Source organism: Chlamydotis macqueenii, chromosome 23 (genome assembly GCF_036417535.1).
Source record: "Chlamydotis macqueenii isolate bChlMac1 chromosome 23, bChlMac1.mat, whole genome shotgun sequence".
In the NCBI taxonomy this organism is placed as follows: domain Eukaryota; kingdom Metazoa; phylum Chordata; class Aves; order Otidiformes; family Otididae; genus Chlamydotis; species Chlamydotis macqueenii.
The window spans coordinates 2,958,749-3,212,369 of NC_141578.1; the positions used below are offsets into that span (position 1 = coordinate 2,958,749).

Genomic DNA, 253,621 nt, shown 5'->3' on the forward strand with positions numbered 1-253,621 from the left:
TGAGACTTAAAAATGTAATCCCAGATCCCACCGGGGACGCAGATAACCGGGTGCTGGTAACCACTCTGAAGCCCCAGTGCCATCCCAAAGCCGTGGCGGTGCTGCTCGGGCTGCTGGGTCTCTGCTGGAGGAGGCGTCCCGTGGGATTTCTCCGAGCAGGATGACTCTGCCCATCTACGCAGACCCACGGCCTCGCAGCCCTGGAGCACGCAGCGCTGGAGCTGCGGTCCTCTCGGCAGCAGGGTGGGATGGAGGGGTTTGAGGGGGGGGTGCTGTGCTCTGCCGGCACTGCTGGGACCATCCGACCACCTCCTGCGCTGCTTGTCGCTTGCAGGACCGTCCGACCCGCCGCGCCTGGGACGCACAGCTGAGCATCCTGCCCGTGCGGCAATAAACCCCTCTGCGCTTCTCAAGCGCTTCGTGTACGTGCAAAGCAGGCGCGGGAGGCACGCAGCTGGCAGGGCTCCTGCGGAGACACGGCAAACCAGCCGCGCTGGCTCAACCGCCGCACCGGCTGCTGCCGCCCGCTGAGAGCGGGGCTGCGATGGCAGGGACGTGGCACACCCTGATGCTGTCTCCTTGCCCGGCTGCCAGCTCGGCCCTCCCCGCCGGAGCCGGCTGAACCGCTTTCTCCGGCTGCAGGCTCTGTTTCTTGCAAAAGCGAGTGAGGCAAGAGAGGAGCCCGTTTTTCCGGAGGCAGCGGCTTGGGGGGGCCGGGGCTCAGCCCTGCTCGCACACCGGGCGCTGCCGCTGCAGGAAATTCCTAGCCGGGATGCAAACCCGCTCCTGACACGGCAACGATGTCCCAACCCATGCAAACACCCCGAGCAAGAAGCAGGCCTCCCGGCAGCTCCACGGTAGGTCTCGTGGGTAGACGGGTACTGGCGTTCCCATTGTACACCTGAAGAAACTGGAGTCACACAGTTACTTGGGTGCCTAAAAATGCAAAGCGTTGCCTCGCTGGATCGTCAGGATTGCCTTGGTTGGGTACCAGCCTCTGGAATTCGGGACCTGCCAGGTCCAGCCCTTTCAAGAAACCCGTCTGGGTGCTTCTTTGCATCCACAGGCAACCGGACACACTGGGAAAATCACCCTCCCCTGCAGCTCCTGCGGTCCCGCACTCCCTTCCCGCGTGAGATGGGGGACAGGCCTCCTCATGGCGATGAGCTAGGGGAAGGAGGGTCCCGATCGATGCAGAAATGGCTCTTGGAGGCGTTTTGGAGCCTCCTGCTCCCCCCGTGCTGGCTAAGAGCAGCCCTGCGCCCGCTGCCGTGCAGACCTGGCTGGGAGGGTCACGGTGTTGGGGCGCAGCCCTGCTTGGGGTCTGGCTTTCCGCCGATGCACAACTGGGGATCAGCACAACCAAGCCATGGTCTCTCGGCTGAGGTGTGCCCCTGCCTGGTCCGCACCCTGAGACAAGGCAGCTGGGACGGGAGGGATGCTGCTGCCCCTTCCTCCTGCTCTTCCTCTGGGCAGGAGGCAGCCGGGGGCGGTGGGCAGCAGGGAGACAGCACAGACCCCCCCCTCAGCCTCCACCACGCTGCGATCGACCCGCGAGTCCGGGCAGCCCTCGGGGAGCTACGCCATCAATTATTTTTCTAATCTTATCTAGCTGTCTCTCTCCTGCTTTCCCTCGTGTGCCTTTCCCTCCCTGCCTTCCCCTCCCGCCCCTGCGCTTTGTAGCCGCCCGACAGCCCCGCTTCCCCCCTCCAGCCCTTCACTTTGATCCTCGGAAGGAGCAATTGATCCTCCTTATCTTTATTGTGGTAGAGACATTCCCAGCACTGCCCTTAATTAAATTCCTCTTAATTTTCTTCCGTAAGTTTTTCTTTCCCCCAACCCCAGACGAGTATTTATTTTTAAATGTGGAATTAAATTATTCGGTTGGCCATGACTATAACAGGAGCCAGATCCACAGGGATGTGGCTCCGCATGGTTAGAGGGTAACCTTGGGGCTTTCCCCCTCTGCTCTCCCTCTCCGGGGGCTGCCAGCTTTGCAGGAGCTCGAGGGGCTGCTGTTCACTCCGTGTGCCCGATCGTGGGTGCACGGGACAGGGAGCTCGGGCTCGGGCGCTGGGACATCTTTCCAGGGACAGCACATTTCCAGCAGCCAGCATCCTCAGGCATTGGCCTTCCCGAAGCCCAGCGTCACCAGGAGCTGCTCCGCGGTGTGGCCGGTGAGGCTCTGATGGCTGCAGATGATGCACAGGGGTGCCCCGATCCCTCAGCACCGACCTGCTCAAGGCAGGATGACATCCCCCCGGCCCCGATGGGGATGAGGGAGGCAGGACGGGCTCGTGGGCGGTGGCGGCAGCTTCCTGCACCCTGCCGTGCTCTGAAGAGGGCCGTGGTGGCTTTGGCACCAGTCAGGGTGGCATGGGCACTGCCCACCGTAGCACAGCTACTAGCCACAGTGGTGCAGGCACTGGCCATGGTGGCATTGCCCTGGTCACAGTGGCATTGGCACTGGTCACAGTAGCACAGGCACTGGCCATGGTGGCATTGGCACCAGCCATGGTGGCACCGGGCACTGGCCACCACTGCTCACACCAGGTGAGACCTGAATGCCCTGGAGCTGGCTGCCGGCTGTGGTTCTGCGCCGCTTTAAGCTTTTCCGCTCGGAAATTTTTCCTCCAGACACTTTGACCTCAGGGGCAGCGAGTATTTTTCATGTAGATCAGTTGAAATTCCCCCGGAGACAGCGCAGGAATGCGAAGCATGTTATCCTTGGTACCAGCTCTTTCATTTTACGGGCTAAGCTTGGCCACGCCGGTGGGGGGGAGGGGATGTCTGGGGTCCCGCCGTCTTTCCCATTGATGATTGCCAACATCCCCCCTCCCTTAACCCCCCTTCTTCCTCATCCTCCTCCTCCTCGGGAAAACTTCCCCTCTGCATCACACCCTCCTAGCGTGCCCGGGCCAACCATCCCGACCGGAGTCCCCGTCTCCACGCCGGAGTTTGCAGTGGGGTGAGGGGGGGACAAGCCGGGGGTGAGGCAATGCCAGCAGCACCCCAAAAATGAGGCGAGCGCCTCTGGGTCCCTGTACGAGGGAGCAGCCTCCAGCTCTTGGTGCTCCCCTCCCTGGGCATGCAAGGAGAGCCCTGGGGCAATGGGGATGCTGTGGGGGTGTTTTGGGAGACCCATCAGCAGAGCAGAGGACACCACATACAGTATTTCATCAGCCGAGGCTCGTGCAGCTGGAAACCCGATGGCCCCCGACGGCGTAACGCTAACGAGATAAATCACCGCCGCGATCGTCTCCATTAAGTGCAATTACCCCTTAGATACCGAAACGATTTATTATCATTTCTCCTTCCAAGCTCCCTGCACTGACGGGGATCACGCGTACGAGGCAAGGGAAGGGGGCCAGCACTGCCTGGCCACCCCTCGCCCCATGCCACGGGGCCCAGGGCCACGAGGGTCCCAGTGCCCATGCCCCCGGCGCTGCCAGGCCCCCGGCGCCCCCCGCCTTGTCCCGCTCTCAATAGCGGACTGGGAGCCCAGCTGCAGCTCTTACATAAAACGCAATTAGCAAGCGGGCAAGGGCGGCCTGAGTGGCATTAAGGAATTCCTCCCCGGCTGACGTCAAAGCTTCCCCTCTCCGCCTGCCACCCGCACAAAGGGGGCCGTTATGAGCCCCCCCCCCGGCCCCGCTGTGCTGGTTCCCGCTGGGAGAACGCGAGTCCTCAGGGAGCCCCGGGCTGCACACGCCACGCGGGAATTATTGTCCCTGCAACCAGCGCAAATGTCACCGGCAGCTCCCTGGCTCCCTGCGCAGGATTTTCTGGCTCCTATCCCCCCTTTTGCCGGGCTTGGAAAGATGCCGGCCGGTCCCGTCTGCCAGCTGCTAGCCCCCGGGCCGGGGGGCTCGGCTGGGTGCCCAGGCCTGGGGAGCGGGAGGATGCTGGATGCCGAGGGGCGGTGGGGATATTGCTCGTGGCCGGCTGGCACGACCCAGCCCGCGGGCTCTGCTGCTCCCCAGGGACAGGGTGGCCTGGAAGTGGGGACCAGCCCAGGCGGCTGGGCAGAGGGGACGGTGCTATGGCTGGTGCCCAGCTGTGGCACACACCTTCTCCGTGCGTAGACACCCTATTGCACCCACCTCCCGCTGCAAAGGGAGCCTGCAGCCTCCTGAGATGAGGTGCTTGCTGTTTCCAGCACAAATCCGCCCCCCTTCCCCACAAGCTCACGGACCAGCCCTCTCCCTCTGCACCCTGGGCATGCCCCCCCCCCAGCCCCTCCTCACAGGGGAGGGGAGATGGGCAGTGCCATGCCGCAGGCAGGAAGGGGTTAAAGCACTAATTGGGATGAGGGACCGCACCCTGCCCCTGCACCGCATTTAGGGAGGATGCTCCACACCCGTGCCTGGTGGGATGCTGAGGCTGGCAGGATAAGAGGCTTTTGGGTCTGCTGTGGTGTGGGGCAGCTCCCTCCCCAGGCTCTTGGAGCCTGGGTTCAGGCAGAGCTAAGCAGCAAAGGGAGCTGTGTTTAGGCTTTGAAATTTAATTACTTGCTGTTTTGTTCTCACAGACGTTTAACGGTGTAAAAGCTGACCTGGTGCTGACGCAGCCTGCGCAGCGTGCACCTTGTCGGGATGCGGGCAGGTATCTCTGCTCGGTCTGAGGATGCGGCGAGTTGCCCAGCTCTGTGCCCGAAAATCAGTGCAGCTCTGGGCAAGCCCACGTTGCTGAGATGAAGTTCATGACTGCTTACTCCGGAGAGGACATGCCCTGGGTGTCACCTGCAGCAAGGGGCCAGGCTTCAGGGAGCCCCTGCAAAGGTCAGTACCGTCCCGTCCCGCCTGGGCACGGCCCCTGCTCCTGCGCGCTGGGGCTGGGCTGCCTTATCTCTGCTGTTAAACCCACGTCACCTCCTGAGCCCTTTCCAGTAAGTACAGGGGATGCCTGGGAGTGGGGTCCACCTGTGTGCCCCCAGTCCATCACCAGCCAGAGGAACTACTGGGCCCCCCAAAAGCCCTGCTGCCTTGCCTCTCCCCACCCGTGTCTGCTCAGCTGCCAGTTCACATCCATCTGCCGTTTTTCCAGGTCAAAGCAGCTGAAACCCAGCCCGCTGCTGCCCTTCAGGAACAGCGCAGGCTTATCTCCGGGCTGTCCCCCGCTCCCCCACGCCGAGCTCGCTCGCGGCGCGCGTGGTTCGACTCCGGTGCGAACTGAGGGGTTGGGGTGCGTCCGGTACCTGCTGGCCCCGCTGCCAGGTCCCTGCAAGGACAGCAGGGCCACCTCTCGCTGTGGTCACCCTCCACAAGCCGTGGCTCTTCTCCATCCTTGGTCTTTTCCATCACTTCTTTCCTCGCTGATGCAGCAGAGCCAGCACCCTGGGGTTGGGGATCCAGAGCTCTCGGCTGCAGCCCCAGGTATGAGCTGGGGTCTACATCCCAGTGCCCCCCAGCCCTCCTCCTTGCAGCCCCCTACTCTTGCATGGCCGGTTCCTTCGGCTCTGCACTGAGCACCGGCTGTTGGGAGGCACTGGGAGATGTGCCAGTGTGAGAGGTGATGCTCAACGGCTGAGGGGATGCAGGGAGCTCAGCATGGGGACACGGGTGGGCTTGGTTTGGCCCTGGGAGCACGGAGGAGGTGGGAGAGGACACTCTCAGTGCTGGAGCTGCCTCTGCTCCTTCTGCTGGACCCCCCCCAACCCTCGTGAGCACCCCGTGCCCCACACCAGCCCTGTGCCCTGGGCTGGGGTGTGCTGCAGAAACGTTAGGGGCCGAATTCTGAGCTGAGGTGAACGGGTTCAGGGCCTCCGACGTCGGGGGAGCAGCACCCATTTGCACCAGAGGAGGATCTGGCTGTGCATATACTTTTATATATATATTTATATGTGTGTGTGTATAGATATATTACATAAATATATATGTATGAAATAATTAAGAACCATCCGAGACAGCATGCTGTGCTCTTGTGTAGGGCCGGGGAGGCTGGAAAGGCAGCTGCTCGCCTCCCCCCGCTCTACCAGCTTTGATCCACAAATGGAAACGGAGTCTGGAATTAAATTAAAAACCGCACGCGCGCACACACACACGCACACACACACGACACGGTGCAGAGGCTGGAAAACTCAGAGGCGTGACGCTGGAAAGTCCGGGTGTCCCTGAAGAGATCAGATCAACTCAAGCCAAAGGAGGGGAAATAAATAAATGAAGGGAAACCAGCGGAGGGGTTGTGCCGGTGCTGCCTCTAGCATCGGGTCCCTGGTGTCTGCCCAGGCCCCCGTGGGGACACAGGGACGGTGTCACAGCCCTGCTCTGTCCCGGCCAGGCTGTGGTGGGGTTGGCAGAGGCTGGTGGGATGCGCATGTCCTGCTGCATTTGCCTTGGACTTGCTTTCTCCTTCGCCACGTGCTTTGCTTTCGCTCCATCTCGGGACCGAGCTTTTTGCTGTCTTGGTCTTCAAGGAGAAAAGGGAAAACCCAGCCCCAACTAACCCCTCTTCTCTCCCTGCAGAAAGTTCTCCTGGTGCTGGGTTTGGTCCAGCTCAGTCCTTCTCCCCGACAGAAGAGCTCTGCAGAAGACCTCCTTCCCATGGGCTTTCAGAACAGCATGACACTCAAAAATCAACCTCAAAACCCTAGAAAAACCCAACGCCCCAGAAATCACCAGTTTCTTCCAAAAACAACTCCTCATTCCCCATCCCACCCTCCCCAAACATCCCAGAGGAATGACGGATCCCGGCTCCGAGCAATTACCGCTGGCAGCAGCAAGGATGGAAGGCCGGGACGGTAACCGAACCAAGCGTGTGAAGAAACAACGCGAAGGCTTTGGACCACCGTCCCCCTGGCCCTCTCCTCTGCGGGAAATGGAAAGCCCCCGGGGCCGCAGCAGCCAGGCTGCAGATCAGCTGGGGAGCAGGACGTGCTCCAGAAAGTAGGTGATGGAGTCCCAGTGCTTCCAGAGGAAAAAGAGGAAGAGGACGAGCAGGGCAGTGCTGAGGATGCGCATGCGGGTCTTCATGAGCGGGGTGATGAAGTTGGCGATGGTGGAGACGAAGACAAGCAGCACGGCCATCAGGGCCAGGATGACGTTGATGAACTTGCCCAGCAGTGCCCTGGCGTTGGCGTTCTCCACCCCTTCCAGCTGCACCACTTGCTGCTGCTGCTGCTGCAGCTCCAGCTTGGTCACCCGCGTCAGGCAGGACTCCACCGCCTCCTGTGAGGGACAGCACGTCAGGGCTGGTGGGTGGCTCCAGGGATGCCCTACGGGGGCGTTGGGTACCTGCCCCGTGCTCTGAGACCTTGCTGCCGGGAGGCTTCGCTTCCACAGCTCTGATGGCTGGAAAGGGGCATCCCTCTGCAAACCCCCTCTGCCTGTGCTGGGCAAGGTCTGGGTACCTACTGCAGCAGGGGTGATGACCCAAACTGGGACAGCAGGGACTACGTGTTGGCCTACATGTGACTCCTAACAGCCCAGCACTGCAGCCAGCCACTCAGGGACTTCAGCACAGCGGGGACTCACGGGGGCACAGGCAGGGATTTTGGGGACACGGCTTAGTTGCCTGCTTCTTGCTGGGACAGCATCATGGTGAGGACCTCATCTGAGGGTGCTAGAGAAAGGGATCCCCCTTGCCCACCTTCTCTCCCAGCCCAGGGTCCCTCCATCGCCCCGTGGACGGAGGATGCAGCGATGGGCTGAGCCCTCCCGCTCCCCTACCTGGATGTCCCGTGCCCTCTCGTAGGACTGGTAGGCCACCTTCTCCTCCATGCTGGCCAGCTCCTGCTTCAGGTTGGTCATTTCGTTCTGGTGCAGCTCGGTGAGGTCGTTCAGCTGCTCCTCCAGACGCTCGTACCTGCGTGGGGGCGGAGAGGGGCTGGGGTGGGCAGATCTCCCTGCAGACCCCCCTGCCCTCCTTCCCCTGACACTGGGGAAGCCGCCCAGCCCCTCCACCCCACCCTGCTCCTGGCTGTAGCTGGTTATGAAGGGAAAGCACTGCATGATCGTCCATGGGGGTGGTGCTGCCAGGGGGTCCGGCAGTGAGGAGAGCAGTGGGGACCCCAGCTCCCCGTGTCCCTGGCATGCAGGGTTTAGGGCATGTGGTCCCCAAAAAGCCAGCCTGGGTGACACGTGCTGCCAACCCAGCACGCACCAATCCCTACCTGTACCGCTCCTCTTGCAAGCACTGTGTCATGTAGGTGTAATCCCGCTGCAGCTGGGCTTTGAGGTCCTCCATGGAGTCTTCCAGGTGCGACTGGCTGTCCTTGATCTCCCGGAGCTCCTCCAGGATGGTGTCGAAGTTATTGTGGTGGCTGTCCAGCGTGTTGGACTTGGGGCTCCCCAAGCCACCGGGTCCTGCCCCCGAGTTGCTGCCACCAGCCGAGCCGGAGGTAGCACTGGAGCACTCGTCGTCGCTGCCGTACTTGGGGCTGGAGACCAGGGTGGCACTGCCGCTGAGAGCCCGAGAAGCCTCCTCTGGGTGCCCATCGTCCAACGTGTCCTTCAGGTGGGCGATGTTGTCTGCGCTGCCAAACTTGTTCCGGATGAGGCTGGCAAATTCCCGGGGTTTGGAGACCACGGCGGTGTGGGTGGCCTGGGACAGACCTGAAAGCCCTCCCTTGACACCCTCCACCACGCCGCCGCCGAAGCCACTGATGCTGGAGCGAACGTTGGCACCCACGTCCTTGAGACCTTGGTGCATGTCCCGGAAGACATCCTTGGGCTGCCGGGAAGGGCCGTTCTGCTCGATCTCCTTCAGCTTCTTGTGGTAGTGCTCCAGCTTCTTGTGCAGCTGCGCAATGGTCTGCGCCGACTTCTGGTTCTTCTTCTCGAACACCTGCTTGATGCGGGAGGCTTGCTGCTTGTCCGCGTTGTTGGCTAGCTTCAGGTACTCGGCCACGTTGTCATCCCGAGCCTCCTGCTCGATCTTGATCTGCTCGGTGATCTTGAGGATCTTCTGGTGCAGGTGCTCGATGGCGGCTTTTGTCCTGTGAGGGTCAGGGGTGCCGTCGGGGACGTCCAGGCAGACGGTGCCATCGGCGTCGCTGTGCCCGGCGCTGGAGGGCAGGCTGAGCGCGGTCACGTCCCCCTTGTCCAGCTGTGAGCAACGAGAGAGGAGGACAATGGTCAATGGAGGGGGCGAAGGCCCAGGGAGCCAGGAGAATATTTAACCTCATCAAGAAGCTGGGTTTTCTTTTTTTCCAGCTGGTTGAGCATTTCCCAGCCACACCGCTATTGCTGGCATCCCAGTTAGAGGGCGCAGCAACAAAACAACTGGGGGTTTGTGGCTGATTTGGGCCAACAAGGAGCATCTGCTGCCGGGAGCTCGGCCCTGATGTTCCGCCCTGGCTCTGCGCAGAGACAGGTACCAGCGTTTCCGGGCTGCCGGACACCCAGTGCCAACCGGGGGAAAAGGAGCCAGGAGCTAAAACCGGATCTCATCATCAAACCTCCCACCAAAGCAGTGCTGAGAGCGAGGACTGAGCAACCCTTGAGGTATTTTACTCTCATTTTCAGACTTTGGCTTTTAGCCCAGATGCACATAGGAGGGCTTCAGCCGAAGGGAAACTCTGCCATAATCCAAATTTGTGGGAGCAGCTCCTGATCCCCAGAGAGCAGCAGGCTCCGGGTGCGGGGACTCCTCGGCTTTCTTCTCCAAGGTTTCCCCCCCGGCAAAGCCGGACCCCTCTGCAAACACCAGCTGCCACCTAGAAAGCTGGGGCACGTGCTGATTTCTGCGTTACAGATGGAAAAATCAGAGCTTTGGTAAGGAAACCACCCGCCTGAGGCCACATTTAAAATCACTGGCGGAGCCTGGGCTGCAACCCAGGGTCCTGCCTCACACTCTCCAACCCGGGCACACTGCATTACCGCTTCGGAAAAAAAAAAAAAAAATCACTAAATCTTTCCAGTTGCTGGGTTTTATATGCAGATTCTTATGCAAATCTCAGTGGTTGTATAAATGGCTCCTGGCTTCTAATTAAGAGCTGCTTGAAAGTTAAATACTGTTGGCAGAGCTGAATAATTTCTAATTTCCATCACGCTTTCCCCAAATGACCCTTTAATAGGGATAACGCTGCGAGGTGGTTACTTAGGAGCATGTTATCACCAGGAAATGCCTTGTGTGGGAGGGAGGAATGTTCTCAAGATGCTGCTCAGAAACGCTCCCACCTGCAGCAGGTCCTGCGTGGGGCTTGGGAAAGCAGAGGCACGCGCTGCCCTCCTGTTGTGGACTTAAATTTCCTCTTTTCCCAGAGCCGCCGTGCTGCTGGGGGTGTCAGTGCTTCACGCGGGGGTCTCGGCATCCTTGGGAGGCAAAAGCAGACAGCCACGAGCTGGGTGGGAGCATCCCCCAGGAGGGGAAGCAATGGGAAACTCAGCAGCCCCCAGGTGAGCACTGGGCAGAGCTGGGAGCTGGCTTCAGCCCAGCTGGAGCAGCATTTAAAAAAAAAAAAATCAATGCCCAACAAACCTGCGGAGTTTTCAGACCCCGCTGCCGGGATATTCTTAGCCGCTTGGCCGGGATGGGCCCTCCAGCCGCCCCGTGAAGGGTTTCGCTTTGGTTTCTTATCAAGGGGCAGAAATTAGAAGCAGCAGGAAACAGACTTTTTGCCCCGATGCGCAATTCTCCGTACGGTGAGGGAAAGGCTGTGGCAAAGGGAAAGGCAGCCCCGGCCGGAGATGCCGCAACGGGAAACCCCAGCTGGGCCAGTGAAGGGGTGAAGTTGCTCAAACTTTGTTTCCAAAGAGGAAATTCCCAAATTTTGGGAATGATCCAAACCTTTGCCCTGGCAATGCAAATATTTTGGGTTTATTTGCGGGAGCGTGTGGGGAAGGGAGGGCAGGATGGGTGGAGAACGGCACGGACCCAAGGCTGCCCATCCACACCGACGTGGCCGGGGGTGAAATCCCTTCCCCACCAAAAGCTCCGCTCTCTCTCCGGCGTGGGGCACATCATATGAAAGCCACATCAGGTTATTGCCCTGAAAACAACAAGCAGAAGAAAAAAAAAAAAAAAAAGACAATACTGATCTCTGCAGTATTAACAGACACTGCCTGCTAAACCCCAGCAAGCCTAGATGGCTGCGCAGCGGATTTAAGCGGGGGATTAGTAAAAGCCACACTTTCCCTACATGCAGCAAGCCTCCTGGCAGGCACACCGACGTGAAAACCCTGTTTTCCAGGCGGGTCCCGAGGGGAGAGCAGGGGCTGATGTGGGATGCGGGAGGAATGCAGGACACAGGAAGAAAATATTGTTCTTATCAACGGAGTTCAGCCCAGGAGAGCTGAGATATGCAAAAGGCTCGAGCTAATAAGCTGAGCAAACACACTTACAGGCCGCGGCTGGGCACAATTATGCAAGGCTGGTTTATTTGCTGCGGCAGGTTTGATGGGAGGAAGCCCAGGTGAGGAGCTCGGGGGCCAGCAACACCCCGGGCACAGGGCTGAGGGTCTCCCAGCACACCCAGGACTGGGAGGGAATTAAACCCCTTCTTAAGGAATTAAACCCCATCTTGAGAAATTGCACAATTACTGCAAAGTTCAGAACAAAACTCTTCAGATGCTTACTCAGGCCCATAACTATTCTGTTTTCTGCACCCCCCAGCCCACTGGGAAGCACGGCGGATGAGCTAACGCAGCTTCTGCCGCATCGACGCTGAGCGAGGACTTTCGCTACGAAGTGTGACCGCGGTTCCCAGCTGAAGTACAACACGGGGACAAAACGGCTGTGGGAAGGACCATATGCACCTTCAAACACGGAAAAAAAAAAACAACAAAAAACCAAAATGTACCAGCGAGCTGTCGAGGGATGCTGCACCAATCCGGCGGCTCCGCAGCACGAGTGTCACCGGGCCCTCGGTGGCCGTGGAAAGCCACGAGGGAGAGGCCATGGCCGGCAGAGAAATGCAGGTGGGCATGGATGTGGGGAGGTTGATTTTGGGGCAGTCATTAAATGCGGGGGTTTCCTTGGCCACTCTTCCTCAAAGCACTTCATCAGCGTAACTCAGGACAGCACCCGCCCCGTGAGTCGGCGACGGCGATGAGCCCAGCGGCACGGGGGATGCTCGGGCGGTCCCCGTCCTCACGTGTGTCCGCAGCCCCGTGCCTCCCCGCGCGGAGCCGCTATTCCCACTGGACCGCGTTACCCACCCGAGGCGTTGAAAATAGCAGCAGGAGCCCTGACTCACACTTCCCACCCTCCTTGCCAGCCTGCAGCAGAGACCGAAGCTGGCAGCCCCGTGTCCCCCTCCGTGCCTCGCCCGCCGACCCTGGATGGACACCACGGGCCGGCAGCAGCTGCCTCTGCTAACTGCCCAGCCTGAGAGTAATTTTTTCTTACATAACGTAGAGAGGCACGCTCAGGGTTTCAGCTGGCAGCGGAGCTTCCCACCCCGTCTTTTTGCTGCGCCGGCACGGATCGTGCCGGTGGGTTTCATTCACCGAACGCCAGAAGCCGAGGTACCCGAAGCCCCCGCGGGTCTCTCTGCCCGTCGCCATCCTCCCCGTGGTTTTATCTGAACCCCAGCAGCTGCCAGGACCTACCTCCATCGCAGGCGAGGCTGGGGTCCCCCAGGGCTAGTCGGCGTGGGCTGCTCGGCCGTGTCCCCGCCGCGGCACGGAGCCCGGCAGCGATGCGCGGGCAGAGCTGGCTGCCATGGCAGGGTGCCTGGCTGGGGGAAGGCAGGAGCTGACGGCAGCAAAGTTTTGGGGGAGAATCAAGGAGAGGGAGGAGGAGATCCCTCCTGCTGACCCTCCCGTCAGGGCCGGCCCCGCATCCCTGGGCACCTCCGAGCGCGCAGGGATCGAGCGCGGCGTTGGGACTGAGCCGATGGGTGCAGCGGGATTGCCGACTCAGGAAATCTGCCGGAGCTGTTTACAGCTCTCAGCGAGTGGAGCTTTCAGGGCTGTAACGCAAAACCCCCCTCGTCCCTGTGGCGGGATATTCGCACGCCTCCAGCCCCATACGCTGCCTGCGCCCTGACGCAGCGGGTCGGGACGGGCTGTTGTCATCTGCTGTGTCACACACCGGGATGTGAAACCCGGGAGAGGCAGGCAGAGGCACGCAAAACAAAGCAAAACCCCAGGTGGGACCGAAGCACGGGGAAAAATACAGTCGTCAAGCAAGGAGCCGGGCAGCCTGAGGGAGCTAAAAGCCGGGAACCGAGCGCTTGTGTTGGGAGCAGGCGGTGTCCTGGCCGTGCGCTGGGATGGACCAGGGTCCAGCCGTCCTGGAGCGTGTTTGCAGCTCGCTGGTTTGGTTATTTCTCGCAAAAAACAACAAGACCACAACAGCTTAGGAAGTGTTTTCAGCCACACATTGAATTGCACCGGCCGGACCGATGAGCTGACCGTGACCCAGATGCATGCTTAATGGGGAAGTCCGTGCCGCTCCCACAGCTGAGCCGAGCCAAGCGCCGCTCAGCCTCGCGCTTCCCGTCCTCTCTTGGGCTGTCCCCACGTCTGTCCGTGCCCTGGGAGCGTAACCTGCTGCATCGAGGTGCACCACTACACCTCCGAGCTGCCCCGCGGTCACAGCCAGCGCTGCCCGCGCTGGAGCTGGCCCTGCCCGGGGTTGGCAGCTGGGGCGGGCAGCCCAAACACCAACCTGACCCGGCACAGACGGATTTGAAAGATTCAGTTCGACAGCTCCATAAAAGCACCATCCCACAGTCTCGGTCCCTCCATATCCTGCAAACTGGAGCTCCCCTAAACCTCGCAGCGGACATCGCCCTCGCAGCGGACATCGCCCTTGCAGCGGCGGCGGAGCCTCCCTGCGGGAACGCTTCCCTTCCGGAGACGTCGGCTCAGACAGGCCTGGGGCAGGGGCTGCTGCGGGCTGCGGATAAGCTGACCAGTGTGACAGGAGGAAACGGGCACAAGCAACAGCCTCTGCTTGCGCTGCTCTGAGCTGGGAATGCATTTCCCTGAATCACCCCGTCCTTAGCCCGCCACTGCTGGACCCTTCCGGACCAGTTCCGGTGCCGATGCCCACGCTCCGCTGGGAGCCAGGAGCAGGGAAGAGGCAAAGCTGGAGCGGCCCATGGACCGGTCTGTGATGCCAAGCTGCCAAAGCACAGCTCAACACCAGTAACTGAAACCCTTCTCCCCTCCTGGCACCCACACCGCGCGCGGCAGGCTGAATGAGCCACGCAGCAGCTCAGCTCGCCAGCGCTGTCTTTCCAAACCGGTCTCGGCTGTCGGCCCCGCGGTGGGGAAGCAGCGCTGGAGGGGCCGGGATGGTCCCTGCGCCCCGTCCTGGGGACAGCATGGCCCCGTGCTGACCTGAGCATCCTCGCAGGCCACGTAACCCCTACGAGAGTTGCTTCTACCCACGGAGCTGTCGGCAGCTCCAGTGTTTTTCAGTCTGTCCTCTCGGGAGCACAGGATCTCCTCCCCATCTGGCCGCGAGTTGGCGTGAGCAACCTTTGTGCATGAGCACTGAGCCGCTTCCCTGCACGCTTGCTCGCCGTTTGAAGCACGGGCAGCGGGCCGTGGTACCCTCCGGACCGAAAGACACAGAGAAGAGCAGATTCCCCGGTAAGTGAAACCCACCAGCAGCAGAAACCAGCTGTGCCTACCGTACGGCGCTCAGCCACGCCGGGGAAGGGACTCCCATCCCACCGAGCCGCCCCGGCGACGGCGGATTTTGCAGCCTGGCCAAGCCCCAGGCCGTGGATGCCTCCGGGCATGACAGGGCAGATTACCGAGCGACGTTCATCTTCGATTTAACATCTCTCATAGCATCACTTCTCGTTTTAGCGCAAGGGCCAGAGGTCACTTCCCATCACTCTTCTGCCGTCTCAGCGGGGCAGAAAAAACCCCCAGCTGCACAAGACGCTCCAGAAAACACCCTCCATGCCCCGAGCTCCGCTCTGCACTTCCCTCGTTTAGCGCGCAGTGGGAAGGCTGGGGTTAGCAAATAATTGCAGAAGCAGGACTGGTGCCTGTTATTGCCCTGGCAAAGTGAGGGGGAGCAGTGGTGCAGCATCTCCCCTCCCTTCCCCAGGATGCAAAGACCCCGCTGGCACAGGAAAAGGGGGGGAGTTGCAAGGAAATTACCCGAAAGGTTGGTGGTGGGCTGCCCTTCATCCTTAGCACCAGCTCTGCTTTCGGAGATTTAGTCCGCTGCTTAGAAAGCAGCAGCTATGTTTTTCAGGCTTGTCTGTTTATTTATTTGCAAATAAATAAACCCCGGCTTCCCTGCAAAGGAACTCGCTGGGTAGACACAAAATCACAGCACATTCAGTGTGTGCTGGTGCTGAGTGGTGCGGAATCTGGCCCTGAATGCCCACAAAGCCCCAGTTCCAGCATCTCGACCAAGAGATGGGTCACCCAGCGATGCCACACGAACACAGGGCAAATTTTGGACTTGGGTTCTGCCTTCGCTGGCCGGCACGGGCAGCAGCCAGGGCTGGGTTTAGCAGGAACGCACAGGGCCTGAGCTTAGTGTAGAGAAGCTGGTACTAAAAAAAGGAGGAAGGCTAGCTAAGCTGCACTAGAGCATCCTCGACCACGCTGGGAAAGCTGCATACAGCTTATCGGGAGCTGGGATACCGATACAGGTGAAGATCTTCCAAGTCCAGCTCTCCTTAACCTCACGTCCCCCAGTGCACTCGGTGTCCCAGGCAAGAAGCTTCTTGGCCAAGACCTCAACCCTCGCAAGCGGCAGCCTGACCTTCGCCTGCAGGTACCACCTTGCTCCTCACCCCTTATTCCTGACATCCCGAGTCCTTGCCTTGCCACTGCCTGGGAGCAGGAAGGAGAAGGGAGGGGGTACTTACAAAGACACCCAGCAGAGAATTTAAGAGCAATATCCTTTTCCCGGGATAGGCGTCGGGAGGATGCGGTTCCGGCATGAGGATGCCCTGGTCGCTCCTGGAAAGCGCCTGGCCGGTGCTCCGCGAGGCGGCCGGATCCTCTCCCTCTGCCATGGCTGCGGTTAAGGAGTCGCAGGGGCCAAGGACCGTACGCCGCGTGCTTGCAGGGGCGGCACTGCGAGGCTCTGAGGCAGCCAAGAACAAGCAGCACAGGCTGGCGAGTGGGGAGGGAGCCCAGGGGAGCGGGAACAGGCTGGGTGCCGCAGGGGCTGGTCCCGCTTCTCCAACTGTGCTGGGAGAACAAACAGCACCGCCAAGCGCTGCCTGGCCCAGCTGCCTTCCGAAGGCTGCGGAGAATAAACAAACCAGCCGCCGCGGTTCCCCCCGTCCCCAGGCTGAGCTGGGCTGGTGCCACCATCCCACGGGGCTCTCGGCGGCAGCAGGCGGGGAGCGCGCTCCCGCGTGGCACCCGGCGAGGGGCCCCGCACGGAAGGCGGCTGCGTGGGTGCAGACGGGCAGATCCCAGGATCCGTCCCAGGCTCAAGTCGTTCCTGTGCCTCTGTGCCCGTCCATCCCACGTGGACTTCAGCGTCTCCTAATTCGACACTGCATCCTTCAGGTTGGGGAAATGTCCCTTGTGCCCTGGGCTCGCAGGTCACCGAGAGGGACACCTCTGTGGGGATGATTCAATGACCATCCCTCACGGGTGAAGCGGCCCTTCCTACGCTTGGAGAATCTTTGGAAAAATCCCAGCTGTTGTTTTTACTGGAGAGAGCAACCTCGGGAGCTCCAGCACTGGTGCTGCTATTTCGCTTGCTGGGTGACACGACAGTAAAACCGCCAGCAGCAGCCCCCAGCCCGTGCTGCAGCTGGGTTTTGACACCTCTAACAGGGTGCTTGTGCAGCTGGGGAGGATTTTTGGCAGCTTATGTAGGAAAGGTTTGAGGGGGACGGCAAGGAGAGGCAGAGGCACAGAGCGAGGAGCCTGGCGCTGTCAGAGTCACAAGGCAGGACCCTGCTTTGCTCATCCTGACTCAGGAGGCAAATCCCGCTCTCAGCCGCTTGCCTGGGACAGGCAGGACGGACCGCGGGATGGACAGGAACCTTTGGTCCCCAAATCCTGCCTGCTCCGCATCCACCCCGCATGCCGGCCGCCTGCTCGACCCAAATCCCCCGGGGGGGAAAGCGGCAAGGCGGCGACCGCGGTGCCTGCCTGCCGGGGAGCGGGAGCTGCTGGTGGGCTGCAAACAACAGCCATATGTCAACGAAGGCTGAGGAACACGATGTCTTTTGCTAGGGGGTGAATCAGTACGCGAGTCTGATATTCTCCTTCTCCTGAATTAATTAAGCCGCAATCTCGGGTATCTTTGTCTTCACAGCTATTATGTGCTTTTCCCAAAGTGCTCCTCAAAGCGCCGTCCCGATGGCAGCGAGGGAACGAGTTCCCACCACCGCCCTGCACTCACAGACCCTCATTCCCCTGCGACGTGTGGGGAGATGGAGGCAGAGCCGACCCGGACACAAGTGCTCCAGCACCTCCAGTTTCGTGATGCTCAGCGCGGGCTCAGTTTGCAGCAGAGGTCAGCAGGTCCCTCCCAAAACCCTTGGCACTTGTAGGGTCTCTGCACACTGGTGCTCCCCAGCTCGCCCCCTCGGGACCCTGCCCCAGATGCCAAGGGCCACGCTGGCCCTGGGGGGTCAGGGCTGGGTTGAGCAGAGTCCCCATCCCTGTCCTCATCCCAGTTGTCGACTGAGACCAGTTCCGGGTAACCGGAGCCGCAGGAGGTGAGAAATCACATCCCCACCTTGAAACCGAAAGCGGTCGGATGCCAACAGTGCCGGAGCGAGCCAGGGCTGAGCTGGACACCCAGGCAGGGGAGATGGCCTCGAGCTGCTGCGGCGAGGGCTGAGCCGTCCCACAGCCTCTCGGCCACCGCTCACCCAAACCCTTCCCTGTCCACAGACCACAGCCGCCCCCGGGGTGGATGCTCAGAAACCGCTGGTTTCTCCCCGCGGGCTGTAATCCATCTCGCCCCGATATAGCCGCTGACCCGGCAAGCATCTAAATTTAGCGAGATGAATCCTGCCCCGCGTTCGGAGGGCTGGTGCCCTTGAGGTGGCAGGATGGCGGGGAGGGGGCTGTGAGGTCAGGTCCCCCCGGCAAGGCCGCAGGACCACAGACCACCTCCCACAGAGACCGGGCAGCGGAGGGACGGGACGGGAGCAGGGACGTGGCACGCTCGGGTTTGGGCACGGCTCGTTGCGTTTCAGGCCGGCCCGGCCCGCAATCCCAAAGCCGAGACGTGGCACGAAGCTCCCCCCTGCTCCCCCCTCGCCCCTCCCCTGTTCTCACGGGAGAAGCATCTTGGCTGGGGGGCCAAGGCGGCTGCGGCGGCAGCTGGTGCTGTCACTTGCCGAGGGCCACCGAGGGCGGGCAGGCGGGCAGCGAGCCCGGCCAGGGTCCGGCCCCTCGCCCCCCTCGGGGGATGCCGCGGGGGTCCGAGCCGCGCAGCCGGCCGGGGCTGAGCACTTGCGTTCGTGACACTTGTGAGCTCTGGGCTGCCGGGGAGAGGCCGGCCGGGGGTGCGCACAGAGGGGCACCCGCGCACACCGGTGCGGTAACGCTGCCCTCTAACGGCCACCAGCCCCGCAGCCAGCCCGCTCCCCCCCCTCCCCCCCGCCACGGCTCGGTGTGCGTTCCGAGGGGGCTCGGAGGGGTCCCGGTGCAAGGCGGGGGGGCTCACCTGGACGTGAACCATCCCGCAGTCCCCGCAGTCCGCGCAGCTCCCCGGCAGCACCAGGCACAGAACCCCGCGGCCACCCCGCTCCAGCTCGGGCCACCCCAACGGGGACGGGGGCGAGGGTCCCCCCGGGATGCTCTGCCCCGCCAGCACCGCTGCTCGGCTGACCCCACCGCCACGGGGGATGGGGGTCCGTGGGGAGAGCTCCCCACAACCGCTGCTGTGCTGGGGCCTTGGTGGCCGTCCCAGCTGGTAACGCCCGTCCGCTCGCCTCTCCCACGAGGCGCTGGCGGGTCACCAGGAGGAGATTAGCGGGATAAGGAGAAAGCTTTCCAGCAGGTTCCCATCGCCACGCCTGCAGCCTTCCGCTGTCCCAACCGTGCCGCTGCCACCACCGCCATCACATGTGCCACCACCGCCTTCACATGTGCCACCACGGCCACAAAACCGGCACGCCCAACGCTGGCGACGCGCTCCCTCGGACACACCGACGTGCACCCCAAAGCACCACCTCGCCTTGGGTGAGTAAGCGAGCCGCGTGAGGGGATGCGCTTGGAATCCGGCGGCGCTCCCGGCTGTCGGTACCCACGGCCGGGGAGAAGCGGCCGCCTCGTCCCACCCGACGGGCTCACGGGTGAGCGGAGATCCGCGTTAGCGCAAACCGGAGAGACGCGCCGCACGGGCGTGCACGGCACGGCTGCGGTTCTCGGAGCAGAGCCAACCTGCAAAAACCTTGGTCCTGAGCTGTGTGAAACCGCCAGCGGGAGACGAGGGACACCCAGGCCACCGCGCCGTCATCCCACCCTCACCGGGAGCTGCTCCTTGCACGCACGAGGTGGGCAGAGCGCAGCGGGGAAGGCCGGGGGGCAAGTGACGAACACGTGTGCGACAGGCGGACATCCCTGTGCAAAGCAGAGCTTTGTCCGCAGCTCCGTCGCTGATGTGCGGTGCTCGCGACAGCCCCCAGCCCCAGTTTGGGACGTGACGGGCAGCTGTGCCAGGACACGGGGCAGCTGCAGCTGCGGGCAGAGCAGGGGCACACGGGGCACCTCACAAATTACGCTGTGAGCCCCAGCCAGCACTGGGACCTGGCGCCAAACACCCAGACTGTGCCGTAGTCCCGCTCGCCTCCTCCAGCCACCGCAGCACCCCGGCAGCCGCACCTTGGGGGGATTTAGGGGGTGCAGCGGGGAGAAACTCTGTGTGCCCAGCCCCGTTGGAGCTGAGGGTAGCCCAGGGCTCGGGGGCACTGCAGGGCGAGGAACTGGGGCAGGTGAACGTAGGCAAGGGAAAGCTGTAGGAACCTAATTTAAAAAAAAAAAAAAAAAGAAAAAAAATCAATAGTTGTACAAAAAGCACTTGCTGAAGCTGAATGATCCCATGAGGGATCGCTCAGGCCCTTACACAATGGGTGGAAAATTCAGCATGAAATTTCTGGGGGAAAAAATGTCTCTTTCACAGGAGCCCTGTGCCTCCCTGAGCAGCAGCTTCCAAACTGAGGGAGAAACTGGGAGGAGGCGTCTGACCCCGGCGGGACAGGGCAGAGGCGATGCAAAGCGATTGCTGGCCCAAAGTCCCGGTGCAAACGCGCGTGCCGGGATCTGGCAGAGCCGTGCTGGGAGTGCTGGAGCCCAGGGTGTCCCTGCGGAAGAGGAGCCGGTTTGCTGTGCGCAGGAGGCTGGGTCTCCCGAGGGGTAAGGAAAAATAATACGGCATGAGAATATCACATAGCTCTTGTTTCTCTAAATAGGTTATTTTTCCACTGCCTCACAAAGGCCTCAGTATCGCCTCTCTCCTTATTACTCTTTGTGTCATATGCAGTTAATTATTCATCCCCTTCTCGTGCTCTTTGTGCTGCTTCGCCGGCGGACACGGACCCGCTCCGCTCCCGCTCCCTCCGGGTGCTTCTGTCCCCGTGCGAATCGCTTCGGCTCGAAGCTTCGGCGTAACCCCAGAGGGACCAGCGGGACCAGGCTCCTTGCAAGGCTGATACACAAGCCAGAGGGAAGAAATTTTGGCTGCGGATGCTCCAATTAACAACCTGAATGGCCCTGGCCCTGCTCGGGCGCTTGGTGTGGGCGCAGCGCGGGGACTGCCACGGAAGGGACAGGGTGCCCTGATTTGCACACTGCAAAGCGGGGAGAGGAGGACCTGGGCAGCAGTTTCTTGCGAATACAATGTGTTCATCCTCTGGGACCAGATTCCCACATCCCAGCGGCGGCACCGTCCCCGCACGGCTGCGGCAGGGCAGCAGCACCGGCACCCGCTGCAAGCCACGAGCGTCAGCTGGAGCTTGGCGCTGAAACCGCCGAGTGAAAACAGAAAGAAAAAGGATCTGGTTGATCCTCTTTCCGTCAGCTCAGAGGGCAACAGAAGTCTCCAGGTCAGATTTCCCCCTCGGAGGCTCGGTGCCAAGCGGAGAGGAGCGGCTGGGCCACCTACTCCCGAGCCCCCGCGGGGTGCCGGAGCCTGCCTGGCCATCTCATCCCAAACCCTATTGCTTTGCCAACTCACTGTTGGCATTTTCAGGTAAATTAAGACAAAAAAGGGCTACAGAGAGTGGTTTTAGAGCGTGACACTTCCCGAGCTCCAAAGGCCAAGGAGAGAAGCCAACACGGAGAATCCCACCAGCGCCCGGAGCACCTCTCACCGCCTGCACCTTGTCCTCAGCGCGCCGTGCCGCTGCGCTAATCTCAGCTCTTTCATAATTAACGGGGCTAAACGCTAGATGGAAATACCAGCCTCTCTATTAGCTCTGCGCAGAGCGGTTTAAAAATCACTTCAGATGGGAGCAATTTGCAGCCGCCTGGCCGAGCCCTCGTAGACGCCCGGCGCTGGGCTGCCCAGGATCCCCTCCGACCCCGCGCTGGGGGTCCCACCCCACTGGCACAGAGCTCGTGCCACGGCCCCTTCTCTCTCCCTCAAATCACAGAATGGTTTGGGTTGGAAGGGACCTTCAAAGCCCACCCAGTCCAACCCCCCTGCACAGAGCAGGGACATCTCCAACCAGATCAGGTTGCTCAGAGCCCCGGCCAACCTGGCCTGGAACGTTTCCAGGGATGGGGCATCCACCGCCTCTCTGGGCAGCCTGGGCCAGTGCTCCACCACCCTCAGCACAAAAATTTCTTCCTTATGTCCAATCTGAATCTACCTCCCTCTATTTTAATCCTACTCTGGGAACGGGACCAGAGCATGGTCCTGCCTTCACCTACCCGCCAGCACCAACCCCAGCAGCCTCTGGACCCAACTCGCTCCCATGCAGGGGCTGCCGTTCGCCGTCCTGCGCACTGGGTGCCACCAGCGCCGCCCCGAGTCTCCTCCTCACAGCACTTTGGGGCGCGCTGCACCCAGTCCTTCCCCGACCACCCGGCGTGGGCTCATCCCCCGCAGCCGCCCGAGGATGTCCCGGCGGCACAGCCCTACCTTATCGGCCAGGCACTCGGTGTCCTCGGTGAGCAGGTAGACAGCCCCGCTCTCGGCCAGGAGAATGGCAGTGTCGGTGGTGGAGGAGGACCTGGGGCGGCCCTGGTGCTGATGCAGGATGGCGGTGAGGCTGCTGTCCTGGGGGGCTTTGCGGCCGAGGTGGGGGCTCCCTTTCTGGGGCTCCAGCGAGCCGCTCTTGGCTCGCCGGCTGCCGCTGTGCAGGCTGGTGCCGCGCTTGATGGAAGGGCGAGAGCGGATCTGCTGCAGCACTCGGTTGAAGGCGGTGGGACGCGCCGGGAGGTCGTGGAGGGACACGGCGTAGGAGACGCGGTGCATCTCCGGGGATCGCTCCTTCTCGTCGGGGGAGTCGTGGTCGGACGTGCCGTAGTGCGGCGGCAGCGAATCCTGCGAGTTCTGGTGCTCCCGCTCCCGTGACCGCCGGCGGCTGTGGAAAAGGTGCTTCAGGCCATGGCCAAACATGGACCCTTCGGACAGCTGCTGGATTTTCTGCGGGAAAGGAGAGAAAACAATCCCTGTTACTGTCAGGAAGGGACGGCATCGCCCCACTTCGGCACACACAGCTCCAATGGATGGTGCCCATGCTAACACCGAACGCAAACGTGAAGCTGGAGGGCTTAAAGAGTTTCTGGAGGGCTCTGGAGACCCCGCACCAGCTCAAAGGGATGTGCAAAAGGGAACAAGCCCTGCTGCCAGCACTGCACTTTATACTGGTGGAAAAGTACGAAACGTTAGCATCCATTTGATGGCAAGCAGGGCTGAGCACGGCGGCTCGGGACGGCCCAGGTACGCAGCTCCAGCAGCATTCCCCATGCCAGGGGCAGGTCTCCGGTGAGCGCTGGCTGCCCCGAAAAGCAGCAAGAGGAGCAGAAAAACCCATCAGAGCGATGGAGGGAGGAGGGTGCCTGCTGCAGTCACCGCAGAGACCCCAGCCCCGTGGGCAGCGGGGAGGGAGCAGCCTTTTCCCCAGCTGGAAAAGCCAGGGTTACTCCCGGCCTGGGAGCCTTGGCCACTGACGCGCTGCCAGGAGCCACCTGCTCTCCAAAATGTGCTCCAGGAAGGACCCGGAAGGGATTTTCCCTGTGGGATTTTCCATGGCCTCCGAGCACAGCACGGACCAAGCTGGCCTCACTTACGGAAGCGAAACCGCAGCTCGTGGCCCAGTGCCACCAAATCCAGTCCCTGCCAGGCAGCAACTGGTTTCCAGCAGGAGATGGGGGCACGCTGCTCCCCTGGGTGCCCCTGGGTCGTCCTCTCCCCTGGGGCTGAGGCTGACGTTCCCACAGAGCCCGCAGCTTTTCTCGTGCCGGCTCCTGGGAATCGGGGTGGACGCTAGCCGCGGCCGCAGCAAAGTCATGCAATATGGATGGTGGAACAGATCGTGCTCTCGATTACAGCCGGGTCAGCCTGCCGCGGTTTCCCCGCAGCCACTGGAACACCCAGATTTGCATCCACGGGAGATTTTGGCTGGGTGCCCTCCGCAATCCCCTGTGCGTGGTCAAACAGCGGGGGCAGCAGCGCGGGCAGCGACTTCCAGCATCCACAAAGGGCTCAGATCCCAAATCCCAGGTCCATCGCTGCTTCCCGGCAGCAAGTAAACAACTTTGGGACATCGAAAAATCCTCTCGCCTCCCAGAGCAGCCTCAGCTACCAGTAACCCAGCAAACCGCCAGGCACGAGCCCACCCTGATGCTCCCTGTCTCTATTTTGGAGTTAAGCCCAGCACCCCACCTTTGAGGACGACAGTCCTGACCCTGCTGACGTTTGGGGGCACCTCACCGCGGATTTCCCGCGCCTGGGGCTCTCCCCAGGGATGCTGGTTCCCATAACCGCCACGCTGCCGCGAACTCGTGCTTGAAAACCAGCGCGGAGCGGGCGCAGAACTGGGGGCTGCTTATAGCCCCAGCCGACGCTTGGCAAAAGCCCTGTTTTACTTCTAAAATAAAAACAGTGACGTTCGAGATGCGACCTGCAGGAGCTGCAGACCGTGGAGGATTTCACGGCCACACAGAAAGGGTTCCTTCTCCTAAAAATCCCAGATGTTAAAGCCACAGGGTCCAAATCCATAAGGGTTGGATCCGTAATTCTCCCCGCACCCGTAATATTGCCAGGGAATCAGCGCTCAGATCCCGTGTTGCTGAACGCTACAGGCAAACCCTTTTATCCTTCTGTTATCCATTCATAACGAAAACATCTATCCTTTTGGTTTTGTTTTTTTTTTTTCCCTAGGAAATATGTAATAAATCTACGGTGCCGAATTGCCACTTCAAGAAATAGTGATTTAAATTTTATTCTATTTATAGAGTCTCTATGGAAACAGAGAGAGCATTAGGTAGGTAATGACTACAAACCCCCAGATTTCCACCGCCAAGGGTACGGCGTGCCCTCGGACGCACAGTTAGCCCTTTGGAAGGTCCAAGCGAAAAGAAACGACCAACTCCCTTCCTTGAGGGTAAGGAAAACACAATAAAAGTGAAGCTGGCAATAAAGGAGAGGGAGTTTTTCCAGCATCGGCGTGGAGGTGGAAGCCAGCTGCCCTCGGGGGGTTCTTGGCCCAGCAGCTCCATCCGATAGCAATTCACCTTTTGAAAGAAACTCCCCTCAGCCCCGTTCCAAGTTTTCTTGAAAGAACCTTTCATGGCTCTGCAGGTAAGGCTCCCGGCGGGACGGTGAAGGATCTGCACGGGAAAAACAGGGAGGGAAGCAAAAAGAGGAATCCCAGCCCTGCTGCTCCGGGCTCGGACCGCACCGGACCGCCGGCTTGTCCAGCATCGAAGAGTTGCTGGGAGCGCTCACCCGAACAAGCCGTTCCGCAACAGTTATTGCAGAGAATCTGCTCATGTAAAAACTCTGTTTTCTTATGTTACTCCAGGATATTATTGCACTTGCAAAGCAGAGGCATTTTTCTGGCACGAAACTGCTCGTGGCTCAGAACAGAGCGTCTGCACGGGCTATTTTGGAACAGCCGTTGCTTAATTACTGATGCAATGGATACGGAGATTAATTTCTCAGCGTAGACAGCTGTGAAACACTAAGATTAATACAAAAATATCTTTATTTCTTTTGTCTTTTTCATTAACGCAGCCAGGGTCTCCTGCTCGGTGGTGGGGACTGGTTTCTGCGGACTTCAAAGGAGAGGCTGCTGCTCCGTGTCCCCCGTCAGCGGATCGGCTCTTGCCGGCTGCGGCGGGGTCAAGCCCAAGGCACAAGATTTGGCTGAGCACGGTCGCACCCTCTGCCTCCTTCTTGTGCCTTTATCCACTGACGGAAAGCAATTGCTAAAATGTGAGAAGCCAGGAGGGGGCTGCACGAACCCCCCCTTGCACCCAGCCCACCGCCCTGCCTGCATGGAGGGCAGAGTCCTGGCCCTGTGGGGACACCGCGGGGACAAGCCATGCCTGGCCAGAAGAGAGCCAAAAAACCCCATTGTCACCCAAACCAACACGAACTGCAGGAGGACAGTGACCTGGGTGACTGCTTTGTCCGGGACGCCGCTCTTTGGCAGCGTCCCGCGGGAGAGCCGGGTGCTGCCCTTGCCCGCTGTGGCAGGGATGCGTGTCCCTCCTCCCGGCCGAGCCGTGCCGGGCTCTCCAGGGCCGGTGTTCCTCCCGCTGCCGAACGGCCACGCAGCCCAAAACCTCCCTGTTTCTTGCTGAATGGTTTTCCAGCTCTGTCCCAACATCCAAACCTCTTACTCGGCTTTCAGAGGTGCATGGAGGGGGTCTTGTTGCCATGACCTTATAGCACAGCCACATGCTGCAAAATTCCCCTCTATTATTATTATTATTATTATTATTACTACTACTATTATTATTATTAATGATTTTTATCCATGGCCCACCCAGAGGCTCCAGCCAAGATTCTGCAGCCCTTCGGAGGCACTGCAAAAACGCACTGGAAGACTGTCCCATCCCATCCCATCCCATCCCATCCAAACCCATCCCACCCCATCCCATCCCAACCCATCCCACCCCATCCCATCCATCCCATCCCACCCCATCCCATCCCATCCCACCCCATCCCATCCATCCCATCCATCCCATCCCACCCCATCCCATCCATCCCATCCCATCCCACAGCACCCCATATTTTAAGGCACAAGGGCAGAGATGGCAAATGAGGCACTGAGCAGCTCGCAGCCCTGCAAACCATACCAGGACCCCAGCAGGTCCTTCTCATTCCTGCACCGAGTTTCTAGTCCTCCTGCTGCTTTCCCCAGCTGACCCTCCTACGGGTCCCCAGCAAGGGGGTCCTACCACCACCCAGCCCCCCCTTGCCAGCAGCCAGGCTGGGGGTCAGGGGCAGAGGTGTCCCCGCGGGGTGGCAGCCAGCCCAGCTGCCCCTCGCAGCCCAACATCCCGAGCCCCCGTTCTGCCGCTCCTCCCGCTGCCCTCAACGCCGAGAAAAACGTGTAAGATGTTCTAAAATGGAAAATAAAGCACTCCCCCACACGCGCTTCTCCTCCCAGGGACAGGATGAGAGAACAAACATGTGACAAACGTTAGTCATGTTGTTTAACGCGCTACAAAAACGCCGTAGTGACACGCAGCTCCTTAAACGCTCTCCGGAATAACATCTGCGGGGCCGGCGTCGCCTGCCCAGGTGTGGCTGCGGCCGAGGGGGCCGCGGACCCCCGCGAGCTCCCGACCTCGGGTGGCATTTGCAGATTTGCAGAGCAAGATCTCCGCTGCCAGGGCCCAGAGGAGCCAGATGTGCTCTGGGGGGGGGAATAACGCAGCGAGCGGCAGCCCGCCACCGCTTCTCCCACGGCTGTCACCTCTGCGTCTCCCGAAGTGACTGCGGGGATGCTGAGAGCTGAAATTCGGTGGGAAGCGAGGATGCGGGGGTCAGATCTGGGGGGTGGGGCTGGGACCATAGGCAGCCAGGCATGGGTGCTGAGCGGCCCACGCCAACGTGAGCGTGGGTCTGCTGGGAGGCACCGCGCGGCTCCCGGCAGGGCAGCACGCCCTGGCCTCGGCTCTCGCCCCTCCATCGCGCCTGGAACAAACCCCAGGGAACCGCGCTGTCCTTCCGGCTGCATCCTGCCCCGGGGGGGATGCTCTCCTCTCCCCGAGGGGCTAGGGGGTCCCGGCACGCAGCTCCGCAGCGGGGAGAGTGGGGATGCACTGGGGTCCCTGCCAGCAGCCTGAGAGCTTCTGATGAGCGATGGCCTGGGGAGATGACGGATGCGGGCGCTCCAGGGACCGCTCCTGCTCGAGCTGCTTGACAACAGCTCCATCCCGCTAACCGCAGGGGAGCCAGCTCACCTTGGCGGTGTCCTTTCAAGACCAAAATATGCCTGGAAAACTGTTCGTGCGAGGGATTAAATATAAATGTACCTGAGGGTTTAGAATAGGGACTGGAGACCTTTACGGAGAGGAGTCCTCTCCCCGCAGCGAGCAGCCTGCGCAGGCACCACCGCAGGGGAGCCTCTGAACCGCATTGGGGGTCTCCACCCCCAGACCCATCCCCTCGTAGCGAGGGACCTTCGAAAAAAATGAAACTAGCCGAGTGGGTTTGACCTGCTACGAGTAAATGGGAGGTTAACGTCCCCTCCAGCCACCCCCGTCCCAACCGCATCGCTCAGGGCAGGGTCTGCCCTGGGGAACGCACATCCTTTGGTGGGACCTTTTCCTGTCCTTCATCTTCCTCCTCCCCAGGAGAGGTTCCCCAGCTCCTGGAGAGGTTCCCCAGCTCCTGGAGAGGTTCTCCAGCTCCAGGAAGCCCAGGGGAAGCTTTCTGTCCACAGATATGAGGTTTGGATCAGGCCCAAGAGCTTAGACCAGTGCCTCTGGGCTCCTGCTGATCCCAGATTTCGGGTTCAAAGGAGGGAAAGGTAGGAGCCATGAAGACCGAGATGGGAAATTGGAGATGGAAATTATTTCAGGCTTCAACTTTCAGCCCTTGGCCAGATGGGCCTGTTTGGGAAAACAGAGAGAGAGAGAGACCTAGGGAAAAGAGCTCTGAGATGCTAGGGGAAAGTGGGAGCGGGACCAAGCGGTGGATGCGTTGGTGGTGGGACGCCCCGGACACGCCAGCAGCTGTGAGAGGCCGCATGTCTCCTTCTGCAGCGTTTTGTATGGATCCAGTCACTCTGCTGCAGAGCACAGAAATCCCTGCCACCCAATATATTTTTGAGCAGAACAGTGTGTCATCCGTCTGCTTTGCTCCTTGCCAGAACTTTTTTTTTTTTCCTCTCTTTTCCCCTAATGAAGCCCTTGCTCTCGGCAAAGGAGCCGGAGTCGGGGCTGGGGAACGGCGAGCTGCCACGGATCTGCCGGCGTTAGGGGACGGAGCCGACGCACGGCAGCCTGTTGTTTCCAGGTTGCCAGCTCCAATCCGTCTTCGGCTGGCAGCAAACAAAAGTTTGCATCTGACGCTTGCTCGCCGTCCCCGGGGAGACGAATCTGTGGGTCGCCGTGCGCGGCACCGCGCCAGCCTGGGGACAGCTGAGGGGCCAAGGACCGGCTTGTTGGAACCCACCCCGCCGTGGTGAACGCAGCGCGGCTCCGGAGGGGGTTTGGGGCAGGAAAACTTTAAGATTATATTAACGACGCCACTAATTGTAGCAACAGGAGGCGAAGCGGCTGAACGGGTGGTGTCTGTGGCGGGGCCAGGCAGAGTGCCCGGCTCTGCCGCGGAAGCTGTGGGCAGCACCGAGACGCAATTTCTCATGCGTTCTGCCTGGCGAAGCAAGTCTGAGGATTTGCTCCGTGCAGACAATTAATTGCTGAGCTACAAACTCGTTAAAGGTGAGCATCGGGACGCCAACCCGCATTAGGGTATCACGCTCGCATCGATACAATCAATGGGCATCAGGCCACTGCTGTTGCTGCGAGCTGGACCAAGCTGCAGACCAGGCTGAGCTCCAGCTCCGAGCTGGACGCGCCGACTGAGGAACGCTCGGCTTGGCGACTGTGTCCGTCGTAAGCTGCGGTTCCTTTTGCTCCCAAGCCTTTCTGACTCCTTGTGAGGTGAAAAGGGCCCCGGGTGGGATGGAGAGAGGCTGGGGGATGGCGCAGATGAGAAGCAGCACCTTGGCCAAGCCAAGTCGAGCCTCCTCGAGGTAAGGGTGTCCCACCCCACCAAGCCTTGCGTGGCCCTGAGCACCACATCCCCACGGATGTGCCTTCTCCTGGCACGGGGCTTCGCCCCTCCAGCTGTTTTTAGGGTGGGAGCAGCAGCCGTACATCGCGTCAGCAAAGCCAAAACGGCCTCAGGAGCAGAAGCTGCTGCGCAGACATTGAGGAAAAGGCACCGCGTGTCGCAGCGTCCTGTAACTATGGGGCTTCTTGTGCCTAAAGCACCCGAGTTGAGTTCTCCTACAGGAATGGGAGTTTTTATTTCCTGGCTGCCTTTCTGGAAGGGATGCACACAGGCCTGGTGGTCCTGGCTGTGCTTCCCAGCTCCCACGTGACCTTGACCGTGCCGGTAGGACCTTCCAGGGGCGCTCCACAACAACGGTCTCCGTCCTGGATGCTAGGCTGCCCCTTTTCCACTTTTGCCCGGGTCTTTTTGAAACCAAAGAGTGGCACCTCCGTACCACTGCAGCGCGACCACCACCGTCGCCTTCAACAGCGCTGCCGCGAGCACGCTCTGCCCGCGGCCGCAACACGCTGCAGCGCCTGAAAACACCGAAGCTACACGCAGGGAATTCATCCCTGCAACATAAAACCCCACGGCATCCCCACCCTGTTGAACGGCCGGGGTCAGAGCTTCTCCGCTTTCAAACAAGGAAATTTCTGCCCAGTTTCGCCCGGCACCGCTCTGTCCTGCCTGCCCGTATCCCTGCCCGTGCTCTGTCACCGGGGACCGGCTGCCTTCCCTCCTGCAGCGCTGCAGTGCCGCGTAACTTGTTTTCCTCGTTAACCGGACACAGCCCGGAGGCACAGGAGGAGCAGCCTCGGGGCCATTTGTACACCGGCGCTTCCCGGCTGCCGCAGCTCCGATCCCGTCGGCGCGGCTGGTGGTCCCCCGAGCGTCTCCCCTTCGCGCGGCGCTGGGGTGGCCCCGACAGTTATTCACTGCCCCTCTGCAGTGGGACAGCCCTGTTATCCCCCAAAAAAAGCCCGCTCGGGTGATGGCAGCCCGCTCCAGACACGCCACGGGGTGCGACCCTTGCGCCCGCAGCCCCCTTGCCAAGGGTGCACGGTGTCACCAGGGTGCTCCCGCCTCTCCCACCGCTGCCATGCTATTATTGCTGCTTTCGGCAGCCAGGCTGCAGCAGGGCCACGGCCTCGCGCGTGCTTGTGCGAGCCTGCCACGAGGCATCTCGACCCTGGGAGCTGGCCCACTGCGGGGGCACCCACACCCCCAGGGCATTCCAACCCCCGGGACCTCTTCATCCCGGGAGCATCCCCGTCCTGGGAGCATCCTCATCCTGGGACCATCCTTATCCTGGGACAATCCCCATCTCAGGAGCATCCTCATCCTGGGAGCATCCTCATCCTGGGACTGGGAGCATCCGTATCCTAGGACAATCCCCATCCCAGGAGCATCCTCATCCTGGGAGCATCCTCATCCTGGGACTGGGACCATCCGTATCCTGAGAACGTCCTCATCCAGGAGCATCCTCATCCCAGGGCCATCCCACATCCTCCAAGGTCACACCTGTAGCACAGCAGGGACCGGGAGGTGGGGATGGTGGTAGCCCACCAAGGCATACATCCCACCGGTAACCCCACACCAGTAACCCCCAACGGTACCGCCATGGACCCTAAGGGGTCTTCATCCCTCCGGTGACCCCACCGGGATGCTCGCCCCGTTGCCAACCCACCAGTACCGCCCGGTGCCACCGCTCCTTACCTTCAGGTCGGGGGGCTTGGTGCGCGGTGGCGGGACAGTGCCCGCCTCGGGGACCGCCGCCGCCGCCGCCGCTTCCCCGGGCTTGGCCTCCATAGCGGCGGCACCGGGCGGTTCCCCCGCGGCGCCGGGGTCCTCCTCGGGCTGCCGCAGTTCGTCCGACCGGCACCGCTTCATACCGGTGCGCCGTGCCCCCGGGAGGCGGGGGTGCCTACGGCCGCGGCGGCGGCGGATGACGACCGGGCGGTCGCTGCGGGGCCCGCGGGCTGCGCGCCCCCGCCCCACCCGCGCCTGCCCCGCCGTGCCCGGGCCGGGCGGCGGCTCCGCGCCGCGGCGGCTCCGCGCCCGCCGGCATCGGCATCGGCATCCCCGCCGCCGCCGCCGCCGCCGCCGCCGGGACCTGAGTGGCGGCGGGGCTGGCCAATGGCGACGGGCGGTGGGCGGAGCCGACGGCGGCGATTTGCGGCGGCGGCCCGGAGCTGTCGCGGCGCGCGGTGCTGCCGGGCCCGCCGCCCCCGGCCGAGCCGGTCCGCGGAGACGGAACGACACCGCTGCCCTGCCCCGGGACCCTGCTTTGCCTTTCGTTTGCCCTTTTTAATTATAATTTTTAATTGTGATTAATTTTTTTTTTAATTTTTTTTTTTCCTCTCCCCCTGCGCTGCAGCCCGCCGCAGCCCCGCGGTGCTGACCGGCCAGCGGGGACCGTCCCGCCGCGGCCGAGGCTCTGCCGCCGCTTGGCCCCGGTGCGGGCGTGGCTTCAGGCGAGGGATCCGCCGGCCGCTGTCACCCGCCCGCTGCTCCCGATCCCCTCGCCCCGCGCCTCCCTGCAGGCCCCCGTCTGTCCCCCCCAGGCCGGCCGGGGGTGGGCGGAGGCCCCGGAGAGGGGTCGGCACCGCGGGAGGGCGGACCGGCGCGCTGGGCCCGTCCTGGGAGCCCCGCTGGCCTCACGGGACTACAACTTCCGGCGTGCCCCGCGCGGCGCGCAGGCTCCCCGAGCCGGTGAACTACAGCTCCCGGCATGCCTCGCTCTGGGGGTCCGGCCGGCCTCCTCCCCCTTTGCCCCGCGGCGCCCCGATAAAGGTTCCGCGCCGCACGCAGCGCGGTTTAGCTGAGGCGCTGCCCCTGAGGAGGAAGGCGGCGGCGGAGGGGGTAGGGGAGGCGGGAGGGGTGGGGGGGGGGAAAGCCGAGGGAAGCCCGGCCGCCGGGGGCGCGCCGTTCCCTCCGGGAAGGCGGAAAGGCCGGGAGAGGCAGCCTGTCAGGGGCCGAGTGTCCCCCGCGGTGGGGAGGGGATAGCGGAGCGGACCCGGAGGACATGGAGGGCGAAGGGGCCCCTTCGTGGCGGGGTCCCGGCGGGGGCGGCGGGGTGATCCGCGAACTATGCCGCTCCTTCGGCCACTACAACCGGCACCTGGCTCGGCTGCAGCACAACCTACGCGAGACCAAAAAGTTCTTCCGCGACGTCAAGTACTCCCAGGGGCACCCCTTCTCTTCGACGGCGGCTGGCGAGGGGTTCCCCGCCGGCGACGAGGCCCCCCGGGACGGCCCCGCGCCCGGCGGTGAGAGGGGGACGGGGGAAACCGGGCAGGGCCTGCGGCAGGCGGAGAGGCCTGTGTTTGGGGTGTGAGGGAAAATGGAGGCGGGCTGTGGGCATAGATGGGGGAGAAGGGGGCCTGTGGGGTGAGCTGTGGGCAGTGAGGGGTGGGCTGGGGGCTTCCCAGGGTTGAGTGAGCAGGGGGAGAGGGCGAAGGGGTGCTGCTGGGGGGGCTGTAGGGCCTGTAATGGGGGGGGGAGATGGGCTGTGGGTGCATATGGAGAGCTGGGGTGTGAGAGGGTTTGTGGGGCGAGCGGGTGATGGGGGCTGTTGGGGACACTGGGCCCTCTGCCCATCTTCCGAACGGCCGCCCTGCAGAGCGGGAGTTGGGAAGATGTGGTAGGCAGGAGTCAGCGACTTGCGGCGTTGGTGCACCTCGCAGTGTTTGTCTTGGAGTCCTGTGGGAACCGTGCCGGGCTTTATTCATCAGCTTTGTCCTCATGTGTCACTGTTGACAAATATTGCTGGTGGTGGGAACCCTCCTGCCATGTGCAGAACTTCGCCTTTGCATAAGACTGTCTTGTGAGAAGAGTTTAGCGTGACATTAAATATATATAAAGATCTTCTTTATTCATTTCCAAATGGTTTGTGACTCATCTCTGTTGGCTACTTGTCCAAGATGCTTGTCCATGCTTGTCTTATGCTTACAATTCTGATTCAAAAATTGAAGTGTTGTTGAGCTCTTCTGTCAGTCTATAAAAAAAAAAAAAAGTACTGTTCAACATAAACTGTGAGAATAGAAGTGAGGGTGGTGAGGCCCTGGTGCAGGTTGCCCAGAGAGGCGGTGGATGCCCCATCCCTGGAAACATTCCAGGCCAGGTTGGACGTGGCTTTGGGCGACCTGGTCTGGTGGAAGGTGTCCATGCCCATGGCAGGGGGTTGGAACTCGATGGTCCCTTCCAACCCAAACCATTCTGTGATTCTATGACTGCAGCAATTGTGTAACATTTACTGTTCTTAAAACCAAAACTTTTTGAGGTTTTTCGAACTCATGAACTGCTGATGTGTTCCAGGTGAGGCACAGATCAAGTTAATAAACCTGCTCCTCGTTAGAAGGTGAGAAGTCGTGGTGGCTGTCTTGAGGGGAGTGTGGAAAGAGGAAGGATAGGATGAAGAGCAGGACTTGGTAAAATAATGGAGGCTGGCAGTTTTCTTAAATGAGTCAGCTGCAAAATAACTGTGAACCAATGGTTATTATTTTTTTTTTTTAAGATATGGAAAGACACAAGCCTGAAACCCAGACCCTTGATGTTGCTTATTACCTTTGTGCTGAATAATCACCTTTGGACAGAGCTTCATGTTCGTGTAAAATTTTGCTTGTATTGTGCATTTCCAGTACTCTCTGAAACTTAGTGGCTGGTAACAAAGTTTTTTTTTTTTTTTTTTTTTTTCTCCTTGGTCTAACATGGGGAGATTATTTTTAGTCTCAGAAGGTTTAAGGAGCACAGTTCTGACTGACTTCAGAACCACTTTTTTTTCTGGAATCTGCCCTACAGGTGGTGTCAAAGTGAAATGAGTTTTGACCGAGCTGTTCTGCAGACTTTTTGTGGTGCTCTGCAGTGTGCCGAGGCGTGAATGCTAATGTTTTGTGAAATACAAAGGAACTGGGAAGTGAAATGGACAGGACACTTATTGCCTATGGTTGAAGTGGAAAAATAAACTGTGAAAGTAAATTTAGATGTCTTGGAAACCAAACAAATGTGAAGGAGTTTGCTTTTGAGACACCTGTGAAGTTAGTGCAATAACACAGCAAGGCAACTGCCCTTCAAATCCACCATAACTCAGGCAACCTAAAGCACAGCCTGGGTTACTCTGTCCAAAACCAGACCTAAGTATCTGCTAAGCTGAGTAGCAGCCACTGACCTTTCAGGTAAGCTGGGTCAGTCGGGGTTGGGTACTTGAAGGAGCAAATGTGTACTTGCTTTTACATCCCACCCTCCTCTGCTTAGGAGGAGGACAGGCAATATTTGTCAGTAAACGATTGTCGTTGACCAACTGTTCCCTCTGTGGCCTTAGTACCAGGACTTACTCCTCATAGTAAGAGAACTAAAATAAATTCAAGGGAAAAAAAAAATATTGCCTTCCAGCTTCTTGTTTATGAGGGGAGGGAGAAAGTCTTGTTTTGCGCTGTCTGCATTTCTGAAGTGTTCAACAAAATATTGTCTGTTCTCTAGGTCTGCTTTGTCATGAATAGGCTTTTAGGAATGATTTGTTAAAGTACTGTGACAATCCTGTAGCTTTAGCCTGCGCAGATCTGGCAGCTTTTTATTCTGTTATTGTTAGCTAGTGTGTTTTGTACTGACGTTCTGTAAAAAGAAAAATCTTAATTAGGGACTCAGTAGCAGATTTTACTAAAATATGTAAAGATACTAAGAAAAAAAAAAAACCCAGCAATTCTGCTTTCTGCTAATTGTAGTTGTTTTCTTCATTCTGTGCTTCAAATAATTTGAACTCTTTGAATTTTTTTTGGTATTTCTTTTGCCTTATTTCAGAAATTTCTGTGAACTGAGCTGTTCCTCTTGTGCAGAGACCCACAGCGTCTCGAGAATTTTGGTGTTATCTTGAGTGTGCTGGGTGGAAAGCACTAGCCTTGGTAGACTTATGGCTCCATACATAGATGTATTTTGTTGGGGGTGAATGTATTAACCGGTGGATTTGGAAGAGTTTTCATCCTGATGCTGTATTGACCAAGGGTATGTATCCTGGTTAAACTGTGACTGCTCTGCCCGTGGTGCTGTGATCCTCAAAAGGTTAGGACTCCTATTGTGCTGGCAGGTATGTCAACATAAGAAGATGGGCTTTAAGACTAGATAACGTGTGGAGAGGTGGTCTGGAGGCTACTTGTGAAATAGCTCCTCAAACAGATGGGAGGAGGCGCTTTGGTAGCAAGCTTCACGTTAAGCAGAAGATGGAGCTCGGTTCTGCAGACCGTGGGGGCTGCTACCGTTGTGGCAGCGGCTCCTGTAGGAACTGCTTGTGTTGGTGAGTCGCCTGTGTTCTCCTGGGATTAACACCACTGTGCTGGGCTTGGTTTGTATAACAGAGTCTTCATCCTGACTCTTGTAGCAGTCAAAGCATGCTGCAAGTCATTGCCAGCACCACAGAAAGGTGCGGATTTCTATGGAAGGCGTCAGGATTTGCAATAAGCAGTATGAGAGTCTGGCCTTATTGAGGCACTGTTCTTACTTCTATTGAAGATAGAATAGAAAGACAAGCAGGGTAGTTGGCCTTCCTTAAAAAGGGAAGATACTTAGGGCTTTTATAGATTCCATAAATTCAACCTAAGCCTCTTCTGCCAAGTGTTTCACTAAATTTTGAGATGTGTCTTGGTGAGAGACGTTCTTGTTCTTGGACAGGCCTCCTTTCATCAAAAGGAGCTTAATAGGTTGCACGCGCTTAAGATCTACCCCTGCAGCCTTTTTTTTTGAAGTTTTTTATCACATGTCTCCAAAGGATACAGTATATGGATATGGTATGTAGCACCAGCCCAAATCTTTGGCAAAAGTCCTGTCACAAACAGGAGCTGCTCCCACGGATCTGGGAGTATCGCTACATCTCTTCAGTAAGCAAGTTCTAAGTCTGGGTTTTGTTAGGTACCACAGGAGGTCATGTTCCTCCCAACTTGGATTCTTCGTGTTCAGATTAGTGGCATCACCTTTTAAATACTGTATGAGTGTTTGTGTCTTACTCTAATGTGCAGAAATAATAATATACTTTCTGCAATGTGGAATATGAGCAGCAGCTCCATCGCTGTGACTCTCGTGAGGTTTTTGAGACCCTGAGGTCACTGTAGGACATCCAGATAGATACGCGCAGGGCTGAAACAGCTGCTGTGACTTAGGTGCCTTGCTGGTGCACTGGGTTAGCTGTGATATGGCTGAATCTCACTTTTGGAGCTGCTTCCAGGTTTGTATTCCCCATACTTGGAATATCTCGCTCTGACATAAGGTTAAATGTGATGGCTTTGTTGCTGATACCACTTGTAGTAAACCTGTTGAATAAATGCTGATCGCGGGGAGGCTGTGTACATGAAAAGATGAAAGGTGTTTTAAAGATGTAGTATTTATAGATCCTTTCCATGCGTCAGTAATTTCAGCTAAGCTGCTGTATTTCAATCATTTTCTGCGTTAAGTACCCGTAAATACAGAGGCTGCCCAGAGTGAGGAGAGGGTGCAATCTGCCTCTTTTCTTTTCGAAAGCAAAGGAGGCTTCGTGGCCTGTAGAATGCTGTCTGAATTACCTTTTTCATGCTTGGTAGCTGAAGAGCGAGCCCGAATTCCAGCTGAAATTTCAATAGATGTAAGCAGATCAAAGAAATTCTTTATCTTGTAGATAAAGGCTTAAATGTGCTATTTGTGGAGTTTTGCCAATTTCTGTCTTCTGTGAACTGCGAGCCAGATTCTGTTCTTCAGTCACTTGATGTGGCCGCTCTGCTTTGGTTGTGGATCTTGAAAGGCTTGTTTAAGGAACAGTTATGGCGAGTCACACTTCAACAAGTGTGACTTAACATTTTCCAAACTGTTGGTTTATGAGGGTGAGCATTTGGGGCTGTGTGGGGCAGGGGTGCAGGAGAGGGGCTTGCTGAGGCACAGAGAGGGGTTCCCCTCAGTGTTGTTTGGGATGGAAGGATCCCCTGGATGGAGAGAACTCCTCCAGCAGTCCTATTTCCAGACTTCAGATTTGAAGGGGCAGTAGATCTTAAGCAAGAGGTTAAAGAAGCCTTAAACTGCGTCTAAGACATAGCCACAGCAACGCGTAGTGTGGCTCCCAGTTTGGATGAATTCAATTAAAGTAGAGGACTGGAATGCTATCAGAATAAGGACTAGAATAGCTGGTGTATGTGATCTGTGACTTGGTCATTAGTCTTGAGGAATATCTTAGTACATGAGAGTATCTTGTTTTCTTGGGACTTGAGATGCTGAAACAATTTTGGATGCCAGGACATGACTCACTAAAGGAATTTTAATAGCCCTGGTGAAACAGGACCTTCCCCTACAAAATCCCTGCTGGATCTTCTCTGCTGTATTGTGTTTGAGTCTCTTTAATCTGTCGTTCTTGTCAGTTTGCTTGTTACCAGGGCAATCATACTGGTTTACAGCTTTCAGATTTGGCAGTTCTTTTGGGGACTGGTGTCTCCACTTGGCATTTCATTCTTGGGTGCCATCTGCCTTCAGATCTGGAGACTTGGGCTAGCTCTCTGGCTGTGGTGGAACACTAGCTGTTTTGTACTCACAAGGATTGTGCTGAAGTGCAGCAGATGGGGAATTTGTTTGTATCTTTTTTTTATTTTTTTTTTTTGGTACTACCAGAACTATTCCTTTGCTATGCATAAGGTAACACAAAGCTCTGTAGACTTCAGCTTATGTGACTGAGCGTGGGAAAAGCTGTATTTAGGACTTGTAAAAGAATACAGGAGCTAAATTCAGCACTGAGACTGAATTCATGTAGGATGGCAAATGCAAGGAGTTGCAGCATCATGGACTAAGAATCCAAAAGGCCTGGTCAGTGGGATGGTGCAACTGATGGTTCAGATGGAAGAGGGGTTAGGAGTGTGATTACAGGGAGTCCTGGCTACTCTGAAGAAGATAAGGATATTGCGTAATTTCATTTTATAGCTTCAGTGTTGTTCTTAATAAGAGCATGTATCAAACTGTGCCTATTTAGTTGAGTTATATAGTTAGGAAACGAGGACTGTTAGTGTGATGAAAGGAGAGAAGCCGTTTCTCACTATGTTTTAGATTGCATGAAGAACCTTCTGGCTGCTAGCGAGGAGTGTCTTCCCTTGGGCTCATCTCTACCCTGGCTGGTGAAAGCATGACAGTTTCTTTAGATGCTGTGATTGTATTTCTGTCAGAGGGAATTGCCGGCAGAGCCTATTAGTTCTGCTACCATGCAAACTTGGTCTTGTCATCTGCTTCATGGAGAGAAGCAATTTTGCAAGAATGCCTTTCCTTCGGGCTAGAAAGGAGCTTTTGCTGCTTTAATGTCAATGATCCTAGACTTTGGTCAACAAGCCTGTGCAGTAATACTCTTGGGATTTGGTTGATGCAAAGTATTTGACATTTTTAAGTGTGTGGGTGGAACTGTCACCAATTCATAGTTGATCTAATTTATTTCTGGTATGTAACGGGAACGTTCTGTACAGCCAAGCCATCAAAACTTGGGAAGAGTTAGCCTTGGGGACCCACTGGGGCTCCTTGAACTCTGGAGCAGGGTGAAACACTGTTCCAACCCAAGCCTTTGGTTGTTTCAACCTTGACAACTGTTTCCTCTTGACTTCTAGGGCCTACCATTAGTGTTCCACTAACCTGCTGAAGAGAGCTCTGTGTAAACACTTTCCAGTGAAATAGATGGGGAGAGGAATAACAAACTTGTCTTAATGGCTTTGAGAATCAACCTGCTGTGGACCGCTGTGTTGGTGCAGTAGAAACGTGGGATTGCTGACACTAATTTCAGGATAATTCTTGGTGCTACGTGGGTTTCTTGGCGGGATGAGGAGCAGCAATGTCTGAACTTTTTGTGTTCAGCTAGCTTAGAGATAGGTGACTTATTGTTCAGCTAACCTGTTCTAATGCAGTCTGTCCTCAATTTCAGGGGAGAATTTCATTTCCTTCCCTCGCCATGAGGAAGAGCATCTCCAGCGGACTGTGAGCTGGCACCCTTGCCTTCTGATTCTTGGCCAGAACTGTAATGCCAAATGCCAGTTACTCAACGTATTGCTGGGCGAGAAGCTGCTCCCTACCACCAAAATCAGCAATGAGGAGAATTGTAAGAGGCGACGGATCCGTTTCACGCACGGGACACAAACGCGGATTAGCCTAGCGCTGCCTGAGCAATATGAACTGGTCCATATGATGGCAGCCCACCGAGGGCACTGGGACACGATACCAGAGGAGGACTTAGAAATCCGTGGCGACAGCGAAGATCCTGCTCACCGCATAGCGGAGCTGGAGGTCATGCTGCCGTACTCGCTGCTGAAGGTAACGAGGTGTCCATCGTCATAGTGAACTTGTGATGTGACATTTGTAGTCCCTGATAAAGCTAATGCTGTAAACTCTCCAGCATATGATTTTTTTTTTTTAATTAAAGGAGAAGCTGGAAGTGTAGTGCTAGGATTTTAACTGGACATCACTGCCTAAGCTTGTGTGCTGTTGTTTCAACGCTGACTCTTAGCATTATCATTCCTCTAACGTTTCCATCCATCTCAGAAGCCAAGCCTACTCAGATGTAACTCCAAGTATCTTTTAAAATTTTACTCCAGTTTCAAGGTCGTTCAGTTAGCTTTCCTGTCTGATAGTAACTAGAAGCTTTCATATGAGGATATGTACTTTTTATCTCTGTCCTGAAGAGCTTGTTGTCAGAATAAAAAAAGATTCTTAATTCCAACCTCTGATAAAATGACCTGACTTTATTTGAGAGGGTGTATTCTTACATTTCTGTGGTGTCAATGCAAATCGAAGGTGTTAAGAACAAGAAGGTGGGAGTCGTTCTCAGTGCTGTTTCTAACGTTCTCAGTGTCTTGCTTTGACTTTCCTTTTACTTGTCCATAAAACATGTTCCTGTCTGTGAGTGATGCAGTTTGCTATTTAGCAAATATCTTTAAAGGTGAGGGTTGTGTTTTGTAGCTTTGTACAGCTTGCATAAACCTTCGTTGCACTGCGTATCTTATGTCGAGCCTTTGTTATTGCCGTGTAATGCTTCTGGAGCCTTGTGTTTGGCAGTGGAATATCTGGAATAGATAATTAATTCTTAAATATAAATTGCTTAAGTGCAAAGAATATGATCTGCTGTCACATGAATAAGAGTATGAACTTCATAGTTGCACAAAAAATAGCAAGGTAATTTTTTTCTGGACATATGAATTGAGATATGATTGCAAATAGGCAGAAAATGAAGGCCCAGTCTATCTTTATCAGTTTGAAATACGTATTACAAACCCAGTCTGTAGCCTAATTTAAGCCTATCCTAATGAGATCAGCTGAGTCTATGTATGTTGTAGTGCCTTTGTGGCTTCCTGAAACACCGAAACGGAACAGAGAGGCCGTGCTTGTATAAGCTGTGTGTGAGGCATCCACTGCTTTCCCAAAGAGCACCAGATCAGGGGCTGGTGCTGCAAAGTAAATGCCTCTTCTGGATCCTCTGCTTGTAAAATCCTGCCTTGCTATGCATAAAAGAGTATTTAACTTTACATTTATTTTGCTTGGTTACATTTTTATACGGGCCAGTTTAGACACGCTGCAGTTTACCACCCTCTTTCAGATTTCTCATGTGAGCGACAAAGATCCCTCTGTCTGGCTTTGGTTATATTTAGGACACTTAGATGAAAACAGTTACTCAGATTAATTTGAAAAGGGTTGATGAAATAAAAAGCTCTTCCAATAGAAGGAGAGGGAGGGTGAATCACAGCTAGCTTCACATTGAGTCAAAGGATTCCTTACATGAATTCAAGGGGCTAAAGGAAGAACAAAATTTCTGAAGGCTGATAGGAAAACATAATGCCTTTTAGCAGGTAATTGGGCAAGGGATGGCTTCCTGCTAAATTGCAGGAGTGTGACCTCCTGTGTTTTTTCCACTATTCTAGCTAACGTGCGTTTTCCAGTTCCACTCAGCACACAGCAAGACAATGAAGTTTTTAAAGTAAATATCCGCTAGTCACGGACACCGCTTCTGCGACTAGCGGAATATATATCTGGAGTAATAATGGATGAGGTTTTCTGGACCCTATCCAAAGTTGCATGTCTGCAGAACTGCTCTGAAGGAACTTCTGCTTTTTCTTAATTTGTGGAACAAAACTAGTCGTCTAATAACAACTGCATGCTTGATAACGTGATGTTAAGTACAGATCTGAGGGATTTAGCTTTGCATAGAAACCAAACAACTTGGAGGAGCTCGGCACCTTTTGGGCAGAGGGGGAGAGAAATCAATCTGAATTTTACCCCACCTGTTACTTAGAATCTCTGTATTTTCATCTGTTTATCTTTCTCCTAACAGCAGAGTGCTTATTAGTACTGTGCTTCACGATAACCTTATATTCTAGATATTCAGACACCTTGCTAGTGTTTGAAGAAACATTTGCAGGCCTTTATTGTGGAGATGAGAATTTCATTTGTGGCTTTCTGCGTTTGAAATCACATTCATTCCTTATAGCGGAATGCTTATCTACCAGTGGGATGCCATCAGAGGAGCTGCCGGTGATTTCGGACCTGGGGAATGCTGCGCAGCTCTTCAGCCCGAAGCACCTCTAGAGACATAATTGTGCAGGCTGGCTCGGGCACCTAGATTACACGCTGCTGTCTTGTGCCAGCACTTAATGCTGAATCATGCTTCTTGGTGCAGATACTTGTTTGTTAAACCTGAACTCGTTAGCCATTGTTCTAGTAAAGAAAGGCTAAGTTATTTGTAAGTGAAGAGTACCCAGATATTAAGTAAACTACTTGTTTTACTTGGAGATAAATTCAATGCAAGTGTAGAATATATCACTTTTTAATATTGAACTGCTGGTGGAGCACCTTGAGTTTTGTTTTTTTCTTGAGTCTGATAACCTCTAGATACCCAGGATGAGACCACGCTTGCCTTTCTGTGTTACTGAAGAATGTCTTAATCAAAACTTGTTTCACAGAAAAGGGGGTGAGGAGGAGGGAGCCAAATATTTCATTTGCATGAGTCCACTGCTGTGTGAACACTGCCTTGTGCTAATAGGTATGTGAACTGAGTTGTTTCTAAAAGTAAACTACCAGGGAAGGAAGAAGTTTGGCAAAGCTGCTCTGTTCCTTGGGGATCACTGTGCACAGGAATGCATCTAGGTCATGGGCAATAATCCACCTAGCCAGACAGATTATTAGATTTATAGTGGGAGTAAACAGTTGGCTCTTTCCCTAAATCTTATCAGTTGTGCCTGGAAGCTGAAACGGGCTTCTTTGAAGTATTGGTTTTTGTCTGGATGGTACAGCTGAATTGGGAGGAGGGTGACAGGGCTGAAAGCTTCCTTTGTCATGCCTTCGTCTTGCGTTGTGCTTCGTGCGACTTTGAGTCTCGGGCTGAAAAGTTTTAGCCAGGGCTTGTAGGGAAAGAAGAACTTTCAGCTGCTCTGACAAAGCTGGAAAATGAATGAAGAAATGTCAGATGGTTCTGTGAGCTCTAACAGAAGAACTGAATTAGTTTGGCTTTACGGCTGCATTTCTGCAGGTACTACAGCAGTGATTCAGGTCATATGAATTAGTAGTTGTTACACATAGAAAAGAATGTGGTTAAGTTCCTGTTGGGTGGCTGTTTTAATGTACATCCTGCTTCAAACTTGGAAGGACGTGCCCTGATCTCCTTCTTGAGAGTATCTTTAGTGTGTTTGGTTGTGGTGTTAATAAATAGAACTGAAAAGCTTTCACATAGGCTGGGGCACTCTTCCTTCCACATAGCACCAGTTTACTTTGAGGTATGCTGAGGTGCTCCTGCCACTTACCAACGTCAAATACCTGAAGTTATCTTCATCTGTCCCTTTACGCTGGCATAACTGAGGGTAGAAGAAATTGAAAATGCCAGCACCATGAAATTATTCTTCCAGCCATGTGAAACCTGTTACCTATCTCTAGTTTCGCTTGCTTAGTGATATGTCTTTTACAGGGGAAGCTCATGGTCAGAAAAAGAGCATTGCTTCTCAGACTGTTTCGTGAGTGTGTACACCTCACAGGCTTTCTTGTGCTGGCCCTTCCAGCAAAGGTAAAACAAAATTCCAGCATGAAGTGGGGCTCAGAGTCATTGCACAAAATCCAAGCAGTTATGTTCTGAAGGACAGCAGTGTTTGCTGGGCACCAGAGATGTAGCTCAGTTTTCTTACCTGGGAGTCTCTCTAGATTAGAGTTACTGAACTTCTGACTCAGATCCCCATGGAAACGGAATAAACTGGCAAGATTTCAGAAAAATTAGGAGGGAGTGTGTGTGTGGAAAAAAAGTTCTAAGTAGAATTTAGGGGTGTATATATACCTCAGATTAATAGGGAGGCAGTGAAATTAGATCACATGTAATAAATGTAGTAACTGTCAAACTTCAGTGATTCACAGACTATTCTTAGAAGGCAGAGTATTCAAATTGGCTTAGAAAAAGACTGAGCTGCGCCTTCAATCATAATCTGTTTGGGAGGAGTTTGGATAAAAATCTGACTGAATTGGGATAGCATCTCAGCACCTCAGTGAACTAAGCAAACGGTGATTAAACTGCCCGAAGCCTGGCAAAATAGGACAAAAGGTCCTCTTGGGATGTAGCAAATAAACTCTTTTTAACTGATTTGGAAATGAGGAATTATCTGTTGACTTGGTGAAATGGCACGCTTCAGCGGTCCCTGAATGCATTTAGTGGGACTCCACTTGTCTTACCATAGGTCAAGACCTACTTGATCCTTGACTTTAATTCTTGTTCTGGGATATGGGATGCAGTGGTCATCCTGGCAAGACTGAATCTGTAGATGAGTACGTCGTGTGTCTGCATGGTGTTCTTTTTAAACTGTCTTTTTTTTTTTATTTTTTTTGCATTGCTGTTGACAGCACCTCTGCATTGTATTTTAAGAGGAAGAGCTGTAGCTCTGATTTTGGGTACCTGATGTTCAGATTGCTAAGTGGGAGGCTTTGATGTTTTAAAAAAGGGCCTTTTAGTTAAGGAAAAGATGAAGTTACTTGACAGAAATTTCATGCTTACAGCTCTGTCAGAAGGGTTCAAGTGTGTTTGTAGCGGTGTGACCTTGTGAGAACCAGCTTAAAAATCTTAGGAATCCAGTGTGAGTCGTAGATATTCCCCATGTAGGAAGACTTGATCCCGAATAGTATGAAGCTGCATAGACAGCGCTTAAACTTCTGTGATGGTCTTTGGAAAAGCCTGAGAGGCCTCTGTGGAAACAGAAGGACCAGTTGCTCGTGCTGTGTTCGGTTGCCTGTGTTGGTTTTCTCCCTGTCTCCTAGAGACAGCACTGGCTTCCTCCTTTGTTTACAGTTGCTGGCGTGAGTCATCTGTTCTGGTGAATGTTGCAGCACTGCACATCCCAATCTGCTCAACCTCCTGTGCATCAGACAGGTTTGAGTTCAGCGCCAAGGAGTCCTGTGGCCGGAATGACTTCCTCTTAGCTCTAGGAGCAGTCGGGAGACGTGGTCAAGTCATTCATTTTTCTGGTGGAGAAAAATTATTGAAGATTTCTTAATTATTACCCCCTGTTACGAGTCAGGAAGCTGGCACTTAAATTCTGTCTTCACTGCAAAGCCTGTGACATTTTCTTTCCTTATTTTAGTAGAGCAGTACATGCAATTCTAACACTGTTCTTGCATATCCAAAGGTGAATCTTGTCTCCTTCCTTGGAAGGAAGGAAGCAGGTTTCAGAACTGGCCCTTTTTAGCAGGGTTAATAAGTTATGTCAGCAGGAGCATATGACCAAAGCAGTGAAACCCTGTGCAGTAAGAAAATAAGTAACTAAAATACATCTCTTAGGCTTTGGTTGGATTTGAAGAAAGTCATAACTAAGCTCATCAGAACCATCTGTTCCTCCTCGTCCGTCCTTTGTCTGTGAGCTCTTTGGAATCTGTTATTGTGCTGCCTTTGTTTTGGCAGTGGTGGCTAGTGTAGTGCTTTCTACTGTTGGAAGCTACACTGAAAACTGACAGCGTGAATATCTGCTGAGAGCGCTGCAGATCTGGTAAACATCAGTGGGAGAGAGGTTGTTGCAAAATGAGGCAGCTGTCAGCTAAAGAATAACACCTATTCTGTGATAGCACTTACCTGGGCAACTTGTTCTGAGTTTTGTTCTGAACTAGGGTAAAATTCAAAGGCACCTGGTACAAAATAAGAGTTTTGGAGTCAGTGGGCACTATTCCATGTCTGGGTGTGTCCTTGCGAGAGGGCTGTCATCAGCCGTGCAGGTAGGCTGTGTACTAAAGCAGGATGCTGTATGTGAGAGTCCGTAACTATTCTGTAGTGTTTGAATGTTTCTGGTTTTGCACTTTGTGAATGAATTACAGTGCGTTTTTGCATGTATCAGTTTTTAAAAGGATCTGTACGAACCTATTTTTTTTTTTACTTCCTCACTTGCTAGGAAGTGGATGTTGTGGTAGCACCGTGTCGTGGATTCCAGTCTGCTGAAGCCACCTTGGGAGAGTACATGAACCAAGTCTTGCCTGTTGTCATCTTTGCCATCAGCGAGGCTGAACTTTCGTCGTCAGATAAGAATGAACTGCGTGAAATCAAAGAGAAATTCTCTTTGCCCATTTTCTTCTTCAAAGTACCAGAGTCAGGAGTTGAGCTGATCTCTCCCAAAAAACCTGATCATGAAAAGTCCTCCCTTTACAGCCAGCTGGTGGACTTGGAGTACCTGAGCACCAACCACTGCAGCTGCGGGGCCCCTGCTCCTGATGCCGATGCCCAAAGCATGCTGGTGGAGCAGTTTGAGAAGCTCCGTCTCCTAAGCACTTTTTCCAGGCAGGTGCTTCAGAAGCATCTTGTGGAAGCGGCTACCAGTTTAAATGAGGTGCACTGCCGCTGCTTGAACATCTTCATCAACCAGGCTTTTGACATGCAACGAGACCTGCAAATCACCCCCAAGAGACTGGAGTACACCCGCAAGAAGGAGAATGAGCTCTATGAGTCTCTGATGAACATTGCCAACCGCAAACAAGAGGAGATGAAGGACATGATCGTAGAGACTCTTGGCAATATGAAAGAGGAGCTCTTGGAGGATGCTGCTAATATGGAATTCAAAGGTAACTACTGGCAGGAGAGTAATGGGAACAAAGAGGTTAGGGGCTTAAAGGAGAGTGGCACAGTAATATTTACCATCTGCTAAGGGATGGTTGAATGGCAGTCTAGGCAAATGACTTTGCAAGAAAATTCAGAATTAATACTCAAAGGATTTTTCTGTAGTATCTCCTGGGTAAAAAAGCAGCGTCCTCAAATGAAGAGGCCTGAAAATATTAAGTCTTGGTTTCTTATAAATCAGACTTTTTCCTCCAGTGCTTGCTGCACATTTCTGGGTTACGGTATTTTACTTTTCTGCTTTAATTCCCTATTCTGCCAAAGAAGAAGATGAGACTCTCTCAACTTTACTTCACTGGATGTGGTGAAACTTGGGAATAAATGTGTCCTAAGAAAAAAAAGCTGTTTGAGTTTTAGTGGTGAAGGCTTGATTTGATTTTTTTTTTTTTTTTTTTGGGTCTGAGGGAAGTTTGCTTGACTTGGGTATAGAACCTCTGAAAATAAAATCCTTCTGTGTAGGTAAGGTTTTCCTAAAAAAAAAAAAAAAACCAAAATCAAGACAATGTGTTGTGCTCCTGAGGCCTACACTTGGCATTTGATGTGTTTCTGGGAAATGTGAGAATTGTCGCTGCATCTTCTAGTACCAGAACTTCCAGGAACACGCAAGCTGGAAGCTTAGGAAGGATGTGTAAACTGTGAAGGCTGAGAGGCTGTCCAAACTTTGTCTGCAAGAATACATGGTCTGTCATAAACATCAAAGTGAAGATTTGTAGGTTGGTACTCCACAGCTCTCTTCTGCTTGCTAAGTGGAGATTTACCATAACGATCACTTCTGTTCTAAGAAAATGCAGTTCACTGGGCTGATGGGGAAAGGTTTTTCTATTTAAAATAAAATCAGAAATAACTCCAGGCCAGTGGTTTAGAAGAAATTATTTTTTTTTCTGATTTGAGTGCTCTTCTGAGGCATGAAAGAGGCAAAAACTCCAGATAATTTTTTGTCTTTACTTACTACTTCCCAATTTCAAATTGGAGTGCTATCTCCTGGGACAAAGAGGAGAAATGATGGATTATGTTTAATCCTGCACATTAGGATCTGGATCTTCTTGCTTCTGCAGGTGGGAAATGGATAAGATTGTTCCTTTCTCTTGCCATGTTCGCTTTGTAGGGCCAGTACAAAGTGTAGTCCTCATAAAGAGCTTGTTTTAATTGCAACCTATTTGCATGCTGCCAAAAACCACAACAAACTAGCAAATTAGCAACTGATCTAGTTGGGGATGTCCCTGCTCCTTGCAGGGGGGTTGGACTAGATGACCTTTGAAGGTCCCTTCCAACCCTAACCGTTCTATGATTCTATATGCTAAGGGTATAGCGAGTGTGTTAATTCTACCTGTTTAGGGCTGCTATGGCTCCAGTATCAGGACAGACAGTTCTGTCTGTCCCAGGCTTTACAGAGTCGGAGCACTGTAGCGCCGGAGTTCAGAATTTTGTATGTGCAGGAGGATGTTTAGGGGCAGCACAAGATAAAACACCTGCAGTAAATGTGTGTATGTTTATACGCACAACAAATATCGCTTAGTGTAGCATCTTGTTGGCTATCACTGTCTGAAGTAATATCCTAAAAGAGGAAAGGTGGTGTTTTGAGTAGCTAATGCCATCTGCCGATCACTGGATTTGTTTTAAGTGTGTTAAGACTGTTGTTGGCCAAAGTCCAGAGACAAGGTCTTCAGCTCCTGGTCGTAATCTAGTATTATTGCTCAGAGTGGTTACAGTGCGTGAGCAGTGATTGCTCAGTGCTTGTTTAAAAATACCAAGTGGTAATCCACCTTCTCAAGGTACTAGGGGAAAAAAAAAAAAATAAATCATGTAACCAGTGTGGCTGTTAAATCACTTCCTTCCTAACGCTCAACATCCAGCAGTGCTTATGGATTGCGGTGTGGCTTGGAAGAATTTTCTGGTCTGTGCTGCTTTAGAAAGACAGCTTTGTGCTTCTGCCCTTTAGTTTTTGAGATGATAGTGGACTTGTCATCACTGTGCAACTGTAAAGCTGCGGTAGCTACAGAATGCTTCTGTAGAGTCTGTCACATGTTAGCGTTGAGTTTTCTGTGCATTTGAAGGCCAGTGAATGGAAGCAAACATTGGAATATTTTCTACTTCCATCAGATGTGATTTTTAGCTTCACTGAAACTGGAGTACCAGATCTGGATTCCGGGAGCTACTCTAAAGCTTTAGTACTTCCTATCACAGAATACCAAATTACTCAAAATCTGTAGCACTGGTTTTGGGACCTCTGTAAAACTGACATTGCAGCATTAGACACACAGCCTGGCAAAAATTTAATCCTTAGCGATAGTCGGTATAGGTGTTCTTGTGTTGCTCATAGGTTTCTTTGCATGACACCTGTTGGCTTCAGGTTTTGTCATCTGCGTGTGAAGTCCTGAACCTCCGAAGGAGCAAAATGGCAGAAGAGCGTTTGGAGCAGAAGCTGGCTGGGCTGGGGCTGTGCTGTAGCTCCTTTGCAGCTCTCAGTAGCCATTGTTGCAACTGTGATGTGTTGAGTACAGAAGATGCCTTTTCCTTTTTCTTTTGTGCAGATATCATCATTCCTGAGAATGGAGAACCTGTCAGTTCCAAGGACATCAAGTGTTGTATTAAGCAAATTCAGGAACTGATTATTTCTAGGCTAAACCAAGCAGTTGCCAACAAGTTAATTAGTTCAGTGGACTATCTGCGAGAGAGCTTTGTAGGGACTCTGGAGAGATGTCTGAAGAGCCTGGAGGAGTCGTGGGAGGTTTCAGTACATCCTGCAAGGAGTCTGGAGAAGTCAAAGGATGTTTCTGTACACATCACGAGCAATTATCTCAAACAGGTATAGTGGCTTAAATGGCTGTCTAGAATATTCTTAATAATTGTCTTTATCCTGACCCAGCAAGGGTGGGAGGAGACTGAGATGCTCAGTTAAATTAGAGGAACGCAGCCCTGGAGTGTGTGTGGGTCTGATGTCGTTAAGGGAGGTGCTAAAACAGGGGAACAGTCACTTAAAGGCCTAGTGCTTATCTTTCCAAAATCTGTATATAGTAATCAGGTTACAGCCTAGAAACACCTATGAGCTTAATAAAAATAAATAATAAAATAAATAATAAAAATGAAAAAATGAATAAAAAATAATAAAAATGAATTCACCGAAGTGAAGCATGGAGTATCCCATGTAGTACCATTTTTTTTTTTTTCATTTTCAGAGAGTCTAGTAAATTTTATGGTGACTATAGCTCGCAAAGTTCCCATACTTTCATCTTTCCCCTGCTTTCCAGATACTAAACGCAGCGTATAATGTTGAAGTTACTTTCCACTCTGGCTCAACAGTAACCAGGATGCTGTGGGAACAGATCAAACAGGTATGGGCATCTTTATCGTTTATTTATAGTGCACGTCACTGCATAGGCCAATATTTTTGGAGCAAAGAACAGCTCTCTAAATTTGACTCTGGGCACACGCATTGGAAAGCTGTTGCTTCCCCACTCAGCACTAAGGCTGTGTATGTAGTTTATTCCTGGGGATGCTAATATTTAATTTAAAGCAAACACTTCTTTAGTGTTTTATTTCAGTTCTGAAACAGCAAAGGAATGATGATCAGCACTTTGGAACTCTAGCTGTTTATGCTTTGGGTAACTGGTTGTTTATTTGGGTTTGGGGTTTGTGCTTGTTTTGCAATGTGTCTTGATTCAGATCAATTCACTTTTGTCCTTCCAGACCAGATTTCCTCAGGTCTTTGGTTTAAGTTTATATGTTAAAGCATTCATCTTTCTGAAGTTCCTGCTCTGAGCTATTGATGACCTTTACTGCCTTCTCCCTCTTGAGATTCCTTGTATGGATGGATGAGTGGAATATGAGTTTTTCCCAAATAGGTGCAAGTGCAGACTGAGTAGTAACAAACCTTCAGATTCCTCCCTCAGAAAGATCCAGACAGAGCGCGCAGCAGCTGGATTTCTGTGGCTTCTAATAAAGGGCGGGGCATCTTAATCACCCAGCAATTTAAGGGAAGTGGTGCATACCACGACCTAGGACTTCCGCACCTTGACAATGTGTCTGTCCGGCAAAAAGCTGCTTCACTGTGGCTTTCACCAGTTTAGGAACATCTGTCTTCCTGAGTCTCTGGGTTACTGCTTATGCTGCCTACTCTTTCAGCCTACAAGCTGCCCCACAACTCTGTTTTTCCAAGTGGGGGCTGTCTAGCTATGTGTGTTCTTGGTCAGACGTGAAAGGATGGTTGGCTCGTAGGAGTGAACTGGGCAGATAATCAGAAAAATCAAATCTTTTATTTAACGTGTACACAACAATATTGTGATCCATACCTCAAAATGGTTAGTAGTTACTGTAAGGTAATTATTTAGCCCGACTCCATGGCAGATGACTGTGCAGGATTACAAGGTATCTAAGCAATCTGAGTAAATTGACTGACCCTTTGCTTTTTTTGTGCCTTAATTCTGTTTCCTGTTTTGCTAGATAATCCAGCGGATTACATGGGTCAGCCCACCTGCCATCACCAGTGACTGGAAGAGGAAAGTTGCTCAGGATGCTATCGAGAGCCTCAGTGCGTCCAAGTTAGCCAAGAGCATTTGCAGCCAGTTCCGAACCAGGCTAAACAGTTCCCACGAGGCTTTTGCAGCTTCTCTGCGACAGGTCAGTGCGTGGAGCTGTTAAGAAAGTCTTGTCTCTTTCTTTTTATTGCAGAGATACCTAAAAGACCAACCTGTGCAGTTAATGCTGTCATTTTATAGGTAGAGGTGGCAGAGCTGATGTAAGTGCCCTAATACAAGGTCCGATTTTTAAACTAGGCATGCTTTAAGTAGAATCTCTACTCAGTTGTGCAAGGACCCTCAAACTCATTACACTAGGGCTTCAAACAAGGCAGGATTACAGTGTACATATGAGATATTTCTTGTAGTTAGAAGATGGCCACTCTGGCAGGCTGGAGAAAACAGAAGACCTGTGGCTGAAGGTGCGGAAGGATCATGCTCCTCGACTAGCACGACTCTCGCTGGAAAGCAGGTCCCTTCAGGATGTGCTGTTACATGGTGAGCATTATGCTTGATGTTCTCTGTTATCTTCTGCTCCCTCCTTCTGAAACAGTCAGTGGGTGTAAAGGAGTAGGAGGGGTGTTTTGCTTTTCACTCAACTACTTCAGTGAGCCTCCATCTGACACATCCTCAGTACCTTGAATTGTGCAGCTGCTGGCCCGTGGAAAGCTCTAGGCTGCCAGCCTGATAGTGTGTGGGAATAAACAAACCTGTTTTAATGTCTGACTAAATGGATGTTGTACCTTTCAGGCAAACCGAAGTTGGGCCGTGAGCTGGGCCGAGGACAGTACGGCGTGGTCTACCTGTGTGACAGCTGGGGAGGGCATTTCCCGTGTGCACTGAAATCTGTTGTTCCTCCAGACGAGAAGCACTGGAATGACCTCGCACTTGAGTTTCACTATATGAGGTGTGTGTGACATAAGTGCCTTTCTCATTCCATGTGGGTCTCCTTAACTTCACTGCTGGAAACAAATGCTATATTTGCATAGGCAGAACCTTGCTTACTGTAGTTCTACTCTGCAATCGGTGACTTGACCTCATGAAATGCTGGGTCTGCACCGTAGAAAACAGCACGGGAAACGGCTGCAGGCAGGTGCTGCAGTACAAACGGCTGCAATGATCCAGTGTTTCTTTGGCACTATAACCTTTAACAGGCTTTCTGGAGTTTCACTGGATCAGACTGCTTATGTTGTTATGGTCCTCAGAACTGTGGGGTGCTGTGAATTTTTACTGTAGAGCACATGGTATAGGTGTATCTTGCTGTTATGCTAAAGCTGCAGCTATTGGGCATTTTTCCTTCGCAAGGTGAGGCTTGGCCTGTGGTGGAGGGGAGGATATAAAAATCATGAACTTTCTCTGCTGAACTTTCTCTAGGTCTCTGCAGACACACGAGCGGCTTGTACATCTCCATGGTTCCGTGATAGATTACGGCTACGGAGGAGGCTCCAGCATAGCCGTCTTACTGATAATGGAACGGTTGCACAGAGACCTCTATACAGGACTAAAGGTAACAATCTCTGTATGTGTGCATTTTTAATATATACACTAAAAAAAAATCCATATCTAAACATGTATAATCTGTAAAACAAAGCTAGAATTGCTTAGTCGTCAGTATTTTTGGTAAATAAGAATAAGCAAAAGTAGCTTCCACTTGTAGGAATTAAATCTGTGTTTGTTTATTCTTCAGGCTGGGCTAGAATTAGAAACACGATTACAGATCGCCTTGGATGTGGTGGAAGGAATCCGTTATCTTCACAGTCAGGGACTCGTGCACCGGGATATCAAACTTAAAAATGTCTTGGTAAGAAAACTTTTGTATCTCGATAATCCTGAAATCTTATGTGATTCTTTTAGTGGGAGGGAGAGGTATGCTGTAAGTGCAGTAAGAGCTTTCTTCATGCAGAATCTGTTCACTTGTGGTATCGTTAGCCACAACGAGCCTTGCAGTGAGGTTTCTGTAACTCCTTTTTGTGCAGAAGGCCTAGGGGAAAGGGAGCAGTAGGGTGACTTCTCTTTGAAGGTAGCTTGAGCTACAAGTAGGACTTCCAGTTCTGGGTTCTATGAAATCCCAACCACACCCTCTATGGAGAAGACAAGTGAAGGCATGTCTTTTACTGAGCTTAGCTAGGTGAATGTCCAACAGCAGCCAAATAATCAGAGAAGCTTGCTTAAGAACAGATGCCCAACCCTTCAAATGTAACCGTAGTTTAAAACCTTAATATTTAAAAAGCAATACTAAAACTGAGAAGTATGGTTATCAGCTGCCTGTGTATAATTCTTCTACAGCTTGACAAAAAGAATCGAGCCAAAATCACTGACTTGGGGTTCTGCAAACCAGAAGCCATGATGTCTGGCAGTATTGTAGGCACACCCATTCATATGGCTCCTGAGCTCTTTACAGGTATGCTCATTGATTGAGTCCACTACTGTCCTGCTCTGGCTTGAATTTTGAAGGCCATTACTTTGAATTAATATTTCACCTTGAGTATGAGTGGAAAAATAATAAAAAAAAAAACAAACACAAAAAACCCCATCCCAAAACCAGAAGACTACATGCTTACAGTGCATGCTATGTAGTTTTTCCTGTATTTTAAGGATATCTGAGATGCTTTGACAAGATTGCAATCAAATTTAAGCAACCCTATTTGTGTTTAATCTAGAAAATATTCTTCAGGGTGGTTTTCACTAACAGTGAAACACTCATGACTGGCAGGCTAGACCTTGACCTTAGAGTTGGGCGTTGGCTTGGCCCTTCCGCACTTAGCGTGCTTGATCTTTTCTTATTCAGTGGGTGAATTTGCTATAAATGAGTACTTGCCAGACTTCTGGATTGAGAGGCTGATGTTAGCTCTGACAGAACTAAAGTTAAATTCTGTTGTTAAAGTCTGAAATACACCTGAGCACCTGTACCTGCAGTGATCTGTGAAGCTCAGCTTGGGAACTGCTGGTACAGGTTAAGTGTATAAATCCTCTGAGAATGGAAGGTCTTAACTTTTATCCCTCCACCTTTGGCAATGACTCCTGATGTGTTACAAGGCTTCATGAAAGTCTTGCCTTCTGGCAATGAAGTTGTGGTTTAAATTTGAGGAAGTGGAATACTGAAACTAGTTCTTAGACTGCTCGGTTTCCAGTGATGAAGATGTTAGCCCTGCTGATCAAATGTGTTTTTGTCACAGGAAAGTATGATAACTCAGTGGATGTTTATGCATTTGGCATTCTGTTTTGGTACATTTGTTCGGGACATGTGAAGTTACCAGAGGCTTTCGAGAGATGTGCAAGCAAAGATCACCTTTGGAACAACGTCAGAAGAGGTATAAATGGCTTATTTTGAGCTCTGTTTGTTGATACCTTATGCTTGAGGAAAAATTTAAGTGGAGACTGGGAAATCCACTTTTATCCTCTTGGAACTGCAAAGTAAAAATACAAGTTGTATTGCTTCATTGGCAGTTTAAAAAGTAATGCTTATCTAGTTAAAATCGGACATATTCTACTGAAAGTCTAAAATTAGCAGGGAATTGAAAAAAAACAGGCTTTCAGTTAACCACCTCCTTGCCACAATGTCACAGGAGCTGTGTTAGCAGACCGCTTAAACCGCGTGAAGTAGTGCGGCACTTCTGATGTAAACCAGCGCCCAGAGCCAGCCAGGCACGATCCCCTAAAGAATGTTTAATCCCCTGCAGTTTCTGGAGGCTGTGGAGATCTGTGCGTTCAAGTGCTTAACGTGCCACCAACTGGGGAAGCTGTCACTGATGGGCTGGGTGTTCAGTAAAACACTGATAGTTTTTTGTTTTGGTTTTTTTTGGGTGTTTTTTTTTTGTTTCCCCTCCCAAAATACGAGCTTACTCTTATGCCTGTGTGGGTTTAGTGTAGTACTGTGTTTAGTGGTAGCTTAATCCTTCATGCTGCGTCATGGTATCAGAATGCTGTACTGCTTTGTGTCCTTAGTTCCTGTCCATATAATCTCTCCCCTTCTCATGTGAAAAAGATTAACTCAGATGAGTGAGTCTTGTATTTGGTCGGAAGGCTGCGCTCACTGCTCGCTCTCATGTTGAACTTGCTCTCAAAGGCACCAGCATGAGTCTGTGGTAGGGGGGCACTTGTTTGTTTTTTTTTTTTTTTTTTTGTAGGGGAGGGTACTCATTTTGCTTCCAGAGAGTTGCAAAGAGGAGGCTCCAGTGAAACTAAATGTGTTGGCCATCCTCTGGGAGCGTGCATGATCTCCTGAGAGACATCAGCAGTGCTCCCAACGATGTCCCAGTGGCGTGGCTGGAATGTAAGCCTTTATCAAGAGCGTTAAACCCCAGACAGTCCACTTTGGGCACTTCAGCCAGCACCAAAGTAGTGAGCATCAGACAGTTTCTCTCAGATCTGAGGTATACTGATGGTAACCAGGTCCCTGTCTGTTTTCCAGGAGTTCGCCCGGAGCGTCTTCCGGTGTTTGATGAGGAATGCTGGCAGCTGATGGAAGCCTGCTGGGATGGAGACTCCTCCCAGCGCCCTCTCTTGGGGATTGTTCAGCCTATGCTGCAGGGGATCATGGACAGGCTCTGCAAGTCAAGCTCTGAGCACCCAAATAAAGGGTTGGATGACTCTACTTGAAAAGGACGCACGGAAGAATTTTTAATTGTGGGAGAATTCTGAACCCCTAATTCTGCAGATGGCTTCTTCAGATGTAGCTCGTTGTGGCTAACATGAGTGGGACAGGTAATAGCAACCAGAAGATTGCTCATAGAGGTGAGACCCTGGGGATGTTCCACCTTAAATAGCGGCCAGAGAAATCTCCCCTGGTACACTCCACTGATGCTAGTTACCCCGCTGCAGCTTTTATTACGGAGTTGTGCAAATAAGGTAGAAAATCCATGCCCTTGAACTGAAAGGGATTTTTGCCAATCCCACAAAAATACCAATCAAAGAAAAGCATCTTGTGTGTTCCAGGTAGCATCTGTGTTGCTAGTTGATCACAACAGTCTTTACTCAGTAAAGCAAAAACTCTTCCCAATAACTGATGGTCCTAGGTGGCCTTCGGGCCACGCAGAACTATTCCAATGTCCTGTCGATTGGCACCGATTACAGTGCAGTTGGAGAGGAAAGAGAAAGCAGAGGCTCTAGGCTAGAAAGTGTGTAGAAGCTGAGAGCATCTATCTGTATTAGCTTCTTGCAACACTCCAAATGTTTACATTGACAGGAGCAAAGCTTCCATGTTTTACCTACGGGGATTTATCGACTGTTCCACTGCAGTGCAAATACCCCAAGTTATAAGCTATTTATCTCTTTTGTACCCTTCACCTCTTCCTTCTGTAAACAAGCTTTTTCTGGTAATTGTGCTTTCATAATAGTTATTTGAATGTCTGAAGAAACATGACCTTCCTTTTACAGTCTTCTGGTAGAATGGAAGACTGCTCAGAGATGAAACATAAAGTCATTACAACTAATGACTGTCCATGGGGAAAATGCCAATTCGTTTTAATTAAATTTGGGGTTGGAATTAGTTGTAAAGGCAGTGACAGTTTTAAATTGTGCTGTGACAGACATATGTTTTAAAAAAAAATAAGGTTTCTTCAGCTTTTTTAAAGTCACATGCTTGGTGAGAGCATGCTTTAGGGAAAACAGGTCATTCATTCTTCTTCAGTAGCTGTGTATTGTGGCTGTGTCCGTTCATCTGATCGCTTCACTCTGGGATCTCTAATTTGGCTGAACTGAAAAGAATAAAAAACTGGGGGGGAGGGGAATCCTTTGCAAGGAAGGTATGGGCTGGGGTGGTCCTGCTGCCCTTCCCAAGAGGGGCTTCTGAAAAGAATATCCTTGCCCCTTGCCTTTTGCATTTCTGGGGCAAGGTTGGTCGATCTTAATGCAACAAACCGATGGGGTGGAGGCTGAAATAGAAAGTGCACCTTGTTTACTACATGAAGAAATACTGAGTTGGTGAGTTCTCCCCAGGTTTACTGTTCCTCTGAGCTGCAGGGGATGAGCACGCGATGGCTTTGTTTCCCAGAGAAGCTAGCATGCTGCGTCCAAAGTAGCGTAGGCACGTGGAATTGCTGCACCTTGTTGCTGGAATTTCTTGGCTAGTGCACAGCAAAATTACAGCCCACGGTCTGCCTGTTACACAGCTTGAACAAAGGAAAGGGATACATAACCCTGCAGTATTAGTTTAGTTTAAATCTTCCTTTCTTTGTGCAATAAACAGAATTAATGTGCTTTTTTTTTTTATAAAATACTTTTTTTTTTTTTCCACTTACCTGCACGTGTAGGCATTTTTCTGGTCTGTGATGGCACTAACAGTGTGGTTCTACACAGACACAGCCTCGCCGGCTGCTCCAGCCAAAAGTGCAGCAACCAAGAGCCACGTGCGCGGAAGAACGAATACTTTTCCAAAAGTAGAATTGTGAGGCAGTTCACTGCCTTGGTGCATGCTCGTGCCACCCGTGACACTAACAGTATTAACTCTGTTCCGCTGTGCCTGGTGGTTAGTAACCTTATTTAAAACGAGGAGAGTCAAGGTCAGTCTCTTGCAATTAATCGAGGTAGCTTGTGTAAATAATAAATGTTTGAATAAAATTTAAATCTCTGTATATGCAATTCCAGAAATGTCTTGTATAGCTTTTCCTGTGTAGCCATCTCCAGACACTTACCTGATGCCTTTTTATTGTTGTTTGTAGCTCCCTTCATGTCTTGTTTCCATTTGGTTTGTCTTTTTGCATGTGCGGCATCGCAGATCTGCAGGTTTTCCTAAACTCAGTGCAGCTGCTTCTCTGCTTTTTTTTTTTTTTTAATTAGGTATAAAGTCTGCCTGACTGAACTCTTGTTTTGACAGATTTCACACACTCCCTTTGCCTTTTAAAACTAGTGTTCTCCCCCTGCCCCTCAGAGCAAGGAAAACGAGGTGAATAATTACTTTAGTAAAAGATTCCACAGACTGTAAATCGAAAGTGGTGCCAAACTCAAGCACCTCTGAGCCTGGTGCGGTGAGCTGTGCTGAGCAGGTCCCCTTCTCCCAGATAAGGCTGCCTTTATCGCCTCAGTCTACTGAAGATGTTTGTTACAGTTTATTTTAATGTTCTGTTATAAAAGAGTGCTGAACTTGTGCGTTGTACGATGTACCACATGTAATCAGGTAGCGGACTGGCTCTCAATCCCAGAGGCTGACTTCTGGGAACAGCGAGGAGCAAACCTCCCCTCTCCCATCCTGTTGGGATGAAGGGGAGAATCAGGCCTAAAACTATTCTGGAGAAAAGCTTTGTTTACAAAGGTGCAAGGTTTACACACTGAGGTGGCCCCGTTATGGGCGCTAGGTCAGCGCAGGGTTCGAGTACAGCCGGAGCGGTGCCAGGAACTTGCCATCACTTCAGACTCCCCAGCCCAGTTTAAGCCTTTCCTTCACACTACGCTTACTGGGACGAGCTGGGAGAAAGCGCACTGGCACCCTATGGACTGAGGAACGCTCTGGAGGGCTGTGGCACGCTGGCAGAGCGATGCTGTCGTCGTGTCTCGCTGCCGGAGCAGAAGTTTGCAGGACACGTCTGTGTGTCGTGAAGCACCAGCCCCTGCACGTAATTCAGAGGGGTGCTGCTGACACTAAATCCCTTGGTTTGGGACTAAAAAGCAGATGGGGTGTTTACCTGTAAGGAGCCTGGCTGGGCTCTCCCTTGCTCCACTAATTTTAGCTTAACACAAGTAACTCTGGAACTCTATTTTTTTTCTCTCGCCCCCCCCTCCCCTTTTTTTTTTTTTTTCTTCTTCTTCTAAAGCAGTACTGCCCTTTTCAGGAGAAAGCAGCCCTTTATTTGCTCCACACTCCCTCGGGGCTTGAAAGAAAAAAAAAAAAAGCACTAAAACATGTTCGTACAACGGGGGAGCCCTGGGTGGGGGTGACGGCGTCGTAGGAAAATGTAACGAGCTTACCGAGCGCAGCCCTTTGTATTTTATTGTTACTGTTGTCATTTTTTTTTTTTTTTGTACCCCTCCGTGTGTTGTACGAGACGCGACCGTCGGTTCGGCCGCCGCCGCGCAATAAAGCCGCTGTGACCGGTCACTCCCCGCCGCTGCCCGTGGTTCTTCCGCCGCCCCCCCCCCCCCCCCCCCCGCGCCCCGGAACCTTGGGCGTGCAACCGCGGGGCCCGCCCGGAACATTCCGCGCGCAGGCGCCGGGCTGCCCGTCGCGCTGCCTGAGCCCCGCCGCAAGCAGTCCCGCACCCCACAGCCGCACGGGGGAGGGTGCGGCGCTGGGTCCGGCCGCTGCGGTGGGGTCGAACCGGGCCGTGAGGTGCGGGTGGGTCCGCGGGGCTGGAGGAGGAGGGAAGAGGGGATTCGTCAGGCGAACAGCGAGGAGGCTCAGCGCAGGCCCTCAGCGGGGTCCTTCGGCGGCAGGGACGGAGGGAGCGGGACGGCGGCCGCGATGAACCTGGAGCTGCTCGGTGGGTGCGGGGCGCGGGGGCCGCGCCGGGGGCGGCCGGGCCGGGCCGGGGCCCGTCTGCAGGCGGGTATCCAGCCGCTGCCCCACCGGCGGGGAGCAGCGGGCGCCCCTCGCTCAAGCGCTGTCTTTGCCTTTCGTTACAGAATCCTTCGGTCAGAACTACCCCGAGGTAAACGCCCTCCCCGCCCCGCGGGGCTGCCCCCGTCCCGCCGGCTGCTGTCGGCGGCCGGGCGGGACGGCGGCGGCGGGCTGACCGCCCCCCCTCCCGCCCCCGTCGGCTGCCCTCTCCCCGCAGGAGGCCGATGGGACGCTGGACTGCATCAGCATGGCCCTGACCTGCACCTTCAACCGTTGGGGCACGCTGCTGGCCGTGGGCTGCAACGACGGGCGCATCGTCATCTGGGACTTCCTGACCAGGGGCATCGCCAAAATCATAAGCGCTCACATTCACCCCGTCTGCTCCCTGTGGTGAGAAAAGGCTCGTTTTTTTTTTTTTGTTTTTTTTTTTTTTCTTCACAGAATGACTGACTTCAATTTTTAGTTGTAATTGAGCTGGTAGCCTGTGCAGCTGATCTGGGGGAGTGTTCGACTTTGGGGCTCCCAAGCTGTTGCAGCGAGTCCAGAGGAGGCCACGCAGATGAGGAGAGGGCTGGAGCAGCTCTGCTGTGAGGCCAGGCTGGGAGAGCTGGGGCTGTTCAGCCTGGAGAAGAGGAGGCTCCGGGGAGACCTGAGAGCGGCTCCCAGTGCCTAAAGGGGGGTTATTAGCAAACCGCAGAGAGACTTGACAAGGGCATGTAGTGATAGGAGCAGGGGTGATGGCTTTAAACTGGAAGAGGGTAGGTTTAGATGGGATATAAGGAAGAAATTCTTCACGGTGAGGCACCGGCACAGGCTGCCCAGAGGAGCTGTGGATGCCCCGTCCCTGGCAGTGTCCAAGGCCAGGTTCAGTGGGGTGTTGAGTGGTCTGGTCTGTAGAAGGTGTCCATGCCCAGGGCAGGGACGTTGGAACTCGATGGTCTTTAAGGTCCCTTCCAATCCAAACCAGTCTATGATTCTAATTTTGTTAGAACTTGTCCGCACCTGTGTTTGCTGAGCATCAGGTGCTCTGACAGCTCTTAACAGCTGGGCATGCTGATTGCTGAAGCGCCAGCCCGTTGTGGGATCCTTGGTTATGTTTCAGGATAATTTCCTTTAAGACAGTTTGGAAATGTGTTATATCTACTGAGTTTTTGGATGTTAGGTTATTTTCAGGCTAACAGATTTATATCTGAGCCTGATAAGTCAACTGGATAATTGTAAACTGTGGGTGTATGTCTTATGCGTTTAAGGAGTAACTTTTACTTGAACTGCCTCTCGTTACTGTAGCTGGAGTCGAGATGGTCACAAACTGGTGAGCGCTTCCACCGATAACATTGTGTCGCAGTGGGATGTGCTCTCGGGGGACTGCGACCAGAGATTTCGATTCCCTTCGCCTATCTTGAAAGTTCAGTACCACCCTCGAGACCAGTAAGTCCTGTGAGAAACAGGTTGAATGCTCTCATTTTGGTAGATCTGCTCTCATTTTGGTAGAGCTAATGATTATTAAAATGTTTTTTCTGCAATTTGCAAAATGATTTTTCCAAATCTAATAGATGACTTTGGTGTATCATCTTGTGATTAGGACCCTAATTGGATTTGCTGTGGTGCTTTGTTATGAAAATGTCTGGATGGGAGGAGAGTAAACAAGGGAATGATCCTTGGAAACGTGTGTAGAAATGTCTCATTGAGTTTACAAGTTACAGCATAATCTTGGAGAAGCTTCCAGAAAAAGAAAGGAGCTTAAAGTTGACACTAGCTGAACATCGTGTTGCGATTAAAGTAAAAAAGATAAAATAAAAATACAGAGGTATTCTGTATTTCTTGATATAGGTTGAGATTTTTTTTTTTTAATTTTTTTTTTTTGTTGTTACTCTAAATGTACAAGTTTCTTTTCCAGAGAAGAGGTTACTAACTTTTTTTTTTCTCTACTGTGCAGAAACAGAGTTTTGGTTTGTCCCATGAAGTCGGCGCCGGTGATGCTGACGCTGTCAGACTCCAAGCATGTCGTCCTCCCTGTGGATGATGATTCTGATCTCAACGTTGTGGCCTCCTTTGACAGGCGAGGGGAATACATTTATACGGGCAATGCCAAGGGGAAGGTGAGACTTTAGCGGGCGGCACTGGGTGCGAGAGCTTAGATTACTTCCTCTCGTTATCAAGAAGCTTAATGTTTCTGTGTTCCGTTCTTTGTTTTAGTATACAAATAAGACTTCCTGAATGTTTCTTGAATAATTGATGTTACGCTGGTAGGATCTTCTGAATAAAGCATCACACTTTGTCTTTGAACATTTCTAGATTGTAATTTTTGTCTGAGTTAGGTCTTTGTGTTGCTGTTGTCTTTGTATTTGTTGGATCCTTTTCCAATGTAAGTAAACCAATGTTTACGGCACAGAAACTGTAGTAGAAACTACAGTTGTAGAATCCCAGCTATTCCCGTGTAGTTTGCTGAGGCTTCTGGTGTCAGGGTTAGTAGTTGATGTGAAAGGCACCAAAAGGGGAATGAGTTATCATGAAGACACTGATTGCCTTCCCTTTCCTTGATCTTCAGATCTTGGTCTTAAAAACAGACACTCAGGATCTTGTTGCTTCCTTCAGAGTGACGACTGGAACCAGCAACACCACAGCTATTAAATCGATTGAATTTGCTCGGAAAGGAAGGTGAGTTGCTTCATCTATCAAGTGATATATTTAAAGATTAATTGAAAACTGTAGGGTACACTGACAGAGCATACGGGGTCTTAAAAACGCTGACAATTCTTTTGTGGAACATGTTCCGATTCTTTTAATGCAATGCGTGTTCTGTGCCCTCCTTCCTGCAGCTGCTTTTTAATAAACACAGCTGACCGGATAATCAGGGTGTACGATGGCCGTGAAATCCTAACTTGTGGACGAGACGGGGAGCCCGAACCGATGCAGAAGCTGCAGGATTTAGTGAACAGGTAAGAGGCAGCAGAATGACTAGTCAGCCTGTGAAAGGGTGAGGTTTGTGTGCTCAGCACGACTGGGAGTCTCAGGATGAAGGGTAGCTCGGTGTAATGGACAGATACTTGCATTTGAACTCTCCGTCACGGTTTGATTTGAAGTTTAAATACTACTTGTGGGTGGGAGTATGTAAGATCTCAGTCTGGAGAACAAGCCCGCTCTGCAGTCCTCCATCATCCTCCCTGCTGTGCTGTTGTTTAACTGTTTACCCTGCGATGCTGTCTCTGCACGCAGGACACCGTGGAAGAAGTGCTGTTTCTCTGGTGACGGTGAATACATAGTGGCAGGTTCAGCGCGACAGCATGCCCTGTACATCTGGGAGAAGAGTATCGGAAACCTAGTGAAAATCCTCCACGGCACCAGAGGAGAGCTGCTCTTGGATGTGGCAGTAAGAAAACTCTCTGCTATTACTATGTTTCTTGTTATTTAGCAAACTGAGCTTTCTTAATTCCATTTACTAATTAAGCTCCTCCTCTTTTATCTTTCAAATAATTACCTAGTGGCATCCTGTCCGGCCGATCATAGCTTCTATTTCCAGTGGTGTGGTGTCAATATGGGCTCAGAATCAAGTGGTAAGCGTTTCAGATCGTTTCCTTAACAGGATTCCCCAGTGGCCTCCGTCCTAACAGTGTGAATGGCTGCATGTTGAAATCCTTTATTAAATCACTGTTCGACAAGCTCTTTGGGTTCACCTGCCTAACTTGACACGTGTGTGCCATCTTGTTCAACGTGAGGAGGGCGCTCACGCTTCAGTTGCTTTTAGTGAAGCTTTGTGTTAAGTCTTAACTATCATCACAGGGACGTTTTATGTGGCAATGGTGTTCTTCTGAATGTGTTGCTGAAGAACAGGAAAGCTGAGTGAGCAAACCAAAACCAGAGTGGCTAAATGTGAACATACAGCTTTGTTTTGTGATGTATATTGCAATATTTAAGGAATATTACAATGGTGTATTTTCAGTAGGATTGTGCAGTTCTAATTTGCCCTGTGACTGTGGATCTAAATGAGGCTTGGTTTATTTATATGGGTTTTTTTTGTGATCTTCTGTGTGGCTTGGGGATTTTAATGCAGAATGAGATTGTGATTGCATGAGTCCTCACTGTGGCTGCCGTTCCTTTGCGTAAGGTAAAAATCTTCTTGAATTTGTGGTTTAGGAAAACTGGAGTGCCTTTGCGCCTGACTTCAAAGAGCTGGATGAAAACGTAGAGTATGAAGAGAGAGAGTCAGAGTTTGACATTGAAGATGAAGATAAGAGTGAGCCAGAACAGACAGGTACTGCATAAACTGTGTTTCTGTGTACCAAACAGTTTGTAGTTGACTGCATGACCATAATAAAAATTAAAACTGGTGGTGGGTGGGTAGTATATGTGGGTGTTAAGTGACAAAACTTAACAGGAGTTAGGTTTTATCCACAGGAGTGGATAAACGAAGATGTATGAACTAAAACAATCAATACAATGCCTGCCAATTGACATGCAGCATTTTTTTAGCAATGCCTCCCCTCTTTAATATATATTTAAGCAGAAAGCAGTAGCAAATAGACATATTCTGTGTACAGGCTTGCTCTCAACAGCAGCCGAGCTGAGTTTGGATCAGTAGCAGCGCAGCCTGGCCACTTGGTGGTGCCAGAAAATTGTGTGCTGTGAAAGGCTGTGGTTAAACTATGGAAAGAAAAAGGATTATTCCCAGCATACCACCGAGCTCTCCTCATTTCCAAGCTTTGCAGCATGTTTTTAGATTAATTGTTGTTTAGCAGTTTCTAATATTCAAGTGTAACATTGGCTTGTGGGAATTAAGTGTTAAAATAAATTTCATCAGATTTAGAACTAATTCAATGAAAACAACAAAACGTTTGGAAGATTTTCAGTCTTTTATCTAGCTTTATCACTGGTGTTTCATAACGGTAGGTCTGTATTAGAACACAGAAAAATAAAATAAAAACCTGATGTATTTAAGCAGAAATACTTTACGTTTGTTTTCTGCTTTAATTCTCACTTCCGCATGCCTAGACATTTAAGCACAGTCAGTCCCGTTCTTTCTAAGTAATTCGGTCTTTTCCTTACTATCTTTAATTTGTCTTTTTTCCTCCCTGGTTCTCAGGTGCTGATGCTGCAGAAGATGAAGAAGTGGATGTAACTAGTGTGGATCCCATTGCTGCATTCTGTAGCAGGTGAAAGAATATTTTGTTTAAAGTATGAATACAAAATGTATCACTAATACTCCCTGTATAATATGTTATAATAACTCCTAGTTTTAAATGAAAGCAGTTTTTTTTTTCCTTCACAGCGATGAAGAACTGGAGGATTCCAAGGCTCTGCTTTACTTACCCATTGCTCCTGAAGTTGAAGATCCGGAAGAAAACCCCTATGGACCTCCACCGGATGCGGTTCAGAGCTCTTTAACTGATGAGGGAATAGGATCTGAGAAGAAGAGGCAGTCCTCCTCTGATGGACCTCAGGCACCAAAGAAGAAGCCCAAAACCACCAACGTTGAACTACAAGGAGTACCTAATGATGGTGCGTAGAAGCTGCCGTTGTTTTACTGCCTGTTCTGCATCAGAGATGGTCTGAAAAGCCGAAGTTCAGAAGGCCACTCCTTAATTTTCTCCTTCCTGTGAAGTCACTTCTTAGAACAGTTGTTAATGGTCACCACCTCTGCAGATTTTTCTGGCGTTTTGCAAACTGGGAATGAGTAAAGGCATCCTGAAGCTGTAATTTTTGACACTTTGTATTTAACAGCAAGGGCTATACGTGCTGATATAAGCATCTTAAGGGATAATTCACTCTGGTAACACGTTGTCTCTCCACAGAAGTCCATCCGCTGCTGGGTGTGAAGGGAGATGGTAAATCCAAGAAGAAGCAAGCAGGCAGGCCTAAAGGATCAAAAGGTAAAGACAAAGATTCTCCATTTAAACCGAAACTCTACAAAGGGGACAGAGGTGCTTTACCTCTGGAAGGAGCAGCGAAGGGTAAAGTGCAGGCGGAGCTGGGACAGCCTTTGACAGGTAAGGAACCCAGCGTGAGCGTCGTTGGCTTGCTTGGTGGCCTTGTTTTGTACAGACCCTGACTTAATATAGCCATAGCATTTTATCTTCCCCAACGCCACTTGCTTGCTAAGTGTTCAGCTGCTGTCAAGGATAGGCAAAACTTTACATTTTTTTAAGTGCTTTCAATATTTGTAGTAAAACTGATATCCTTGCCTGTTTTCTTGCATATAAAGAGCATGTAGGGTTTCTAGTAGGGACTGAGTACTACTTCAAAAGCAGAAAAAAATTTGATAACTTTAATCGTATTTTCTATAACTTCTGTCAGCTCTTACATAAACATTAATAACGTTTGCGTTTGGTGGGTCAGTTTTGAAGGGTAAAAATGTAAGTAGTGAAATATTCTGAAGCGGAACTAGACATTTTGTGCCAGTAGTAGTGATGAAGAACAGAAAAGTTCTGTAAGCAGAACTGGGAAATGGAGCGTCGATAATGGTCTGTCTGATAAACAAAGCCTGAGAGAAAATTCTGGAGCTGAATTTTCTATTCCTAGCTATACAGCAGCCTCGGTTATATTCCAGAAAGTACAGTTGCTGTAAATGAGGATAGGTTTTGATGGACTTTTATCCTTTTTTAGGGGGGCATATTTTGTTGGTTGTATACTAAAGCAGAATGGTTGCAGCCACCTTTGGGCCCAGACTTACACTCTGAGAGCCTGAGTGTTTTCCATCTGGCTCATCTGCTGCTTCAGCTGCTTGTTTGGGATAAAGTTCATTCAAGTGTAGCAAAGAAAGCACATGTTTGAATGAAGTGATGTGGGCTGTGTTATTTTTTTTTAAGTGTAACAAACAGTTTCAAAGACACAATGTAATTGATATATCAAATTTTGCATTTCCTTGAACTCAGCAGCTGCTGCTGTGGATTTTAGACTGTACAGAGGTGATTTTATTTTTACCCCCCTTCCTTCCCTCACTGCTGGTCCACCTTGCTCCTTGCCTTCTTGCTCAGCTCCTGTCATGTTGCTTGTATTGGTACTGGTAACTGCTATTTGCAGGAAAAGGGAACGAGATAAAAGAAATTTAGTCTATGTGTGGGAAAACGTGATGGATGTTTCCTGGGCTTCCATTTAATCCTTCCACGCTGCACCTTGAAAAGTCCGGAAATTGAACTGATAGCCAAGAATATTCTTAGACCTTATTTGTAGCCTGGGAGATACTGGTTAGCTTCTGGGGTCAGATTTACCAGTTAGGTTGATTCTTTTTTGACTGCTCAAGTCATTAGGGGGCATCCAGTATGTTTTAAAGTATGATAGCAAGGAATTAGCTGGATTGTGTGGATCCTCAGGTGTCTTTACTGGCATCTGTTACACATCCTGATCGCTGCTGTGCCACGCTGGATGGACAAGATCGGTTTGAAGACCAAATGAGTATAGCTGTTATTTTCATCAGCAGGCCTGTTGATTGCTTTCTTTTATCACACTGCTAATTAACATGACAAAGGATGTCAATGAGAAAGAATCGTGCACTGGTAACTTGGCAATGTGGCTTCCCAAATGAATTTCAGTCATTATTTGCTTAAAAAAGAAAAAAAGCTGGATATTTTGACTTTTCCATGTTTAAGTAGCTGTATAAGCAGTCTGTTTGCAGAGTAGTTTTAATAGCAAGTATTTTTTGTTCAGCTTTTTCAAAGTATGCTTCTGTAACTTTGCTATCAACTCGTTTTACTAATTTGCGTGGTCTACATTTGTAGGCAGATCTCGGTGTACTTTCTTCTTGCAGCTTGCGATCACTATTGCACCGGTCTGTTCTGAGAGCTGGAAAAATAATACTCCCCTTTCCTCTCACACATCTCAAATGGAGAGCATCGTTCTAGACAGACTCCTTTCTCTTTTACACATCCTTGCAAAGCCATACGTGGGAGGATATTTGCGTGGTTTTGCGTGTTGTTATAATATATCTGACGTGCTGTAAGAGACAGCGGTGGAATTTTACTGCTGCTGGGCTTGGGATGTGCGTACCCATGCCAGTACAATTAGCTTTGATTTTTGTACACTGCAAAATGGAAATCTTATTTTCTTATGAACAAATGGGCTTAGACTGAAGTTCCCTACTTACTTTACCCATCTATTGGAGATGGTGGAGTCTTTTAAAATTTACTTTTTGTTGCCTGTAAGCACTTCAAGGTGTTTTTCCATGGTGACATTCTTTAGCTTGATTGATATATAGGCACGTAATTGATGCTGCTGTGATGGGCTTCTGTGTCTGGTTAGAACCTGTTGCTGTGCTTCGTTCTACTGCACCCTTGACTTAAGAGGCTGTAGCAGGTCCGTGCAGTAGGTGTCAGTAGTCGGTGCTGGAAGTACGAGAGTCACGTTGCGAGAAGAACACACGTTGCGAGAAGAACTGAAAGAAACTGTCACTTGGATCTTTCCAAACTCACAGGAGTCTTTTAGTCCATGAAGTTCGTGGCTGTCTCCCTTTGTTCTCTTTACGCCTTGCACTTACAATTCCTGTGTTGGGCAGCTAGTTTTTTCTTGGGGTTGCCGATGTTCCGCCACATGTAAATACACGCTTCCAAATTCAAATGCCACCTGCCTGGGATCCTGGAGCCAGACTGCCTTTTCTGTCTCTGATGCATGAAGCTGTTAACTCTGCTAGTTCCCTGTGCTGTTGCTTTCTCAAGTGACTAATCAGTTGCTAAAACAGTCACACAACAAGCATTTCTCCTCGGGAAACTGCTTGCTGGTGTGCCACGACGCAGTGTCTTTCTGCAAGCTGCACGGCTGGGACGTGGAGCCTGATGCGAGTGCCTCTGTGTCGGTGTGCTGTGCAGTCTGGCAGTAAATGTCTTATTCTTAAAGCTGCTATGTCCAAACCAGGTTTCAGTATAAAAAAAAGTGAGAAGCTAGATCCATTTTATAGTTTTAGAATAAATTCTTATGGCAATCTGGTTTAACCCAAACTGAGGTGGAAGTTGTTTTTTTTCCTCTGTTGTGCTGTTGCTCTGAAATTTTGGGAGTGATGAATCAAAAAGTTTTACACCAGGTAAGTTTGCTTGCAACTTTGTGGAGTAAAAGCTCAGAGCTCCTTAGCCACGTTGTCCATGCCTGTGCACGTGATCTCAAATACAAATGCAGAAATACTGGAGATCTTAAGTTATCATAGAGATTATCTTGTTGATTATAGCTCGTTCTGAAAAGAATGGCTTTATCTATGAAATCTTGTTCTGTTTCATTTTGTTTCTGGAAATGCCACCGTATTTGGTGGTCTGTGGTTTCTGGTAACATCTGTTTGAGTCTGGTTACTTATTTTTCACCTGTCTTTGATCTCTCTAGCAGGTGGTGCAATCTCAGAATTGCTATGAAGACACTCTTCTTTATCTTCTGTACTCTTTCCTATATTGGCACCATAATGTGGAAAATAGATGAAATGCTCAGTCAGAGTGGACTGACTAATACAGCAGACTGATTGTTCATGGATTCAGGGAGTGACTTTTGTAAGAAATGAATATGGAAGAGGAAACGGCCTTCATTCCTCCTTAACTGCCTCTTCATCGAACAGTGTGAGATGCTGACTCTCAGGTCGCGATTTGCAAAGAGACTAACTGGACTGCCTCTGTGTTGGCATATAGAAGTATTTCTAAAGTGAGCTGGTACCCAACACTCTGCCACTCCACAACTTGTTTTAAATATTTTTTTTTTTTTTTGGAAGAAAACCCAAAGTGTGTATTTTTATTCCTGATGCCGTATGACTGTGTATCTTGCAAAATTCCCTTTCATTGCTGTTAATTTTTGTTTCGGTGAGTTGTAAGTCCTTCTATGCCAGCTGCATTATTGTATCAGCTTTTCTGTTAGCTCTTCTATGCTGACATGCTTAGTGAAACACTGCTGCTGATTATGTGCCAGGTTTGATTTCATCTCAAGTGGATTGAGATCTCATGTGAAGAATCACGACACCCTCTGAAGTCTGCAAAGAATGAGTCTTCATATTATGAATATTTTAGACATGAAGGATGACTGTGCTTATGGGAGAAGGAACAAGTGAAAGTAGCTCTAGATAAAATACGCAGTTTATATGCTTTCTTCTAGCCTACGATATGAAAAGCTGTGGTGGCAGTTTCTTTCTGTCCTTGCAAGTGTGTTTGTTCTGTCTCTTTCCTGTGAGGTGGCCTACCAGAAACAATTGGTTTCCTCCTGAGCTGGTAGGTACTGGCAGTTAGAGAAAAAACAGAAGTAATATTTATCTGAACTAGTTTTTCAGGGTTTTTTTTTTTTTTTTCCCCCACTTCTGGATCAAGAATGGAAGAAAGATGAATGCTAACAGCTCATTCCCAGCCATGCTTTAACCTGTTATTCCTTAAAGACGGTTGTACTATTTTCCTTGTGGGAATGGGAAGAGAGACTTTCTTCATCCAATACCTGCAGCATGACACCTCTCTGTACTGGACCAACTGCCTGTTAAAAGAAAGTTTTCATTCCTAATGCCCCTTATTTTCTAGACTTTTATAGTTCCTATGCAATTACTTTCAATTTTTCCCCAGATGTAATTAGTGAGATTACCACTATATCTTTAAATTTTCAAAGTATCCTGCAGACATTAAAAACCAAAAAGAGGAGTCATGAAGAGATTTATTAATTTGCAGTTGGAAGTATGCAGTAGTTACATGGGAAGAGAGGAGACATTTTAAATCAGAAGGATTTTAAAACTGCTGTTTTCATTTCCGGCTTTGGTACGGTGGCCTGCTCCATTTAATGAAATTCATTCCCATGCGGACAGTATTTGTTTTCTTTGTTCTCTCTACTTGTAGGATGACTCACATCTTTCCTGGAACACTGTTGTGTGAAATCCACCCGTAGGTGGTGTGGCTGACCCCGCGAGCTTTAAAAGATGCACAGGCAATGGTTCTCCAGATTGTTTTAAAGTAACATGATTTACCACGAACTGCAGCCTTCCTTTCTGTTAAAACTTCTCTGTACAGTGTATATGTCCTTGGTTTATTTTCTTCCCTCTCTTATTTTATTTTTCTGGTATCTGTAGTTTTGTACAATATTTGTCAGATACTGGCTGGCTGGTAGTATATAGCAGTGATGTTAGGTTTTGTGTTTGTAAATAAAGAGGTATGTTTTATTTCCTAAAGTCAATGGGTCAGTCTTGGCTTTTCCATCCAACCATGATCATTTATATTATGACAATGTTTAGGAATCCCACAGTACAGCTCCAGTGCAAACACAAACATGTTGTGCTTTCTCCACGGCTGGTGTGGTTTTGTTTGGGTTTTTTTTAGAGTGGCATTTGGTTGATGATCTCTTTTCAAGAGAGGCTGAACACAAAGTGTGCTGGGTGTAGAGTGCACCTCCAGTGGAAAATGCATATACCAGATCTTCAGAAGTCTTAATTTTAATAAATTAAGGAGTGTTAGGAAGAGAAATATGGGTATTCATTAGCAGAGGTGTTGAAAAATGTGGCAATGCAATCCTTTATCCACAAGCCAGTTGCTGGTAAGGAGACACTGATTATTGGACTGCCTTGACCATAGTCCAATTACTCCATAAGTAACTTTCATTTTTATTTTTTAATGAAGAACTTTTTTAGTAGTGCATTATTCTTTTGGGACACTTGAGCACTAAGTGAATTACACTGGGATGTCTCCTCTTCAAGCATTTTGCCGCAATGGCAGCATAGGAGTGGTTTCTGTTTTACAGATGCGTCAGTTGAACGTGGAGATTTTGGCTCAGGTCTCTCTTCGGAGTTGGTGTCTGCGTGTTACACAGGACACAGGGCTCAGGCTCACAGCTCCTCTGAGTGATGCCGTGAGGCCGGTGCTGTTGAATCCCTTCTGATTCTGATGGTGGATGTCTAGAGCCTAATATGATGCTTTTATACTGAGTCCTCATCTCAGAGGACTTGCTTTGCCTTCAGACTTCGGGGAATTCTTTGTTCTCCCTCGGAAGGTTTGGGGCTGCGTTCTGACTGTGACATCAGCACCGCTCCCCCAGGAATGCGGGCTCACGAAGACGTGAGCAACTTCACTGAGGCCTGGGTAGAGATGGATATCATCTGTGATTAAAATACTGTTCAGCTTTCCTCGGACGCCAGTGCCATCAGACTGCCTAGAGCTTGAAATTGTGTTTTCGTGATCCTGGTAACCTGGGGAGTACTTTTGGGATACGTGCATATAAGACAGAGCTGTGCAGGTGCTGCATAAGGAATTACGGTTTCCTTATGCTCAAAAGCATTATTTTAAGAGTTCCAGTAATTACTTATATTGCTTTATGGTCTGGTGGGGAAATTAAACTAGAACACTACTTCTTTATCATGGAATTTCATCTAAAATAGTATGTGAAATCTTACAGAGAAGGGAGGACTTAATAATCTTTAGACTGTCAGCTAGATCCCATTTGCTGGAATATAGTGGATTAAAACATTCTCTTGCCTTGTTACAAGAACTGGAATTCACAATTCACATTCTGACTGACATAGTAATGTGTTGCATCTTCTTTAGCAGTGTCGCACTTCAAGCCTGTCTTGTTGGAGGATTTTTTTCTAATGGAGAGATTAGGTCTTGGAGATGATGCTGGTGGGATTTCAGAACTACTTCGTCTGAAGATTTACAAAGAATGATTTTGTGGTTTTTTGACTACTGAATTTGCGTGGCTTTAGAAAGTGTCTGATTGAGAAACCTGATATGAAGACTTTGGGGAACAGCCACATCCGTGGGCTATTATCTTGTGCTTTCTGGCTGCCATTGGTCGTTCCCTTTGATAAAATTACCATTCCAGAGAAGTTGAAGTCAGCTGTAGCAAAAGTTACAGTCAACGCCACGTCCTGCAGCGTCACCTGTGGGCTGGGCTTCAAACTGGAGGAGATGTGCGAGATCACTCCCGCCGGAGAGAGGAGGAATTGTACCTTGCGCAGGTCGTACTGCCTGACCAGCTGGATTTGTGGCTTACTCCACTTCACCGTTCCTGCGGGCAAACCCTTCCAGTTGAGCTGCCTGGCCTCGGACACGGTCGGCTTTGGTAGCCAAGCCTATAGCTATGTGTGGAAGTTTGCCCAGGGCCTTATCACCACAAATGATGTACTGTTCAAACCTTTCAGAAACCCCCATTCTGTCACCAGATTCTCCCCTGCCAGGGGGTCGGATGCAGGGACTTACCGATGCGATGTGCAGATGGTGAAGACGTTCAGACTTGTCAAGAGGGTTTACTTTGGGGTCAGAGTGATCCAAAGTGACTTAGTGGATCTGAACTTTCAAAAATCCTTGACCTGGGAACAGAAGTTAGCAGCAAGCAAGGAAGAGGGAAACATAGAAAAAGGCACCCGTGAAGAAGTGCAAGAGCAGCAACACTTTTGGCAGGGAGAATTGTTTTATGAATGCTTGATAGGAGTTGGAAGCGGAGTGATAGCGGGTGTCTTGGTGAGCGTGGCTCTCTACTTTTTGCAGAAGATTTTCAGGAGACCTGCAGCTAAATTAACTGAAATTTAATGCCATTACTTGTCTCTGTCTCTTTATTAGTATTGATGCAATATTTCATGGCCATGTTTGTAATTTTTTTTTTTTTCTGGCTGACACAGTTTATTACCAAATATTTTCTTAAGCTTCCGAGTCTGGTTAAGTTAGTACAGGACTGTAGCACCAGAGCTTGAGTCTTAAGGGGGTAGGGCAGACAGTAGCTCCAGATGGGGCAAGGCAGTTTTCCTCCACGTTGTGTGAAGGGATGGTCTGGAACGGTCCAGACAGGAGTTAGAGGACACTGAGCCACAGAAATTGTCCACTGCTTGCTGCTAGCTACCTTGCCATGCTCCTCTAACTGGCTTTTATTTTACCTCTAGGTGTTCGGTTTTTATTTAGCTAATAACTTGCGGTCCTGATTCCTGTCTTATTTTCTCAGTTTTTTTCTGCTTTGCCCAGAACTCTGTGGTAATGTGAGCTGACACAGATCACTGTCTGGTCGATGGTGTTTTTCAGCAAGAGATGCAAAGAGGTACGGACGCTTTCAAGGTGGGCTTACAGTCCAGGTTTCCCGGCTGGCTGGTGTCCTTTCCATCAGATCCCAGTGGTCTGATCTCAGTAGCTGTGGGGATGAGGGGTGGACCACCACTGCCTGCTTCATCTAGAGAGATTTATCTCCTTCCAGTAGAGCCTGGAAAACTGTAAAGTATCTTCAAGTGATAGCTTAGAGCTTGCCCTGTTTCCTTTGTAGTGTAGAATAGCGAAGCAGGGAGCACAAGCAAATTGGGTAGCCCAAGCAGATCTTCAGTTTGAGCACTGCTGCTTAGGAACATAACGGAGTGCTTTTAATCATGACTCAGAGCTGAGCTCATTCCTAAAGCCTTTAAAGGGGGAGGGAGGGAAGAGTTCAGTGGGCTTGTGGATCTTTCATTTTTCCTGGTGATTAAGAAGTATAAAACATGCAGCAACTCAGTAGGGAGTATTGTTTCCCCCTTGGTAGCAGAATCCACAGAGGGACCTATTAAGTGCCTTGCCTTTCTACTTTCTGTCTCTTCTTTTACAGTAAACAACTATATTTACTAAGTCTGTTTTCTTTTTCTTCTGTGAACTACAGTACAGGAATGCATAGCACATCCAGTTCTGGGGAAAATAATGATACGTCGCTAATATTAAAGATTGAAGCATACTATTATTTTTTCTTTTTACCAGAACAATAACAAAAAAGCTTTAATGTAGGAAGAGATGGATGTAGAAGTAAATACCTTATTTGCAGAGGATCTTATGTAAAAAAATCAGACTGAAATGCAGTGAGCCGCATCTTGATGCACAGGGAAGTTGGTAATAAGTGGTTCAGGACAACGATCTGTAGACCCTGGAGTTGTCTGGCTGTATTTGAGCAGAGAAGCAAGCCTGTCATCAGGCTTGAGCTGCCAGTTTGTAGTTCTTCTGAGTTCCCTGTTTCTGCAGGGAGACTGTAATGGGCATAATAACCAGCAGAAGCTTGGAAACATTGCAGGGAACTGTTCTGCAGTGACAGAAGACACTTTTGGGAAGATGCGCTGTCCCTTCCTGACACCTGGGACAATCCCCTGGGAAGGGATGGGAGGGTTACTACACAGTTGTGACGGATAGCAGGGGACTGTATGGCTGCCTTCCATCTGGTGACCTGGTCCCATGGGCCAGAAGCTCCTGGATGGTGATCCAGTTGTCCAAGATTTTCTTGCTTCTGTTCTTCATCAGTTTCCTCTGACTCAGCTCCACAATACTGAAGCTTCTCCTGTACTCAGTGCTGGCTTTGTCTTCACTCGGCTGTTCCCTCTGGCTCTGCAATGCTTTTTTCTGTTTCTTTTCCTTAGCTAGGAGCATGTGCTGCTTTCTCTGAGCCTTATTCCAGTATTTCCCAGTTTTTAGCTCGCTGAGAGCATCCTCATCTGTGCTCAGTCCGCTTTGTTCTGCGATTCTCAAGGCCCTGTCCTTCAGCAGCCAGTTCTTGCGCTTCTTCTTCAAGGGCTGCTTGCTCCTTTCGCGTGCCAGCCTCCATCTGTTCCCGTTATCCTCTGCTGTGCCCTCTGGGCTTCCAGCGCATCGCCGAGCTTTTGCTGACACTCTAGCCGGGTCACTTGGACACTCTGCAGCAGCCTTTTCCTGCAGCAAGCTCGTGTAGCTCCTGTGATGCCGTGTGTGGTGAGGAATCGTGAGCTCTTTTGAGCCGGCAGTGATGTGGGGTGGTGGGCACACGTGTGTGGCCTGTGCTGGTGTTTTCTTCTCGCTGTCTTTATTTCTGTCCCCACTTGCTGCACTCAGCAGGCAGAGTTCACCCCTGTGCTGCAGCCCTTTCTCTCTATTTTCACCGGCCTGAGGGCACTTAGGGAGCCACTGGTCCTGTTTGCATTTTTTGCAGCCCCTGTCCTGGCCTCCTGACTCGTGAGGCGTTCCTTGTTCCCAGGAAATGGGTCTGTACCGGCTGCATCTGCTTTCCAGGAGTTCCTGAAATCTTCTGCACTCCTCTGCACTTACGCCACAGAAGCTGGAATCACTGCACTCATCATAGGAGGGGAAGTTGTCCGTAAGTAGTCCTCTCCGTGCAGGCGTGCTGGCACAGGCACCCGCGCTGGGACCTTCCTGGCCACAAGCTGGTTCTGCTCCTGCACCAGGCCCTGAATCCTCTCCTGGCTGAGTGCTGGTGTCAGTAAAGCCCAGGCCACTGTCCTGCTTGGGGTGGAGAAGTGCCTGCTTTTCTTCTTTGCCTTTGCTGCTCTCGCTTTTTGCCTAAAAACAAACGCCCACAAGGTGTTAGATATCTTTGGGGCTGTCCTCCCTGGCTGAGCCTGAGTCATCTCTCTGAGTACCCTCCAACCACATGCAGTGGCAGGGTTTCTCTCTTGCCTTAAGCTCTGCCCTGCTACTGCTGTAAACAGCCTGAGACATGGCCTTACCCAGCTCCCAGAGACACTGGAGAGAGCTGTGGGGATGGAGTCACAGCTGCTGAAACTCAGCTCCTCTTGATGAACGAGGGCTATTGCCTGAGAAAGAATTACAGTGAGAGCAGAGAACATTACATCTGGTTTAGCACACCTGATGATGTAAAGCTGCGGTGACTGAAAAAGATTTTCAGAAGGTACGGAGGGAAAATGGGATGGAATACCTTATAGTTCAATTCTTCTTCTCCTGTGGCGCAGGGTGCAGGAAGTGGGTAATTAGATTCATCGTCGCTGTTGCAATCCTGCGGCAGCAAGTAGTCAAAGAAAGCCCTGCAGAGAAACCAAACAGAAACACAGGTCCCTCCCCAGCCCAGCAAGAGTGGCTGGCTCTGTGCTTTGGCGTGCTGAGGGCCGTATTTTTGTTATTGTCTGAAGGCCAAACCAAAGAACCAGTGCTAGATCAGGTTGTTTCAAGGTTAGTGGATGCAGCTGGTCAGAAATCCAGCTTTTGAGAGATGTTGGCTGACCTTGTGCTTAGCATGCTATGCTATTGCTGCTTTTTGGGAGGTGTTTTTTTACCTTGAGCAGTGCATTGTACATACCCATCCAGGCAGAGATTTAAACCTGATTTGCTGCAGTTCTCTTCCTTGTAGCATTGCTTGTTCCCTGCTCTGAAGTCCGTCTGGGTTGCAGCATCAGATGTTTGGGGAGGCTCGTGGGCATACTTCTGTCTATGCACTTCCAGTGTAATCTGTTCCTCTGTGCTTTGGAGTATTTCCAGGACCTCCTGTAAGCTGGCTCTGGTGAGATCTTTTCCATTGACCTGGATAGAAGGGGAGCAGATCGCAAAATAGTCCATCCATACTTACTAATCTCATATTTTCTTAATGCGGAATTTCTTCGCTTTGCCATCCCCCATCCCTGAAGCCGGTAGCTCCACTACAGAATTAAGCGCTCGGAGGCTCAGTGGTATCTCTCCAAGCTGGGGAAGGAGATCCGTGTAGGTAGGGCTCTTAATTGCTTCCTCATCCTGCTGCAGAGATAGCAGATGAAATCCTATCTTGGTATCTTGTGTGCTTACAAGATCAGTCCGAAAAAAGTTACATTAAACTCCATGTTTTGCACTGGTTTACTGCCTGTTATCTGGCTGCTTTTATTTTAAAACCTATTTCTAATCAACTTGACTACAGCCACAGTGAGCAGCGTAAAGCATGTTGACTCAGCCTTTTGCCCAGATTTAAAACAGTGAGCGAGCTCTGCATACAATGAGCCCTAGATTTCTGTCCTGCAAAACTCTTCTCACCCCCAGGAAATTCTCCTCTTCCCACAGCCTGTAAAAAGCAGCAGCATCAGCACGATGCGGTGTGCACCCATGTTTCATCCTCCTTGGGAGCCTCCTGCCTGTGTTCAGCTGGTCCAGAGCTCTCCTGTCCACATCTTCAGAGCATCTTTGTGGTGGGTGCTCAGAGCTTGCAAAGAGCAGCCACCCTTTTTAATAAGTAGAGGCAAAAATAGAAAGAGTTGATGAAAACTGAAATAAGCACTTTCCACACACCTGATTTACAGAGCTCTTTTTGCCTACTGAACGTGAAGAAACGGGCAAGTAAACTTTGTAAATGAGAGATTCCCATCACAGGAGAGAGGAAGCTGCCTGCTGCCCCGTCCGTTTTGCTGTGTGGGACCAGATCTCCTTCGGTTGCGTCTGAGGCAGGCTGTGGGATCCCCTATGCGCTGAAGAACCCTCTGAAGAGCAGGAACAGACATATGCTTGGTTTGAGAGCTAATGGTTAAAATCAACAAAGAGAAGCTGTCCCATCTGGAAGACCCTCTCTGTTCTTTGTAATGTAAATGCAAGGGCTTGCATCCTGTGGGCAGCTGTGTTTTAGAAATGCAGAAAGATTACATGAAAGGTCCAGGACTATCCATTTTCTCCCTGCTTAGCTGAGGAGGTCAGAGTGGGAGCCAAAAGGGTCTTCCTTTTTTTTTTTTTTCCTCCGAGGGGAGCCAGATGCAGGAAAGATTAATATATATATTTTTTTTAATGTTTATTTTAAGATGGAGTGCTGTGATGGACAGTGTGGCTCCAGCTATCAGAAAGGATGGGACTGGGCCTCTTATCGGCATAATTGCTGTTTGAAATGCTGCTTTCCTTGTAGGCTTTTTGAGTTTTGCAGCAATCTAAGGTATGTTGGCTGATGTTTTCATTAGCGGGGCTTCTGGGGGCCGGAGGGGAAGGAAGGGAGAGCAGTGTGAGCTGAGGGAAAGAAGGGTCACAAGAAGGGAACCGGAGAGGTCGGAGGTGCAGGGAGGTCAGTGAAAGCAGCTGAAGCAAGGACCCTTCGAACAGCATAGTCTCCCCATCCCTACATTTCTTTCTGTCTCTTCATGTAATATGCGTGATTTCTTAGTCGTTGTCCCTGTTCTTCCTGACATAATTGGCTGAATTACAGGGAAAAAAGAAGTGTCTCTTTCTGCATCACATTAGTAATGTGGTGTCTAGACTCCTTTTTCCCCACACTTGGTCAGTTTGTCTGCCTCACCTGGAGGAGAGGATGGCAGGGACTGCCTGCAAACCCTGCGTGCTCCCAGTTCCCAGCTGAGAGGGTTTTTGGTGGCACAAAGTTCTGCTGCCTGCTGATGGTCCTCAGTATTAGGAAGCAATTAGTATTGTACGTACTAAAGCGAGACAGATTGTGTGAGGGAGGAAGTCAATTTGCTAATGGCATTAGCACTTGGAAAGAAGGAGGTAATAACAGAATGGTGAGGCACAGGCAGCTGTTTAAATTGCTGTTAGCTACTGAAGCTTATCTAAATTGAATAACTAGATTGCCTTAACTGCTGGAACTTGAATGGCAGCAAAGAGGAAAACAAACCCCATATGCTTCTTTTGCGCCAGACCGGGCTGTCTCGCTCCTCCATCCTCTGCGCACTGATCTGCGTTAATTCTTTTCTGTGTTCCTGCAGCAGCTCAGCGATCGGCCCAGACGTGTTGAACAGTGCGGCTCCGGGGCCGTTGTGTTCCTCTTCCCCTCTTTTCCACTGCTGCTTCTCACGTCCTGCTTTGCCTCTGAGTAGCGCTGAGGCTGATGGCAGCGCGGACATGAGCGTACTTCCCTTTGTGGGTTTTAGGAGGTAAAGAGTTAAATACTGTGCTTATGGCTAAGAAATGCGTGTGAGCGCATCGCTACTGGCTGTGTAAGACACTTCGCTTCCCAAGGACAGCGTGGGAATTCTGCACTGCTAGGATCTACTTTGCCAGTGGACATTTCCAAGTCCACGGAATGATCCTTTTGAAAACTAGGGAAATTCAGAATTCGCTCTCCCCTTTCTTTTTTCTGGCTTTCTCCCAGCACAGATACATTGAGTAGCTATTGATGTTTTTAGCCTGCATTCTTCCCTGCATTTGCTTTTTGGCCGTCGTTTCTGCCATTAATACCACATAAATATGTTCATTTGTTGCCTGTCTCTGGTAATGCCAGCTTAGACCTGTGGAACTCGTGTACAAAGCAGCATATTTTGCTAAAGCACGCTGGATACTGCGGGTTTAGTTCGTGTGTCATCTTAGGCTGAGTATAAAAAAAAGCAAATTCACTATTGCAGCACTAATCCTAAGCAGGAGTGTTTTACTTGACTCAGTACACACTAATTTAGAGTCAGATGTAGACCACAATAAGGTTTGTGTGTGTGCTTAGTTCTGATGATAGTTAAGTTGATACCATGATTTAGTTTAATCAGAACCTTTAGACCAGAGTTACATAGCAGTGTATAAAATAGCTCTGTCTTTTGCTTTGATTGTTTTGCTAAAGAAGATCTTCTTTAGCAAAAGTTTTGTCTTTGGCTTTGGTGGGAGTCAATAAATCAATATTACTGAACACCCACTGAGTGCCAATAACAGACAAATTCTTTTTAGGCAGCAAAATAAGATTTTAGGAGTTTTCAAGCATTACATGCTGAGTTCTTTTGAAAATCTGGCTTTCATGGTCGGTAGTAAACCCTCAAAATAATAAGACAGAAACAAATAATAGGAGGATATTATTAAACGAAACCAACTGTAGCATAGATTTGCACATAGCTTTTAAGATGCTGTCCCTCCGTGTCCCTGACAATTTAAACATTGATTTGTTTTGCACCCCGTTGTCCACAGAGATAACAAGATCAACTGCTTAATTTTTTAGTAGAAATTTTATGAAAAAGCTGAGTACGAAGCATCTTCAGAGCAGTAAGAACTCTCTCTTACATATGTTGGCTTTAAAGATTTACTCACAGAGGTAATTTACTTGTACCTTGATTTGGTCGCAAAAGGAGAGAAGAAAGATCATTTTCAAGTGGTTCCTCTTCCTTGGAGCTTGCTTTATCAGTTTTCCAGGAATGAAGCAGGTTCTGCTGATGCTACGAGCCTAGTCTGACTTCTCTCAGATGCCCCAGGCTCTCATCTGAGCTCATTCCAGCCAGCATCTGTCCATCCCTTGCTTTTCTGTGTCCCTTCCATTTAAAAAAGCTGCTCTTGTTTATCTTTCTGGGGCAGAGGGGTCTTTCATTAACCCTTGTCACCAATCCCAGGCTTGTTTGTCTAAACCTGTGTGCCCTTTGTGGCAACCGCCTGTTTCTTCCTGATGCTTTTTCATTTCCAAGCAAGGTCTACTTTCATTTGTCCCTTTGTCTGTTCTGTGAGAGGAGGGCTGGACGGGTGTAAATCCTTTTGCTCGCCCTTTTGGTATTTGCAAGTGAAGTGACAGTTGTGTAGAAAGCCTCTCCACGAGCGTCCGGGCTGGGACTCAGCGAGCAGCGCGTGTGCGGGGCCGTGTGGGCAGCGGACGCCAGACCCCGCGATGTAAGACCTGCAAACCAAACCTTGAAAATGCCTGTGGGGAAGTGAGGAGGAGGATGTTCTCTCAGGTGGGACACAAACCGTTAGCTCTGGAGTAGGTGCCTTTTAATTCTTGAAGTGTTTTGATGCCAATTTTAAATGATTTGCTTAAAATGTCTTTTTCTGTGACTTTAAACAAAGGAGCAGTAAAGCAATTCAGCCACCCTGGGATTGATGGGCACAAGCGATGCCTCCCAGCGTCCTTCATCCAGTGTTTGTGCAGCAAACGCACTGATGTGCTCTCTTTGCCGGACTGTGCTTGCCTTTCCAGTAGGACCTGCCTGTTTGTCAGCAGCGACACGTTTGTCTCCTTGATTTGTACCACATGCAGCGGCGTTTAATGATGGCTCTTGGAAAAGCAGGAGTGCCCTTGCCGGAGATGAACTGGGGAGGGATTCATCTCTGTCTTGGCCGCTCCCCGCTGGTTTCTTTAATGATGCTGCCCTCACCTTTACAAAGCCCCATCACAGCCTAAATCCCTGAGCTAATTATGGCCGCGGTGATGAGCAGCCTCGCCTGCGGCTCTGCAGAGCGTGGGGCAGAGGGGCAGGAGCCTGCCCGGGCGCTGAGCACAGCTGAGCCTGGCCTCTTGGGGCCCTCTGCAATGGGCACCCGGAGGCCACCCAGCTGTACCAGTGCCGTGCTCTGGCTGATCTCTGACATCCTTCCCAAAGGTAGAAGGAAGCCAGTAGATTTATTTTTTTTTTTTAAGGCCAGAAGGAATGAATGTGATGAATTAATCTGACATAACATAGATGAGGTGATTTCATGCAGCCCTTCCTGCACTGAAGGAAATTATTTTCTATAATGTAAGTGAACCTTTGCGAGCCTGCTAGCTTGTGGCTGATCTGGTGGATATCTTGCCTGGAAGACTTCCAGTCTTGGTTTAAAGGCTGTGATTGATGATGAAGCTTTTTGGCAAGCTATTCCAACAGTCAGTTACCCTTTCTGCTGATAAGGTGCATGAAATTTTTGACTTTGAGTTTTCTAGCCTTGCTTCCTAGCCCTTGAAATACCAGCCAGAAGCAGCACATTAACATTTCTAGCAGACCTTCAACACCTGCAATTCCTTGCTCCGTGGACAGTCTCTCCTCTTTTGGTTACTTATCTCTGTCACGGGATAGAATTTAAGTTCACTATATCTTAATTTACTTAATTTTTGCTGAGAGGTCCGGCTCTGTGTGAATGGCATCTCACTGGGCTCCTTGTTTGTAGTATTATGTGAGATTGGCAGTGGGGAAAAATATAGTCCTGGGCCAGGGGGACTCTTGATCAAGCAAGGTACTGATTGCATTTAAAGCTGGACAGAAGCACTCCAGACTCCAGTAGTTGTCTAAAGTCTCTGAAGATCTTTATTTATGAACCGCGTGCTACCGTAGCCAATAAATAACCGTCGTTACAGTACGTACAGTATGCTTACAATGTTTGCCATTTGGTTTTCTTAAAAAAATAGTGTACAACAAAGTTACTGAGAAGAAAACTGCCTTGTTTGTGTGGAGTGAAGCTGGATTAAAATATTCGCAGCTGAGGGTTTGTGTCGATGGGGGATAGTTCTGCAGGTTTAGAGCAGATGGGATTTAGACCCCCAGGCATTAGCTGAGTGTGATGCCTGCGTTATCCTTGGGCAAAGATATGAGAGTGTCTCTGACTCAGAGCACACCGCTTCATCTGTCCTGCTGCAAAAGTGAGCTATTCCTGGTTCAAATTCATATATCTGAGTGCTGAATTTAACTCGGACAACCTAAAACCAGAAGCACAATCTTCCGTCTGTAAGTTCAATAGTATCAGGTAGAGGATTATTTTGTGTTAAGTGTGAGTGAATCCGGACTGTAAAGCTCCTCTCATTTGGGAGTCTCAAAACATTTCACCCTTGTTGCGTGCTCCTTACAGCACCCCTGTCAGGTTGGTTTTTACTACTGACGGGTAAGACAGACCCTATGAAATTAGATTACTTTATTTAGTGAGCCATTACAGTGCTGAGAACAAAACCCATGGAGCTTAACTCATCCCAGTAAGTTAATCTCTAAAGCAAATGCTCAGAGCAATTAAATGTAGGGGGCTCTTAATGAGACAGGAAATTGATTTGCAAGTTAATGCAATAGTGTAAAACCAGTAAACTCTGTAAAAATGTTGAAATCAAAGTGTTCTCCCCTGGCTCTGAACACCTTTCCTTTTAACTTCTGTGCAAGCTGTAACTGGCTTCTCAGGTTTCTTCCACATCTTTTTCTCATGTTGGTGTCTCTGTCTAGGCTTTATATGTAGGTTTTTTAATAGCCTGGATAAAGTTTAACTAGGTACAAATGCTGTATTTGCACGTACAAATCCTTTTCTGGGGATGACTTAACCCCTGGGAAATAAAGTGGCAGGAAGGATGCCTAGGGCAAGGCAGCCCTTGTCGTACCGTGGCTTGTGTCTGCAGACAAAAACTGAGCTGTCTTGTCCAGAGCAGGGTTTAGCCTGTGACAGTCTGGGCCTGAACTTGGCCTTTCTCATCTACCAGTGTTGCAAGTGGAAAATCTTTTTCTGTTTCGCTCCCTCCCGGACGTGCCCTGCCTTTCACCCAGGGTGTTTCCCTGTGCTTACCTGCAGTGTTTCATAACGTGCCGTGTCTTTTCTGCTCTGTGGTTTTGGAATGTCAGCAGATACCCCCAGAATTACAAAAAATCTGTGGGGGAGAGACTGCCTGCGTACCACCTGTGTTTTTCTGATTTTCTTTTTGCTAACACTCAGGAAACACCGATGTCCCCTGAGCTGTGGCTAGCCGAGTTAGGTAAGGACCACGTGGCAGAAATGGCACGGGTACAGGGACAGGTTTGCCACCAAGGACTCGGGCAGTGACTGAGCAGCCTCGCTGAAGCCTGTGCTGCTCTCGGTGCCCGAGCTGGGTGGTTTGAGCCAGCTCTGACCCTACGTGAGCTGCACTCGTGCCTTTGACAGCGGCGTGAACACACAGAAACTCTCAAACTGCAAAGAACTTGCAAATAGACTTGTGCCTCACTTTTCAGGAAGGGAAACTGAGGCAGTGAAACAATGGTGCCATAATTGCTTGGAGCTATAGATGGAGGCGATGCCAGAGCTGGAGTTAGACCAAGCGGTTGTAAGGCCATTGTGGTTATCACTAGGTCATGTCTTTGCTTCAACGTGTAATCCTTGAAATGTTGCAAAAGCTCAGCAGTCTTGTGGTTTAAAATGCGTACTGATGAAACTGTATGTAGTGATGATTTAGCTTTTCAAAAAAAGAGGCGTAGCCTGAGTTAAAATTAAAGATGTTTAACTTTCAAGGGGATCTACTCGTCACTTGAAGGCTTTAGAAAATACTGTCCTGTCAGTTTTACAAATTAGAATATATTCAGCCCATTTGCAATGCAGAGCAGTGCAAACTGGAACATTTGAAATCCAACCCATGTAGTTCTTCACTTCTTACATAAAATGTGCCTGTGATCTAGTTTAACAAAGTATGGAAAAATGTATTAACCTTCCCAGGGAATTGTTGCAGATGGCTGCTATTTAAAACCCAGTGTCATTGCAGCATGTAGATACTGTTTTCACCATGCTGTAAAGCATCTTGCTTTCCAGAACTGTCAAGTTCAGTTAAACAGAGCCATCAGTGTGGGCAGACACGTTTGGAAGCATCAGTTGAGACCAAGTTTCTGTAAGAGTCATCGCATAGCCTGCATGGTCAGACCTAGACTGATGTTGAACCTCTGCCCTTGACTTTCGCAGGAGTGCCTTCCATCACTTTGCTCGCTGGTAAGGGTTCCTCCGGCGCATGGTCCATCAAAGCACGTTCTTTGTCCCTGCGGGTGTCTGGCGTGCACCTCTTGAGGGGAATTAGCTGTGTCCGTGGGCACGCAGGCACAGCAGCCCCTTGGGAGAGCCCGTGTTTTGGCTGCCCGGAACGGGGCTGGTGATGCACGATGGGGTGAACACAGCTGGCCTGAAACCAGTATGAACCTCATGACTGCAGCTAGGCTCCGTCCCACACAGCGATTCCTCCTGAGGAGTGCAGCAGGCTTCTTCAGTGCCAGGGATTTCTGTTCTGGTCCCCCTCTGCGGGAGTGCTGGCTGCTCGACAGGATCGGACCCGGGGCACCTCCAGCATCGTGCATCTCCGTTCAGTAAAGGCTCTTTGGGCACGTCATCTAACCCTGCTGCTTTTGTTTGCTCCTCTCCTGAACTGGGACCAAGCTTCTGCAGGGCTGCGGTGGGCATCATCCAGCAATGCTCTGAAGCTCCGTAGGTCCAGTTAGTTTATGCCTCCTACATATTGTCATCGTGGCTACTGCTAGTTCTGCATATCAATCGGGTAACTGTTGCCCAAGCCCTAATTTGCTTTGCTTTTGAGCTAATACTGAATTCCTATTTTTCCTTTCATCCCATCATTTGTGGGAGAAAGCTTGAAGGCCCAGCGAGATGGAGGTGATAACAAAAATGCTGAATTAAGAACATAAAATATTTTTGCCAAACAAAGCTTCCAGACATCAATAAAAATATTTTAAAATCTTGAAGAACATAAGTCATACAAAAATATAATTTATATTTAGCTGTTGTCCTTCTGAAGGAAGTGTCTCAGTCTGCTAGAGGGCCCAAGGGGGTGACTGATGGAGAGCTGTGGAGGGACACGGAGGAAGCTCAGGACGTGTCTGGGGGTGAGGGTTCCCTGCCTTTGCTGCCTGTCTGTCTGCCGTGTGCCAGTGGCAGCTGTTGTCTTCTTTTTTCCACTTTATCCCAGTTTTTATTTGTAATGGAAACCGTGAAGTGCCCTTTCTTTTTGCTGCAGCTGTGCTCTCTTTCATTGTGTTTATTTTTCTTTACCTTGTTTTTAAAACATTTCTCTTGTTTGCTAAACGCAGAGAAGAAGTTGCCCTTCTTCCTCAGCCCGGGGCCTTGCTGTTTGCATCCCACGGTGGGAACCTACTGGTGCATTTACCTCCTTGCTTCCAGGGTAGGCCAGCTGCTAAAAATATTGTATACTATGGATATATGCAGTAGGGATAACTCCGGGAGGCCAGGGATTTCTGCGTGTAATCTCTCAGATGCTCACTAAAGCCTAGGACGTGGTAGTTAAAAAATTGTTAGCAAGGGCAAGGAATTGGCATCTAGAAACTGCATGTCATTCCTGCAAAGGCAGCCCTTTGCCAGGTGATTCTGGAGCTGAGGTTGCTCAGGCCAGCGGTGTTGTCTGCTGGGAAGGAGGAAGGTACGGGCAGGTAAAGGTCCCTAAAAGCGCGCTTGGGATCTAACCAGCAAACAGTGTAATCAGCTTCTCATTAACTTTGGTCAGTTGCTTTACTGGGAAACAGAGAGATTTGAATATGCAACATCTGTTCCCAACCAGCTTAGGTAACGGCGCACCTCAGCATCCCTGTCCTTCTGTGGGGTACCAGCCCTCCCATTTACAGCAGCTGACCTGAAAACCAGACTGACTTACTGGTTGGATCTCGGTCTTGCAGTCCCAGGCCAAGACCGGTATTTTGGCTGGGTGGAACTATGTGTGTAGGGTAGCGAATCTGACTGAGTCCATATTTTCCTTGTTGCCCCAGTGATGGCTTCCTTGAGTCTCCAGTTCTTGGTTAAATTATATAATATTCCTTTTTCTTCCTCCTTTAAGACCCTCTCTCTATTGAAATCAGGTACGTTGACATCTCCAGTGTTAGGCAGAACTGCCTCTCCAAATCAGCAGATGCTAGAAAAGTGTCTCCTTTTCACTTACCCCTTCTCCCCAAACAAAAAGGAAAGAACCAAACAGTATAACAGAAACACCCCAGAAGCGTGTGAGATATGGATAACATTGAACGTTGCACCTCACAGCAGAGCAGTTGATACAAACAATAGGCTGGGGCTGCAAGTTAACACCAGTGTCGTAAAAAAAAAACTTTTTGCAATCTAAACATTCTGTTCACCCATCTTCAGGACGGGGCAGAGATTGATCTCTCTTGTGGCTTTGTCTCCTTGGGCTGGTTGCTGCAGAATTTGGCTTATATTACGGGAGGGGGGGAAAAAAGTCCTGTCCCCTGATTTGTTAGAGATGGCTGTGACTGGGATTGGTATGGAACATGCTGATCACTGGGAAATCCTCAGTCCTTGTCCTCCCTTTACCCCCCCAAAAGTCACTGTACATATTAAAAAAAAAAAAAAAAAAAAGTCAAGGTTAGCAGTCCAGTTATTTTAGTACATGGCTTCATAAGGCAGAAAACCTACTGGGTACAGTGTGGGGCAGTTGGCTGTCAGAATTCCTGTAGAATTCTTCTTCTTCATTTTATTTGTTTCTTTAAAAAATGTTTAATCAGTTAAAGACCCATGTCTTGTATGAAAGCTTGTATTTTTTCCAAAACAACAACAAAAAAAAAACCCCTGTTTCTTTCTTCCTCCCTTAAAACAATGTTGTCAAATCCCTTCTCTGTAGTGCTGCTGTGGTACAAACTGGAAGTGGCAGCAGCCAAGCGTCTCACTGGCGTGGGAGGACGCGTGTCCGGGAGTTCTCTGCTGTGCTGGCCGTCGTCAGAGCTCCAGGTAGCTGATCAGGGCCACCATTACCAGAGAGTTAGTTGTGATAATGACAGCATGTGGCACCGGCTTCGTCACGGAGTCTTCCACCATCATACTCGTCCCTGAAAGAAAGGGAGCAGGGAAGGAGCAACCGTCTTGTTGGACAGGCACAACCTGATGTCTTGTAGGAAGAGCCAAGAGAGTTGGTAAAGTGTTAATTCTGGGGTTCTGTGTGCATGTATTGCATTTATCTCTTATGAACCTCCCAGGATTTGAAACAAGAATTTGGAGGTGGGCCCTCAGTACTTCCACCCCGAATCAAAGGAACCTGCTGGAGCTGGTGTTGGGGCCCCACAGAGTCAGGGTTCCACTCACAGTGAGTGTAAGTTAGGCTTGCGTGGGGCCTTGGTATCTTTAGCTGCAAATAGAATAAATCTGAGTTCAGACTAGACTGAAAGGTTGCTCAGAGTCTGGGGAGACCTTAGCTGATGGAGGGCCGGAGAGGAACACGTCAGAAGATCCTTTAAGTGAGCAACACAAGGGAGCCAAAGACCAATTCCAGAGTCCCAACTGAAAACACTGGGGTAGGATGTTCCCCTGCATTCCTGGAAGGGAGAGTGGGATTTTAAAACACAATAGCATTTATTGCTGTTACCCACGCTATGGCCAGGTACGGGAGGAGGTGTGACAAAGTCAAAGAGCAGTGGTAGCAACAGACAGACAAGTTGTTCTGCAGATGAACTTTCCTCTCTGAGCTCATTTTCCAGCAGTCTGAGAAGCACCCTGTAAATGAGCAGTTCTGCGTGCAGCCAGAGGAGCGTACGTACCACTGTTTCGGAGGATGTGAACTTCTGCTGGGATGCCATCTCCCCCAGGGCCCGTCACCCTGATCTGCACGAAGGCGTGGGTGAAGTCTTCAGGGACAGGGATGTCGATCCGGCTCTTGCTGGCCAGGTATAGCGTGGGAGCAGAGTGGGAATCCTGCCTGTAAAGCATCTGTTGGAAGAGGCAAGTGTGAGTTTATGTTCTCTGTGATTTCCTTAGGGTCACTTGTAAGAGGAGGCCAGCTACGTGCTGCCTGTACCTTGTACCCCGTAACGGCAGACTCGTCTGACTTCGCCACCACTGGGTCCCACTTGATGCTGACTGTAGACCCAGAAAAAGTCCAGGAGATGTTGCCAGGTGGCCTCTTTGGTGCTAAGAGATACAAAACAAGACAGATTCAGTAAGTCAGGGACCGATGAGAAAGTTGTGCTGGTTACAACTGTCTCCTCTTTTACGGACTACTTAAAATGGTGTTAGAGCACCGAGATAAAAAAAAGCTAATCAGTTATCTGATCACTGGGGAGCCTCTGGAGGAAGCAGAAGCCCCAGGGAGTACAATGTGCAAAATGGAGGAGGTCAGGACTCACTCACGTGGTTTTGTTGTGGTGACGTTGGTAGAGGGACTGGGGGGCCCGGTTCCAGCCCCGTTGTAAGCTCGGACTGACACGTGGTATCTCGTGTTGGGGTTTAGGCCTGTTACATGAGCCGATGTGACCAGCCCTGCTGTTCTCACTCTGTCAGCTGCCTCTTCTTTGTCGCCGTCCTTCCAGTACCGGATCTGAGTAGAGAAGGGGTATGATGGCTTTAGTAAGGACAGAGGCATCTGCAAATGCTGGACTCAGTCCTTCCACAGCCAGCGCTGAAGACCCGTTGGTATTTGTTTCTGTGCATTTTGCTGAGTATGTGCCCAGAAATAAGGTTACAGCCCGTGTGGGAAGGCAAGCAGAAAAAAAAGGATGTTTCTCTCTTACTAATCTCTCTTGTGAGCAGTAGTACCAGCCCTATTAGAGCCCGTTGCTGTTCATTAATTATCCTTCATCTTTGGAAACAAAATACTGTTTCCTTTCACATCACTTAGCATGGAGGAGTTTGGTTTTTTTTTTGCTGGGCTCTCCCATCTCAGTTTCAGCGTCCCATTCCCATTGCAGGGCTCATACCTCGTAGCCCAGAAGCACTCCAGTCATGTCTCCCTGCTGAACGGGCTCCCAGGACACGTCCATTTCTGAGGACAGGACAGCCTTGGCTGTAACTCTGAAAGGAGCCACTTTTGGTTCTGAAAGAGACAACAAAAGGGAATAAAATCCTTTTCCTCGCTCTGGGCAGCGTAATCAGCACACTGAAATGAAGGGCTCTCCTGCAGCAGCGTTACCGTGCAGCCAGACAGCTGGTAGTATGTGTACGGAGCAGAGTGAGGGGAAGGGATTTAGGGACTCAGTAGGACAAGCAGGGCCACAGGTTTGTGCTGTAAGGATCTGCATCCGCTGTGAAGCTCTGGGTGTACCGTCACGGCTGGGCTTAGGGAAACATCTCTCTGTGTATTTGAAGTAGAAAATAAATGTTGTGCTGAAATCCCTGTCACCTGCTCTTAGAGTAAAGGAAACCTCTCCTACGTTGAGCTTCCAGACAGGCACAGCTCTGCAGGGAGCTGGCTGAGGACGCGTTGGTTGGCTGGACAAAGCACGGTGAGTTCAGAGTCACCACAGTCCCCCTTTACCTTCTTCTGCAGAGTACACGATGGCGGTGAGGCTCTCCGGTCCCTCTCCTTTCCTGTTGTATGCTTTGATCTTCACTTCGAAGGGGGTGTAAGGACCGATGCTCTCATTGCGGTAGACGTAGTGCAGCGACTCTGCGTGCGGCACCCTTGCTGTCAGCCACCCCTGGGTGCCTTTCTTGCGAAACGACAAGATGTAGCCAAAGCCGTCTCCGTTCTGATAGTCCCGCAGCGTTGGCTGTGAGGGAGGCAGAAAGAAAGAGGAGCCTCAGTCAGTTCAAATGAGCAAGACTTTGGACTAAGCACAGTGTTTGGTTCAACCTCGTATCAAAATTGTGGCTGAGCACTGATTTCCCAAAAGAAATGGCACGTGCTCCTCCCCCTGGCCCTCTCCCAGCATCCGTGGCTGGTGCCGGGCTGCTGACTTACCGTCCAGTTGATGATCAGCTCGTTGGGAGCCCCTCCGCCTCCGCTGAGCCCAGATGGTGCCACAGTAGGTGCTGTCGGGTCCCCAAACAAAAGCAGACAGCGCAGGTTGGGTTAAGGAAGCAATAGTGATGAAGATGAGTGCAGACACCGCGCGGTCTGGCAGTAGCCAGGCTTTGACAGCTCGTCTGAAAGCGCTTGTCTCTGTTTTCAGCCGTGGCTATTTCAGGTGTTTGTGCAAATCAGGTCTAGAATATTAGCTAGTGCCTGACGAGCTTATTTGGAGGCAGCATGTCTCAAAAGCAGGGATGTGGAGGAGAGCTTTTGTTAGAAAGGAGTTAATATGCATTCGGTTTGTTGAGAGCAGTTCTCCTGCTGTTCTGACATCGTTCTGCTTGCACGTTCAAGCAGCAGAAGATGGAATCAACGTTCACAGTCATTTGCTGAGAAATTTACCGTGTCTTTGCAGAGCTGTGCTCTGTGATAGAGTAGGGCTCTTTCCTCTTTCTAAGCATTACTGCCCAGAGGTACAGGATTTGAAGCTGGGGTTTATAATGCTTTAATATATTATATCTAATGCTGGTGCAGTCAGCTGCCAGCTCCAGTACTGCTTTATCTTTGACGTGTACATGGGCAAAAAGGCAGAAAATTTTGTGATGGCATCACCTCTAGGAGCACTCAAGGAGACGACCAATTGTTTGGGCCTAAGGTATGCTGCAAGCCAGGCTTCCCCCTCCAACATACGGGGACAGGTACCTCTGATTCCCCTTTCCACCTCTGAGCACATCTGCACGTACCTGCCTCTTTGGTACGAATTTTATTGGAGGGTAAACTCGGCTCCCCGACTCCAAGAATGTTACTCGCCAAGACCCGAAACTCATAATCCATCCAAGGAATGAGGTTCACCACCTGGGCTGTCTCTGCGTTGCCTTCAATATTTACAGGATCTATATAATCCAATAACACGAGAGGAGAACAAATAGAGCGAGTGGCAGCCAGCGTACGAGCGCAGAGCAAGAATTTGTCAGCACGCTGGTGCCCAGCAGCCAGCACGGGCTGTGCCGCCGCCCTCAAGACACTTACTGGTACGCATCTGCTTCCATTTGCTGGAGAGGAGGGTCCGCGCCTCGATGATGTACCTGGCAATAGGGCTGTGGTTATCAAAGCCGCGGCTCCAGCTCAGCTGGACGGTGGTGTCACTGATATCTCTCACCACCACCCCCCCGGGGGGGCCTGGAGGTCCTGGGATGATGAGAGAAAGACGGACGTGTTACTAAGATGCAAGGTTTGGAGGCTTATTGCTCTTTATATTGTGCAAATCATAAATTAAAATCAAGCCTTTATTTTTTGGAAGCTAGGAAGCCTCACCTCCAATTTTGGCCTCCAGAAAAGCTCACAAGCCTATCGCATCCACTTCAAACGTTAGATGGTGAGGTGGTTGCGAGGGAAGAGCGAGCTGATCCCTTGCAAGGACCATGCCATTACTTCGGGCTTGTAAGGAGCGGGGGACCTTACAACAGAGAAATTACCTCTGACGGTCAGCGTGGCTGACTCCGAAGCACTGTCCACAACCGTCTGGGCTGTGCATGTGTACCGCCCTGAGTGCTTCAGCTGGGTGTTGAAGATGCTGAGGTCCCCAATAGTTTCCTTCTGCGTGGGGGAGAGAAAAGACAGCGGGGAGAACATTTGAGCACGCCTGGTTGCAATCCAGCATCCGACATGCAAACAGAGAGGCTGGTGTTAGTTTTCTCTCCTTTTTAATGGTGCGTGATTGCCCTTTTACTCACCGCACTGGCTCGCCGGTAGTGCCCCTCCGACTTGTCAAAGTCAATGGGGAAATCATCTAGCGACCAGGTGAAGGTGAGGTCCATAGTGGGATCGTGGGATGCGTGACATTGTAGAGTAAGGTTTTCACCAACGTTGATATCGGCACTGGATGGTGCCAATGTGATTTTGGTGGCATCTGCAGAGAAAGAGCAGGGAGGGCTGTTAGCTGCCAATGCCCATGTACCAGATAGATATGAAGGCTGCAGAGCATCCAAACCAACTAAGGCTTTCCATCTTGTCATCCATCTCTAACAGCTGTAGTTTTACAAAAGGAACGTGAGGGATTATAGTGGTTAGGAACTGGAAAGGCTTTTCTCAAGAACCAGTTGTTGGTGGGTCAGGCAGAAGGTTTGCTGCTCCACAGGCTGAAATGTCTTTGATTCCCTGAGTATTGCATTCATTTTGGGGAGTATAGGGAGAGAAGAATTATCACATCATGGCATTCTTAGACGTTTCTTGCTCAATTGACCCCAAATCGAGGCAAACATCTCTACCTCGAACAGAGAGGATTCCAGTACTGTTGGCTTTGCCCATGAAGTTCTCAGCAAAGCAGGTATACTTTCCCTCGTCAGATTTGCTGATGTTCTGGAGGATCAAGGTGCCATCTGTGGTAATAGTCACCCTGGAAAGGAAGAAGAACCATACGAGAGAGAGGTTAAAATGTCTGTTTGCTCTGTATACTTGACAATTTCCAGCACTTCCTGATTTTAGAGAAATTGGTGATAAAGACAGGACTGCAAAATATTATGTAGGAGTTTTCTAAAGAAGAAACTGGAGGAATAACAAAGTGCTTATGTTCAGGGACGTAGCAGCACACTTGGGTCGTCATCTGTCAAGAAAAAAAATGTGATTTTAGCTATAGTTTCTAGGTATAAGCTGACTCTGCTGCTACCTGCTACTGTTGATCAGAAGTTCAGTCCCTTTGGTCCAGAGCACAGTGGCTTTTGGAGCTGCTCTTGGTTGGCATGGGATGATGACCTTCCCACTTCGGGCCGCAGGTATCAGTCGCTTCACTGGGTTTAGTCTAAAATCTGGTGCTAAGGCTACAGGGGAAAAAAAAAGGATTAAGGAATGATTAGAAAACCCTGCTAAGTGAGCGTTTTAACTGCCTTGTAACCAGGTATTGGTCTGTTGTTAGATGGCTTGGAAACAGAAGCATGGCAGTATCTGGTGAGCAAGATGAAGGAGTGACTCCTCTGCTGCCGGGTGGTTCTAACGCCTGCCGAGGCAGGTGTTACATGGCACACGTGTTGTAAGTAGCAATGGGGTATGACCCTAACAAGTGCAAGGTCTTTGAGAGACACAAGGACAGCTGCTTTTGAAAATGGAGAAGATATTCTCTTCAATATCCTGATCAAAGTCACCAACGCAGACATCCAGCTTGGCTAAAGCTCCTCCTGGAATTGCAGAGGTAGAGTTGGGTTTTATCTGTTGCCCTCATGCATTGCAGTGTGTTAATGTTAAACAGTTAATGTTCAGGGCCTTTAATTTATCTCTGCCATCTATGGACCACGAGGAGATAAGCTTTTAGACTCATGTGGAACAAGTCTGGCATCAGTCCAGTTCCAGTCACCATCCATCAAAGCAGACTGGATGGATGCTGGACTCTTTTTGTTTGACCTCTTCCCTCCAAAAAAGAGGAGGGCTGTGTAGCGGAAGGGAGCTTGTAGTGCCGCTGCTGTCTGTCCTGTACGTTTTCTGTGGTTAAACAGATGTCCTTGTGCTCTTTCAGCATTACTGAATTTACACAAGGTCTAAATTTTAAAGGGTTGTAGAGTGTCTTGTTGAACCAGTAACTGTATTTCAATGGTGAGTGAAGCAGTTTTTGTCTGCTCTTATCTTACTCTGAGATCGCAAGCATAGCATAAGGATATCGGGAAGAGATCTAAAATCCTTCAGTGTCCCATTGAAACCCAGAAGACTGGGAAGTAAGGAATTACCTTGCACTGTTAATTCAGCACTTGCATATACTGTGCCATGCTTGTTCTCAGCCACACACTGATACATGCCAGAGTCCTCCAGGACTAGCTTGGAAAATCTCAGCTCTCCACCGCTCACTTCGATGCGGTTCTGTGCAAACAAGAGGATGAACCCGTTAGATGAGAAAAACAAAAATGGAACTCAAGCCTCGCGTGTTCGGGGTTGAGTTTCATTACAGACTCTTATGCCAGTTTGAAGCCAGCCTGGTTTTCCATGGGGGAAAATGCAGAACGTTTTTTTTTATGTCTGTCCAGTCACTACCCCACATCACTGTGCTCTGTTTGCTGCGACTTCTGAGCGCCTGAGCACCAACGTGCAGGTCGTACAGAGGTACGAGGTGCTATTTATCCGCCTTGATAACTGGCTGTGAGTTCCTGTAGTTGCATGAAGCAATGGCTGGGATGATGGGAGAAGGAATTTGCTGTCGGTAAGGACTGTGGCATTTCTTTGCAGCCTCATGGGGGCACATGGAATAGGGATGCGGGGTGATAAACCGGGGTTGAGATGCATTCGCAGTGCGGCAGTGGAGGGTCTAAGTCTGGAGTAGCGGGTTCAGTACTGCAAGTTCTGGTGCACGCTGCCCGAGCTGCCCTCGCTGCCAGACCTGTGCTGGCGGTACCTGGGAGGTCAGCGGCTGCCCGTCCCGAAGCCATCGGACTGCGGGCCTGGGTTTGCCAGCAGCTGCGCAGCTCCAGCGCAGGTCGGACCCGATGTCGGCTTCCGTGTCTGTGATCACCTTCAGCCACTCCGGCTGAGCTGCAAAGGAGCGAGAGAGGTGGCAGAGCCAAAAGGATCAGATGAGAGGTTTGTTGTGCCAGGCAGGCAGAAGGATGCTCATTGTGTTATCTCTGCTGGCAGATTTATTTATCACAGCGTGTTTCACCATAGTAACAGCCTTCGCCTTTTGTGCAGCGATGCACGGCTGAGTCCCCTTACGGATCTGGCTGCAGCTGTGCATGTGGACTGCACAAAATTACGGCAGAACCCAGAGCTGAGGAAGAACATTATGGTTTCTCTACTTAAGAGTAAATCATTCCTTAACTTCAGGAAAGACTGGATTCAGACTAAGTTAACCAGGTTAAGGTTTGTAACTCGACTAGCTCTGATTAGTAGCTCCAAGCATTAACCCTTGTGGAAGTCACCCAGGCTTGGAGAGGATTTTGGTTGAGAGCCAGGTTTGATTTTTACCACTATGCTTCCTTCCCTGGTTATCTCATTTTTGCTAGAATTATTTTAGAGCAGGTTAGGAGGTCTCTCTCCACTTGCCATAGCCTAAATATATCCACTGAGGATCAGTGATCTCCGCAGGTTTTTGTTAGGGCTTTGCAATAGGTTTAATTAGGGCTGAGAGGAGGCAGGATCAGAGGTGGTGGTTTCACTCCCAAAGGCTTCGTCCGTTGCCTGGGGCATCTTCCTGTGCTGTGGAAAGGCTCGTGTTTAAACGCGTTACCTTGAATGATGATGCGGCCCTGGTAGGTGTCTCTCCCTTTGATGTTTTCAGCCTCACACTCGTAAGTGCCTTCATCCTCAAAGCCAACATCCTGGATCTGCAAGAGGGGCTCGCTGCCGATCCACTTAGAGGACTGCGAGCCATCCAGCTTCCTCCACTTGATTCGAGGAACGGGGCTGTGTAAAAGTAAACCTGGTGAAGGCCAGCTCTCAGGTACCCCACACAACATAGCGTAACTTAGTCCCCACTCAGCCACCCAGCTCCCATCCCAGCTGGGCCTTGGCCAGCAGGACAGATGGCTTTAGCCAGTTCCTCCCTCGGTCTCTGGGCTACACTAGAGCCATTGAAGAGAGGGGTTGTGAAAGGTGCGGGTTCTGCGGTGCCCTCCCCGTGCCAAACCTGAGCAACACTCACTTCCCAAAGGCAAAACACTCCAAAGTCACCATCTGCCCTGCCAGAGCGTAGGTGTCTGCAGGAAATCTGGCTTTTATGCTGGGTGCGTAGTGCCTGGCATCTGTGAAAAGGAAAGCGCTGTTGAGGAGTTCTGGATGACTTTAAAGTTGCACACGTGAGGTCTGAAAGGGCAAAGGTACCCACGAGGTTACACTATGCAACACCTTCATGCATTTGGATAAGGTGGCAGAGGCTAAACTTCATTTTCCTCTTAAAACAGCTCTTAACTAAAGTCTCTAAAAACCTCTTCACAACCTCTCAGGACCATTTCTCCTTAATTTCCTACCTGCTTAACTCCCTTCCACCTGCCCAAGAAGTATCTTTAGCTGCGTCTCTGCAAGGTCACCAAAGGCAGAGGAGAGTTTCAGGGGTAGGTGAGCTGGACCTTGTGCTATTTCTCTTCTGCAGTCAGAGAAACCCCACTGAGGGGGTTTGTGGCTGCACAAGCAGTGAAGCCTGGAGAGAGGGCTGCTTCCCCCAGGTTCCACCCAATTAATGTTTTTGTAAGCTCTTCAGCACCCCGGAGAGGCTGGTGGGTGATTTGTGCACTGCTGGTGTCCTGTGGAGCCCGAGGGCTTTGCAATGGTAATTTTTCATTTTGCCCGGTCCCCCTGTGATAATCCAAGAGCACTGACCCTCCGCAGCGAGGCTGAGCCGGGAGAACTTGCTGAAAACGCTCTTGGTGATGAAGTCGATGTGGCTGGTGGCAAAGCATGAATAGTTCCCCAGGTCAGAAGCCTCTGTCTTGGCGATGTAAAGGTTTCCCGTGGTCTGAGAGACGAAACGCCTTCCATCGGCCGGGATGAAATTGGGAAACTCATTCAGGAGCCATCTGTAGGATAAGCCTGTGCGGGAAAAGAAAAAAAAAAAACTGCACAAGTTGTCTGTGTCCTGCCAGGTGGGACTGAACCCAGCAGGCCCCTTTCTAGACCAGTCTCAGCTGAAGTTGGTCCTTGGATGGGTTTTCTCCACGTGCTAAGTCCTGTCTCTGTTTTGTTGCTTTACAGAGTCTGAATTAAAACCAAATTTACTTCCCTAAAATTCCCAAAGGAAAGCAAGGAGTGCTTCCTGTCTCGGGAAATCCCTTGCTCTGTTGCATCTCTGCCCCTGGTACGAGCAGTGCTGCTAATCCCTGCTGCTGGCGATGCTGGAGAGCAAACCCTTACCTGGGTAATGGGGAGGAGGGCTGCAGGCAAACATCACTCCCCAGCCCTCTGTAATCTTCACGGGGTCTCGCTCTTCTGCGGAGAATTCCTGCAAAACTAAACATGCAAAGTGAAACCTGCCCGTGGATGGACAAAACAGCTGGAGGAATTACTGTTTTATTTCCCCCTCCACAGGCTGGTCTTTTCACTGGTTGAGTCCCAAAATATTACTGATTTCTCCATAGTGCATCAGATTTCTACTGCACCTCCCTGTGAATGGGAAGCACCAGGGGATTTCTGCGAGTGATGATGTTGGGTACCGTGCACCAGAGAGCTTCTCTCCAACGTTTATCAATGCAAGCAGGGGGGCTCGGTTTACCCCCAGCGTAACTGTGGCTGCGTTTCATTTACCTTGTGGAGACAAACTTACAGCCAAAGCGGAGAGAGGCTTCCCTGCTGACGACCGTGCCCCTGGAATTAGATGCCACGCATTGGTAGGAGCCAGCATCCTTGGCTTTCACTGGGTTGCTGATCACTAGGTCGCCCGCAACCAGCCTGTAACGGGAATCTGGCTCCATCTTTATCTCTGTGCCGTTCATCTTCCACCTGTCAAGAGCAAGTGTAAAGAGAGAGAGGGGTAAATGCTCATTGCAGCACTCGTGGTGCCTTGGAGGAGGTTGTGCTTGTTTGTTTTCCAAGTTGCAGTGTGCTGGGGTTGGGGTTAGATTTATATCTGGTCTGTGACCTGGGAGGGATGGCACATCACGTGTGGGCGAGGAGGCTGATTCCCTGTTAGTGATTTTCTGCTTATAAAAGTGGAGAATGAAAAGCAAAGTTCTTGATGGCTGTGTCCCAGTCCTGGTACAGAGAGAGAGCGGGTGAGCTTACCTGTAGGTCGCAGGAGGACTAGCTCTCGCTCGGCAAGCCAGCGTGACTTTCTCTTCTGCTGAGCCTTCAGGGAAGAGGGTGTGGACAGGCTGCTCTTCAAACACGGGCCCGTAGTTCCTTGTGCTGCTCTGGGCTTGGCACCAAACTGCGAGAGAGGGAAAACCTGCTGGGCTCAATTTAGCTTTTTCTAAAATTTCTCATTTTCAGATTTGTAGGGCGTCCCTGGCAGCGTCAGAACGGCATCTAGAGTAAAAGAAGGAGCAACGTGAAAATCGCGACCCGTCTGTCACCACAGCCCAGCCCCAGCCACGGCTTTGGGCAGGCAGCCTGCATTTCCCTCTGAGTACCTCGCACCGTCTCTGCCATGCCAGAGGGACCGGACGTGCTCAAAGACGTGCAGATGAAGGAGCACTGACACACGCCTCTTGGGAAGCCACGCACAGACCAGACTGAAGCTGGGAACCCCTAGCTGCCCTTCTTGTTCCTATGAGTGAAGGATGTGCTGGTTCCTCCCCTCTCTGTACAAACTTTGGCTGGTTGGTTCCTCCTGAGTCCTCGCAGATCCCCTGCGTCTGGAATGTCATCGACTCTAGACAACTCAAACCTGCTGTTTGCTGGTGTGCAAACCAGTGCTGCAGGTATCAGTTCTACTTGGGAACTAACAAGATGAGCTTGAAGCTTCCTCTGTAGCGTTCAGACACGGATTTCATTCTGATCTTGCTGCCCTGAGCGTGGCTCAGGCACGGGCGCAAGAGGAACATAAGAGCCTGCCTGCCTTCTCCTACGCTATGCCTGGGCCACCCTTTGAGGCGGTGGTGATGTTTCACTGGAAAGTGCCAGCTGTCCGCGGTGAGTGGCTCTGTGTCTCAGATAAATGGCAAGTGCTGGCAGACTCCCTTCCCCACAGGCTTTATGGAAATGGCAGCGCAAATGAGAAAGAACAAAGCAGAAGCTGCCTGGAAACCTCTTCACTGCAGAAGCAGCTAGTGGGATAACGATGGCCAGCGAGTCTGTTCTCTCCCTGGCACCCTGAGAAGTGCCTGTTCCTTAGCGGGGATGGAGCCACCTCAAGGCAGCGTGTTCTCAGCGCGCTCCCCCTCTGCCTCTGCAGCGATAAGCTCGGAGATGCTTAGCTAGCTCCAGGATCCTTCCATGCTTTGTAATTGAATTAATAACTGTCTTAAAACTGCCATGCCAACCAGCAATCTGTTTCCTTCCCTCCAGTACACAGCATGGTCACTAGTTAAATTAAGTGATTCCGGTGAGTGTGATGTTTTATTGAAGAGTAACTTCCAGCAGGGAACGGCCGGCTCGGCTCTGCTGGGCTCGGGGGAAGCAGCCCTTTACCTGTAGCTCCTGGGGTTCCTCTCATGTTCCGGCTGCTTTTGCGTGTGGAGATGAGGGTGAGACAGGAGAGGGGCTCCACTAATTGGCTCAGTGGGTTCAGAGCAGCTGTCAGCCGCTCCTTGTGTCCGAGCGTCAGCCAATTACCCAGGCCCTCGGCTCCGGCAGCGGGGGATGCAGGGGAGCCGCGTGCGGGCGGGAGCCTGGTGGTCCCTGGTGTCACACAGGGGAGAGGGACTGCAGCCTGCGTCTCATTTTGGAATAACAGAAAAGCAGCGTTTGGAGGGTTGTGTTCCCTCCAAATCAGTGCAGGTGCCATTTTCCTTCTGGAATGGTTATATTCACAATGGAGGAGCTTGTGTAAGCTGGAAATCTTCTCTCAGTTGGGCCGGCAGTGGCTGTGCTGAGCACGCCTCAGCTGGAAATAGCACTGCTGACCAGCGGGTAAAATAATCATAGTTAATAGAGAATTAATAGGAAAGTAGCGTATTAATTGTGTTCTGGTGGATGGTGGTGAATGGATGAAGGTTTAACAGCTTTACATTTTGAGATTTATAGGTAGCATATGGTAAATATTTTCTATTTATTTAACAAATAAAATATATATTATTAGCACTCATGCCTTTTCTCATTAGATGCTCTTTCCCAATCAAGCCAAATTACACTAATTGCTCTTTCTGATTCCACCCAGAGCTTGCACCCCGTTGCTACCCGCTGCTGTCCCTTTTTCTTTGCCAAGGTTATGGACTACAACTGTCAGGCATTGATTTCCTCCAATGTAATCAATGCCAGGAGTCCGGACGAGTTTTTATCTGCAGTTCCAAGGTGTCTGGTTGGTGTGGGGGGTGAAATGCTTGGATCTCATTCATTAAGCAAAACAAATGTTAGATTAAAGTAATAATGAAACAGTTATAAGTTCAGGATGTCGTTAGAGCTATGAATTGAGAGCATAGCAGGGCGGCTGATCTTGGTACCTCTGAGACTGATTGTCTGGAATACTTCGGTCACCCCAGGACTCTGATTTTTGACATTACCGAAACGGGTGCCTTCTTTGGGGTCTGTCATTTGGGTAGTGGGGAAAAGACGAATAGAAAATAAAGGTCTTCAAGCCTGCAAGCCAAGAAGCAGCGTGCTGGGCTCAGAATTGGGCATGCCTTATGTGTGCCGACTTTCTGTGTTAAATCCAGCCAGCAGAGCAGAGAGAATGGTAAAGACACCGCTGCATCTGGCTACAGCAACGTTCATGATAAGGAAAAATAAATGTTAACACCAAAAGAAATAGGAATAGGTGAAAATGGAGCATCTGAAAAATTAAGATTTAGAAAAACAGCTGCAGAAATGCTTGTGCGTTTCACAGAATGCTCCAAGAGTGACTTGTGCTGTTGTTTAGGAGAGAAAAATACTGTATCGTGAAATACACCACTGAGGACATAGCAGTCTCTGCGTATAAAAAAAATCCCAAACTTTGTACCAGATATTGCTGGAATAGACAAATCTCAAGCCTTATCTCCTTTGCCACTGCAGTGGGCAGGGAGGGGAGTGCCAGTGCCTCCCTGGCGCGGTGGTGCCGGCCCATTTCTGCGGGGCAGTTTTGTGTTATTGATATTTGGAGTGTGCTGAAAGTCAGACCTAGAAAGCCCAGGTGTCCAGGAGGCTGAACGCTTTCCCTTTATGCTGAGCCCTGCACTAGCTTTGGAGACCAGGAGATGATAAATATCTCAGTTGAACATTTTCCAGGATGTATTTCAGTTTACGAGGACAGCAGCCATCCTTTTACTGAGCGCAGGCAGCGTAGCCGTAGCTGTAGAGCACTGACCGCAGCCTGAAGCCTTGGCACAGGGGAGAAACGGGCAATTAATTGGTTTTATAGGGAATCTGAACGCACACATGTGCACAAAATCAAAGCAGTTATTTTTAAAGAGCAGCTCTGTGAGGAGCAGAGAGTTATTTTTAACGAGACGCTTTCTGAGGAACAAAGGGACAGTGCTTTGGCTAGCCTCAGACTTCAAGATTTTCCGTGGCTTTTACCGAATGAAGAAAGGCCAGAGAGATTTTTAGACTTTCCTGACAGCCTTGTTCTTTAGAGAGTCATCTCTGTGCACTTCATAAGCTTTAAACCTTTACGTGGTGCTGGGAAGTCATCCTTTCAGGGATACGGCTGAGGGAGCAGCGACGTTGCCAGCGCAGCTTCCAGAGCTGGAAGCTTTGGGTCTTCACCCACTCCGCAGTGTCTCCTTGAGCCTCATCTGTAGCTGGCATTTTTTTGTCCTTGGTCCCTCACTCGTGTTCCCAGTGAGGATTTCTCTCTGTCCCAGCTGGCTCCTGAGATTCATTGCATCACCAGCCAAAGGTCAAGGGAAAATAACTCCTCACAGGGAGTCATTTTTTGTGGGCTCAGCTTGGACGGGGAGCGAGTTGCACAAACTCAGCTGGTTAATGGGAGCCCAACTCCATCTTGCTGCCTCTACCAGATTTGGGTCAGACCAATTTCCAAACAGGCTAATTGCCTCCCAATCTAGGGCAGCCACCCCTCCCTCTGCCTCCTCGGGGATCCAGAGAACATTAAAAGGTAATTAGATATTTATAAGGACAGGCGAGCAGTCTCTGCCTGGGATGATGAATTAGCTTGAAGACATTATCTAATTCTCAGTTGTCTGAAATCAAATGTCTCCCTGCTGAAAAGGGAGAGTGCAGCCTGAGACTCCCTGAGATCCAGAAATGGTCCCCGATGGATGGGGGAATCTTTGCAGCCAAAAAGCCGTCCCTAGAAAAACCGGGAGGCAAAGTGGCTTTGCCGTCAGCAAGTCCTGCTGGCAGGAGGAAATTCCTCCTCGCGCCGAGGCCGGGACAAGCCTGGGCAGCACGGGCTGCGGAGAGGCACTGCCAAGGCTTTGCCTTGAGGGCCTGCATCTCCTGTTTTTCACCTAAATTTGAATTTAGAAAGGGGGAGACTCGCGTGTGCGTCGTTCCTGTCCTCTTTCCTGAGCGGTACAGAGGGACGGTGGGCAGAGCACAGACGCATCCCCTGGCTGCATAAACCACCTGGGAGAATCGGGCTTCAGCATCGCCGCAGCTGCGAGAGCCTCGTGCAGAGCGTCCCAGCCGAGCAACGCAACACGCGCATCGCGTGCCACGAGCAACGTCCCGCTTGGCACCTCCGGCAGCCGCTCTCAGCTCTCCCACAGAAACCTCCAGGCCAGAGAGGCGAGGGGCAGCTCTTACCCAGAAAGGTGACGACGGCCAGGGATGCGCGGACAAACCCAGCGATGCCTCCCATCCTGCGCCTCCGGCCGGGTTAGGGTCGCGGCGGCTGAGCCTCTGCGGGTGAGCGGGGACAGCAGCCCTGCGAGAGACAGACAGAGAGGAGTCATCTGCAGCCTTTCTGTGGCTCTGCTCGGGGCCCGGCGGCCAGCTGCGCGGCCCCGCTGGCCACCGGCCCGGGGTGAGAGTTACTGGGGAGCAAACATCCAGCTGCCTGGTGAGGAACACAGAGGGGTTTGAAGGAGCTCTTTTTCTTTCTGACATGACAGATCTGCTTGAGAAATTGTTGTTCCTCCTCCCTTACTATCTGCTATTCTTCCTCCCTCCTCCAAAAATAACGCTTCCTTTCTATAATTTATTAAAAAAGCACAAAGCCAGATGCATACAGGATATTGGGGTGGGGGGGAGGAGGGAGAAATAATTTGTTCGTGTTGTTTTGTGAAAAAGGCATCTTTAATTGAAACTCTTCAGGCTTTTGGGTGTCGTGCCAGCCCCGAGGGACTGGGGGGACCCAGCTTGTCACCGTGCCCTGCGTCCCGGCTGCGGAGCATCCGCGTGGTGAGCTCACGCTCGCAGGGCGGCGGGGAAAGCGAGCGGCAGAAGTGGCTGCACAGGGCGGTTTCCTGCAGCCTCTGGCTTATTTCCTGCTTTTCTTCTCAGTTTAATGCGTTTGAATAGTTAATCAAGAGATAACGGAGCGCCGAGGCATTTCCTGCTGCCATGAGACACACTGGTAGGTGGAGCAGTGATTTCCACTCCCCTCTGCAGGCTCCCACCTTCCAAGATCTCTCAAAAATAAAAAAAAACCCAAACAGAACACCGAGCTGTTTGCGCAGACCCTGGTCCCAGCGCTCCCCTGGCTAAACCCACTGCACGACCAGTGTCAGCACACGCACCTCTTGCCTTGGCTCTCCGGCGGGGATGCTGGGCTGTATTTTGTTTTTTTTTTTTCCCCCCTCTTTGTTAACGAACACTTTTGAAATAACGCATAGAGGAGCCCCGCGTCCTGACAGAGCCTCGCGCTCCCCGGTGAGCTGCTGCGGAAGGCGCTGCCAAGAGCCGGGCTGCGAGTGCTGCTCATCCCTCTGTTCCAGCTGGTGCTGCTTCCAGCCCGGTCCCTGCCCATCTGTCTGCCCACCCCACTGCTCCTCAGCTCCTCCGAGCAGGGATTAGCTTTCTGTCCCCCGGGATGCAGCCTTCCGTGCATCACTGCTTTAAAAACTCCAGTGCCCCGCTCATTAATCGCAGCCCTTGGAAGGCTCCTGAGCAAACAGTGATAGCCCTGCGTTTGCCTCCGTCCTGCCGGGTGAAAAAGCCACCTGGCCTCTGCGTCCTCACCCAAAAGAGAAGATTTTGTTACCAGCGTTTGAAAGGGAGGAGACCTCGTCCCAAATCCTCCTCAATTTTTATCTCGCTTGGGTCAGAGCGTTGGATCCCATCCTCCCGGCCCAGCGCTGAGGGCAGAGCCCAGCCTGCCTGCCCTTAGGTAGCTCATGGCTCAGTGTTTTTATGAGACAGGCCCCTAAATAAGGCTGGCGCTGAATTGTCCCGCGTGGCCAGGGATGGGGAGACCCCTGCCCGGCAGGAGAGGGCCGAGCGGTGTTACGGACGGGCGATTTGGGGACACGGCGGAGCAGGGCGTGAGAGCCATTGACACGAGCGCTGCTCCACGTGCTTTGTTCCAGCGACCCTGAAGTGAGTCAGTCACATGAAATCACTTGATGTCAACGAGAATCATGCCCCAAATGGTGTCCTGAACCCACGGCCTTTCGGCTAACACTGCCCCATTGTTCCCCTGCCTCCACCCCCTGCCTGCTTCTCCCTCGTAAGCGCTTTGGGACGAGGGCCAGCGGCTTGCTCCGTCAGTTTTGCGGGCAGCGCTGCGATGTGGGCTTGCAGGCAATGCCAGCGCTGCACTAATTAATAAGTTGACTTTCCCAGGTCTCTCCAGTTTGGTTTCGTCGCCGGCGCGTTCCAGTGCCCGGGCTTTGGGAGAGGCAGCAAGCGTCAAAGCCGTTCCTACACGCGGTGGCAGCAAATTAAAGTAAGAGAGTGGAGCCTTGCTCCGTCGCTGCCAGCCCCGTTTTCTGAGGCTGAGTCCTCTCCCTGTGCCTCTCACTTTCAAAACAAATGGGAAAGAGTGTGGGAAAGGTGCATTTTGTTAATTTTAATAAGGAGTAGGCGACATGAAGAGGTCAGGGAGTGCGGCGTTGCTCCTGCCCCTCTGCCGCCTTTCTGGTGTTCCCAGCGCCTTACGCTTTCTGCTGGGTGCAACTGAGATGAGCGAAGCTCGTCCTGCCTCCGGGGCGCTGCCGCCTAAACGAGCCGCGGTCCCAGGGCCGAGCCGAGATCCCGGCAGGAGGGAGAGGAGGGTGAGCTGTGCTGCCCTTCCGCGGGAATACTTCTGCCAGCATCCCCCTCGGGCTTCCTTCCTTACGGCCAGGCAAAGCCGGTATCTTGTAAAAATTAAGCTGGTTTGAATTATTTAATTGGTTATTGATTCATTATTTATGATGTAAACGACAGCTTTGATCCCCGGTTCTGCTGCCAGCTTCGGCTCTGCCGCTTCCCTCTTTCCACCCCGACCTCCACATCTGCTCCCATCCTTGATGCTCCCGTCGTTTTCTCGCTTCCCTGTGTCCACCCCTTCCGTCGCTCCGCAGTCCCCCTCACACGCAGAGGTGCATTTGCTCCTGAAGCACGCGGGGCCCTTTCCGAGGATGAGACCTGCGGTGCTGCTGCTGCTGCGGGGCTGTGGTGGGGCACGGGGAGATGCTGCTTTTTTGCCTTTTCTGCTTTTTTTTTTTTTTGCTTCCAGCCTCAGCCCAACCCGTGCTTTAAAAATCAGGAATGTGATATCCAGGGAGTGCGCCGGGTACAGCCCACTGCAAACGAACACGTAAGAGAGTGAGAGGGTAATTGACTAACTGTGTTTGTTCGCAGCTGGAGAGTGGACGGAATAATCCTCTCAGATGCCGGTTTGCGTGTTCCTGATTGTCTTATCGCCTAAGCGCAGCGATCGAATGGTGCCTGAGGGCCTGACGCTGCGAGATCGCACCCGGGGCTGCGCTGGGACCCTGGGAGCATCTTAAGGCTGCGACCCCGAGACGCGGATCCTGCGTCTGACTCCGAACTTCTCCCAGGCGCGGGCGTGCGCTTTCCATCTGATGGTTAGGCCTGCTCTCCATCCTTAATTACAAGAGGGCCCGTGGGGACCTGTTCTTTCCCCTCTTCCTGGGGTATTTTTGACAGGCACTCGAGAGCCTTCTGTTGTACTGAAAGGGGATCTGTCGTCCCTGCTAATGGATGCTGTCATCAATACTGCCAGTGGCGAGGGAGGCATGGGCGCACTGGAAAACACGAGCATTAGCCCTTTCCTCTGGAGCCCCTGGGAGCTGGGAGCGATCCGTTATCCCTGGGAGAGATGCCGAGTCCTCCCGAGCCTCTGGGAGAGGAGACGCCGCCTTGTCCGGCGCCCGCAGCTCCGGTTCTGGCTGTCGTCCGGAGGAGGCGGCTCCAGCAGGACGCCGGGCGTGGGGCGAGAGGGCCGGAAACGGCTTTCGGTAGGAGATGGGCTTTAACAAGAGATGGCATGGCCAGCACAAAGCGCAGTCTGTTACCGGGGTACACGTGTGTCACTCCATCTCCTGTGGCGAGGTGAGGAGAGGAGCGTTTGCAGCTCCTTCTGCCAGCGTTCCCCAGGGAAGGAGAACTCCTGAGGGGGGGTGACGCAGGGATTTGTCCTGCGCTGTGAGCATCCCTTTATGAAGGATCGTCACCGAGGCTGGAAAGGGCGTGCCTTTGATCTTTGCTGGATTTTGGCTTGCAGAACCCGTTCAAGGTTATGTACGTTTTGTCCATCTCGGGAACAGCGTGTTTCGGTGAGCTGCAAACGGTTTGACTGTAACGTATCTGTCCTCCTGTAAAACTGCCTGTGCTCAGGAGAGGCTGATTTAGCTGCAAACTCTGGGTTCAGCCTTTCCTGAGCATTTTTGGGTTCAGATCTGTTGGTGGCTCCAGGACCCGCAGCAGCTGGTGCTGCAGAAATGCCGGGCCACCCAAAACCCATCCTAAGCGGTGAGGTCTCCAAGGCCCAAACGAGGATCACCAGCACCTTCAGAGGGTTCGGAGCCCTGCGGTGGAGTTCCGCCCTCCCTAGGCTCCTCGGTCACCCCACAGCAGAGACCAAACCCTGTCTGCAGTTACTGGGGGAACCTGGCTCCGCAGTAAGGTCAGGATCTGATGTGGAGGAGAGCTGCGGGCACCGCTTGCTCGCTTTGGTACCTGTCCCCAGCTGCAGCAGAGATGTGTCCCAGAAACACGTCCAGCAATAGCTGAGGGGTCTTGGGTCCCCATCGCACCCCGTCACCCTCCGCGAGGGCAGAGCCTGCGAGACGGCTGCTGTCACCACGGCAGGGACTGTGCAACGGGCGCTCGGAGCCTCCAGCCCGGGAGCAGATGGTGCTCGCAGCCCAGCATCCTTCCCCGCCGGCAGCTCCCTGCCAGGCCGCGGCGATGCCGCCCGCAGCCGGGACTCTGCTGTCCGGATGCGTTTGTTCTTCCCCGACGGGCCGAGATGGGGGGAACGCGCTCTGCACGCCGCGGTGCCCAGCACGGCGCGTCCTCTGCTGCGGGGCTGGGTGCAGGGGACACCTGTGGAGGGGAGCCCGTCCCCAGGTGAGGTGGATTAAAGCACTAGGAAAAAGAAAGTGTTTTCTGTCTGTCTGCCTCACTGCCCCCTCTGCACCCGGGCCAGGCAGCAGGAAGGCGGCGTGCGGTGCCACGGCGGTGATGGGGACAGCGCGGGGACAAGGGAGATGGTCCGTGACAGCGCCCTGGGATGGGAGCAGAGCCACCAAGCGAGGAGCAAGGGGTTTTCAGGGACCAGGCTGACCTGGAGCCCCCACAGCCGCTGCCTCTGCCCTGGCCCCGTGCCCCAGCTGTGAGCAATTGCAACCAGCCCTCGTTAGTATAATTGCAGGCAGCGCTGGGCTCTGCCCTCCCAGGTCAGCGTGGAGACCGGAGAGTGTGATGGAGAGAGGTAAGGGGGGAAAGAAGAGAGGCAAATGTTTAATTTGGGGGTGTTGAAGCACCCAGAGGAGGAGGGTGGGGAGCTGCAGTGTGGCAGGGCCCTGCTGGGAGGGGATGGGTGCAGGCCATCGGCGGGGCTGGGAAGGGTGGTCCGTAGCCCTGACTGGTTTCTGCTGCTGGTTTGCGAGCTCGGTGGCTGCTGCTGGTTTGGGGTGCCCTGCCCCAGCTGTGTGGTGGTCTTAGCCCCCAGCACGGCCTTGTGTCCCTGTTCCTTCCCTAGCAAGAGCCTCCAGCATCCTGCCTGCCCCAGGAGGTGTGGGCTGTTGGGGTTTGGGTTTGTTTGGTCCCGGTGCTCTCTGTTGAACGCGCTCGGCGTGGTGGTCCTGCCTTGCGGAGGAAAGGCGCTGGGCGTCCCTTTCCCAGGGCTGAGAGGTAACTGGGGAGGGGATGCACTGGGATGGGTGCTCTCACCCTGTGCCGGCCCCTTGGCTACGCTGCTGTGTCTTTTCAACAACTGATTAATTTAATTGTAACAGCACTGGCTTGATAAGGATCAATATTTGATCAGCAGCTCCTGCTTTTTCCTCCTGAGGAGGTGAAGGGAGGGATGTGGGGAGAGGGGGCAGCTCAGATTATCCAACATCCTGGAAAAGAGGAGGAAAAAAATCCCTACAAGGGAAGGGAAAGCCCTACCCACGGGACATGGAAAACTCTGCTTCAACAAATGCATCACTGGTGTGACTGGGAGAGCCCTGCGCTGCTGGGAGGGGACCGAGGCTGCCACACTTGTGCTTTTTGTGTAATTTTTTAAATGTTAGATGGACCCGTGTTTGAGTAAAGCGCTGGGAGAAGAGCTGCCGCTCTTGGGCTGCGCTTCCCTGAGTGGGTTATCCGGGGCGTCGCGGGGACAGGCGTGCTGTGGATGAGGCAGCGGTGCCCAAGACCGCTCCTGCTAACGGCAGGGAGAGGTTTAGCTTCGTCTGGGGACGAAACACGCCCGTCCCGTCCTCCTCGCCCTGATGTGGGGAGGGGGCCGAGCTCTGCTGCGGTCCCAGCAGGATGGCCGCATTAAGGCACGCTCGTCAAGCCTTCTCTGTTTTCTCTGTCTCTCTTAATTGCTTTTTCCTAATAATTGGCCGGTGCATCCATGTACATCGCAGGTCATGGCGCCTTATTGTATGAGGGTCTCGGGGGAGTTTTCTCTTGCTGTCCCACCCCCAGGCAGGCAAACCCCCGCGCTCGTGCCCAGCTCGGCGCCTCTTTGTGTGGGAGACAAAGCCGGGGGCCGCGCTCGGGATGGAGACGTGGACTGGGAGCATATGGAGACACGGGCTGGGGGCGTGCGCAGCACTGGGGCGTGGTGGGCTCGGGACTGGAGTCGCTGGGGCGGTGAAATCCAGTTGTAACAGAAGAGGTGATGTTATGAGTGGGCCTGAACAAACACTTTTACCGCTCTTCTGTTGCGTTGGGCAGTTTAAATTTTAGATCTGAGCTTTGCAGTTAGTGTTTCTGCACTTTTTTCTTCTTTTCCCTATTTTTTTTTTTTTTTTTTTTTTTTTTCCTCCTGAACTAGCCAGATCCCATCTCTGGCTGCAATCACCTTAGTACCTCAAGGTGATGCAAATCCAGCCTGAGCTGCGTGATCCTCAGCTCTGCTGCAATAAGCCCTTGGTAAGTCCCCAGGATTTTGGAGCTGAAGTGCTCCGTGGGACCTGGAGGCTCCCCCGCAGCCGGACCAAGCTCATCCCGGCTCCAGGCGAGACCTCGGGGGCTGCGAGCAGCGCTGCCGGGGCGGCTGAGGAAAATTGGAAAGCAAAGGACACCAAGAGAAATGGCCAGGAGACCCTTCCCGCGCCAGCTCAGCACCCAGGGGCAGGGGGGATGGAGGGGATTTCCCGTGAGCTGCACGGGCACGAGCGTGGTGTTCAACCGAGGCCGCCGGCGTGCGGCTCCTAAGCTGTCCCTGAAGACTTGCGTTTCAGTCAACAGCCTGAGTCGATAGCAGCTGGAAGGATGCTCAAAGTCTTTGAAAACAAGGCCACAAGTGACTTCAGTTTAGCACATGGGTATTTGAGAGATGATGTCTGCCTGAAATCCTCATTAATGCCCTGATTAGTCCCAAATGCTTGGGAAATGCAGGTTTATAACCTGGGGGTGTGCGGGAGAGGATGCTGAGATGGGGGCTGTGGCAGAAGGGACGGGAAGGGAGGTGCTGCTATCATCTCCCCAAAATAAAGCTCCGCACTGCAAGTTTTCCTTTCCTCTCGCAGCACAGCACCGCGCGGCGAGTGTGCACAGCTCTGCCCAGACCCTGGGACGCGTGCCGCGCTGCCAGCCCCGCAAACCCACCCCCTTTCCGCTGTTAGAGCTGCGGTGGCGTCAGCAGCAGACACTCTTTGATGTGACACCGGTATAAATAGCTCCCTACCTGCCGGGGAGCCCGGCTCCCTGCGCTGCCTGGGAAATCACTGGGCAGGAACCGGTCCCAGGGAGGAAAAACAAATGGAGAGCTGGGGAAAGCTTCAGGCTGGCACAGCCCCAGGGAGGTGATGTGTTATGCGGGGAAGCCCGAACATCCACCGGCACTGGGGCTGGCTGCCCTGTTTGCATCGCTGGGTAAGGTCATGCCTGCAGCGAGAGCCTTCCCAGCCCGGCGATGCTCCTTGGAAGGCGTCATCCCTGTGTCCAACCTTCTGGTTTGTCTGTTTTAGCATTCATCCTCCAAATAGCATCAAGCTGCTCTCTTCTTTATAAAAACAAGCAAGAACCAGCACAAAACATATATCCCTCTTCCTTCCTCCAGCATAGGCTCCCTGTTTTATGGCTGTCTGGTGCAGGACTGACAGCTCTCCAGGCTGTACAATAAATAAAGATGTAATAATTTAGGACCTAAGCTGCTGAGGGGGGGCTGGGTTCAGTATTTTACAACCGGCTGGGGATGGGAATACCTCTGGTGCTCCCGGAGTTCTCGGGACATCTCCCACACGGTTGTGTTGAACATCCCTCCAGTGAGGTCCTGGACGCTACACTGCGTTGTGGTAATGGGACCGAGGTGTTTGTCAGAGGAGAGAACGGTTTGGGTTCAAGGAAACGGCTTTTGTGGAGCTTGAGAGCTGACTTCGTTCCCTTGTCTGCTCAGACCCATTCCTTCTGCAAGCACCCAAAGACAGAAAAAGATAAAGTGTCTAGGAAGAGCCTGATAACAGCCTATCACACCAGATTTTAGTGTTTCTCCCTTCCTATCTATGTTTTTTGGCTGTCTGAGGAAGCTTCTCCTGCCTTTTTCTGCGTATCTGCTTTGATAGCATCTCTGGAAGCCCCCGCTCACCGCCGGGGTTTCCCGCGTGACGCGTTTGTTTGTAAGGCAACGCCGCGAGCTCAACCGGCGCGAAGGGGACGTGAGCAGCCGTGTGGTCCCGGCGCTGCAGACCCCAGGGCTTACAGGTTTGCCATCGGCCCATCCCGAAACCTTCCTGGGCGTCTGGGGTTCCTCATCCCTGAAAGCTGGTAGTGCACGACACCGATTTGGGAAGGGGAAGGGCGTGCCTCCAGCTGGGTACGATAACTACGGGCAGCGCTGTGTAAAGCTAGTCCCCGTGAGGCGGAGAAAAACCCATCCCTGTTCTGAGCGGGAGGGCAGTGCCGGGAGCCAGCCCTGCGACCACTGAGCCTGGGGCTCCCTGGCTCAGCTTGGGGGCTGCTGAAGGGAGAAGGCGCTCGGAAACACGGGGAGGTGGCTGCCTCTCCTCGAGGTCGATGGCTTTTCGTGGGTAATTTGGACCATAGACATGCACAAAGCACACAGGGTGGCTGAGCAGCCGGGCCGTGCTCGGCCTCCACACGGACTCCCAGCTCGGCGGGCCAGGCCCTTGGGGCACCGCGTGTCGGTGCGTGCGTGGGAAGTGCCTTCCTAACGACACAGCCGGGCTTGCTGCCTTTTATGATTTGCTTGTGGCAAAGCTGCAGAGGAAATAATAGCCCAGGCCATTAAATTCTCTGTAGATGTATTTTGAGTGACAAAAGTCGTGGTTGCCCTGTTTGGTCGTAATGGATCGGGTGATGGAGAAGAGCGTTGGCATCCCTTCGTCTCAGGCTACTCTAACCACCTTCAGCGAGGGCGTGCGGCTGGGTTTGACGTGACCCTCTCGTTTCCTGTTTCCTTTAGTTTTGTGTCATGCTGTCTACCTCTGCAAAGTACAGTTATTTCTAGAAAGTTTGGGACTCGCTGCTTTCCTGTATCAGCAAAGCAAGCGGCTTTTGTGGTTGGTGCTGTTGCTGTCGGGTGTGCTCGGTACCGAGGTTCTTCCGTGGGTGCAAACCTGCTCCTAAACCTCGTGTGAGAGCCTGTGCTTCGGCTTTGTACCTCAGAGCTTGTGGTGGACCTGCCTGGAGATGGCTTGGGAGGAAGAAGAGCTGTTCTGGGGGTTTGGGTAAAGCCTTGGGCTGGGGTCGCCGCTGGGGAGGGCTGGAGTTGTTCCCAGCTCTCGGGTGTAGAGGCTGCTGCCTCCCGTCCTCAAAGCAACTAGTGTTTCCTCAGAGATGACAATGTCTTATGAATGCTCCCCAGTCGAGCCAGAAAAATAATGCTGAGGCTCGTGGGAGTGGTGCGAGCCTGGGGCAGTCAGTGGGCCAGCACGGGTGAGATGCAAAGGCAGGAGGGAGCTCGGGAAGTTTTAAGAGATGGGAGCGGAGCCCTGCGAAGCACCCCCCAGCCTGCCCTGCTGCGGGCTGCTTCCCTGGCCCAGCATCCGTCCCGCTGCGAGTGGGGAAAAGCAAAGCGGTGCCCTGCTGCTCGTCCATGACTTTGTGCGGAGCCCCTCTGGCTCCCCCCTGCCCTGAGCTTCCCTGACACGCTGCAAAGCCCCCCCTCCACCCCCGACACAGAAATACCCCGTGTGCCCAGAGCAGCCCCATTGCCCACCCATGCCCTGGGATCTGCCCTCACTGGGGGTGTGCAGGGAGAGGACTTGGGACACCATGGTCTTCCTCGTTCTCCCTCCCTGGATAGGAAACTGGGGTCTCTTGGGCTGCCCTGGGCTCCGCAGGAGATGCTGAAAGAGTTCTGTGCAGCAGAAATCTCGGAGAGCCCCCCGCCCCTCCCAGGCGCCGTGTTCGAGATGCCTGACCCCACAAGCCGGCTGTCAAAGTGCCCCGAGCCAGAATGCACCAGGAAAAGCGTAACAGGAATAAAGAATAATAACAACTAAAATATTCCCAGCCTTATTCCGTAAGAGACACTGCTGCTGCCAGCCCTGCCGACCTCGGCCGCTCAGCCCCTGCCACAAGTGACACAGCCGTGCCCCCCCTTTCTCCCCGCTCCACCCCCGGCTCCTCGCCGGCGCAGGCAGAGCCCGCATCGCCCGCGAAGCCATCGCCCGCCGAGAAATGCCCAACCCAACCGTCTGCTCCTGCCTCCCCGCCGGAGGCGAGCGGGATCCGGCAGGTTCCCTCTCGCCGGAGCAAAGCCGAGCACAAGTTGGCTGTGATGGGGAACGGGGCCCCGAAACCCGGAGCCTCTTTGCTCGTTCTGGGGTGGAGGAAGGAAGGAGAAGGCGCTTACCTTGTGCGGGATGGACGCGTGGGCGTGAGCCGGGGGCCCGCGGGGCCCTGCTGCTGCCGGAGGCTGGGTTGCGAGGCGATGCTTGGCTGGTGCTTGCCCGAGTGTGGATGTGTGTGCCCAGAGCCACTGCAGCATCTCTGCATTAGGATGTGCTCCTCCCTCTTCTCCCTCCTTGCGTGCGCGCTCCCTCGCTCGCTGCCAACCACCACGCCGGTCCCTGGAGAGGGAATTTTTTATTTATTTATTTATTTATTTATTTTTTTCCCCCTCTGCCTTTACCTCACTTGCCACAGTCCAAGGACCAGTCGGGGAGGCAGAGCGGCTTGCAGCATCATGCATAATTCATGCTCCTCCTCGGCATCCCTGCCTGCTGCTCCCACCAGTCCCCAGCACAAACCCCGTCCCTGGGGCTGGAGCAGGTGTGGGGCCGGGGGCGGGAACCGGAGGAACCACGGGGGGTCTGACCGATGTCTGTGGGGTGGGAGCAGGGAAGGGATTAACCCCAGCTGGGGGGGATCTCGGCAGGGACACCCCCGCTCTGCGCAGCGTGTGTGTGTTTCTGTATACGTGCACATCCCGTGCCGAAATATCTACGTGTGTGTCTGTGTGTATACATAAAATACGTATGCACACACGGAACCAGGCTGTGTGCACGCTGGGGAGGGTGCTCTGTAGCAAAATTTGGGGAAGCTCCATCCAGCCGAGCGTGGCTGCCGTAGGTGGTACCCGCCCTGCGCTGCGCCGGGGAGCACGGGGTTTCCTCGCAGCGGGGTTACCGGTGCGTGACGGAGCGGGGGGCCCTGCACGCTGCCCGGCGTTGGGACGGGGGTGGCAGCTGGGGTCAGGTTTGGGGTTTTGGGTGTGCCGCAGCTGCTCCCGGCTGTCGTTATGGGCCAAGGGGCTTTGGGCTGGGCTTGCCCACGTTGACAGTGCTCCGCAAACGGTGGCTGTGCCCCCCGTGAATGTTTGCAGCCATAAGATCTTTGCTCTTTTCTGGGGGCGAGAGGGGAGTCTGTCCGGGTGGAGTGATGCCATGAGATGTGACGGGGACGCTGCAGGACCTCCTCTGGGACACCCAGCAGGTGCTGGGGTTTAAGGGGAAGCGATGCTGCCAATCCCATCGCTGCTGGGCGAGCCACGGTGCGAGGGACCCCCGCGGTGGGTTTTGGTGGTGGGCAGGTCACTGCCAGCCTGCGCAGCGAGGTGGGAAGCGGAGGATTCGGGAGCGTGGTGGGGACCACCCTGCGCTCTCCATCCCTCCCAGTTCCAGCGCAGACCTGTTAATGATTTAAGGAGATCAATGGGCGCTGGGGCTGTCCACAGGTTAATGGTCTGCAATTACAGAGGAGTAATTAAGGCATTAGTATCTCTATTGATTGGCAAAGCTCCAGCGGTCCAGGCTCCTCCAGCAAATGGGTGCAGGCAGGAGAGTGCCTGTGATGGAGTGGAGCGTGTCACTGGTCCCATCTCCCTTCCCCTTGCCCAGCTTGCCCAGTTCTCCACTCCCCACTGCCGTTTTGGGGTGAGACTGGGAGAAAAACTGGCCACAGCCCTCACGTGGGACAGCAGATGCTTCTGCTGCACAGAAAGGAAGAACAGGGCTGGGTCCTGACCCCCAGCAAAAGGACTAACGAAGGGAAACCAGAGAGAGGTGATGAGTCCCATCCCCAGTGGAGGGGGAGGACCTGCCCTCTGCCCCCTCTCCTCTGTGTCTCTGCTGCCAGCAGCTCCCTGAGGGTCTCTCGGGGAGAGACAGTGTCCCTGGTGACAGGGACATTGATGACCTCTCAGGCGCTGGTCCTAGTGTAGACACGTACCGAGACTGCGGTGACGGCAGCTGGGGGAGGGAGCAGGAGTAAGGGCTCCCTTGGATATTCCCAGTGCCGACGTGGACGGCTCTTAGCCGTGGTAATGGGCGATGGGCTGGAGCTGCCTCGCGGAGGAGGGGGTAATTGGAGGTGGTCTGTCAGCATCGATCCAGCCCCGCCGCCCCACCGGGCGGGCAGAGGTCAGGGAAGATACGGGTGTCATCACCCTGCCGTGAAAAGGGACGAGTGCTAATGCGTGCGTGTCTCCCTGGGTATCGATCACGAGGATGAGGATGGGTCCATCATCGCTCGCTCCTGGATGATAAAAACGCTCTGTGTCCTCTGGGAATGATGGAGACAGCTCCTGTGCAGCCCTTTGTGAGACTGAGACCTTGGGTCCTGCAGTCCCCGTGGTCAAAGGGGTGGCTTTGAGGTACTGGAGTGGTCGCTGGGTTCCACCTAGCTTGAATTTCTGCATGGAGGGCTAAGAGCAACTCCTTCATCCTTCCTTGGGGTGGGGACTGAGAGTGACTGGTGCCTCCGTTACCACAGTCTGCACTGGGGAGGTCTCCCACGCTGGGCAAAAGGTGTTTGGTGGTTTTTTTTTCCTCGCTGGCCTTCAAGTCAGTGGTGGGGGCAGACAAAGCCCCTGGAGCAGGAAGCACTAATACTTTCATCCTCTTAGCGAGGGCCGCAGCAATTACATCTTCAATTAGCCAAACAGGCTCTGTTGTTTTTCCCCCTTCCTCCAGCCCATTCTCGTCAAGGCTTTGCACCAGGGAGCCTCTGCTCAGAGCACTTCAGAGCCTCGGGGGCAGGAAAGGCTGGGGAGCGCAGGATCGGCCCCGCGGGGAGGCAACGCTGGCTGCCAGGACGTGCCGGGTCAGGAGCGGGGAGTTGGGTTAAACCCTGGTGCTCCCACATGTTTGCTGGGCCATGGAGGCTTCTTTCTCCGGTTTTTGTGCCACATCCTTCTGCAGGGTGTTCGTGCGGCCACCGGCACTGGCAAGGGTGCAGAGCTGCTGCTTGCCGGCACAGTGTGTATCACAGATGCCAAGCCAGCATCACACGTATGTCCGGATAGCTGGGCAGGCCCAGGGAGCCACGCTTGGCTTGTCCCTCAGCAGCCATTGCTCCTTCGTGCCTCAGTTTCCCCACCTGGAAAGGATGCCGTTGCCTGCATCCTTGGCCTCTGAGGCAATCGCAAGGGCTTTGCAAAGACCGATGCGCTCCTGTGTGAGTTGCTGGGAGCTGCTGTTGCTGCTCCGGGAGTGGTTCCCCTCACGCAAACAGCCCTGCTCACCTCCACAGGCGATATGCAGCCAGGCGTCCCAGCGCTGTGCCGCTCCATCCCCACAGCCGCTCTCATCCTCTTCACCTGGGCTGCTTCTGACGGGCTCGGAGCAGGGCTGCTGTCTTGTCCGGCACTTTGAGCTGCTCCCATGTTTCAGCCTCTCCCAGGTTTTGGTGAAGGTAGCATCTCCCGCCGTTCAACGCAGCCGAGCGGCTCCCCTGGCTGCGGGTGGGGGATGCTGGAGCACCCAGAGCAGGGGGGCTGTGAAAACACCAGTGTGGAGAGCTGTGCCAGGCCGTCCCTGCAGCCTGCTGGGGTGCAGCAGGAGAGAAGCTGAGCTTGCAGGGGCTCTGGGAACCGTCCCCTCTGCCCCGGGCTGTGCTGAGACCAGCTGCTCCCATCCTGCCACATCTCAGCGCAGTCCCGTGCGGTGCTGAGTTCCGCGCCTGGCTGTCAGGAGATGCTCCTGGAAACAAAGCATCCACGGTGCCTTATCACCGCCCAGTCTCGGGCCGGGGCTTGTCCTGCTTTGTCCGGATAAACCAAGGACTACGGAAACAGCCTAGCAGGGTGGCAAAGGAGGTGCTGAGGTTTCTAAACCACTTGGTCACGTTTTCTTCAGCAGAAGTGCTGACCTGCTAGGAAGGATGCGCCGCATCCCCGCAGCACCGTGCGGGCTGGGCAGCGCTTCCCCTTCGGCTGCTTTCAGGGGAGCATCCTTCCAGCAGCCTGGCCTTCCCGGGAAAGGGAGGGTGGTGCTGGGGCCGGCTGCGACGCTGGGGGACACTGGGGACCAGCCCGGCTTTGCGGGCTGAGGGTGAGCGGCAGCAGCGGCGCCGGCTTTTACCTTTTGAAAGCTGACAGAAACGAATTGCAGGCTTAGCGTTGAGTTTTGAACAATGTTTTATTATATGTTTAGTGTTCTCTATACAAAAAAATCCAGTCTTTTCTTTTTACAGTGATTCAAAAAAATGATATCTGAGTATTTTGGCCTTCTCTCATCTCTCATGCAGTCGGTTTATAAGTCCTTATATTAAACATTTTTTCTGTAGTCCATAAATCTTCTCGCTGTAAACTGTTAACTTTGCAGCCTCAGCTATACATTTCTCATTGGAACAAGTGGGTTAACACAAAGGTGGCATTTTTTGCTTTAAAAAAAAAAAGGCAAATAAATACATAGAATACTTTAGAACAACCAGGAGGTTTTACAGAGAGGATGGATGGATGGCGATATATTTACAAACTAAAGAGAAACGAAACGCTCCAATACTTTCTTTCTGATGTGGGCAGGAGGAACGAACATTTAAAACCCTGTACTGCGAAGGAAGGAGTCTGTGCTGTGGGTCTGACACGGGGTTTAGACGGCGTTTGACAACCAAAGCCCAACGCCCGCTTGCGAAGGACGTGGAGAGACAGGGGACAAGGGGGAGCTTGATGCGGTGGGGTTTTTGTTAGGACCGGAAAAGCATTGTTATTCTCCTCAATAAAACAGGTCTTAGTGCAAGAAACAGAATGTGGTCTTTTTTTTTTCTTTTGGTTTTTTTTTTTTTGGTTTTTTTTTTTTTTTTCTTTTTTACAAGATTTGTTTTATTGCTCAACTGAAACCGTTTGCTGCTAGCACAGAATTAAGCCTGGTTCGATGGATGTTGCGTTACAGGTCGGACTCGCAGCTCCGCTGGGACCTGCACGCCGAGGAGAGGCGTCGCGACTTGCCAGGATGGCCGGCGGCGTGGATGGAGCAGAGCGAGCGCTGTGTGCCAGGTAAGGCATGGCTACGGTGACGGACGCCGCCGCGCGGCTCGGGCCTCGCACCCGTCCTGCCGCCCCGGTGCGATGGCGGCAGGGGCTGCGGCTCCTCGTCGATGGGTCGCTGTCTTGGGTTGGAAGTGACCGTAACGCGTGGATTTGGGGTCTGTCACCCGCAAGAAGGCAATGCTGGCAGAGGGGTGTGCTGTGGGGACGTCATGACCTGGTGTCCAGGCAGGACAGACAGTTGGGGTTTCTGGGAGCAGGATTTCAGGGCTTGTACCAAAACTTGATTTTTTTTTCCCCACTGCTTTTCTGTCTCTTACTGCGCCATCACTTTGGGGAGAATAGCAGCAGCCTCAAGATCACGTAAACACGCGAGTGTCCTCTTGTGTCCCGCGCTCGCTGTGGTTGTGTCACACGCGGGGCTCCAAACGGCAAAAGGCTGCGTGCTGGGGAGGGCCAGGCTGTGTCCCTGCGCTCGGATGCAGCTGACGGAGTCCGGATCCATCTATAGAACATGGTTGAGGTTTGGCTCAGACCGTCTTAGAAACAGGCTCAAATTTGCAAGCTGGGAGCTGGACCCAAACTGCTTTTTCCCCAGCTTCTGAGAGCGCTTGATTTGGATTTGAGTCTTCTTTCTCTTTTTACGTGTTTATTTGTTAAGTGTTGGCCCCTAATTCAAACCCTTTATGAAGGTGTATCTTCTGAAAAAGAGAAGGTGAAAGCGTGCCCTGCTCCAAAGAGGCTGTGCAGGTCCCAGAGAGGGGTGACCGCCCCTCTGATGGAGACCAGCCTCTTCGGAGGGGTCCCGCCCTTGGAGCGGAGGGTGCCTGATGTAGGTGGGTCATGCTATAGGTCCCCTCCACAGAGGGACAGCTTGGGATGGAGAAGCAAAGCAGCTCCTGTGAGGTGACACCGGGGACAGGCAGACAAAACGGCCGGCACGGCGCACACCCAGACAGGCAGAGACCCCCCCCAGCACCACCGGTCCTCATGTGGGGTCTCCATCCATCTCCCGGTGCTCAAAGGATGCTCGCTCAGCGGAAGTGTGGCCGTGGTGCTGGTGTGGGTGCAGCCTGGCCCTGGCTGTTTATGGGGGGTGAATGCATTTTACTGGGGCGTGGGGTCACCCTGTCAGAGCTGCGGTGGTTTTGGAGGTTGGAGCAAGCAAGGGCTTTGCTTCCCGCCGTGCCGTAACCGCACGTGAGAACATCTACTGAATCTTTATTAAAGGGAGTGAAAAATGTGAAGCTCATGGTGAGTTTTGAACTTGGTGAGAATTTTCTTTGGGGTCCAAAACTCATGGGGAAGTTTCAAAAAATTTTGACTTTACCTTGCAATGTTTGAATAATTGTTACACCAAACCAATACAAGACTCCAAGTAACTTACACCGAGCCATTTGTCCACCGGGCCCTCTGCAGACACCTCCTTCCTTTTCTCTTTACTTAAATTAACGTGGTGGTAGGACTCCAATTGCTTTTGTGAGACTTTTAGGGGTTAGGACAGGATTAGCCCGGCTGGGTCCAGCTCCTTCCCTTCCTGCTCGCTGAGGCGTGCTGTGGCGCACGCGCCGCAAAGCTACAGGGCGAAACCCTTCTCCATTTCCCAATGGATGCTAAGAGGTGTGCTCGGTGAAACGGTGTTTGCGACAGGACAGAAACACAGGCTTTAATACAAATGGCACGTCGTACAGGTACACGACACGGACCTCCCTGCTTCCGGTAACGCCTGCCCAACTTTGGTGAGGTTTGGAGGTGTTGCGTGGTAGCCAAGGGTTCTTGTGGTCCCCGTTAGTGGTTGGTCCACAAAGCAGCGAGGATCTGGTGTGCTGGGGGTAAGGGAAGATGCCCAGCGCTGGTGGCAGAGGCTTTCCTGCAGTGGAGGCTGTGGTTTCTTTCTCTCCTCATTTCCACCAGCGCTTGGTCAAGAAGTTACGCAAACTCAACGTTGTAAGGACAGCCGGAGGCTTGGGAAGCCGTTATCCCTGTGACCAAGGGCTGCGTTACATTTGGCCTGGTGTTTGCTTAAAAACTGAGTACAGTTGCTGCGCGTCCTGGGAACGGGCTGGGAGATGCTCTCCTTAAACCGGACCAGTGGCGAGTGGCAGCGGTAGAAATCCATTTGTTGCATGGATGCGTTTACGCTGGCGGTGACAGAGGGAGATGTGTGGCTCCTATGCCGTAGGATGATGCGGATGGAGGACCCTGGCAGATGGGTTCCCGTGCGGTGGAGAGGGGACATCCCTGGGGTGGCAGGAGCACCCCCAGCAGTAGGGGGGTCCTCTGCCCCCTAACACCACCCTAAACCCTCCTGGGCTCGTACGGCGCGTGCGACTCCTTTGCTGCTTGGTTTGCACCCAGCTCTCTCCCGTTCTGTGTGATCCAGCAGTAGGTGCTGACCGGGTGCGGGCTCTTCCCCAAAGCGCAGGATAGTTGTGCCATTAGCAGCTTAAAAATGTGGCAAAGTCCATCTCAACAATCCGTATTAGTAAAGTATTCTTGTTAGCAATATATCTTCGTAGCAAACCAGCTTGAAAGCTAAAAGAATAATTGCATTAATCCTATTGCATTTAATCCATTATGCTGAACAAAACCGTCCTCCTTAGAAAAAAAAATGAAAGAAAAATCCATCCTAATGTCGTTCGCCATCTGCGAAACGGTCCAGAGAAATCCGATCTCTCTCAGCGAAGGTACCTTTGGTTTCAAAAGTGCAGGAAGTGGGAGGATACACATGGCGTTGGCCGCTAAGTACGGTCTAGTATAAAACTCTACCTTCTACAAGGATCCATGCGGTCTCAGCTGGGAGAGCTGCCCAGGCGTCCTACTCCTACTGGTCTGGCCGATCGAAGACCATCGCGTTAGGGGCGCGTAAGCGGTGCCGGGGTGGGGGGGCGAGGACGACAGTATCAGTTTATTAAACTTCATGGGAAGTTCGAAGCTGTGTAAGGCATGTGAAGGAGCACTCCTACCCGAGACGCTTCGTTACAGTGAGTTAACGGGTTAAATTAAATCGCCGGTTGTCCTGATATGTAAATACGACAGCGGAGGGGAGTCCCACGGTGCAGGCGCTCCTGGAAGGGGCTCGCTCAGGCTGATTGATGGAGGAGGGGGAAAGGCCACTGTCAGAAATGAGGAGGAGAGTTTAGTGGGAAACACTGTTGGTTTGGCTCATCCCCAGCGCCTCGGGGAGACGTGGACCTCGGGTCCGTGTGGTGTGTGCATCCCTGAACCGTTCAAGCTGATCGGGAGCTGCAGTGCAGGTCAGCAGCAGGAGATCCTCCACCTGATCCTGGCAGGTGCTTCTCGTCCTGACCGGCTTTGACTTCAAAAATCAGTGATTTCTGGTCCCCTCACCCTACGTTAATACTGGTCCTGCTTCTACTCCCTCTTTGCTACATAAGATTCATGGAGTTGCCTTTAAAAGAAAGAAGGCATGGTCTGGGGGCAGTTTTCCCCCCAAATTCTTTCAAAGCAAAGGCTAAACCAAAATGGTTTGCCTGTGATTACCCAGGCAAGCAACACTGTTATCCTGGGCTCGGAGGGTGAGCAACACCCGACTGTCCTTCCACGCATCCCACGAGCTCTTCTGCAACCTCTTGTCCTCCGAGGATGCTCCGGAGCCCCGAGGGGGTGGCGGGTGACCTCCCCATGGGCTTTTCGGGGGTGGACAGATCATGGAGGTTCGGCACTGATGCGAGTTCCTGTGCCGAGGAAGCTGGAGGGGAGCTGCTCTTCCCTGCATAGGTGCTGCTTGATCTTTTGGGAAGCAGGTTGCAGTGCTGACTTGTTTGGGAGAGGCTATGGGCAAGGTGCTGCCGTGAGGATGGACAATTCAGTAGTACAGTGCTGTGGTGTCATTACCCAAAAATCCACCATTTTCCTCCTTTCATGTGTTTATGCTGCTCTTGTGACTCTGCCCAGGCCCCGCTCGCTCCTCTTCCCTTCCCTTCCCTTCCCTTTTTTCCTTTTTCCCCTCCTCTTATCTGGAACATTCCCATAAAGATTAAAAAGAAGAATTTTTTTAACTCCCTCCCAAAAGAACAAAAAGGGCCTCGAGAAGCCTGGGAGCCCGAGCCCATCGTGGCCCTGGGTGCGGGGCCAGCCCCGAGGCTGGGGTGCAGCTCAAGCATCCCACTCCTCCCCTGGCTCAGCCCAGATTTCAGCTACAGCTACAACCCATCGCGCCTCGGGAGTCCTTGCCGTTCGCTTGTTTGCTAAGGAGAAGATGGCATTGGCAGCCACCTGGTCTGCCTGGTTGCTTGGATTTTTCTCTTTTCTTTTTTTTTTTTTTTTTTTTTCTTTTTTTAATTTTTTTTTTTGTCATTGTTGGTTGGTTTCATTCACGCGTTTCTGCTGGAGGTAGTGGCGGCGGCGGCTGTTGTTTAACCCCCACCCACTACAAACACCTCGGGCTGTTGGTGGTTTCGTTGCGTCGCGCTACGCCAACGAATAGATAGCATTGACTGGGGAGGTGGCTTCCGAGCTCTCGTTGCCTTCGGTCTCTTCTTTGTCCTTTTTCACCGTGTACTGGCCGATAAAGGAGCCGTCCTCGTTAAACTGCCCTTCGCCCCCCTCTCCATAGTCCACCAAGCTATCGTCGCTCTCCTGCTGCTTTATCGTGCCGTCCAAGGAGGTCTGGCTGTTGGGCAGGGGTTTGTTGTCTTCGTCGCTGGGTAGCAGAAGACAGACAGAGACGGTTAAGGGGTGAGAAACAACGGGGCTTACAACCTTCACCCAAGGTCTGGATATTCAAAAATAAATCCAGTCTGCAAATATACTAACCAGAGACCGCCAACGCAGGGTGCTCTGATGGCAGACAGCGAGCCGTGGCGGGGCTGACACCTACGTGAAGGTGGGGGGATGGCCTCCACGCTGGAGGCCCACAGCTGCCTGTGTGACACGCTGTGGTTGGTATTTCTGCAAGCCCACCCTTCATACTTTTTCTTTGTAAAAATATTTTTTTAACCTATATTACATGCGATGTTTAGATCGGTCCAACCGGACGTACGTTATAAATATCCTTTCCTTGTCATTGTTTTTATTCTTTCTTTCTCTTAGCGTTTTAGCCAACATTGGTGTAACCTCCTTTAGTGAGGTTTCTTTACAAATTTCCTTGCAAAAACCACGCTCGGCTGTTTAGATAGCTACACGCAACGGGGAGCGCTCTCAAAGCACTGCGGGGCGGCACGTACAGGATGCCAAGTTCTGTGCAGCTTCCGAAACCCGTGGGAATTTACCTTTCCAAGCTTATTTCTGAGCATCTAAGCTTGTTTGCTCAGTTCTTTATCGTTTTCTCTTTTTTCATCAGAAAGATTAAGCCGGGTCACTGAAAAATAAATAGTCTGACCCACAGGATAAAACCAACCCTTTAGAGAAACCCTTTTAATAGAAAAAAAAAAAGTGTTTTCTCTCTGGAGGGCAAGGGCTGGTATCTCATAAATACAGATAACGTTGCGTGGAGGATGATAGTGAATTGCTATATATATATAAATTAATTTTCATATCGGCTAGTCCTTAGTTCATGTTTGATCTTATGTCCAGCATGCAAACTGTACAATGCTCCTCTAAGTACCTTAATATTCCATAGGTAACTTAAACATTCCTCCTCCCACCTCTGTTCCTGTCTTTTTATTGTTGTTGTTTGAGCTTGGGACTTCTCAGGCTCACTCCCCAGCGTTCTTTATTTTTTCTTTAAATTGGTAAAACTGGGCTTTGATTGCAACTCTCGATAGCCACTGCCCACACCGAGGTGCTTGCTTCCCGTGAAGGCATGAGGAGGAGTTTGCTTGGGCCAGGGAGCGAAACGCTCTTCAGCTGGGGATGGCATTAAATCCCTCCGGTGCCGTTTAATTAACGGCATCCGCTCGCCACAGTGGGCGAGGAATTTGGTATCCCACAGTACAACACGCCGCTGCTTCACAGATTGCCTTCTGTCAGCGCTTTGTGGATTAAGCAATAACACACAACCAATATTCCAGGCCTTGTGTTAACTTGGCATCGCAATAAAAAGTAACTTGTTAGCTTTGACAGCGGCGTCTTTCTGAGGGGAGGAGGAAGAGAATTCAGTCTGCAAGCGGGACTGCCGGTTAGAAAGCCCAACAAATGCCAAGTAGAGAGCGGCAAAACCCCGATCCCTTTATTTCCAGTCTCCTTTCTCAAGGTTTGAGGTCCAGTTAAAGCTGAATCTAGAGCCAGATTTTCCCTAATGGGGGGTTTGTGGCACCAAACGCCCCGGTGATGCGTTTCCCGAACCTGCCCCCCCACCCCCCGCTCCGGTTTTACCTCTCTCCAGCACTATTTATCCTGTTAGTGCATTAGGAGGGCGAAGCAGATATTCATCAGCGTCTTGATGCACTATAACCCTGTTAAAATGGATTTTGAGGGGGCTGGCTGATGTGTGCATTAGAGAACCAGAGCACCCAGATGAAAACCATTTGGGAAACATCGTCCTGAGTCGCATAAATCATGGAGAAGAGGGGGAGGCTTGAGCCGCGGGGATGATTTACAAGGTTGAGACAAAGAGTGGGCAGATTGGTTAAGAACTAGCGGGCTTTTTTGCTCATGTCCCTCACCAACGTCCCCTGGGTGTCTGGCAGCAGGGCGCTGAATGCACCCAGGGCATCGTCCCCCGGTCCAGCCCTTGGCCGAGCCCTGTGCGGGTCAGCAGGTCCCGCTGCTCGAGGACGGGCGGCTGGCTGGTCCTCGGGGGTGCCCCCAGCCGACAGAGCATTTCCCAGCAAGATGCGACTCGCCGGACGTGGGGGTACCCCTGATGCCAGCAGGAGTTAGGGGATCTCGTTTAATGTGTTAGGTGGGGACGGGTACAGGGAGGTAGGGAGGGGAAGGTATTGTTTCAGCTATAAAGAAATAAAGCTAGAAGGAAGGAAAAATAAAAAGGCTAAATGTGCCGGACTTCTGGCAGCACGTGGTCCTACCTTTCAAGAGACCTTCATGGTCCATGTGGATAGACCAGGTGAAAAGGAGAAGAAAGAGTGGGAATAAAACAGAGAGAAGCAGAAAGAGCCTGATCAGAGAGAGATATGGTGAGGTCTGCATTTACAGGGGCAGTGCTAAAAACCAAACAGAAACGTCTCTGCATTCCTCATGGAGCTAACGGCCTCGTTATACCAAATGGCGCCAGCATAATTGTTCAGAGCTGGATGAGCCTCGTTGGCTTCCCCAAGCAAGCTGACACGGAGCACAGTGGGTGGCAGGTGGGACGCGGGCTGTTTGCCATCGGGCTGTTGATGGCTGAAGTCCGTTAGCGAGTGGCCGCGGGGAGCGGCGGGCGCTGCCGGGGACCGACATGCAGGACAAGGGCCAAGGGAATGGGTCGCTCGGTTTCCCCTCCAGCCTTCTGCTGGGTTCCCATGATAGTCATGCACCGGTGCTGTGTTATCTTGTGACAAGCCTATCCCTCCCCAGGCTGCTTCGCCAGACCTCTCCTCCCCTTGCCGGGCTCGGAGGACGGCTCTGTGTCCTCCTGACTTGACGTCTGCTGAGATGCTCCATTCGGGGCAAGCTGGCACTGCCTGCAGTGTGCGACCTGTGCCACAGGACACCATCCTGAACCTGAACTGGAGCCCAGAAACTAAAACCTCTCAACTTTCCCTTCCCAGCGGCCAGGCTTTCCAGCCAACTCCCCCACGTGCAGCTTGAACATTTGGTATAATGAGGCACAGTCACTGGCACAGAACATTGTCCAAGGATAATGGTCTCCTGCTTTGAAAATAAGCTTCTCAGCTTAGCCTCTGCTCAGGAAAACCATTATTCTGTTAGTGGAACAGAAAGATGTGACAGTATCTCTTAATTATAGGCTGCAGAGATTTGAAAGTTGCATGCACAGGGCATTAAGGACGTGAGATATGATGAGAGCATATCAGACATGCTATGTGGAGGTGGGGAGGGAACCAATGAAGAACTCACGTCAGCTCAGTTCCTATCCTTGCTTGAAATACTAACTGCTACCCTCCTTGAGCCTAACATCACCATCATTTTGAATCTTAATCAGCCAACAGCATTTGATATCAATCCTTCAGGTTTGCCTTCCTTTCTGCCTCCTTGAGGGAAGCCTCCCATTACTTTTCCCAGGAAACCTGTTGTTCCTGGGAAGGAGGGGACAAAGTTTATGGGTTATTGGGGGTGTGTGGTGGTGTTTGACTGTGTTTTTTTTCCCTAGCTAGTCCATGGGACAGTGTGATTGAAAATGTGGGAGCATCTTGGAGCTTGGTTGTTGCCCTTACCTCTGCCTTTGTCTTGCAAACTTTTGGGAATGGGGCTGTCAATAAAAGTTGGAGCTTCAGCTCAGCAGAAGCTGCTGAGTGGTAGGATGAAGGATTCACCCCATTCCTTCCTGTTGCCTGGAAGGCAAGGCCCCTTGGATGGTGCCTGGGCAGTAAATGCAGCATCGTGGACTGTCGCGATGCCGCCAGCCATGCCAAGAGCTTGGCTTTCCTCCCGTGCAAGGCGAGGGGTCCCTGGCAATGCGATTGCCGTGGGAGTGATGGGGGCGAGGAGGTCTTGACTGCAGCCACCTCAGTGGACCCTTGAGAAGCAGATCTCTGAAATCGGTGCGTACTGCCAGAAGCTCGGCTGCGGAGACCTTGGCTGAGACCCTGGGGAGGGTTGTGTGGGGGTGATGAGGTGTTTCAGGCTTGCTGCATGGTATTCGTGCCTTCCTACAAATTTGGGAACCAAGGGGATCTCTATCATAACTCAGAGCATTAAGGGGATTTGTTTTGGTCAAAGTATGGACACCAGCTCTGTAGTGTGTGTTTATGGCTACTGGAACAGAGTTCCCCTGCTACTAACAATACAAATGTGATCGTTTTGAGGGCTGCAGTTGTCCTACTTCCACTTACCTACTGTGTGCAGGCAGATATATTCATCTTGCTTCCTCTAAAGTCCTTGGCAGAACACGTGTCTTGTTACATCCCTTACTGAATCTTAAATAAATTCTTCCTCTCCTTGCTACCTCAATTTGTAACGGTAGGAGCACCGGTAATGACACGGGGTTTAATTAACCCTCGTTTTGAAGTTAGGAGGAAAAATTCCTGCCAGCCTAATTGGGCTTTGGGTCCGGCTCAGATGGAAAGGTGCATTTTAATTCATTAAAGAAAAGCAAAGCCCGCTGCAGGCACTCAAAGGGCAAGCTGGACGTGTCGTAAATAATCCCCATCATCTACCGAGGGCGGGCAGTCCAGCGAGACCGGATGCGATGAGCTGCTCCTGAAATACCCTGGGAGTTTTCCTGGGGTAAAAATGGGTGCTGCTGCTCCTCAAAGGATGAGGGATCCCGTTTTTCCTGAGAGCAGCGGAGCAGAGGTGGGAGCAGATTTAGCAGCACTGCTGCCAGGCTGTGCTGCAGCCCTCGGGGGTGTTTCTGTAGGGTTTGCCTGGGGACTTCACAGAAAAGCCTTGACTGGAATGCAGGGAGACCCCCAAATCAGGCTCTTGCATGCTTTCAGGGCTGATCCAAACATGAGTTTGGGCCTTTCTTCTCCCCTGGCTACTCCCTTATGGGTAGGAGAGAGGCTGAGCTATAGGGCGATACACCTAAAATACCCTCAGGCTGCTTCAGAGTTTAATTTTTTTTTTTTTTTTGGATGTGTTAGCAGTGTCGTTAAGGTTGATCTGCACCTGGTGAGAGCTGTGTCCCAGGTAGCTGATGCCAGAATCCCAGCTCTCTGCCTGCACCGATCCCAGGCTGAGCCAGGAAAAGGAGGAGACCTTAGCAGCATCCTCACAGCCTGCTTACTCTTCCAGGGCTTTAGGCAGGAAAATATTGCCTTTGGTCAAGGACTTGCAGAGGGAAGGAGGCAGGAGGAGGAAGGTGGGAGAAATAATTTGGGAGGCTGTGTGGCACCGCGGCGACGTGGAGGGGTGGAGCGGTGAGGTCTGTGATGGCTGGGAGCGGGGCTGATGGGGAGACGTGGTCGCATGCCAGCGGGAGCATACCTGTAGTCGAAGGACCCGTCCTCTACGTTCTTGTCTTCGGGATTGAGATGCTCGTCTTTATTGTCTCGTACTGTAAACAAGCAAATCCCCAACATTCAGGCTAAAAAGCAGTACAGAAGATTAAAAAAAAAAAAAAGAAAAATACCCTGCACCTGGCAGGGCTTGCGAAGGGTGCTGCTGCAGTGGCACCAGGGCACGGGTGCTCCAGACAGCGAGAGAGGATGTATTAATTGGTGAATTTTCTTAAGCCTTTTCTTTGCTTTGCAAAAATTTAATGAGATTTTTTTTGCCTGAAAAGATCTCTTTCTAGATGAGGAGAAGCAGATTTGTAGAGGAGAGGTTGGGTCATGCGTAGCCGGAGCGTCCAGCTCCGCAGCGCAGAGCCCTCACCTGACCTTTAATTAACTGAAATGCTTCCCACTCATAATCGTGTTCCCTCTACAGAGAAAGAGAAGCCCGTGTAATCACAAGCATCTCTCTGAGCAGTAACAATTTGATTAGCCTCCAGAAGCCTGGAGATGTTTAAACCATGAGCACAAGCGATCGCCGTGCAATGCTCCTACCTGGATACTTCCCGCCTCTGCTCCTCTTAATGAAGCAGACGATCAACAGAATGAGGACCAGGAGAGCGATGGCACACATCAGCCCGATGAACCAGCCCTGCGTCGCGATGTCCACCTGGTTCTTGGTATAAGCTGGGAGGAAAATTGAAAGGAAAAAAAAAAAAAAGCTGTAAGGGACAGACTGGAACCACAGAGGGAAAGAGATGAATAGTAAGAGTCAGTCCTCAGTTTAGAAATTATCTTTAGCGCTGCACTTGTGTGTCTATATGTGTATTGACCGGCTTATCTGAGACTGTAGCACTGGGATCTGTGGCTTTTAAAAATTATTATTATTATTATTTTTTTTTTTCCTTCCTCTGTGGTGGTCAACTCAACATTTTAGCAGGAGCTACAGCAAAGAGTCACAACAGAAAGCAAAACCTAGCAGAGACCGGTGAGAAAGGTGTGTTGCAAATAATGGCAAAAGAAGCTGGGTAACAGATTTGATCTTTCATTTACTGTCTGAAAAATGCTCTGGAAGCGAGAAGGTCCGCAAAAAACATGCCCGAGCGGATCCGGTATGGAATATTGATATGATTGGTACCAGGCAAGGAGATGCCTTGTTCTCCAGACAACGCTCCGGCTCCTGACTGCCACGTCCTCCCTCACGTACTCTGACTTCTTATTTTGCAGCTCCCGTGCCCGGTCAGACAGACAAATCCATGTCCTATAAATAGCAACCAGCTGCCATTTTCTGGCTCTCATTGACATGCGCTTCGTATTCAGCAAGACAGAGCAGAGGAGAAAATAACCTTCAGCGCAGCAGCGGGGCTAAATTTAACCAGGCTGCGGTGCAAACGGAGATAGGTGTTCCCGGCAGGAGCACGGGAGAGCTGAGCTGGATGGGACTGAATTGGGATTGAGCGGGGGTTTGCCTGGAGTGGGCAGGACGGTGCGGCGAGCATCTTTTGTGGTGCTCGTGACAAAAACCGAGACAGTGCTTACGAAGAAAGCCTAAAAGATAGACCCCTGTTAATGTATTCTGCATGAAAGGCTGTTGTAAGAGAAAACAACTTGAAAAATGAGTTGAATTGGCAAACTTTCTGAACCCATGCTGTTTTAGGACTGTAGGCGCGTACTTATTCCGTCAAAATTGCACCCAAAAGAAGAGGTGCTTTCCTTAGGATGAAATCTAAGCCGCGTTGCCAGTCGGTAATAGCGGCTGAATCATGAGAAGGAAATTCACAGATAAAAGAGGAGAATTACAAGAAAGAGTACCGTTTGCTAAAGAAATGATCATAGAATCCTAGAATCTTAAGGTTGGAAGAGACCTCCAAGATGATCAAGTCCAACCTAACGATGTCGGACCCTGAACGCTCAGTGTTGGTGAGCAGCTCCGAGCTCCCGGGGAAGCTGAGGAGAAGCAGCTGCCTACCGGTGCCTTGGCTCCTTTTGCTGCTCTTCCCTCTAATGCCGCCACGCTTAATATTTACCGTTAGCACAACCTGAGCTTACGCGGTCCTTGAGGATGCATTTTTTTTTACAACGGAGAGAATGAGATTATAACGGAGCGGAGCTGAGAACCGGATTCAATTAGCTGAGTGCTTGGGGAGGAAGGGGGAAGAAAGCTTTACTGGAAAGCTTTGAAATGGAAAAAGATTGTGTTAGCGGGCCTGCTGGGATGGGAGTTGTACTGAAGCCAACACCAAGGGAGAAATAAGAGGGTCTTCAAAGTACAAAACGCCAGAGCAGCCCAAGAGGTGGGGTTTGCGCCACCACACAGACGTGGGCTGGGTTTTGCAGGAAGGGAGGATTTGGAGGACAAAGTCACCAGGGGATCTTGCAGTAGGATCGTGACACCGCCTATCGCCAAGGTGGAGGGATAATTGCCATCCTTCCCAAAAAAGCAACGTGTGACGACAAAATTATAGTCACAGCAGTCTTGTACGTAGAGTAAACGAGTGACTGTCATTGCGGCTTTCGGAAAGAGAGGATTAAGTACATGGCTGTCAGAGAGGATGTTTTGATTTGCTTTAATGTAAGGCCAGCGTCGGGGGGAAATAGTGGGAAGCAGCTGTGTAATTGAACAGGTATTGATTTGAAATGCAACTGCAGCGACTTCTTTAAAAAATTAATTATAATCTTGTGGCAGAAAACATGTTACCTACTAGTCATAGTGTATATGCCAGTTTTTTTTTTCTTAACTTAGAAGGTATCTTTGCTTTAAGCTATGTTTGTAGTTTGGAAGTGCCCTGTACTGCTGGGAGGAGCTCTGTTGGGTTAACGAGCTGTCAGTTAATCAGCAGCAAAGCGGGAGGGCAGTGTCCTGCAGCCACAGTGCAGGTGGGCTACGTCTTACTTATCTCCCCTCAAACTGAGGAAACCTTTAGCAATGGCTATTTGCAAAGCATTAAAAAACAAAACCCACAAAAAAAAAAAAAAAAGAGAACAGTGCTTTTTTTCTTTTGTCAAAAGCATTCCTGATGGCATATGACTGTCAGTGGGGGCCGGACGCTCGTGTCAGCAGTATCCAGCTGGTGAAGAAATGGATCTGCGGCGTTTATGCACGCGGGGACGGGGAGAGCTCTGTGTATCCCGCGGTGACAGGGCTCAGGTCACCCATCAGCCTCTGTCACAGGGACAAAGGTGACCCCGTCCTTCAGTCTCGACGATGCTATCAGTAGGAACCCCTCAATTGCAGAAAATAGATATCCTGAGGCTGCCAGCATCAATTGGCCAAGGATAGAGCTTTTTTTTTTTTTTCCCCCCACCTCTTTCTAAGGATTCCCTGCCCCTTGGGGTCCATTGTGTGAGGAGGCTGTCCCCTCTCCCCCACATCCCATGGTGTGTGAACAGCAGGCGAGAAAAGGAAAAGAGACGGGTCCGGATCGGGAAAAGGCTCCGCAGACGCATGGTGTGGTGTGGGTGGTGGTGATGTCCGGGGCAGGGGAGGGTCTGGGAGCAGAAACAAATCCGAGGATACATTGCAGCTGGAGCTGATCTGGAGAAAGTCAGAGTTGAAAAATCAGCTCTGTTATTGTCTGGGGTCAGAATCAGCCCCTGCAATGTCAGAACAGGCTCAGAGCCCAGGAACTTGACATCTGCAGACAGTTTGCGTGTCTGCGAGCCGAGCCCTGCCAAAGCAAAGCTGTGAAACCTCCCGAGGCAGGGCGGCCACGCCGCACGGCATGTCAGTGGTGGAACGATGGGGGGAAAACCTCGTGAAAGTAAATCCTGCTTGAAAACAAGGCTCTCTGCAAAGCCTAGCGTGTTCTGGGGCTGCTGTGCCGTGGATTTGGCCAGGTCACAGGGGGATGGAGCAGCCTGAGGAGGCTCGTCGGACCTCAGCGCGGGGCAGAGCCGAGGTCAGCACGCGCTGGCTATTTCGCAGTGATGGGCAGCGTTCGGCACGCAGGAACCCAGCAGCTGCCGTCTGTCCCTGTGTCAGGGGGGATGTCTCCCATCTTAGTACGTCGGAGAATTACTCAGTGCCATTCGACTTGCTGAATTTTTGGGCACTGAATAAGATGTGCGTGGGGGTGTGGAGAGAGCTGCTGCTCCACTGCAGCGTTCCCGTGCTGTGAATTACATTTTCCTTTTGCACTTCTCAAAGAGTTTGGTAAGCGCTTGAGCCTTCCATTACACGGCTGGATCTGAGCAAAATAATTTCAGTTCTTAGAAAATCACAGCCTCTACCCACTACATCTGTCAGTGCGGGCTTCTCCGGTGTTGCTCGCTCCTTGTTTTCCCGGCTAAGAGTTTAGACCCGTGCTTTGACAGGTGTTGTGCGCAGATTCCTACGGTAAAACCCCCGGGCGAATACAAAGGCAAGGTGCGGCTGTTTTCATTTCCTGGAACTCATCAAGTGTGAACAGTGAAGTTTTATAAATGCATAGAGCCTGTTTCGACGCCTGCGGAAGGCAATACGGATATTTCTCTGGCATTGGGTGGGCAGTGCGGGAAGCCCGTAATTAGAAAGCTGTAAAAATCACTCAGGTGCTAAGCCTGGAAAATTGCTTGTGCAATTAAATGCGAAGTTGCCAGAGGAAACGTACCTGGAGGCTGGAAAGCCCTAGGCTGATGCCACATGGACTCTGGCTGAGGGCTTCAGCAAAGGCTGCGTTCCCCCTCCTGGTCCTGCCCCTCGCCTGCACCCCGTCACCAGCATCTCCCCGCCTGCCCCTCCGCCATAACCTGGGGCCGGACGCGCGCACGCTCTCCGGGGCCAAAGCAACCATCACCACGAGCAGCAACGCGCGTGTGGGAGCGCGAACGCGCAGTGGCGGGGCTTCATGACAGCGCTCATGACAAACATGAGCCTTGTCTCCACGCTCCTGAAGGACCCTTTCCTCCAAAGGGGTCCCTGTCCCCTCCTGGGGCTCTCCTCCTCCGTGCAATGGAGAGCAACCTCCCGGTGATGCTGGGGGTGGCTCTTGAACAGGGGCAGAGATGAGGGGGCTGCCGGGGGTGGGTGGATGGGGGTCGTTCCATGCAGTCATGGTCGAACCGCCTCCCACCACCACGCGAATGACGGCGGCGGTGATGGATGTGACATGCCTCGCAAACGCACCCCGCGGCGGGGCTGAAGCCCGTCTCACCTGAGCTGGTGGTAAAGGTTATGTACGAGTGTTCGCTGGGGCTAGACCATATGGGGAACACCCACAGCTTGTACATCATTCCCGGCGTCAGATTCGCCAGCTGCACAGAGGAAGGGGTCTGAGCTTTAACAGGGATAGATTTCTCTGTCTTGTTACCTGAGAAACAGAAACCGCACATCAAACCCAGCCGCGGGAGGCTCGGCGAGATTACCGTGTTGACACTGCAGGCAACGCGTTACGCTCTCCCTAGCCGCTGAGCAGAAATAATACAGCGTGATGGTCAAGGAGCTATTAACGGCTTCACGATTGTTACTCGCTGAGAATAGAAGAAAATCAGTGATGCAGGAATGCGGTACGGGTTTTGCTGCATCCCTGCTTGCCGTACTGGAAAAAACACCGGTAGCTATTCGGATCTCTCCCTGCTTTTAAGACTTGATAGGTCCTTTATCTGCCCAGCCTCACATCTGGATATTGGGGTATTTACTGCCAAAGGTCTGGAATTTGCCTGGTCCCGCTCAGCTGGGCTTTACAGGACTCAGTAAAGGAGCCGATTCTTGTGCTTTTGGGGAGCGTTAGCCGCGCGCCAGTTTTGCTGGTGGGTTGAGGAGGCTTGGAATGAGCTGGGCGTTGCATTAAAGGTGCTGCCAGACAGCTTGCCCCAGCTGGCAGGCTGCTGATTTTAGGGGCGAGGGAGGTCTAGCCCTTCAGCCCAGGGAGGGGTGCTGACTGCTCCCAGGCTCTATCCAGGGATCGCCTGTTCTTTGCTGGGAATCGTTTGCTGATGAGCTTAATGCTGAGCATCAGACCACAAATTCTAAGAAAGCCTGCAGTGGGGCTGTGGTTGATGGCTCTGGAGGTGCGCACCTCCCAGTTCAGCCGTGCTGTGGGGAAGGATAAATGTGAATTTGAGGCCAAAAGCATGCTGCTTGCTTCCAATGCTACCATAAAAGAAGGAGATGCATGGTTATTTGGGAAGGGCTGAAATCTCTGAGATTTCCCCCCTGTCAGCCAGGTCCTGATGAGGGTACCCCACGGCATGAGCGGGGGCTCTGGAAGGGCATCACCTGCGCTCTGTGCTTCCCGGTGACCGGGAGAAAAATAGGGTTGGTAGTGGGTGGTTTGGGAGCTGGGATACTTGGCTTGGAAAGCTGATGGGTATCCTGAATTACGGAAACCAGTTAAAAAGGGGAAGGCTGAGCACAGCACAGCCTGCGCTGCCTAAAGAAGCCCTGCAAGCTGCCGAGCGAGACCAGGCACTGGCTGCGCGTGAGAAATTGTTTCAAGGAGAAAGCAAGGTCATCTCTTAAGCAGTGTTGTCAATGACCAAAAGCAGTCATTGATTCTGCCTAGTTGGTTTATTTTAAATGCCGATCTAAGACCGGCATCCCACACAATGTGAGGGCTGAAATGGCTGGGAAATAAAGTCAGAGATAAGCAGTAATCACCACTGCCTATCTATTTAAAAAAAACAAACCACCAACCAACAACATGTAAACATCTTTTCTAAACAAGTACTAAAACCAGAGATACTGGCTTTGAGTTTCCAGACTAAGTACATAGCCTTACAATTTTAATCGACAACGATATCTGATATAACAGGAGGTTTGGGATCACAGATGATTCTGCCAACTCCAGGTTCAAGAAGCCCATCTTCAAAGCCATTTAAAACTGGTCGCCAATTTATGTTTTCCCTCAAAGTTTTATCTCCTTTTATATACGTATATTTTTTTAAAATTTTTTTTTAAGGCTCTTTACATTGTGGCCACATACAGCCCAGCTCAATGGACGGTTCACAACTGAACAGCCTTGCTCATCTCTGTGTCATAAACATCTCGCGGCAGTCGGTGCAAGGAGGGGGAATCATTTTTGATGAGGATTAGCTCTGGTGCACTCTAAAAAGCCGTGCTCATGCCCTGCCTTCTCCTCTCCCATCCTCCATGTGGCTGCAGAAGCATCATTCCACACACAGTAATTAAGACCGAGTAACGGGTTGTAACCACGGGAGCTGGCAGGATCTCTAATGGCATCACCACCCTGTAGAGTCCCCACGCGATCTGATGCTTACTGGTGATATACTTAACCACAAAGTCAGTTCCTGCCGAGTAATTGTGGCTCCAGGTGATGTTTGCCCAGTTACTATTAGCCATAGCTCTTATGTCCCATATGGACGATCCATTGGTGGCTGGTGGACAGGTTAGAACAGGAATTAGTATTTTGGATTATACGCGAATGAGACCTCATCTAGCATCTGCTGTTGGTAAAATCTGACAAAATCATTCCTGAATTTAACGCTTTGATCTTAACCTATGAGCGTGCCTGAAGACGTATTTGTTCCTTTCAAGATCCTTAACTTTGAACTTTTGGGGGAAGTTCGGTAGCAGAAGCTCACTGCGTTCCTGGTGTTTAAGTCCAAGTGCACTCAGCTTATCTTTGGAGTCTGAAGACTTCTGTGGCACATCCCTGAGGATTTCAGCAGGGAAATCTCCTGGCTAAACTCGTGCCCAAAGGGACGCGGGAGACGCGTGCATGAGTGCACACGGACTGACTGCCACAACCGAGAAGGAGAGACTGGGTGAGAATATTGTGTGTTACTGGGTCTAGAGACAGCCAGTGGGGCAATGAAGTCACTCGTTTCTGATTTTGAAGTTAAGGATTGTCGACGTTGCTTTGGAGAGCGGATGAACTTCATTTCTGGTGCAGTAGAGCTAACCCACTAGTTTAGCATGGCGTCAGATAAATTACACCTTGGTTTTATTACGATGATGGTTATTATTATTATTTACTTCACGGTGTAGCTCAGGTTTTGGTTTGACAAGCTACAGATGAATAACTGCAATCCCTGGGATGAGGCCAGCTACGCGACTTTTGGGACATCGCAAGGCCCTATCGCTGCGGGGTCAGGGACGTGACCTAGAATCCCTCTTAAAATCACAACCTGGCTGCTGCGGTTGCCCTGTCTGCCCGCATTACGGCTCAGCCTCTTCCCCCGTGTCCCCGGGGTGGCTCGGGCCACGCGCGATTCCTCTTCCAGCTCCCGTCCCCTCTCCCTGCTCTGTGGCAGCGCGTGCCTGGCCGCTTAATTGCCTGCTTCCAATTAGCGACGTTTTCCCACGTAGTCACTCAACGGTGACTGCGTTGTGGTAGCAACCTTGCTTCGTTACCGAGACCTCGTATACAGCGATGGAGCTGCGTCTATATTTCTCGCACCGGTTTTTAAGCTGATTTTGTTTTGGCAGCGCAGCTCCCCGCGTGCGCTCCCTCGATTTGCCGTTAGCAGCTCTGCGCGGCGCAGGGCAAATTCCCCTTTCTCGAGTCAGGTCTGCATCTTTATCGCAATCCTGTTTTCCTGGGGAGTGTCGGGTCGGGGCTGGTCCTCGCAGCCTATGGTTTTGGTGGGTTTTTTTAATCTATCCTGAATTAATCTTATGCGAGAATATAAAGAAAGATTTATGAACCGCTTTAATCAAATTCCTTAAGTTAAATGGGCATCAACTTTTATTTCATTACTATTATCTCCTTTCCCTCTTTATGGTGCGTTAGCAAGGATCTCTGTAGCTTTTGCCCTTGCATTTTTGAGTGCATCCTACCTAGCTAGGTGACTGAATTCTTTTGATTGCATTCCCTTTTGCTACTGGTTTGATTTATTTTTTTTACCAACCTGAATAGAACTACCCATAATTATTTATTAACTGTAGGTAGCATTATAGCAGCGTTTTGAGAACAAGGCTCAGCGAGATACATCCCTCTATATTTACCAGTAAAACTCATACAATAGAGAATATGCCTCCACCACAGCAGAGATTGATCACCTCATTCTTGTCTGATTGCTGGAGAAGTTTCTCCTGACCTGATAAATACCTGGCACACCCCTGCCTCTTGCGCCTTAAACGCTTCCCCCTGCCCCCGTGGGCGATGGCTGGGTTGCATCGCAAAGAGCAGCAGCGCAAACCGAAAGACTCCTATAAGCGATGACAGGTCTCCCAGCTAACAGCTGATGTGCTAAATTTGAAGTGACGTCTTCTAGAATAGTAACAGAACCCCTTTTTAGTGGCAATAGGTAAAAGCTAATACTTTTGAGGGCTTTTGTAGGGTCTTCCTTCCCAAACACTGATGCTAATTCCCCACCGCGATGCCCCGGGGAGGGCTGAGTTATCCCCGAGGCTGAGACCGGGTGGGTAGCACAGGGAGCACCGGACCCCCAAATTGCCAGAAGCCACTTGTGCACCTCAATTCCTGAGCCCACGCCACCTCTCTGTCTCCTTGCAAAGCCATTCCCAAAGTGTGGGATGTCTTAAATGCCGCCCGTGCCCGTTATTAACCCTTGCTCTGAGCAAGAAGGGGTAGGGTTAGAAGGGTTAGAGGAAAAGGAAAGCGCAGTACCCAACTCCTGCTTTGTCGTGGCTGCCGGAGCCCTCTCTGTCGCTGCTGTGGCGCTTGCGACGGTGGCGGCTGTGGTGGTGGTGGTGGTGGTAGTAGTTGTGGTGGTGGTGGTAGTAGTTGTGTCGGTGGTGGTGGTGATGGTAGTTGTGTCGGTAGTAGTGGTAGTTGTGTCGGTGGTGGTGGTAGTTGGGGTTGTTGTAGTACTGGTTAGGCCAATGGTAGTTGGAGGCAACCCAGTTGCGGCTGGGAGAGGGAAACACTGGCTTTTTAGACGTGGCGATGTCTCCTCGGGGCCCGCGCTCGCCGTCCCCGAGGGCTGGAGGCGCAGGCACGCGGGGGGAAGCAGAGCGGTACGGCGCAGAGGCGGGGGGACCGGGGAAGGGAGGTGGGAAACACGAGGCTGAACTGTGAAACACGATGGCCAACGCGCCCGGCTGAGGGTCGGGGAGGGATGCTGGGGGCAAAGAGGGGCAGCAAGCGGGGGGCTTCCCCCGGCAAGCTGCTCCTGCGCACCCATGGCCCGCGCCCATGCTTTGACCCCTTTCCCAGGGCCGAACGACCTGCTTCTCTTTTGCCTTTGCTCTGCCACCGGTGCCCCTCGCCACCCTGGGCTTACATCGCACGGAGGGGCGCGGGCGGAGGAAAGCGGGGGGGGCTGCACGGGGCAGGCTGTCCTCGCCCCATCGTCCCCCCGCGCAGAACTGCGCTGAGGGCGTTCGGGGCTCCCTGAAATAGCTGGTTGGTGAGCGACGGATGGTACTTCACCATCGCTGCCCACCCCCAATTAACATTTAAATTAGGACAAAGGGGTTGGCGCACCCCCAAGCTGCCTGAATGGGAAGTCCAGGCAATTTGTTTTCTCGTTCGCCCCTCTCCACGTCCCCCCTGTGCTGTATAAAGGGGTAAGGGCGCGCTTTACGCACGCACCCCGCGGTGTGGCTGGGGGTCCTGAGCAGCCCTGGCTTGGGCCCGAAATCCTGCCGGCAGAAAATGAAATGCTGCTTAAACTGCCTGAGGTACGTAAGCAGAGATTTACCTCCTGATGATTTCATTAAATGATGTTTTCTTACTCTTGTTGTAGATCAGGGGATTACAAATCCCCCTGTCAGGCAAATTAAACCGGCTATTTTAAGTATCACCCACAAACAGGGATAGCTCTAGGAAAGTACTTTAAAAGGTGACCCAGAACCAAGCCAGGGCTTTTTTCTTCACCAACTCCATCCCCAAGGAGGGCCAACCCCTAAAACCTCAGCCCTCCAGAGACCCAGAAGCAGAGAAGAGCAGTAGGTCACTCAGTCCATCTCCCTACCGACCGCGGCTGCAATAAAACCACAGTTACGGCACGTCCCGAAAACACCAGCCCGCCCCGACATCCTCTCCGCAGCGGGACCAACACAGCATCGCAGCCACCCTCATGCAGCAGCGCAGCCCCCCCCGAAATAAAGCACCCGCCTTGCGCAGCCCGTCGCCGCCCCCCGGCCAGGCGAGGGGCTGGGAGGGGAGCGGGGATGGTGGTGACAGGGAGGGGACCCGGCCTGGGTGGGACGCGGCACGGCTTTGTCCTCGGGTGTGCTCTCCGGCCTGAGCCAGCCACCGCAACGGGGGGGCTGGGGGTTTTGCTGTTCTGCATTTCTCGCACCCGGTTCCTGATGGAGGGCTTTGCTGTGACCTGAGGCTTTAACTTGGGTTGTGCAGTATTATCATAGAACCACGGAATGGTTTGAGTGGGAAGGGACCATTCAAGCCCACCCAGTCCACCCCCTCTGCCAGGAGCAGGGACATCCCCAACCGGATCAGGTTGCTCAGAGCCCCGGCCAACCTGGCCTGGAATGTTTCCAGGGATGGGGCATCCACCGCCTCTCTGGGCAGCCTGGGCCAGTGCTCCACCACTCTCATTGTAATTTTTTTTCCTTATATTTAGTCTAAATCTCCCCTCTTTTAGTTTAAAACCATTACCCCTCATCCTATCACAACAGGCTCTGCTAAAGAGTTTCTCCCCATCTTTCCTGTAGCCCCCCCTTAGGTACTGGAAGACTAACATCCATCTTTGCTGATTCTTAGCGGTTTTTTGGCAGCTTAAGAGATTAGTGGCACTAGGTTAATGTCACCAGGAACCCGATGAAGCAGCTCCTCTGCAGGTTTGCAATGCACGCCATCCGACAGCACCGCGGACACTAGCCAACGCAGTCTCAGCATTTCCCCTGTGAATCCCTGGATTCCCTTTGGGGAAAACGGGACCCAAGAAGGCACAAAGTAACTTGCTGAAAGTTGGAAACCCGTACAGCCCCCAGCTGCCAGGCCGGCCAAGCGTCCGCGTCGTGCTGCTCCGGCACAGCGCGTTCGAGGAGTGTCTGCATCACCTGCACGGGCTTGTGCAGAAAAAGGGATTCAGCCTTAATGCTCCTCTAGACCCTGGATGGGAAGAGATTATCTGGGACAAGTCAAAGCTCCGTGTACGGTATCATCCTTATGTATGACGTGCGGATCCGCACGCAGGTGAAGCTGCGGTGCCAGGACCCCTCCTCGACGCCGCGTTGACCGAAGCGATTCGGCACCGGTCTGAGCTGTGCTGCCGGGTGGGATTTGCCCCCAGCGCTCCGGTGGGAAGCCATCCCCGAGAGCAGGGCTAGCCCTTTGCAGCGGGATAACGCGGGCTCACTCCTGAGCGGGAGATTAAGGAGGGCACGTTGGCACCGGGGATAAAAAAACAGGTGAAAAAGTGGGATCGGGTGAGTTTGGAAAGTCCAGAGAGGGAAGGGTGGGGAGAGCATCTGTGGGAAGGTGGCTCTGCAGCCGGAGAGCCCGTGGCCGGATTTACTCCTGAGCTGCCCTGGGATCCAAAGCTGCAGCCCGGTTTGTATTTGAATATGAATTGTATGCGGGAGAAAAGCTCAGCTGGGAGAGTCGGGGAGAGGAGAGAGGGGGCATTTTCTAGGCTTTGAAATCCATCCCCTAATGAGAGCTGATTTCAGTCTGGGGGGAGATAAAGGCAGAGATCAGAGCGCGCCGATGTCCCCCGAAGAAACGGGCACCCCGCCGTGGGGAGCGGCCCTGCCCGGGGGTGCTGGGGGTCCCCCCCTTGCTGCCCACCGCGTCGGGGCCAATTAAAGAGGGATGGATGACTGCTCCTGGCAGCAACGGGGGGACGGGGGAGATGGAGGGGCCAGGCTGGTGTTTCCAGAACTGCTCTTTTTGAAAAAATCTAGAAATCCCACACATCCTTCTAACAAGGTGGTTGCAATACTGCATCAGGTGTCACGTTTCTGAGCTTTGCAGAGTAGCTGAATTTACTTTTTTTCCTGCATTCCCAGCATGGGGTTCACTCAAGGGCTTTGTCAAGTTTGGGTACAGGACTGAGCATCTGGCATTTGTTTGATGGGGAAAAAAAAATTCCCCAGACTCTGAAAGCAGGAGACGGTGCAGGGAAGGGGCTGCCACTTTCCCAGTTGCAGTAAGCTTGAAATCACCCCAGTCCACCCAGGAAACCCAGGGTAAGAGCCAGCAGCAGTGATTCCCATTCTCTTGCTCCCACCGTAGCCCATCTTCCTGGAAAGATCTAAAAGACCGTTCAGCTCGTTAACGGGCCCATCTCTCAAGGCAGAGATCGCTGGGTCTGTCTGAGAGATGCATTACCCTCCCAGGTAATGGAGACCGGGGGGGGCACTGGGGAGGAAATACGCTGTCATAATGGACGGGGGCTGCCGCGGTCTGGCCGTAGCAATTAACGGGTGAAGTAATGAGAGATGCTTGCAGCGGGACGGCTGTGCTCTTTGCTGCGGCTTGGCTCCTGTGGCCATGAATGGACCGGTAAAAAGCAGCCCGAACCTTACACAAAAGCTGTGTGAGACTGATATTAGAAAGAAAAAACAACCTGAGAGGAAGAATCATAAAAGCAAAAGGGGGATATTTAGAGAGGGAGCCTCTCAAGAGAGGGACTGGAGCCCTGCTCGGAGTAGCGTAGCAGTTCAGGGAGTAGTTGCATGGGTTTGGTTTTTTTGTTTTGTTTTGTTTTTTTTTTTTGCAAAATACAGGAAACAATACACATCCATACTGCTCTTTAATTATTTAAAGATGCTTTTAATGTGTTGTTAGGCTGTGGTAACAGCTTTCCCTTGGGTGTATCTACAAAATAATTAGGCTTGGAGAAATTTGATTAATGTTTCATGAATTTTGATGATTAGCCAAATAGATTTTTCAGAGATTTTTCTTTTTTTTCCTTCTCGTCCTCTCCCAGTTTTTAACAACAGAAGGAAATTGTAAAGTCTTCACCACAAAGTGTTCCGAATCTGATGATAGCTATGCGAAAATCAGGAATAGAAAGGAGCGATTGAGCAGCCTCTAAAAGAGAGGGGTCAGCAGTTCTCTCTGTTTCTAAAATGAACAATAGGATCTTTCTCCTCTGATTCCTAATTACAGAGAGACAAGAAGGCAACAGAGAAAAGTCAATGTTTTTGTCCTTAAATTCTCAGGCCAATGTTCTTTGTGGTCCTTGATGAAGGTTCTCCATAAGCACAGGTAGTACAGGATCTAGTTTTGATTTTTTTTTTTTCTCATTTATAGCATAAATCAAAGCCCTTTTAGATGTACTCTCTTTTCTCTTATCACCTCTCCCTTGGTCCAGGTCTGGCTTAGGAAAGGTAAAGCCTTTCCTAAGGGAAAGTCCCTGCACTTCACTTGGATTTCATCAAGCTGGGCCGGTTTCTCATACACGTACAAAACAGCTCTGACCCTGTATATGTAAGGTAACCCCTGAAAAAAAAAGACCTTTTTACTTTTTTAGTGCCAGCAGCCCATGGCAAGGAGTGTGTTACTGTAATTTAAGACAACTTTAGCTGCAAATCTATGAAAATCTACAAAATCTAGGTCACCGAGCGGAGACAAATCTTCTGAGAAAGGTCAAGCAGTATTTCACGTGAAGCCCGTACTCCTTAGGAAGAGAAGCAGCCTCTCGGGACAAACGCCGCTTGAATTGTGTAACAGCTCCCGCGCCCGCCCTGCGTCCTAACGAGAAATGACATCCCGCTCAAGAGCAAGAGGAAGATGCGTGCTGGAGCTTGCTACGCCTTACGCTGCCTTGCTTTCTCTTGCTGAAGCGTAGCACGGCGAGGAAGCCGTGGATGCAGCTGCATTAGCACTTAACGACCTGCTACTCCAGTCACTGCCTGGGAGATGTCTTTCAGCCCTGGCACATCTTTTCACTTTACTGTTTCTCCTAGCAGAAGACAAAAAACCAGAGAGGTGGGGGACCAGAGGGCTCTGTTCTCGTAGAATTATCCTTTAAACGACAATTCATTCATGTAGCTTCCAGTGGTACAAGAAGAAGTTATGCCTGAAATGATACGATGCTGGAAGAATAAAGAGATCATCTTGTGTTTTCAAAGTACAGCAACAGCCACTACAAGTAGAAAAGTGTTTTAAGAAGGTGATCCTGATCCACAAAGAAAATCCAGATTCTTGTGGATAAGCTAAAACCTGGCTGAGCTACGAGCTATAGCAGCAAAAGAGCCCTCCCAAACTTGGAGGACAGAGATCTTCTAAGCCAAAAGGTTACGTGCGTTTTCAGTTTCCCACCACCCAAAGCAGACCAATCTGTTACCCCCTTTTTCTTTTTTGGTTTTTTTTTTTTTTTTTTTAGGAAGAGGAAACATAGTAAGAAAAAGATTGGCATCTATTCAGAAAAGAAAAAAAAAAGCACAAAATAATATTGGGTAGAGAGACATCACTGCAACAAAATAAAAGGAGGAGAAACACCTATGAGGTAGGAAAGCAAAACCTACAGGTGCAGAGAGCAGGTCCTGTGCTTGTACGACCTGGGAAGAGTCTTCCCTAAGCTGCTCTTCCCTGGCGAGCCGTGTCCAGCAAAGGCAAAGCACCACCTCTTACCCAGCCCTTGGTGTGGGGCAAATGGGCGCTGTTGCTCCGCACCAGAAGCTTGTCTGCACCATTGAGGGGGGGTTTTTTGGCTGGCACTGTCACTAGCCCCCATCTAAGCTTGGTCACTGGGCTGTCCTCGCTGCTGGAATATCGGCTGAAAGCGGGGCGGGAGGGGGAAAAGTCTTTTGTAAGAGGTGAGGTGTCCTTCTCCGAGCAACCAGAAGTTGTGCTTATGCCTTGGACTTCGCAGGGCTGACACTGGGTAACTGAGGATTTGGGTTTCCCTGACAGTGGGTGCAGATGCTGCCCCCGCTCCGTCACAAGAAAAGGTTTCTCTCTGCTCCAACGTAGAAATTCCCAATCGAGGGCAAAGCCAGCAATAGCCTCGCATGCAGACATGCACAGCCGTGGCACAAACATTGTCCTTAACCCTTTCAATGGGCGCCTGGAACCAAAGGATTCTCCTCTACGCGAGCCCTGGCAGTGCTGAGAGAACCGGGGCGAGGTGCGTGGCTCGCGGTGCCACCAAGCTGCCTGGCTGAGGGAGGCGGCTGCTCCAGCAGCAATATCGCGGGCTCCCGGGTGGAAAAACGCAGCTTAAACACCGCAGGGCAGAGCCCAGGCGGGCGCCGCCGAGGCGGGGAGGGCTGGTACGTGGTCTTCTGCGTTTTGCAGGGGCAGGGATGTTGAGGCTTAAAAAGGGGAGAGCGCTTTGCGCAGACCTGGGATTGAAAAAACCGCTTTAATACGGCAATGGACTCTCATTTTTTTTTTGCTTGTAGTCTGTGGCAGCTGCAGCAGTTGGTGAGTTTGGCTATCGTTGGGCATCTGTGGGCTGTTAAGCCCCGCTCGGAAATATCTTAATCTTTGCAGACCCTGCTGTGGAGCCAGCCCTGTGGGGCTTCGTTTTACCTGCCATCGTTTCGTATGGCCAATTTAGACTCCTGCCACGTCACCTTCCCATTGAAAGGGTTAATGGAGTGCATGCTTAATTGCCAGCACACGAAAGCGAGAGTGAAGGAGCCTTGCCCCATGCCTGTTACCTCCTCCGGCTGGTATGGTACCTGGGGTTGGCGTGGCTTCAGAGGGCAGCGCCAAGGATAGAGAGGGGAAGGCGGAGAGAGCGTAGAAGAGAAGGGAAGAGAAAAGAGAGGAACATATAAAAACAACCAGAACACACCCACGAGAGACTGGGGACCACTTGCACACAGTCACCAGAGGCTTGAGAGAGAGGGGGTCAATGCGTGGGCCGCGACCCATCGCCCTGCTGCGCATCAGAGCTGCTTGCGAGCCGGGCCGTCCCCTCGGAGATGGAGGTCACCGGTTAAACACACACCAGCTCCGCAGCAGAGGTGCCAGTGGTGTCCATTCAGCAAAGTGCTTAAGCAGGTGCTCATCGCTAATCCCAGCGAGGACTGGTTTTGACACTCTGAGTTTCACCTTATTCTTTTCTAGTGCAGTTCTAACACCAGTGCTCGTCCTGCCTTGTGTGGGTTGGAGCCCGTGGTGCAGAACATCAGAGATGTATTTTTATTTAAGCTTCTCAGGTGAATGAGTCTGGCAAGCAGAAAACAACCTCTGAAAGCATTGATGGGTTTAATTTCCTTAATCTGCTTTTTGAAAAAATTCCAAACTTGTCTTTTGCATATTACAGCAGGTACCTTCATATCAAGGTGGACATTCAGAGCTGCTAATTGTACTTACACGCCAGAACTGTTGTGCTGTACCTCAGGGTCTCATGCTTTGAGGTCAAACTTTGCCATCTTTCTGTAACTTCAGACTGGGATTTGACTCTCTAATTTTTCTTGCTGCTCAACGGCCAACGCTTTGTCCTTTTGCTAAGTGGCAGCAGGCCATCCCTGTGGCCGGGGCAGCTGGGGAGCGCTGGGTGCCGCTGCATCCCCGGTCCCCGGACAGGGAACCTTATCTTGGCATGCCGGCGTACCCTGTACCTGCCGTCTCCCAGTACAAATCCATTAAGCGATACACAACAGCGGTCGGTTACGGCTGTTATTTAGCTGTGCTCTCCTAACAGTCCCCGATATCGGCGTATAGAAACAAACCCAGTAAAGCAAACGTGTATGAGACAGCTGGAACCACTGACCATCACCAACACCTTCAATCCAATCCCTGTGCTCCAACAGCTTGTTGAGGGTGTGACTTAGTTAATTTTTATTTTTCCCACAGCATATGCAGCCCCATCCTGTCACGTCAATTAGCGACGCTGGAGCCCACCTCAGAGGTGTCAGGAAGCGTTTAATTTCCACTGGGTCATCAGTAGGAATGACTTTTCCTACTCAGAGCCACTAGTTAGGGGGGGGGAGATGGAGGAAAGGAGACAAAAACCCCATTAAACCGGAACCCTAACCAAATCATAGGTCTTTTAGCAAATGCTAAAGAAAGGAAAACAGCCAGCTTTTGTCTCCCCGCGTTCCCTTGGGGCTCCTGAACTTTCACTCAGTGTGATGAATGCTCCACAATGGGCATTTTTATCTCATTATGACTCTGGGAGCTTGGCTCTGGAGGGTCAGGTCAGCTGCTGGTTATGGGGTGACAGGAGAGTGGCACCGTCGCCCCTGCCTGGGGGTGCAGCTGCTCCCCCCGCTTTGAGCCACCAAACATTCACCCACATCTGCTCCTTATTTAAGCTCATAGAGTGCAGAGCTTCACCTTTTGCAAGACGAGAGCAAGATGCTCTCCCGCATTTTTTTTGGCCGATACATGTGCCATCACCCTCCCAGCAAAGCCAGAAGCTGGTGCTGCTGCTCCTACCTTCGTTCAGCAAGGCTGGCGACTCCTCCACTATGGCTTCTCCTTCTCCCACCTGGGTCCGTGCGCGCAGGAAGAAGCGATAGCGTGAGATGGGGTCTGTCCTCTGCAGGGTGAACCTTGTCTGATTGGGAGAGAAGCTCTCCACCTGGGTCCGGCCCGTTTTGGATCCGTTAACTGGGGAGGAAAGGCAGGTGGTGGTGGCGTCAGCCTTGTTTCGGAAATACACCGCGGCGTCTACTTTGTCACCTCTCCCCCGGGACCAACTGCTGGTCGGTGCGGGGCCACGTGTGCTCAGAGCCATAGCTGCTGTTAAATCCACTTGGTCTAGGGCAGCTGGTGACTTACAGGCTCGGGGACATGCTGGGAGGGACATTCAAGGTGGTTTAGGTGGCCAAGGAAGGGCACGGTGCATGTGCCAGGCTCTCAGGGAAGGTTTTATTGCCCCAGGCATCACGCTGGGCTCTGCGGAGCGTGCTGCGCTCCGGGCAGCATCTCTTACCCAGCTGGCAGCTTGCATTGGAGCACATAAACTACTCGGGCTGTACTTAAAAGTTCTTTTTAAATCAGAAATCAAATTTATTTCCCTTCAGCGGTCGAGTTAGGGAGAACCGCTGAGCACCCGCTGCCCTCCCCGGTTAGCTGCAGCTCCCTGCACTGCTCCAGGATTCCTTAGCATCTCACCTCCCGAGGAAAGCCTCCAGTTCCTTACAGAGAGCTTTCTGTGCCAGGTGAGGAGGTAATTAGCAGCGAGGAAAATAATTAATGACTTAATTATTACCACTAAGAAGATAGCATGTGGAACGTACAGGCTTGATATCTAAGGTTGTATCCTGTGAGGACGCCGTTGGGATGCTCTGGGTGATCCCACTCCAGATTGATGATTTCCAGATTTGGCTGTCGGATTCTTAAATACCTGGGGGAGCTGGGCACTTGGGAGGAGGAGGGGACCAGGAAGGAGAAGGAAAGAAGAAAAAAACATACAAGATAACATACCTTACAATACCGTACATCGCGGGCTGACTGGTACGCTCAAGAGGCTCATAAATACACACATGCAGGGAGCACACACGCTAAAGGTCAGAAAGTGATTTGAGCAAGAATCTGTGCCAGAAACCATGCGCCAGCCCCGGGTTTTCAGCAGCGCGTGCGCAGGGAGCAGAAACCGGAGCAGCTCTGCATGCGACCCCGGCAGCACCGCGCCCGCGCTGTGCTCGTCGGGTACCGGCGCGTGGCACCCGCAAAAGATGCTACAGGCGTGAAGCGGAGCTGTGACAGGGTTCAAGTCCCACTTCTGTGTGTTGTACACTTGTACTGGTCTTGTTTAGAGCTCCCGTCCAGCCCAACAGTTACATCATCTCCTCTGTTTGTTTAAATGGTGAAAAAACAGAATAGCATCTTCTCCTCTTGCAAAACATCTTTGTGTTATTCGTGTCTAGAGCTCTGTGAGAGGGAGCTGGTGCACGCACACTGTGGTCCTTACCCTGAGGAACGGCTGCTTTTATGGCTGCTTAGTCAAAGCTAGTAAAAGAAGGAAAGCATCCTTCATTCCTGAATCAAATTATTCTCCTAGTTTACTCATAATTGTGGTGTCTTAACTGGGGAAGGAACCTGGCTCTCTGATCTGAGAGATTAGTGATTTACTGAACAGATTACAGAATATCATTCAATCATCTCCTAAACATCAATATATAGTCCATGAAATTGCTCAGTGGTGTAGGAAAAAAAAAATCAGCAATTTACTTACGACAATAGTATAATTGCTATAATTGTTCCCATCAATGCCACCCACACGTGCCTACACCGACCCCGAACGCTCCGTGCCTCTGGCACCTGGGCAAGCAGCTCAGGCAAAATCTGCAAAACTGTCTGACTAGAACGGAGTCCGTCCTTCTTAAACGAGCTTGATTGTGGCTGGTCAATTGAAAATCCTTAGAAAATGGTGACAGCACCCAAGAAAACGTTGAGGAAGAAAGAGCCAGGACGGAGAGATGCTGTTGTGGTACAGCAGGAATAGGATGAAGAGGAAGAGGAAGGCCCCATCGCATTTTGTGTTGCTTGAGACAGGATTCATTTCCAGCCTCTACCATTTTCTCCTCTTGCGTTTTTGTAACACATCGTGCCAAAAACATCTGTGCTACAGGGAGATTCATTGCCAGCCACTGAAAGTGCAGCTCCAACAGAAAGTTATTGGTCTGTCTATAAATAGCTCCCGTGACAGCAAGAAAATTAAAATCTCCAGTTCATCCTTGACGCGAGCTCTTTAAACAGAAGAACGAGGCGCTCTTGCCTGAAAAGCCTGACGGGGTATTAGTGACATCCTTTCAGAACAAAAGTACTTGGGTCGTGCAGAGACTTTCCTGCCTTTTCCTGAGCAAGATGAATCTATTCACTCTCATTTCAGCGACCCGCGGCACGGGTAGGCGCGGTGACATTTGCAGGTCAGGCAGCAAATCAAGGGCACGGCGCTGTGCTTCTGAAGAGGTTTTGCCAACATTTCTCTTGTTTAGCCTAAAAGAGCTACTTGCTGATGTGTTCAAAGCACCTGAAGGGGATTTTTTTTTTTTTTTTCTTTCTTAGGTTGATGTGACTTAGGTGTACCTGCAGAGATGTTACCTGCCGCGCGGTGACGAAGGCACACTGCCGCGTGACAGTGATGCTGCCCAGAAGATGCTGCTAAGGCTCAGCTAAAAATTATCCCTCGCGCATCTCCCCAGCAGCATCGTGCTGCGGCTCCTGGTCTGCTCCGCAGAGCCAAACCACCCAAACCTCTCCCAGCGCGCACCCCAGGGCCGGGTCCCTGCACAACCCCCCCGGGAACGTACCTCCTTCAGGTGTGGGGAACTCCTTAACTTCACTGCGCGGCCCATCTCCTCTCCCGTTGGTTACAACCATCTCAAGCTTGTAGTTGCTGTAAGGAAACAGCCGGGACACTATGCCCCGGTTTCGGTCTCCAGGAAAACTCACATACTGCCGTTTTTTGGAGACCCACAGGTTCTTCAGCAAACTACTGTCTCTCCAGAAATAGGCCTTCAAGAAACATGCATGGCAAGTGAAGCTTTTCCCATTTAAGTGCAACTGTTTTGTTTTTTTTCATTAACAAAGCACAGCAAAATTTCCCCTCTTCAAAGAGCAGCTCTCCGCTGCAGGAGCCTTTTAGAGCAATTCATGAAGTGCCGCGTCCCTGCGGCGAAGCAGGTCAGTGATGTTACCCGAGGAAGAGGCTGAGCGTGGGGTTATGAGCTTCCCAAAGGTCACAGAGCAAAAAAAAAAAAAACAAACCCCACTAAGCTCAGTCTACAAAGAGCTGGTTTCTGGCTCCCAAGCACTAGGCACTGAGTGACTCGCCCTTTCCACCCAGATGAGTACCGCAGCGGCGTACTGGGAAAGGTGGGATGCGTCCCAGCACAAAGGAGAGGCTGAGCTCGGCAAGGCTCCCATTCGAAGCCCCGGCTGCAAATCTTATTTCATGCAGAAATAAGATTCATTCAGAAAACAGACCGGAATGACAGAGCAGAGGCAGAAAAAAACCTGAAAGCAGCACCCCAGGAGCTTTCTTTATGCCCAGGGGATTATCGGATTTGAAATGTTATAGCTGTTTGCAGGACACGCGCTTTTGGTAACGTCGTAAACGCCGATAGAAGGGGCTCTGTCCAGACTTTTGCTTGCTTTGAACAGGGTCTGTCTGTACATAAACGCTGTTCTTCTACCTGAGCAGTAACTAAAGAGGATCCATGCTGCCTTTAGTTGCCAGTTAGTATGAACCGCTGGGTTTAGGCTTTGCGAGGGTTGGTGTTCATTAAAAAACGATGTAAGTACTCTGGGGATGACACAAAAACTGGCCTGTTTGTACCTATCCGAGGTGATTCACCCCAGAGCCAGCCAGCCCAGGGATCTGGGCAGCCCTACAGCCAGGAAACCCCTCGCTGCATGGGCAGGACCCCCCCCGAGCCCACGGACAGCCCCACGTGCTCAGTCTGCTCGCTCCAGGTCCTGTGGGCAGGCACTGGGACGGGCCAGCCCATCACCGAGCCCTGGGAGATGTCCCCAGCCCCGTCCAGGCACCAGCATGAGCAAACCAAAGCCCTTTGCTCCTGGTGCTGTTCCAGAGCTCGGCCCCCGGGGTCTGCACCCAGAGGTGGCCACAGGGCCCTGATGGCCGGAGGAGCATTTTCTGTCATCCCCATCGCAGGCGGTTCCCTCGCCGGGGCCGCCTGGGCTCGTGAGAAGGTTAGCTGTGTTAATAGTGCCGAAGAGACGGGGGTTTGCTCACTCTGTACTCCTTGAGCTGACCCTGGATGGTGTCCAGGTGCACGCGGGTCCAGGTCAGGGCAATGGCAGTGCTGTTTAAGATTCTTATCCTAACATCCGTAGGCGCCGCCTTGGGATCTGAGCGGTCAGGGATAAAGCAGAGTGCGTGTTAGGTACCCAGCGGTACCCCGGAGGTCAGACAGACGGATGGACACCCCTCTTGCCCCCCACCATGGTTTTCCCCTTGCAGCATCGTGAGGGGAGCAGTGGCCCCACGCGCCGGCTGTGCCGTATGCTGGCACCTCGGCCAGCCCTGGCTGCCGGCAGCGTTATCGTGGGGATAATCACCTCCTTTTCTCCCTCCTTAAATTCAATTTCTGAGGATTTTCCAAACTTGAGAACATAAAACAGGAGCAACAGGCCAACTCTCGGCTTCCTGGCTGCCCTCATTTGGGGTGAGCAGACCCTGCGACCCTGAAAACACACAGCACAGCATCACTTACCTGTGTCCCCCTCACTTCCTCCCTGATACGTGCATGCTTAAAAAGCTGGCTATTGTTTTTTCAAGTATTACTTCCACAAGAAAGGGGGAAAAAAATCCTCATATTTCATTCAGCCAGCCATCATGACAATATTCGTGATCCAGTTAATAGCCAGGTGTCCCTGTTTTGGCAGGGATGGAGTTAATGTTCCTCTCAGTAGCCGGTGTGTTTTGGATTTTGTAGGTGAAGAATGTTGATAAACGCCCTGATGTTATGAGTTGTTGCTAATGAGACCAAGGACACTGTCTGGCTTCCCAGGTCTTCCTGATGTGTGGGAAGCTGGGAGGGAAACAGCCAGAATAATTGACCCAAACCGGCCAAAGAGAGCATTCCGTGCCATAAACGTCGTACTCAGTATCTAAGCAGGGGTTGCCTCGCGGCGGGGGGACATGGATCTCTCCCTTGCTGGCTTCTTCTCACTTCTCTGCTTGCTGCTCGGTTTCGTTTCCGTGATCACAACTCGGGACAGGCTGTTTCAGTCATTGGGACATCGGGTGATGAGAAACCATGCATTGTTCATTTAGTCTATTTTAGTATCCTTATATTTTGTTATTAGTGTCATTTTCCTTTGCTATTCTAGTACTCTGTCTTCATCTCAACCCTCAAGTTTTCCTTTCTTCCCAATTTCTCTTCCCCATCCCACTGGGGAGGGCAAGGGTGAGCAATCAACTGCGTGGTGACCAGGGTCGAACCACAACACGCTGCTGCGAGAGACCACGTTAGCGAGGAGGGGGTCTGGCTCACCTCCCACTCCCAGTGAAGGGCAGTGCAGCGTGACTGCTGGCGACAAATCCAGCCCCTCTCCGCTGCCACAGTTAGAGCCAAGAGTCACAAAACTCCCCATTATTTCTATGTCCTGTCATCTGAATTTGGCCAGGACCTGCTGTTGGTCCAGTTGGGGTTTTTACCTCCCTTTGCTTGTCTGTAGAAATCTGCAGTTATCTTTGAAGCAATTTAGACATGACGGGGAGGGGAATTAGGGCTTTTAGTTTGTTTTGGGTTTTTTTTTTAACTTTTCCCACCCCTCGGGATGTTGCGCAGGAACACATTTGTGCCTGGGTTGCGATACGGAAGCTCTGGTCTCTCTATTTTACCTCTATGTAAAGCACACCTGTGCAGGCTTGTTCAGATCCTCCCAAAACTCAAAACGATTGCACAAGTTTTCAATTGAAACTACAAAAAAACCCCAAAACTAAACCAACCCAACTGGTAGCGCGCAGACAGGTAATACAGAGACGATGGTGCAGCCGGGTGCTTGTGGAGTTTTTTCCCAGTGACAGCCTCTCAGCTTCGTCCCCCTTTGCTTCCAGTGCTCTGCTCTTACCCTGACTCCCACCGCTTGGTGCCTGTTTTCCTCCCCATTGCCCCGTCTCCTCCTCCTGTTTGTGTCCCCTTGACTTCAAGCCTGGAGTCATGGGTGTTAGCTGCCTTCTCCGCCTTACTTCTCGGTAATCCTAAAAAATCACAGCCAGGGACCCCCACTGATGACGCAGTGCCAGGAACTCATATATATTTCTTTGAAAATAAAGCTGTTGGCAGCAAACCACACTATCCTAACACGGTAAGGATAATTGTAGTTCAGTCTTGGATGCTACAGGCACAGAAGGTGATGCCAGTAGCCCAGAATGAAGGTGGAAAGAGAGTTAAACAAGCTGGCCACCATTCTACATGACCAGGTGGAGAGTTTTAAAGAAAGATAAGCTGAGCCAATGGTGTGTTGTAAACAGGAGCCCAAGCTGGGACCTTATCAGAGAGGCACAAGAATCCAGCCCGGGAGGAACCACCAGCCTTTTGGCCATTCATAGCACCGCTCATCCGAGATGAACCCGGTGCTCTACAGATGTCGAGGGCAAAAATTGAATGTGGTTTATTGGAGTACAGCCAGAGCTCATCTTAAATGAAATCTTAGGGTCTTCCACAATCAAAGTCTTATCTGGGTCTTACAGAGAGCAAGGGAGAGGCTGAGTGGCTTGGATCACGCAGGCAAAGCCCAGAACACGGCCAAGCCTCTTTCTTCCAGTGCCTCAAACTGGATTTTTGTGCCAAATTAAGCAGTGCTATGAACACGTCCTGGGGCCAAGTGCCAACCCACTGACCTCGGGTGGGACCCGGCCCTTCCGAAACACTTACGATCCCTGGCTGAGAAAATACTCACAATCTTCCCCAGAATAGCCGATGACGGTGTCAGGCTCCGGCGCTCTACCAAAGTCGTTCTCTGCCTGCACTTTGATCTCGTAGGGGACGTAGATGGGCGTGTTCCAGACGACATGCCGTGGTGTCTTCACCGTCTCGTTGTACCAGCTCCCTCGGGGGTCCCTTCGCCTCCATCTCACGATGTACCTGAGGTTGGGCCCATAAGCTTGAGTTGCATTCAGAGGCTTAACGGAGCAAAACAGAAAAAGAAAGTGAGAGGGAGAAAGAGCAACTGTATTTCTCTGCCATGGAGCGCCAAAAAGTTCCATTCAGCAGTGGTTCTTATTTCATGCTCCATCAGCAAATCTCAAAGGAGGTCAACATTTTTGTTCCCAGAGAAAGACATCACTAGTCTTTGCCCTCCAGACCCAAGGCAGGACCAAGAACCCTATCCTTCTATCCCAGTCCATATTCCCACTGCAATTTATTTCCTCCCGACAGATGCTGGCTTGGTTGTGGATGACACCTGCTGGTGCACGAAGAAAAGCAAGAGCTGGTCTGTGAGCCCTGCTTAGGGAACCAGACTGAGCATCCTCCCTAACTTCTCTCTCTGATCTAGTGTCTTTGGCTTGCGTAGTTGCAAATTATTGGTTTTTATCACAAACCAGCTTCTAAGCACTAATGGCTTCTCTTGTCGATGCATCTTCTGCTTTTTATTTCCTTTGCGGTCATTAAGGTTACGGCACGCTGTGTGGTACATCGCACGTGCTGGATGTGCTGAGTTCTCCATACCTTAGTATCTGTGACTGTACTGGTAAGATGCTGGGTGGGTGTCCAGCATCAAAGAAAAACTCACCGTCCAAGTTATCTCCATGTTGTTTTTTTGGGTTCCTGCACCTTGAACTCCTGTTGGGTTAATTTCAGGACCTGAAATTCACATTGGAAAAAAAAAAAAAAAAGTAGTGTATAATAGTATATAATTTTGAAAAATGACCATTTGAGTGGTTAAAAACCCTTTACTTCGCAAGCCAAAAGCACTTCCAAGACAGAAGTTAATGGCCTGATTTTTCCAGAAGTTCCCATTCAGGTTAATGGAACATGAGACTCTCAGCACTCTCGAAAACCAGGCCATTTATTTAGGAGCGTCTTTTTTTTTTTTTTTTTTCTAAAATGTCCTAAATCTTTGAAAGACAGCCATTGTGAAGCAACCCCAGGAGCCAAGTCTGACACTTTTGAAATCTGAACCAAGAAGAGTAATGTCCAAAGCCAACACTAGATGCCAGTAGATGTTGCAGAAGCAGCTCTGCAATGGTTAAATTAAGAAATGCAGCAAAACTGCTGAGCTTCCTGTGAACTCCCCATATTAATTGTCCCAAGTATTCTACAATGTACAAAGCACCGGGCACACAAATTGAAGACCCGAGTCTTGGTCGTGGACTGGAGCACACTTTACTCCTGCACCGATCCAGGCTCCTGGCCAGCCCTAGCAGCGGACAATGAATTCGCAATTTTGGAACAAAATGCCTTTTGCTTGTGGCCAGTTTACACTTGAGTCTAATTTTCCAAGAGACTCCTGAGCTTCCTGTGGTCAGAAAGGATGAATGACTTTCTTTACAAAGTTTCTCTGTAAGGTGAAACCGGGCTTTCCTTCAACAGATTCTGCTGGAATGCTTTGCATAAATCCTCCCCTTTGCTTTTTGCTGCTCTGCAGAATATCAGTCACAGGTTTGAGGATGTGATATATAAAATTATACCCCAGCGCCTGCATGAGCAGCTCATTCCCTCACCTGTGTAAATCTGTTTCTGTTACAGGAGCTGTGATCATACACCATGAGGGAAGAGTACACGGAGAGTGGTGGCCAGATGCTAAGAACATCAAGTCATTGTGGCAAGAGGGACCGGGTGGACAGGTACTTACGTGCCCCGTTGGTCTGGTAGCGTTCGGAGGGCACGCTGGGCAAGCTGCTGCCCACGTCATTCACCGCAATCACCCGAAACTGGTAGTTGACGTAAGGTGAGAGGCTCAGGATGGCCGAGTTGACGCTCCCGGGATACCTGGAGTGGTTGTGCCACATGCCAGGTTGGAACCGGTCCTCCTCAAACTGGACAATGTAGTCTGGGGGAAAAGATGGAGAGGTGGGATTAATGGCTCACAAGGAAGGTTTTCCCTGCGTGGTGCAGAAGAAAGCGGGAGGGATATGGGGCAGAGGGCCCGGCAGCTGACCTGTGATGGGGCTGTTGTTGTCATCGCCGGGAATCCACGTCAGCCGCACGCTCCTCTCAGCCAGGTCTGTCAGCTCCAAGTCACGGGGCCGGTCGGGTCGTTCTGTCAGCCAAGTAACGAGACAATTTAGGTTGGGATTTTCCCAGGAGCTGGGAGTCCCATTTCCCATCCCTTCTCCCGGGAGGGGAAGCCCTGGCCATCTTAGTCCAGACCCATGGGAGGACACGTGCTCTGTGGGACGATTCACATTCTGCAGCTCTTGGTGGACTAATGCAATTTTAAAAATACAAACGTGCTCAGGTACTGGTTGTGCCCTGCCTTGAAACCCTGCCTGCTCCGCGTACAACTGATGTTATCTGGTGGTGGAAGCTCTCAAGAACTGGCACTGTGGGACACGAAATGATGCGGCAAGGGACCTTTCCACCCACAGCCATCTGGATGGGTGTTCAAGGACAACATGGACAGGACCTGGAAGCATCAGCTCCCAGCTTTTTCAACCACTAGACCTAGATTTTCTGTTGGGGTTATTGGCAAGGCAAAACAAAAATCAATTTACAAAATAAAATAAACCCGGTGAATTAGTGATGATTACCTTTAGGTAAGTCTCTCAAACGGTTAGCAGGAATGGCTGCAAGGTAAGACATTGGTTGTTAACGGTGTTAGTTTAGTCATTAAGCTTGGGTGGCCAAAGGAGCACCTGGTAAATATAAAGTTACAGACACAGTTACAGATTTCGGAAGGGCCTGATCCTGCCTGGGGACCAGACTAGGTACCTCCTACCCCAGAGACCTCCAGGCGTGCTCTGCACACCTTTACTTATCTTTCTAGCACACGGCAAAGGGGAAATTCCAGCCTGCCACAGAGTTAATTAGCTATTAGGGGAAAAGGATGGGAAATAAATCAAGCCCAGTCAAATTATTAGGGATATGGGATCCATATTGCAAGATCTGCAAGGGCAGGGATTGATAGACCTGTGTTTTGTGAGTAGATCTGGCAGCGTACATAAATGGGGTGGGGAATGGGTTTAGGATTGTCACTCCCATAGGAGTGACGGTCTCCAAAATGAGACCTACAAGGCGAGGAGCCCTCACCCCGTTTCCCGTGTTGCTCAGCAGCCTGACATTCAGTTAAATTCACTTGCACATTTAGGACTGTTCTCACAAAGCTTCAACAGCCACATTTGGATATTTTTAGCTGTATGTAATAACTCCTTTTTTTTTTTTTTTTTTTTTTGGTCTCAAATGCCAGTTTCCTTCGACTCAAATTCAATGCCATTGTCTGAGTCTGAGATGAGGCAGCACGTCCTTGCTGAGTCCCGCAGCAAGGGAACAACTGCTCTGCCAGCATCTCCCTGAGCACCTCTGTTTCACGGATGGTTCTGTGGTCACAGATCACCCTTTCAGCCTGACCTTGAAGTCAGTTTTATTACAAACAAAGCACTTGGCTCTGTGTCAGCACGCTGGGAGGACGGCTTTACCCAGTACGGTGAGGTACGCTTTGGCCGAGTCCTTGTCCAGCTCCGTGCTAGCTACGCAGGTGTAATCCCCTTGGTCCTTTTCAGCCACACCATAGATTGTCAGGCCATCATCTTCTTTCTTCATCCTTAAAGGGATGAGAACGATAATCACACAACTGCGCCTAAGCACATCAGGCAGCAGGACTGAGGTCTAACTGTTCTCCGATAAAATACACAAAAAAGCCCAAGGTTTTATCAGCTAAGGATGCATTGAGTTCTTCTGGGAAACCTCATTTCCTAAGGAATCAGTGAATCTGCTCTGGTATGTATCTGGAATAATTACACTTTTAGGAAAATAGTCTGACTGCTGACTGGCTCGTGTCCCGTGATCAGATCTCACTTCACGAGAAGGGAGTCAGCTGTGGAAAGGAAATTACAGCTGTACCGCTCACGGCAGATAAACATTCATTTTGAAGTAGCTTGTTATTAACCCACCCTTTTTATCAAGATATCCTAAAATATCTGTTAAAAAAAACCAACCTATAGTCAAAGTCTTGATTTCCTGATAAGTCAGTTTTAATTGCTAGGCAGTGTCTCGTGGAAGGAGCTTGTTGCCTAGATGGGAACTCATTTATCCATATTATCCCTGGTGACTCCTGAAATGTTCTGGAAAATGTTTGACAATCCTGGGAGAGAAGACCCCTGAAACTGTTAAAGACAGACCTGTTCCCAATGTACAGGGGTGCGTCATCCTTCAGCCAGGTGACCGTGAGTTTCAGCGTCGGGTCGTGCTTTACGCGGCAGTGGAGGCGAGGCATAGAGCCCCTCTTCACCACCTGATCTTCTGGTCCTCTCACAATCCTGGTTGGGTCTGCGCAAAGTCAGAGGGAAAGCGTTAGGCACCACACCGCCGGGTTTCAGCTCAGGAACTCAACGACGAGCGATGTGACTTGGAAAAGACAAGCCTGCACATCAAGTGTTTGTCAAGCTTACTAGAGTGAACTATCTCTGATACAAGTGCTTGTGAATAAATTAACTTAACAAGCCATTAATTCATGCTGACACTTTCAAAAATACCCGGTTTTCCGAGTCAGCAATCAGTTTTGCTGAACAGGGAAAACCCCAGCAGAAACTTGATTCAGAAAATGTTTTGTTGCCATCAGTTAACCCTGATGTACACTTTATATTTCTTTTTGCAACGCTTACAGCATCTCACAGCTCAATATCCACACCAAGCCCTTCTACAGCTTCAGTATTCCCACAGACTTGGCTTTTTTTCAACATTAAAAGGGAATCTCTACTATTTTCTGGATTCCAGCTCCAAATCACTTAGTGTCTGTCCTGCTGACAGACTGCTGGAGTGCACAGCCAACCCTCCCTTAACATAAATTATTATTTCTGCTGCAAGTTTCAGAAGACCCAAGAGACTGTTTTGGCCTAGAGCCCTTCGTGCCCCTACCTTTGACCTCCAGGCGAACCTGAGCCTCCGCTTTGCCCAGGATGTTGGTAGCCACACAAGTGTAGATGCCCTGGTCCTCCTTCCGAGCCATGTTCATCTCCAAGCTCCCGTTCTCATGCGCCTTGTAGTTTCCTCCATCCAGCGTGTTCCCCTGGCCATTCTTAAACCTCACAACACCACAAAGTGCTATTGTAAGGGAAGAAAGAGCAGGAAACCTCCCCTTCCCACCCCTCCGGACTGGCAGGGGATGCGCTGCAGCTCTTACCATCTCAGGGTGGGGATCGGTGAGCCAAAGAAGGGGCAGTCGAGCCGGGTCCTGTTGTTTTGAATGACCTTGATGAGCTGGTTGCGGGGGGCCAGTATCCGTGGAGGTACGTCTGCAAACAGCAAAAATCACAGCCGTTGAGAAAGAAAAGAAACCAGTTTCCAGATTGCTGCTCCCTTCCCAGTCTTTTCATCCACCCTTCCTTCTTTTTTGTTCACTCTTCCTTGTTGGCACTTTCAAGACCCAGTAGAGCTTCTCCATTCCCTCTCATCTCTCCTTCCTTTCTACGTCTGAGCACCAACATGACTTGCTCACCCTTGCCTGGCTTGACAGGTCCATGGCAGTGGACCTCTACTCCAAAGCCCAGTTGCAGAGGTCACATACCTTTGTGCGTTAGCCTCAGAGCCGCCAACAACAAAGAGGAAAGTGAATAAAGAACTCCTGTAGGGAAAACTTGAGTGTAGAGTGTTCACCGTCCATACGTGCTTACCCAGGACGCTGACAAAGGCGTTGGCGAGGAGGTAGCCATGCTCGTTGGACGCGTTGCATTGGTACACAGCACTGCTGCCGATCTGGGTATCTCGAAATACGATGGTGTCTCCAGCCACCTCTCGGCTCGGATTGGGGGGAGAAGCTTCAAAACAGAGAGCGCTCTTTAATTTAAATTCTAAATTAAAATTCACAAGGCTCTCAATATCATTACACATCTTTCCATCTCAGCCCAGATAAAACCAGATGATGGTAGGTGACCTCCCCAGCCTACAAAGACAAGGTTCACCTGGCCGTGTCTCAGCCAAGCAGGTGGTTGATGTGCTGCGATGCCTGGCACCCCGACAGCAGCGCTGGCTCCCACGGCCAGCCACTAGACCCTTTGCTAGGTTTTTTTTGTTGTTTTTTTTTTTGTAAAGGAGGTACAGGCTGTTCCTCACTCACCTTCTATAGGCTCCCCGTTCACCAGCCACTGTATCGCAGGCTTGGGGTTCCCGTTGGCTCGACACACCAGTCTGCCATCCTCGCCAGGGGCCAGAATGAGGTTTTGGGGTTCGTCCAGCCAGTATGGAGCAGCTTTAAAAATACAGCAGTGCACCAGTTATAAACACAGCGGTATTATCTCATCCAAAATCCACTCCCTGCCTGGGCACTGCTGGACTAAGACATGAAAACATCTTCTTGAGTGGGCTTCCTTGGGTGCGGTGAGAGTGGAGAGGCTTCCTCCCCCCACCCTCTTTGGCCACAATCCTCCTGTTTTGCACAAAAATGCAACCTTTTATGTCAGTAAAGCTCTACTGAGTTACACCACAGCTCACACTGCTTTTAGGTTGGTTTGGACAAGAAACCAGTATGGCTGGACACAGCACAGAGACATCCCCCGCTCCCCCTTCCAGAAATCAGAGCATCCCTTCCTGTCTGCAAAGGTAAAAAAGATGGCAAGGTAAAGATGACGTACCCTTCACTCTCACCGAGATCGTGTGGCGGATGCTGCCCATCTTGTTCGACGCCAAGCAGAAATACTCCCCGGAGTCTTCCTCGGAGACGTTGGAGATACGAAGAGCCTTGTTAAAGTTTTCCAGCTTGGTTTTGCCTGCTGGGAGCTCTCCGCCTTTCTTGTACCACATGATGTCTGGTGCTGGTCTAAGGAGAGGGGAGGAGATAAATGCTTTTGCAAGACAAGAAAAATACTCCTAAGAAAACAGGAGATAATCCTGCACGTGGAACCACTCGCACCCAGGAAGGACGGATCCAACCACTGGACCACCCTCCTTCCTACCACAGCTCCTAACCAGGACCCTGAGCATCACCGGCTGATCAGGAGCTGGGTCCATCTCACGTCTCGTGTGTGGGGATGCGGAGGGCTGGTCTGGCAGAGTGCTGCCAAAGTCCCACCCCGAGCCCAGGATGCTTCTGCAGGCACATGGACCACAAATGTCCTCACCCGCAGTTTATACAGGGTGGTGAGGAGCACCCAGGAGATTTGCAAGTAGCTATAAGGACAGATCAGTGGGGAATTCTTGGACAGCAAGTATCTGAAGACACCTGCTTCTCTAACAGTGCTGCAAAACTCAGCTCTCCTGTTTGCTCCATGCTCTTATCCTTCAAGAGGTTATGAGAGTATTGTTAATCGTGGTTAAAGGGAAGGGAACGATCCCTTTTCCTAGCCAGAGGTATTTCCACTGCTGATCCAGCATCTCAGTCCCAGGCCATCCCACCGGGATCCCACCCTCTCCCACCCCGTCGGCCGGGAAGCGGTACGTACACTCCTGACGCAATGCACTCCAGCAAGAGGTCCACCCCTCTGAGCACCATCTGACTGCTGGAGGTCCCGTAGGGATACATGAAGCTGGGGGTTGTTTCCGTAATCCCTCGGGCTGAAATCAGCAGGAGAGAGAAAAAAAAAAAACAAACAAAAAACCAAAGTGCTTTTAAACTCTCCTTTGCTGCAGCGACAGGGAGGGCATGGTCGTTTTGGGGGGAAGCTGTCAAGTTCTTGGCCAAGCCTAGGGCACTGAGCTCACCCAGCAATGTACCTGGAAAGTACAGAGAAGGGCTCAAGGAAATTTTTAAAGTAAAAAAAAAAAGGGTAGAGAGACGATGTTTGGCAGGCGGGGAGGTAAAGAAGCAGCAGAGGATGGGCAGAGGGAGCTGGGCTCCGGGGAAGAAGTCCCACGCCGCCAGCTCCTGCTGGGGCAGCACCCATCCCTGCCTCTGGCACAAAGAAATAGGCTGAAATCGGATGAGACTTGATGGACAGAACACGTAATGAAGGACATAACGGACAAACGGGCACAGGAAGGGTTTACTCAGACAACTGAGCCACTTTGTCACAGAGATCTCTGAAATACGGAGGATCCCGGCGCTGGCTGGGGCTCTAGCAGCACCAGGCAGGTTTCCCAGCCTTACTGGGAGCTGTGGGGCCTGGAAGGACGGTGCCTTTTGGAAAGGAACAACTTAGCGACCAAAATGACAGATTTCAGGACCGGACAGGAAAGTTTAACAGGAGAAAACCAGGGGAAGACAGAAGAAGACAACTCTCCACAGGTACACACAGCAAAGGTCTCTTTCTAGGGGGGGAAATTAATTATTAATGGAATAAATTCCATTAATAAGTGGAACTATTAAACTAGATCTAGATCAGTGAGGACAAAACAGGATGAGATGGGCTTGAAAGCAGCAGCAGCAGAGACAGAGGTTATGAGATTAGGAAAGGGGAGGGAATGACCAGGGGTGGCACGGGATCACTGCAAACACCGCTGCGATCCGTGGGGAGAGCCCAGCTGGGTGTGGGAGTGGGACCGTGGGGCGCAGACAGAGCCCCCTCCTCTTTGGCCGCTCAGGAGGTGCCCAGCACCGCGGGGCCTTTTGGGATGCCCGTGTCTGTTTGGGAAGCCTCCACCCGAGCTCTGGTAGGGGAAAGGGGCTGGGGAGAAGGGGCAGGGGCTGTTCGTGGAGCTCCCACCAGCCTGCCTTAGGGAAAGCCTGCGACCAGGCTCACAAGAGGAAAAAAACCCCAATCCAGTAGTTGAACCGTGCCTTTGAAACGGCTCTGCGTCTGCCGGAGCGTGGCCACACGCACGCATCCCACCGTTCGCACAGGTTAGCGCTCCGCGCGCGCTCGTCAGCCGGTTAGTCAATTATTCGATTAATGGATTACAAGGGCGGGCAAATCTGGACTCTGTCCTGACGAGCCACTTCCCTGGGCAGGCACACACTCCCGTTTGCTTGCCTGCTTCTGGAAAGGATCCTTTTTTTTTTTTTTTTTGGTTAAAACCAGCCAGCCCATGCCGGGGATCTGTAGGGGTTTAACGTCATCTCCCGTACCCCTGCTCCGACTCGTGAACTTCTCTCTTCTTGTGGGGTTAGGAGTGGGATGTTCTTTTCTAAGCCAATATTGGCTTTTATTAGCCAACGCTTCGCTCCCACAACGAACCCGTTTGCTCAGGAGCCCAGGGCGTAACTCAAAGAGATAAGCAGCAGTGCAAGCCAAATTTTACGAGCCGTATATTAATGATGAAAATTAAAAATAAGGGAGATAAATTAGTATCCTATCCACTTGTTTAATACATCTGATGACAAACTCAGAGCTGATAAGCTTTTTGCCTTAATACAGGACTATTAATAAATATTTCGCTATTTTTAATGGAGAGTGGCCAGAAACCCTCTCAGGCAGAGGTACCGCTCCAGCTCCGAACCTGCGGCAGCTACAGCTGGAAGCTGTCACACCAATACCAAGGGCTCACTCATCTGCTTGGATGGAACAGAACTGGAAAAATAAATCCCATGGCTATTTATTTCTACTCAAAAATAGACTCTGCTGCCAATCTATTGTCCCCGCCTCTGTGAAACTGGACCCGTTCAGCTGTGAACAGGCCGTCCCAGAAACGGCCGCTCCTCACCCCGGAGCGGCCAGGTGCCCCCCTCCCCGCAGCCCTGACCTGACGGCATTTACAAAATTGTACAACAACTCGCGTTTCTACCGCAAGGCGATGATAGGAGTGTGCACATCCAGACACATCCCATCTGTTCGCCTCCTGCACAGCCAGCTTTAAAACATCCCGCAGGTTTGCCAAAATAAAAATAAATAAATTTTAAAAAAGAAAAGAAAAAAGAACAAAACAGACTTTAATTTCCAGTTTGAAAAAAGGTGAGACACTTCTGCTAATAAAATACTCAATTAATCCTTCCTAATTGCAGAGGGTTTGCCTAGGCAATTACGCTTTGCAGTGAGGAAATCACTGCACCCGCTACGAGCCGCGGGGAGAAGGGCTTGGTTGCACCTCCTGGGATCAGCCTGGCCCTCGAGCGCAGTTTGAGACGCGCGTCCCACCAACCACTCGTGGCCCACGTCCACGCCAGCAGGTCCCACATCCCCGAGATGAGCTCGGGCACATCCATCCCCGACTGGGGACTCGCAGAGCCCTTTGCCAGCCGGCTCTGGAGCTGAGCCCACACCTAGGGACCAGCACCCCAAGGTGCAGGGTCCGAGAGCCCCAGGTCTCCCAAACATCTAAAACACTTAGGAGACCCATGTCCCTCTTCCCACTCCCCTGCCCCTAGGACTCCTTGCTTTGCTGCAACTGGTTCCAGTGGCCAGTACGGGCCACTCATTCCAAGGAGAAACACGGAGTTAGCGAAAAGGGAAAAAGGGCTGAGGGTAAGAAATTTTTACCAGTTCATTCACTATTAAATTGTTGGTTTGGAGCTCAGATTTGCAGAGGGGCGTGAGCGGGTGATTTGAATCCCCTAGACCCATAAAATGTTCCATTAAATGCAAATGGCCCGTACAGTGCAAAGAGCAGGCAGTTTGTCCTCTGCACCTACGAGCAGAAATCTGGAGAAATCTGTGAGACTGTGCAGATCAGATCTCATTTTCCTTACTGAGTGACTACTGAGCATCCCTTTTCCCTGAACAAAGACATGCAGCGGGAAAGCAAGAAGCTCACGACCACCGCGGTGACCTTCCCTCCTGAACTGGCACGGGCTGCAAAAGCAGAACTGGTGCCCAGCCCGCGTGAACGCGTTCTCTTTGAAATACAAACAGTTTATGCTGCTGAGGTGCGAGGTGTATTTACAGGAGAGCTCGCCACGGGATTTCTCTTTGGTCCCTGGCCCTGCGCGCCTGTGAGAAGCATCTCTTCCCACTCGCCTCTTGCTGAGGCGTAACGCAGTTCATGCGGTTCCCGTTGAAGCTCATTCTGCTGGCAATCCCTTTTCACAGCCATTACAAATATTTTCAGTCCTCGCCCAGCCCGTTTGCTACCACCAGCGCCTCCTCTGAGGCCGGTTCCTCTGCTGAGCCTCCCCCAGCTCTCCAGCATCCTCAGCATCCTCCCACCCATGGTTGCTGGTGAGATGCCACCGCCTCGCTTCCCTCGGCGGGGAAGGGATGCCCAGGCTGCCCGCTGGCACAGCAGGGCTCTTGCTGGGGACATCAAACCCTGCGCCCTTGCCTGGCATGTCCTCCTCTTCTCATGCTCCAACCCTCTCTGCTCTTCGCTGGTTAAAGCACTCCTTGTCCCCAAAGGTCCCCATGGAAGAAGAAAATGTGCAAGGCACAAAGCAAGCTCTGGCTCTCGGAAGCTGAGCGGGATTTTGCTGTGGGACGCGGCTGGGGACCAGCACGGGGCATCGCCAGGGCTGTCCCCCGCCCCACTGCCGCATAACCCTGGTCCCTGTAAGCAGCAAGAGGGGCAGAAAGCAAATCCAGTCTGTGACAACGCCTGGAGACTCTGTGGTGGTCTCTGGTGAGGCGTTTGCATCCCTGGTAGCGCCCGCGCTCTCAGCATCGCCCGCAAACAGCCCCATCTCCCCGCTCCCTTACAAACCCCTGCCGCTGCCCATCTCCGCCCGCATTATCCCATCGCATCCGTGACACTTCCCATCTATTCTCAGGGCAGCGATCGTCCCCTGGGAAGCCATGCCATTTTGTCTGAAGCATAATTGACGAGTTTGGGACGGACTTCTCCCAGCACACGCAGGCTTCGGAGGTCATCTCCCTGCCCAGACAAAGGGCAAGATCCTGGCGAAAGCATCCAACACGTGTACAACCTCACCAGCTTTTGAGAAAACCAAATACTCCTTTTTTTTTTCCTCTTTTTGTTTTTCTCTCAGTGTTTAGCTGCAGGTACAATCAATGCTCTTTCTGAAGACAGAGGAAGAGGGATGGAGGGTCTTATCTCTAAATCACGAGCCTTGGCTGAGGACAAGCCACCTCGTCGGTGAGGAAGCAAGCCGGGCTCGCTCAGCCACACAGAGTTTTTCGCGTGGGCCAGATCCTATTAATCCAAATGAGCTGAGCTCGGTGTATCCAGTTAATTAGCTTAAAACCTAATAATTTTAAATGGTGAAAACTCTCTTCATCGCCCCCAGTTTCGCACAGTTGAGGCCATAACCCATGAACGGGGACACGGGGACACAGAGGGGTGCGTGGGCGCAGACGAGGGGCGGACGATGCTGCGACCGCGGCCGGTTAGCGCGGGGGATAAGTCGGGTTAGGCAGAAAGGGGATTAAATCGTGAAGGTCTCCAGAAGCCAGCTTTGACTCACCACTGTACATGTCAGTGAGATTTCGTAAAGACGTTTCGTTATGGGGTTTCTCTGCAATAAACAAAAGACCGTGAGCGTACCGAGTGCCACGAAGCGGGCGGGGGGACAGGCGGGGCAGGGGGACAGAGAACAAAATAACTTCCCGAAACACAAGAGCGGAGAGGCAACAGCGGGGATACAAAAGCACTCTGAGCACAGCTCTTTCCAGGAGAAACAACACAACACAGCGATAAAGCAGAGGAAAAGCGCGCTGTTTTCCTCCCGTGAGACGGAAGGACAAATAAATGCATGAAAATTGTACAGTGAACGTTTCCTTGAAGTGTTTTTCATTTCGGTATAAAGACAGTTGCATCTTCGAAAAAAAAATTCAGTTCAATTTGGAGAAGAAAAATGCTTTTTCTCTCAGTTTCTGAACTATGAGGGAAACATTCTGGCTACTTTTTCCCAGCACAAAGCATAGGCTGGACATAGGCAGCAGCGTAACAGCACAGAAAGGCATGGCGAAGATGAACAAATAAAAATACTAATAACAATAATTAGGTTCTAAAAGCATCATCTGCTGTGAAATCCCTTTTAATTACAAGGTAATTAAAGTAGATTGCGTTACATGCAAAATACCAGCTCTTCAATAACAGGCTGCTCTCGGCTATTGACAACGCCTGCACTTGAAGAAGGAAGTGAATTACACCCCGCGCCACCCTTGGCCCGCGGCTGCCGGAGGTTCTGCCCTCCTCAACTCACGCCGTTACCCAAAATGTGGTTTTGGTGTCGGAGAACGCCCTGGTTTCCCCCACAAAACCCCACAGGAGACGTGATGGGCTATGTTGGCTACCATAGAGTTGTTGCCCTGAGCCTTAAGTCATCAGCCACAACCAGGTCTCTGTGCTGATGGAAGAGAACCCAGCAGATGCCCAACATCTAGGCGCACCAGAGAACGGCTCTGCAGGGAGAGGCACGGGGGTATCGCTGCCCCAAACCTTTGCATTTTTCCTTCCTTGCACCCAAGATCACGGCAATCCCATGCGGTAATTTTCCAGCAGCTGACAAACTTTTAATCTTTTTTAAAGACAGCCAACGCTCATGGATTTAGGCTGAGATGATAGAACAGCTTGAGATAAACACCATCTCTTCTCCTTTGAACGCTGTACATATAAAGAATTTTTGTACCACAACATGAGAAATTAGAGCCTCAGCTCTTAAAATTAAAAGGGTCTCTGTGGGGCACGGGGGGTGGCGTTTGCATGGGATAATGCAGCAGATGTTTCCAAGGGAAAACATCAAGAGAGGGTCCAGTAAAACTGGAAGCCAGTTCTACACAGCCTGGGAGCAAAACGCTGTGGTGGCATCTGAGTGCAGCAGGAGGGGGAGGTTGGGTCTGTCTGTGCAGAAATCTTCCAGGATTTCTTCCACATTTTTTAGAGTTTGAAAAATACTTCAGGCTAAAGCCTTCGGAGGCTCAAATGACCACAGATCTTTCTTTGCCAGGATTTCTGCAGCTCACACTAACTTAGGACCTAGTCCTTCCCTAACGGGTAAACGTTGGCATGGTTTGGGCAGCTCTGTAAACAGACAAATAATGTTCGCACTACCTACAATGCAAAGCACTCCGGGCCCCGTCGGCTTCTCCCATCGCTTTCAGGTCGCTTTAATAGCGTTACTTCTAATTTAAGCCGCTGCGAGATCCAATTAAACTCTGAGCGCTGGGATTCAGGAGCCCCTCGTGCCCGCCTCGCACGAGAGCCCGCTCCCCAAAACACAGTCCTGCGCACGCGGCCCCTTCCTCTCAGTCTGACCCTAACTGGGAACAGGAGGTGGCTCCTGTCTGATGACTGGGCCCCATAGATGGGGTTTCTGTGATGATTGCGTCGGTGCTCTGCACACGCTTGCACCAAAAGAGAGCCGGTGCTCTGCGGGACCTGCATTGGCCCAAGAGCTGCTCAGTTCCCCTCCACCAGTGTCCCCAGCAACCAGCTGGCGTGAAATGGGTCAGCCTCAGGAACGTGTCTGCCTCCAAGCAGTCTCGTTTCTGGAGAAGCTGCTGGTGGCTGGACCTGCCTGTGGACCTGCTCTTCACCTGTCTGGAGAGATGCTCCTTCCATCCCACGCGATGATGCTCTTCACCGTGGTTAAACCGAGATCGCCGGCCATCCCGAGCACGTCCCACCTGCCCACACCCAGACCCCAACGGCTCAAGCCCTCCTGTCAGCACGTCCCAGAACAAAGAGCTAAACTGCAGCTCCTGGTCAGCGGGGGAATCCTGAGCCGTGCCAGGTTGATACATACTCCGTCCCTCCGTGCAGCACCAGCACGTAAACCTGAGCCTGGAGCAAACCAAGGCTATTTCCAGCTTCTCAAACTAGGGAAAGGTCACTTGGTATTATACATTTCCCTAAAGACAGGGGGAATGCCCTATCTGTGTCAAAATGCTTCCCAGTTTATTCCAGACACATCGCAGACAGCAATACCTGCACCAAGCTGCCTCTGCAGCCCTCAACCCAAGGAAGCTCCGAAGCGCTGGAGGGAAACCAGCCACCCCTCCCTGCCAGGTTAGCCATCTGAGGACCATCATTCCCCATCCAAACTGGTTCTTGCACTATCCTAAACAAAACGAAGGAAGCCCCTCTTCTCCCTGGTAAGTCTCAGTGCTGCCAAGGACAGAAACGAGGTGTCTGGAAGGAAAACCGTGCCCAGAAGAGGCCAGGGAAGACCCATCCTGGGCGACCACCGTGACACTTACTGGTTTTCACCTTGAGGGTGTAGGGGTTTTTCTGCTGAATGGTGTGGGTGAAGTGGAAGCGGGCGTTGCAGCTGTAGTCGGTCTGGGCATCCTGCAGCATGACGTTGGAGAAGTACAGGTCGCCGTTCTGGCCCTGGGAGACACGCTTGTCCTGATGGATGGGCTCCATGGCTGGAGGGGAAAACGGGCACTGAGACCAAGTCAAACCCTCCCACGGGCAGCGGCGTAAAGGACCCTGGACCCAAGCCACGTATGGGTGCCTCCAAGCTCTGAACTAGCAGTAGCAACCCTAAATATATTTTAAACAAAGGCTGGAGGTGATGGAGAGGTTGCCCACAGGGTTCCCCAAACTCACAGCTGCTCATCCAGAAGATGACGGGCGAGGGCAGGCCAGGCGGCGGGTTGCACTGCAGACTGAGCGGAGCGCCTTCATCCACCTCTATCACATCCACCTTCTCCTTGGGCCACAGGGGAGACTCTGCCCAGAGAAGACACCGCGTGAGGAAGGCAGGGTTGTAACTTGGCAGATCCCTTCCCGCTGGACCTGGCCTGGTTTCAACGGGGTGGCCTCAATGCAAACTTCATTTCTACGTGTGCAAAGCTCCCTTAAATCTACACCAAGTGCCACCACCATTACTCACTGGAAACCTGGAGGTGGATTTTGCTGGAGAGAGCAGTGCCGTAGTCGTTCCGGGCGAAGCACTGGTACTCGCCCTCGTAGTCCTCCGGCCGTCCCCCACTGTGGAAGTCGATGACCAACGTCCCCGACCGCCGTCGCATGGACACCTTGGGGTCCTTTGCCACGTTGAAGAACTTCCCGTTTCGTGTCCAGGAAAAACTGCAAGCGCGGGGGAGAGGTTGGTTTCGTAACCACAGACCATATTGACCCGGTGAGACCCTTACCTGCGCTGCGCGAGCCAACAGCCGGACGAGCTGGTGGGGTAAATGCCCCAGCTAAGCCGGAGGGAAGCTCCTCCAGAGCCAGATCTACCCGACAGCAGAGCTTCAGCGTAAGGAGGGAACTTACATGGGCACAGGGTTCCCTTTGGCTTCACATTCGATGAAGATGTTATCCCTCGGGTCGACGATGTAATCCTTCACGGACTGCTTGGTGATGGTGGGGGGCTGAGGCACTGCAAAGCAAACAATATGGCTATAAGGAGCGTCGTGTAAAGAGGGCAAACCTTTTTTCTCTGCCATCCTGCAGCAGTTCCTGCTGGGATCTCAGCCTTTTTCCCAGGCTGGACGTGCAATTTGTGGTTTAAAGCCCTTCAACACCCGAGGAAATTACCATAAGCGTTTGTAGGGGTGTGCTGCTCATCACCCCTCGGACCATCGGCACTGTCCATACTCCCTTTTGGTACTGGGAAGCCCCTGTTTCTTGCTTGGTATCTCGGTCTCATTCAGAAATTTCACAGTTACATCTCCCAGCTACCTCAGGTCATTTGAATCGGACCAAAAGGCATCCCGGCTGCGCACTGCAAAGCCAGGGGCTGCAGCTGGGACAGGGAGCCAGAGCCGCTGCAAGACATCTACAGGGACTCCCTGTGCAGGAGAGAGGCACAAAACCTCCCGGGTTTGCCCCAAAGGAGTGCGGCACTGGTGTTAGAAGGGCAGGGCTTGGGAAAAGGGGTACAGAAGCCCAGCAGCCGGCTTCAGCTCCGGCTCTGGTCCTGAACTCTGGATGGAACAGCTCAGTCCCATGGATCTCCTGGAACAAAGCTGCTCAGGTCCGAGGCCGTTTGCTCGTACGTGGAGCTGAGCTTGGCACAGGTGCTCGTGCAAGGCAGAGGAGCCTGCTCCCCTCCAAGGCGCAGCGTTAGCAATAACAAGCCCCTGCAGAAACCACATTTGCGTCGCTGAGACAGTCCAGTTCCAGCTCCAGGGAAAGCGGCAGAGCCCAAGTGCTCCTCCCGAGCTGCTCCGGCACCTCGGGCTTCTCCTGACTCTGGCCAGCCCTGCCACGGGAGCGGGCAATGCACCCACGCACACCATGCGCCAAGCCACAGCCACCACCGGCTCCCGGCGCGGCACGGAGCCCTCGTGCCCTGCTTCGGCCATGCAGACAGGACAGACACGGACACACAGAGGGCAAGGGGAAGACTTACATTCACTCTGAATACTTGCTGTTATTCCCAAAGTGCAAGCGTAATAAAAAAAAAAAAAAAAAAGAAAAAAGGTTAATGGAAGAACAAGCCTACATACGTCACGTACACAAACAGGTATGGTTATTGTAGGGCTTGCACACAAATCATTTTACAATCCAAGCACGTTCTATTCTGCCTGTGGGAGAAGCTGCTGCCGAGCAGTCCTGTTTTGTCAGCTGCCTCTGCAGCAGAGGGTTTTGGGGTCCAAAGAAGGGACAGGCGCACTCGCCCCATTCACCTGCAGGCATTGGTGGCCCCGGGGTCCAGCCGCAGCAGTTAGTGATGTTCCCCCCTCCCCTACAGCCAGGTTTCCCCTGAGCCTCCCAGTTTCACCTCCCTGAGTTTCCCAGCTCCCTTCTGTTGCTGGGGACTGGGCAGAGCCCACACCCCAGCGCTGGACGCTGGAGCTGATCTCCGCGGAGCAGAGAGGACCTTCGCAGCTGGTGGTATGTGGGAGATAGAGCTCCTGCACTCGCAGAGCCTGAGGTTTGCAGGTTTCTCAGCCCCCGCGCAAAGCCGGAGCAGCTGGGGCTCTTTACGCACCGCCGGACAGACCTGCAGCCCTTGGGGTGTGGGCGATGCTTTCGTCAGCTCAGTCCCGCAGACGAGCGGCGGGTAAGGGAGCTGCGGTCACTGGGTGGCTTAAACAGGAGCTGAAAACAAACCCTTGACAACTCTGAAGGCTGGGATGGAACCAAAAGAACACTGGTGCTCTATGCGCCCAAAACAGCTAAGGGAGGCTGGGCTGGCGGGGACAGGCGTCGGCAGGATCCCTACCCTGCGCCCGGGGCTGGGAGATGCTCCTCACCCCCCTCCCCTTGGCACTGCTGTGCAAACCGTCCCTGTGCACGTTACAAACATCTGTTGTGCAAGGGACCCGTTTGGGGAAGGACGGCAAGAAGATGCTCTTCGTTACGATCCCAGTTTCCCAGCAGCACTGGAGGGGCCGATGCTCTCCTGCGGCTCTGCGCTGGGTGGCAGGGAGGAGGCAGCTAGAGAAGCGGTGAGCTGCTGCGGGCTGCCTTGAGCGTTTCTCCACCAGCTGTCAGCATTTCTCTTACTTTTCTAAGGTCACGTTCCATTTAAGCAGCAAAATTGCTCCTTTCCTGATGCAGAGCGCAACGAATGGCGGGAGGTGGCTCTTTGCAGCCCCAGTCACTTTTCCCCAGCTGCACCGGCCGCCGCTTCCACGCCAGCTGCCTGCATTTCCGGAACATTGTACATGCTAACAAATCCAGATCTGAAGGAACCACAGAGTCGTGTGCATCAAATAAAATTCCCATTGCTGGGAACAAGAGTGCTGACTCCAGGGGAAGAGATATTTTCATCCATGCTCATCTGGAATGGAGCAGAGCAGGGAGGTGTGTCTGGGACCCCCTCCCTGTGCTTTCAGGTAACACAAGTATTTCTTCCCCTCCACAAATTACAGCTTTCCCACCCTTTCTCTTCATTCATTTCCAAATTTCAGCCAAAAGACGCTGCTTCGAATTTTTCCTTCCCATTTTGCTGCCTGGAGCCGGGGATCAGCTGAGGTACCACGGCTGCGGCCAGCACACCCCGGACTCCGCAGAGCAACAACCCACAGGGCAGAAATTTCTTCTATCGAGAGCAACCCTGACACTTCAGCCTGAATTCAGACCCCAGCAAAAAGCTGCGTTTTTTCTACTAATGCATTGCTCGCTGGAGAGTTTCTGTCCGTTGCACTTTCGGAAGAGATCCCCTGCAGCGACAGGCTGATTATTATTAACAGCCGCTACAGGAGGAGGCTGGGACACAAAGAAATTATGAAACTGGTTTCCAGAACAGTGGCTGAGCAGCTCTCAGTACAAACCCCAAATCTCAAGTCACGCATTTCCCGTGCGCTGGCCTGAAGATGCCCATTCAGCAGAAGCATCAGCCCATGTCCCCCTTCCTCCCTGTTCCATATCGCCCCGCTCTCCTGAATAAAACATAACTCCCATTTCATAATTAACCAAAAAGTCCCAACACAGAGAGAGAAAGACCACACTGCTCTGCAGGACCTGCCCGAGTCCCCACTGCCCTCGAGGACCAGGGTGTCAGATCGCGGCAGCATCTGCCCGAGCAGATAGGCAACGAACTCGTGTCCTCCACAAAAGAGCATCCCAAAGCCTGCCCGTGCTCCGCAAGAACCCCAGGAGTCCCGGGATGCTCCGCAAAAATAGGTTGAAGAGTTGCCAGCTTGGCTCAGGTGCTCTGATCAATTTTCATATATGGTTTTGAGTCCTCTGCTCAGCTTTTGAGACAGAATGACTAAATCAGAGAGTGATTTAGGGGACTTTTTGGAGGGCATGTGGCTTAAAAAGAAAAATAGCCCCAAACAAACAACTGGAAAGAAAACCTCAGGCTGGACCAGGAAAGTCACCTGAGCCACTCACATCTTGACTCTACCTCCTCAGCAGGAGTTCTTAGAGGGCTAAACCACAACTTACAATCCAGAGGGACTTCGATGGCACTGACGAGGTGATGAAGGTAGAGGGCGAACACTATTCCTGCGCGGGTGAGGTGCTGTCTTTGCATGACCATTTTGGACGCCTGGGCAGCGTCAGGACCTCAGCTGCGTCCCCCGAGGCGAGCAGACCGGCGGCACGTACGGACGGATCCTCAGCTGTGAAGCAAACACAAACCCAGCGGTCACTGAGCCGTTTACAGCTCCGTTTCTGTCATCTTCCTCTTGGCAACCGTGGAGAGAGAGAGTTTTCCATCCAAAAATATTTGTGTGGAGGGGCAGGGGTGTGAATAGTGCCAGAAACAGTTTCCAGGCTCTGGTGACCCAGGTACAAGCCTGTGGTCACTGTTCTCCCAACCCCTGGGGTGTTCTGCTGGCAGAAAATCAGCCTTTCCAGGTTATTTGTGCTCAGACCCGGAGAGACCTCTTGGACGGGAGGAGAAGGACCATGCTCTCCCCTGGGACTGATGGAAAGTTACTCAGAGGAATTGAATACAAGAGCAGCACACAGTTCCCCGTAGGATGAAATAAAAAGGATAATTTGCTGCTTAAAAAATAATAGTTGTGTTTTATGCATAAGAAATACCTAGCAAATCCCACAGGACATCGGGATGGGATCTACCTCTGCGCACAGCCCGGCTCCGAAGACCAAAGAGCTGTCACCCACCCGGCACAGCTCTGGCAGGAGCCGGGGCACGGTGGCACCTTTCCCAACCGGTCTCTAAACAATCCCGTTTCCAACCAGGCTCCAAGCTGCTTCCCTCCCCAGATGTTCCCTGGTGCCAGATGTGCAGCGCACCGCTGCCGGGCTCCCAGAGGTGCCCATCCAAACCTCCTGGGGACCTGCATTTGCCTTACCCACACCTTCTGAAACCCATAGGCTAAATGCAGATTGAAAAAGAGCAAAAAAGGGCAATAAATTATCCCGCCTGCACAATAAAAGCCCCCTTAGAAAGGCTGTTCTGGTGCAGGGGTTGCGTCACGACCGAGTTACAACTCCCTGTAATAGAGTTACAAAAAGGGCATCGGCCGCACGGACGGCTCTTTCAGCGAAGAACAAAAATAACGCCGGGGCAGCAAGCAGTGGAAAATCCCCAGCCTTGCTCCGCGCCGCTCCTCCCCGGCCCTCGCGCGGGCTTTCGCCCAGGTGGGATGCAGCCAGGCAGGGGAGCAGCGCGGAGGAGCCATTTGGCAAGCAAGGAGAGCCCGTCTTCATGAAATATAAATCACCGGCCGGATGCGGCCATCCCGTCAGCTGTTCCCGAGCCCGGTACGAAGCAGTTGCGGGAGGGAGGGGGGGAACTCAGCATGACAGACAAAACCCGGCGAGCGTGGGGCTGCCGGGGCCTCCGGGTACCGCCGGGAACGCTACCGGGAGCCAGCGAGGAGCAGATGTCACAGGAAATAAAACAGCCCTGACACAGGGCCTGGGAAGCTCTCCTGAACCCCAGGCAGGATCAAACCCAGCGCAAGGCAACTTTTAAGGATGCTTTTCCCCGTTACCCGTATGGGGAATAAGATGGGCTTAATGGTTCCTCCATTCAGCCCTCCTCAGGCGTGATGGGGTCTCCATGTCCCTGCTTTTGGGCTGAATCCCGAAGGAACTCGCAGTCCCAGAGTGTCCCAGTTACACCAGATGATAGATTATAGGTTGGGAAGGGGCTTGGAGGGGAGTGCTGCTTTGATCTTTTTTTGCTCATTCTAAGGATTTTCCAACCCAGCTGTTGCAATAAAAATAGTTAAAGGACAGAATAATTATAGGACTGGGCCCGTAATTAAAGTCATGTCCAGGACTTCCGCAGCCCTGTGATCAGGTCACGCCGAGCAAAGCTTTTCAAATTACTTCTCTAGCTTTCTGTCTAAGGGAAGATATCGTTTTGATCTGTAGCCTTCATTTTTGTTGAAGCGGTTCGTTTCTCCAGTTACAGCTTAAAATGAGTAACGGATCAGCTGCTTTTACGCCTTTCTGTTACTAAGCACGAGTCTGATTTACAACCTGAATCAGCCAATACTGCAACCAGACGTTCAGCAAGGCCGAGATTTCTCGTGTCCTTAGTATTCTCACATACGGATGCTTCGCTTCGCTATCACAAAATGCTTTGAACCCCTCTTCATTCACAGACGTAGCACCGGAGGGGAGCCCGAAAAGCGAAGAATACGTTGTTTTCTTCAGACTGGGTACTTGTTGGCGTGAAAGAAATGGCCGTGACGCTAAGGAGTAGGCTCCTGGCACAGATGCTTGGGAGACGTTTGTACAAAACATGCATGTGTGGGTGATTTTACATTAAATGTGAATTCAGAGGCAGGAGGCATCTGAGCATCTAACTGACGCAAAAGAGCGTATCCTACCCGTCACCAAGTGCATGGGGACTAGGAAAGTAAGGGCTGCGCACGTCAGGAAGGGATAAATTTGCAGATAACTTTTGAGTCGCAAAAGGGACGTGGCAGCTCTGGACTGAAACCACCGGCAGAGCTACGTGGGAATGACCCGGCTGCTTCCCGTGTCGCCGGAGCGGGCGGGGAGGACAACACGTACGGTGTGGGTGGCCGCGCATCCACGCGGAGGAGCGCAAACCGAGAGCAAATAATAAAACCCACGGCAGGGCACACGCGAAATACATCCCAGTCTTCAGAAGAGCGAACGCCGGGCCGCTCCAGGGCCCCTTTGTCCCGCGGCAGATGTGGGTGCGACTCGCCGCGCACCAGGAACAATCCGCTGCCGTGCCTGCGCGTGTAGGTGGCTCCTGGGGACAGGCAGTGCCGCGAGCGCTCGGCCGCGCGGAACACAGCCCGCATTGTCAGGGCTGCTCCGCGCCCCGGGGACGGGGACGTCTCCCCAGTGCAGAGGGCTGGGGCTGCAGGGGGGGCACGAACGTGCTTGTTTGGGGACGCTAAGAGTCGTGAATCTGTCTGATGTCTTCATCTGCTTCTGAGAGGGACTCAGCCCAAAACGGCCCATGAAAAGCAGCAGATGAGACCTCTTCTTCCCAGACTTGGCCCTGTTGTGCAACACAGAAAAGATTTGATTCCTGCCTAAAAAGTTGAACAAGCCCTTCAGCCTCTTCTCCGTAGCTGCCTCCTGGGACGGCCAGAGCTGTCAGGGTGGGAGGGTTGAGTCTGGGGATGCTCAGAAAGCATCCGAGCTGGCTGGACCCAAACCCCATCTGAAATCTGAGCCCATAATGCTCAGTAGAAACACAAAACAAGCCAAAATAGTTGCCAGATTGTGATATCATCAAATAGGAATTTAACTGCTTAAGTGCACCTCTCATCCAGCATCGAGCCTGCACCCAGGCACCAACAAAAGCCACCTCCCTGCTCCGCTTTCCTCCAGCTACACCCAAGACAGCAGCGAGATGCACTCCGAAACCTTCTCCCCAAAGGTCAGAGTGTTTTCCAGGCTTGTTGGTGCTTTCCGTTTCCCCAGTGACCTACTGCAACTGTTTGTCTGGGTTGAGAAATACATCCCAGACCTTGGCCCAGACCTCCCTCCAGATCCATTGGATACTTCTGTAAATATATTTTTCTCTGGACAAAAGCATGAGTAACCCCAGCATAGGACCTTTAAAATGAGAGGCTGCTCCTCTTGGTAAAACCCAACCAAATATCCACACGGCATGGGGCACATCCAAAATCAAGGGGTGGATGTGCAGCCTGAACTCTGCTCAGGTCGGAGCCTCCCTCCTCTTTCTGAACAGGCACCGGTGGGAAAAAAATTAGTTGCAAGAAAGACCAAAAAAAGCACCTGGGGATGATGGAGACACCCATGATGGGGCTGAAAAGACAGATGCTGGGACTCAATGGCAGCAATGTCTGCCCCAGCCAAGGGCTGGGCAACCAGGATGGGAATTGGAGAGTTTGGAGAAGATTGGTACTTTCCGTAGAAAAAAACAGCCACAGTTTTTATTCTTGTGCAGCAGCCAGGGCAAATCACCTTGAAAGAATAAGAAGTTTCCAGAAGGAAACATCTTGCTGTGCGTATGCCATCATGCATTACAGAACACGGGCAGAGGACAATCTCCTGCTCTGTTTAAAGGCAGAGGGTGATTTTGCTGCATTGTCAAATGTTTTCCAAACAAATTTGGATTTTCAAACGACAGCGTGACAGGTAAGCAACTGCCCCGAGGGTCAGTGGTGTCAAGAGGAGCTACGAAGACTCACGGGATATCAGATGCTCCTGTGGCCTGGCAGAGCCCAGCCCGGCCCCGGGGAGCCCTGTGTGCCTCTGCCAGGGGGGACGAGCCCCCCAACACCCTCTCCCAGGAGGTCACGGCACCCACCAGGCGAGTGTGCCTTGATTACCCCACCAGCCATGTGCTGGGTGGGATGCCGCTGAAACCATACCTGTTACAGGGTCACTGCCCCGCTCTGCGGCGAGTTTCACGCTCTCGAGTTTCTCCTCGTGTAAAGACAATGCTCACATACCAGTAATTAAAATAGGAAATGTATCCAAGAGCTTTGTCTGTAAGCCACTCAAAACCTGCAGTGAAAGGGAGAAAAAATCAGCTTTTAAAATTCTTTTAGGTCCTTCTCCTAAGGGAGAAGGGCTCTTAAGAGCCCCGCTCCAGCATCAGGAGTGCCATGGATGGTACCACTGGAGAAAGCTTCTCTGCAGGCACTGCCTCCCGGCTTCCCAGCTCCCCGGGGAGGAGCACCAGCCTGGCAGAGCTGCCAACCTTCACACCCATACAGAAGAAACTTCCATTCTCTATTTCTCCCGTGCACATGTCGATTTAACACGTACATCGCTGCCTCCCTGCCTTGAGATGGAGGAAATCTCTCCTTTCTGCAGATGGTGGAGGGCTGAGCTAGCGCATCCGTGCCTCCCAGCCCCGGAGCATCCCTGCTTCCCCCTGCGCCAGCGAGCCAGAGCTCCCATCTGCTCTGCGCCAACAAGTTTCCCGCTGCCTTGGGTTGGCACGGCCAGGAGAGGAGGGAGGGGGGGAGTTTGCCTGTGGCAGCAGACAGCGGCCAGCCGAGGCTGCCGACGTGCTCCGCTCATTAGCAGGACACAAACCACGTAATCCCCTCGCTGCTTCTCCAGCCAGGCTCCGGGCTCTCCTCCTTCAGAGCTCCATGGCTTCACAGCGTTGGAGACTTGAAAATACCTCCTCCTGCGGTAGATATGCAACCATCAGTGAGAAGCCACTCTGGACCAAGGCAGCAGAAGCCAGGACCTCCATCCCTCCCAGCCTGATCCAGCCAAAACTTGGCTCTTTGTCACCATTCCCAAAACTGCGTCCCCGCAAGCCGCAAGCCCCAGTGCCACTGCCCTTCATCATGCCCCGGGGGAAGCTGGGCACACCGAGCTCCCTGGGTGCTCAAATAACACCAGGGAAGGACTGAAATTCATTTCCTTCTCAACAGCTTAATGAAATGAGACCTTCTGGAACAGTGATGGAAACAAACCCCTTCCCTGTAGCCCCTCTCCTGCAAAACAACCACGGGCACAAACTCTCTGAGACAGGTGGGGGCTGAGAGCAGACACAGAAATGGCAAGCAAGGGGAATCACTGGTTGTAGTTCAATAAAATTAAATAATTCCACAGTGAAGGATTGTTTTTAATCAGCTCATTAGGTCCAGCAGGACGCTTTCAGCAGCAATTAGGCATTTATCCTTATTTACGGTCGTAAGAGGAACAGTAAAAGTCGAGCAGCTAGTGTTCCCAAGAAGGTTCCTACTGCACCGCTTTATGCGTTTCAACCGCTTAATTAATACTGATTACAGAGCACAGGGCAACGTTTCCACAAAGAGGAAACCCTTTTGGTTTCAGATAGTGAAAACCATTGATTTCAAGGGAATACAAGCATGTGATTCCCTAACAGTGACTACAGGCTTTGCTCCTGCTCCGCTCAGGTTCTCCACGGGCCCCCCTCCAGACACGTAACGGATCAGATGGGTTTCTGGGTGGCTGATTCACGCGGATGAATCCCATCGGGAACCACGCAGGGAGCTGGGACCCACCCTGCAACATGGACAGACACATCCACACACCTTCCGATTTCCCCGGCCGCACGCAGACGCACACCAGTAAGCGATGCACGTGCAGCCGCATCCCTACAACAGGCGTAAGGAGCCACGCCAGGCAAATGTCGCGTTAAGGCGCGGAAGTCAGTGGAAAGAAGGAAAGAAAGGATCATGAAGAAGCAAAGAAATGACTGTGAAGAAGGCAAGATGTGATCGCTTGGCATTTCCATCCCGAGGGATGGACCGTGCCCTCTCCCAGGGACAGCCGGCAGCGCGTGGGGACGGCAGCGCCTCCCGCTTGCCTCTGTTCGGAGGAGAGAGAGGCGCTTTGTGTCTGTTCCTGAGGTTGGGTACAGCTTTCACAATTGTTCTGCCCAACAACTGTCACAGCAAACACCAGAAAATTAATTTGTATCTCCTCTTCTTCCTCTTAAAAAATAATCGTACCCATCCTTTCAGCAACCTACGCTTCAGACCTACGCACCCTCTGATCGCAGGCAGGAAGGAAAGTCAGGCTTGTCACGGGAAATGGGTCCCAGGCCAAGATTATTGATGGTCCAGGGTCTATCAACAATCATTTTCTATACCACTAACCCCCAAAGGGTCCCCAAACATGTCTTTGCTCCTGTCCTCAGAAGAGAAGGACATTTCGCAAAACACGACCCGCAGCAGCAGAGGTTTGCCGAGACTGGCGCTTTTGACACCACGGCTGCCAACCCTCTGTAAAAACTCCCGACTTGTTTGGGATAACTGCCCGTACACCCCTTCCGTTACATTTCCAGCACATCTTCATGAAACACAGCTTCGAGGAACACACGCACAGGCTGTTTCCCACAGCCCCTGGGTTCTCATCTCACTCCTCCGCGGGATTTTTGCCGTGTGCCGCGCTTTCCTTTCACTCCCCGTCGCTCTCCTGCCTTGCCTGCGGGTGAGCGTTCCATCCCAAGCCCTGCATGCTGCGTGCGTTTTAAAAGAACCAAGCAAACAAGCGCGCGTCGAGAGAAAGCACCGCGACATCCCCGGGAACAAGGACGGCTTCCTAAAGTCACCCACCAGCACGTGCCAGGAGGAGCGGCGGCGGCGGCCCCCTGACCCCGCACCGGGCAACGCGTGGGAAGTGAGAACGGATCTGTCGATCCTGAACTTTAGAGCTGATGCCGGCAGTAAGGAGATTTATGCTTTAGCTGCTCTCACCGGCTATCAGCCAGCCAGGGCTCACCCGACCCTCCTCCTGCAGCACCCTCGAGTCGGGACCTGCTGCAGCCAGGCTGTAATTTCAGAAATATTTTTAAAAATGCAGAAGGAAAGGGATAATTGCTGCTATTCAGAGCGGCGGCTGCGTTTTTGCAGCGTGTGAGTGCAGTGGTGATGCTTTCAGGAGGTCACTCATTCCCCCGTAGAGCCAGATCGCTACGGAGAGCACGGGTAAGTCCAGGGACAGGCTCTTAATCTAGCAGGGCCGCATCTTGGCACTACATAAATGGGAATTAATTTATCATCCTGTCCTTCTGGTAATGTAAGGAAACACTGCCATTCGATTACACAGAGAGACTCTGGTCCAGAGAGGTTAAGTGTTACCCCAAGGTCAGACAAGAGCGATGGCATGGGTGGGAAATGAGCTGAGATCACCAGAGCACTCAGTTTAATCAGAAAATACCACTTAACCTTTACAAACCGGTCACAGTCACGGGGGGGAAAAAAAAAAAAAAAAGCATGAAACTTTCCATGGAAGATGAGGACGTGGCCCTCGCCAGCCGGCACATCGCCCACCAGCCCACACCGTGCCCCCGCGGCAGCTGGGAATTGGCCCCGCGGCAGCTGATCCGACGGCTACCGGGGCGGCTCCGGGGACCCGCGGGGCACTGGGTCACACTGGCCCCGCGAATCGGCTTCCCACCCTCCCGGGGAGCCGCTTGTTTCCACATCTTTTCCTTTCACCAGCAAGAGTGAGAAGCAAGTAAGAAAAGAAAAAAAAACAAACAAACAAAAAAAAGCAACAATTAATCAGAGTTATCCTGGATAGGAAACAAAGGGGCTCCAGAGCATCATTTCGGCACAGACTGCATCTTGGCATGGCATGATAGTTAAGGGTTACAGCTGAGATGAAAAAGCAATCAGTTTTACTTGTTATTTTGAGGGGAAAATATTTAACAACTCTCCTTATATTGCAACTTTTTTGGAAAAATACACGGTCATATACTAAATTAGGACGTTCTTTTTTTTTGAAGAGGGACAAGGATGGGAACTGGCCTGAAAAAAATACGGATTAAAAAGGAAAAAATATAGGTGAGAAAGTTTCTCAGTGAGAAGCTTTGAGGGGCAGTTTTAGGGCACAGGACACACCGATGGCACCTGTGTTGGCAGCCGTTCCACGGGACCTGGCAGCTGGTGACGCTGGGGCTGGTCTGGCAGCTTCTCGTGGCCACCCATCCCACGCTGCTCGGGGGGAAGCACGGCAGAGCTACCAGCAATGCAGGACACCCAGCCTGCGTGGTTAACGTCTGCCCCCGCTGCGTCCCTCAGCCACCCCTCCCAGGGCCAGCAGCATCTGGCCCCTGGTGATTAGCCAACCGCTAATTGCGCAGAGTGACAGCCATAAGCAGCGACTGTTGGACAGCTCGTGCAGCGACGGCTCTGGGAAAGCCGCCTTTCTCCTTCGGGCTCCCAGGCCAGTCTGCTCCGCTCCCCTCCGCGGGGCACGAGCCCCGGAGCAGCACGCGGACACAGGGGTGCGCAGCAGCCTGAGGCTCTCTAACGAAGAGGATGGATGCAACACACAGAGAGAGGTGACAATACGTACTTCTGCAACTGCTCAGGGCCAGGGGATTGTCTGGCTTCAATTCAGGGGCACCGACCCTTGTGTCCCTGCTTGTATGTCGCTCATAACACACCCTGTGCCTCGGGATGCTCAGGGGGGTGGTTGTGGCAATGGGCAAAGCCACTTTGGGCAGAGCACCCCAGTGCTGACCTCCCGCTGCCTGAGGAGCCGCTGGACATGGGAGTGAGTCAACATTGCTCGCACCACGGACCCGGCTCCACAAAGCAGTCTGCAGCTCTCGACCCTGCACAGAGCATCAGGCGTGCCTCGTCCCAGCAGCAATTTCCTCCTGCAGCAGCTTCGCGTTCATGACAGCCAACAACGGTGAGGCAGGCAAGGAGCTGTCTTGGCTCACGTCTCGGCAGCGCTCCGGACAAGACTGCTACGAGGGATCGACAGCTGTGAACTGGCCGAGCCTCCCAGATGCATTACGCTGAGGGTGGTGGAGCACTGGCCCAGGCTGCCCAGAGAGGCGGTGGATGCCCCATCCCTGGAAACATTCCAGGCCAGGTTGGCCGGGGCTCTGAGCAACCTGATCTGGTTGGAGATGTCCCTGCTTCTGGTCCCTTCCAACCCAAACCATTCCGTGATTCTATAAGACAGGGCAGGGGACATGCTGCCCATGCAAGGTCCCCTCCCTCCACGCTTTGATTCAGTTAAAAAGCTCAAAAAGTCAGCAAGATGTTGAGTCTGCATGTGGTCACGCGGAGGTGCCAGGAGGAAAAGGGTCCCCTGAGCTTGGAGAGCTGCCCTGCCCCTGCCCAGCCTCTCGCCTTCCCACACCAAGGGCTTTCCCAGAGCACCTCTCACACCCTCGTCACGGTGGCTTATCCAGCCGCGCCACCAAAGCCCCTCTTCGGTACGTGCCGTGCGGGCTGCCCACGCTCTCCCACGTGCGGTGCCAGGCAGGGCAAGCAGCCCCGTTCGGCCATGTCCAGGGACGCGATGCCCAGCATCACAGACACTCATGCCCCGACACCGCAAGGAGGGCTCCTCCCTGGTGCAGAGGGAAAAGGTTACCGAAGCCCAAGGGCCTGACCCGCAGCACGTGGCCAGCCCAGGGGCCATCCAGAATGAATTGGAGTATTTGTGTTTCTGTCTCACGTTACTGAGGTCCTGGTCACTTGTGATGAGCCTGGGAAAAAGCCATTAATCCTTCCATCACCCTCTAGCTTCCTCCCAGGGACCCCCAGTGCCCTGCTGAGTCCGCAGACCAGGAGGAAATCTCACTCTCAGCCTCTGCAGGGTCTGTACCACAGCCCAGAGCGGTCCCCAGCACTGGTGAGAGCACTGGTGCCCCTGCCTAGAGCCAATGGCCCCGGGGCCTCAGTTTTGGTGACGGGGCAGGGACAGCAGTGAACCCAGGGACAAGGGTGAGCCAGGGGAGCAGCGCTCTGAAAATCTGCAGGCAAACGCGGCGGCAGAGGGACCCGGACCTGCCTGCACCTCTGCAAACAGAAACTGTTTATTCCATGGGTTTCCTTTCAAAACAATTCACTGAGATTTTTTTATTTGGCCGATGGAAAAGAAAGCAATTGCGCTAGTACAGATCACCCTTGATTTTATTGTGCTGAACACTCCCTCCATCAGGGCAATGACGTTATTTCAGTAGCCCAGCTTTTTCAAGTGCTGAACACTCCCCACTGGAAATTACAGTATTCAAAGGTGAAGGAGGATTCAAGCACAAAAGCTTTCATTTTCACAGGGTGGTGTAAGCCCAGAAGAAGAGCTGGGACAAGAGCTACCAGGAGGAGCGAGGAGCGTTTTGCCCCCGAGAACAGGAGGCAGAAACGGCACCGACCAGCTCCGAGGAGCCAATGGGCAGCATCACGGGACACATCCTTCTGCGCCTCCTCATAGGGCTCAGGGAACAAAGCGGGACTGTGCAGCTGCCCGCCCGTGCAGGAATGCACCTTCCGGGAAGCTGGAAATGCCACGTTCCCTGCGGGAACACAGCACAGCATGGGCTGGTTGTACCCAGCCAGCGATGCTGAGGTGGGTGGGGACCCACCTGCTGCAGCCCCGTGGTGTTTCCCCGGGTACACGGGCTCTGCTCCTCCTTTATGGTCTCTCCCACCCTTTTGGCTGCTTTCGGCAACGCTCCCGACCCACCGCCTCCACCTCCAGCACAGATCCCCAGACACCATCTCCCCCGGGGTCTGTAACCAGATCAAACACACGGGTGTCACCGACAAGGCAGGAACACGCCTGCCGCTGATTAATCCCGTAAGTGAGCTGTATTTACAGACACCGGCTCTTCCCCGGAGCCCGGCCGAGGGCTCTTAAGCTGCTGTATCACCTTACACAGCACCACACACCGTGCCCTCCATCCTTGGACCATGCTGCGCCAAGCACGGCTCTCCAGAACCACATCCTTATGCCAGGTACCTGCCCAAATCCCAGGACAAATCTCCCAAGAAGAATCAATGTAGGTAATGAAGCCGTTCAGCTCTTCCCAGACGTGGTCTTGGAGCACATCTGGTTCCCACGTTCTGCAAAACACCTTTGACATTTAATTTCAAACCCGACAGCAGTGACGGAGCAAAGCAGCAGCAAATCTGACATTTCCTCCCTGGGCCATCTGACGTACAACCTTTAGACGAGACTACAGCACGGATCGGTTCGGAGCAACGGGAGGGGATCAAGAATGACGGGGCAATCCTTGAAAACCTTCTATAAAAATGCAAACAACAAGGCTGTCTGGAAGTCTGCCTCTCTCAGCAGCACTGGTTTTTGCAAAAATGCTGTGTAACAGGTTTCCTTGCCCCGTGCACATTTGTATCCTAATTACACATGGGGAATCAGAGAAAGGAGAGCATTACCTCTCGTCTACGCTCCCTGAAGAAGTCACAGCAGTACTGTATAAATGAGCTCACGGCTGGGAAATCTGATTTTCAGTGACTGCCCACCTGCAAGAACTTCACAAATCTTCACCAAATGTTATCATTCACTGGACTATTCCGCAGGCACAAAGCGTGTCTTGTAATGATTTTCCAAAAAGGGCAAACCAAGTATCACAAATCCGCATTTTCAGCCAGTTTTCCAAGGAAAAAAACCCTCCTTGCACTGGCTGGCTTTCAGCTGGTCACTGCCAGTAACTCCTCAACCATCTCAAACCCAGCTGGGAAGCCCCTTGCCTCTGCAAGAGACATTCAATTCCTCTGAGCTTAGTGCAATCAGCGTGGCAGGGCGCTTTCATCTCATAGGATGGACATTTGGCCGGGAGACTTCGACGCACCGAGTTTATTAGTCACGCAGTTCAAATCAAGCCACCCCACGGCTCCAGCCGTGTCCCTCACCACGCATCCAGCACCCCGACCCAGCCAGGCTGGGAGCCTTGGCTCCCCCTTCCTCCCCTCAGACCCCACCGCCAGCGTTTTGAAGGAGTTTATTTCCCAAGAGAAGCCGTTGGCCACCCAACGCTAACGGCCTGCGTGTCTCCCACCACCTGCCTGTAACGTTCTGGTGGCCCCGTTCCCATTACCCATCCTCGGGCGTGAAACATTGACAGCCTTTAACGACAGACAGCGAGTTTTTAGCCCGGTATAGCAGAGATGCTGTGAAATCACACGTTATTTATTACCCTGAGCTCCCAACTGGAAGGGAAACACCATTCTCCGGCATTTCTCAGCGATGCCTTCACAAGTTTTCACATTACTCTGCATAAAATTCTCACCCTTTGCAACGCGGTCGTTAACATTGCAGGCACAGCCCCTCCATCTGCCTTTGGAGCCCCCTCCAAACCAGTCATAACTTAATTGGTGGAAGCATTTGGCTCCCGCAGAGTGGAGCTGGCACAAAAGTAGCTTTTAACCTTCAGGACTGAGGACAGGATGCAGGACAGGGATTACTTGTTTACTGCATTTAAAAAAAAAAAATAATAACGATAAAAGGGATGCGTATGCATATTGAAAGATGCTCGCGCCGAGTCGGCAGCGTTTCCGGCACTGACAGTGAAAATGGGGAGGCAAAAGCAACCGGTCCATGCCCTGAGAAGGTACAGATGGGCAGAGGAACAGCATAGGTGTCGGCGATAAATGACAAAAAAGTAACAGGAGAAAAAAAAATGTATATAAAAAAAAATAAAAACAAAAAAACCAACCAGGCTGCTGTGCACGATCAATCCTGAGACCACAAGCTGTATTTAGCTGGGAGGCCAGTTTGAGTCAGGGCACAGACCAGCAGAAGACCTTTATCTGCCCTCCCTGGGTTGCAAAGCATTTCCAGCATCCCACAGGCTGGAAGATACGGAACCCGTGTCCTACAAACCCTCGCAAATACAAACCTCCTCTCGCTGGCGAGGACTGGAAGCAGGGAAAACTTCGCCAGATAAATAATGGAGTTGAAAGCCAAGCAGAATACAAAGGGAAGGAAAACGTCAACATTTAACTGCTCCACTGTCTCCTGCCTCATCTCAAACTCACCCCGCCGAGCTCTGCGTCACGATGCAGATGTTAAACGCAAAATATCGTTGTGAAAGCCATTAAAACGCCGCAGCTGACAGAAGCACGGGGTCATGAGAGGGACTGGGGACTAAGGGCCAAATCAGCAATTTTCTGGAGTTCTGTGTGCCAAAGTTTGAGCTGAAATCTGGCTTTGGTTTGCTAGTAAAATACTTCAGTGCTTTATTCCCCCTGCCAGAACCGATCCCACCGAGTAACACCCAGATCAGCTCTGGCAGGAGCAGCCGAAGCATCCCGCCGCTTCCCGGCCCCGGCACGCTGGCCACGCTCCAGTCGGGCAGGCTGCGCGCGCTGCGCCTGGAATAGGGAACCAGCGCTCAGCCAGGCACCAGGGTCGGGGCACGACCCGTCCCGGGGCTTTTCAAAAATAAAAAATTAAAAAAAAAAAAAAAGAAAACCCCCCCAAAACCCCACAATCCGATGCCAAGCTCCTTCCCTTGAGTTCCCCCAGGACAGAAGATAATGCACAAATGCAGAACATGTCCCGTGTCGGCTAAAGCGATATAGGAAACAGTAAATGCTTTTTCACGTGGTTTTTGAAAGAGGTTCTTTCCCTTTTTTTCCAGCACAAACCACTGACGTTTTCCAAGCCACGCTATTCTTACGCTGAAGGAAGTATGCGAGCCTGGGTCTTGTGTAGCGGCCTCAAGAGTGGAACAGAATCCAAAATAAAGCTACACGCTAACTTTGATTTTGAAAAATAGAGTAAATCAGAGTTTCTTGACTAAAATGCACACAGTGGAGCCAGAGCACTGTCCAGAGGGGAAAAAAAAAAAAAAAAGCAATACACTGATTAAAAATTTTCCAATATTCAGCACAGTGCTGACCGCAGCATCCCCAGCCTCCGGTTCTTCTCGCCCTCGAGAGCCAGCACCATCACGTACGCACCGGTCCCACCGCTCGTGGCTGCGGGCTTGGAGGTTAAGGCTGGCTTCTCCCATGTGAGAAATGTGGGATTATGCACTCACATCCCACCGAGACCTAACGGCGCGGAAGTGCCTAACCCATTTAGATCTTCCCTCATTTTAAGACTTTGTTAGAAACGTTGATAAGGCAAGCATACGCTTAAAAGACAGCTGCATTAAAAAATCATCTCTCCCCAGAGATATTTTCACAGCTCATTTATTAAACCCCCTCATAGAACAGAGGGGAAAAGCCAGCTTCAATTGTTTTTAACCTACAAGAAGCGATGAGAGAGTTCAGTTCTGCCTTCCAGCCCTGCTGAGCTTCAAGGCAACGCGCTTGTCGCGCGAGCAGCTTCATTTCGGGGTGAACAAAGGGAGAGCTGGCCACAAGCCTGGTCGCTTCTGGGCTGATCCTGCATCTCTACACCCAGTTCATCCCAGCTTCTGGCTCAGGAGTTCCCCTCTAATGTAAGGATGGGATTCTCACGCTCGTTTGCGGACAAGCCCGTGCTCAGCGCTACAAAATGGTGAAGCAACGCCGTCCCCATCAGAAGGTACCAAGGATTTTCTGTTGACGAGCTTTGGCTCTGTCCCGAGCAGGACCACTTGTTTTTTCCTGCCTGAACGTATATATAAATGCAGCAACTGCATTTTCCAGGTGCCTTTCTCAGAGGAAGAGCATCGCTGCCCGGCTGCAAAGGCAACTGCTACCCGGAGAGGCTGGGACAGCAGCTCCTGCGTGTTTATCACCATCTGGGAAGGAAACTTGATGGAAATATTGCTTATACAAGCGCAGACAGAGGAATCGGGTCCCTTTTGGACACGGGAACGTGCCCAAATCCTGTTCCCCTGAGGACCTGCGCCCGCTCGCACTTGGCAAGCGCTTCCCAAAGTAACCGGGGAAATCACAAGGCTGTCAGAACAGAGCCCGTTGGAGCAGCTTGATAAAGCTGGAAATTTTTCTCACTGCTCATAGAACACTCTTTTTTTATGCCCTTACAATTACAAACAGCTGTTTATTTTGCTGGTTAGCGCTTTTAAAGCGTTCTTCCCAGTGCACAATGAAAAGCTGCAGGCATTTTCCAGGAATTTTCGGAGCAGAGAAAGTTTGGCACTCTGTTACTTGAGAATCGCTGAAAGGGTGCAATTAGCTTCAGAACAAGCATCTATTCTGGGTGGCAACCTCGGGATCCTTCCTCCGGCATCCAAACGGGCACCATGTGACAAGCGGATGCCAAGCGGCCGAGCCTCCCTCCCGCTCAGGCATGCATACAATTCCCATAAAATCTGCCTCCCGGCCTCGCTCAGAGCTCAGAAAGCCGGTCAAAACCTGCAGGCATCTGTAACCCTTTGCATCCTTTGAGAAAGCTGGGGAGTTTCGGGAAACGGGAGCCAAGCGATGCCCCAGCCGGATCCTCCCTGCCCGGCTCTCGCCTCTCCTGGCCACAGAGCATTCAATTACTGTGGCATTAAATCAAATCAGTCTATCATCCACCTCAATTAACAGGTTTCCACCATCAAAACCATGAGGAATGCGAGAGAGGTGAGCTTTGAGTTTTGGAAAAAAAAAAAAAAAAAAAATTAGGATTTCCATGAAGGAGGAATGCAGCCCATAGGATTGAACCCTGGGCAGGGATGAAAGCCTTAGAAAAGCTTTAGAGCATCACTGAATCGCACATCGAGACCAGAGTAGGATGGTTTGGAGCAGCAGACACCCTTGCAGGACGTCAGACCCCTTTTTGGGGGTCGTGAGCCCCCAGAGCTCTCCTTCCCAGCCGCTCGCATCCCCCGGGAGCGCGGCACTCGCGCGTGGCCATAGCAACCCGCGTTCATGCGCAGAAACGCCTGCCGGAGCGAAAAAAGGGGGGGAATTCGCTCCCCGGCTCAAAAATTATTCATGAGAAATTAGTGAGAGCTACAACTAACCCTCTGAAGCGTGCTCCCCCCCAGCCCTGCCCGCGAGCAGGCAGGCAGAGGACCTTCCCCTCCGTTCCCCTCGGCAAAAGGCTGTTAATTTAATATTAAAAAAGGAAAAGAGCCCTTTCTTGTGATGCTGGTTCTGAAGCACCAGTTTGAGTGCTTTTTTTTTTTGTTGCTGCTGTTCTTAATTAGAAGAAAAATCTTCTTGGAGGGAGTCTGACCAGTTGGCAGAGGCTGGTCAGCCCATCACCAGTTTCAGACCCCATCTACTCCTCTAGCTCAGCTCCCCTTGCAGCCTAAGCCAGTGTGAGTTGCTCACATCAGAGATTTCTGACCCCATTTTATTTTATTTTATTTTTTTTAACCCAAATGCCAGACCTGATCTTGCACCACAAGGTAACTTGAGGCTGCGAACAGAGACTCACAGGGACGCAGCAACGCAACGCCACCGCTCTCCCCACCCCTCTGCCCCCAGACACCCACAGCCTTTCGCTTGCTTTTCGTCTTCACCCTTCCCTGCACCCAGGTCCAGTCTAACCAGCGAGGGGCAGAGAAATCCCATTACTTGCCGCAACGAATAAACTGACATGGAAAACAAAATACCCACTCAGGATGTATAAGAAGTTGATTCAATTAAAGGACCGTGTTCTGCCACAATTATTGTGTGGTGGTTGAGAAACCAGAAATCTCCTTACCATTTCCACCCCTTCCCACTGGGAATCGCAGCTGGCTGCCCCTGCGGCTCTGGGACCGCTTCTCCCCTTCCCTCCGGAGCGGGCAGGGGGTTTGCTGGAGCAGCGTGGGTGCAGAGGGGCCAGCGCTGCCCAGGGGAGTCTATTACCCATCCGACAGCCTCATCTCAGCCCTTTCATGCTAATTATTTTCTGTACAGTTTTATGCAAATTCTTCCTACAGAGAGAGATGCATGGAAATGTATTTGCCATGCTCGGAGCGCTGGCAGCTCGTCACGTCGGCCTCTCAACACGCCCGGTCCCGCTCCGTCTGGGGATGCTCGTACCACCCCGCCGGCTCACTGCTGGGATGCAGGCGAGCTCGCTGCCCATCACGCCCTTTTCACCAGTTCCCAGCAAACTGGCTGCCAGAGATTACACGGTGATTAATGGCTGCTGTTGCATCTCCACCACCGCAGCCCAGGGGCTATAATTTTGATCTGCCTTTCAACGCTGCCTTTCACGTAATTACGGATATGGAAGGGGAGATGCCAAGGGAACGGGGAGGAGGGACACAAAAGGCAGCAAAACTGAGCTTATCCAGAGACTTTGGTTTCTGCTTTCCCAAATTCAGATGCTTCGCAGGCAGGAGAGAGGCCGAGACATGAGAGTCCCCCCTCACAGATGTCTGATGGAGCACGTTCTGAAAACAAACCAGCCACCCCGACACACAGTTGTTGCTACCAGGGCTTTTAGGATAGGTTTCCCAGTCAATCTTTCGAGAGGTTTTCATTTTAATCAGATCAAATTACAGCAGCAGACAGGTACGACTGATGCAGATAACACAGCATCTCCAGAGCAACGCGGCTGCAATTACACCCAAACCATCTGACCACACGGCCTTTGTCGAAACCTGGAGCGGCTCGGGGAGCAGCTTTCCTCCCCGCGGCATGGGCCGGGCTGGGGAAAAGGCTGAATTTGTGTGCTGGGATGTGCCAGCCATCGCTGGGGGCAATGAAGATGCAGCATCCTCCGGGTACCACGCAGCTCACAAGTCCACCTGGACGGGTGGAGGAGTGCAGGGAGGCTGGTTTCCAGGTCACCAGCTCGTATGTGCCTTTTGCATTCCTCCAACGCACAAATCCAGCCCAAGGAGCTGCACTCTGCTCCGTGCGCGGAGCTTTCCAGGGCCTCCAGAGCCAAAACATCTCAGCGCAAGGAGGGTTTAAGCAAAGCAGAGCAGACAAAGCCTGCCATTAAATAGTCATGAAAATGCCCAGTTTGTGGGAGGAAAACAACACTAATCACCCCCCCGAGGAGTTCACCTCCATCATCTCCATCTCCTCCTCCTGCCCCTGCCTTGGGGCTGCCGGCAGCGTGGGCAGACCCCGCCGTGGTACCCGGGCTGCTCCTGCTGCTGGATGCCTGCACCCTGGGCTGCTCTGGAACAACCTTCCCACGCCAGCTTGGATCCAAACAAACCCGCGGCACAAGGGAGCGGGAGGCTACAATCAGCTTACACCCAGATTACCGCAGAGCCGCCAACTCCTTTTGCAAAGAAAAAGCTTATTAGTAACCCAAGAAGTCAGGACAGCACTTTTCCGTCTTGTCCTAAAGCTCTCTGGATTAAGAGAGAAGCATCCTAATTAAATCCAAAGGTACATATGTTTCTGACGAAGGCTGGTATTTACACCGCCGCCTCCCCCCCGCAGAGGAACGGGCTGTCGCCGTCCTGGCACAGCGGCGTTATTCAGCTCCGTCTCGGTGACAAGCGGCCCTGAGAGCAGGAATTAAGGGGTTAGACACACACGTCAGCCCTGCCTGACAGGGAAAAGATGGGAAAGCAAGGAAGTCAAAAGACAGACTGTGATAATAGAGATTAAAACCCGATTAACTACCCCAGACAGCATCCCACCACGGCAAAACGAGGTAAAGGGGGGTGTGGGTGCCGGTGGCCATTCTCAGCAGGACACCTCCATCACTTCACAAGTTACTCCAGGGCAGAGAGCTGCCTACCTTTGCCTTTCCCATGTAAGACACAGTTTTTCCCCTCCAGAGCTCGGGTTAAGGTTCTGTGTCTCCTCTATCCCACCCACAAAGTGTCTCTGTGTGCCGGGAAGGATGCGCCAAGCCTTCCGCAGACCTGCGAGCCCCGGGGCTCCACCAGCATCCCCCAGCCCTGGAGCAGACCCAGATCTTCTCGGAGACGAGCCCAGAAATCGCTGGGCTGCTGCCCAAGCCCCTTTCCCCATCCTCCCCCCGCCCCACGGACGCAGGGCTGCATTATCTCCTGCCCACCCATCCCCGCGGGCCGGTGAAGGGGAGGAGGCACAATGCCCATTATTAATAACTCCGACTTTTCTTCTCCCTGCTCCTGCTGGATTTTCCTCCATGAATAATGCAGGAGCTGTGGTGCAGGACACTGCCCACTCTGTCCCCCCTGGTCCCCAAGCCAGCGGCGAGCGGGTTCGAGTGCCAGCCAGGGCCTGTCCCCATGTCCTGGGTAGGACGGGGTTTTGTTCCCAGATGCAGCTTCCTTTTGTTCCAGCCCCGCTGGCAGCAGCGGCCGCGGCGGCGAGACACAGTGGCATCACGCATCGAAGCCACGGAGGAGGCAGAGCAGAGGTCTCACCAACATCAGAGCCAGCCCATGGACGGAGACTCCGTAGCCAAGGATTTCTAAGTATCTCATCAGTATTTCAACACAATTTTTCCCCTCTCCAACAGCAGCATCTCTACTTCACAGCTGGGGAAACCGAGGCAGTGAAGATGAGAAGTCACAGGGAGCCTCATCTTCCTCCAAGCTCGTTTTGGAGACTCTCAGATTGCGCAGGTACCAACTCTGCTGGTACCAAACTGGAGAGAGTAAATTAATTAAAGCCCTTTTGCCCTGTAGCCGCAGTTCTGATGTGCCCCAAGCACAGACTTCACAGACGCTGCTGAGAATGTTTTGCAAGGTACAAGATGAAGCCTGAGAAGCACAAACCCCTCCAGTTTAAGCGAGAGGAGCCAAGGAGGCGGCTGGCCCTCGCTGGAGGGGACACACTTTGGGCAGCACGGGCTTTCCTGCCCTTCTACTAGCTGGGGTGGGGGAAAAAATAAAAAAAAAAAAAAAAAAAAAAAGAAAAATTCCCTTTGAGCTCCTAGATCCTGGTGTCGCAATGCCGAAAGCACAAAGCACGCTGCAGAACTGAGTTCCAAACGTCCCCTAAGCCCTGCCCGCTCCCCAGCCGTCCTTGAGGCTGTGCGCCCGGCGCGAGGTGTCCTGCCACACGCTGGGAGACACCTGGACCCCCACCCCAAACACCCACCGCACCGCCACACGTCCATCCTCTCCCACCACCACCATCGCCACGCTCTGACCGCCCACGAGCGGGGCTCCAAGGCGGCAAAGCCACAAGCGAGCACAGCAGCCACCGCCTGCTCCCAAACCCGCTCGGCTCCAGCCGTTCTGCTGAATCACTCACCGCATTGCCGGCGGGCCCTTCCCCGAGCCCTGCGATGCTCTCGCTGGAGATGCAGCGCTCGGCAGCATCAGCCGCGGGTCTGACTCCTGGAGTATCGCAGCGCACCGAAGGCATTCGGAGCCAGGGAGGGGATAATTACCTCCCAGCAGGCTCCAGCGGAACCCCAACCGTCCTGCCCTGCACATAATTAACCGCATCTCTAATGGTTAAATGCTTTTCTGCCAACCAGACTCTAAGCTCTTTCCCCATGAGGGTGGCAGTGGTGGTGGAAGTCCCCGGGCGCAGCTGAGGAGCAGGGTGAACGCCAGCGCTGGGGGAGAGGTGGCTGCGTCTCGGCTCATTCCCACGTGCCGGGAGCGTGGGCTGAGCAGTGAGACGGGAAGAGGGTTTTCCTCTTTTCCTCATCGTGTCCCGCCATGGTGCGGACGAGGTGACTTGGAGAGCAGGGGAAGGCAGGGCAGGGTAAAATGGAGGGAGAGGAAAAGGGCAGAGGGTGGCCAAGGGGAGGGCAGAAGATGCCAGCAAAAATCCCGGAGCCAGAGAGCGCATGGTCACTCACATCTCTGCAACGAGAGCACCCTGCACCAAGTGAATATTGCTTCCCACAGAGATCCTGAATCTCCATTGCAAGGCACTTCTCCCAGTAACACCAGTATGGATGCACCAGCCCCTCCATCATCACCCAGGGCCTTTAGTGGCACTGCAGGGAGGGAGAGCTGGCTCGGCACGGGCATGGCACGCACCGAGCTCTCCAAAGGAAGTAGGATGGGGCAGGAAGGACAGCCTGTACAAGGACAGAGGGACACGGGGGGGTTCCTTCTTGAAGGGAGAAACAGGAGACAGCTCTTCTTCCAGAAATGCTTCCCTGGTCCAAAGAAAGCTTATCGCAGAGCTGCTCCGGGCTGAGCAGCTGGGAAGGACCTCCTCCAGCATCCCGGGTCACTCGGCCTTCCCCTCCAGATGACACTTTCTCATCCACGAGAAGGACCAAAGCAATTCTGCATTCCAGCTCTGATGGGGAAAAAAAAAAAAAATCCCCCAAATCTGGATCTCAGACCCTTTTCAGGCTTGCTCGCCCTCGTGGTACATCCTGCGTTTTACTGTTTTCCCAGCAGCCAGATGCAGCTTTTAAAGAGCCAACCACAAAACAGCGAAGAGAGGTGATTTAATTAAAAAAAGGGCACAAGCTGCATATATATCCCAGTTCCACTGGTAATTAGGAAACAGATGGGGAAAGGAAGGGAAAGAGAGAGGAATCTTTGTTAGGTTAATTGTTTGGAGTCACTAAATGAAATATAGGTGGCCTGATTTCCCTGGAGGATCATAAACAAACTTAGGGATGGACTTCTGCAGGGAAGAAAGGAGGGGGCTTCCCAGCAAAGGATGGCAGATTACGACTAATCGGGCAAGAACAGAAGTGATAAACCCAAGGAAAAAACAAAGCTCCCCTTTGTAGCTTCAAACGAGGAATGGACCAATCTGATCCACAACTTCATTACCATCTTATTAAAATGCTATTTCCATTTTCCTGATTAAACGGGTGCGAGGAGAGAAGTCTTTGCAGGCTTGGCTGCCCTCCAGGGAGGAGGTGCCCTGGGGACCGCTTGGATGGCATCTTTTTGAGCAAGCACCTCAATTCCCTTCCTTCCCAAGGTGCCCTCCAAGGACACACCTTCCTCCCAGCTCATATGTCCCCAGAACCTGATATTTCGGAGCAAACACAGCAACATCTCCCTTGTTTCCCGGCTCCTGTTTCCCAAGCGTTCGGTATTAATGCTCCCTGGGTGTGGGATGCCAAGGGTATGTTCTTATCTCCACCGACACGAGCACGCAACTCCTCCCCACAGTGCTGCAAAACTTGCCCTTTAGTGGCAATTCCTGTTCTAATAACGTCAAGACTCAAACAACCCATTAGAATGTTATTTGTGACAGCTAATTTAATCACAAGCTCAATGAAACTCGGTCTCCATTAACCCCCCAAATCCTTTCTCCCCCACAAAAGGGGCCGGTGACCACCACGAACTGATTCCAGTTCAACTCCACTGTCTGTATTTCTCATTAACCCAGAGTAGCTGCCGAGATAATTACAGAGGCAGCCTTGCTGATCCGGATTACTGAGATTGGGCAATGCCCAACGGGCAAACCAGCAAGCCCAAACAGATTTCAAACCACTAGAAAATTAGAGTGGGGCTGGAAGGGAGAAGGATAAGGGTTTCAATGCACTGGGACAATGAAAGCAGGACCAAGCCTTGAGATTTGAAACCATAAGCCACGTTCCTACCAATTGATTTGTTATTTGAAAGTTATTTCTCTGTTTTCCCTGGCATTCAGGCGCCTTCCTGCTCTCTGGTGAAATTAGAACACAATCCAGCCTCCTGAAGAATAAACATCGAAGAGAGATATAAGTAAGAGCTGAGTTTAAAAACTGAATTACTTTTAATCTGCAAAACCTGCCTAAAGCAGCTCCTCAGCTGAACCATCGCGATACCAAAGGGACTGAACGCGACGCTGGGCTACGCTCGAGAAACAGCAACCGGAGCAGACGGCCATGGAAACCGGCATCGCTCCCAGCTCGCCGAGAGGCCACTCGGGCGGCTCAGCCAGGTCACCGCAGAGGTAGAGGAGGAGGCTGATCTGCCACGGCAACAGCAGCCACCGTGAAAGGCAGGTGATGATGGCACCTTCTCATGCAGGCAGGCTGGAGTCACCACACAGTTTCTCACTCACCCTTCCCCTCCCCAGTGGGATGGGGGAGAGAAATTTGGAATAGGGGAAACTTCGTGGGTTGAGATAAAGACAGTTTACAAAAATAGCAAAGGAAAACTACAATAATAACAGAATATAAGGATATTAAAATATACAAAATGAACAATGCGTGATTTCTCACCACCCAACGTCCCAACGACAGATACAGCCCATCCCGAGCAGCGATCACAGAAACGAAACAGAGCAAGCAAAGCAGTGAAAGCGAGCCAGCAAGGGAGAGGGAAAGATGCCAGTGAGCAAGAGAAGGGAGATGGACAAAATGGAGAAAATGGATGCCCCCCCTCTCCCCATGGGCAACCCCCGCTTAGATACTGAGCACAACGTTTACGGCATGGAACACTCTCTTTGGCCAGTTTGGGTCAATTATTCTGGCTGGTTTTCCCCAGCTTCCCGCATCAGCAAGACCTGGGAAGCCAGACAGTGTCCTTGGTCTCATTAGCAACAACTCATAACATCAGGGCGTTTATCAACCTTCTTCACATCTGAAATCCAAAACACACCGGCTACCGAGAGAAACATTAACTCCATCCCTGCTGAAACCAAGACACCGGTGAGGCCCCAGCATCTTCATCTCCCTGCGCAGGAGCAGAGTGGGTTTGGCTCTGCACCTCTCTGCGGGGCCGGAGGCTGCAGTATCCATGTGGCATCTCTAGCAAAGCCCCCAGGACGTTACCCTGACCAAATCTTTGCTGATAGCCCTCAATCCTGACCTTTACAACGCAGCGTACCCCCGCAAGACACACTGATGCGGAGCGTGCGTCAGCACCGTCATCCTCGCAGTACCAAAGCAGCCCGAGAGATCCGCTCCCCGCGCGACTCCAGACAGCGGCAGGACGCTGCCAGCACTGCAGTCTGAAAAATTCCCCGTCGCCGCGGCTGCTGTCTGCTCGGTGACGGACAGCCCAGACAGAGGTGCGGAGGAAGAGATGCTGAGCCTGGCAGGAGGCGGCGGCCCCAGTCAGGCCACAGAAAACGGTGGCAGGTGGTCAGGGGCAGGGCTGGCTGCCAGCAAAAATTCACCCCTGCTTGAAGATGAATGAAGTCACTGGGGATTAGCTCAGCCCAATATCTCTATTGCTGTAAGTTGGGGACAGCACAAGCCGCAGGCCTGGGAGAGAGGGGATAATGAGGATGGATAAAGGCTCCCCAGGGAAGATGAGCCATGTTCTCTTTCTCGAAATCCCATTGATTGCTTACAGCCTTACACCAAGCAGGAAGAGCTCACCGGAGCTGGTTCTTCTTTCCCCCCCAGAGAAGCCCGAAGAGGCTTTCAGAACTGGTCACGTTTCAGGGGTCATTAGCTGCTGGGGAGGGGATGAGTTTTTCGTGGGGTGGAGGCCCACAAGTCAGCGGTGACAGCAGGGAAAACCCTGCGCTCCCTTTGCAGCTGGGTGCTTCATCAGGGACCAAAGATGCCCGGGAAGCAGCTAGGAGACATCTCTAACTTAGCATAAAGCTGTTTATGAAACAAGATGCACTTCTTGTTCCTCGAAACGGCAGCGAGAGGGAACAGAGCACTTGATTAGCCCTGCAACCCCCTGCACGGTCACGCAGAACGGGTTTAACAACCCTGCAGAGTTTCTGGCCAGAATAAACTAGCCATATTGCTCTCCTGCCTTTCTCCCGAAGGAAACTGCAGAGGAAGAGGAGTTGCTTTCTTCCAGTATTTGTACTTGGTGCAGATTCTGAGGTTTGCTGCCCCTCTTCACGGTGGGAGGCAGGACCTCAGGCAAGCTGCGGCCCGTGCAGACCGCAGGGCGTTTTGCTGTCACGCCAGGATCTCTTCTCCTCCTCCTGCCAGCCTGCAGACTGCCGCAACTCGGAGTGAGAAGGAATAAGAGGAAGGAGTAGGAACATAGTGTGAAATCCAGGAAAACGTCTAAAGAAAAATCACCTCTCCTGCCTTAGCTCCTCTCCAGGAGGAAGATGCCTTTTATCTGCCTGATTAACGCTTGTGGCTGTATTCTAAAAACGCTCCAGAAGTCCCCATCAAGGCTTTAGTGCGTCTCTAACTTGCTCCTGAACCATTGCTGCTTGGTACCAGGATCCCAGCTGTAGCTGCGTTCTCGTTTCAATGATCTTTTCTATCTCAGAAACTCCTCACACACAACCTCCCAGCACAACTCCCACGCACAACTCCCAGCTCCCGTCCGGATGCTCGGCTGCAGGGCAGGACCCTCTGGGTCCTTGGCACCCAAAAGGCACCTGAGAACGGGGTTTCAGCCCTGGCCACAGCCCAGATGTGCACAGGGGTGCCAAGGATGCGGTCAGAGCAGCAGGACGAAGCCCACGCTGTGGTACCCAGAGAGCTCGAGTCCAGGCTGCTCCATCCAGCAGCAGTGGTCTCCGCTGCTCCCTCCCTCCCTCTGCGGGAGCCGCAGCTGCCGGCACGGGGCTATAATTAGCCGGGAGCACACACTGATGGCAGCCCAGCTCCAAAAGCCTTTTTTTTTTTGCCCTCTAGAGCCCAATGCTGAAGTCAACTGCGGATCTGTCACAGATTGCGAGTCAGAAATAGAAGGACGGTGGCACACATCGCTCTGAGCGGCACGGGGTCCCTCGGCACCCGGACAATTAGGATTTTAGTCAGGTGTCAGATTCACTTGCCCGAGACCAGGACTGCGTTGTCTCCAAGGTATGGCCTGGTATGGAAAGGAGAACAGGGACAATCCCAGCTCCGCAGCCTTTCCTGCCTCAGGATCACGAGGAAACGTTCGCCGCAGCCCGGGCTGAACCCCGACCCTTGCACCAACCCCCCGCGGCATCTGGCTGACGCTGCCCACCCCATCGCGGGAGATAACGGCGCTGTGGGGCTCCATCTGCCTCCCCGCACCTCAGCATCTGTTCGGAATCAATACCAGGAGCATCGCCAGCACAGCTCAGACCCCTTTATACCGGACAATAGGCAGCATCAGGCAGAAACTGCATTTCCATTGTAGAGAAGCTTTTTTTTTTTTTCTTCTTTCTGGCATGTAATTCCATGGCTGCTCACGTACCACATCCCTGCTGTTTGCCTGCACTAGTTTATTTTGTAAGACCTCCTTCTCATTAAGCACCAGGATTTATTGCAAATTGACGGACATACATTGACTGGAACCAGGCAAAGGCGGTGATTTAATGCATTCAGCAGCCCACGGAATAAATATTTGGTGCTCACCAAATGTCTTGACATTAAAAGAAAACATATACCAGTCCCCGTGACATGGACAGTTCTCCTTATCTACCCACGGGGAAACTGAGGCAGGGTAGTTAAATGGCTGGTTTAGGGTCCAGCCGCTCAGTAGCAGAGCTGAAATTAGAATAAGGACTTCTGGTTTTGTCCCACAGAATATTTTCAATAACTTTTTAGCTGCGTTTTAGGGAACAATACTGCAATAACAAACAAAGGATGGAACTGGGCCTTGAAATGTGGAGAAAGCAAAGCAAAAACTTTGAAAAATTCTCTTTTCAGTTGTTTTGCCTTCGAGACTATGACTACAAGAAGGTTAAACCAGGCACCTGTGGTTGGCTCAGCACTCTCACCCTGGCAAAATCCTTCCCTGCAATGAGCTGAAGATGATGGGTCTCACGGAGCATCGCTGCAGGAGATGGCTGGGAGGTTGGGAAGGGGCGCAAATACCCAGTGACCCTGACCTCTGTGCTCAGGACCAGCAGCTACGAGGGTTTCCAGAGCTCGAGTTTATAACCAACCTCCTTCTCTCCCACGTCGTGCTGCTCCAAGGCTGTGCCCAGAGTTTGTCACTGCAGTAGAGGGGGAGCAACACACAGAGGAGGTCTAACTTTGAGGGATTAAGAAGAATTGAAAGTTTCGCTGCTTTCCTGCCGGTTGATCCACCTCATCCCTCAGCCGGGCTGTGTCTGGAGCCCGGCCCTCTCCCACCCGCAGCCAGCTGCGGGGCAGGGAGGGCAGCTCCCGTCCTGACAAGCCACCCCCGGTGTGACTACATGCATTAACACAAAGCATCTTCCAGCCGCCAGGACTTCAGCAGGCAGCATTAGCTCCACAGATGCTCTCTGCCACCACAGGCAGTCCAAAGCCATCCTTCGGTCAAGTCCCACCACCCCTGCCTAAGCACCTTGGGGATTAGAAACTGAAAAGTTCATTAGTGCCATTTCCCTACTGATCATGGGCGTTACTCACTGGTCAGCTGGGAGGCCACCGTCCCCGGCTGCGCTGAGTGGAAGCGACACGCCGCTGCTCGCTGTATGCGTGGCTGGAGCTGACACGGCGTGTGTGCTGTCTGCCCCGAACAGGAGGGTGATGCTAATCCCTGCCCGTGATACGGCCGTGCTGGTCAGGGCAGGTTAAACTCCCTCCCACGACAACAACCTGCTGCATGGCTTCCGACAGCGCTTCCTCTGATGGAAACCAGACGGGATATCCCTGTGCTCCTTTCCCGGCTCCCGTGGCGGTCACACATCAGCCTCCTCCACAGAGGCTGAGTGTTGGCTGCCAGCATATCTTCACATCTAAAATGATACCCTGCGCCCACAGACCAAGAACTTCCAGGGAACTTCAGAGTTTCTCCTTTCCTTCTCATCCACTCATTCTGCTGGAGGACGTTTTCTCCAAAGGGTCCATGCCTGGCTGGTTCAGTCCTAGTACACATCAGTGCCCCGACAAAGCAGCCCAAAATACTTCATCATCATTTATCTTAAATTAAAGCAGTTGTAAAAGCATGCGCTGTTACTCAGATGACAAATAGTGGAGCACAGAACTTTTCAGCCATCTATCAGCAGCAGAGTCAGCAAGCCACATGTGTGACACGATTTCTCCCACCCAAGGAACCTCTGGTTGTCCACACATCACCAGCTCCCACCTTGGCATCAGCAAACGGGAGCCTACATCATAAAGCACCCGTAACAGCAGTCCCTACGGAGCCATCCCCACTGAGCACACCTAGATCCAGCTGGCCAACTATGGTGTGGAGCCCAGGGCAGCTGCACAGATATCTCACATCAGGATAACATCTTATATCTTGTAGCAAGAGGAAAGTGCTTGCAAGACTTTCTTAGGCAGCTGATGTACTGCAAGCCCCTGCAACCTGCAGGACTCTCTTTTATTGTGGTTTTTTTTTTTGTTTTCTACCCCTGCAAAGACTTTTTTTTTATTTAATATTTTTAATGTAACCCAGTGGACTAACATGTTCTAGCAAGCGAGACCACATCTAAGGTGAGCAAATCAGGAGCTGGGCTAGCAGAGATTTCTGAGGACAAGGAGAAGATCCTTCCATGGTGCCAGGAGAGGGAAATGCCATTTAAAACCAGACACTGCTCTGGCAAAGCCCAGATTGAGTGAAGACTAAATAAGAGCTGACAAGCTGACATTTGAAAATGCAATTAGCTGCCTTGTAGAGCCACCCTGCTATCTTATTGTTAATTATATGTTTGCTCAGTCTAAGAGGCAATACACTTATTTAAAATTCATTCTCAGGCTCTCCTGCTTTGACTAGTCCCTTCAACCAAGAGCTCCTGTCCTCCCCCCCCCATCCCACCCCTACCTCACAGGGTTATGGAGAGTGTGATTTCCACAAAAGGACTGTGCTGTTGTGTATTATGTACCTGCCATTATAAACCCACTCTTTGGGAAGCATCTAGAGCAACAAGTGAATTCCCAAGATAAGAAGTGCTTGGGAACAACTGGATGCCACGGAGAGAGCTGAGACTCTCTGCATCGATTCTCCATTTACGCAGTTCCAGGGAAGTGCCATCCCTCCCCAGAAGTGACAACCCCTCTCACCCCACTGAATTCAAGTAACCTGTTTCTGCAACCTCTTGATTGAAGCTCTGCAATCACAGATGTAATTGTTCTTATACAAGACCCTAACTCGTCTCTTAATTGTGATAAAGTTGACTTTTAAACATATTAGCGTGCGTGGTGCACAAGTGCTGTTTTATGGATGTAAACATCATTCACATTTGTTTGTCTTGCAAGGCAAGTTAGGGGGAAGAACCATTACAGCTGAGCAAACACTGCAATCTCCTGGGCAAAAAGCCTGCCAGGAACACTTAGAGCTCCCCAGCTGATCTCCTGGTGCTCACAGGACACGGTCCCACCTCCATTCCAAACCCAAGGCTCTCTAGAAAGGTTGGTCTGTTTGGGAAGGAAGATTATAGCAGCAAGGTGACAAGGAAACTGGAGTCCGTTAAATACAACATTAGAGAGAAGCCTGCTGTACTGGGCTCAAACCAGATTAGCCTCACAGCTGTCACCACGACCAGGAGAACTCAGATGAGGTCAACCAAAAATACACAGCCGGGGACCCAGCAGCTGATATTGCTGGAAAATAAAACCCTGTGGGCCGTGGCATCTGGATGCCAGGGCTGTCAATAAGAGATGTCAGACTGTGATATGCAACACAGTATTTTGAAGGACACTTTTACTGTACCCATATCTGTCTTCTAATAAGTGTAGTCCATGTATTTTATATAAACTAATACGTTTGAATTAACCCTAATTTTAGCTCTCCTGGGCATAAGGGAGGGAGCACTTAGTTTTGACAGAAAGTTCAGTCTTAAGATGTTTTACATTAGAATTCTAATTTACTAGATATAGTGGAAGAAGGAAATAGGATTATCAATTTATTAAGTAAATTGATTTGATGTGGTTTTCAAGAGGTTTTTCTCAGTGCACGCTCACATAGATAGCTCTACTGCAGAGGGCATCGAGTCCTACCTAGCCACCACACTCTTTTGAATTCGCAATGAGAGAAGTAAAAGCCAAGATTTCAGTCCCCAGACATGCTGCAAGACTTGCAATTCAACCACAGACAGGCTGCTCAAAATGCCAGTGCCAAAACATGGTCTGGGGCATGCCAAATGTGTCATGAAAGGAGGGCTGGCCTGAGAGGAGCTTCAGGGGTCCCATGCATGCTGTCACACATGCACGGCTACAAAGCCTCAGTTCTCTCCTTCCCCCCTCCCTCCCACTTGCCTGCACACATCTGTGAACACGTCACAGGGACTCGAACAGAAGCCAATGAGCTTGCAACAAGCAGTCTTTGTTGCTGGGTCTGGTAGGAATCTGAAAGCAAGATTTCACGAATCCTGACACCATTTAAGTGACAGCAAGAAAGAGAGCTTTTTCTACGCCCTTAACTCAATAAGGGTAGAGCTCAGCATACAGATGTGTCTTTATCAACTGCAGAGCCATGCTGTGCTGTTAGGCATATTAGTAACTCCCCCAGCTATGACAAACAGGGCTGTGTAATTAAACATGAGGCAGCTGGTGGTACCATACCCTACTGTGGAACTGTTAAGATCCTGTGGAACAAGATGCAGGCTGGCTCCAAGTAGTAATCATCTAAATTACTTGAGGAAGAATGACATTTACCACCACTCATACACCAGAACATCAGCAGCTCCTCATTAACTGAGCAGACTATGTATAAAGCTTCCAGGAGCAAGTCAAGAGTCAGGGCTGGTCTTCACCTTTTCAGCTCGCTGGGTGAGAAGGGAGTGCTGTAATTTCTTTCCCTCCCTCCTGCCCCCAGGCTGTGTGAATATCCAATAAAAACTGCTGTGAATATCCAATGAAAGCTGGTCCACAATGAAATGAGGATGGGCAGTCAATCTTTGTACAGCAGAAAAGGTTCTCCAAGTGATGCGGAGAGGGAGCAGATTGTTTTGCTTCCTGCTGGTGAAAACCCTTTAGGTAACAGGAACACAAAACAATTCTGTTTGGAAGGGACCACAGCAGGTCACCCAGCCCAACCGTCAGCTGAAAGCAGGATCAGCTATAAGGTCAGACAAGGTTGTTGAAGGCTTTAGCCAGACAGGTCTTTAAAAAAATCCATCCAACAAGGGCAGAGACCACCCAGCCTCTCCAGGTAGCCTATGCTACTGCTTGACATCCATGCTGGAGAGAGGGGGGATTTTTTTCCTCCCCCTTGCCTCCTCTTGTTTCAACCTATGCCTGTTATCCCTTCTCCTTACCAAGGGCAGAAGGTGCAACAGGAAGATCAACAACGCCGAGGGCCCGCAGAGCCCCCCCATCCCCCGGGCGGGGGTCCCGGCGGTTCAGCACCCTGGAGAGCGGCCGGGCGCCCCGCGGGGCCGGGTCGTTCTTCCGCCCACGGACACGCGTTCCCGTGTCACTCCCTGACCCGGGGCGAGCTTCGTTCTTCCCCGCTAACTCCAAGTAAATCATTCTTTCAGCACCTTTCCTTGTTGAAATTTGGGGATGGGATACTCTCAGGCGCACGCCACCATCTACGGTTTTGTTTGCATCTTCAGTGTAAATCTACGCAGATTCATAGAATCATTTAGGTTGGAAAAGACTTTTAAGATTATCAAGTCCAACTATCGACCTAACACTGCCAAGTCCACCACTAAACCATGCCCCTGAGTCTTTCATGGAATGAAAAATCTTAAAAAAAAAAAAGGCAGAGAGCGTACATCTTACTTGTGCAGGACATCAAGTAAATTAAACAGACAGCCTGAATGCTTGTTCAAGAGCACTGCTCTCTGAGTAACCCCTAGAACACAGAAGCCATTTTTAGTCCTCAAGGAGTGACTACTTAATAATAGAAATGAAAAACATGAGCCACAGGTCAGTGCCTTAGGTGGTCTCCTCAGTTTTAGAGGCACTGTATTCTCTTTTAACTCAGAACTTCTTGAGGTTACTAGGATGAGTAGGAAAAGTAAAGAATTCATAGCAGAAAGGGGATTTCACTATATTTTCTGCAGATTCAAGGAGAGTCCTATCCACCTCACAGCTCACGCTGCAGTTGCAAGCCCTGCCTATCTGTGCCAGGGCATTTCAGGAGGAATACAGTATGCAGGCTGACAGTGAGACAGTATCATGCTTGCTGTGACTTAGAAGGTCTGTAGGAACCCATCAGTGCCCATGCTGGAAGAGAGCAAAACCTACTGTCAAGGAGGCATAAAGCAGTAGAAAATCTGCCAGGAACTGAAATGAACCTCCAGATTCACCTTGCACCAAGCCTCTGGGCTATGCTCCCTTTAACTAGCCATCTGTGAGGGTCCACGTTTGCTTCCAGGGGTGAGAGGAACAGGAGGACATCTAGGACAGCTCATGCTAGGGATTTATCCGCTATACCTGTGTCAGGCCTTAAACATGAGATTATTTGTTGCCTGTGAGAAGGAACAGCACTACCCATTGGAGCTGCGCCTGGCAGGGGTTGGGTCCGCCCTGGACTGCACGAGCTTTCACGTATGAAGTTGTCAAACGCTCTCAGGTTCCACTGGAGTCACTAGGACTGGAAGGTGCTCAGCACCGTACTAGATTGAACATTAACTCTTTCCAGCGCTGGTGCTTCTCTGGCAGCCTCAGAAGCCAGCAGCCCTCAGTTTAGGCTTCATGGAGTAGCAGAGGCAGAGCGATGCTAGCAAAGGATTTCCAGGTGCTGCTTTTTGAAGGAAAGTCTCCATCCCCTGTTCCCAAGGTCTGTACCCTGTCTTATCCAGCTCAGCCTGCATCCAGGGCATGATGATGCTTTGCTTTCCTGTACCCTTGGGCTGCTCTCTCTAAGCTTCATTCCTACAGTGAGAATAACAGGACCCGGTTATCACCAGCAGCCAGAGGATGGGATGAAACCTAAAAGACTCTGAACTAAGGGGAGCTAAAGGGGCAAGGCAAAAACTTGTCCCTGCATAGCATTCTTGGGAGCTTCTACCTGGTTTAACCACAAAAAACCCTCTCTGTTCAGTTGTTAATCCTTCTCCTCCTATCTCATTAACTAGGAATGGTGATCCCTATAAGCAGGGCTGAGGTTTAAATCCTTCTCTATTTTAATCCATAATAACACAGCATGGTTTCTTTCAGATCTGCATTTAAAAAAAAAAAAAAGGAGAGGGATTATTTAGCATAACAACAACTTCAAGCAAGTTCATTCTGGGCTGGATCTCTAAAATTATGCAACAACTATCCTGGACTGAAAAGGTAAAAGAATGAAGGTATGATCTGCTTCAGCAGGAGGGGAAGAAAAAAGAAAAAAAAAAAAGAGAGCAGAAGTCATCCAACAACATTTAAAATAAAGAAAATTATTTTTGAAAGGAGTTACCCACAGGGCAGGGAGACAAGCTAGACCTCTCTGACAAGATTTGCTAGAGCCTTTCAAAAACTGTAACTGAATACAATCCTCAGTTTAAGCTGCCTGCTCGGTTTTAAGATACAAAGGAATATTTTGATAAGGGCAAACTAAATCCAAGGAACAATAAAGATTCAAAGGGAAAGTACCACAGTTTAGGTTTCTTTCTTGGATTTTTCAAAGTCTCCTCTCAGGCTTTGCTTTTATTCAAATTCAAGCAAAAACTGATTTTCTGTAGATGACTCAGGGACACTCAATGTAAACAGCTGGAATGGATTTAGAGCCTCACAATTCAGCTGCATTCTTTTATCACCTAAACGAGCAGAGCTTCCCAGCTGTGCAGAAACCAGGCAACTTCACGTCTCCCTGAAGTCCTGCAACCATACCGATGAAGGAGCCCTGCCTTGCCACTCAGGTTTATCTACACATAAGATTAAGTGCTGATGAGATTTGAGAGCCTGATGCTGCACAGACAACTAAATTAAAACCCCATAAAAGTCAACACACACGCGCGCTACTTCTCTATGGAGAAGGAAGAAATTCAGGAACTCCTGCTGAAGGCTCACAGACAATGGCAGAACCGCAGAAGCGTCCTGGGAATCTGGCTGTTTAATTTCCCCAGATTTCTTAAACAATCTCAAGTGCAAACCTTATCTTTGAGGGCTCCTCCTTACCACACCAAGAACAAGATGGAGCTGACACACTCTGAAGCTCTGAGCAACCTTTGCTCTCTCCAGGTAGGCTCCGTTTCACTGACATTTATCTAGACAGTGTTTTGTTGAAGACACCCCATAGCTACAACATTTCTGCTAAGTGGGGTTAAAGAGATGACAGGAAAGGGTGGAGGATTCAGATCTGGCAAGGTGCTTGGTCCCTATGAATAATTCACCCAGCAAGCCTTCTCCCAAGGACACAGGGTCACCCAACCAGGCCTGAAACAGAGCAATGGAAGTAAAAAATTGCTTCAGTGAAAAGTTAAAACTACTTTAAAAGCCATCTATTCACCATTTCCCATCAACCTGAACCAAAAAAGGTCCCTTTGCCTCCTGTCCATGTCCATTCTTCCTTTCTTCACGATCACAGGTCACGCCAACAGCTGCCTGGGTCTGCATTTAGACTTTTCATTGCTGTTCTCACTCCCTGACGCACAATATTGGCACGTGACCACTCACGCCTGCTCTCAACACCTTCCCCACTCCCCGGCAGCTCGCCTACGAGACTCAGTGCTCTCCTTGACACAAGGGACGCAACCACGCTAAGACCTACACAGGGGGGTCTCACATGAGCAGCCTCCTGGCAGGGTCTCAGGCAGCTGGCAGGAACAGATATGAAGAATGAGGCCCCATCTCTTGCTGGTGTTATTAAAGATATTTGACCATCTTTGATGCTCGTGCACTGCAGAAAGCCTTTGCGGTGGCACTTTGCCAGCAACAGCATCGATTTTATACACAAGACCCATGAAGATGAAGACAATTAGATCACAGCTAGGCAAATAATTCATTATGAATTAATACCATTTGAGAGCTTGGGATATTTTCCATTTAATCATTAGCTGGGAGAAGAGATGATTGGATTGACTGACTTCGTTTAAATCAGATCCCTAGCCACTGCCAAGGCAACGCAACTCAGGAAAGGCTGCGGCCGGCAGTAACCCCCAGCAAGACCCTGAAGATGATGTTGGAGCTTTGTTATTACGCCAGCCAGCCCTACCACGCAGCTCTAAGCTCAAGCAAGACAAAGCCAGTCCCCGGGTCTCAACCCCTGTAAACAAAGTCCCATTTTCAAATTTAACAACTTGAGCCCATCCTCTGTCAGCTGAGAAGACCTCCATGCATTATTTATGCTGTACTTGCATTACGGCTACACAAAAAAAAATGAAAGTCAGCAAGGGCTCGGCCTGAAGCTGTTAAATAGAAGGAACGCGATGCTGAATTTGAGCAGCTCTTTCACAGTAGGCCACGCAAAGAAGTTTTCTGGAGACAAAGCAGCCACACTGACAATCAGTTTAGCTGTCTGCCAAAGGGTAGACATTTTACAGAAACACAGCCAACAATAAAGGAGCCGGCATCTCAGTAAAAGTCACCGGATTCTTGCTTTTGTCCTCAGCATCTGATAGGAGCATCCCGGAAACACTGACAGCCCACAGTATCCATCTTAAAGCAGCCAGGCATCTGGTCTGCATTTCAGCATTCCAGTTTTTCCTGCAACGTACACATCCCCCCGCCCCTTCACACCACCTCTCTCTCTCAAAAAGCAGACGGAAGCATCCCCGTTTGACTTTCAGGAGTACTCCAGAGCCCACGCGCTATGCCAAGGACCCGACCTTGAAAAAGGATCTCAAAGACAGCATTCAAAAGGAATAAGAAAAACCTCTCCAAGCTGCAAGCCCTGCATGCCTTTCCCAGTTTTAGGAGGGACAGGATTTTCTAGAGAAAACCCCCCTCCACCCCCCCATAACCCCCCCCCCCCATATCCCTGCAGCGCCGTGCCCAGAGGCCTCACCAAGATGCAAGTGTGCATGTTCCCTACGCCCTGTCCTCCAAGGAGCAACTAAGGCCACGGAAGAAGCTACCATGCCGTGATGAAGCCGAACAGTACCTCTTCCAGGCCCACCTTGAAAGCGGCCGCGCGCGCGGAGCAGAGTTTCCTTCAGCCTCCGCAGCCCGTTTCCGAGCGTTCGCCGGAGACCGGGAACAGCTGAACCACCCGTGCAGCCGGGAGGACAAATGATTCAGCACTTTCCCCACCTCCAGAAGCGTGATCGATCGCAGCGAGCCGCTCCGCAGGCACGGCCAGAGCATGCAGATTAAAAACACGGCAGTCATAACCGCTGCTCTCCGGTGAGGCCCGGCTCCGGCCAACGCAGCATCCCGACCCAGGTGTTCCCGGAAAGGCCTCGATGTATTTGGCCAGCACAGGATGCTTCAGAGGGAAAACACCAATCCACCCTCAAAGGCGAGAGGGAAGAGGAAGGGTGCAGCCTGGTCGGAGCAAGCCCGAGGTTTTGGGCCCCGAAACATGCCCCGTCACACAAAGGTCTCTGCCCCGGCTGCGTTTCCCACCCCGCACCCCGGCCCCCCGCGCTGACACATCAGGATTTTATCACACGCATAGACACCGTGTCATGACGTAAAAGCAAAAAAACCCCGTCACATGCCCGAACCCGGTACCCAGCTCCCCGCTCCCGGGGAGGGAAAAATGAGGAGGGGGGCGGGGAGGGAAAAATGGGAGGAGGGGAGAGCCCTGCAGGCACTGGGGGTCCCAAATCCGCGATAAGGGTGCGGGGCCAGTCCCCCCCGCCCAGCCCCAGCCGTGCCCCGGGGCCGCCCCGACCATCCCCCCGGTACAGCCCGCATCCCCCCCGCTCCGCCCCGCTTACCGGTCCCGGAGCGCCGGGCTCGCCGCAGCCGGGGTTGGCCGCGCCGCACTGCGCGCTCCCGGGCGGGCGGGAGCGCGCCCCGGGAGGAGGGGCAGGGTCTGGCGGGGAGGGAGGGGGTGCGCGGCAGTGGGAGGGGTTCATTAGCGGTGCCGTTAATTAGCAGGTGCAGCCCCTTAGCGCGGGGCGGGCCGATACCGGCTGTGCCCTCCCGGTTGAGCAGCCCCCCAGAAAAGTTCCCCGCAGGGACTGAAAGCAGAAACCGGGGTTACAAATCACGCGGGTCCCGGCCGCTAAAGCCCAGCTCAAGATATTTTGAGCAGGGAAGGCCAAGTCTTTTCTGATTCTAGATTCAGACTGGATATAAGGAATTTTTTTTTTTTTTTTTTTTTTTATACTGAGGGTGGTGGAGCACTGTCCCAGGCTGCCCAGAGAGGCGGTGGATGCCCCATCCCTGGAAACATTCCAGGCCAGGTTGGCCGGGGCTCTGAGCAACCTGATCTGGTTGGAGATGTCCCTGCTCCTGGCAGGGGGGTTGGACTGGCGGGCCTTGAACGCTCCCTTCCCACCCAAACCCTTCTGTGAATCACCTGAGTGATGAGCTGCAGAGGGTTCCAGCACACTTCCATCACTTCCAAGCAGTGGGATCAGCCTCGGAGGGATCCTTTCCAGGCAGGATGCTGCTGAAGACAAGCAGAAATATCCCAGTTTGGCTCTGGGTCAGGCGTCAGCTGCTGGCTGTCCGCAATCGGTCACTCCCCCACCGAGCCACCCAGCAGAGGCTTCTGTTAGCATCACAGCCCAGACATCTCTTCAGTGACTTGCTTATCAGAAATGTCAGTTTAATTAAAGCCTCCCTCACCCAGGAAACACTCACAGTGAGATTTGCCACTTCCCTCTCCGTACATTTAATAAAATGACAAATATTCTGCTGAGGCTGTGAAACTTAAACTAATATAGATGCTTTCTCTAGAAGCAACACACTCATCCTTATTGATTTAGCATAACTTCTAGACAACATACATTGAACACGCTGGTGCACATCATAAATTGAAGCTCTTCAGGGGTTTATCACAAAAGGTGCTCAGGTCCCTGTTTTAACCCAAAAGATATATTTGTGTTTACATGTGTCACCATCCTGTAAAAATCAGTGAAAAAAATTCATCTGTCAGAAGTTAAATATTTGTCCTGCAGGGTCTACTGGACCACCAAAGGAAAAAAAAAACCTTCTGCAGGGGATCTGGAAAAGAAGCTGCAGACTGCAATTTTACTATTGAGTAGTAGATGCAGTAACACAAAACCAGACTCAGAGAGCAGGTGCTGCAGGAGAGCAACGGCCCAGCTGCTATAAATGAAGATAAATCAATTAAGAATAGCTGAGACAGTGCAGAACCCGGTGCTGAGCAGAGCTCCAGCCACCCATCCCCAGCTGCCAGGGCACTGGTGAAAACAGAGATGAAAGCCAAACCATAGATGGGAGCAAAGAGGGATCAGCAGCAAGGGACAAGGAAACCAGGCATCTAAAGCTGGGGACCTTTTCCTATTAATGTCACCGAGGCACAGGCTTACCTCCCTTCCCTTGGAGCTGCTCAGCTCCCCAGAGACTCCAGGCTTTGCCATTTTGGCAGGGATGCTGTTGCAGAGCTGTATTTAGGGCAGGAGTGCGTAAAGTCACCCTTCAAGAGCTCCCTCTTAAACAGCACCGAGTGCTCCTCCAAGACACTGATTGCTGCTAACTGAGAGACACGCGAGGGCGTCCTGTGCTTCATAAGAGCTGCTCAGTGCCTCGCAAAATTTACTTCTTGTTCCTGCCAGTGTCTATCCCTCCTCTCCTGTCAGTGGTGTTGGTTGCAAAACAGTCTGCTGGGAAGGAGCTGAAACAGCCCTGCCTGCTTTTGGAAGTCTCTCCGTAGAGAATCCCATCTGGAGGAGGACACTGCCTGCCTGCATCACCCAAATACTGATTTGCGACACGCAGTGTTGATCTGTTTGTGCTATGAACAAAAATTTGCTTGTTCTTCTTTGTAGCTACCTCTGCGAGATGTGCTGGAAGAAACGGCCAGCAGAGCTCTGATGCTTGGAGGATGTTCAATCATGTCCCTCTTCTAGGGATAACCAAATCTGGTGCAGCAAGGATCAAAACAGTCAAGAGAAATAGTTAGTTGCAAACCATCGGCAACTTGAGATGAAGCGTGTAAGTGCTATGGAAATTGCACCCTGTACTTGTGAGATAAGTTTGTGACTGTTAACAATTAAAGTTAGCATGAAGCCAGGCACAAGTCCTCGGTGTTTCCCAGCAAGCAGGTGGTGGAAGTAGGAGGACATCCCGTATCAACTGGGAGAGACACAGACCTCCCTGGGGGCAGACCCCAGCCCTGGGAGCTGACTCGCGACGCAGCAGCGGTGCGTTCCTTGCTTGGCTGAGAGTCCTTGCCAGATCCACTCTGGGTGTTCGTCCTCACTCAAGGGTCCTTTTCCTTCCCTTCCCCCTAGAGACCCACCGCAATCAAATTAATATGGTTAACCAGGGAATTAGATGAGTTCCTCTCCTCCAACCAATCTCCTTCAAAACAAAGTATTGATTAGCCTCAAAGCATTTGCACTTGGAAAGATGGATTCATGGGCACCCTGCTAGGACACTCAAGCCTTTTGGGAAAAGCTAGTGATGGATGCCCATCCCGGGCACTTTGTTTTAATGGGGCAGCAGCTTTGCTTGCCCTTAGGATGTAAATCCTTGTGCTGTTGCAGCCAGTCTGTGCCCCCACAGCAGAGAGCACAGGACATGAAGCCCTTCCCATCCCTACACCAGTACTGGCAGAGGTGTCCTGCCTCATTAACGCACCAGGAGTCTTAATCAGTGCTGGAGCAGAGGATTTAAAACCCAGGCTGGCATTTAAATAAGTTCATCCTGTCATTTGCTAAACCGCTGCAAGTGTGCAACACAGGCCAGGCTTCTGTTCCTTTGGAGCCAACAATTTAAAAGGGAAAGGGATCTTCCAGTTCACGTGCACCCAACCCCAGAGCCCTCAGATCCCGCTTGCCAGCAATACCAGACCTCTGCAACTGCAGAAAGATACAAAAAAAAAACCCACCCCCAAAAAACCCACCCAAAAAAAATCCACCTACGGCTTCCAAACCCCAGGTGAGGCTGGAAGTGGATGCCCAGGCTGGAGCACGCCGTTCATTATCCGGTGCCGCCATCTGCTGCTGCAGCAAACCCATGGTTTCCTGCTAAGGGCGATTATTTTTAGCATGCACAAAACCCAACCCACAAACCACAGGCAGGCACAGTCCCGCTGTCAGGCAGCTGCTGTAAACCTCAGCATACTGGGAAAATCCGCAGGTGGTTTGCAGGAAACTGGGAGAGCAGTGACTTCATCCCCCTGCAAACGCTCGTCAAAGAGGATGAGCTCCTTGGTGCTGGGAGTAAAACTTTCTCTGTGTGTGTGTCACAGGCACAGAAGTGAAGGAAAAGAATTGCAGCAGGGTAAGTTCAATGGATCCAGTAAAGGAGAAAAAAAAACAGCAAACCTGATCTAGGTCTGTGGATTAAAGGTCCTGCAGGTCGGACAGCCGTACGTCCGAGCAATCCTCCAGAGCTCTGTGGTCACTACGATCCCATGGAGCATTCCAGGCAGTCACCCTCCTTGGAGCAGCGCAGGGACCAACTCTGCACCCCATGGAGAGATTCACAGGGAGTCAGCCAGGCACGCTCCAGCCTTCATTCCAGGAAAGGTTTCCTTCAACTTTCAGATATAGGGGAAAAAAACCAAAAACAAAAACAATCTTTATTTGCTTGATTGAGGCAATCAAGGCTGCACCCACCCCAAAACAGAGGTGGGTGAAATCCCGAGATGTGTCACCAGGTAGGTCCACACCAAAACACTGATGTTTCTGTTCCCAAACCAGCAGGGACACCAGCTGAACTTGCCCTCAAAAGCTTTTGCAGAACAACATCCCAAAGCAATTGTTTCCCTAAAAATCACCCCTTGTAACTCCCTCTTTACCTGGCTCAGATTCCTCTGGACAGTTTGCAGCCCCAGGCTCCCAGCTCCAGACCTGGGCCAGGGAAACCCTCAGTGGGATGCTGGCTGCGGGGGGGCTGCTTTGGGGGCCCAGGGGTGCTATCAGCTGGGAGCGGATCACACCAGCCCACCGCAGACGACGGCAGGAGGCAGCCACCCGGGCGTTGAGACCTCTCTGTTGCACAGCTCCAGGCGTTCCCAGAGACTCCCGTGTCTAACACCGGCTGACCATGAAATATTAAGCAGCTTGATGCAAACAAAGCTTTGCTCTCAGACCGCTCTTTGCGGACAGATTTCATGATTACAGAGACAAGAGCCCAGGCAGCTCTGCCCTGTGTTTTCCCTCCCTTCTCCCGGGAACTTCACCTTTCAGAGCCAGGAGCATCCCTGTGCTCAGCAGCACTTGCGCTCTCAAGCCTCCTGTTTCACATGAGGGAATGGGAGGAAGATGAAGGCAAAGATGTTTTCAAGGGAAAGCTGAATTATGTTGTTCCCTCACGGCTCCTCAGGGTCCCAGGGAGGGGCTGAGGGGAAGTGAAGGAGGGAAAGAAGAAGAAGAAAAAAAAAACAACACACAAACAAAAACCTTTACCTTTCCCCTCTGCATCTCCCTCTCTCTCTCATCACACCCCATAAGCACTTCTACTGACCTGAGGGGCACTGAGTGCCTCCATTTACTTCTTCATCACCAGAGGGTCACGAGCTTGCTCAGCTGGAGAAGACTTGGCCAGCCTGCCTGTACTTTTATCACCTTGATTTCTAATCTGAGTCAGCTGCCCATTATGCAGGGAGTCAGTAACGTTGCCCCATCATTAAGCCTAAGATTTCCAGCACTCTCCAGATGGCACGTTTAAAAGGTTATATTTCCTGAAACACCTTTCTACATCATGTATATTGTGCAGTATCCATCTTCTCTGTTGGTTAATATGAAAAATAACGTATGTTGCTTTTGTTTTATTTAATTTGATGAAGGAATTGTCAGTACAGAGCACATATACACGAGCATCACTTAGCTCAGAGCCTGGGAAAACCTGCCTGGGAGCCTATCTTCAGCCTAAAGTGACCACCATGAGCCTCTTCATGTGCTACACCACTAGATTGCAGCAAACCACCAATTTCTGCTGCCAGCGCACTGGCAGGGCAGGAGGAAAAAGCAGACAGAGTGCAGCACTGGAACATTTTGCAGCCACTCTAGCAAAAATCTAACCCTGTAGAAAGTGAGCTGCAAGAAAGACAACCACTGCCTTCAGGATGCACGCAGCCCACGAGGATATCGTCGTACCTGCCCGCTCGCTTGGGCTGAAAGCGCATCCCACAGCTGCCGCAGCCAGCATCCTGCCAGCGCGCCCGAGGCTTTGCGTCGCCACCGAGGTGGGTGTCACAAGCCAGCCCCAGTGAAACTGGACCGTTTGGTTTTTACCGAATTTGCACGAACATTGAAAACTTGAAACTTGGCTGTGAATCCAACAAGGGAAAGGTGACCCAGAAGAAACCGAGCTTACAAAGACAACGTGTTCCTAAAGCTGGAGGGACTGACAAGCAGAGTCAAGAGGACTGTTACTCGCTAAGCACTCTTCAACCCACTGAGTCCTTGAGCTGGGATCAATGTTTTGGAGCTGAACTTCAGGCTCTTGACATGGACACGTTGGTCTCAAACTCCACAGGTGAAGTTCTCCCTTCTGTTGCTGTGTGCCCTCGACCCCAGCCCCAACAGCCCGCCCCGCTGCTCTGCGCAGGAGGGGATGGGATGGCTGCAGCCCTTCGCTCTGCAGTTCTGTCACGGGGGTGATGCAGGCAGCCTCCTCCAGGCAGCAGGAGCAAAACCAGCTTCCCGTAGCTGCAGACGTAACGAGGCACATCCAAAGAGCAAACCCATTAGCTACCAAAGGCACCTTCCCTGATGATGCGTTTGGCCATAAATGAGTCAAAATCTGCTGCGTTTCCGCTGGAGCCCCAGAAGGACCCAGGACTTTCACTGCTGTCACTAGACTAGCAGATTTCTCGCAATTATAGCAAATGATTTTACAGGGTTATCTGGAAGGAAGACATTTAGATGTGCAAAGCATCCATTAATCATGAATAATTAATAATTAACAATTATTATTTAAAATACCAGGGCAGGAAAAAAATCCCGGTGTGGATATTTTTGATTTGTAAATGCCAGGCTTTTAATTAAAAGAGACGGAACATAATCATCCGTCAGCTGTTTTTAACAACTGGCATTCTGGGGTTTGGCTGCTAGATGCCCTAGGCAGAAAAGGGCAGGGGCTTTGCCGGAGTGGTGGGAAGTTTTGAGTCTGGAGGATGTGCCCTGACAGAAATACCCAGTCCTGGGGCTGGGAGCCTTGGGGGATTTCTCAGGATTTAGAATCATAGAGTCATGGAATGGTTTGGGTTGGAAGGGACCTTCAAAGCCCACCCAGTCCAACCCCCCTGCAAGAAGCATGGACATCCCCAACCAGATCAGGTTGCTCAGAGCCCCGTCCAACCTGGCCTGGAATGTTTCCAGGGATGGGGCATCCACCGCCTCTCTGGGCAACCTGGGACAGTGCTCCACCACCCTCAGTGTAAAACATTTGGTCCATTTGGGCCATCACTCAGATAACCACTGCCTTGTCCTTTTAGTGCCAAGAGGGGAAACGTCCAGCTGGTTTGTGGCACGTGCCAGTCCTAAAGCAATCTCTCTCCTGGGGATTGCTGGGAAACTCTTGGTTTGTATAAACCACAGATGAATTCAAGGCCAGGTTGGACTGGGCTCTGAGCAACCTGATCTGGTTGGAGATGTCCCTGCTCCTTGCAGGGGGGTTGGACTGGATGGCCTTTGAAGGCCTCTTCCAACCCAAACCATTCTGTGATTCTATGATTCTATGAAGACAGCAGAAGCAAGGAACAAGAGGGAAAGCCCAGGCTAGAGCTGCACAAACAGCTAATTTCAAACCCTGGTGAATTTGTTGACACTACCACTTACCAGTCCCACAATGTTATCCTCATCCAACAGTCAAAAACCAAATTTTTATCCACAACACCCATCTCCCTCCATCACCACCGATCTACCTCCAAGCTCTTCGTTACGCCCTGGCGCAGACATTTCACCGCCTCTCAAACATCACCCAGTAAAACCAACCCTGAGGGCGCTCCACGTGCTCACCATTTTGTGTGACTGAAGGCGGCAGAGGGACACAAGCACACAGCCGCAGAGTTCGCGCTGACGCCTGTGTATCGGTTATTGGTTGATTAATCAATAGGCTTGATCCTTTTCAGGCACTTAGAGAAACCTGCCTAAGAAGAGCAATTACTGTTCGGTGGGTTTCTGGTACCTATATCCCCACTCAAATCACCTGTGATTGAGAAGCAGCTGCAGGCTGGGTTTCTTTAGCACGAAATAGCTCGTAAAAGAAAGGTCGCCGATCCACAGCGCTTGTTTTGCGGGTGAAGAGCAGCATCCGATACTGAAAGGTAATAGAGGTCTTTTGTACAAAGAATTCCCACCTGAAATCCTCGAAATCGTGTAAGTAGACTGCATTAGCTACACATCATAAATATTGATGCTGTTGCTAAGGGGAAGGAGGGCTGGGTTCAATGTTAATGGACTGGTGTTGGTATGCTGAAACCACTCCAGGGAGCAAAAGGGACAAAACACTGCTGTCAGAGAGAGAGCCGAGTGTGTCCCCTGCGGCTTCCGGGCAGGACTCGTACGGCTGGCCCCGGGAACGCGCACAGCTCGATACACACGCGGGTCCCTCCTCGTACTCCTTCTCCGAGTTTTGGGTTAATGAGGCGACCTTATGGAGACAGCAGCCGGTTTTGCATCTGATCTTAGGTGGAACGCACATCGTAGGCATGGGCCGTGCGCCTTCACGCCTGGACCTTGCGTGAGCGGCACCGGTGTCTGGCTTCAGATGCATCCCCTGGGGAGGGGGGAACTGCAAGGCTTTGGGTGCAGCAGGCACACGCTGCTTTCTGCATGGGTGGCCGAGGAGCCTGTGCAGCTACTTGAGGAAGACACAGCTCTCACATTTTCATCACGGGGTCTTGCTGGAGCAGGATGGTTTTGGAGAGGCCCTCAAGAGGTCTGCCCTTGGGAGTTTGTCCTTGTTCCACAGAGCTGCAGGAATGAAGACGTCCTGCGCCACGGCATCCCCTGCCCCGCAAGGCTCTGCATGCCCTGACGCGGGAGGGGACAACTAATTAAGGAGACAGGCTCCACACTAAGTAAGATCATGACTGACCCTTGGAGCACCCCAAGCTGCTCTACAGCCCTGGCCGTGACCTGAGCTCTCCCAGCGGGTTGCGGGAGGCAGAGCCAGCCCTGTTGTCTTACCATTTTCCCACTCCACTGAACCAGTGCCCTCCATTTCCCTGCAGCACTCCAGAACCTGAAGAGCCCTGAATGGATTTGGCATCTGAGAAGACAACGCTGACAACCAGTGGCTGGACATCCCCTCCCTCCTTTCCCCCTCTGTGTTTTTCCACTCCCTGCCTTTACAGTCCCGACAGTTTCCAAATTTCAAGTGCACAAGGTGTTACACAGGCCAAGCTTCTGCGGCTGTTTGTTATTCACAGCAGAACAAGACCTAGACAGCAAATTGCTTTGTTGATCCTGTGAAGGGAATCGATCCTTGCCGGCTTAGTGCCTCTGACATGTTTATCGCCGGCCGGGTGCGGGGAAGGATGCTGGCGGCAGGGCCAGGAGGGGTGGCCCAGTTTGTGGAGCCCTGGGGCTCCCAGGCTCCCCAAGCTCTGGCTGGGATTAACTGGTGGGCTTTCGAAGCCAGCAAGCAGGGTTCTGGTTGTCTGGTTGCCCAGGCGGGAACAAGCTCTGGTATCCCATCTGCGGACAGCGAGCGGCGCGGGCGTGAATGGGAATTAAAAGGCGGGGGGCGGGGGGGTCCAGCTGAGCGCAGGAGGGGTCTGGGGGGATGCTGAGGAATGGAGTTTTCTCCCATCAAGAAGTCAGCAGGACCTCTGAAAAGGATTTAGGTGCTAATGGCTTTCGTTGTGCCTCAGCCATTACATCTTGGGCTTTACAGTGCTGAAGAGCTGCCCGCCCTGGCGCAGGCATCCCTGCTTACATCCTCCAAAGACCAAGTCCCCCGCTCACCCCCTCGCCTGTCCCGCAGGAGGCCGAGCGCAGTGAAACCCCGTCGGTTCAGAGGCACCAAACCGGCCACCGGGCTGGCAAGGAGCGGGCTGGTTTTATTCCCGATTCCCGACACTGCGCAACACGGTTCAAAGCTCACTCTGAGCTGAAGAAAACAAGATGAGAAGCAAACACAAACTGAATCCGGGCTGGAGAGAAAGTGATTACTCGTTAATGGACCAGATGAGGCTGTCCCAGCCTCGCCATTCAGGCAGCAAGTCCCACCCGCTGGCAGCCTCTGCCGCAAACTTGTGAGAAAAGCGAATCCTTCAGAGAGAATAACAGATCAGAAAGCTGCAGGACACACACGGATCGTTAGCGAAGCAGCAGCAGCAGAGCCTGTGCAGACACCAGGCAACAAACCCCGGGGCTGTGGGAGCAGCGGTGCCTACGCCGAGAAGGTCCAGCGCAAACGTCCCCGGAGGTGACGCTACCCAGACACGGAGGTGGGGAACGCGTGCGTTGCACCAACGCGGGCCGTCGGCAAACGACGCGACGCGTAAGCAAACATCGCAGGAAGGCAGCTCCTCGTGGTCCCAGTGCCCGCGCACAAATCCCATCGACGGCAAACGGGATCGGTGTGCAGGTTGTGCCGGTGTTTAGTCAGCTTCGCGTGAGGCCCGTAAATCAGATAATTTTCCAACCCACGCGTGTCTCAAAGGCGTGTGTCCGATGGCGCCTGGTTTGACGTTGGCTTTTACTTTTGCTGATCTAGACCCAGCGCTTTGCCACTCCAGCATCTTTCCCCCGACAGCTCATCGATTATCAAGCTGGAAGGGACAACAATCATATATTCATTTGATCTTGTTTATAGTATTGGTCTGTCAGACTTCCCTGAATCGATTCCCATTTAAACCAGAATATTTCTCACAGGAAAAAAAAAAAACCAAACAAAAAAATCTAGACATGGCAGAAAACTCTTGTAAAGTCCCCTCTCCTTGTGCTCCTTGTGCCCAGGATCACAGCCAGCCACCCGTCAGCATCACTGCGGCCACGGGGAGCACCCAGAGCTCCCACTTCCCTTTGCTGGAACGGGCAAGGATTTGAGCCATCGGTGGGTGGGAGGGCAGCGGTCTCTACCTTCCCCCTACGACGAGCAACGGCCCGGGACCCCCCCGCCACGGGGACCCTGCCTGCGACCCCCCGGCAGCACTGCCTCCCCATCCCCGAGGGGTTCAGCCAATTAACGGTGCACCCGTCGTGCTGCTGCAATTGCACCCTGTATTGCTCTAAACAGTAACAAAAAAATAAAAAATGGTTGCTGGGACTAAAGACTTGAAAATCCATTAAAGGATTTATTTTTTATTTTTTATTTTACCCAATCCCTCGGGGGTTTGAAAGCTCATCTGCGTGTTACTGCTGCAAATGGAAAACCAGAATAAATGCATATTTGAAGTAATAAAAGCCCTTTCGTACTAAATCTGAGTACAAATTAACAATTACTAGTGCTGTCTAATGCTTTTCTGCTTCAACATTTTCATTTAACAGCCGTTCTTTTATCTTCAATGCTCCAGTTAGGTTTGGGTTTTTTTTCTCCAAGACGCTCATTGTTAGGCTGGGGAGGGGAGTGTTGTTTTGTTTGGGATTTTTTTTCCTTTCTTTCCAATTTAGCAGCAGGAGGAAAGCATTTTATTTGCTGTTCAGAGAAAAAAGGGGAAAAAAAAAAAAAAGAGAAGCGAAGGAAAGGAGCCAGCACTCCGGCTCTGGCACAGAGCCCTCGCCACGCTCCGGTGCCGGAGATGGATGGGCTGGGAGCCGCAGGGGTGACGCCGCACCCTCACGCGACAGCTCTGTTAACAGGGGCTGGGACCAGCATCCTCCTGAGCATCATCTTGGGAGGATGGGGCTCCGTGTCCTCCTCACCCCACCCCGCCCTGTGCAAAGTCTCTTGCCTTTCTCCAGGGCTGAGGATCTCAAAGCACCGATGGAAAACGAGCAAAGGAATTAGCAGTGGGCGTGAAAACAGAAGGTTTCCCCCAAGCCCTGCCCGAGCGCCGCGCGTGCTGCCTGTTCACACACCATTAAGTTTATGGGGAAGCACACGACGCAGCCGGGATCCCAACAACCGCTGTTGATTAGCGCTCCGCAAACAAGCAGGGCTGATAGGTCCAAGCACAGCGGCATCGCCAGAGAAGAAAGGATAGTCCGTTGGAAATCTCTCAGAGAGACACTACCCGATTTCCAGCTGTTCCCGCCGGACAGACTCCAGATCCTTGTAGGTCACGGAAGGTTTTGGTTTGTGATGCTGGGAACGAGCTGTGATACAAACCTCATCCCGCGTGGGGGCACGGCAGGGAACCGGCTACCGTCACCCACATCGGCGCTGACCCATGTGAGCATCATCCCTGTGTGTAAAGAGAGAAAAAGAGGGATCCTCAAGAAAACTCATTTTCACTTGTCTCAAAATTTTGGAGAAGGGCACAAAATACCCATTTAAAAAAAGAAACCTATTTGCATATTTTGCATAACTTCGCAGGAAATGCTGTGTGGTTTTGCTCCCCCTAAGAGCCATTTCCAGCTTCTCTTTGATCCAGTTCCTCACATCGCCCATAAAGCACGGCATCAGGAAAGCTCCAGCGGGGACCTCTCGTACGGAGGAGCAGGGAGCACCACGGGCTCTTACCGCTGCTTGAGACCGCCCTGGGCTCCCTCCCGTCCTCACGGGGAGGCTTCTGCCACAACAACTGGAGTAGCACAGCAAAGTCCAGCTCAGGCAGGGGTCACGTAAGGAAGTTTTGGAGCATTTCCTTGGCAATGGAGAGTTGTCCGAAGGGTTGAAAACACCGAGCCCCTTTGGGACTCTTGAGCCTTTTCCTGAGAAGCAGTGGGATCCAGCGTCCAGGACACTGCGCAGGATCTCAGGAGACCCAAGGGCCTCTCCTGGCCCTGCTGCTGGTTCATTAAGTGACCTCGTGATCGCCCTTTCTGGCCTGCACCCATGAGATGGGGACAGCGGGATGCTCACCCGCTGCTGTAAAGCGCTTTGAGATCTCCAAGAGAAACAGGAGGGTCCAACAGCGCCTCACTGGGGGTTCCATTTGGGTATTTGGCTGGTTTTAAACGCAGTTCCTCTCAGTTGCCTCTGTGTCTCACCAGGGAGATCAAGGTGCTCTCAACGAGGCCGTTTCACACCTTGAAATTCAATTCATCGCAATCAGCAGCAGCGGCTCCGAGAGCAAATGGAGAACGCCAAGAACGTCGTCTCAGTTAATAAGAGAACAATTTAACATGTGGCGGGGTTCCTTTCCCTCTGCCTCCGTTCAAACAGCCCAGCAGACATTTGGAGTCGCCTCTAAGTAATTTAGTGGAAAGGCTGCTATGATTTCAATCCCCCATCCACCCTGTTGCCATCCGGCAATGCTTCTTGTCACCAGCTAACGGCATTTAAAATATTTACAGCCCTGTCTTTCCCCTGGGGAAGGATCAGAATAAATCATTGTGGCCGACAATAAATCAAAAATTAATCTCCCGAAAGCACGAGGCCTGTCCGATCCCTCAAATAACAAGCAGCAGAATTTATCAAGTAAATTGGTACCGGCGTCTGCGTGGAGCTGGCGTGGGGCGTAATGGATGGGGTGGAAGGGCAGGCGGCTCAGCCAGCCCGGGGAGCTCAGGCACTGGGGGAAAAAGCTGGGGTAGGGCTCTGGGGTTCTTAAATGTCACCTTCCCCCTTCACCCGCGTGGGTGATGCTGGATCCCCCGCTCCCCTGCATCCCCGAGACCAGTGCCAGCCCTCGGCCCCAGCAGCACTGGCTTTCCCACCGCTGGAGCTTGGACGGGGCCACGGGAACAAATTCCCATGGGAGTGAATTCCCACCGGCCGTATCTCAGCATCCGTGCCCGTGCAGCCCTTGCGGGGACCAGCAGCTCAGGCTGAGCACAGAAAAAGGTATGGAGAGAGAAGTTATAAGGTTTACATAGTAATGGTCATTTTTTTTTTTTGTCTTTTCCAACGTATAAATCCTAAATACACTCATCCTATTGCCACATCTTTATAATGACTGGTTTATCCTGCCACTGTTCTGCAGGATGTTCTTCTTTTCAACCTCCCTCACACTATACTCGTACACAGACATTTAACTAAGAAGTTTTCTGCCGAGGCAGCCCCAGCTCCAAAGCCTTGCGGCTGCCGCAGGGAGGGCTCAGCACCCGGATCGCAGGGTTCAGGATGCTCCTGGAAAGTCGGAAAAATCCACCGCTCCGACTCCTGCACGCAGCATCAGCGGAGGAGCTCTTAGAGAGAAGAGAGGGCGAGGTGAAATGGGAGATGGGGGCACAGGGACCGACCCTGGATCTCTGGGATGCCCTGCCCTGCACAGGGGTCTCGGCAGCGCCCGCCGCCTTCCCGGGAGAGGCTGAGGCATGGGGCTCGCCAGCGAGGAGAGGCAGGTCTCTCGAGTTCGGGTGGAAACCGCTCACTCTGTGGCGAGTGGAGCTCCGAACAGTGCCTGGATGCTTTGATGTAGATCACATGTGAAAGCAGCGTGAGGTGGGGAGCAAAGAGTTTGGATGAAACTCTCTCTCTCAGTCTCCAGAGATTTTTTTTTTCTTTCTTTCCATGGTACGAAGCCCATGCAGAAGCGATGCTGCCCAGGAACGCAGCCACGGGGCCGGCTGTAAAACTCCGCTGCTGCAAGCGACGTGTGAAACCACGCACAGAGCTGCCAGCATCCTCTCTGCTCCCTGCTCTCTCACAAATTCTCCGACCCCCTGCCCTGCCATCGCAGCGCCGGCCGACCTGAGGCTCTAGCCGTTACTGCTCCTTGAAAAGCTGATTTATCCGAATACCAAAATAGCTCTTTCCCCCTCCCTTTGCAGCCGCTATATCTGCTTTTCCTGCAGCGGAGGTAAAATTTCCTTTTGATCTTTCTTTCCCCCCCCCCTCCCCCCACAACAAATTAAGGCTAAACTCCTCTGCAGTAATTGCTCCCAACAGACTCACCGTGGGCACCTCCTCTCTTCCCGCTCCAGCTCAGCATCTAGATGTTTAGTCAATCCTCTAAAAGAAGGAGACGGATGAAGAGATTAGAGGAATTTATAGAGATGACCCCAACTCTGCAAAGGCAGCGCAAATATTTAACTGGAGATCATTGCTGGGACGTGTGCTGGAGTCCCCAGCGCACAGGGCACGGCTTCGACGCTTCTCTTTTAAATTTGCTTTTTGTTAAAGCTTCTCACTACGTTTGGAGGCTCTGAACTGCAGAGAGCGCACAGATTTTTTTTTTTTTGGTGATGTTATTAATATGTGTATGCAAACATTAGTTTTGAAGACACATGATTTATTTGGTGTCATAGCTGCAAGGCTGGCTAACCTAAGCAGCAAATTAACTTGGGAAGTGCCAGGGTGCATTAGTTTGACTGACAAGCAAACAGCCTGAACCGGGTCAGCAAATTTGTTAGGTGCCTTTGCGTTTTCCTTAATGGAATCAGAGAGATCTCTTTAACAATAAATTAATCTCTGTCAATAGCACACGTAATAGGGTTTTCCTGATAGACAGCTTCCCAGGAGTCTCCTCCTTCCTCTCCTACGTGCTCCTCTCCAGCACTGGACCATTGTGTGCTCGGATGGCAGCAGAGTTCCCAGTCCCCCTCCAGAGACTGGTGGGTTGCTCCCAGTAGGACACGTCCTTCCGCTGCACGGTTCAGGGGAGGATTCAGGAGAGCAGGGTCTGCCCACAGCTCGGCTGCTGGAGGAGGAGACCTCTCCTGAGGTCTGAGCACAGCACTCAGCATCACACTTTTATTTTTGTTGTTGTTATATTATTGCATTTTGTCCATAAACATTGCACTCTGAGTTTTCTCTTCATTCCATTTTCTCTTAACTTTGCCAGAATAAGTCAGACTTGTTATTCCTCCTCGGGGACAGACACTGCAGTGTGTCCTTCCAGCCGAGGCACCATCCGTCCCTGTCCCCATCCCTCTGCTGCAGTGCCCACTTTGCAGGCACTGGGGTGCAAGCTCTAACATGGAGCTTGCACAGAGCGGGTGATGGCGATGGGGTCCTTCCTGGGTGAACCTCCCATGGACACAGGCCCCAAACCACACTGGTTTTAGCAAAAGCCCTGGGCACGTCCCTGTTGCCTTGCAAACTGCTGCATAAGGAGGTCAGCTTCACAACTCCTGTTTTCTTCCTCTGTGCTAAACACCAAGACAGCAAAGTTTTTGTTTATAAAGTTATTCTGAGGTTTTAACAGGATTTCACAACACTTGCCAACTGTATACACACGTGGGTGGGTGTTGACTTGAGTGTTTTTGTCGTTACACAGATGAGATTACTCCGTTCAAAAGAAAAGTCTCCTTCCATCTCTTCACGCCCATTTCTCCAGCAACTCCTCTCTATCCAGCTATCAATCATGTTTCTGCGGCACATCCATCTACCACGTAATTATCTACTCATGATACTTTATGGCTGGGCTATCCGTGCGTATTTCTATTTATCTTTCTCCACACAAACACTCCTCTGCTTAGTCTAATTGCTCTTTCAAGTCTTCCCTGCTCCGCTTCCCCACGGGCACCAGTTTGCTCATGGTCCACATTAACTCAACTGTGGTCGCACGCCGAGTTTGACGACGACCAGGAGCTGAACCTGAGTTTACACTTGTTCCATGATTTACACTTGTTGGGCTTTATTCTCACCACGTCCTTCTTTTATATGGCATTTCCTCCACTCCTATTTGTCTCTTCTTTCCAGATGGATGTGGCGGAGTGGGGAAGATTGGACTTCAGAGCTGTTGCAGAAGGAACGTCTCAGTACATTGGATCTGGGTCTCCAGCAGCCCTGCCCAACGCCTCAGCCGGACTTTCTCTTCCCTCAAAGCAGCAGGAAGCTGTTTACGATTATACGAAGAGGCTCTTTACTTACCAAAATTACTACCAAGAACATATAGGAAAAAAAAAAAACAAATTATGAAATGAAAAGATTGCTAAACTGCATTTTCCTGCCAAAAATCAAGGCTGCCTTTGGCTCAGACTTTGGTCTTCTCATATCATGCAGACCAATTTGCTTCTTCCCTGGAGGAAAAGGGAAACTCTGGCCCCGTTGGGATGTCACTCGCATTTACTGGGGCGGTGTTTTGTGGTCACCCAAGGAGAGGATGAGCCAGGAGTGATGTGCTCACTGCCTGTCACGGGAGATGGAGGCAGAGGGGAGGATGGAGCACGCTCCCTCAGAGCATCTGAGCTTGTCAAGGCGCGAGGAGCTAAAATTGGTGCCTACCTGACATGCCGAAAGGAACCTGAGGCTGCCGTACAATTACTCCTCCAAATGCAGTGGTGTTTATCCTGCAGCAATTTTCCATAATTACACTGACGGTACCTGACAGCCCCACGTCAGCCGCCGCAGGAGCAGTCCCTGGCAGCTGACGTTCTCGCTGCCGTGCTCCTTTTCCCTTGGAGCTACTCTCCAGCTTTCTGATTATTTCAATGACTTTTGACAACAGATCTCAGGTCAGGAAAGTTGAATCTGGACACATCCTGGCTTCACCAGGGACAAGAATTCAGCCACCGGCCGCAGGGGAGCCAAAGACGCCTCTGGCCGCTCCGAGGTGGGTACGAGCAGCAAGCAGCAGCATTTGCAGTTGGCAGCAGTGTTTGTTTCCTAACAACCACACAAGCTGGAAGGTGATCAGCTCAGGTTTATTTACACAGGGGCTGAGCTGTGTAAATCACTGCCAGCCCACTGACTTCAAGGGAAAACAGTGGATTATCCCACCTGGGATCCAGCTCCCTGCGGCACAAGGATGTTCTTGGCCACAAGGCACGTTCCTCCCCGCTCCGTGACTCTTTCAACGCCCACCAACATCACCTACAGCTTTTATATTTTGTGTCTGGTGACACAAGTGTTTCTTCTGGAAGGAAGCTCGCAGCCTGAGCTGCAGGGGAAAGCTGGATGCAGCACAGGTCCTCTCGGCTTTCTGCACTGGAAGGATGGAAAGCTGGGAAGACATCTCCCTTTCCACAGCCATCCCTTCCACATGCTTCCCTGTGCAGGCACGAAAATCCGGGCATGCTGCTTCCACCAGAACTCAGTTTTCTCTGCTGGCTCTAGGTGGATTCAATTTTAAATTGCCTTGCTTCCTTTGAAACCTCACTGGGGGCTCTCCCCATAAGGCTTGTCTAAAATTTTCCATCTCGACTTTCAACTCAATGAAAATTTTCATGGAATTTGCCCTCTTTGGGAGAAAGAGGAAGCCTGTTTTTCATTAGAAAAACAAACAAAATAATAAAGGTTTGAATTTCTGGATGAAATTATTCATTTTTCAGGTGTCAATCAGCTTTGGGCTTTTCATTTTCTCAGGCTGTTGATGAAAAAAGAGTGTATGAAGTGAAAGCCCAAGCCCCCAAACCATGCAGCCACCCTGGGAACCTTGCTGATCCAACCTGCCTAGGTCTTCCTCCGGGCTCTGCTTTGCCCTGCTCTTCATGCAACGATGTAGAAACACTCTCCTGCGGCCTCGTGCCTTGGTAATCGCACTCCTACACCCCAACCTTCCCTCCTGCCCTCCAAATGTCCACTGAAAATGTTGCACACAGCTTTTCCCTTCTCCTCGCATCCATTACTGATGAGCGCAGCCGCGTGAGACCTCAGCGCAGCATCCTGCCGTACGGGGCAGGCACCGCGTGTGCTGTACAGCTCCAGGGCTCGCTTTGCGGAGACGAGGGAGTCCTAACAATTTCCAGTGGCGCTGCCAAGTCATCTGTTCTCCTGGTTCTTAAACGGAAAGCTTGGCTCCCCCCCTTCCTCCAGAGAAGCCATCTGGAGAAGTCTGGTGAGAGACGGAGAAGAAATGCAGGGGACAGATGTGATCTTGTGTTGAACACACTCCCAGAGAGGCTGCTCCGTACTTATTTTTGATCAGGACAGTGGGTAGCTAGACAGCAGGTTGGGGAATGTAAATAACCTCCCTCAGCCGAGTTGGGGTTTTTTTTGTTTTTGTTTTTTTTTTTTTTAATTAATTCACTTTGCTGCATTTCCCCTCTTGTTTGCGCACTGCATGGAAGCCCGGGATGAGGCGCGTTCATGGGCGCAGCGGGCCAGATCCTCACCACGCCGCTCGGTCTCCAGTATACCAGTGCCAATTTGCACCAGCCAGAAATAAGGTCCCCCCGCGTGGGGCTCGGTGCCACTGACGACTTAGGGCTGCCCAAGTGGTTTGTGCAGGGAGGTGATTTAGGACACTTCCAGGCTTTTGTCCAGCATTTAAAGTGCAGACCAGCAGGAATTTCAGCACCCAGCTCCCTGTTGTCCATGTTTCTTCAGCCGCCTTCAACAAGAGCCATGTGGGTAGCAGAGATTCTGAGCAGTGGGTCAAAAGAGGGAGCAGAAGGTGCCCCCAAAAAGCCTGGCCCTCACCATTCCAGGATGCTCAGCAGGGAAAACTGTGCTTCTCAAGGGAAGAGGAACCAGCAAGGGCTCCTGTGCTGAGGCTGATGGTCCTGGATGGATGGACCCACCAAAGCAATCATCCCAACCGTGCCCTACACACGCCCTCAAGCTCCCCAAGGGTTAATCAGCCCTGATCCTGCAGGGATCATTTGGGACAATCAGACTTCGTGTGCCATAATGGAAGAAAATAGCACAGCAAAGCCTGGGGGATGTGGTAATGGAAGCTTTATCACCCTAACTGCCTCTTCTTCTGACCCCAGCAGCTAGCCAGATAATTGGGTTTGCACAGCTAAAGAAATAATTGGGATTGGGACTGAGCAGGACCGTGAGGACAGCTTGCCCCGGGTGCAGAGCGATGCCCACATCTCTGTGTTTGTGGTCAGTGGTTCTCTGGGGCTTAACCCAGAGCCAAACACCGTGGGTCATTTGAAAAGCTGGGGGGAAGCAGCACCCACAGGCGCATCCCAGATGAGGAGGAGGGCTGCGATCTGCCCAGGCTGATGGAGAGCTGCTGGTTCACACCAGGGAGGGACCAGCCCAGCTCCTGAAGCTTGTAAATCGCCCTGTGCACAGCTTTAATTCCTGCCTCTGCATGCGGGGTCGCGGGGAGAGGGACCAGGCTAGCGGTAATTACCATTCCTGCGGGAGAGGATACTTTATTCCCGCGTCAACGGCAAAGACTCTGAGCAAGTTGTACAGAACGTCCATACATAACTAACTGCCTCATTATTTATAATAACCCGGTTTATTCTGCGCTCAGTCCCGTATACAAAATGATTTCCGAGGCCGTTGTCGGGGGAGGATTAAGAGCAAGTTCTTGCACTGAATCGGGGAGCAAGCCCCACCAGAAACAGCCCATTCACCTCACCCAGGTGTTTTCATCACACCCGTTCGTATCGGCAGCTTCTCGCGCCCAGGGTTTAAATGGCAGCATAACCTCTTGTATTTATAGCACTTGTACAGCGTGGCATATTCATTTGCTGTACGCACAAACGTGAACTAATTAGTGGACTTAATTAGTGTGATGCTGCAAAGTGAAGAAAAATGAAGGGGAGACAGAAAGGAAGAAAGACAGACCAGAGCGGGAGGGATGGGGAAGAAAAAGGGAATATAAAAGACCAGGACAGTTGAGAAAAACAGATAAAAGGTCTGTATAAAAATAGAAACCAACATGTTCTACCTTATTTTTGCACAGCATGGCTCTGCATATCAACAGCTACAGCAAGGATTCCCACCTAGGGCTCCCAGGCAGCTCTCCAGGGGAACAGCCATTGCCAGGAGGGAGTGACAGATGAATCCTGCCCCGTAAAAGAAGTGGGTGTCCCCATGATTGTCTCTGCACCCCGCAGGCACCAGTCCTGCCAGCTGTGAGCTTTTGGCCCCTGCACCCCAGCCCCTGGGCTTTTGGCTGAAAGCAGGCTGGAGGATGGACCTGCTCAGGAGAGGCTGAAAGGGAAGAGATTTAACAAGCAAACGGGGGCTGAAGATTAAGACAGACTGATGTGCTGGACACAGCGCAGGAGCCTCAGCATCTCTTTCAGCAACTTGGGTTTGAGTCGGTCCTTCAGCAGCGCTTCAGGCATCCAGTCCCGGCCAGGCGGCAGGACCATGCACTCACGTACACCGGCTGCGCGTTCAGACTCACGTGCAAAAGCCCACAGCGTGGACGCGCCGCGTCCCTCCATCCTCCGCTCATACGCGTACCTCCTCCCCATCCCAAGTTCGGTTACTAAGCACTCAGGGTCCCTGCTCCTCCTCCTTGCCGATGCACTTCCCACCGGGAAAGCAGAGCGCGGCGAGGAGAATAGCAGCACTCAAAGCTCTCACCTCTCTCCCCCAGGGAGAAGTCATTTACTTTTCCAACCGGCAGCACAGTTTGGGTTTTCATCCTCCCCACTACTCAGCGAGAACATGAAAGAGGTTAAGGATTTCTCTGCCTCCCGGTCTGCGTTGGCCTATACCACACACTGCGGATGATAAGGCATTAAGGCTCTCAACTAGAGAATTTCTCAAGGCAATATTGACTAAAAGGTTTCCGTAAGTGTCCCCTGACAGGCAGCATTTGATGGGGTTTAGAGGCAGCGGCGAGCTGCGGCTGGGTTTAGGAGATCTGCTCTCAGTGCCCCTCAGGCAGCTGGCTCTCAGACACCCCTTCGATTACAAGTAACCCCCCTAGTCTGGAGCACAATGACATTTTAAAACAAGGAGCTTGTCCCTCTGTGTCTCAACAAGCCAGGGTAATAAAAAAAAAAAAAAAAAAAAAAATCACAGTTATGAAGAGCCCAGTGCTCGGAGCTGGGGAGCTGCCACGGACAGCATGGGCAGTTGCAGGCAGGATGCTCCAGCGTAGTCCGGAGTTCACCAGCTGCCTGCATCTCAAGTTTTCAGGCTAAGCTGAAACTAATAACATGATGGCTTGCCTCTAAATCCAGCTCAATTTGTATGGGAAGAGATGCAGGGACAGAGCCCAGGTCACCCCGGCAGCCTAGGGCAGTGGCGAGAAGCAGAGCCCCCCATCCCCTCTCCTTTTCCCAGTGCTGGTTTTGGGGAGGGGGAGCGGGGCTCACGCCCGTCTCCCATCGCAGGCAGCAAACCCACGGCGATGCCAGGGGCCAATGCCGCCAGCCCCAGTTTGGGCTGGGCACTGGGAGCTCTGCCCTCCCCGCGCGCTGGCAGCGGCAGCATCGGCAGAGTCGCACGTCGGTTTTAGAAAAACGGAACTATAGATAGACATCCCCCGACTTTTCACCGCCGGCGCAGGCGGTCAGGGCTTAAAGCTGTCTGTTGTCAGTCCCAGTCCGCTAAACCCAATGGCGATGTGTTTTAAATGTTATCTGTCCTGCACAGGAAAAGCAGCCCCTGGTATAACAACAACAAGTTCCACACATCCCTCCCAGACCCCCTTTTCAGTAAATCTTTAATTAAAATTCCTTCTGGCGCCCAGCCCCATTGATTCGCTGAGGGGCTGGTGGAAGCGGGGGGACCCGGGAGAGCCAGCCCTCGCTGCTGCCGCGCCGCCTTCCCGCGGAACAGCTTCCGATGGATTTTTGCTATTGCTTGCTGCTGGGTACCAGGCCTCCAGCTTTAACCCCTCTCCCCCCCCCCAAAAAAAAAATAATGCAGCCTGCGTTCCCAGCTCCTGGCACAGGGCTCGGCAAACTTTGCAATGAGAAAAAAAAAATTGTAGTATACATACACACAGATTGTTCTATAAAGATAAAGCAAGATAATGATAGAAAATTGAAAATGGAGTCCCAGCAGGTCCAGTCCGCAGAAGGATGCACGCAAGTGCCAGACGCACTGGGCACAAAGCCCCAGAGCTGAGCCACAAAGAGCTCACGCAGCCCGCCCTGGGTTCCCAAACACACCGGCACAGAGTCACTCAGAGAGAAAGAAAAGCTGGTCTGTTAGGCTTCAGCATCACAGCCAGGAAAAAAAAAAAAAACAACAAAACCCACCAGCAAAAATAAGAAGAAATTATTCCATTTAAAAGTCTTCCTTAATAAATCAGCCTGGACACAAACTGGGACTATATATAGATGCTGGATAAATTCTTGCCGGCTGTAGGACGGCACAGTGCAGCTGCTTCACTCCGAGCTGTTTCAGCCGAGCGCCTGTGTGATGTTCCGGTGCATCATTGTGCCGGGCTTCCATCTGAAAATGCAGCTACAGGTGCCGTGCTGATGGAGCCTGCACGGGCAAAAGCAGCACTCCAAATCGGGGACCCAGCTTCGCGTGCCAACCCAGAGCCCCCTGACAAAGCCCGATTAGCTGGAGTGTGGGGTGCTCCCGGCAGGATGGGTCTCAGAGGGAGCTGGCTGTCATCCCCAGCACGCTGCTGCCCAGGGAGCCGGTTCGATCCCTCTCTGCTCTGGCACATTTGGGAAACCAAAATCACCGCTCGGCTGGAGCCAGCGCATCAGGTTCTGAGCATCTCAGCAGGCAAGCCCTGTCCTGCCCAGCCACACCGCCTGGCCCGGTGGAGCATCTCCTTGGGAGAACAGGGTCATTAAATGCTCAGTTTTCACTAGCAGGGGTTGACGTGGGAGCAGGGCAGTCCTTTGCAAGCAGGAGCTGTGCTGGAGGAAGGCAGAGCTCTTGGGAAGAGGGGGCTGCTGCAGAGGAGAGCCTGGAAACTCCCTTTGGACCCGGTCTTGCTCGAAAGAATAAACAAATCCTGAAAGCTTCACCCAGCCTCCAAAGTGCCTCACAGGCATTAATTAATTTTCAGTCTTGTGTGGGAGAGGATAGGAGCCGTGACTCCGGGAAAGCTGGCACCAGGTCCCTGCGTCTCCGGGCAGTGGGAGGGAGGTGGAGGGGTTGGATGGACCAAACCCAGCGCTCAGCACCAACCCACCCCTGACACAGCCCCAGCACCTCAAGGGGAGAAAACCTCTGTGAACTGACCCACCTGGGCCTGTGGAGAGTCAGAAACAACACTGATCCTTCTTCCTTCCATTAACAATTCTGGATCCCTATGATTTACCTAAAAGGAGGGACCAGAAAGTGTTTATTTTTGCTGTTTCTCCCTTAAAATTCAAGCATCTAATTCTCCATTACAAAGAGCCTGCCTTGCTCTCCAGGCGTGGCACCGAACGGAAGCTGACCATTAAACAACTCTGTGCAAAGCATTCGTGCACGGTCCCTGCTACCGCACTGTACGGGCAACCGGCTGCTCCACACGACGGGGCGCATCGCGGCGCATCTTGCGTTGTTCTGACCAAACCCAGCTGCTGTCAGCAGCCTGAGCCCAGTTACAGGCTCCCCTTTCCCTCTGCCGTAGTTTAGCTGCTTCCCCTGCTCCGCTATTTCCCCGTGCTGGGAGGCGGGCGACGCGCCCTCAAACCGAGAAGGACGAAGAGGGCGAGCGCTGAGACGGAGGCAGCACAGCGAGTCCCTCCACGTGGCAGCAGCCAGAGCTTTCCTTGCCTCCAGATCACGACATCTTCCCAAATCCCACGTTTACTTGTTTCCCACCTTGCCGTCCCCTATCAGCCCCTGTTATCTGATAAGTGCGCTGGGGCGGTGGGAAACAGCTGATTAGCGCTAACAGGAGAGCGCTGACACCTCACCAGAGAAATTACAAGGAACAAGAGATAAGCAAGGACCCTGGGCACGCCGAGATAACGCAGGTTGTGTTTCACGGCGCTCGCCCTGCCGAGGTAGCGCAGATATGAGCACGGACACCCTCGCGTAGGAGCATTGGTGCGTTCACCAGAACCTGAAGATACATATTTATCCTGACAGATGAATACATCAGATTCAGCAGAAGAAGCAATGTCAGTTAGCAATGCTTTCTTCTCCACAAATTACAGGAGACAGGACAGTCTATAAATAATACCCTTTGAAACTCCCAGGTGAGACCCTCAGCTGCATCACGGGCAATTGCCCATCTCTGAGGAGCCTCGAGACCCCAGGTCAGACCTACTGCACCAGGGAAAAACTGGATTGCTGAGCTCGGTGGACCTGCTGGCATCCCTGGAAGCTGAGGGACCACAAGGGCGCCTCCATTTATGCCCAGTAGACCTGGTGCATACAGCACTGGATGAATCCCACTCCACGGGGGCAAGACTTAGTGCCTGCGTGCCATGAGCTGATGGATTTATCCGTGCTGCAGGGAGATACGGAGCTTGACTGATCCACAGCTCCTGCTGCTGCAGCAAATCCTGAACCTGTGGACCGCAAGACAAATCTGAGGCTCCGGGGCTGTGGAGTTTTGTGGCTGCAGTTAATGTGCTTCCCTCTCTGTGCGCAAGAATGGCTCAGACAAAGGCATAGAAATGACAAATTGCACACCCTCCTGCAATTATGGTCACAATATGTAGGACGTATTTTTGACCTGGCAGCTCTAGCAGAGCCCCCTTTGAAGGCATAAAAGTCTCTCTCTTTGTTTATTATGCGACATCGGATGACACCACACACATCAGAGTGGCTAATTGCCTGGAGTATTCCAATGGGTGCGACTCTGCTGATCATAAACTGTCAGTGAAGGAAAATTACTGATAAACACACTATCTTGCCTCATCAGATAAATAATCGGCAGTATTATGAATGCATGAGCCAGCACAATTAGGACCTGAAGGTTGTGCCATATGTCACAGCAAAGCTAATTTCTCCTGGATTTGCAGTGAGGCTTATTACTCATTGTCACAAGCTTATTTGGAAGTGGATTCTGGGTTGATGTAAATCGGTGTAACTACGTTGGAGAGTGAGGCGGCTCTGATTTACGCCAGGTGATGAACTAGTCCATAGTGTCCATATGGGTCTGTAATTATCCATATGGACACAGATAGGGACATTCTGCACAGAACCACTACCATGCCTGACTCCGTTATGAGTCAAGATAATTAAAGAGGCTAATGTTGTGTTATATGCCCATCAAAAGTCCCAGGTTAGTAGGAGAGTAAGTTTTTAAGAGCTACTGGCCCTAAGTAGACAAAATAATGTCCATTTTGCTGTGTAGATTGGTTGAAGCTGAATTAGTGAGGGATTAACTTAATAAATACATCACACCAGCACTGGAAGTGTCACATACTGGCGGCAGACAGACACCTTAGTTTAAGGTTAGAACAAGCATCGCAAAGCGTGACTTCACTGCACGGGAAACACGTGGCAGAGGAAAAAACCTGCATCCAGACATCCCTGGACCAGCTTTCCACCCGTGCTGCAAACCGCGCGTCTCCGGGAGGTGGGAGGGGGCGGGTGGCAGGAGATGACTCAGCCTGCTCCGTGCTTCGGCAGAGACGCAGCGTGAGCAAGCAGAGGATGTTGTGCCTACCTGCGCGCTCACAGCTTCCTCGGAGGGAATCCTGAGGAGCACAGGATGCTCAGAACGAGCGCGCACACGGATTGGAGTGTGAACCTCCAAAAATCCTGGGGCTCGGGCTGTACAGAGTAGGTTCAAGACAGGTTTACGGTAGACTAAGCACAGAGAGCAGGATGGGTGCAGGGCACTTCTGCCTGCATCATGCAGATTAGCAAGCAAGAGAGCTGTGCTGGGCTTGATCTACTCAGGGATCCATCAGAAGTCAGCTCGCTGCTGCTCACAGGGCTTTGGGGAACAGGCTGGCTTATCCCCCTGCCCATCCGACAGCAGCCTCCCAACCCTCAGGGGAGCAGAGTATCGCTGGATTGGGTCACCGACGGATTTGGATGGTAGGAATTTTAATCTCAAGCCCCAAACCTACTTACTGTAGCCAACAAGGCAGCCCTCCCCAGTCAGTAGCTGTCCTGGGACCAGAGGTGATCCTGTCCCCTGCTCCAGGCTCTGCCAAGGCTGCAGAAATCCAAGGACTCTGGCTCCCCACATCCTTATGGAGACATGGCCTGGCTCACAGCTTCTGGAGCAGGACACTTGCCAGATTTCATCTGAGCCACAAAATGGAGGTCTGGACCATTCCTGAGGACTGATCTTCCTACAGCAGTGAGTTTACTAAAATAGTAACAGCCCACCTACTTTGCTGGCAGCCTTTCCACACGCTCAGCACTCCCGATATCCCCGCCTTGGGCTCTGCCCAGCACCGTTCCCCAGCCCCTCTCGAGCCTGGGGGAGCATTTTGGGCATGGAGGTGATGAACAGATGAGTGCCTGTTACGGCTGATTTATCACATCGTGTTGTGTCTCGAGATTCTTGATGGCTCGCAGGCTCTGCCATAGAAATGGGGCTCTTTTCCTGCCTCTTCCAGAGCCATGCGAACCACCAACAGGACTGGATAACTTATTTTATTCAGAACAGGATAGCAGAGCTAATAAGCACCAAAGCAAGCATTAACAAGGTCCTATAAATACCAGGGTTCCTCTCAAAAGCAGCAAGGGGGGCTCAGCTCCCAGTTACGTGCCTTGCAGCAAACCTGCGGCTTGGAACCTACGCAGCAATCCCCTCTGATCCGTTATGGGCTCACATTATCCACAGCACTAGCTCTTTTAATTTGACGTTTTCCTCCAGCTTTCCCAGCCTGGTTCAAACTCCAGCCACCGAAAGAGGGAATTTACATTTCCAATTCGTAGGCAATACAGTCCATTAGGTTTAACAAGTGAATGAACTTCACGTGTAACCTACAGCAAGCATCAGCTCTGTGGCTATTCATTTTAACTGATTACCTCGTTTGCTGTGTGCAGGAGCCCCTGGCGTGGCCATGGCAACTGGTTTTGCTTAAATGCAGCTGAACAGTAAAGTTAATTTTAGCTTAGGTGAAGAGGAAGCTGGTGCACCAAGGGAAGCTCAGTGCTAGGTTTCTCTTCTCCGCTTCTGCAATGGAAACGGCTCTGCCTGCCTGGTCCTTTGCCGTTGGCCGTATCCTTGCAGTCACACACCAGGTCCCATTGCGCATTCCCATTGCGGATGCCAGGCTTCAGGCATCCCTGCACCAGACCCCCCCGCCACGTTCTTTACTCATCCATAAGCCCCCCGAGCCACCAGCACAGCCCCTTAGGTAGGGTAGGTCTCTAACCCAGGTGGGCTGGCTTGCCCTCTCCCTTCCAGCGCTGCGTACATCACCCAGACCATTTCCTCTTAGTACACTACAAAGGTGTCAAAAATTTATTTTAAAAACCCAGGCCTGGGGACAGTCATGTCCCAGCCCAGTACACTCATCTATACATACTGATGTGAATATTCATACCTCAGCCAGAAAACACCATAAATAAGCTAGAAGTGACCTTAAACATAACTAGCGCTTTGGACCTAAGAGGTATATTTTGGCAGCTCTCATGTGGATGTGAAGTAGGTGGTAAACGGGCATTTATTTGAAGCAAATCTGCTTATTCCTCCAGCCCTTCCTGCAGGACTGTTAAGTAAGCAACACAAGGCAGCTTCAGAGCCCAGTTTCCCCAGTTTTATTCCAGCCAATGCTCACCTTCCAAAGCTTCCTCAGGGGCCAGGTTAGCAGAGCCTCCTTTGCTCTTTGGGCTTTTCAGCTCCAGCAGGCACCAGGCTGCATCCAGGCACCAGCACAACGCTCCGAGCTTACACCCAGTACGCGTGGGCACTGGCTGCTGCTGGTCCATCCAGGAGTCCCCACTCCACAGCCCAGTTTACCGACCAAGAAGGAGTTATCTCTCCCAGCAAATACACTGCAAACCGATGTGCACCAGCCCCCCAGCGTGCAGGGTGTACACATGCAATGCATGCATATATGTCGACGTGTGCTAGCATTTTCATTCGATATCCACACGCTGTATGAAAGCCATCATGACTGTCAGCACGTATGTACATATGCTCCGTAAGAACGCAATACTGAAATAAAAACAAGACCACAGCATGCCTTGCTTTGGCTCCAAACCGTTGCCTAGCATAAAAAAAAAGCCTGCTTGCATTTAAAAAAGTATAGTTATAAGCCTTTGTATTGACTCAGGCGGCAGCTCTGCTGGGTCGCTGCAGCCCTGAGTCCCTGCAACGCCCATCACCCACCACGGCCACCCAGCTCAGCCCCAGGGTGCTGGGGGACATAGGTTTGGGCGCACAGCCTTTCCCAGGGCTGAAGCAAACCCTGGTTCTTGCTGCTTGCACAACACTTGGGGTTTTCTGGGGGTTTTTTTTTGTGTGTGTGGTTTTTTTTTTTTGTGGACACTGACCTCTAGCCATCCAGCCCAGGTCTTCACAAGAGACAAAAATAACCAGGACCTCCCTAGCAATTCCAGCTCATGCCAAAGTCTGGTAGAAGGAAAGCATCAGCCGCTTACAGGCTTTTCCAGGAGACAGTCAAAAAAAAACTTCATGCAGAGAAACCTATTGAGATTGATTAACCAACATTGTGATTTGTAATTTTGCTTAATGCTATTAAAGAAAAGCATTGGCCATTTGTTCAGGAGAAAGACTGGCAAGGTGCCATGTTTTTGCGTAATGAATTTGGAGGATTAATCCTATTACTCTTCCTCCCTTCCCCCAGCCCCTCAACTTCTCTGAAGAAGAATCGCGGATGCAGAAACCAACCAAACAGCCAGATATTGGCTGAGCTGCATCTGATAGCTCCGAGACCTTTGCGCTTGCCTTGCAAGAGAACAGGATGACTCAGGAGAGCTGCGGTAGGTGAGGAGAACAACGGTGATGTTATCAGAGAGGCTGGGAGAGCTTCAAAGCCTCCAGCAGCTGGAATATGCAGAACAATAGAAGAGTGGGGGAAAAAAAAAAAAAAAACTGTGATTGAGGAGTAGGCAGAGGGATATTATTAGCAGGTGACAAGTGGCTTGTGTGAGGGGGGCTGCACCCCGTCACATGGGACAGTACCACTCTCAAGGGCTCGTGCATCCTTGCGGTGCAGTGGTCCAGCCTCATCGCAGAGGGGCACTTCCAGCCCAGTGCTCTCTGTGGAGAGTGTCATTGTCACCCTAACCGAGTCAGGGGGACTAATGACAGGGAATGTGCAGGAGAGCTAGACAGTCACCTTGGACCTTCTCACCTTCCCCCTGCATCTGAGATACCAGCATGGAGCGGACTGCAACAGCCCCAGCTCACCTCAAAACCTCCACCTTGGATGGTGATAGCTCTGGACAAGAGACCCTTCTGCTCCCACCAAGCCAGCAGTGCTGCTGGGGGACAAGCCTGGAGACCCTCAGAGCAGTGCCCAGTATCTCCCTCCTACTCATGAGACAGGAGTGCTCACCACTGCTGTGGCGAGGGATGCTCATGGCGGGGGGGATTTCACATCAGCTCCCACCTTAGAGCCATCAGAGAGGCTAAATTCATTTTCTGAGCTTCCCCTCCCTTATGCTGAAGGATCACGTTGGGGAGGAAATCGCTCTTCCACACTCAGTTCCCTGGCTCTCCAGCTACTTGGAAAGCATTGCTAATGCACTTTCCCCGGGAACTGAGGAGGACATGAGCTGCTTTTCTCCGGTGCAGCGTGTCACCTATAGACAACATCACGTTAGCTTCACATCATTACATGTGACAAACCTCTGCATTAGGAGCCATAAATATTTATATAGCATGAACGCAGACAACAGAGCCGACACCTCGCACTGCAAAGGGATTCGAGCATGGAATATTATTTACAACTCCTTCAGTAACGCTTGTGTGTCACCCGTTGAGTGCCGCCCTCCCCGCTCTGCGTTATTCCTTCCAGGAAAGGAGGAATATACATCCCCAGGCACCGAGGGTGACATTTCCCAGCTAGAACTGACTGTACAGCCGCCTTCTCCACCAAGGACATCCCACGCAGTCAGCCACCAGCTCTAACCAAGTGATGGGAGAGAGCTGAGGAAACCACGGCTGCCTGCTATGGAGATGCACACCAAAACCCAGCTCCACTGATGCCACCAGGCAGGCATGGATTTACCAGCTGGTTTCCACCGCCAGAATGATGATCTGCTCATTGCCTCACTTCCCTCAGGAGCCTCTCAAAGACAGACCTGATGATTCCAAACTCTGCCAGTAAGCACCTCCCGTTCAGGGGAGGGTTCAGCAGGTTAAACCATTTCAGCAGTACCTGAAATGCAGCCTGGAACAGGCTGCCCAGGGAAGTGTGGAGTCACCAACCCTGGAGGTGTCCAAAAAATGTGTGGACATGGCACTTAGGGGCATGGTTCAGTAGTCATGGTAGCATTGGGTTGACAGTTGGACTTAATGATCTTAGAGGTCTTTTCCAACCTTAATGATTCTATGATGGCTGCCATGCCATCCCAAATCCAGCCACTCACCACAACTGGTCACTAGTGAGATGAACGTTTGGGGTGCTGCTCCACCCCAAAAGCTCCTGCCTGCACACAGGAGGAGTGTGTGTGAACTGCCCTGAACTCCTTCCTCCCACCACCCAGAAGGTTTCTCTCCTTACCTTGTCACACATGCCCACAGGGCAGCCTAGGATCACCCCTGCACCTCCCATCCTCCATCTTCTGCAGCAGCTGGGACCATGCTAACACCAAGAGTTTCTGGTTGCAGCCACAACCACCTCAGCCAGCACCAAGGCTTTCCCATCCACTATGGCACACTCAGAAGAAGGGACAGACCACCCCAGCACATCACCAGTTCCATCAAGGCAGAGTAGGTCCAGCAGTAGCACTAAAGGGGAGCAGCCCCTTCTGTTCAGCAGTTTTATTTGCAGAGCAGCTCTCACACAGGTGCTCAGCATCTTGAATTTCCAAGGCTTTTCAGGTGTTGGACGTCAATCTTGATGAAAGCAGCCAACTGCCAAGTGTCTCCTTTGGAAGCTTGTTGACGAGCACTCAGACTTTGTGTTCTTTTCCATTAATAGTTTACTAATGAATTTCTTGGCACGTGTGTTTGGGCAAACAGCCAAATTCAAAGCAAATTTTTAAGAGATATTTCCAGAAACTGCGCTCAAGGCTCACTACCACAAGCGTTCAAAGAGCCGTCCCGCTGGGGAGCCAAGTCACAGGGGGAATGACAGACCCAGAGCTCACTGAAGCAGTTCATACCGAAAATCTCCTGTCTGCTGCTCCTGCATTAGCCACCGTCTGAGCAGCTGGTGCAGGAGTTATTCCAAGATTGATTTTTAAAAGAAGATCTGGCCAGGAAACTCATAAGCTGCTCACAATGAGGTTTCAAGCCAAGATTTGTCCAGAAAATTATTTTCTGGGAGGTATTTACTCAGTTCCAGCCCTGCCCTCGCAAATCCAATACGGTGCTCACGATGCTCCAGCCCGAAGAGGCTGCTGCGGTCACCCAGCCCGTGCTCCAGCATCACCAGCCATGAAATTCCTTCACCTTACACTTACGGACTGAACTGGAGCATCTCACCAAATCTCCTGTGTGGAGAGGAGCGGAGGGACACAGCGGGCAGGCTCATCAGCTCTGAGCTTGCCGGACACCCCAGACCAGCACTGCTCGCACGGGGTTGTCCCCTCGCAAGCGGTGCTTGGCAGAATTAGCTCTCATTAATCCTCACACATTGGCAGTTGACCGCAGCGTTCAATTAGCATCTGGTTAAGAATGTACAGGAGCTGCAGGAGATGGATCAGCGGGAATGAGTCTCCTGTGGCCGTAGATCAGCAGCAGAGCGTTGGGGACACCAGGTGAGCTGGGAGGTCCCACCACCGCAGTGAGGGTATCTACAGGGGACATGCAGGACCATGGCAGCGGGTCCCAGCGCTGGTGGGACCTCACAGGCACCGAGTAGTCATGTGCCCATGTTTCCCAGAGGGCTGAGGGGAATCGGGCAGCTCAGATCCACCGGAGGGACAGGGCTCAGGGAGGAGCTGCCACCCCACATCTGGCAGGGGTGGGTCCCCGGGGTGATGACAGCCAGCAGCCACTGGAAGTGGGACAATCCTGTGAAAGGCAGAGCGAAATGGACCTGACGCGGTCCTGCTAAGCCCTGTGTGTGTCACTTGGCAGGATATTTAGCCGGATCCAAGCCATGGATGGCCCACGGCGATGCACTAGTCCAGGCAGTGGTTGCTGCTAATGCACAGCATGGATCATCGTCAGGGTTTCTGGATGCAAAAGACACACCCTAGGAACTTGTTCCTGTCTTGTTTCCTCAAAACGCTTTGTAATGAGGCTTGCAAGCCATAAAATTTTCACTACTATGACGGTTTTGCCCTCTCATTTCAAGCAGCGTGTCTCTAAGAATTAACTGCCTGAATACCTTAAGACCATCTCTGCTACGAGGGGCTTACAAACACCTGGTAGGACTTCCTTCCAGCTCCCACAGGCTGCTGCCCAAAATCCGTGCCCAGGCCCCCTCATCCACTTCCCAGCATTATACAGAAGCAAACACCAGCCCCTTCCCTCCAACCTCCTCCAGCTTCTTCACCATGAAACCTGAAGCAGCAGCCTCGGCTTGTAGCGACGGCAGGTTTCGGCGTTTGCTCTCTGGAGGAATTTGCACAGGGGCTTTAGCAGGAGCGGGGCAAACCCAGTGGGGATCCCACACGAGGAGCGTGACCCCCTGCATGACCCAGGGGTCATCCTCTGGTCCTTTTGGCCCAGCTCCCTCTCACCACCGCGGCACAGATGGGCAGAGCACCAGAGGGATGACTGTTTGCGGCGCCCGGGGAGTCCTCGCCACCGGTCCATCCTGTCACCGAGCCGCGGTGGCTGCCGAGGCATCTGGGGAAACGAGTGAGCACTGAGCATGTTAAGCAAGAACATCGTGTCCTACGCCTGCCTGAAGGCTATTTACACAGTTCCAATTGATTTGTTGTAACCTGTAATTATTTGAGTTGATTTTTTTTTTTTTTTTTTATTTCATGCTCTGTTTGTTTTCACTGTCAGGGAGACGAACAATATTTCTCAGTGCTGAAGCGATGCTGAATAGGCTGGGGTGGGCGGGGGTCTAGCGGAACAGCAGATGGCAGACACGATGGTCACTCACACGCTTTCCAGCCACCCCAAAGCAGCGGCTGCTCACTCCCCTGCCCTTCAGCAGGGTAGCAGAAGCGTGGCTTCGAAACCTAGCCCGACTCCTTCCTCTTATTTATCTCGCATCTATTTTTATTCTGATTATTTTTTTATTTTCTCCTTCTCCCTTCCATGCAACCCTTAGAGCAATAGAACGGCATCTTCGCATGGCAAATCAGTGCTTTCTGCCCACGCCAGAGAAGAGATCACGTCAAGCCGGCACAGCCCGGAGCAAGCTCCACGCTCCTGAGGATGGAGCCTGAATGCATCCCCACCAGCAGTCCCAGTTGTTGATTATTTGAGCTCCATCAGCAGATAGAGACAGTTCTGCGCTTGCACAGCCTGTGCTGGGGCCGTTCGGGAGATCCTGGCCAGGACTGATCTTCTCGTCGTGCTTTGGGGATGGGTAAATATCAGATGTATTCATTTCCCCCATCCATTTAGTGGGTCACCTTCCTAATTTACCTTGCCTCTTACCTCCTAGTTTCCTGGGAATGCTCTGCCGGTGTTGCAAAGGAAAGGAATTATTACTCAGAAAAGAAGTGGGAGAGGTGCTATAAATGTAAAGCGCAAGAGCAATCCTTAATCATCCTCATCATTAGCTAATTGCCGTAGTCCGAGTCCATTCCAAGGAGAACACAGCGTGTTAAATATAGACGTAGAAATGGGATCTATTTTTGTGGTTTTGTGCTCTCTCTGAAGCGGATCCTGCCTGCTGCTCTTCCTGAGGATGCCGACACCCGGGACTGTCAGAAGAGCGTCAGCCTCGCAGCCAGCGCAACATGGGCTCCTACCCGGAGCGGCTGGCAATCTGTTGAGCTAGAGCGATGCCTGACAAACGAATGCAATTAGGATCCTGCTTAGATTTTGCACTCGGCTTTTGGGGAAAACCTGTTAGATACCTGGTTCCAACGGTGTCCTGCACAAAACCACGCCGGGAAATCGGTGGCAAAGCCAGGAGCTGAGTCAAGATCCGGTGAATCTTGCCCAGCGCTTCAACCGTGAGGCAGCTGGTTTCCTCCATGTAAGAAACCATCCGAAAGATGCTTTTGCTCCAGCCCAGGTGCCAGGCGGGGATGAGCAGAGACCCGTGCCACCCTCCCTCTGCCCAGATTAGAGGAGGCTGCGGGAGCCAAATCCCTTGGCAGCGCCGGCAGCAGGGATGGTGGCTCTGAGAGATAAAGCCCCGGTTAATTCTTCTTCCCACGGCTGGCAGGGGGGCGGGTGCTGGGCTCCCCACATCTCATCGCCTTAGAGAAAGCAGCGTTACCCTTCCCCTGCCGCCCTGCTCGGCTCTGAGCCTGGGATGCTTCAGCGTTCAGCTGCATTTGGGGACAGAGTCGGGATGGAGGAGTAAGCGCTGCCTGCGTTTCGTTGTAAGGAGGTGGGACAAGGCAGGAGGTAGGGGACATGCTCGTCTTTCAGTGGGACCCTCTGCAGGGTCCTCAGGGCCCAGGGTGGGTGCGTGAGTCCCTGAGCACCCAGGCGGTGGTTGAATCCATACATTCGTCCGGGTTATAAAACACGTGTGACCGACACGTGTCTGCATGGCACCGCGTGCGCGCCACAGCGGGTAACACGAGCCACGGTCGCACTGCGGCGTAGCTGGAGCCAGGGGATGCGCGCGCTTCGTCCCCGTGCAAACGTGCTGCTGAGCGAGGGCGCCTGGGCGAGCGTCAGCGCGCAATTGTGCGTGGGTGCCTGAGCGTGTCCGAGCGTGCACGTCCTTGAGCAGAGGCTCAGGAAAGGAGGATTAAATGCCAAGCACTCTGCGGAGCTCTGCGGAGGGCTAACGCCTGATGTATTAAACCCGCCGGCCTGTGGACAGACACCTGGGCTTAGCGGCTTTTCTGCTCTTTACCAACACTCGAGCAGCACCCCACCACCCAAAATTCTGCTGCACTGTGCTCAGTTGTGTCCCGAGGCCGAGACCGCAGGGACGCCGTGTGCGCATGTACGCACACCTGGGCAGAGAGCATCGGCGTGCACGTGTGCTCCCGTGTGCCTGCTGCCCGTGGGCTCCACTCTGCACACACGTGTTCACGCGTGTGCAGTCAGGTGCATCTCCCCGGTGCGGGTGTGTGCGCGCCTGGGTGCTGGACACTGCACGTTGCGGTTGCATTTAAATGTGTGTGTGGTTCACCCTCTGCAGGGCCAGGTCTTTGTGTACATGTGTGGCCCAAATTAAGAAGAATTAGGGGCTTAATTACCTATTTATCTCCTGTCCACAGGACTGGTGCGACGAGGACAGATGGCCAAACGGGAATCCCCAGCAATCACACCGAGCTCCAGCAGCAGAGGCTGGGGCTGATCTCCAGCACCGATCTCCGACACCCCAGGGCCACCTTTGTCCTCCCTGCTCCTCCATCCCTGCTGCACATCGCTCCGAGCCACCCCTAAGAGCCGTCGTTCCACCCACACGTAGTCATCTCGCCGGGTCACGCTGCAGCAGCATGCTCTTGCAGCCCATCTCCAAAGGGCAGCCCCCCATTCCAGGGGGATATTTTCTGCTTTTTACGGTATGGATTAATGGATTCGCTTGGGTTTGGCTCCTCTGCTCTTCATCCTTCTTGATCCCAGGTGGTGGGGAAGGGTGTCATCCAAAGGCAGGAGCTGTGCTGTCCCTCTGCTCCTCTCAGCTGGATCCAGCCTTTGGCAGAAAGGAGAGGAGCCGTCGTCACGCCTCCCGGCGAAGCCTTGGTCCCTTCGTTTGGATGCCAACGCTCCCAAGAAAACAGCTGACAGCAGGGGGGAGGCTGGGCAGAGGATCTCAAAGGGGATAGAAAGGAAAAGTCAAAACTTAATAAGACATTGAGACAACAGATTCATTAAAAAGTCATTAGTCTCTGTCAGGAGTGTCTTTAATTAACAAACGCCAGGAACTGCAGTACTGTCTTGTTGCTTCCACTGTGCCTCAACAGCGTCATGACCACCTGAATGCCGCTAATTAAATGCCATTTAAAGCTCCCCCAAAACCTGGCAGCAAATTTTCAATGCTCTGCCAATTTTTCTCCGCAGCCTCCAAATTCACCTCGTTTGTCATTGTCCTCCCCACACAGGGGATGGCGTTTCTTGGAAAACCTTCCCTTCCCATCTCCCCTCCCAAGAAGTGCTTTCTAAAGGTTCTTTCCATCTTCCAGCCATTTAGCCAAATCCCACACTTCTCCTGTGTTTTTCAAGCTGTGGCAGTGTTGGCGCTGCTGTGTGGCAGCTTGGAGAGATGAGCTTTGTATGAAACATGGACCCACCAGCTCTTGGACAAGGTCTGGTTGGAGATGTCCCTGCTCCTTGCAGGGGGGTTGGACTGGATGGGCTTTGAAGGTCCCTTCCCACCCAAACCATTCTGTAACTCTATGAAGGTGGTCCTCATCTAAGGCTCCTTCAGCATCACCAGCTCACACCCGTCCTCAGCAAGGGAAGGTCCCTGTTCCTCCTCCCACCCGCAGGTGACAGCTCCAGCTGGGACTCTCGCTCCTCTGCACGCCCCAGCAGCCAGCCCAGAGCCCTCAGATGCTCCTTGGCCATCTCAAGGCATCTGTTGGTAAGGGATGGGCTTGCTGCTGGGGGGAAAGCTCTGTCAGCTTGATTTCTTCCTCCACATTGCGCTTCTACAGAGGCTTCACTGTCAGAAAGTCGCACCAGCGGAAAATAAACCGAAGCGCCCGTCTGCCGGCCGCCCTCCACCCCTGCGCCTTTTCTAGACGGGCTGTGAGCGCAGCTGCTCCCATTTCGAGCAGAGAGCCCGCCGGGCTGTCAGCCGTGGGCAGGGGACATCCAGTCAAGCTGATGGCCTGAACTGGCTGAGCGGCTCACCATCTGGAGCGGCACAGCTCGCCCGGGAATACCCAGGCAAACAAAAGCTGCCCAAAGCAATACAAGAAGGGCAGCGAAGCCCTTTGGAGGTGAGGTCAGAGCAGGAGAACTTGTGTCTGAGAGCTGAGGAAGGGGGCTTGCACCTGGATGCCCTCTCCTCGTTTTCCCTGTAACCAGCTGCTTCCAGAACCCTGCTCTCCTCTCCCTGTTGTCCATGGGAAGCTCTGGGAATGGGGAGAAGGCAGACATCGCCGTGGCCCTTCCTTGATTTCTCATTGTCCAGCGGAAGCGGTGCAGGTCTGACCGTGAGCCGCCTTGCAGGAGACGCAGGGCCCCTTCGAGCAAAGCACTGCTCAGGCTCCCAGCCCTACCAGCTCGGAGTTTGCACCCAGAACATTTCCCATTTCCATTTACAAGTACAAGAGCTCCTCCTAAACCACCTCGAGCTCCTCGGCTCTGGCCGCCTTTCCCTCGCTCGCTCCCTCCCTGGAAACAGCCCGTCTGTTCCTGGAGTAATGGGATTTCTTTGTACAATTTCAGGAGACTTAATACTTCATACTGACCTCTATTGGCAAAATCAAATCAATTTAACCACAGGCTCCTGATTTCCCTCAGTTTTGCTTTGCTCACACTGTCCTTACCGTTTCTCGCGATTCTTTGATCCGACAATCAAAGGCATCCCTTTAGCAGCGCACACGGTCGGGGACACCGGCAAACACACGAACCATTAAATATACAGCATCCTCTCGCCGGGATTTACGTAACAGTGACACTGAAGGCATTAAAAAGAATCGGTTATTAGACTTAGGAGCAATTATGGCAATGGTTCCTATTAAGGTGGAAGCTGACAGCGGGTGGCACGGGCTGGGTGATGCTCAGGTCTCTCCTGGCTCTGGAAGCGACACTCGTTCTGTTTTACACCTCACCAAGAAGATCTCAGCTACCGACAACCCCAAACCTCCCCGTGGTCCCGTGTTTTCCATCGCCTGAGTGACAGCAGGTTTGCAGAGAGACATCTGGAAGGAGCTCGGGCTCCCCATTAAGCATCTTCAACTTCTGGAAGCGCCGGCAGCCCGGCTGTGGTGGGCTGAGCCCCAGAGAAGGAGGACGCAGGGCGGCTCCTTGCGAAGGAATTTGCAGCTGGATACGGCTCAAAGTGCGCGCGATGCTCCCGTGGTCCAGCAAGGGAGCGAGGGAGGCAGCGTGAAATACTGTAAATCGGAGTATCGTCCAATCGCCTCTCTTGAGTTCGGGAAATTGCTTTGGAAAGCGTTTCTAGCAGCAATTCAGGCCCTGCAGACGAATCTAGGGCCTAATCCAAATCTATCTGGACACCAAAATTAGCTAATTAAAGAAACGCAAACTTGTATTGCGTGTGCCAAATTTAGCAGTGTGGCCTCGTGGTGCTGGATAACTGCAGATCAGTGGGAGATTTGGGGCGACCGGGTAGCTGAGAAGGCAAAGGGCAAATAAAGCAGCCAAAACTCAACGTTTTCTGTTAGAGTCAACTCTTCTTTTTGGTAAAGGTCTCCTTTTTGGGGCTGAGCAGATGATTTGCAGATACGCCTTTAATTTTATGTCTTATCTTTTATGGTGTGCGTTCTTGGGCTACGGAGTGACGGGCTGAGCTCCCACACTCATCTCCCTGGTACCCGCAGCCCGCTGATAGCCCTTAGCCCAGAAGCAAGGCTCACTTTCACTCCTCCAAAACAAAACCCAAGATAAATTATCCGAGAATTTGTAGATGCTCGATTGTCATGGCAACCCCGCAGCCCTCCTCCTCCGGAGCCGCCTGCCAGCGTTGGGATGCTGGCTGCAGCTCCAGCGGGGAGCGTTTCCCCCAGCTCCCATCTGCTTCCCAGGGCTGCAATCCCTCCCGTTTCCCTGGATTATGGGTCCGTGTGCAGCACCGGGCCATGGCCAAGGCTGATGGCACTGGAGCAGCCCTGGGGTGGCTCTAAGGCAGCTGTGACTGTCACCAGCTGTGACTGTCACCATTGCCAGCAGTTGGGAGCGGAGCAGGGGCAAAGGGCTCGTTCTGCCCGATCTGGGTCAATATCAGCATCCTGAGATGTGTCCAAACAGCACAAATATGTTTTAGTCCACCAAAAAAGTCCACCCATCCCAGGTTTTCTCTCCCTGCTTTGCACACGCAGAACGTGTGTTGTCTTCCCTGTTCTTAATTCCGATGGGTTTTGCCTTCCAGTAACGCAGCGCTTGAGCCAGCTCGCAACAGGCGAGGAGAGCATTGCTCCCACCCCAGTTTGCTGGCATTAATGGGAATGGAGATCAAAAAAAAATTTTGGGGATGAGCCGTGGTCCTGGGGGAGCTGCAGTGCAGCTGGGAGGTGATGCACGGCTCCAATTCTGGGTATCCAGGGCTCCGGGAGCAGGGGAAGCGGGGTCAGGCCCTGCTCAGCGCTCCTGCTACTCCATGAGGGTCCAAGCCGGCTCCACGGTGGCATCGCGGCCTCCGGGAAGAGACGCTTTGAAGCGCTCCTCAAAGGCAAGCACCAGCGCGTGGGGATTTAATTGCACGCTTGGTACTCTGTTCAGTGCGAGACCAGGTATTATTTATAAAAATAGAAAGCAGGAGAAACAGGGAGAGAGGAAAAACATCAAAGGACACTCAAATTTTCATTTCTTTTTTTATCAGATCACAGCCCAGTTCCCCTGGGAGGATGCAGAGGGCCGGCGTGGGGAGCCCAGCCCATGCTCAATGCTGGCCCAACCTTGCTGCCTCGCACGCCGGAGCTGCAGCCGTGGCGAGGCAGAGGAGGAGGAGGAGGGCTGCTCATCGATGAGTCATTTGCAGTGATTAGGAAGGGCTCTTCTCTTTTTATAAAGGAGCCGTGGAAAGATGCCAGTGAACATAACCTCTGTGACTGCCGGAGGAATGATCCTGGGGAGGAATTAGCAGCACAATATTAGTTGCAGGCAAAGAACTTAATTAGCAGATTCAGCAGAGATTCCAATTAAAAAGAATAAGATGGGAAGAAAGCCCTGCATTGGCCTCCCGGCTCTTCCGGGGATGCTGCGATGCATGAGGGGGACAGCACCCAGCACCCCTCTGCACTGGGGTCCCGGAAAGCCCTGGACACCCCCGAGGAGCTGGGAAGGTGTCGTAGTTCAGCCTAAACAAAACCACGACAGAAGGGGAGGGTGAGGGGATGAGGGATGCTGGGGAGCCGGGGTCAGAGCTGGGGGGGACGGGTAACGAGGGATCCGGTTCAAAGGAGGCAGCGCTGCGGGGTCACAGTGCAGCAAGGCTAGGGCAGCACGGCGCAAGGCGGCCAGCACCGAGTCTGCCAGGCGTGAGGGCACGAGGGACAGGATTTCCAGCCCCAGCACCCAGCATCTCCCAGCTTTAACGTCCCCACCCACTCTGGTACCCCCAAGCTCCTTCCGTGCCGCTCAGCTCAGCATCGCTGCCCCGCTTCTCTCTCTGCCTCCGCTCTTACGGCAGTGCAACCCTGGGGCCAAATATCCATCTCCCGCCCCGCGCTGCCCATCCCAGCAGGACTCCAGTCCCAGCCGTGGCGTTCACCAGAGCTACCCCGAATAATCAGCTCCTTTGCTGGAACCTGTGCTGGGGAAAATGAAATTTTCTGAAATGCCAGTAATGAGCCATTCTCTGGTGACCCAGGGCGGTGACAGCCCCGGCGAGCATCCAAACTGGGGGCCTGCAGACCCAGCCCTTGGATGGGAAGAGGCAAAGGCAGAGGAAGAAAAGCTCCACGCGTGCGTGCTCGCACGCGTGTGGACATGTGGATGCGAGCGTTCACGCGCGTGCACGTGTGTGTGCACGCGTGCATGTGCATGCATGAGCACACGCGTGCGCAGGTGAGCACGCGTGTGCGCGCTGACCGGGTGCATGCGTGTGTGCCTGCAGCGGCAGCAGTGCCTGTGCGTGCGCGCGCACAAGGGGAGAGAAGGTGGCTCGTGTCGTCATGGAAACGCTGACAAATACAAATACGCCGGCACACACCGCTCGCTCTGCCAAAATTCTCTCCGAGCAGCAGCTCCGAGGCGAAGAGCGTCAAAACTCACCCGGGGACAGGGGGGCGCAACCGGGCGGTGGTGACACCCCACGGTCCCCCGCCTGACCCGGATGCCCACGCGGCTTTCTCGCCCCTCTTGCTCACCCCCTAAAATTTCTGCAGGAGCCTGGGGATGGGGAAGGGGCGGGCGGGCGGTCTCCCTTGGGAAACCCCGCTTTTATATCCCTTCCGAATCTTGGGAAAACCAAATAAAAGCTCATTATTAGGTTTTTAGCCTGGAAGATGGGAAGGAAAGCAGCACCAAAAGCTTACATCTTGGTGCATCCCTGCTACCACTCTCCCAGTGCATCCCCGCTGCCTGGCAGGACTGGTTATACATCTGCGAGGAGGTGGTGGAAGAGATAATGGGTCCCGGGAGATTAAAAATCCCCAGACACAAAAGGTGTTAATGGTCCTGTCTGCTCACAAACGCAACAAGTTCAGTTGCAACCGACTGACGCTGCAGCCTTTTAATTACATTTTTCTCTGGCAATAAAAGAAACAAATTTGACTCTTAAAGCAGCACGTAACGCATGAGGCATCGTAATCATTTTCCTCACTGGTTTTTCCTTTCCTTATCAGCGAACGCCGCGCTGTTTAGGATGTTTATGTCCCCCCGGATCAATCTCCTGCCTGTAAATTTGAGAACGGGCGGGGGTGAAGACAGCAAGGGAGAGAGGAAGAAGGAGTAATATAAAATTTCTGCAATGCAAAGCGCATTCTGTAAAAAAAAGCCCACATTATTCAGCACGCCTTGCCGTCTAAAGGGGGAACTCCATCAGGTTCCCTTCAACCCTGTAACTTGGTTCCCGGGGCGGCTGTAAAGACAACGGGGAGGGGGAAAGATAAACCGAGCTGCTCGTCCTGCATTTTGGGGGCTGGCGGAGGGAGTCGGTCTCTTTTGGGCTCTAACTATGGTTGTTCCTGCTTTTTATAGTATTGCCCCTGATTTACGGTCAGCTTTTATGGTAGCTGTAAACCAGCCCCAAAGCAGGGAAATAAAGTAACCAGAAGAACATTTCCCCTTCCCACCCAACGCGGTGCGGGCAGCAGCGGCAGAGCGGTGGCGGGCGCCGCACGAAGGCCCCGCGTCGCTGCCGCGGCAGCAGGCAAGCAAGCGACGGAGGGATGGCAAGTTGGGGAAGTTGCTTCAGTCTGAAATGGCGTGAGCGGGGTTAATCAGGGCTCCACGCTCCCCCTGTGCGATGGGGTTGGGTATCGATTGGGGGCGAGCGTTCTTTAATCAGCTCGAAATGAGCTCCGGAGGGTTGGGAGAGGGACAGCCCCGTAATTCAGGACGCTCGCCTCTGACTTGGGAAGGAGCCCTGAGTCGGGCTCTCCTCTCTGCTGCGGGCTTCTGCTGTGACCTTGGCTTGGCCGCGCAGACCCGGTGCTCCGAATGTATTCAGATGCCGCGATCGATGGGGGCTCGGAGGTGGATGTTGAAATGTCGTTATCGATCCGGCCCTTAGCCTCGCCATGCCTCCTTTCTCCAGCTCGGGCTCGTGCTCAAGGCTGAGCAGCTCGGGGCTTTGTCGTACCCCCCGAGCCAGCACCCCGACACCGACTGCGTCTGCGGGCTCGGGCTCGTCACCTCGTCCTGCTGCGGCTTCGCTCCCCTTTTTTGGGAGGGGATCGGGAGGGTCTCCAGGCAGCATTTAACGTGCGTGGGCTGATCTTGAGGGATTTGGAAATTATCCCAAAACAACTACTAAGAGGCACTGTAAAAAATATATAAAAATACGATTATGAACATCATCATAATAGCCTGGTAATAGCGCCTGGTGCCTACAGGGAAGCGAGGATTTCCTGATAACCCTGAAAAATCTCGGTGTCGGTACGTGACAGCTTCACATACAAAGCCTCCCCAAGACTCCTGCCTCCTAAACTCCAAATACATGTTACTCCTCCAAAGAAGCAACCATGCAAACGTTGGTCCATAGGTGCGAAGCCTGGGTCGCAGCCAGAGAGAGGGAAGGAGGGAGTGGGAGGAAAACACACAGCAGATCCTTGAAAATCTCGTTTTCTAAGGCAGAGCAGGGAAGCTTTGGGGCTCAGGCTGTGCTGGGCGGTTTGTGTTTTATCCAGCTGGATTTTCTTGGCATTGCTGCCGACGGAAGGAGGCTTATTGATCCCTGTTTCCAGCGACGCGCAACGGGAGAGCCCTGGGCGCCCGGGGTAACGTATAGCTGCCCTGCCACGGGCGGCGGAGATGCCGTAACTCAGGAGCAGCCGGAGCCCGTCTGAGTTATGGCTCTGTCCTGCGCCAGCGATAGGCTTGCAATAACTCACTGCCTGCTGCTGGGATGTGATTTGGTTTATTCTGCACAGGGGAGATGTGGGAGAGGAAGCGGTGTCTCCTCTCTGGCTTCGGAGAAAGGGCTGCAGGCGGCTTTTCCAAACACCTCCGGGGTTTATGACTCCATCACGCTGCCTGAGGGAGCTGCTGTTATGTCCTTAAATCATTAAAGAATGATCCTAACCGTGATGCCAAAACCAATTCCCACATATGAATAACGCCAGCGCGAGGCCCCGGGAGGTGTGGGTACTTCTTGCCCAGCAGCTCCTGTCCCTGCTGGGAGGTACTGGAGTCAGGCTTGGCTCGGGGGATGCCTGGTGGGAAGCGGGGGATGAAACCACTGCTGGGAACCAATCCTGTCTAAAGCAACCCTGCCATCACTCACCAGGGACTGAGGGCATCACTTCCTGCCCTCCGCATGTTCCTAAGCAGAAGTAGGTCCTGCCTGGCCCTGGCACGGCAAGCTGTGGAGAGGCTGGAATGCTGCCTTTGGCCCCGGGAGATGCTGCAGATGGGAAACCTCATCCCTCCTTAGCCCAGCTCCTTGCTCCAGGTGCAGGGTGTGGGATCTGGAGGGGTGGGATGAGAGCAGCCCAACCAGATGGGCTTCAGCTGGGGGACAAGACAGGCAATGCTCCCTGGCTTTAAAGGTGCTGGAGAGACAATAGGGGAGATACTTTGGTGCCTGTGTGTGCAGGAGCAGGCTGGATCTCAAGGAAGGAGGGGAACCCACCACCACCCAGGGAGCTGCAGTGGTGCCTGGGCATTGGGGACCTGGTGGCGGGATGCTGCTGGGGAGTGTCATTACACAATCAGCTATGGTCAGTGTGATGTTTCTTGCTTTATTTTTGCTGTTTATGCTGGTGAGTTCCTGGTCAGGTCTCATGTGTTCTCTGTCTCCCTGTGGATGGAAAACTGAAGTCTGGTGGTGTGATGTTAGACCCTGAAGGCACAGGTGGCAAGGAAAGGCACCTGATGTGGGGTGCTTTCATGTGGGTTTCTGGTGGCACCTTCCCCTTGCTGGAACGGGAGGTATAGTGAAGCAGTGCCATATGCTTGGTGCCTCCAAATGCCTGCACAGAGTCTCTGCAAGGAGTGTCTTCCATGAATGAAGCTTGGCAAGTTTATGTGGATCCAGAGGGGAAGCAGAGGCACCAGGGCCCTCGTTGATCCAGGTTTGTCAGAGCTAAGGCTTGTCTGAGTATGGCTTGCCCAAGCTTAGCCCTCCAAATCTACTGCTTCTCTGAGACTGCCTTAGTGCTGCTCCTCAGGAGCCAATGTTGTGTCCTAAGGGATTGGAAAGGGGATGTGAAGCTCCTTACAACCCTACACGTGTAACTGGCTGCAGGTATAAAATCATCCTGAGGCTGCAAGCTGCTTCTCCAGCAAGAAAAGTTTTTAACCCCTTGTACCAGGGGAATATGTTCCAGGTGACTTCAAGTGCAGAAGAGGCATGAGAAATGCTGAAGCAGCAGAGAAAATAAATTAGTGCCATCTCGGCTAAAATCCTACACAATTAAAACCTGGATCAGGCTGTACTCATCTGCCTGAAGATAGCATCTCGAGGGTGACATGCATTAGTCATCATCTGCAGCAGGCTGGCTTAGCACACGGGAGGAGCCTGTGGACCAGCAAGGTGTCAGACGGAGAAGGCTCCGGGCCACCCAGGGCCAGCTTCTCCCTCCCGGCAGCGTGCGGTCTGCGTCTGGAGCAGAGGGAAATGCCCATATCTGTTTCCTTCCCTCGCCTGTGGTGCAGGCAGCTCAGGCTGACTGTAAATGGGTTTACAGAAATGCTT

General features: G+C 52.1%; 6 protein-coding genes and 1 long non-coding RNA gene across 31 annotated transcripts; 4 read left to right on the top strand and 3 right to left on the bottom strand.

The window, feature by feature from the left end:
* Positions 1-5,805: 5,805 nt before the first annotated feature.
* Positions 5,806-31,016, bottom strand: TMCC2 (transmembrane and coiled-coil domain family 2). 3 transcript variants are annotated; one of them, XM_086765754.1, is made up of 5 exons: positions 30,754-31,016; positions 21,931-22,437; positions 8,111-9,045; positions 7,668-7,803; positions 5,806-7,166 (listed from the first exon to the last, which is right to left on the bottom strand). In XM_086765754.1, the coding sequence occupies exons 1-5, from the start codon at positions 30,925-30,927 to the stop codon at positions 6,855-6,857; spliced, it is 2,064 nt and encodes a 687-aa protein (XP_086621880.1). In that variant the 5' UTR covers positions 30,928-31,016; the 3' UTR covers positions 5,806-6,854. The 3 variants fall into 3 exon arrangements, with proteins under 3 accessions (XP_086621880.1, XP_086621881.1, XP_086621882.1); XM_086765755.1 differs by lacking the exons at positions 21,931-22,437; positions 30,754-31,016 and adding an exon at positions 15,731-15,865; XM_086765756.1 differs by lacking the exons at positions 21,931-22,437; positions 30,754-31,016 and adding an exon at positions 12,492-12,889.
* A 961-nt stretch (positions 31,017-31,977) lies between these two features.
* On the top strand, positions 31,978-58,670 carry DSTYK (dual serine/threonine and tyrosine protein kinase). Of its 4 annotated transcripts, XM_086765663.1 has the most exons (14): positions 31,978-32,306; positions 38,936-39,321; positions 42,959-43,054; positions 45,408-46,071; positions 48,655-48,929; positions 49,372-49,455; positions 50,564-50,740; positions 51,006-51,135; positions 51,388-51,544; positions 52,012-52,144; positions 52,325-52,438; positions 52,924-53,038; positions 53,814-53,948; positions 55,049-58,670. In XM_086765663.1, the coding sequence occupies exons 1-14, from the start codon at positions 32,063-32,065 to the stop codon at positions 55,234-55,236; spliced, it is 2,898 nt and encodes a 965-aa protein (XP_086621789.1). In that variant the 5' UTR covers positions 31,978-32,062; the 3' UTR covers positions 55,237-58,670. The 4 variants fall into 4 exon arrangements, 3 of the variants coding, with proteins under 3 accessions (XP_086621789.1, XP_086621790.1, XP_086621791.1); XR_015260991.1 differs by lacking the exon at positions 52,924-53,038 and having other exon boundaries at positions 55,049-55,231; XM_086765664.1 differs by lacking the exon at positions 42,959-43,054.
* A 274-nt stretch (positions 58,671-58,944) lies between these two features.
* RBBP5 (RB binding protein 5, histone lysine methyltransferase complex subunit) lies at positions 58,945-70,231 on the top strand. Of its 3 annotated transcripts, none has more exons than XM_086765645.1 (14): positions 58,945-59,051; positions 59,194-59,219; positions 59,346-59,518; positions 60,416-60,556; positions 61,065-61,227; positions 61,677-61,786; positions 61,948-62,067; positions 62,345-62,498; positions 62,611-62,682; positions 63,263-63,380; positions 64,209-64,278; positions 64,395-64,624; positions 64,918-65,112; positions 68,426-70,231. In XM_086765645.1, exons 1-14 carry the CDS (start codon positions 59,033-59,035, stop codon positions 68,452-68,454), a joined length of 1,620 nt encoding a protein of 539 aa, XP_086621771.1. In that variant the 5' UTR covers positions 58,945-59,032; the 3' UTR covers positions 68,455-70,231. The 3 variants fall into 3 exon arrangements, with proteins under 3 accessions (XP_086621771.1, XP_086621772.1, XP_086621773.1); XM_086765646.1 differs by having other exon boundaries at positions 68,429-70,231; XM_086765647.1 differs by having other exon boundaries at positions 64,918-64,995.
* Positions 70,232-71,624: 1,393 nt separating this feature from the next.
* Positions 71,625-72,576, top strand: TMEM81 (transmembrane protein 81). The gene has a single exon (XM_010124492.2). It carries the CDS (start codon positions 71,776-71,778, stop codon positions 72,574-72,576), a length of 801 nt encoding a protein of 266 aa, XP_010122794.1. The 5' UTR covers positions 71,625-71,775.
* An 11,009-nt stretch (positions 72,577-83,585) lies between these two features.
* Positions 83,586-112,835, bottom strand: CNTN2 (contactin 2). Its single transcript, XM_086765613.1, has 23 exons — positions 112,722-112,835; positions 102,092-102,212; positions 97,526-97,670; positions 97,068-97,243; positions 96,659-96,754; positions 96,128-96,337; positions 95,454-95,553; positions 95,040-95,215; positions 94,209-94,345; positions 93,550-93,679; positions 92,502-92,652; positions 92,104-92,231; positions 91,570-91,745; positions 91,312-91,432; positions 90,866-91,024; positions 90,580-90,729; positions 89,786-89,856; positions 89,360-89,594; positions 88,803-88,918; positions 88,237-88,423; positions 87,905-88,017; positions 87,648-87,816; positions 83,586-86,942 (listed from the first exon to the last, which is right to left on the bottom strand). The coding sequence occupies exons 2-23, from the start codon at positions 102,144-102,146 to the stop codon at positions 86,833-86,835; spliced, it is 3,111 nt and encodes a 1,036-aa protein (XP_086621739.1). The 5' UTR covers positions 102,147-102,212; positions 112,722-112,835; the 3' UTR covers positions 83,586-86,832.
* A 3,873-nt stretch (positions 112,836-116,708) lies between these two features.
* Positions 116,709-208,869, bottom strand: NFASC (neurofascin). Of its 18 annotated transcripts, none has more exons than XM_086765325.1 (31): positions 208,823-208,869; positions 172,398-172,573; positions 168,828-168,933; positions 168,442-168,638; positions 168,156-168,278; positions 167,801-167,971; positions 165,064-165,114; positions 160,277-160,388; positions 159,470-159,654; positions 158,956-159,087; positions 158,513-158,656; positions 158,023-158,134; positions 157,758-157,924; positions 157,022-157,169; positions 156,320-156,444; positions 155,435-155,470; positions 154,843-154,944; positions 154,537-154,734; positions 153,475-153,545; positions 152,641-152,863; positions 149,966-150,081; positions 148,518-148,722; positions 146,502-146,624; positions 145,696-145,869; positions 143,988-144,002; positions 137,050-137,292; positions 134,735-134,851; positions 132,670-132,825; positions 128,093-128,224; positions 127,530-127,599; positions 116,709-122,241 (listed from the first exon to the last, which is right to left on the bottom strand). In XM_086765325.1, the coding sequence occupies exons 2-31, from the start codon at positions 172,489-172,491 to the stop codon at positions 122,010-122,012; spliced, it is 4,080 nt and encodes a 1,359-aa protein (XP_086621451.1). In that variant the 5' UTR covers positions 172,492-172,573; positions 208,823-208,869; the 3' UTR covers positions 116,709-122,009. The 18 variants fall into 18 exon arrangements, with proteins under 18 accessions (XP_086621451.1, XP_086621450.1, XP_086621453.1 ...); XM_086765324.1 differs by having other exon boundaries at positions 143,967-144,002; XM_086765327.1 differs by lacking the exon at positions 165,064-165,114 and having other exon boundaries at positions 143,967-144,002.
* Positions 208,870-242,006: 33,137 nt separating this feature from the next.
* Positions 242,007-245,177, top strand: LOC147597974 (uncharacterized). The gene is made up of 3 exons (XR_015260996.1): positions 242,007-242,077; positions 242,374-242,695; positions 243,903-245,177. It is a non-coding gene; the product is annotated as an uncharacterized LOC147597974 (long non-coding RNA).
* The last annotated feature ends 8,444 nt before the right edge of the window (positions 245,178-253,621 follow it).

What these genes read in the sequence shown, in the direction of transcription:
- CNTN2 (XM_086765613.1), bottom strand. Translation starts at nt 102,146, where the DNA reads ATGGGAGGCATCGCTGGGTTTGTCCGCGCATCCCTGGCCGTCGTCACC. An exon ending in AGCCACGCTGACCGTCAGAG is followed by an intron (nt 91,025 to 91,311) that starts GTAATTTCTCTG and finishes TCATCATCCCAG; the next exon opens with GACCTCCAGGCCCCCCCGGG. An exon ending in ATGGAAGCAGATGCGTACCA is followed by an intron (nt 90,730 to 90,865) that starts GTAAGTGTCTTG and finishes TGGATTATATAG; the next exon opens with ATCCTGTAAATATTGAAGGC.
- TMCC2 (XM_086765754.1), bottom strand. Translation starts at nt 30,927, where the DNA reads ATGAAGCGGTGCCGGTCGGACGAACTGCGGCAGCCCGAGGAGGACCCC. An exon ending in CCAAGCCCCCCGACCTGAAG is followed by an intron (nt 22,438 to 30,753) that starts GTAAGGAGCGGT and finishes CCTTTCCCGCAG; the next exon opens with AAAATCCAGCAGCTGTCCGA. An exon ending in TTGCAAGAGGAGCGGTACAG is followed by an intron (nt 7,804 to 8,110) that starts GTAGGGATTGGT and finishes GCCCCCACGCAG; the next exon opens with GTACGAGCGTCTGGAGGAGC.
- TMEM81 (XM_010124492.2), top strand. Translation starts at nt 71,776, where the DNA reads ATGAAGACTTTGGGGAACAGCCACATCCGTGGGCTATTATCTTGTGCT.
- RBBP5 (XM_086765645.1), top strand. An exon ending in TCGGTCAGAACTACCCCGAG is followed by an intron (nt 59,220 to 59,345) that starts GTAAACGCCCTC and finishes CTCTCCCCGCAG; the next exon opens with GAGGCCGATGGGACGCTGGA. An exon ending in GAATTTGCTCGGAAAGGAAG is followed by an intron (nt 61,787 to 61,947) that starts GTGAGTTGCTTC and finishes TCCTTCCTGCAG; the next exon opens with CTGCTTTTTAATAAACACAG.
- DSTYK (XM_086765663.1), top strand. Translation starts at nt 32,063, where the DNA reads ATGGAGGGCGAAGGGGCCCCTTCGTGGCGGGGTCCCGGCGGGGGCGGC. An exon ending in TCAGGATGTGCTGTTACATG is followed by an intron (nt 51,136 to 51,387) that starts GTGAGCATTATG and finishes TGTACCTTTCAG; the next exon opens with GCAAACCGAAGTTGGGCCGT. An exon ending in CTTGAGTTTCACTATATGAG is followed by an intron (nt 51,545 to 52,011) that starts GTGTGTGTGACA and finishes AACTTTCTCTAG; the next exon opens with GTCTCTGCAGACACACGAGC.
- NFASC (XM_086765324.1), bottom strand. Translation starts at nt 172,491, where the DNA reads ATGGTCATGCAAAGACAGCACCTCACCCGCGCAGGAATAGTGTTCGCC. An exon ending in CCCCTGTACATTGGGAACAG is followed by an intron (nt 156,445 to 157,021) that starts GTCTGTCTTTAA and finishes CATCCCTTTAAG; the next exon opens with GATGAAGAAAGAAGATGATG. An exon ending in GCCAGCCTTGCTGAACGAAG is followed by an intron (nt 144,003 to 145,695) that starts GTAGGAGCAGCA and finishes TGCCCTCTGAAG; the next exon opens with CCACGCCAACCCCAGGTACC.